The 281,596-nt window shown below is 49.0% G+C and overlaps 3 protein-coding genes across 10 annotated transcripts; 2 read left to right on the top strand and 1 right to left on the bottom strand.

The window, feature by feature from the left end:
* Positions 1–1,173: 1,173 nt before the first annotated feature.
* On the bottom strand, positions 1,174–3,182 carry POLE3 (DNA polymerase epsilon 3, accessory subunit). Its single transcript, XM_058672584.1, is given in 6 exon segments — positions 1,174–1,380; positions 1,383–1,513; positions 2,375–2,488; positions 2,802–2,854; positions 2,857–2,889; positions 2,973–3,182. Coding segments are annotated over 6 exon segments (441 nt in total). The 5' UTR covers positions 3,039–3,182; the 3' UTR covers positions 1,174–1,336.
* Positions 3,183–3,201: 19 nt separating this feature from the next.
* On the top strand, positions 3,202–19,972 carry C14H9orf43 (chromosome 14 C9orf43 homolog). The gene is made up of 14 exons (XM_058672583.1): positions 3,202–3,481; positions 6,379–6,578; positions 6,686–6,836; positions 7,465–7,519; positions 10,399–10,499; positions 13,206–13,242; positions 14,526–14,695; positions 15,370–15,523; positions 15,883–15,943; positions 16,247–16,287; positions 16,558–16,655; positions 18,320–18,342; positions 18,574–18,720; positions 19,529–19,972. The coding sequence occupies exons 1-14, from the start codon at positions 3,333–3,335 to the stop codon at positions 19,852–19,854; spliced, it is 1,713 nt and encodes a 570-aa protein (XP_058528566.1). The 5' UTR covers positions 3,202–3,332; the 3' UTR covers positions 19,855–19,972.
* Positions 19,973–46,257: 26,285 nt separating this feature from the next.
* On the top strand, positions 46,258–171,931 carry RGS3 (regulator of G protein signaling 3). Of its 8 annotated transcripts, XM_058672851.1 has the most exons (23): positions 46,272–46,510; positions 67,163–67,213; positions 70,127–70,185; positions 71,188–71,282; positions 72,532–72,600; positions 80,787–80,847; positions 81,850–81,940; positions 82,474–82,529; positions 88,524–88,605; positions 89,424–89,529; positions 90,321–90,672; positions 91,435–91,477; positions 96,483–96,679; positions 99,207–99,290; positions 105,769–105,880; positions 111,812–111,855; positions 117,737–117,859; positions 158,253–159,227; positions 165,860–165,909; positions 169,177–169,278; positions 169,605–169,666; positions 170,157–170,323; positions 170,943–171,931. In XM_058672851.1, the coding sequence occupies exons 1-23, from the start codon at positions 46,432–46,434 to the stop codon at positions 171,126–171,128; spliced, it is 3,246 nt and encodes a 1,081-aa protein (XP_058528834.1). In that variant the 5' UTR covers positions 46,272–46,431; the 3' UTR covers positions 171,129–171,931. The 8 variants fall into 8 exon arrangements, with proteins under 8 accessions (XP_004594997.2, XP_058528834.1, XP_036352476.2 ...); XM_004594940.2 differs by lacking the exons at positions 158,253–159,227; positions 165,860–165,909; positions 169,177–169,278; ... (1 more) ...; positions 170,157–170,323; positions 170,943–171,931 and adding an exon at positions 121,681–122,723 and having other exon boundaries at positions 46,258–46,510; XM_004594939.2 differs by lacking the exons at positions 46,272–46,510; positions 67,163–67,213; positions 70,127–70,185; ... (3 more) ...; positions 81,850–81,940; positions 82,474–82,529 and adding an exon at positions 84,802–84,973.
* The last annotated feature ends 109,665 nt before the right edge of the window (positions 171,932–281,596 follow it).

The following is a 281,596-nucleotide window of genomic DNA, read 5'->3' as shown; positions in this document are numbered from 1 at the left end:
TCAGGAGCAGCACCCTGGCCTGGGGGCGAGCAGCCTCTGCTGGTCACCTGCGGCAATGCAGGCGTCCAAGTTTACAAGGCCCTGTAAAGCAACCCCAAACGCTGTCCCAGGCCTACACAAGGTACAAGAGTCAATGACTTTTAGAATGTTCTTTATTTGTACAAAGCATTATAATCGTCTCACAGCTTTTGCTCATTTGTCAAGACTTCACTGTATTTTTTTTTTTTTTACATTAACAGTGTCAGACTATACACTTCCCTCAAGTGCTGAACTTAAGAGATGAAAACAGTGCTTGGAGCACTGAAGGAAAGAGAAAAAAGGCTGCAGGAGGCCAACAGAGACGCTGGAGGGGCAGTGGCAGCTGGTTAGTGGGGGGGCTGTTAGATTCCTGAGCACCATCTGACTGCCCTAAAGGAGTAGCAGGAAATCTTTCAAATTTCCAGAGCTAAGAAATCAGAGGAACTTAACACTTTGGAATGTTAGATTGGCAAGAACTGAGAAAAGGAAGGAGCAGGGAAGTGAAAATGAGGTGCCAAAAGCAGCAAGAGGTGAGAGGCCCAGAGTGGGAGGGCTGTGCCGGGAGGAGCCTGTGAATTAGACCAAGGGCCGGGGCCTCACACCCTCCGGGAGGATCTCCAGCCCTCAGCACTGGCGGTGAAGGCGGTGAGGCTCATGCGAGCCGTCATGAACTCCTAGCTACACTGCTGCTTCCAGCGGGTACATCCTCAGTGCAGCCCCCTCCCCCACCTAGGCAGGTTGTGTGTAAAAGCAATGCAGAAGGGCTCCAAAGGTCTGTAGCAAAACAAAAGGCCGATGCCTGTGCCTGCCGAGTGAAAGGACAGCAGACTGGATTTCTTCATTTTTCTATTTCCCTGAAGCCAAACCCTCTGACCACCCGTAATACGCTCCCATGGCCCAATGTTACACAATTAAGCGGGGCTGAGCATGATCAAAGCCTCGCTTGGCCCGAGCTTTTCCTCTGCCTCTGTGATGGGGACACAGCAGGCAGCCCAGGGGCTTTTATTTTTTTCTCAGCGGCAGGATAACTGGCGGGTGAAAACCTCCCACACCGTGCGTTAAGTAAACAAGAGTGATTTTATCACGTAATTTTATCAGGTGTTCAGACTCCCTTTTGCCAAATAAAGTCACCACGTTGAACGGATGCTGCTCTCGGTCGCTCTATGTCTGGGAAATGCTGGTTTCGAAGATCAAGTTCATATTCAAATGTTCTCAGGCACTTCAGCCTAAGAGTTCTGAGCCCAGCAGGGCAAGGCTTTACGTAAACATGGCCGCCTCCCTTCCAAGGTGCCAGTCCTTGCCCCCCACCCACAACTGCTCAGTTGTCTATGTCCTCCTCCTCGTTCGGCTCCTCTTCTTCCAGCGCTCCTCATCCTCCTCGTTGTCCTCCTCCCTGCTCTTGTCTTGCTCTTCGGAATCTGTCTTCTTGTCTTTGTCCTTCTTCCTCTGTTCGGAAGCTTCCTTCTTGCCTCTCTGCTCCCGTCTATAGGCTGATGCATGGAGAAAGACGAGGTTAGGGGACAGGCTGTGCAGGACTGGACCTGAGGGACTGCGGCAGCCGACTTCACTGGATAACCAGAGAAACCAAAGCACGGAAGAAAGGAAAAAACCAAACAAAACATCACCCCAACGAGGCCCAGCTGCACTGGCTTCTGAACAGAAAGCAGCCCACCTCCAAGGTCTCAGGGCTGCATAAAACACGTCACACATCCTTAATGTGGTTTGGAACTGGCAGAGTGATGAAGTGGCTGCTTGGAACGCCTGCATCCTGCACAGGAGAGGCCCTAAGTTGGGAGTTCCAGCTCCCCTGCTATGGATCCAGCTTCCTGCTCATGTACCTTGCAAGGCAAAAGGGGAAGGCTGCTGACCCAAAGGCAGCAGTCCAGCTCAGCCCTGATGACTGTGGGCAAAGGGGGGAAGTGAATCAGAGGCTGTGCGATACTGACGTGATCTTTTTTTTTTTTTTTAAGATTTATCCATTTTCACTGGAAAGGCAGGTACACAGAGAGGAGGAGAGACAGAGAGGAAGATCTTCCATCCAATGATTCACTCCTCAAGCGAGCGCAATGGCCGGTGCTGCGCCGATCCCGAAGCCAGGAACCAGGAACCTGGAGCGAGGTCTCCCACGCGGGTGCAGGGTCCCCGGGCCATCCTCGACTGCCCTCCCAGGCCACAAGCAGGGAGCTAGATGGGGAAGTGGAGCCGCCGGGACCAGAACCGGTGTCCACACGGGATCCCGGCGCCCAAGGCAGGGATCCCGGGGCCCAAGGCGAGGACCCCTGCCACTAGGCCACCGCGCCGGGCCGCTCACTTGACCTTTTAAACAAAAGGAACCCACAAGGGTCGTTACCTTCCTAGCGCTTCCTTTAATGGGGTCACGAATCTCTGGAACTCCATCTCCTCCATGGCTGACAGCACGTCACTGGCATTCAGGGTCTTGCGCTTCCCTTTCATGGCAAAGTTGTTGGCACTGAAAGGAGAGATGCATAAGAGGTTGGCAGGTTGGTGGTCTCCCTCTTTCGGCTACCGAGTGGATACGAAACGGAGAGCACCCGCATGGGGAAGGAAACCTAGGGCTGTCTGAGAATCCATCCCTTCCAAGCACGTAAGCGCTTCCTGAGCACCGGACAGCTTTAAGGGGGCTGTGCAGCTCTGCTGACCGGGAAAGGACAGGATGACTGGGGCCTCTGGGTTCCAGACCCCCAACTCGTTACACAGGGGCTGTCTGTGCCCGCCCAATGCCTCCGACCCAGCAGAGCCCTGGCCGGCTCGCTCCTGCTCACCAGGATGTGGCGTACAGCACGAAGACGCTGGCGGCGCGGGGAGATGGCGCTCCGGGCCCTCCTTGGAGATGTTGACACCGTCCGGCAGCTGCGAGAAGGGCGGCGGTGAGCAACGCAGCCGGCCCCGGTCCTGCTCCCCCTCCTGCCCGCTCGTCCGCCCCAGCTGCTCACCGCCTCCTTGATGATCCTGGTGATGACGGCGTTGGGCAGGTTGAGGTCCTCAGGCCTCTCTGCCATGGCTGCAGTCGGGGTCCTCCTCCGCCAGCTCCTCCTGCGTCCGGACTTCCCGCGTCGCTTCTGTCTGACCCTCCGAGGCTTCCGTGCAGCCTACACGCTGTCTACACCGCGTCCCAGAATGCCCTGCGCGCGACACGCTTCCGCCTCAGGCCGTGGTGTCTCCGCGCCTTCTCGGGCCGCAATGCTTTAGGCTCTCCGGGCCTTCCGGCCGGCTCCACCTTAGCCCACACGTTCTCTTCCTCCTAGAATGGCTCCTCTGCCTCAAGCTCCTGCTGCGCCGGGCACTTTCGCCCCATGTCAGTATGGCCCACAGAGGCCTCCGTCCGACGCCCGGCGGGCTCGGCGCCGCTGCTAGGCGACGGCGCGGCCTCGCGGTGGGCGTGGGGCGCGGAGGCGTGGCGGAGGGCCGGCCGGCGGGGCGCCCCGGGAGGCCGGCGAGCCCGGTGAGCGGTCGGCACCGAGCCCCGGGCCGCGGGGAGGGAGCCGGACCTCCGGGAGCCGGGCCTCCGGGAGCCGGGCGGCTAAGCGAGGCGCTCTCGGCTGCGGTCCCGCGGACCCGAAGGAGGCTGGGCCTGTTGTTTGTCCGGGATCCGTGTGCCCCTCACAGCCTTGTGATAATCCTAATTTTTACCCACTGGTTTTGGTTTTTTGTTTTGTTTTGTTTGTCCCGGATCCCTTTGCCCCTCACAACCTTGTGATAATCCTAATTTTTACCCACTGATTTTGTTTGTTTTTGTTTTTAACGCAGAGCGTTCTCAGCACAAACGCTGGCGACATCCAGATGTGCCTCATTAGACTTCAGGGTTCGCTTCGGGCGGGGCAAGTAAAGCAAGGGCGAGAAGCAGCTGCTTTTTAAAACTTTATTTTTGAATTTTATGATACAATTCCATAGAGTCTGGGATTCCCCCCCCCCCAAGTTCCCACCCCCCCCCGACTGATTTTCCCCGTATCATTACAATAGTATAGTTTATCATAAGGAGTTATAATCCCATCAGTCTGTTATTTTCGTGTGCCCAACGTTGCCGGTACAATGTCAGACAGTCCATCATCCCATTGTCTCCATATGTCCAATAGTTTCATTGTCCTGATTTGGAAATAGGGATGCATGTTGCTTTTAAAGTACTGCAAAATCACATTTTGAAACAGCCCTGCTGAAATGGTGTTTAGTATAATACAAATTGTATGGGGGACATCTTTCCTAGTCAGAATCATCCCCAAGAGTTTATTGTTTATTTTTACTTGCCTCCAGTAATGAGAAACACTTGAGAGGCAGAGCGCAGAGAGGGATTTTCACATGAGCTGAGGCCTGGTCTCCCCCCACTGACCTGACCAGTCAGCTGACCCACCACCACTTCCCAGAATCTGTTAGCAGGAAGCTGGAGTCAGGAATTGAATATTATCTTCCATTCCCACATTTTTTAAAGTGGTTTTCTTTCTTCTTCTTTTTTAAAAGACTTAGGTATTTATTTGAAAGGTGAAGATTGAGAGGGAGAGACACATCTGCTGGTTCTTTTCCCTACATAGTCTCAGCTGTCGGGGCTTTGTCAGGCAGAAGCCAAGAGCCGAGAGCTTCATCTCATTCTCCTGTGCTTGGGCCGCCCCTCTGCTGCTTTCCCAGGCACATTAGCAGGGAGCTGACTGGGTAGTGAAGAAGCCGGCTAGAACTGGCACTCATATGGGAGGCTGTTACTGCAGCTGGCAGCTCTGCCTGCGACACCATAGTCATGGCTCCTACAGTAGTATTTTAAGTTGTATTATTTTCCTGTTAAGTATGTAGAAATTCTTAACTCCTGCTGAAAACTAACCCAATGTATTTTTTTTCTCCTTGAAACATGACTCTCAGATTTCTCTTGTTTTCGATGAATACGTGATTATGGAAAGAGATTTTCTTATAGGAAAAACAGCAAGTGCTATGAAAAATGCCAATAAAACCTAAACAAGAGACTGTATGGGTTCTTGTGGAGGAATGTTGCGCTGGGCTAGGATTGACTTGGTTTAAAGACATCGGTGGCCGGTCCATTTCAGCTGCGTGGTTACAATTGGGTCGGTGTTATCAGATGTTTTGTAAGAGCAGGCAGAAATCTGGATTTGTGGGACTGTTTCGGTTTTTTTGTCTGGTCAAAAGTGCCAGCCAAACTAAGCAAGTCATGGGTTGATGCAATCTGAGGCCAACTTTTTTTTTTTTAAATCTTTAATCTAACTTACAAGTTGTTCAGAACAGAGTTTGTTTATTCCTGTTCCCTGTGCCCAAAATAACTCCTCTCATATATTTTGTAGTTGATAAAGATGTTGAATAATAAACAGAAGAAATGGACACTGTTCTTGAACAATTATTAGGTAGTGATTGCCTGAAGTGGTTCGAGGGAGAAGATAAACTTGATTGAGCACCTATGGTAGATCAGATACCAGTGTATTATTTTGTGCTGCTAAGCTCCTATTTAGGGAGCCACCCTCCCAGGCTCAGCATGCGCTGTGTACAACAAAACAGATTAAGAGAGACAAGTTGGTTGTGTGAGACCCTATGATTACAGCTGAAGCAACTGCCAGTTTGTTAATCTGCCATTTGAGTGTTCAGACCCATTCATTGCTGGTGGGGATTTTTCCTGCACGGGAGTCGGAGTGTAATAAGTATAAAAGTTTGCAGAAAAGTAGAATTAAAAGGCAGGTGGATTATTTTTTTTTTTTTGCAAAATCGTTTGAAATTCATGCATAGTTTTTTTTCATAATATTCATTGTTCCTAAAAACTTTGAAGGTCCCTTTCTTTATGCATAGATTTCAAAATGTTTTTGCACTAAAAAAAGTATCTTTAAACACCATTTTCCATGAACATTTTGAAATACCCTTGTATTAGAAAAAGGATGCCAGTCTTCTAAAGGTTCAAGTCTTCTAAAGCACTTGTGTGAAATCATTGGTTTTAATTTGGTAAGGCTTCTGGGAATAACAGCATCTTTTCCCTGTTGATTAATTAAGGGAAGTTAGAAGTGATGCTAATATCTATTTTGAGCTATATGGCAGGGCCCTTTAATGTTTATGAACTAATTTTGGAAATGACTGTTTAGTGGGCATATCCCCATTTTACACATGAGGAAACTGAGGTTCAGATTTGAGTCCCAGGCCACTCAGCTAGAAAATGGCCATCAGGAAACCTGAAATCTGTCCCCAAACTCTTGCCCTTGTGTCTGATTCTGAGATGTTCTCATACTTATTTGCTTCCCAACCGTTAATTATCCTATGACCATTTACCTATATAAGCTCTGTAGAAATATTTCATGCATTGAGTCCAAATACTTCATGGCTAATGTATGGTCTAATCTAATTATGTGTTTATTGATTCCCCAGCGTGCTAGAATGCTGCAGGGCTGTCAATTGTCCTAAACCATTTATAGCTATGGACTTGCCAGATGAGACCCAGTGGGACGAAACCACTTGCGAGTTGGCTCTTTGTCAGCATCCACAATGCTGGGCATCTTTCCGCCGGGTTGAAAGGGGCCATCCTCGGATTTTGAGCTCACCTTGCAAAACCCCTGTGGATGCTGAAGGTAAATTGGCATCTGTATTCATCCTCACAAGGTCCTTAAAGTATTTATGTTTGGCTTACTTGCTCTAGAAAACCTGTTACATATTTGCTCCTGGTCTACTTTCTCAGATAAACTCCCAGTGCTCACGGTGGTCAACATTTCAGATTCCTGCTTCCAGGCCAAGAGACTTGCTCATCGTCCATTATCAGCATCTGCCATCACTAAGACACGTACTTTATTGTCTCGGAAATCAAAATTTGACTCTAAATTTCGAGGCAGGTAGTGTATCATAGAATCTTCCTTTAACAGCCCGTTGTCTCTAAAGTACTGAGTTATATTCCTGACCAATTAAGTAGACTTTTTTGAGAAGTGGGATAAAAAGGAAATTACTGATTTAGTTGCAGAAGTGGTGAGTAGGTAGTGGACTGGCTAGGCCAGGCTGAAGCCAGGAACTGGGCACTCAATCCAGATCTCCCATGTATGTGGCAGGAATCCAACTACTTGAGCCATTTACTGCTGCCAAGAGTGCTCATCAGTAGGATGCTGGAACAGCAGACGGAGTCAGGGTTCTAACGGAGGCATTCCCATGTGGGGAATGGGTCTCTCAAGCAGTAGCTGAGCAGTGTGTCAGATGCTTGCCTCTCAAAGGTACTTTGAGACAGTGATGCAGCTGTGTTACTGGGAGATCAAGGTGGAGGCTGTACATGTCAGTCTGATGCAACAAATGACAGTGCTGAGTTAGTGAATGTTCTGGGCAAAGCGAATGCAAGGAGATGATGAGACTCTAATTTACTTGACAAATAGTAAGCCCAAGGTTTTCTGTAGTTAGTTACTAGTTTAGCACAAACTTTATCATCCTAGCAAATCTTTTTTTCTTTGTTTCACATTGGAAACTCATATTTTTCAGGCCTCCTAAGGGTTTACCTGATGGTTTGAGCAGCCTTACTAAGAGATCTCCCAAAGTAAGTCACCGATTTTAAAAGTTCTACTTTCTTTTCTTGTGTGAATATAGTACTCTTATTTGACCTTCATTTAACATAATTCCTCAGGATAACTGTCTAACAGTGGACTGTCACTGAATGCTAGACTCTGCATGGCTCTACATGCTATATTATTTTCAGAACCCTCAGATACAAGTAGAATTGATTTGTACAAGTTTTGTGTGGGTGAAAATTTTGTCTCTGTTCTGCATAGAATGTATTAAGCTACTGAATAAACAAATGTCATCTCCTAGCTGGGGAAATTGGGGTGCTGGGATGCCAAACCTAAGTGGGTCTTGTGGTGATCTAGTCTGATGATTAGATCTAATGAAATAGATTTCACAATAAAAATATTACGGAATAATCTTTGTTCTAGCCATGGTGGTCTCTAATGTTCTCTGTTTTATCCTGTTCCATTTTGGATCAATGTGTGCTGTGACTCACACAGTTTGATTTATTACCAGTGAACAGGTTGCAGTTGCAGTTTGAAGGCCATTGCTGCGGTCACTCTAATACATCTTCAAGTTGAGGAAACTGAAGGCCACACATAGAAAAATAATTTGCTGAAGTACATAGGCTAGGATAGAGCTAAATTAGAACCTTAGGGAGAGAAGTCTTCCTAAACACCTACCATGCAGAGAGATTGCTCTTTGCGGTCCTATTAGTGCCTTACATGTTTCCCATGCGATGGTTTGCTCCTCGGTGTGAGGACTGTTGGATTGTTGGTGGTTTGGGTGAATGAAAGAATCACTTTACCTCTTTGATCTCTTTAGAACAAGAGGGTTAGATTAACTTATTTTAAAATTGGTTATTTGAGTAAGTAATACACAAACACGATTCTGAATTCAAACGGCATAAAAGAGGAGCTAGTGTTGTGCATAATGGGCTGCCTATGGCCTGGCAGCTCAACTTCTGATCCAGCTCCCTGCTAATGGTCTGGAAGAAGCAGTGGAAGATGACCAAAGCGTTTGGTCACCTGTCATCTGCGTGGGTGACCTCGATGAAGCTCCTGCCTCCTGACTTTGGCTTGGCTTAGTGTTAGTCAGTAGGCCAGAGGATGGACCATTTCTCTGTTTCTCTTTTTCTCTGTAACTCTTCTCTTCTCTTCTCTTCTCTTCTCTTCTCTTCTCTTCTCTTCTCTTCTCTTCTCCTTTCCTTTCCTTTCCTTTCCTTTCTTTTCCTTTCCTTTCCTTTCCTTTCCTTTCCTTTCCTTTCCTTTCCTTTCCTTTCCTTTCTTTAAAGATTTACTTATTTTATTTGAAAGGCAGATTTACAGAAAGAGGACAACAGAGATATATCTTCCATTCACTGTATCACTCCCCAAATTGTCTCAGTGATCAGAGCTGAGCAAATCTGAAGCCAAGAGTCAGGAGCTTCTTCTGGGTCTCCCATGTGGGTGTAGGATCCCAAGGACCTAAACGCCATCCTCTGCTGCTTTCTTAGGCCATAAGCAAGGAGCTGAATTGGAAATGGAGAACGTGGACTACAACTGGTGCCTGTATGGGATACCAGTGTTTAAAGGTGGAGGATTAACCCTTTGAGCGAGCATGCCAGCCCCTGTAACTCTTTCAAAGAAACAAGTAAATCTTAAACAAACAAGCAAACAAAAAACCCATTAAAGGCTATCAAATGAAAGTTAGTCTCCCCAGTTCCTCCCTCCTCCTCCCAAACCATTGAATTATTTTTCACAAGGGCAAATTTGCTATTATTCTTTGAAACTTCCTTTGAAAACTTTAAAATTTCTTCTCTTTCTTTTTTATTTTTAAAGAGAGAAATAGAGACAGACAGATAGAGGTCATCCATCTCCTAATTTACCTCTCAAATGCCAGAAGCAGCCAGGGCTGTCAGCATGAAGCCAGAGCCTAGAAGTGATTCCAGCTCTTCCACATGGGTAGCAGGGACTTCAGCACTTGAATCACCTCTGTGGGTACACACTACAGGAAGCTGGATTAGAAGTGGAAGACTCAGAACTGGAATTATCCACTCCCATACAGGATGATATTGGATGTGGATGACCCAGCTATAGCTATAGTTATAACTTAACCACTGTGCCCAACACCCACTGTAGGCTATTTTTTTCCCCACCCTGGGCCATTTTTAAAAGTGTTTTATGTTTGTCCTACCAAGAGTGGGAACTTAACATAGGTGATTCACAAGGCTCTACTTGGGCACTACTGTTCTAGGATCCCAAATAGTTCTATGTGAGAAGAGTTAACACTTTTACTGTTATAATGCAGTTTGGGTATAAAATAGAAAACTTACTTCTGTCTCTACCAATTCCCTCCCTGCTCTCAAACTACCAGTTGTATTGCCAGAAGGGAATCTAAGTCTTCAGACTAGAGTAGCCAGAATGAACAGTGTTCCCCAAGATAAGCCCCAGGACACTCTCACATGGGATGAGGCTGGCAGTTGCTAAATGCCACCTACTTTCACAGGGAAGCCAGGAAAATTACTCACTTATGATTGCTCACTCTTGTAGATTGCCTATATTGATACCTGTTGAAGTAGTTTGGGAACAGAGTGTGATGAAGATATGTTGGTGTTGAGAAACCTCCTTTTTTTCCCCCCAAGATTTATTGTTATTGGAAAGTCAGATCTACAGAGAGAAGGAGAGACAGAGAGGAAAATCTTCCATCCACTGGTTCCCTTCCCAGGCGGCTGCAATGACCTGAGCTGATCTGATCTGAAGTAGGATCCAGGAGCCTCCACTAGGCTACTGTGCCGGGCATGAGAAACCTCTTTTTTTTTACCATCTTCTAGTAAAAAAAAAAATCTTTTTGCTTAAGGTGACACTACTCAGCTGTTTGTCTGGTACTGAATATATTTAGCAGCCCTACATAGAGTTTTTATCTTTCTTTTAGATTTCAGTGTTGAATTTGAATGAAACAGAAATTCCCTCCTCTAAAGATGTTAGAAATATGGTTGTGGTCTGGGTCCCAGAAGAACAAGAGAAGCCTGTGAGGTGAGAATCCTGTCTGAAGTTTGGAGGTTACTGACCTTTCTATTCTACAGACCACACTCTGCTCTCCAGGCCCCTGTGTAGCCCCCTCATTGTAAATAGCAGAACGCCAGGAAGAGCTCTTAGCCTCTTGCATCTGCCTCTTGCTACACTGCAGTTGTGCTTTAATATACTTTGAGGTTCATGCTCAGACTTCAAATTTTACATGACAATAAATAGCCTACAAGATAAGGCTCAATTTATTTCTGAAGTTCAATCAAGAAAGAAGTGCCATCAGTTTTTTCATTAGTTGTCAGAAGCTCATGAGACATTTCTCAGTGAAGCACATGAATCATTGATGTCAATCCCAAGGTCCTCCACTGTGGCAGTAAAGGAATAGCATGAAGAACTGGTTGTATAAACAAAGTAGAGTGTGACACAGGCCTTTTGGTGAAGGCCAGAAGGCTTGCTAACAGTGGCAGCTGTAGGGAAAGAGTTTGATTCTTCCTGTGGTCTTGGATGGCTTCCAGATTCTTACTGTTTCAAAATGATGAGACTCCAGGATTTCTTTTTGGTTGGCCACCTTATCTATGTCAACCTCAAGTATATCTTTTTCTTCTCTTTTCTTTCTTTTTTAAAATATTTATTTATTTTTATTATAAAGTCAGATATACGTAGAGGAGGAGAGGCAGAGAGGAAGATCTTCTGTCCAATGATTCATTCCCCAAGTGAGTGCAATGGCCGGTGCTGTGCTGATCCCGAGCCAGGAGCCAGGAAATTCCTCCAGGTTTCCCACATGGGTGCAGCGTCCCAGGGCTTTGGGCCGTCTTTTCCAGGCCACAAGCAGGGAGCTGGATGGGAAGTGGAGCTGCTGGGATTAGAACCGGAGCCCATATGGGATCCCGGGGCTTTCAAGGCGAGGACTTTAGCTGCTAGGCCATGGGGCCGGGCCCTCATTTTCTTTTCTTATAAATGCTTTTTTATTTTTGAGTTTTTATAGTTAGATAAACAAATAAATGAACAAAAAATTCCTAAGCATTTATTTTTTCAGTCAAAAGAAGCCCAGAGTTGGGTGGAACAGGGCTAGTGTGTTAGCTGTATGATGTTGTCAGAAACCAGATGCCTTCTGGCTTTCCAGGCCACCCTCTTCAGTCAATGACTGTTGTCTTTTTTTTTTAATGTCTGCTGTTTTCTAAGCTACTTTTTAAGTTAATTTTTTAAAATTTATTTTTATTGGAAAGTCAGATTTACAGAGAGAAGGAGAGACAGAGAAAGATCTTTTTTTTTTTAAAGATTTATTAATTTTATTACAGCCAGATATACCCAGAGGAGGAGAGACAGAGAGGGAAGATCTTCCGTCCGATGATTCACTCCCCAAGTGAGCCGCAACGGGCCGATGTGCGCCGATCCAAAGCCGGGAACCTGGAACCTCTTCCGGGTCTCCCACGCGGGTGCAGTGTCCCAATGCATTGGGCCGTCCTCAACTACTTTCCCAGGCCACAAGTAGGGAGCTGGATGGGAGGTGGAGCTTCCGGGATTAGAACCGGCGCCCATATGGGATCCCGGGGCTTTCAAGGCGAGGACTTTAGCCGCTAGTCCACGCCGCTGGGCCCGAGACAAAGAAAGATCTTCCATCCGCTGGTTTACACCCCAAGTGGCCACAGTGGCTGAAGTTGAGCTGATCTGAAGCCAGGAGTCAGGAGCCATTTACTAGTCTCCTATATAGGTGCAGGATCCCAAAGCTTTGGACCGTCAAATGGACACAAATGGCACTCATAAGGGATGCCAGTGCATGCAAGTTGAGGACTTTTAGCTACTAGGCTACTGCACTGGGCCATCTAAACTTTTAAGGCTTAAGTTGGCTGCTAATGCACCAAATGTTATATCCATTTTCCAGGCAAGGAAGAAGTGAAGAGGACAGAACAAAAGTTGATTCTTGAGCACTTTCTGTATGCCAAGCAATTTTTGAGTGTCCACGGGAAAACTGAATACATATGGTTCTTATCTCTCCTAGAGCTGTGTTAGGGGTGGTGGGGAAAGTGAGTCAAACTGTACAAACATAATCACATCCCTAATTTGCACAATTCCTAATTTGAATTTATGTTATGAAAGTAAGTGACTAGTTTGTCAGACAATGGTGATGAAAGTTATCTTTTGAAATATTGATTTGAAAGGCAGAGTGACGCAGAGGAAAAAGGGGGAAGAAAGAGAGAGAGAAAAAGGGAAGAAGTTAAGAGAGACAGAGAGAGGGAGGAGACGAGACAGAGAGAAGTGCTCCAAATGGTTTCAACAGTAAGGGGTGGGCCAAGTGAAGCCAGGAGTCAGGAACTTCGTCCTGGAACTCCATCTCACATGGGTGACAAAGACTACAGAAGAATAGAGCCATTGTCTGCTGCTTCCCAGGCGCATCATCCCCAGCTTGCTCAAGCGGAGTAGCTACAAGTTGAGCCAGCACTATGATGTAGAAAGTGGATGTCCCAAGTGGCAGCCTAAATTAGTGGCACACAAGTTTGCTTCCCTCTGCCCTTACAATGTGTCTTTTTAACAGGAAGCACCTGGCAGTAGACCCTGCTGGGCCCATAGCAGCCATCTTTGAGTACTGCTTAGAGGGAGGAATCTTCATTGTCATTATTCACAGATATCCTTGGCACTTCTACTTAAGATGTCTAGGGATAAGTAGTGGTTGGTCTTCTTTCAGTCCAGCTGAAAAAGATGCCTTCTTTCCCCCAGCCAGTATGAGAAAAAGAGAAGAAACAACTCGGCAATGGTGAGATCAATATTTTTTGCAAACCTCTGTTTTACTCTGTGGATTTATTTTTGTGTTTCTCTCAGATCTGCTCTACCCCTCGCCTCCCTATTCTCTCCCTAAATGAACAAACCCTGCAAAAGATAATCTTTCTTTTGGAATTATGACCCCACCAGTTGATATTCAGACTCCTTTTGCTTGTGTCCTCAAGAGACCTTGAGGAGATGACAATGATCTGGTGGGCATTCGGGGGGAATTTTTGGACAATTAAAAACAAGTTTCCAGTGCAGTAGAGTAGAACTTCAGCAAACTAATGGTAAGACCTGGGTATCTAATTTTTATTTTACTGTTTATGAGTAAACATGATCTGGAATGAGTCACAGGGCTCTCATAGCCATAAGCATCTGTTGCAGCTCTTTCTTTCTTTTTATTTTTTTTCCAGCCCAGGGTGAGGGAGTTTTTTCTTTTTAAAAGATTTATTTATTAATTTTTGCTGGAAAGGCAGAGTCACAGAGAGAAGGAGAGACAAAGATCTTCCATCTGCTGGTTCACTCCTCAAGTGGCTGAAACAGCTGGAGCTGAGCTGATCCGAAGCCATGAGCCAGGAGCTAAGAGCTTCTTCTCCATGCAGGTGTATCCTCTGCTGCTTTTCCAGGCTATAAGCAGAGAGCTGGATAGGAAGTAGAGCAGCAGGGACATGAACCAGCACCCATATGGGATGCTGGTGCTTGCAGGGGGAGGGCTAGCCAATTGAGCCATTTTGCTGGGCTCGGTTGCAATTTGTGTTTTCATGTGCCGAGTCCACTTCCCTTCCTCTGTGCTTGGCACATAGATAATCTGTCAACTGAACAAATAGATTAAATAGATTTCTAGGGATTGGCATTTTGGCCTAGCACATCAGGCCAGCACCTGTGAAACTGGCATCCTGTATAGGTGCCTTTTTGTGTCCTGGCTGCTCACACCCTTATCCAGATTCCTGTTAATGGCTTTGGAAAAGCAGCTAAAGAGTGAACCAGCAGATGGAAGATTAATCTCTCTTTCTCTCTAACTTGGTCTTTTAAATAACTAAATAAATGTAAAAGCCCACACATGTATTCTTATAAAAAATGAAACAACTTTCTAGAAAAACAAACAAGCAACTAATCTTCAGATGATCTCAGTACAATAGGGTTGGGAGCCTAAGGGGAAGAGATCTGGGGAGAAGGAAGAGGGCGGCCTGGGGTGTGTTGGGAGGCTGGAACGTGAAGGGGAAGAAGTGGACTGGACAGGAGTGCTTTGGAGAGCTCTTTCTTTCTTTTCAAAAGAACAAGTCCTCCCTGGGTCTGCCTGGAAAGCAGGGCACAAAAACACGGTTGAGAGCGCCAAAGATCCTTGTGCCTCCACCTTCTCCAGTCCATTTGTTGGAGCATTTCAGTTCAGAATCCATATCTCTGTGGGCCCAAATTGGCATGTTACCTCAGGAGCTGCTGGTGGAGTAAGTATCCCTCAGGCCTCTGCAAGGCCGGTGCACCTGCTGTTGGTTACTCCTGGGAAGGGTCTAAGCAATGCATTCTCTCCCAGCAAGTGGCAGGTCGGGAGAAACCTGTCCATGCACTTGGTTACAGAGCTTTCAGACTCAGCAATAGGCAGTGATGATGGGCAGAAGCATCAGCATTTACCACACTCTTCCCATTACCCAGGCCCTGTGCCCAACATGAAACACGCACTCTCACACAAACCTCTACTGGCAGTGAAGGTGCTGTGACTCTCTTCTTTTAAATATGAGTTATGAGCAGTTGGGGAAGGTGGAGGGAATTGTTAGGGATTAGATGACCTTTGAGTTTTGTGACTAAACTGGCTTTGTGAATTTGGGGGATGTATTTAGCCTCTTCCAGCTTCATTTTGTTTGCTAAGTGAGGATAATATCTATGCTCAGGATCTGTAAGGACTCAGAGATGTGAAGTACACAAGGCTGACATCAACACTTAGTAAATGCAGCTGGATGATCAGGGATGCATCTGCAGGGACCCCGTGGGTACCAGCTGGGGCAGGTCTGTTGCAGGCTCCAAGTGGGTGTTTCCTCAAATTAGAAGCCCTATCGCTTTCTCCTCAGCCATACTCTCTGAGGAGAGGCACTGCTGACCATCTGGCTCTCTCTGTGCCTGTCAGCCTCCTTTTGGCAGATGGAGGGATAGACGTGCCTTGCCCAGAGATGAAGATCCAGTTGGCCTTGGTGAGGAAGACTCTTCCCCTGGAGAAGAGCCGGCCTGACAGCGCACTGTCTGCTAAGATGTGTCTGACCACCCACCGCCTCACCCTGCAAGTAAGAGCTGGGAGCTGCAGAGCAAGAGATCTGCATGAACACTCGTGCCTTGAGGCTGCAAGAGCTGGCTTTGTATCCCTTCTTTCTCTTCTGCCCTTATGTTCTGGCCCCGGGTCCTGAAAGAAGGGGACTCTGGAGGCGAAAGCCAAAGTTTGGAGAGATTTGAGGAGAGTTCTCTATACCTCTGCACTTCAGTCAACACACCTTTTTCTTTTCTCTGTAGCCCCTGGTACAATGCTGCAAAATACCAGGTTCTGAAAACAGGCTTGTGGATTAGAGAGTAAGTGCATTTGAAGGAGATACACTTGGGAATAAGGAAGACCTACAGCAGGGCTTTTCTTGCATTTCTTCCCCTCTAGAGACCAGCCTTGCGGTATCCTGAACATTGGAAGAAATTACAGTATAACCTGAAGATAGAAGGTAGATTTGCTGGTGTTGTCAGATCTGCGTGTAACCCTTCCCGCTTCAGTCTGCATTTTTCATAATTTAACTTGGTAACAGTTTAGTTAAATTTGTGACTACACTCAGGTAAAGAATATATCCAGGTTTTACTCAGGGAAAGCACCACAGGTAAAGAACTCAGGAAGTTTCAGGAGGCAGCCACTTCTGGGTTGCTCCTAACCAGGGAGAGTGGCCATCTTGGGGCAGGTCAAAGCCGACATCTGCACAGGAGGATGGGGGCCGTCTGTGGGAAGAGGACTGAGCTTGCTCTCTGGTCACCAGGTCTCAGGAAACAGCAGCGGTGCCAGCAGCAACGGAGGAAGGTGAAGATGCCTATTAAGAAACAGTAGGGTGCTAGAGAGAGATTGCCTGGGTCCTGCTCGGACTGGAAGAAGTTGGTGCAGCTCAAATGGGAAAGGATGTATGAGAGAGGGATTTAGTGTGTGTGTGTGTGTGTGTGTGTGTAACATTTTGTTTTTGCAAACACAAAGTTCTTTTCTGCTCATAGATGTTCCTTTTTCCTAACTCCTTTTGAAAACGTTTTCTTCACTTCTGCAAGATCCTAATTCAGTTCCTTCTCATGTGACTTTCAGGGGCCTCAAAAGAAAGCCAGAGGTGATCCAGAGAGGCAGAATTCTGCACATCAACATTCAGTTACCATTGTCTGTGACCCTGTCTGTGGTAAGGAGGATATGTGCTTGGTTGGGGTTGGGGATAGGATCCTGGAATGTAGCTGAGGACAGGAAAAGTCAAATGTACATTTGCCATTTGAGACCTGTCTTTGTCAGGCACTCAGAATTCTTGGAGTGCTTCAGTCTGGCTGATCTACCTTGCATTTTCTGTCCATCAGACATTGATTTAATGGGCCAACTGGGCCAGATGTCTGCTTTGCATGTGAATTTGAGAGATGACCATGGGCATGAGTCATAGTTATTTTTGCCTCTAGTCTGCCTTAGGAAAGACAGGGGTTTGATAGAGTGTGAGCAAACCCAGATTCCTGCAGAGAGGGCCCTGAGGATCTGTCAGCCAAGGAGACAGGGAAGAGCTAGGGCCTCTGAAGCCTCCTAAGGGAGCAGAGTTCCAGGGTCCACGGCTTCCCTCCCTGAAGCTGGGGAGTCCCTGGAGCCTCCAGTTGGATCAACACATTGCCCACCACCAAGAGGAAGCAGGCAGGCAGGCAGGCCTTTCCCTCTCGTGTATGTGCTGGAGATGAGAATGACTGTCTCCCTTCTCTGGGATCCTTATCATTTCTGAGCTGAGAGATACCTCGACTGTATCCTTTTGACATTTCTTGAATGCACAATGGGAGAGAGGGAGAGTACAGAGAAGAAGAAAGATCCCCTTAAACTTTACAAGAGCATTCCGCTCTACTCAGGCTAAAACGTTGCTGGCTTTTGTGTGACAGCAACTGTGATGATCAGAATCCACTCTCTGATCCTGGAACCCTGGGAGGGTGCAAGTCAAGTGTTTCCTAAGAAGGAGGCTTCCCTGTTGCTCTGCTTCCCTTCCTGTTTTGCTCAGGTACGAAGGATGCCTACTAGCCTGAAGATTAAGGGGACTCCTGTCCTTCATGAGGAAGGTAGACAGAATCAGAACTGGCTCAGTGCAGAAATAGCTTGTCTAGGATTAGCATCCCTTCCAGGGTCATCACTGTCACTGTTCTGAATCCCCTTCCTGAGACCTTCTATAGGAGCAGTTTCCCTAGGTGATTTGGCACCTCCTTGAGTCATGTTCTTAGAGCAGTGGCCTGTCCTCACTGAGTTGAGAAAGCCTGTATGGAAAATATGATTTTTGTGCTGAATGTTGAATATGTGTGGGAGGTTTCTGTGATACGAAAAAGAATTCCTGGGAGCTGGAATAGCCTGTGCCAAGGCATCTTGGAGGAGCATAGCTGCTCAAGAAACACTGAACAGTTCAGTGAGACTGTAGGCTGGAGTATTAAGGAAGCAGTAGATCAGCTGGAGAATCAGGCAGAAGCCTGTAAGACTTTTTAGGTATTTGACCTATATTTTCCAGGTCTACAAGGCTTCACCAGGCTGCACGGAGTCCAGCTGAGAGGCTTTCAAGACTCAGTACCTATTAAGTCAAAATATCTGGTGCTAGGAAGCAGACCTTAGTGTCTTTTAAAGCTCCCCAGGGCTTCCTGTGTGCAGCTAAGGTGAGAACCACTGCTGATAGGAAGCTGACCAAAGTGTTGTCTTTTAGCATAATACCTCTGGTGACAGTTTGGCAGATGTCTGTTTAGTCAATCAGAGATTGAGGGAAGAATGAATGCATTTAAGGACTAGCTGGTGAAGTAGATGATACAAAACTAGAGCTCTGTTTTATATCTTTTCTTTGGTTTACTTTTTCAGAAGCCAATGTGATGCCTCAAGAAGGTGAGTCACATCTGGTCTGGAGGAGTATTCATAAACTGAAGGGGTAGAGTTAGGGTTTCTTTTGCTGTTTTAATGTGTAACTATCTGCCCCTTAGGTTTCCTGGAATAATTTTGAGTATTTTTATACCCATATTTATCTTAACTCTAATTCTGTAATAGATGTGGTCACAGTCCTAGGTGGAGAGAATCCCAGAGAAGTTGGAAGGTCTGACTCTTTTATCTGCTTCCAAGGTTTTGCCTTATCCAGGATGGGGAATCACTTGCAAGCTGGGTTTCAATTAGAAGCCCAACAAGAAGGCCACAGAACTGTGCCAGGTCAGGAAAGTAACAGAACAGCAGTAATGGCAGATGGAGGTAGAAGTATCCGCTTCCAAACAGGTGAGCGTTTACCAGTGCCTCTACCCAATTCAGTTGTCTGTTATAGGATAGCAAATAACTATAAAGCTTAATCTGTAGGATTTGTTATCTAATGATCTTTGGATGGGCTAGGCAATTATTCTAACCTCGCTTAAAATCACTCAGTATAGCCAGGCTAGGACAATTGGCCATGTTGCCTAAATTCTTTTTAATGTGGCCTCTATGTGTGTTGTTCATTGTCTTGATAGGCTAGCAGTCTCATGAAAATACTTTCTTGTGGGATGGGCCTGAAACTAATATTTTATTGTTCAAAGAAGTCACGTGTCAAACGCAAAGGAGAACTAGACTTCATCTTTTGATGAGAGAAACATAATAATATAGGCATGGGGGGAGCTGGGGACAGCCATCTTTGGAGGTGGTCTGCTCTTACTCGAGAGAAGTGGGTTCTAGTTTCATCTGGAGGGCAAAGAAGATGCAATACAAAATTCTCGTTAGTCCTGAGAGGTGGGTCTTGTGGTGTCTTTGAAAAGCATCTCTTAGAAAAAATCCTAGTTCCGAAAGTCTTGGTTCAGATTTCCTTAAACTTCCCTCAGTAAATTGCAGAATTCCTCAGACCGAAGATAGGCTAGTCTGAGAACTATGTGGACTTATTCCCCCCAATACGAAAAATGGATTATGAGACTGAGGACCTGGTTAACCTCCCTATGGACAGTCTTTCTCCTTTGAAGAGATGCTGATGGCGTCTCAGTCTTTTCTTTTTCTAAATGCTACTTGCGTAGTTAGTTGAGAGAAAGCTACAGGTGCAATTGACAGTTGCATCTTCTTTTAGGTCCTGAACTGTCTGTCATAGAACCTGCCTATGAGAATGATAGTTCTGCACTGGAAGCTGCACCAGAAGTTGAAGCTGCACCAGAAGATGAGAGTACCATCCAACAGACCCTCAAGAAATTTGCAGACAGTGTGACTGGAGTAAGCTGGAACCCTGAGCTGAAACTTCTAAGGATTCTTCAGGGCAGTGATGATGAGGACGATGATACTCAAGTCTCTGGGGCCCAGAGTGAGGAGTCTCTGGAGGCATGGGCTGAAAGCATTACCGAGGCAGCCCTGTCCAGCGCAGGATGGTCAGCAGCCCGAAGATCGCGACCTTCGAGTTAAGGGAAGGAAAGGGGACATCTGTTTTTTGCAGCCTTTACCAGGGCCATTCTGTTGATGTCGTTTGCTTCTTGCCTCTAAAATACATGAGGGGGAAGAAGCCCCACCCATTTTAAACTTAGATTGTTTCTCTTCCATTAGGGTCAGAATAATTTTAGTGATTAAACACAACTACTTTTCCATTAAAAGGCTCCTCCTCTTGTGTCTGGGAGGAGAGGGGATCCCTTTCTTAGGAGAGTCCTGCTTCCTGGTCTGGTTCGCCTCCTCTCTCTCTCGGAAAGGTTTCTGGTTTGAGGAATTGAATTTCACTCACGGGAATCCTCAAGGTGTGCCGAAATTTTCTTCACCTTGGAAACAGTTTCTTTCGGAAGTGGTATCCATATCTTTATCAAATATCGTGTCTCCATTCATGTTTCCCGTATTCACACTAACCTAGAAGAATTTAAAAAGCCAGTTTCAAGGGACTGAGTCTGTGGAAGTTTCAGTTTAATGCTCTCAAGCCTCGTAATTCCAGAGTCACAGAGGATTTCTACTTCAGGGCTTGTAAGGACTTTTCCCCCTTATGTTTTAGTACTTAAAAAAACTTTCAGTATAGTAAAATCTCAAAGTTAAGTGAAAGTAAAGAATAATAAAGTGAAGCATGTATGTACTCAGCGCCTTGGGTGTGATCAGGAAAGGCCCTTTAATTGAGGCCCCATACGTTGTGAAGTCCACCTTTGGCCCTTTGCTGGCCATGCTGCTTTCTTGGAGAGAAGTCTGCAGGGTCAGTGAGCTTTTTTGCCGCCTTGGAGTCTGTATTTCTTTTAATCTAGAACCAGCAAATTTGTTGTCCTAATGGCTTCACACAACCAGTATGTGCAATACTGGGAAAGAAGTGGCTAAAAGGGGATGGCTTAAAGGGGCTGTGCAAAGAGTTTGGTCATAGAGATTAGGTTGTCTCTATGTGGGGCCCTTCCCAATCAGAGCAGGAGTTGGGAATGAGGAGGGTGGAGCATGGACTAGGATGTCAGGAGTGGGCTCTCAAGAATCTGAATTCTGGATGAATCTGAACCCAACCTTCCTGCGGTTACACGGGTTAAAGTAGAAGGATAGACTGTTAGCTGATTTAAAATATATTTATAAATTTAAAATATGTTTAAAATATTCAGATATGGTAAGTAGACCTACTTTTTGTACTCTTACTCTGTGTCCTGAAAAAGCTGGGGTTAGGTCTACATGGACCATTGTCTAGGAGAAATTTTTGAGAAGAATTTAACCGTGGAACTTAGAGATTACTAATTAGCAGCTACATTAATTTTAAGTTGATTTTTCTTTTATTTGGAAGGCAAAGAAGAGACATAGATCTTCCATCTGCTGGTTCATTCCCTAAGTGCCACAATAGTTAGGGCTGGGTCAAGCTGAAGGCAGGAGCCAAGAACTCGATTGGAATCTCTGTGTCAATGGCAAGAAGCTGAGAAGTTGAGCCATCACCTACTGCCTCCCAGGCTGTGCATTAGCAGAAAGCCAAAATTGGCAACGGAGCTAGGAGTCAAACCCAGGCACTCAGAAGTATGTTGACTATTACACCTTAAGTCTGCTCCTGCAGTTGCATTTTAAAGGTAAGGTCTGCAGGGCTGGCAAGGTCAGGAGCTGAGGAGGGGTGGAGCTGCGCTGGGATCTGGGTCTCTTGGCCCCACCACACTGGAGCTCTTTCATAATTCTACTCTGCTGCTCTTGCTTCATTCCCCTGATCATGTCATGTTTAACCTGACTTCCTCCTCTTCCTGGTGTTCTACTTATCTTCCTATGGAATTGATTAGTTTTGACCTTAGGGTTGCTATCTCCTTTTTTTTTTAAATGAGAGAAATTGGAAACTTGCAATACTGAGTCCCCATGTGTCCATAATCAGACAAATATCAGTTTATGGTCAGTCTTGTTTCTTCTATAACCTAAAAGGAACTAAATTATTTGAAGCAAAAGTCAAAAGTCATTTTATCTATAAATATTTCAGTATCTCTAAAACAGCAAATTCAAATAATTTTATACAAGATGATTATTTAAAACCATGAAATGTCTAGATATGTCCAAATTTCCTTGTCGTTTTTTATAGTAGATGAATTTGAGTTGGAATCCAAGCAAGGCCTATAAATTACTTGATGTATAATACTTAATCTATGGGTTCTCTTTCCTGATCCTTCTTTATCTTTTCCTGTGTTTACTTGCCATGCTAAGTAGAACTGACGAGAGTGGACACCTTTATGTTGTTCCTAATCATTAAGGGAATGCTGCCATTCTTACCAAACTAAATATGATGTTAGTTGTTAATTTTCCAGAGAAGCTCTTATTAGATTGAGTTCTCTTCTATGTCTTATTTTTAGGGTGTTTATGTTTTGATCATGTAAGGACACTTGATTGTGTAATGTGTTTTCTATGTTTATTGTGATGATCATGTAGTTAGGGTTTTTAATATATTAATATGGTATATCATACTAATTGATTTTTAGTTTTTAAACTAACTTGCATTCCTAGTATAAAGCCAATTTAATCATAATGGATAAGTTCATGTTATTGGAGTTGATTTGCTAAGATTTTGTTTTAAAGATTTATTTATTTTTGTTGGAAAGGCGGATATACAGAGAGGAAGATCTTCCATTCAATGATTCATTACCCAAGTGACCGCAATGGCTGAACCTGAGCCAATCCAAGGCCAGAAGCCAGCAGTTTCTTCCGGGTCTCCCACACGGGTGAGGGTCCCAAAGCTTTGGGCCGTCCTTGACTGCTTTCCCAGGCCACAAACAGGGAGCTGAATGGGAAGTGGAGCTGCCGGGATTAGAACCAGTGCCCATATGGGATCCCAGGGTGTGCAGGGTGAGGACTTTAGCAGCTAGGCCACGCCGCCGGTCCCGTTTGCTAAGATTTTTACATCCTCATTATAAGCGGTATTGTACTGCAGTCGTCTTGTGATGAGTTTGTCCTTCTTTTTTTTTTTTTTTAATTCATTGATTACATTGTATTATGTGATACAGTTTCATAGGTACTGGGATTCTCCCCACCTCTCCCCGTACCCTCCCCCTATGGTGGATTACTCCACCTTGTTGCATAACCGCCTTTTTTTTTTTTAAACCAGGAAATCAATGTGTTGGAAAGTGTTCTATATTTTGGAAGAGCTTGTGAGGAGGGGGCATTGATTCTTTATGCTTGTTGAAATTTACCAGTGAAGCATCTGGGATTGGACTTTTCTTTGCATATCATTTTTTCTTAAATTACAAATTCAATCTATTTATTCTTCTAAGTTTATTCATATTGCCTTGTTCTTCTTGAGTCAGCCTCTATAATTTGTATATTTCTAGAAATATGTTCATTTCTTTTATGTTGTCTTATTTGCATACAATTACATTACTTTTTTATTTCTATAATGGTGGTAATATGTCCTTTTTCTTTCTTATTCTAGCAACGTGAATTTTCCCTTGATAAATTTTGTCAATGTGCTAATCTTTCTGAAGAGCCAGATTTTGTTTTTATTGGCTTTTTCTGTTATCTACTTCACTCATTTTTTTTTAAAGATTTACTCATTTTTATCTGAGAGGTTTTTTTTCTCAGAGACAGAAGAACACATATATACACACAGAATGAGAGAGTCTTCCATCTGCTGGTTTACTTCCCAAATGGGCACAGTGGCCAGAGCTGACCTGATTTGGAGCCAGGAGCAGGAGCCTCTTCCAGGTTTCCGTGTGGGTGCAAAGGCCCAAGGATTCAAGGCTTCCTCCACTGCCATCCCAGGCCACAGGCAGGGAGCTGGACTGGAAGTGGAGTGTCTGGAACTTGAGCTGTCACCCATATGGGAGGCTAGCACTGCAGGCGAAGGGCAAGCTTGCCAAGCCACTACACCGACCCCTGTTTCACTAGTTTCTACTTTAATCTTTCTTTCTTTCTGTTTGCTTTATAGTTTGATTTTTAAAGGCAGAATATCAGCAAGAGAGAGAGAGAGAGATTGCTCTTGCTGGTTTACTCTCCAAAAGGCCACAATAGCCAGGGTTGAGACATGCTGAAGACAGGAGCAGGAAAATCCATCTGGTTCTCTCACATGGGTGGATGAGAGGGACCCAGGCATGTGGGCCATCCCTCTTTACCAGACAACAGGAAGCTGTATGGGAAACAGAGCAGTGAAGACTGGAATGAGCATCCTAAGAAGGGATGCTGGTATCACAAGCAGTGCCTTAACCCACTGCGTTAAACACTGACTCTGTAGTTAAAGATTTATTTATTAGGGCCCAGCACAGTAGCCTAGTGGCTAAAATCCTCGCCTTGCACCTGTCAGGATCCCTTGGGGTGCCAGTTCTAATCCCGGCAGCCCTGCTTCTCATCCAGCTTTCTATTTTGCGGCCTGGGAAGCAGTAGAGGATGACCCAAAGCCTTGAGACCATGCATCCATGTGGGAGAAAAAATTATTTTCATTGGAAAGTCAGTTATACAAAGAGGAGGAGAGACAGAGAAGATCTTCCAACTACTGGTTCACTTCCCAAGTGGCCGCAACAGCTGGAGCTGAGCTGATCTGAAGCCAGGAGCCAGGAGCTTCCTTCAGGTCTTCCACACATGGGTGTAAGGTCCCACGGCTCTGGGCCATCCTCTACTGCTTTCCCAGGCCACAAACAAGGAGTTGGATGGGAAGTGGAGCAGCTGGGTCACGAACCAGTGACCACGTGGGATCCTGGTGCATGCAAGGTGAGGACGTTAGCCACTAGGCTACTGTGCCAGGCCTCATTTTGTACCTCTTTTTCCAGTGACTTCAGGTGGAAGATAGGTTGTTCATATGAGGTGTTTACACACACACACACACACACACACACACACACATATAGGCATATAATCCTATATTGAATTCCCCTTTGTGTCCTTTAAGTTTTGATTAATAAGCTTTATTTTGACTTGAAGTATTTTCTCATTTATCTTTTGACAATTTCTTTCATCCATTAGTTATTTTGAAGTGTGTTGTTTCATTTTTACATGTTTGTGAAGTTCTCAGATTTTTCTGTTCTATGGCCTGCATCCGTCCTTGGGGAGATTGTTGAGCCAAGGCGCTGGTGGGAGGGTGGCAGTGATGCTGTGCTGCTTCTCTCTGAGTGATCTCTGTAGAGAGCTGAGTGCTCAACGGACGGGTAGGCTGCAGTCACTGGTCTCTACTTTGAGCTTGCTTTTCCTCACCTGAGCCAGGGCGAGCTTGCTCAGGGCACTGCTGTCGTCAGCACTACCATGTACAAGATACAGCCTGCTCGACCTGCTGGGCAAAAGAAAGGAGCCCTGCTTAGAATGACTGCACTCACCTGGCACGGCTGGCTGAGGGAGGCTGAGAAGGGCTGGGAAGCCAGCGCTCCGACCTGGAGCCCTGGTGCTTGGCTGCAGCTCTCTGGAGTGTCACTCTCTGGCTCACTGAGCTGGTCATAGGTCTGGCTCACACCACAGCTTCTTGTTCTTACTGAGCTCTGTGGATTTTCTTGAACCACTCTTTCCTCATTTGCTTTGTGCCCTAAGCGCCATTTTCAGACTTTAAATTCTTTATTTTGTTTTGTCTTAAGTAATTTTTGCCAGTTTTGCTGAAGTGCACTCCATGGAAGTCATTTCTGAATTGTGGATTGGGTCTCACATCTTTTTTTCTAAAGAGAAACTTTCCTCCTCAATTGTTTGGTTATTCTAGGTACAGTTTGCACAGGAAAGGCAGATTCAGTGGTCAGCTTTTTAAAACGTTGTCTCAAAAAAAAAGAGAAGAAAGGGTCTGGTGAAATAGCCTCGTGGCTGAATCCTCACCTTGCATGCGCCGGTATCCCATATAGGTGCTGGTTTGTGTCCCGGCTGCTCCACTTTCCATCCAGCTCCCTACTTGTAGCTTGGGAAAGCAGTAGAGGATGGCCCAAAGCCTTGGGACCTTGCACCCATGTGGGAGACCTAAAGGAGGCTCTTGGCTCCTGGCTTCAGATCGGCTCAGTTCTGGCCATTGCAGCCATTTGGGGAGTGAGCCAGTGTATGCAGATTCCTTTGTCTATCCTGCTGTCTGTAATTCTGCCTTTAAAATAATAAAAAAAAAAAAATCTTAAAAAAAGAGAACAGGTAGAAAGCTAAATATGTGAACCCATTCTTTCTCTTTTCATGCAAAATAAATATTTTATAACAGAAATTGTGTTGATTGACTGAACTAAGCTTCATCTTCATGGTGGGAACAATCAGAGGTGTTATGTGTGTTGCAGAATGACTCCTGTATAGATTTTCTCACTTCTGCAGAGGCTACCCTCAGGCCTGACCACTGCAGGAAACCCAGCTTACAGTAGGCAATAGTGACGGTGAGTATGGGGGTGGCATGTCTTTCAGTTGCTTATTTTACCTGAACACTTACCAGAGGACAGATAAAAACTTGTATGGTGAAGCAATTCTCAGGAACTGGAACATTCTTTCAAGTCCTGTTGATGGCATCACAGTTACCTTTTCAATCATGAGCCATTTTGAACATGAAGATATTTGTGATGTGAACTACTGACGTTGCCTCTGTTTTCGTAAAAAGGGAAGCACAAGCTGACAGTTGCATTGCCTTTGTCATAGCCATTCTCCAGAGTCAGATAAATCACAGATGACTTTGAGAAATGTAATCATCCTACCGTGTTAGTTCCCAAGGTGCTTTGCATCCCTATTTTGGTTGATTCTCCAGCCAACTCAATATATGGAGGCAGATTGCCTTTATCATACACATAGAAGTTAGGTTTAAAACACAGGGTTTATGGTAGTCTTTTTGGGGCCTTTGCATGAATTAAGCACTCTTTAAGATACTTTCCTGCCCATCTGCTGAAACATTATTTTAACGAATATACAAATGCATGCTGATTACGATATGAGCAGCCCTCTTAGAGAGGGTCTCCAGTGTACCTGATGGTTCTGCTAGAATGGTTAAGTAATTTGCCAAAGGCTTGCAAGGGGATAGAGATGGATTCAGAAGTTCAATCTTCTCATCCGCTATAAAAGGATTGATCTCTCTCTTACTATAACCCCCTCTTTTCTTTTTCTTTTTTTTAAACAAATACAGCTGAGACTGAGGCACCCTTATTCAGGAAGGATGAAGCCATATGGAATATAATTGACTGTTGTTGGGGTAGAGTTCTCATAAACCCTCAGCCACAGCCTCCCAGTGTTCTGAGATTGGAGGAGCCAGGTAGCTGTTGCTGACTGCCACTTTTCTACCATCTGGGTCTCAGGGCAACAGGAGGTTTAGGCTGAACAGCCAGCATTGCTTGGAGCTCCACTTCCCTTAACAGGGAGACTTGAGGGTTAACCTGTTGGAGTATTGTCCCAAGAAACCAGTCCTTAGTTTCTTCTGTTCTTTACATCTTTCTTTATGATTCCTGCCAAGACAGACCCCTTGATGTGGGTGACCCTGCTTTTCTAGCACATTCCAGTGATGTGTGGCTCACGCTGACTTGTATGTTGAAGTAGGATCAAGGAAATCATCTTCTGGGCTCACTCTCATCTTTCGGAGCCACCCAACTTGAGTTGGTCTTTGTGTCAGCCTCTGGAGGAACAGACTATTTTTCAAAGGTTTGGATTCTATGAGGGTATTTTTTAAAGTTCATGAGGAAAGGAATTAATAGATGCTTATTTTGGTGCAAAAATTTTGAAATTCATTCATGGTTTTTTCTTACTACTCACTGACTGTAAGCTTTCTGAAGGCCTGAACTTAGTGGGCAAGGTGTGAGGCTATCCAGGCCCACTAGAATCCTGTGTCAAGTCCAGGGGCAAGAAGCCATTTGACCTGGGCCACCATCTCACTGCCCCATGTGGGCATTTGCTGGTACTGGGAGTACTGAGAGTGGAGTGAAAAGGAAAACCTGCCGTTTGCTGGGAAGGCCACCTGTGCCTCCCCCAGTGGCCAGGAAATCACATTTACACGTGGGCAGCACAGGAATTGCCCAGCCATTTGCTAATTAGTTGAGAGACCCCTAGCCGGCACTGTCTTCCCCATGGGTTCCCCCTTGCCAGACAAAGAGGAATCAGTGAACCCTGAAAAACCCAGGATTCTTTCTAAAACCCCAGCTTCTCTCCCTCTTTCGAGAAGGAAGCCATCTCCCAGATCCCTTCTGGGAGCTGCTTTCCCCTTGCTGCTTTTCCCATTTGCCTGGGCACTTGGCAAATTAAACTGCTCTTTCTGTAACTGATTCCCAGCTTTTTATTTCCATAGTAAGCTGAGGAAAGAACCCACAGAACTTTGTCATAACAAGGGTCATGGTTTTAATCCATAGCACTCATATTAAAAAAAATCAGCTTATCCAACTGCACCTAAAGGAATTGCTTGCTAAACCAAGAACAAAAATACTCTGATTTTAAAATAGAAATGATTAGTCCAGAGTAATCTGGGAAAGAATTTCTAATTTTTTTCCTCTGAGCTGCCATAAGGCACCAGAGTAAGAAACTAACTAGCTGTTTTGTTTTTGCATTATTTATTGAGTATCTATTATATGTTAGAGAATCAGCCTCTAGATTGTCTTAGGAAGGAAAAGTTCTAGAGAAAAGGTGGCGAGTCCTTCATCCCAGGAATGCAGGAAAATAATGCTAGATTAATCGGTAAAGTTTTTTTGGGACCACTAGGTGGTGATATTATATTGTGACAATCATAACCTATCTTTATACCTTTGAAAGATTACAGACCTCTGGTTATTTCTAAGACCAGGGCCTACACTGCCAAAGAGGTTTCTGTGTGAGTTAAATGAAGAAAACTTTCTCACATTTATATCTATGATCCAATGTAAATGCCTCAAGGGATAGGTAGCTCCTTAAATGATGAGACTATGTCTATTAAGGTTACAACCCTAGATTATAACTCTGGCATGTAGAAGGCAGACACTCACAAGTTGCTTGACAAATGAATGAATTTGACTTGGACAATTTAGATTGTAGTTGAAAAAAACTACTTCTGGGGTGTGGAAAATTCTGGAACATGCCCACATGTCTAGGATTGAGGTAATTGTTAGGAGTTGTTAAAGTTCCTGACAGATGATTGATTGGGAAAAGACTCAGGGAGACAATATTTGGATAGGCAGAAATACTAAAAATGATCTGAGACACTTGTTTTGCTTTGTGTTTATCTTGACCAGATTTCACCTGTTTAAAAATAAAGGGTGGGAGGGTGGGGTGAGGTGGGCACAGTAGCTCAATAGTCTAATCCTCTACCTGTAAACAGCATCCTATGTGAGCGCTGGCTTGTGGCCAGGCTACTCTACTTCCAATCCAGCTCCCTGCCTGTGGCCTGGGAAGGCAATGGAGGATGACCTAAGTCCTTGGAACCCTGCACCCACATGGAAACCTGGAAGAGGATCCTGGCTCCTGGCTTTGGATCAGCTCAGCTCCTGCCATTGTGGCCATTTGGGTAGTGAACCAGCAGATGGAAGATCTTTCTCTCTGTCTGTAAATCTGTCTTTCCAAATTAGAAAACAAAAAACAAAAACCACAACAGGTTGGGGGCGCTGAGTGAGGAGGAATGGACATTTAATTTAGAGGCTAAGTCAACTTGTGTTCCATATTCAAGTGATAGGATTTAATAGCTAGCTTTTTCTCTTGACTCCAGCTTCCTGCTAATGCAGACCCTGTGAAGCTGTGGCAATAGCTCGACTAATTGAGTCTCTCCTTATCCTTATGTGGGACACCTGAGTTGGGTTCCTGGCTCTCACAGTTGACCTGATCTAGTTCAGACATTGTAAGTATTTGGGGGGAGTAAACCAGCTGATGAGTTCTTTCTCTCTTTCTCTTGAATAGAAAAATTATAGGAAGAGTGTATATCAGTAATTTCTGATTTTTTTTCTTGAGTGTATATTGGCTGTAAGGACAACTATGTATGGGACAATATTCAAAAGTTCTTTAGGCTTTCTTCTCAGCTCCTTATTGTTTTAAATTCAATCATTCCACAAATGTGTACTGACATCTATTGTGTGCTCATCTGTGACTTGCTTCTCACAGTTCTTCTGAGTTTGGTTCATCACCAAATCCCACTCATTGCAGCGTCCACGACCCTGCACCATCTCTGCCCTTCTGCTGTCGCTCTGCTCCAGACCTCTGTATAGCTCTGTGCTACTACCATGCTTTCTCTTCCTGCCAGAATTCAAATATGGCTGCCAGACTCCTTTCCTTAAGATTCTACTTTGCCCTCAGGAGCAAGCCCAAACTCTTCCACAAGGGCCACAAGCCTCACAAAACGGGGCCCTGGTCTGGCTGGGCCCTGGGGATCTCCTATTCTGGTGCTGTTCCTTCCCCTCCCGCCTGATCTCATGTTATTGGATGTGCCCCAGTCATGATGTTTTTTTTTTTTTAAGATTTATTTATTGGGCCCGGCGGCGTGGCCTCGCGGCTAAAGTCCTCGCCTTGAGAGCCCCGGGATCCCATATGGGCTCCGGTTCTAATCCCGGCAGCTCCACTTCCCATCCAGCTCCCTGCTTCTGGCCTGGGAAGGCGGTTGAGGACGGCCCAATGCATTGGGACACTGCACCCGTGGGGGAGACCTGGAAGAGGTTCCAGGTTCCCGGCTTCGGATCGGCACGCATTGGCCCGTTGCGGCTCACTTGGGGAGTGAATCATCGGATGGAAGATCTTCCTCTCTGTCTCTCCTCCTCTGTGTATATCTGGCTGTAATGAAATGAATAAATCTTTAAAAAAAAAAAGATTTATTTATTTTTATTGGAAAGGCAGATGTACAGAGAGGAAGATCTTCCATCCGATGATTCACTCTCCAAATGACCGTAACGGCCAGTGCTGCGCCGATCCGAAGCCAGGAGCCAGGAACTTCTTTCTGGGTCTCCCATGCGGGTGCAGGGTCCCAAGGCTTTGAGCCATCCGTCCTTGATTGCTTTCCCAGGCCACAAGCAGGGAGCTGGATGGGAAGTGGAGCTGCCGGGATTAGAACCGGTGCCCATATGGGATCCTGGTGCGTTCAGGGTGAGGACTTTAACAGCTACACTATTGCTCTGGGCCTGTTGTTTTTTGGTTTCATTTCTCTACTGTGCCATATCCTGTGTTACCTTCAGGCTTTTTCCTCTTTTATTCATACTTTTCCTTCAATCTAGAACATTCTTTTCCCCTCCCTCACCCGCCTACTTTCTAGTCATTGTTTCTTTCTTGGCTTACATGTTACTTATTTTGGAAATAAGCTTTTTTCCTGATCACTGTCAAGGTGAATTTTCTGTTTCATTTTTCCTCTCAAACAGCCTCTAAGGGTTTCATGACTTGTCTGTTGGCACCCTCCACTACCAGTCTGAGTTCTGTGAGTGGCAGGGCCCTGCCTGTGCCTGGCGTATTGTAAATCCCCAATAATATATAATGAATGAATGAAAAATACACAAGCTATCTCCTTTCTTTAGTGTACTTAAAATCTAGCATTCTGAGATTAATGGTACAAAGAAAGAACTAGAGTGATAAGACAGAGTGGTCACTTTTGATGTCATCATTTAAAATACATTTATTTTTATTTGAAAGGCACATTTACAGAGAGTAGGAGACATAAAGAGAAATCTTCCATTGCTGTTTCACTCACCAAATAGCCAGAACTGAGCCAATTTAAATCTGGGAGCCAGGAGCTTGTTCTGGGTCTACCACATGAGTGCAGGGCCCTCTACTTTACCAGGCCTTAAGCAGGGAGCTAGATCAGAAGTGAGGCAGCTTGGACTCCAATCAGTGCCCATTTGGGATGCTAGCAGTGCAGGGCAGAAGATTATCTTGCTGCGCCACTGTGCTGGCCCCCTGGATGTCACCATTTGAAGCTGCATTAGATTTTGGAAAGTGGAGATATTTGTGGAGGTGGCATTTGAGGTAGAGAAGAATCACCAAGGTGAAAAACAGTTTGGCGAATGGGGCTAGTGCTGTGGCATAGGTTAAGTCTCCACCTGTGGTGCTGGCATCTCATATGGGCACCAGTTTGAGTTCTGGCTGCTCCACTTCTGATCCAGATCCCTGCTCATATGCCTGGAAAAGCAGTGAAAGGTGGCCCAAGTCCTTGGGCCCTGTATTCACTGGGAGACCCAGAAGGGGATCCAGGTCCTTGACTTCAGACCAGCCCAACTGTGACCCATTTGGGGAGTGAACTAGCAGATGGACGATCTCTGTCCATTTCTTCTTCTCTATCTGTTAAGATGCCTTCCAAATAAAGGTAAATAAATCTTAAAACAAAAGTTTGGAGGATGAGCAAACAGTACAATGTTCCTATCTGGGAGGAGTGAGAACGAAGCCTGGAGACAGCTTATGGCAAGATTGTGCTGGACCTGGTCTCTGTTAGGCAATGGGTAGTCATTAGTGGCTTTTGAATGGAGGGAAGGGGGTGGTTAGAGAACTCAATTAGTGCTTTAGAAAATGTTAATTGAATGGCAGTTGGATAGAAGAATTGGAGAAAGACCAGTGAGACCAGCTGGGAGGCTGTGCTAGGAGTCAAGATGAGACAAAATCAGGGCTTGGGTTGTGTAAGTGCTAGTAAGGATAGAGATAAAGGGACATTGTACAAAGGAAGGCACAATGAACCTGAACCTGGAAACCAGAAAGAGGGTGAGGGGAGGGTGGAGTCAGAGATTGTTCTGGTCAATGCTGTGAGGTGCTACCGTCATCCAAAAGGTGGAGTCAAGAGGAAGAGCCAGTTTAATGAAAGAGACAAGAGTTCATTCATCGACCCTGCACAATGGAGTTATGATTATATGCATTCCGCTTGTGGACATTCAATCAATGTGTGGCATGAGAAAAAAGGCCCAAGTGGGAAGGGAGTGACAGAGAAAAGGAAAGCGTGTAAAGGGGACTAGAGTGAGGGATGGGGAAAGTAAATTTGCTGTTTTTACTTTTCAAAACCATGGTATTTTATGGGTGACAGAAGGGATTGTTTGAGAATAATTGTGGTTATTCACAGTCCATACCCACATGTCTTGTATGCTCAGTTTAGAAATGAATTCTCTGGCAAGATTTAGTGTTTTAGAATGTGCACCAGTCCCTCAGCCGGGCAGTGGGCAGGTATGAAGACACACCTCAATTATTGCATTGCAGTTGCTCACAGTCAAGTTGGGTCGGAAGATGTGGAAGCTGACAGGATTATAGTGTAGGTCAGCAGCCAGGGCGAAGGGTGGGTGTGGCAAGGAAGGAGATCAGAAACTGGAGTGCCAGCGCCGAGTAGACCCCAGACCCTGGGCGGGGGAGAGGTATGGAGTCATCAGAACCAATGAGAATAGCAATCAGAGTGTATGTGGTCTTGGGGGAGAGAATATTGTGGGAGGAGACTGGAGGCCATAGGGGACACATTTTCATTAGAAAGCAGAAAGGGTCAAAGAATTGAGGAATTGGCAGAGAAGGCGGGTTGGGGTAGGGGAGAACCAAGGCAAGGCATTGAAGGCTGTAACAGGCAAGTGATTTTTGTAACGAGGAAGACAATGGTGACTACTGCATGAAGGGACCACAGCAAAGGAGTGCAACAGCAATAAAAAAGGATCCAGAAACAAGAGGAATAGAAGCCACTTCTTTCAGTTACCACCCTAGTAAAGTCAATTTAGCTGTGCCCCTGGCTCCCTGGCTTTTCCCTGAAGGACTTTTGGGATCTCTGTCCACTGGAGGGGCACTTACTGTTAAAGTACATGGATCCCGAAATAGGGCCTGCTCTGTGTAAGCCTCGTGTTCAAGCCAGAGTGCAATCCAGCTGAGCCACAGTCATCTCAGCTGTGGTGGTTGCATTTTACATTAAACACATCTATGTTATTTTCTTCCATAAGTAGAATCCGCATTGCCACATGACTGCAAATGCTCAATTGCTAATAGCTTCCCTGGAGTTTGCTTTTTGTAATTACTGCATCAGAATTTAGACAGGGCAACATACAACAGTCTCCTTCAGGATACAGTGAGCTGTGGCTATTTTTTTAGCCCATGGTTCCTTATTCTAACTAAACATTCTCTTAGAGAGATTTAAATAGTAAGACAAAAATTATTTTAGATGTACTATAAGTTACCATTTCCGGTGTGGACTGAGACTTCATATGGCATCATTTTCCCTTAGTTGGAAAGGCTTTAGCATTTCTCATCATATACGTTTGTGGATGTTGACTTCATTCAGTTTTTGTAAACCTGAGAACATCTTTATTTCGTCTTCATTGTTAAAAGATATTTTTGTTGGGTAAGGAGATCTGGTTAACAAGTGTTCCTTCCAGTACTTCCAGCGACACTGCTTCCCTGTCTTCCAGTACTATAGCTTCTGATGAGAGGTTCGATGTCATTCCAGTCTTTGTTCCTCTGTATAAAGTGTTTTTTTCTGATTTAAGATTTATATCTTTTTCATCTTTTTAGTTAGATTGTGAAGAGCTTTGGTATAGGTTTTTCACATTTCTTCTGCTTGGGCTTCAGTAAGCTTATTGGATTAGTGGGTTTTAGTTTTCATTGTATTTGAAAAGACCCAAATCATTCAGTTTTTTTTCCTTGACTTGAGTGGGCTTTATTTCTGATGCAGGTGGATCTGTGTGTCCACTGGGGGCGTCCTCAGTGCTGGGGTGTTGTCTGCATAGTTCTAATGCTAGTATACGTGGTGCTGAAGCAAGCACCCAAATTATGATTTCTTCAGGTCTATTTTCTGTCCCCAACTTCCGTCAGGGATTCCATTGATTTATCTTTTAGGATACTTGAGATTGTTGCACAGTTCATTGATGCTCTGTTCATTTATTAGTTTGTTTTTCAGTCTTATATTTCTTTTTGAGTGGTTTTTATTGCTGTCTCTAAATTTTCTAATTTTTTCCCCTGCAGTGTCTAATTTATTTCTAATGTCGTGTTATGCATTTTTCTTCTTAGACATATTTTCCACTGTTCGTTATTTGATTGGGCTTTTTTTTTTTTTAATTTCATGTCTCCACTTAACACACTTATAAAGTGTTTCTTTTGGGTCTTGCTTTAAAGTCTATTTTAATAGGACTGTAACAGCATTTACTCTAGGACTAATAATTCCCAGCAAATGAGTTGAGATTTTTTTTTCTCTGCCTTATAAATTAGGAAGTCTCAGCTCTGGATGATGGGTGTAAGAGCTACTCCAGTCCTGGGTACGCTTTAAAAGAGTGTTCCTGCTAGTCCTCTTGGGTGAGTGTCTCCCTGGCCCTGAGGCCTTTTCCTCTCCCTCATAAACTCATCTTCATTGAAGATGTCACAGAGGCCTTCCACGGGCCCTCCCTTTGCTTGGCTCTCTCTGGCGTTCTGTACTAGAAAGTACCTCGGCCTCCCGAACTCAATGATATGGAGGTATCTGGGGTTCCTGGTGCTTTTTGAAAAGTCTCTCTTGGCCAGAAACTGGGTTAATTGTAGGGATTGCCTTGTTGGCTTATTTTTCTCAGGGCCCACTGACCCTCACTGCCTGATGTCTGCTATCTATGTTTTGTCTGTTCCTTTAGTTGTTTCAGGTGGAGCAGAAAATCTAGTTTCCATTATTCCATCTTGGCTAGAGTTCGTCTATATTGTTCCTTAAGTTTGTGATGCTGACTGTGATGAAGTACTTAGGAATGTGGGGCCAAGCCAAGTTGTTCATTCTCAGGCTGGGAAAAGGGGTGCTTCTAGAGAAATCTGAAAGGGCTCCCAGGATAACTGCAAGGGCACAACCATTCTCCAAAGTATGGGGCACACTGTTGTTCCTTTCTGGCTCTTATCAAGCCTGGAATTGTTATCTTTGGACTCAACCTCACGCTTCAAACCTTAAATTTTGGGCCCAGCAAGATGGCTTAATAGCTAAATTCTCCCCTTTCAAGTGCCAAGATCTCATATGGGTGGCAGGTCATGTTCCAGCTGCTCCACTTTGCATCCAGCTCCCTGCTTATGAGCTGGAAAGCAGTAGAGGATGGCCCAATGCCTCGGGACCCTGCACCCACATGGGAGATCTGGTCAAGAAACTCCTGGCTTCAGATTGGTTCAGCTCTGGCTGTTGTGGCCATTTGGGGAATGAATCAGGGGATGGAAGATCTTTCTCTCTGTATCTCCTTCTCTCTGTAAATCTGATTCACTTTTCTAATAAAAAGAAACAAATCTTTAGAAACAGCAGCTAAGTAAAAATCCAAAAAACCAACAACCTTGAATTTTGTACTTGGTTCCTGCTTAGATCCTGTTTGTATATTCAGGCTGTTCATGGCTCCCACATCTGAGGCAAACTGTAATTTCTCAGTGGTATTTACAGCAACCAGCACCTGTTCCTGTAGAGAATCTATAACCCAAAGACTCTGTGTTCTACCTTGAAGATGAATTGCAGACCTACTTTTAAAAGGCAAATCCTTCATTTTAAGAGTGAACAAAATATCAAGTAACAAAGCATTCCAGCTGGTTAAATTTAGGACAAGAAACAAAAAAAAAACTGACCCAAGAATATTCCCTGGCTTTCTGGCTTTGAGCCCAGAGCATTTTTCTTTTTTAGAGTGAATTTGGTGCACTTTTCATTCACGTGGAGCTATTGCCTCGTAGCCTTTTATTTTGGGGTGGGGTGGACGGTCAACAATGTTTGCCTTGTTGTTAAATCCAGTGACCACTGCTCAGTTATTAACCTACTTGACCTCCCAGCAGTATTTGACATTGCTGATAATTATCTCCTCCTTAATATATCTCCCAGCTTTTCTTTCTCCTTTTTTTCCCCTCTTTTATCTTTTCAGTTAGCACTCTTCTTGATTCTGTCCTGAGCCACCTCCTCATGTACAACCTTTTCCTGGGGCTCTCCGACCATACTCATGGCAACACGGGGAATTCCTGAATCTGAATTTCTGGCCTACATGTTTTTCATGAGCTTCAGGAAGTAATATATTCAACTGTTCACTTGATATTTTCACTTGAATAGCATATAGGTAACTTAACTTAGGAGACTCATTGTTGAATTTATCAACTCTCACTTTAGCGCTTCCTATGGTGTTCTCCAGCTCTGGATCTCTGAACACTTAATTTCTGAAGTCAGAATTTTGAACTTTTAGTCTTCCACTCAAACACCAAGTCCTGGTGGTTTTGCCTCTTTAATTTTTTATTATTAATACCCTAGTTTGCTCACTGTCTTTAACCAGGAAAGCTGAAAAATATTTTCTCCTAATAGCACTTTCTGCTTTACTTTGTTACCTCCTCTCCTGTTCACAGTATACCACATCCCTTGCCAAATTCTAGCCAGAGCAGTCTTTTTGTTCTTCTTTTTAAAAGATTTGTGGGGCACGCATGATGACTTAACTGGTCAATCTTCCACCTGCAAGCATTGGCATTCCATATGGACGCCAATTTGTGTTCCTAATGCTCTCCTTCGAATCCAGTTCCCTGCTTGTGGTCAGGGAAAGCAGTAGAGAATGAACCAAAGCCTTAGGACCCTCTGTCAACATTGGAGACCAGGAAGAAGCTTCTGGCTCCTGGCTTTGGATCAGCTTGGCTCTAGTTGTTGCAGATGAACCAGTGGATGGAAAATCTTTGTCTTTCCTTTCTCTGTAAATCTGCCTTTCGAAAAATAGTAATAATTATGCTTTTAATTTATTTGTTTATTTGAAAGGTAGAGTGGTAGAAAAGAGGAAGAAAGAGACTTGTTTTTCATGTGCTAGTTCACTTGCCAAAAGGCCACAATAGTGGGGCTAGGTCAGGCAGAATGTAGGATCTTGGAGCTCCAACTGGGTCTCCCATGTGGGTGGCAGGGGCTCAAACACTTGAGCCATCTTTTATTCTTCCCAGTGCATTAGCAGGGAGCTGGATTTGAAATGGAGCAGCCAGCAGTCAAATTGGTGCTTATACGGGATGCCAGCGTGCCAGGCAGCAGCTTAACTTGCTGTGCCACAATGCTGACCACCCCCAGAGCTCTCTTTATAAAGCACGAATTAAAGTCTGTTGGCATCTTGTTTAGCTGACCCTGTAGAGCTATCTTTATAAAGCATGGATTAAAGTCTGTTGGCATCTTGTTTAAAATCTTTTGTTCCTTTCCCTTGTTAGATCCTATAATAAAACGATGAAGTCTTGCCTCTCTTCCCCTGCTGTTCTCCCCATGGTTCAGTCCCTCATACTACAGTGTTGTCCTCTTACTTGCTGATCTACATGTTTTGTTCTTTCTGCTTCTAACCCTTGCCTCTCCTTTTCTTGGTTAAATCACCTCCCAGGTTATCTTCTTCTGGAAGGCGTTTCTGATCTCCTTTATCATCTTGATCTGCCTAGCTCCCCAAATAAGTGTTATATCACTCTGCAGGTCACCATGTCTCCTCTGTTATGACACTCAAGCAGTTTCCCAGTTGACCATGAACTCCTGTTCTGTCCTATTTCCCCAGTGCCTAGGATACAGCTCGGCTCAATAGGTGCTCAGCAAATGTATGCTGACTTGCATTTTAATCTGTCGGTAGGCATAGAGGCTAGTCTGTAGTCTTCCCACTCCAAGCAAGGAACATTGGTGTGAAAGATGGCATTCTAGAGTGTTCTCTTGCTGGGAGCTGTATCCCCACTGTTTATGCACAAGTTTAGCAACCTGATTCAGTTAGCAACTCTGTGTTTTGGTTGCTTCATGCACAAATATAAATGTGTAGATCTCCAGAAGGTGAATGGTGGGACCCTGTTGTTTTTTTCTTTCATTTCTTTGTTACTAGTATTTTATACACTCATGTTATAGTTCCTTCCCTTGCATAATTATTATTCATGTTCTTGGATACATTTTATTTTTTCTTATAGATTTATGATTATTTGTATTTGCTATATTTTATGAAAATTTCAACTTATTTTTAATTAAAAATTTTTATGGCCAAAAGAGTCTAGAGTTTAAAAAACTTTTCCCCAGCCCTTTGAAAGAGTAAAATCTATTCTTAGTTCATCTGTTATAGAAAAATAGGCAGTTAGCCATATTTGGCCTATAGGCCATGAGATACCAACTCTTGCACTAGTATGGTCGCAAAATTTGAAATATTTTCATATCAAAAATAAATATAATTTGATAATAAGTACACTGATGGATTTAATTTGCCAATGTTATATTTTTAGAATTTTTCACCTGGATTCATTAGTCGTATTGGTCAGATCAAGGGTTCAAATGAGTTGTGGGTACAGTTATATTTTATTAGCCCAAGTAATACTTGAAAAACATTTATGCATTACTTATTTTCATTTTGTTTGAAAAGAGAAAAGATACAGAGTGGTAGAGATCTTTCGTCTACTGACTCACATCACTGACTTACTCCCTAAATGTTTGCCATCGTAGGGACTGGGCCAGGCTATCGACAGGAGCCTGGAAATCAATCTGAGTCTCCCATGTGGGTGATAGGGGCCAAACTACTTAAGTCACCTCTTGCTGCCTCAAAGGGTGCATATTCGTAGGAAGCTGAAATCAGAAATGGAGCTGGCAGTCAAAACTAGGCACTCATATGGGGTGCAGGTGTTTCAAGTATGACTTAACCACTGTGCCAAATACCTGCTCTTGGCCTACATAATATTCTAAAATTGCCTCGATGATTGTCAAAAAGCTGGGGGAAAAGTACATTAGCAATTTGACATATCTGTCTTTTCTTTAACAAAAAAGGGAGATTGTTGGCCTACTTTAACCACATTTTAATAGATCTTCTCTATTGTGTTCTATTTTATTAATTTCTCATCTTATTTTTATCTTTCATCTTTGGTCTGTAATTTTCTGTTTCTGACCTCATTTATATTTTGTTTTTGTCTGATTGCCTACCTAGTACTGACAAATCTTCCAGTATTTTTAAAACTATGCTCTGAAATAGTTTGTTACATTGGCATTGTTTACTTGTTAAAGTTCCTCTAAAGTTGACCTCTACAAATTTTTCAGGTAGAGTTTTTGTTTCCTTTCTTATCTATTATTAGTGATTTATTAAAATTTTGCACACATATCCATTTTTGTAACTAATACTTTTTAAAAGATTTATTTATTTTTATTGGAAAAGCAGATTTACAGAGAGGAGGAGAGACAGAGAGAAAGATCTTCCATCCACTGGTTCACTCCTCAAGGGGCCACAATGACTGGAGCCAGAAGCCAGAAACCAGGAGCCAGAAGCTTCTTCCAGGTCTCCCACATGGGTGCAGGATATCAAGGTTTTGGGCTGTCCTCAACTATTTCCCCATGCCACAAACAGGGAGCTGGATTGAAAGTGGAACAGCCCGGATGTGAACCAGTGCCAATATGGGATCCCAGCATGTGCAAGCGAGGATCTAGCCACTAAGCCATCATGTCAGGTCCAATAATTACTACTTTTTAGAAAATCGTTCATTTCTTTCCAGCATTTCAAATTTATATAGAAAGGTTGAAATAATTTTCTTCTGTACTTTAAAAAAATGACTTTTAAAAATGATTTATTTATTTTAATTTGAAAAGCAGATTTACAGAGAGAATAACACAGAAAGACCTTCCATTCACTGACTCCCTCCCCAAGTAGCTGCAGTGGTTAGAGCAGAGTTGATTTGAAGCCAGGAGCCAGGAACCTCTTCTAGGTCTCCCATATGGGTACAGGGTCCCAAGGTTTTGGGGCCATCCTTTACTGTTTTGTCAGGCCACAAGTACAGAGTACATGGAAAATGGAGCAACCAGTACACAAACCAGTACTCATATTGGATGCTGGTGCTTGCAGGCTGAGCCCCAGAAAAAATCTCTTTTATATCTTCATTATCTTTATTTTCTAAGCGTTTTATTTGTAGTTTTCTAGAGGTGTATTTCATTAGGCACTTCGAAGATCACACTTTGGTTTTATTGTTGAAGTTTATTTATTTTGGGGAGATAAATGTAAACTCAATTTTATGATTTTCTTTATTACACCTTTAAAACTTATTCAAAAGGCAGAGCAGGGCATGGTATGATAGCCTAGTAGCTAAATCCTTGCCTTGCATCTGCTGGGAATCCATAGCAGTGCTGGTTTGAATCCTGGCTGCTCCACTTCCCATCCAGCTCCCTGCTTGTGGCCTGGGAAGCAGTAGAGGATGGCCCAAGGCCTTGGTACCCATGCCAAGAAGAACCTCCTGGCTTTGGTTCTGTTCAGTTCTGGCCTTGGGAAGTGAACCAGCAGATGGAAGATCTTTATATATCTCCTTCTCTCTGTATATAGTCCTTTCCAGTAAAAATAAAAAAAAAAAAAACTTTTTTTTAAGGCAGAGCAGCAGAGATTGACATAGACAGGATCAGAAATTTTTCATTTTCTGGTTTACTTCCTTAAATGCCCATGAACATGGGCTAGGCCAGGTGGAAATCTGGAGGCTGGAACTTAATAAACTCAGTGTGGGTCTACCATGTGGGTATCTGGCAGACCCAAGGACTTGAACCATTCCCTGCTGCCTCCCAGCAGAGAGCTGGATCAGCAGTGCAGTGGGACCTTGAATTGAGGCACAGTGATATAGGATAGAGGCCAAATGTTTGCTCCTAACTTTCTTTTTTTGCAAACAATATTTGAGAGACAGAAGGAGAGAGGAAGGAGAGGGAGAGAAGAAGAGGGAGAGACAGAGGGAAAAGGAGAAAGAGGAGAAGAAGAAAAAAGAGAGAGAGAATATCCTTGCTTCCCACATAGGTGTCAGGAGTCCCATTTCTTGAGCTTCCACTTGCACTTCCAGTGTCTGTGTTTGCAGAAGTTGGAGACAGGATCTGGAGCTGGGTGTTGATCCCAAGTATGTCACTGTTTGAGTTAGCAGTCTACAGAGGCTTACAAAACTATAACAAACGTCCAGCCCATTCTTTTCTATTTGAGTAGTTTTTTTTGAATTAGCTTATTTTTCTCCTAACATTTAAGACTTAAGCTTAAAAGAAACATTTTTCTTGACTCTAAATGTTTTTCCTTTGAATTTTTATTCTATTTTATTGATATGCTTATCTTGCCTTTCTGATGCTACATTATTATAACACCACTTAATATTGGTAATCTATTTCCCTTATTATTTTCAAAATAATATTTTCTTGGCTCTTGGACCAGATGCTATCGTAAAGTCATTAAGATTTTTTAATAGTTAATAGGTTCTTGATTTTCTTTTTCATTTCTTCAGCAACACATTAGTCATTTAGTGGCATGTTATTTAACTTCATGGTGTTGTTAATTCCTTTTTTTTTTCTTCCTGTTGTTGATTTTGTTTTGTGGCTTTTCATTTAAGGGAAGATATAGTAACTGTGTAATGGAGACTATCATATCCAGATGTGAGGATACAATACAGTATGCATTTCTACTTCCAGACAAAGATGGACTCCCAATGAAACTGTTTATCTTGACGATAGGATGCTGGACTCTCTGTCATTGTCTGCCCGCAATGATGGACATATGACTGTGTATGAAGAACTATACTATAGTAAAGATATAGAGGAACTCAATGATGGGGGAGAGAGTTAGGGAGGGAATAGGGAAATCCCAGGGCCTATGGAACTGTATCATTAAACGATAATAATAAAAAGAAGTAAAATTAAAAAAATAGTGTGAAAATGTGCTCAAATCAATCCTTTTGGTCCATTCCCTCCAAACCCAAGTATTCCTTATTCATTCTGATACTAAGTCGGTCTTTAAAAAAAAAAATGCCTGGTTTTGGGTCCGGTACAATAGCCTAGTGGCTAAACTCCTCACCTTGCACGCACCAGGATCCCATGTGGGCACCGGTTCTAATTCCAGAGGCCTCACTTCTCATTTAGCTCCCTGCTTGTGGTCTGGGAAAGCAGTAAAGGATGGCCCAAAGCCTTGGGACCCTGTACCCATGTGGGAGATCTGGATGAAGCTCCTGGCTCCTGGCTTTGAATCAACTCAGCTCTGGTTGTTGTGGCTACTTGGGGGCTGAATTCATGGACAGCTCCATTCTACATCAGATCAGCGTCCAGTTTGAGTCCTGGCCACTCTACTTGTGGCCTGGATAGACAGGCAGTAGCACTTGATGACATGAGTGTGGATTGGAGGGTGGAGTTGGTTGGGTTGAGTTAGGCTTCAATGCCCAATAACGTGTACGAGAGCAGATTGAGTTGTGGAACAGACTGGACCAGTCCACTGCACATGCTGGCAGTACAGGTAATAGGGCTGAGGGTCAGTCCAAGGGTTATTGGGGGTTGCTCTGATTGAGCTGCAGCTCCTGATGGTGTACTTGGGGGCCTAGTGTGTGGTGGGTGGGGTTGGGCTGGGCTGTAGCACTCTTTGGTTTGTGTAAGAGATGGGGCTAGTGATAGATCTGACCTAGCAATTGGCAGCTATCAGTGTGTGTGTAGGCTGATGTGGGTGACAGAATGAGCCGGACCCCATACTGGTGTGTGCACATAGGAGTCATGTTTGGGATCACATCAGACGAGATTTCTTTGAGGGTCCCCCAGCTGGACTGCTGAACTCATTATGCCAATCATGGGGAGAGTGGCAGGATTTGTGATGTGACAGTGGAGTGCATGTATCAGAACGGGGCCTCCTCAGTTACTGAAGATGATGTAGTGGATCGCATACCCAGATGCACATGGAGGATTAGGTAGTCCATTGGAGCTTGTGGAGGATATCTGGTACCATAGCAGAGGAAGGAGGGCAGAACAAATTGGTCAATCACCCCAGAGAAGCTTGACAGCAAATTTCTGGATGAATGGAGACTCTGGGGTGGACTGTGTCAGCCAATGGACTATGATGTGTACAGGTGGTGTGTTTTGGTGTGTCCATGTGATGTGTGTGTTTAAACAGGATGCATGTGGAATATGTGTACATATGTGTTATGTATGTAGTATGTTTATTTGTGGAATTATATGTGGTATGTGAATGGGATATGCTAAGGTTTTAAAATTTTGTTTTAAAAGGCAGAGAGAGAGAGAGAGAGAGGGAGACACTGACTTTCCATCCCCTAGTTCACTCTCCCAAAATACCGCAATGGCTGGCGCCTGGAACTCTTTCTGGGTCTCCCATATGGTTCACAGGGGTTAGTTTCTGTGGCTATTCCAGGTTCATTAATAGGGAACTGTATTGGACATGGAGTTGCCCAAACTTGAACCTATGCTCTGAGAAGAGATGCTGGCATTGCAGGCTGTGGCTTAATTTGCTGGGCTACAATGCTGGCCCTGTGTTAAAGCATTTTTTGTGTGTGCCTAGTGTGTGCAGTCTGTATGCTTACATGTGTCATGTGTATGTATGGAGTGCATGTAAGGGTGTGGGGATATAAGAGGAGTACTGAGTCCTAGGGAGTGCTGAATGTTTAGGTCATGTTAGAAAGATAAGCTTGGTCCTACTCCCCTGCCTCATTGGGAAAGCATGACCAAAAATCATGACCTTTTTTGCAAGCTGCCCATGGATAGTACCTCCTGAAGACCACTGCCCAAGCTGCCACTCACCTGCAGCCTCTGTCTCCTGAGAAAAGGGCAGCCCTCTCTTTAAGAAAATGGAAGCTTCTAGGCTATACTAAGTAAAGAAGCCTTACTAGAGTGGGCAAAGGTGGTAGATAAAGTTCCACTAGCAGGGTGCAAATTAGGGTCAAGTTGGCTTTGGGGTTAGTCTCTAAGGGGGCAGTGAGGGAACCTGCAAAGCAGTGGGACCCTTGTTCTTAACCTACTAGTATGGGCCTCGCTTTTTCCTCCCCCAGACCACATTCAGACAGTGCAGCTCTGCCCAGTGTGCCTCTGCCTCCCACCCAGCTGTGTGCCATGCTTGTAGGTTATTCAGTCTCCTGAGTCCTCAGTGGTTCCCCTTTGTTCAGGGCTCAACAGAGATTCCTGGTGTAGCTGTGAATGGGGTGACTGTCACCATGAATAGGTCACACCCCCCTTCCCTGGGGACTTTTCTTTTCTCTGGCTTCTGAGCATGGTCTTTCTGGTTCTTTCTGAGTGAAGGCCTCTGGCAAGGGAGACACCTGTAGGCCATGCCCCACCCATAAGCTCATTCTACTCCTGCAGGGCTGTGGCACCTCCGGGCTCAGTGTCCTTGAATTTGAGGTTGTCTGTTTCTTCTTCTCCCTACTGGATGGAGTGAAAGAAACTGGATCCCTTTCTGCCCACAAAGGATGTTTGGATCAGACTCCTGCTTCCCCCCCCCCATCCCCTACCCCAGGCCAGGAGGAGAATCAGATGCATCCAAAACCATGGTGCAAGGAAGCCCTTCTGCCACTGGGCTGGGTGGAGAAAGAGCAAGGCGGGGCTTCCCAGAGTACTAGACTCAAACGATCCACTGGTCTTTACCTGATTCATTTGCTTATAATAACTAATTGGCTGATTTTGGCCTTCGCCTTCAGTTCCTGTGCCCTGCTGGTGGCTGGCTGGTCTCGGGGCATTAAATTTCTTTACCTACCTATCTCAAGAAGGAAGCAGGTCTGCTTCTTCTACCTGTTGTTGGTCCTGGGGCAGGTGTGGGGTCAAGGAAGACTGAGACATTGGCCTTTAGGGTAGTCAGACCTGGGGTGAAATTTCAGCTTGCTTTCTCCTGGCTCAGCCAATCTTGTAAAAGTCACCTGTCCTTACTGCCTGAGGTTCTGGTTTCTCCCTGGCTACCTGGGCTATTACCTCTTAGGCTTCCGCTGAAGATAACTTACAACTTACATGTAAGTTGCTCGGCTTGGCCCTGGCACCCCACCCTCACTATAATATATATGTGCCTGACTCCTCTTTCCACTTCCTCTCTTGTGTCCCCCCCCAGTCCTGCCTTTGGACCCTCAGACATCCACTTGGCATTGAAGTCCAGGCACCAGGGGCAGATGCTGATATCCAGGGTGCCATGAGAACAGCAGCTTTGCCTGCCATGGTGGCAGTAGGCAGCAGTCAGTGGCTATCATGGTGTGTGAAGCCACTTCCCAGAGGTGTCTTGTGTACGTTTGCCAACAAAGCCAGGCAGTGGCTGACCTTCCTTTCAGCTCTGGCTTCCTACATCAGGCCCGGGAGAGGTAAAATGTCCCCGCTTCTACCTCTTTGTCCTGTGCATTGATGTCCCTTAGATGCTGGTGGACCTGTCCTGTTGTGGAGTGGCCCAGGCTAGGATGGGAAGACAGAAGTTGGCTTGTTGGCTCAAGCAATCTGCTCCATGGGGATTTGTACCTGGCTGCTCTAGCTGGGAGGAGGCAGGAAGGATAGCCAAGCGGCAGGATTTGAGAAAGGCTGCCGCGTGGCGGGGTGTATATATGAGTGCCTCATGCAAGTGCACAAACTTTTCCAATCCTCAAAGCACTGGAGCAGGAGGCTGCTCCTTTACCCTTGCTTGGGTCTCATGATTACAGGTATGAGCTTCAAAGCAGGTTACAAACCTGGCTAATTGCTGGCTTGAGGGGTCTGGACGAGCAGGCCAAGGCCGGCCGAGTGGGCCTCTGGTGGGTCTGGTCCTTCAACCCAAAGCAAGGTGCTGGCGCCCAGGCTGTCCCGCCGGCTCCTGCAGGAGGGAGCCGCCTCTGGCCATGGGTGGCCCTGCTCCTCTCACTGCTCACTCTGGCTCCAGGCGCCTCCTCCCCACTGGCCCCGCGCTGGCGGCTCCGTCAGGTGGAAAGCTCCCCATTCAAACCAGCGCGGGCCAATCAGGGCCTGGCGCGCCCCGCCGCTTCCAACGCGCGGGGCAGCAGGGCCTCCGGCTCCCGCCCGTCCCGCCTTGGAGACACTGGCTTGGGGGCGGGTGAACCTGCTGCCTCGGTTACTGGGAAGCAACAGAACGGCCTTGGGTTACAGGCGTGCCAGCCGGTCGGCGGCTTACCCGCGGCCGGGACGCTATGGAGCGCTCCTTGCACCGAGTCTCTCTCGGGAGCCAGCGTGCCCACCGGGACTTGTCCTTCTACCTCACCACCTTCGGTAAGTGCCTCCGGGCAGGCTGTGCCCAACGCCCAGAAAGGCGACCCCTGCCCGCGATGTTGGCAAGCAAGGCTGGAGCCCCCATTATCTTCCTCATTCTTTCCATCTGGGGCTTCATATTCGTCTCCTTCCTCCTGTGCTTGCCGAGGAGAGTCCAGAGCACAGGCTCAAGCGGCGGGAAGCTGCTGGCCACCACCTGCTGCCCCGCCACTGGTGCCAGGCCAGTTGGTTCTGCCTCACTGGGCTGGAATAATCACGCCCCAGTTAATCTTTCAGAGACCCGGGTTGTCACCGCTGAGTTTCCCATTAGCAGGCAGTTCAGGTCAAATCACGATCTTGTTGCTGCTTCTGGAGATCTCATCCACTCATTTGCTCTGGTCCAGGGACCAGATGGCCTTCTGTCCGTTGGGGCTAACCTTGGAGGCTGTAATTTGACCCACAGGGGAGATGGGAGCACTCTGTCCTTCAAGGCAGACCGCCCTCTCAGGAAGGGCCCAGGTCTGCCTTTGGGAGTTGGGGTGGAAAGGAAGTCCCTCCGCAGCCAAAGCCGACTGTGCACCTCCGCTCTCATCCTGGCCTTGGAAGTAGCCACAGCTTACCTCAGATGAGGCCCGCTTCCTCCAGCCTTTCCCCTCACAGCTCTTCCTCTTCTCGCGGGTCCTGAAGCTCCCCCTGGATGGGGTTTTCTCTCCTTTGTAGATTTGAACTCAGAGAGAGCAGCATCTTCCAAAAGCAGCAGCAGAGTTGGTAACGGAATTCAAACTTACCTATTTATTTAAAAAGATTATTTTATCTATATGGGGCCAGTGTTTTGATGTGGTGGTCAAAGCCACTGCCTGCAACTCCAGCATCCCACATGGGCACTAGTTCAAGTCCTGCTTTCTCCACTTCTGATCTAGCTTCCTGCTAATGCACCTAGAAGAGCAGTGGAGAATGGCCCCCAAGTGCTTTGCCCCTGCCATCCATGTAGGAGACCCTGATGAAGTTCCTGGCTCCTGGCTTGGCCTGGCCCAGACCTAGCTGATGTGACCCTCTGGGGAGTGAATCAGTAGAGAGAAGATTTCGGTGTCTTCCTCTTTCTCTATCATTCTGACTTTCAACTAAATAAATAAATCTTTAAAAATGGCTATGAGTACTTTTTATTTGAAAAGCAGAATGACAGAGCAACAGAGAGATCTTCCATCCCCTGGTTCACTCTGAAGGTAGCCACAACAGCCAGATTGGGGCCAGGCTGAAGCCTGGATCCAGGAACTCCAACCACATCTCTCACATGGATAGCAGGAACTGCTACTTGGCCCATTGTCATGACTGTTTCCCAGACCCCTTAGCACAGCTGGTTTGGAAGCAGCGCATAGGATTCAAACTCAAGCAGCAGCTTAAGCCTCTGTGCCACCATGCCTGTCCCTGTCCAGCACATTTCTCCTTAAACTTGCATAGGCCTTTAAAGATTGAGGCAGGTACCACAACGTAACTGGGCTTTGCCCAGATTTTGAAACCAGTGTGCCTGAGTAGTTAGACCCTCCCTGGTATTCCTGGCCTCCTGATGTCAGACTCACAGCTGCCCAATAAGCCCAATTCTTTACAGCCTGAGTGATGGAGAGGCAGTGATTTGGCCCCTATAAGTGGCCTGTTGTCTGTTATCCTGAAATTTATTGGTTTAGTTGATGAAGGATGAGAAAGAGAGCAATTAATTAGCAGCTGTTTGTTAAACCCTTGCGTGTGCCTTGACTGTGTGAAGTGTCTTACCTGCATGACCTCAGTTAATGCTCCTAATTCTAGAGGCAATTCCCGTCAGCTCCACTGGGGTGGGATGGGGGCTCTATGACACAGGGGAGACTTCTAGAATGATCTGTGTTGGCCACCAGGAGCTATGAGGCCCCATTACCTAGCTGGATTCTGATTGAAAAGTGAAAGTGTGTTTTGTTGTTTTTCCTCTCCACATCGACAGAGTAAGATGTACCCTTAGTTAAAAGAAGAGGGTGTGGATCATGTGGCATGTGCTTATCAACATTCTGGTTTATATTCTTCCAAAGTTATTTCAGTCTCCCAGTCTCTATGATCTGATTTTGCCAGACTTTAAGCTGTATGCACAACTGTGTCACCCTTCCTTATTCCTTCCTGGTATGATGTGACTGTTTCCTAGCATCAGCCCAGGTTCTCCCATTGAGTCCATCTTCCTGCAAGATCTGCTGAGTTGGGGAAGGTCAGTCCCAGGAGAGAGTGGAGCCTCCCGTTTACTCATGGCCTCCGGCCTGGGTCCAGTGTGTCTCATGAAGGCTTCTGTTTGAGTGACTGCTGTGAGTGCAGGAGGCAGGTGGATTCTGGGAGGAGGTAGGGAGCTTCTAATCTGTATTTGTTTAGGTCCTCTAAAACCTTTTTGAGGATAAGAATGAGAAAGTTTCAAAGTTCTTGTGGGACCAGCATTGTGGTACAGCAGGTTAAACTGCTGCCTGTAGCGGCAACCTACCAAATTGAGCGTCATTTGGAGTCCCAGATGCTTTGCTTCTGATCCAAGTCCCTGATAATGTGCCTGGGAAAGCAGCAGAAGATGGCCCAAGGACTGGGGTCCCTGCTACCCATAGGGGTCACGTGGATGGAATTTGGCTTGGCTCTACGCTGGGTGTTGCAGCCATTTAGGGAGTGAACCAGCAGATGGAAGATCTCTTTCTGTCTTTCCATCTGTCACTCTGCCTTTCAGATAACTCATAAAAGAAAAAGTTATCTTCTATTTCCTGAATTAGTTCTGCTTCCTTGGGTGCTGTTGGTTTGAACGCCCTGTTTCATGCTGTCAAATTTCTTTATACACTGACTGATCTTTGCTCGTTTACTCCTGTGTGAAGATTCCTACTGGTGGTTACTAATCCTGGCTAGATCTCAGAGCATCTCAGAGCCAACTGAAGCATAGATTCCTAGGATGTTCTCCCAGAGATTCTGGTTAAATAAGCCTGAGGTAGAACCTACAAATCTGTAATGGAAGAGGCCACGGAAGTATTTTGATGACCAGCCAGGTTTAGAAGCTGTGGATTTCAGGTCAGTTTTGGTAGCCAATGTGTCCTCCCGTTACTGTGTAGGCTTTTGCTGCATTTTCCCCTGTTCACTGGCCTTTTCCCAGTGTGGCGGGTAGCCCCTGACCTTAAGCAGTGGGCTTTGCCTTGACAGAATCAGTAAGAAGCTGGACACGTGGTAGTTTCCTAAATATGTACAAACAGTTACACATTTGGAGGGGAAGGGGAGAGCAAGTGAGCAAGTTGTGGAGAGAGTGCATTTTCATCTGCTGGTTCACTCCTTAAGTGCCGGCAACGGCTATGGGTGAGCCTGTTGAAGCTGGCAGCCAGGAACTCAGTCCAGGTGTGGCATGTGGGAGTTGGGGACCCAACTCCTTGAAACACCACCTGCTGTCTCCCTAGGTGCACCGTGACAGGAAGCTGGTTTGGAAGCAGAGTAACTAGAAACTAGTAACCAGGCACTCTGATATGGAATGCAAGGGTCTTTAACCACTAGGCCCAATCTTTGCCCCTTGAATACAGACATTTAAAGGGGACATATACATCTCAGGAAACAGAAGAGACACCATGTTGCTTTGATCAGGACCAGAAACACACAGTTATCAAAAATGTGCACACTTCATTTGGCATCTCCAGCACCTTTATATAAAGATTTAGTTATTGAAAGGCAGAGTGATGATGGGAGGAGTTAGAGGCAGGAGGAATCAGAATCGGAGGCAGGGAACTGTCTTCCATCATCGATTTGCAAAGCATTGAACTCCTTACAAGCCTGCCACGTGGGTAGCAGGGACTCGGGTACTTGGCCTGTCTTCACTGCTTTCCTAGGTGCGTTAGCAGGGAGCAAGATTAGGAGAACAGCTGAGATTCAAACTGATGCTCTGACATGGGATTCTGGTATCTTAAACTGCAGCTTAAGCTGCAGCAGCACAGTGCTGGTCCCTGTATCTGCTGTTCTGGGATTTACTTATTTTACTTAGCATAATGTTTCAAACTTCATTTATGTTGTAGCATATATCTGTACTTCATTTTATGTCTGAATGTTACATAATATTATCATTAATGTAATACATAATATAATATAAGCATGCCACATTTTATCCACTTATCTTTTTATGTATATTGAGTTGCTTCTTCCTTTAAGCTATTATGAAGATTTATTTATTGAGAAACAAATTTTAGTGACCTGATGATACCAAATACGATTAGCTATGTTTATTATTTCAATTTCATTTGAAAGGCACAAAGAAAGAGAGGGAGGGCAGGAGAGGGGAGAAAGAGAGAGAGACGCCTGACATCTTTAGGTTCTTTCCCCAGATGTTCACAACATTTGGGGCTGGACTGGGCCAAAAAGCCAGGAGCCCAGGACTCCATTGAGGTCTCCCACAAGGGTGGCAGGGACCCAAATACTAGAGCCATCCTCTGCTGACTTGGAAGCGGAGAAGCTGGGAGTACAGACAATGGCCATGAACAGTACTTGAGTGGAAAAAATGACCATATCACTCATAAAAAGTACATTTTAGAGTACTTTTAGATCAAAAGTACATTTTAGATCATTAAAACTATGGTGGTATAACACTATTATCCATTGTTTGACAAAGCTATAAAACAAAGTTTCACAAAACTATATTTGCAGCAGCACCAGTACACATTGAAATTTCTCTCTCTCTCTCTCTTTGTTTATTTCTCAATGTAGCTCCCACGTATAGGGAGAAAATGTGGTCTTTGTCTTTCTGGTTCTGGCTTATTTCATTCAACACGATGTTCTCCAGTTGAGTTCATTTTGCTGCAAAGAGTGGAATTTCATTCTTTTTTGTAGCTAAATAATATGCTGTTGTGTATATATACCACATTTTCTTTATCCATTCATCTGGTGATGGACACCTTGATTGAGTTCAAATTTTGGCTATTATGAACAATGCTGCTGTAAACACGGTGGTCCAGGTATCTGATTTGTTGTGTTCAGGGCTTTTGTGTATATACCCAGTAGTGAGATTGCTGAATCATAAGGCAAGTTTATTTCTAGTTTTTAAAGATATCTACACTGTTTTTCACAGTGGCTGCACTAATTTATATGCCCACCAACAGTGTATAAATGCTTCCCTTTCTTTACATCCTTGCTAATGTTTGTTGCTCTCTGTAATTTGAATTTTAGCCATTCTGACAGGGGTGAGGTGATATCCCATGGTGGTTTTGATTTGCATTTCCCTGATGGTTAATGCTAATGAGTATTTTTTTCAAATATTTGTTTCCCGTTTGTTTTTCATGATTTGAGAATTGTCTATTGAAGTCTTTGTCCCCATTTCTCTACTGCGTTGTTGTTTTATTGTTGTTGAGTTTTTAAAGTTGCTTGTATATTCTGGATGTTAATCCTTTGGTGGGTAGGTGGTTTGCAAATATTTTTTCTTCATTGTATCAATTATTTCTTCATGCTTGATCATTTTCTTTGCTGGGGGAAAGCTTTTGATTTTGGTATAATCTCATTTGTTTAGTTTGATCCAAGAAATCACTCCCCACACCAATGTCATGGAGTGTTTCCCCTGTTTACTTCCAACAACTTCATTGTCTCAGATCTTAAATTTAGGTCTTTGATATATCTTGAGTTGATTCTGTTTGTGGTGAGAGGTATGGATTTAATTTCATTCTTCTACGTATATACATCCAGTTTTGCCATCACTATTTGTATGGTCACTCTACTGTATTGTCTGAGCAGTTTTATTAAAAGTCAGTTGGTTGTATGTATGTGGGTTAATTTCTGGGAGTCCTTTTTTCTATTCTGTTGATCTGTGTGGCAGTTTTTGATAGCACCATGATGTTTTTTTTTTTTTTAAGATTTACTTTATTTCTATTACAAAGTCAGATACACTGAGAGGAGGAGAGACAGAGAGGAAGTGGAGCTGCCGGGATTAGAACCAGTGGCCATATGGGATCAAGGCGAGGACCTTAGCCACTAGGCCACGCTGCCGAGCCCTATGCTGTTTTGATTACTATAACTTTGTAGTACGCTTTGAGTGCAGATATTGTGATGCCTTCAGCTTAATTTTTTTGTTGTTGTTGTTCAGGATTGTTTTGGTTGTTCTAGGTCTTTTGTGTTTCCATATGAATGTTAGAAATGCTTTTTCTATTTGTAAGTTTTACATCAAATCTGTAGCTTGCTTTGGGTAGTATAGACATATTTGTGATAAGGATTCTTCCCATCTATAAGCAAGGAATATCTTTCTATTTTTTTTGTGTCCTTGATGACTTCTTTCTTCTATGTTTGATAATTTTCACAGTACAGATTTTTCACTTTGGTAACACTTATTCCTGAATATTTGAATTTTTTTTGTTTTTTGTATATGTGTTTAAGATATTATTTATTATTTTTATTGGAAAAAGCAGATTTATATAAAGAAAAGGAGATACAGATAGAAAGATCTTCTGGGGCCAGTGCTGCTGCCTAGTGGCTTGAACTCACCAGGATCCTATATGGCACTGGTTCGAGTCCCAGCACCCCACTTCTCATCCAGCTCCCTGCTTGTGGCCTGGGAAAACAGTCAAGGACGGCCCAAAGCCTTGGGACCCTGCACTCACATGGGATATCTGGAAGAAGCTGTGGACTCCTGACTTCGGATTGGCTCAGCTCTGGCCTTTGCTGCCACTTGGGCAGTGAACCTGCAGATGGAAGATCCTCTTCTCTGTCTCTTCTCCTCTCTGTATATCTGACTTTGCAATAAAAATAAATAAATATTAAAAAAAGGAAAGCTCTTCCATCCGCTGGTTCACTTGCCAAGTGGTAGCAGCAGCCAAAGCTGATCTGATCTGATCTGAAGCCAGGAGCTTCTTCCGCATTTCCCACATGGATACAGAGTCCTAAGGCTTTGGGCCATCCTCTACTGCTTTCCCAGGCCACAAGCAGGGAGCTGGATGAAAAGTGGAATAGCCAGGACATGAACCGATGTCCTTATGGGATCCTGGCACATGCAAAGTAAGGATTTAGCTACTAAGCCATCATACTAACCCCCCCCCCCTTTTTTTTTTGGCTGTTGTGAATGGTATTTCTTTCTGGATTTTCTGTGATTGCATCACTAACATAGAAAAAAGCTACTTTTACAATGTTTATTTTGTAACCCAAAGCCTTCTTGAATTGATTTATCAACCCAGCAGCTTTTTGGTGGAGCGTTTAGGTTTTTCCATGTACAGCATCATGTCATCTGTGAACATGGATGATTTTACTTCCTCTTTTCCAATGTTAATGTTCTTTATTTCCTTCTTTCCAGCTATTCTTGCTAAAACTTCCAGGACTACATTGAATAAGAATCTTGAACATGGACATCCTTGTCTTGTTAGCTTTCACCCATTCACTGTGATATTGCCTGTTGCTCTGTGATGTATAGCCTTTATAATTTTGAGGAATGTTCCTTGTGTACCTAGTTTGTGGAGGATTTTTATTATGAAGGGGTGTTGAATCTTAACATGTGAAACCCAAACATTTTTACCATCTAGAAATGCATTTATTTATTTGAGATAGGATGAGAGAGAAGACAGAGTTCCCGTTTGCTAGTTCTCTAGCACCCAAATGACTGGGGCTGGCCCCCGCTGACTTCAGGAACTCAACTATTTGATTGCCTTCCAGGACCTGCAGTTTTTAGGAAACTGGAGGGGCTGGTGCTGTGGCATAGCACGTATAGTCTTCATCAATAGCACCTGTATTGCATATGGGCACCAGTTCAAGTCTTGGCTGTTCTACTTGTGATCCAGCTCCCTGCTAATGGCCTGGGAAAGCAGCAGAAGATGGCCCAAGTGTTTGGGCTCCTACATTTATGTTGGAGATCTGGACTGGCCCAGCTCTGGCTATTGTGGCCATTTGAGGGATAAACCAGCAGATTCTCTGTAACTTTGCCTTTCAATTAAATAAACAAATCTTAAAAAAGGAAGGAAGGAAGCTGGAGTCAGGAGCTACAGCCAGGACTCGGGTTGAGCATGAGATGCAGGTGTCACAGTTTGTGTCTGAAGCACTAGGCTAAATGCCTGCCCCAGTGTTTCCTTGAGCAATCCAAAGCCTCCCCATGCCTGGTCCTCTCGCGGCGTGCCATGCCAGCCTGGGGCCCTGCCTGCCTACTCAGGGCCCACGCACACTTATGCATAGGTCCCTAGATCCTGTCTGTCGGCATGCTCCTTCCCATATCTTAAAAAAAAAGAAAAGCATAGGCAACAATGCTGGCACATTGGTATAGTTAACACAAATTTGGCATTAACCAGGTCCAGCTCACATGATGTATTGTAGCCCTGCCCAGCCTGGTCTGCCCCCATCCCAGCTCTCATGCTCACCAATGGGAGTAGTGGTCCAGCAGGGGAGCCCCATGCATCCCCCTAACGGATTTCCCCTTCTTCCCCCTGGATCTCATGTGTGCTGTGTTAGTTGGGCACTGAGGCCCAGTCTGGCATGGCCCGCCTCACCTTGACATTTGCCATTGGATTCTGTAACCTGGCCGGGTCTGGCCTGCTCCCAATTCCAGCTCATGCTGTTGGGTGTTACAGCTCATGCTGGTGCTGGGCCCAGGCTTGCCAGCCCCCCAGTTCTGGCCCTCATGTGAAATGGCTTGTGTTGCGATCCAACCCAGCTCAGCCCACACTTCATTCTGGAGTGATTTTCCAGCAGGTGATACGAACTGGCTCAGCCTGGTTTGCCCTGGACCTGCTCCAAATGTATGCTGGTGGATACCATTACCTGGCCTGGCCTGGGCTGCTCTCTATCATGGTTCTTGTGCTCACCTGCAGGGACTGTGTCCTGACAGAGAAGTTGCCCAAGCTCCTCCATCAGAGCCTCTCCTAATACCAGATCTCGTGCACACTTGTGGGTCCATGGACCAGCCCTACTTAGTCCACCTCCTGTCCTAGCAGAAACAATGGCCTTTCCTGACCAGCTTTAACCATTCTGGTTTTTATTATTGGGTGTTACGGCCCAGCCAAGCCTGGTCCACACCCAGATACAAATCACATATGGCTCAGCAGGGGCAGAGACCTAGCCCAGCCCATCCTACACTTAACCTTGGTTCTCACAAGTACCAGTGGATGCTGGAGTCTAGCCCAGTCTGGTGCACCCCAGATACAGTCCTTATTTGTGCTGAGGAATTCTGCAGCCATGTACAGACCAGATAGCAGCCCCCACTCCGGCCCTCGCGCTCACCAGTGGGACCTACAACCAAAGAGGTCAGGATGCCTTCTTTGTTCCCCAATCAGGCTTGTTCCCAACTGTAGATCTTGTGCGTGCCAATGGTTGCTCTGACCCAGCCTGGCATAGTCCCTCCTGTGTCTTGGCCTTTGCCTTTGGAAGCTGTAGCCTGACCTGACACGGCCAGCCCCCAGTCCCAACTCTCACTGGCAGGTGCTGCAACCTGGCCTTACTCAGTCTGCCCCCATCCCTGACTCATGCAAACCTGTAGATGTGACAGCCTAGCCTGGCGTGATCTGAGCTCCAGCCTCGTTTCTGCATTTGCTGGTGAGCTAAGGTTTGCTCAGACCTGCCCAGTACACCCCCTTCCAAAACCAACCCACACTTTTGCCAACAGTTGAAGCTACCTTGTCCAACTTGCCTGACCCCCAGGCCTGGACTATGTGCTCACCAGCTGGAGCTATGACCCACTAGGGGAGTTTCCCAAGTTCCCTTACTTGACCCATTCCCAGACCCAGATCTCACGCATGCCAGCTGGTGCTAGGCCCTTGCCCAGCTTAGCCTACCCCTCCATTTTAGCCTAGTATGAGCTGGTGAGCATTGCAGCCTGGCCCACCCTACACCTTGTTTTAGGATGCATATGCGGGTGCTGCAGCCTGGACCTGCCCAGACTATTCTCAGTCCCTGTACCTGTGAAAGTTGGCAGATTCATGGTCACATCTAGTTCAGCCCATCACCCCGACTCTTTGACTAACCAGAGGGATTTGTATTTCCACAGGGTTTGGCCCATATATCCCCCACAGAATCTACCCCTGGACCTGGTTCTCTTGTGTGCTGGTTAGTGTTATGGTCCTGCTTAATGTGACCCATCTCCTGTTCTGACAATCAGGTGCTGGGATCTAGTCCTGTTAGGCCCCTAGCCCTAGCTTTCATGTAGACTGACATGTGGTGGTCAACAATGTTCCATGCTAACAAGCCCAACAGGACTTCCCATGTGGGGTGGTGTATGCATCTGAGCCATACGGGTCTTCCAGTCTCTCCCCTCCAAGCCACCAGGTCTCAGTCCCCTCACTTACTTGCAAGTACAGTGGCACTGTCATTGAGTGTCTCTCAGGATTCATTCCTTACCTACACGTACTGTAGCCTTATCCATGGATGTCCCTAGGTAGTAATTCCAGACCCCAAGACCCCAGAGCTCACCGCCAGGCGACCAACAGGCAAGCCCAGCTCCATTGTTGCTGCCCACAAGGCCAGGATTCACCCACCACTTGCCAGCAGTGGACAGGGAGCTAGGATCCCTGCAGGAAGCCTGGCCTGGTGCAGATTCTCCCAGCCGCTTCAGACATACGCGCCTTTGAGCAGACTTACCTGGACTCCCCCTGGGTTTTGTTTTTGTTTTTTTTTTTTTACCAGTTACCAATGTAGTTAAAATTCTACAGCCGTTGTAAATTTGTTACTCCTTTGTGGTTCTGACAGTTTTTCCATTATATATTTTGAAGTATATTAATAACATAGATTTAGAATGATCTTTCTGGAGAGTTGAAACTTTTGTGATGATGTCTTCATTTATGTTGTTATGGAGTCTTCTCTGTGGCACAGATGTTGACACAGCTACCCGGATGTTTGGGCTCTTACTTGCCTGGCCTGCCTTTTTGCATCTGCTGTTCTTCCACCCTGTATGGTTCTGTGTTACAGATATGCCCTGTGAATTGTGAAGGCCAGTCACTGCCACATATTTTGCCTGTTTAGCGTGGTCCCAGAAGGGTTTCTTCCTTCAAAAAGATCTCTTTTGACCTATTAGAGGCAGGCGGTCACTAGCAATCTTGGATCATCTTTTCTTTTGTTTGTTTAAAGATTAATTAATTTATCTTAAGGCCAAAGTTACAGAGAGAGAAAGGGGGAAAGAGACATGGAGAGGAATCTTCCATCCTCTGATTCACAGGTGACTGCAATGGCCAGTGCTAGGCCTGGCCAAAGCCAGGAGCCAGGAGCTTTTTCTGGGTCTCTCTTGTGGGTGGCAAAGGCCTAGGCATTTGGGCCATCTTCTGCTGCTTTCCCCAAGCCATTAATCACAAGTTAGATTGGAAGTGGAGCAGGGCCATGAACTGAACCCGTATGGTATGCCAGAGGTACACGTGGCAGCTTAACCTGCTGTGTCATCACCTTGGCCCTGTGGGATCATCTTAATTCAATGTTAGCGACTGAGAGGATTTGAAGTTGAATTGTAGTCTCTCAAGCGGCTGTGTCTACTTACAGTTCACCCTGTTCCTGTGAGGCAACCTTTTAAGGGTCCCAGTGCCAAAGGTGGGGACTCAGAAGAACCCTGTGTCTTAGGGGGTTCTGGCCTCCCTCCTGTTCCAGCCTTTTAAGGGTCCCAATGCCAAAGGTGGAGACTCAGAAGAACCCTGTGTCTTAGGGGGTCCTGGCCTCCTTGCTGTTCCTCCTGTTCCTCCTCCTGTTCCTCCTGAACTGCCTCCAGTTCTGACGGGCAGGCAGAGCCTCTGCTCAGCTTCTCTGCCTTCCAGTTACCCCCCTCCTTGGAATTGAAAACACCCCGGGAGAAAGTTGGCCTAGAAATCCACTAGGCTCCCCTAGACCTCCATCCCCAAGGATCTGCTGGCCAGTTCCTTGCTATCTTGTTCTGGCTCTAAGATGTTTTGCTGTGCTGTGTCAGCTGTTTCAAGTTTGCCTCAGTTGGTCTGTTTTCCTAGAAACAAAGTCCCCTCCATATGTGAATTCTTCCAAGTTGTTTTTGCTTGTTTGCTTGCTTTCTTCTTATTTTCCCTCCCACTTTCCCTACCTAGTCCTTTTGGGGAAGTGCTGTTTATGTGCCAGGGCTTCACACATCTGTAATATTATTATTACTATCCTTATTATTGCCATTGTGCAGATACAGAAAGTGAAACTGGAGCTGTGCAGGTTCATCAGTGGTGGAGCTAGGATTACAACCCAGTTTTCTGACTCCCAAACCGATGCTTTGTGCATAGTTCCATGCTGTTTTCTCTTGTGTTTTGCATATTAAATTTGTTCTGCCAGAAAAGTTTGATAGTTCAAAAATTGCACCTATGTTACAATAAATTATTGATTCTATTTAGCTATCAGCAAGCACATAACAAGATGCTCATCATTATAAAATAATACATATGTAACTGCAGAGAAAAAGTCTGTAATATGAAATAGGTAAGGATGCTGAGTAGTTTATAAATGTGGTAACATTGACAATTTTGGAATTAAAATTACATGACTTTATGTTGTGATTTGCAAAAACATTATAATAAAATCTAAAAGGAAATTGCCAAGGGCAGAATAATGTGAATTTCCTGCAGGTAATAATATCTTACAGAATGTATATGAAAGAAAACCTTTTCTCTGGTGGAGAAGCCTTGCAGGAGTGCCTGGATTAAGGGGGACAATTCTGGATTTTGCAGTGTAGTGGAAATGGCATGATTTGAATCTGTCAACAGTCTATTAAGAAAACCAAGGACCTCCAAAGTCGAAAGTCTTTGTTTCCTTAGTAACATGTACTGATTTATCTTAAAACTCTTTGGGCTTGGGCCCGGCGCAGTAGTCTAGTGGCTAAAGTCCTTGCCTTGTACTTGCCGGGATCCTATATGGGCCCTGCTTCCCATCCAGCTCCCTGCTTGTGGCCTGGGAAAGTAGTTGAGGACGGCCCAAAGCCTTGGGACCCTGCATTCACGTGGGAGACCCAGAAGAAGCTCCTGGCTCCTAGCCTCAGATTGGCTCAGCTCCAGCAACTTTTACCTGTGAGATCAGACTTGTGTGTCTTAACTGTGGTGGCACAATGGATATGTCTGTTGTGTCTGAGCAAGTTTTCCTGATAGTTTTTGGGTCAAAAACCCAAACTCTCATTTTCTCAGTTAGCTGAGTGGACAACATATAGACCCGTTCATATGGCTCGTGGCAAGAGGCCAGTTCCTTGCTGCCTGTTCTTACGTGTGTCTCATGCATAGGTCCTCTCCTGAGAGCTGCTTGAGTGTCCTCAGAACATGGCAGCCTCTGAGTAAGTGGTACAATACGGACAATGATCAAATATCCCATAAAAGACAAATGACCCCATTGAAGAAGTGGGAAAGGAACCTGAATGGACATTTTCCCAGGGAAGATATGGTAATGGTCAGTAGCACCTGCGAAGATGTTTGACATTGTTAACGATCAGGGAAATGCAAATCAGAACCATAATGAGATACTAGTCCACTAAAATGGCCATAATAAAAGAGACTGGCAATAACAAGTATTGGAGAGGATAAGAAGAAATTGGAGTGTAAAATTACACAGCTACTTTGGAAAATGGGCAGTTCTTGAAAAAGTTAAATGTCATGATACCGTTTGATCTAACAATCCTATGTCTAGGTTGTATGCAAAAGGAATAAAATCTGTGCCACACAAACTTGTACATAAATATTCATAGCAGTATTATTAATAGCAACCCAAAGCAGAAATGACTCAAATATCCTTCACCAGAGGAATGGTTAAGATGCAACTTATCTGTGCAGTGGAATATTATTTGACCACAACAAGGAATGAAATATTTTAAAATAATTTTTAATATGAAGAGAACAGGTTTCATGGGTGCAATTCTGAGATAACCATACTGCCTTCCTTTGCCTTTTCCTCCTTCAATCTCCTTCCTTCTCTTTAATTTTTGTAAGAAGATGATATCAGTCCATTCTAATCACAAGTTTAATGTATCACTCACAAATAATATCAAAAAGTAGAACACAGTTCCTCAGGTGCATAAAAAGGGCTAAAAACAACAATCATATCACAAGATGTATGCTTCATTCTTACATGTTTTTTAATGTTCTATATTTAATATTACATATCAGAGAAAACACAATATTTGTCTTTTTGGGACTGACTTGTTTAACTTAGCATAATGGTTTCAAGTTACATCTATTTTGTTTACAAAAAGCACTATTCATTTTTTTAATGGTTGAATGCTTTTCCCTGGTGTGTGTGTGCTACGTTTTCTTTATGTAGTCATCAGCTGATGGACATTTGGGTTAATTCCGTATCTTAACTATCGTGAATTGAGCTGTGATAGGCATGGAAATACAAATAGTTCTTTCATATGCTGATTTCATTTCCTCTGGATAAATTCCCAGCAGTGGGATGGCTAGGTCATCCCACTGATAGGTAGATCTATTTTTATATTTCTGAGAAATTTCCATATTATCTTTCATAAGGGTAATACTGGTTTACAAGCAGTGACATGATAAAACATGAATGAACCTTGAAAAGATTATGCTGAGTAAAAGCATCTGGTGACAGAAGACTACATATCATTGACCCAGTGCCCTAGCCTAGTGGCTGAAGTCCTTACCTTGCCTGAACTGAGATCCCATATGGGCACCAGTTCTAATCCTGGCAGCCTTGCTTCCCATCCAGCTCCCTCCCTGTGGCCAGGAAAAGCAGTTGAGGATGGCCCGAGGCCTTGGAACCCTGCATCCACATGGGGAGACCTGGAGGAAGCTCCAGGCTCCTGGCATTGGATCAGCTCAGCTGAGGCCGTTTTTTTTTTTTTTTTTTTTTTTTTTAATGGTCTCTAGGTCTCCTGTGCGGATGCAGGGTCCCAAAGCTTTGAGCTGTCTTCGACTGCTTTCCCAGGCCACAAGCAGGATGTTGGATGGGAAGTGGGGCCTCTGGGATTAGAGCTGGCGCCCATATGGGATCCTGGAGCATACAAGGCGAGGACTTTAGCTGCTAGGCTACTGTGCCAGGTCTGTATACTTTCATTTATATCAGGTGGGCAGAATAAGCAAGTTTGTGGAGGCAGAAAGTGATGAGTGATTGACAGGATTGGGAAAAGAAGAGAATTGGATATGACTGTTAGTGAGAATGGTCTTTTTTTCTTTTCTTTCGTTCTTTTTTCTTTTTTTAGGTTTGTTTATTTATTTGCATGGCAGAGTTAGAGATGAAGAGCAAGAGATCACCTATCCACTAGTGCCACAACCACCAAGGTTGGGCTAGGTTGAGTTCAGGAGCCTGCAACTCCATTTGCATCTCCATCTGAGGGACAGGTGCCCAAGAACTTGGGTCCTCTTCTACTGTTTTTCCAGAGGCAGGGAGCTGATTAGAAGCAGAGCAGCCAGAACTCAAACTGGTGCTCATATGGGCTGCCCACTGTGTCACCATGCCAGCCCCACGTTTCTTCTAGGGGAGTATTAAAAAAAGTCCTAATATTATAGAGTGATGATTGCACAATTCTGTGATTATACTAAAACAGAATGAATTATGTCTTTGAAATCATTAATTGGTGTAATACCTCAATATAACCATTAGAAAGAAAGGAGCCTAAATGCCTTTTTTATCCTAATCTTGGAAACCACCTTATTGTTTCTTGGAAGCAAGTCATGAAGTCCAGCTCACATCCAAACTCAGCAAATCAGCTCTACTTCTTGTGAAGAGGGGCATCAGAGACGTGGTGGGAAAATGTTAACCTTGCATCTCTCACCCCCATTCACCCTGGCACAGAGCGGCTTGGAGCGATCTGGAATGCCCGCACTGTGCCATTGACTGGGAAAACTGGATGACCTGATTAACTCTTAAGCTTCAGCTTCTTTGTCTATCCAAGGTGATAAACTTATGGAACTATTATGAGGAATGAAAGAAAGAAAAAGCAAATAGTAAAGTTCTGAGGGCCTAGCAAGCATCTACAAGAAGCTGATTTTTTTTTTCTGCCCAGGCTTGAGCATGCCTAATGCTCCGCCATGACCCTGGGCTCTGGGATGTGGCACATAGGAGGCCTGCAGGTTGTGTGTGTTTGCGCTGCCTGCCTTCCCAGAGGGGAATCGCTAAGCCTTCCGTGCTGTTACAGTTCAGCCAAGGGCGGATGCTGACTGCAGTAGATTCCGAAATTTCATTTGGCTGTCATGCCGGGAAGAATCTAGAATCCCCTAAATGATCCACAGGAATCTAATTCATTAGGAGACTTGAATGCTAATTTATTAGTTTATGCTGAAAAATAGAATTGCTGAGTGGTCTAAAAGGGCTTAGAGGCTGGCCAGAGCAGTGTCTTTCTGGAAGGAAAAACAGCTTGGGAAAACACAGTATCCGGTATCACAGTATCACAGGCAGCACAGAGTCAAGCAAAGGGGATTGAACTGGTCCAGCATAACTTCTCCCACCACAGTAGCCCCCCGATTCACATGGGTTCTTTGTGAATCTTCTACTAGCCAGGGCCACTTTTCTCCACCAAACTTAGTATTTTCCCCCTCTTCAACATAGTCCATGCTTAAAATCGCCCAGGGCTGTGTCCCAAGAGTGGGCTGGCTCCTAGGTCCTCAGCACTGCCATAGCCTACCATTTCACCATTAGAGGGCATGGAGGGAGAGTGGGCAGCTGGGGAGGCCCACAGGGAGAAGGGGCCCTGGCAGCTGGCTAGGCTTATCTCTCCCTTTGCACTGGAGACAGACTTGTTCCCACACGGGGAGGGAGATCTGTGGATGTCAGTGCTGCCGAGGCTCTTGGTGCACCCTGCCTGCTCTGCACATTAACCCTAGTGTCATCACCCTTGTTGAAGCTTTTAGCACACGGCAGCTCTGAAATGGGCAATTGTGAACTGGGTTTTAGGATGACTGCTGCTTCGTAATAGCCAGGCTGTGTTCTCTGCTAACAGTGTGATGGCATGGGATCCCTCTGAGCCACTCTTCAGCAGACCCCTGAGGTCAGCAGGAGCAGGCAGCTCACATATTTTTGCTTAATCTTTGGAACAAGTCTCTTTCTGAACATGTCCTGAGAAGCAGCTTTCACCTTCATGGGATTCTGTACTAAGTATTGTCTACCAGACTTAGCTCCTTCGTTCCCTCCTTCCTTCCTTCCAAGATTTATTTTTACTTTAAAGACAGAGTTAGAGAGGTCTTTTATTTGTTGGTTCACTCTACAGGTGGCCATAACAGCTGAACTTAGACTAGTCTGAGCCAGGAGCCAGAAGCTTCCTCTGAGTCTCCCATATGGATGCAGGGGCCCAAGTGCTTTGGCCATCCCCCACTGTTTTCCCAGGCACCACAGGCAGCAACTTTACCCATTATTTCACAGTGCTGGCTCTCAGGCTGAGTTTCTTAGCCAATTCCATGTCCATAACTCTGATCGCCCACTCCCATCCTGTGCCTGCAGAATTTGGGTGTGGAGTCTCTCTGGGCATCTGTTCCACCATCTTTTGCAGAGTTGCTGCCCAACTGCATTCCCTTGGGAACTGGAGTCACACCCTCTGTAAGCACCCTGTCCAAGCGTGCTGAGAATGACTTCAACCTGAACCCTCCTGGACACTCTCACAGGAAGTAGGAATGTCAGAAAATGTCAGAGGTGTAAGGGTTGATTAGTGGGTGGGGAGACCATCTGAAGACTCAGGAGTTTAGCCCGACCCCCTGCTTTACCTGCTGGCTTCCTTTTCTATACTTGGAAATAAATCTTGGAGCCTGTGTTCTTTTGGGAATGCTCATGGCTTCTTGAGAAAAGTTGTGGCGTCCTGTGCATCACTGCTCCCAAATTGAAGGGTTGCACTGGCAGATGGAATGCTGCCTGTCAGGGGAAGTGTATGCTACGGCACTGTGGGTGTCCTAGCAGACTGGTATAGAGAGTGCTGGAGTTAGTGATTCCAGTCTGGGCTTTGGTTCTTAGATCCCAGAACAAGTCACTTTTTATCTCAGATATGATAATCTTATCTACTGAATGTTGAGGTTGAGCAAAGTGACTTCAAGGGCCTTATGTGTCAGACATTTCATGGAGTGGGCTGATGGAGGAGGACAGGGGAGGCAGGCATGAACAAGCAAAGGGTCTTGTTTTTCATCATACTCTCATCCTTGAGGCCCAGGAGAGCTGGGATGGTGTGCCCTGACCTGAGGAGTTTGGTTTGCTGGACTTGGTTTCTCTATTGGGACAAAATATAGGACATGCTGGCTCTCTCAGAGGAGGCCCTGCTGATCAGGGCCTGGCATAGGAGCTGCACAGAGCTGTGCAAACTCATCAGATTTCCCAGTCTCCATGCCAGCCCCAGCTCCTGCTCCAACTCTACCATCAGCCTTGCTCATATGTCTGTCCTGGCCACTGGACTGTGAGCCCCCTGGAATCAGGCACCTGCAGGTTCAGGTCTACCCTTACCTCCTCCAAGTGCCAGGCAAAGGTCTGCTCAGTGGCAATGCTGGCATTTGTGTTGGGAGAGTTCTCATTCTTGGTTTCTGGGAAAGAGTCTTTGTCAGATGATAGCTGTTATACAGCACAGTAGTCCCCTTGGCTTTGGAAATCCAAACGTGCTTGGGCCAGAGCGGCCTGTGCACCACTGCGCATTTCTGAACAAAATGTTTTGTGTTAAACATAGATGCCTTTGTGTTGGTGAGATTCCATCAGAGTCTGCTGGCCTTGTCTGTTTCCAAATCTTCCTCTCCCACCCTACGGTGAATCGGGCACAGTTCTTGCAGGAGATTGCTCAGCTTTAGGGAGCCCCTAAGTGATAATTTCTCAGCCCTTGGCATAATAATTCTGTGGATCTTTGTGATGCCTTTCATCCAAAGACCTTTTCACATTATGGTGTTATCTGATCCCAGCTTGGGCAGTGCAATGACCCCTGTTATTAAATCCACCTCGTAGTGCCATGAACATTGAGGTCTGGACAGAGAGGAGGGCAGTGGGATCTGGAACAGCTTTGGGGATTTGCAGACCTGTCTCCTGGGTGGGAGATCAACAGGCTTTTCTGGTGCTTGAAGGGCTGAGCCTGGGTTTGCTGGAGCCTGAACTGTTTTGGACTATAACTTGAGTGCCTGAGTGTGAGGATGGATAATTGCTGGGCCACAGTGGTTAGAGGGCTCAGGCCCAGTGCTGAGATATGCACTCCTCCACTCTCCAACCCCCCCCCCCCAACTTGTTCTCCAAGCTCTAGCTGCCATTCCTCCAATCAGTCACCAAGTACAGGCCCAAGCCACCATTTGTCTCCTGGAGTGGGTTAGAGATGAGCATTTGAGGTGAGGAAGGGATGTCTCTTTGTGCCATGATTGATGGTGGCAGGACTTTTCACATCAGGTCTTAGAGGTGACCAGGTGGTGCGCGGAGAGCCCAGAGTTGGCAGGACCAGATCTGGCCAAGGAAAATCCCCGAGAGGCCATTTTTATTTCAGTATACACTGAAACATTGAGTAATCAGAAACTATTGCAAATGAGAAAGGGAAGCAAGTTCCCTTCCCTGGAGGGAAATGAGCAGAGGAGGGTGACTGCTGGATGAGGTGTCATGGATGAAGCAGGTGTTAGGGCTTCTGGCTGATGTGCCTGGCCTGACTTATGGTCTTCCCAGCCTATGTGCCCTAGGTGGATGGAGTCCAATGGCTTCTTGAGGTTTCAGAGTCTCCCGGCTTGAGAGAAAGTTTTCGAAGTGTCTGTAAGGAAGACCAGCACGACCATGTCTCTTCCTTGGCCCAAGTGAGGTCGTGAGGTGGCTGTGAGAATGATTGGAAGTGTTTTTTTAGTCTTTATTTAATTTTATTTAAACATAAACAGGAAAAGCTAGTGATGGGGAACCTCAGCCAGTTACTCGTCACCTATTTTTCTGTCCTGGTCCCGCTTTTATCTCACATTCCCTTCTGTCTTTTCTCCCTGCCTTCCTCCCTTCCTTTCTGGTATCTCTCTATCCTCCTCTCTCTCCTTCTTCTTTCCCTCTTTTATCTGCAATTGTACAAGTACTATCACCTGTAGATGGATTCATATTGTTAAGACCAAAGTAATAGCAGTATATTGAAATCCCTCTTGATCACCTTCCCTTTTAACTTCCAGTCTCCTCCCTAGATGTGATAACTGTTTTTACCTTGGCATCCTTTCAGAACACACACACACACACACACACACATTTCTGTTTGTTCTGCAATTTGCTTATTCATTTTAAAAACTTGTGTCAACAATATTTTCTTGCCAAGTCGTATAGCGCCTCTCCATTCTTACTGACAGCCCATGCTATTCCACAATACAGCTAGCAATAGAAGATTTGCTTAACCCATTTTGTATTCATGGATATTTCCATTGTTTCCAATATTTCCTTGTTTTAAATAATGCTGTGGTGTCAGCAGGCATGTGAGTTTTTGTTTATGATAGTTGCTGGAATGAAACTTGCTGGGTTGAAGGACATGCACATTGAAATTCCAATAGATGTTGCCAAAAACTACCCTCCAGCTGTCCTCCCTCCAACATGGTGTGTACAACAGCATCTTTTCCCCCATACGTTTACTGACATCTGACTCCTTCCCATGGTGAGTGCTCACCAGGACCCACCTGGCCTCCCTGGTGCAGCAGTGAGTTCCCTGCACCAGAGAGAACTGCTGCTGGGGGCACTGCAGCAGGGCCCTTGGTGGGGTACAGTGGCTGTACCGGCTGAGATCCCTTCCAGCCAGAGACTGTGGGAGTCTTTGAATGGCTGTAGGAGCAACTTGGTACCTCTGCTCCCGTTTTTGCCCAACAAGAAGCAGAGGTGAGATTGTTCCTATCATTGTTTCCTTAGGTCAGCTGAAGCTGTCGATTGATGCACAGGATGGGATTCTGTTGCTCCACGGTGAGTACGGCTGTGTCTAGGCTCTAAGGATGGGCGGCCATTCCCTCCCACCCTGGAATCAGGGGTGGGGTGTGATACTTCCGTAGGCCAAGGCTTCTGTTGTCTTCCTGTAATATCCTGCAAGCAGTGGATATTCACTTGGGCTGTTTCTACTGCCCCAGGCCTGCTTCTGCCCCTGATATGTCCTCCACTTGCTGGGTCTGTCTTTGGCCACCTCCACACCATCTTTGGCCCCACTGGGGCAGACCATTACAGTGTAAGACCACAGTCAGGATCAAGTCTTGAAAAATAGACCCTTTGAATCTGAGCCCTGGCTGTGATGCTTTCTTATGGAGTGGCCTTGATCAAGTTCAGGTTTTTCTTGTGTCCAATAGCAGTGGTCTTAGTATTTGTCTTATGGGTTATTAGAATTAAGTGAGTGAATGTTCTAGTAAAGTGCTTACAGTACCCACCATGTAGGAAACCTTGAATGAGTGTTAAAGATAGAAAACTGTCACTCCAAAATAATGAGGCTGGGGACACAGAAGTACCTGTTCCTGTCTGGATGATGTTTATGGGATGCCAGGGAAGACATGACAAAGGGAGTGATTTTCACACTCCATCCTGAAGGAGGAGAACAGGTTGAGCCAGGAAGAATGAACTGGGTAGCTGGGTGTTTCACACACACAGAGCAGCAGGTCCTAGGGCCTAGGGGTTGGAGAAGGCAGGATACATCCAAAGAGCTGTCCAGTGTGACTGGGGCATAGCCCAGGAGAAGATCTCGATCTCTATCAGTTGACCTATCTGCCTGTTTATCTCTCCACCGAGCACATAGTTACCAAGCTTCAGTCATAGTCCCCAGCACCTAGACAATCCTGTTCAACCTGGGAGGCTCTGCCTTTCTCTCCAGCCTCCCAGTTCTTGTCGCTGAAACAACATCCCTATCCCTTGTTGTTGTACCCCCTTTCATAGGTCCTACTTGGCTAGCCTGTGCCTTTGTACGCATTATTCCCTATGTTGGGGATTATTATGCTTTGAACTCCTTTTGAAAAATGCATCTCTCTTCCTCCTTTTCTCTGAATTGACAAGAAATCTGCCCATCTTAATCGTCATTAAGACTAGGAAGGAAGATTCATTTTGCCTTGCCATCTCCTCCAGGGATCAAGTCCCCACCCCATCCCCACCTGCCTGGGCTTTTATATGTCCTCATCACAGCCTGATTCTGATGTTCCACCCTGCGTCTAGTCTTTCCACCAAACTGGGAGACACAAACAGTGCCTGCCTCACTGTCATTAGTGCCTGGATCCTGCCTTCAGCAACCATGTCCTGAAGGGCAGGATGCATGCAGGAACAGTAGCTAGGATACCAGGGAGAACAGACCAGCAGGCGCCGGGGATCCTGCTGTCCTGGGCCTGGGGGGCCAGGGGAAGTTCCCAAGGACCAGCAGAGGGATGTTCTTTGCCTGTCAGGCCTGACTCCAGCTGTGCAAACAGTTTTTGCAGAATACATCTTGGCGTCCACCACTTCATTTGTCCTGCACAGTTTGCTTTGGCTCCACCCCAGCTGCAGGCCCTTCAGCCCTTGGAGCCCATGCCTTCTCCTTCCTTTGGCTTCCAGGCCTCCTGCCTCAGACCAGGAGCTCTGTCCATTTCAGCCCCTGGGGCCCAGTCATAATCCAACACAGAAGAAGATGGACAAGAGGCTTAGGTCTGCAAGATCTGTCGTTGATTTCTACAGACCTTAGGCAAATGGACTATGGTTTCTTTCATTGTTTAAATTTAATTTTTTAAGGATTGATTTGGTTTATTTGAAAGGGTGATAAAGAGAGAGGGAGAGATGGGGAGAAAAAAAATAGTCTATCTGCTTGTTAACTGCTCCACAGATGGTCTCAGCAGCCCAGAATGCCATCCATGTCTCTCACAGGGGTCCAAGTACTCAGGCCATCCTCCCTTTCAGGCACATTAGCAGGGAGCCAGAGTGGAAGCAGAGCTGGGACACAAACCAGTGCTCTGATATGGGACAATGGCATCTCAGGTGCCCCAGAGCACCAGCTGTGGCACACTTGCCCTCAGGGCTAGACCTGCACCTAACTAACATCTATTCTTTACCTTTATTCTTCATTTTTTAAAATAACCATTTGTCTGGCACTCTTAAACACTTTCACACTTGATCTTAGCCAAAAGGCCGAGAAGTGATACTCTTAAACACTTTCAAACACCACCTAATGTACATAGCACAGTTACTGTGCATACACTTGTTTTAAAATATATTTTATTGTATTGTTGTTGACAATCTTTACATAGTTAATTGCAGTTAAAAAAAAAGGTTCAGGGGGTATAGGGAAGTGGGTAATACTATTATGTCCATATTGTTTCCATCATGTATCTGAGGTAAAGGGGGATATTGAGGGAGAAGCCCCACCCGGTTTCCCGCCCACCCCATACACTTATTATTATTATTATTGTTATTAGTTGGTGTCCATCAGCCACAGCTAGTTTGCTAGTCTACAGGAATCCTCTAGCTTCACTCTTCATTCCCAGGAGGCAGGCTTGTGTGATGTAAGGAGCACTGGACTGGGAGTCCAGAGACATGAATTCCAATTCTACTGTCATTACCTTGCATGGTATTTATGGGCTTCAGCTTGGATCTGCATTTTCCCTATTTAGTGACAGGCTGAACTTGATAAATTTTAAGTTCCTTTTTGGCTGAAAGAGTCTTAAGAATTGAATACTCTCTATAAGGCCTTTGGGAGGTTGCTACCAGGGTGTAGGAAGAATATATAAAAGGATTAAGTAGTGACCAGTAGTGGTTATGCACATCAAGCAAGGGCTCTGCTGCTCACAGGTATGCCTTGTCTTTCTTTCCAGATCTGTTAATTAGTGTGAGTGTGTGTGTTCCCCCTTACCTACCCCAATATTCCAATTCTCTTTTTAGTCATAGAAGCCAAGGGCCTGATGAGCAAAGAACCTGGTGTCTGCGATCCCTATGTGAAGGTATCTGTCGGGGCTGGAGGTGTGGTGAGGGCTACTGAGGGATCACATTGCTGGGTTGAGTTCCAAGGTTCCCCCAGCATACTTGTAGGCCTAGGCATGCCCAAGCTGGTGGCTGCCATCCCATTCATTTAGCTCGTAGGCATTTATTAGGCAAAGTGATGAGGCCCTGAGCTGGGCAAAACTCTGTGCCCAATCTCAGTGTGGTCCTTAGGACTTCCTGCAAGAGCTAGAATCCTAAGAGTGAGCTTGGTTACTCATGTAGGTGGGCACAGTGTATATGTGGTATATGTGGGTGAGTCAACCATAAACAATCCCAAGGCCTGTTGTGAAAAGCAACATTTTTCTTATTCCCCCCAACAGCAGAGATGGGATGGCCAGGCAGGGCAGTCGTTGTTAAGGGAAGGAAGAACCCTCTGGTTAGGACCCAGGCCCTGAAGCCAGGGACCCTGCAGTGACAAGCATTTACTCCAGTGCCAGGCTCTACAGGCCAGGAGCCTGGCAGCTGGTGTGCCAGCGACAGTCCCTATGCCCACTTCTGCATCATTCCTGAGGCCTGCAGTCTGCTCAGAGGTCCTTGGGTGCAGGACTGGGGCTGGAGGCTAGGGAAGAGCAGCATGGGTAAGAGCGTGGACTTGCAGCCTCAGCAGGTGGCTGACCTGGATCTTCACGGGAAGGGATCCCTCAGCAGCTGCTGGGAACTTAGAAGAGAGAAGGCTTTGGTTTTGGAGGAAACCTCTGTGTTGAGAGGAAGAGTTGTACCCATCCCTGGCTGGGCATAGGCTACCTTCCTGGTGTCAACCCCCGAGAGGCCCTGTGCTGGCATTTGACCCTACTTCCTCTGGTCTTAGGCTCCTTTTTCCTTCCCAGTGTGTGACCAGGACCTCCACACCATCCTCTGCAGAGGCTGGTTTGCAGGACGCTGAGGAGCTGTGTGGTCAGCAGCTGGGCTTGGGCGATCTCATGGTTGTGAGATCAACTAACGCTTACTTTTCCCAATCCAAGATTTCTTTGATCCCTGAAGACAACCGAAGGCGCCGTCAAAAGACACAGACCATTCCGGACTGCAGGGACCCGGCTTTCCATGAGCACTTTTTCTTGTAAGAGTCTGGTGCAGCTGGGTCCTAGAGGAGGGAGGAGGGTGTAGGGAGCACAGTGGAGGGATAGGGAGAAAGGGAGAGGGAGAAGGGAGGAGAAGGGAGAAGGGAGAAGGGGGAGGGAGGAGGGAGCATGGAGGAGGAAAAAGGGGAGGGAGGAAGGAGGATGGAGACAGGGAGAGAAAGAAGGGGAGGGGGTGGGGAAGGTGAGAGAAAGGAGGAGAATGGAAGAAGGAGAAGGGAGAGGGAGGAGAGAAGGGAGGAGTGAGAAAGGAGGAAGGAGAAGGAGGAAGGGAGGAGAGGGGAAGGAGGCGGGGGAGACAGAAAACGGGGGAGGGGGAAGGGAGGAGAAAGAGCCTCTTCAGAAACAGTTTTGATGGCCAATCCTACAGCTGCATCTAGGCAGAGCAACAGCCCATTCTAAAGGCCATCTTTGTCTTATGCCCTGTGCCCTTGCATCCCTGGCACAGGCTTGCTGTGATAATGTCTCATTTGGCTGCTTCTCCTTACTAGGGAAAGCCCCAGGAAAGAGTGGGGAGTGTCCCACCATGCTCCAGGGCCTAGTTCTTTACTTCAGAGATAGGAATTTTCCAAGCATAAGGAAGTTTGGCCTCCCTGTCCCCCTTTTTATTTCAACTTGCTAACCTCCCTGAGCCTTGGCTTCCTTATTTGTCAAGCAGGGCTAATAATAGTACTAGCCTGAGAGAGCGATGAGGTGCGACCAGGACTTGGTAGCACAAAGCCTGGCAGGCCCGCTCGTTATTGTTGCTATTAGGATTATTTCTCACATCTCTGAACTCTGGGGCCAGTGGGAAGGTGGTGAACATTTTGTCTTTCCTCGTGAGTGAGAAGCAATTACAATATCTTGGTGTTGGTTGGTTTTGCTTATTGTGGAAAATAAGCGAGCAAGAAAGAAGAACGTAGAAAGCATTCAGTTGTGTTAGTTGGGCAGAAATGTCTCACTGGGTGTCTTTTTCAGACCATTAGCTGACGTGACAATGGAGGTTTTTCTGTGAGTGGGAGGTGCATTTATAAGGTCCAGGTGTTTTAAAGAAGTGTGGGGAAACCTCCCCTTGTCCCTAACCAGGCAGCCTCGCCTCTGTCACATGCCTGTGGTCATCGCCCTTGCTGTTTGCACTGTAACTTATTTGCCCAGCTGTTTAGGTGGTTTCCAGATGTTTGCAAGTGTGACTGACTCCCTGGGTCTGGCCTGGAGCTGGGCCCTCCTGACATTCCTCTTCACTTCACACAGCCCTGTCCATGAGGAGGATGAACAGAAGCGCCTGCTGGTCACCGTGTGGAACAGGGCCGGTAGCTCCAGGTAAGGGGCACTGCTGAGCAGATGGGGCAGTGGGTGGCAGGCAGGGAGCCAGTAGGCAGCCAGGGCTCCATTAATGCCCGCTGGATAGATGAGCTGTACTGGCTACAGCCAGTTACAGAGGCTGCCACTCCCAAGTCCCTCATCACCTTGGGTGATGCCAAAGACCGTGGTACCGACTAGTGTTTATTGAGTATTCCATGTCAGCCGATCCGGCCGACATGCGTATCTGTTCTCACAATGCTCGCCAGTCAGGTGGGGGTGCCAGGTGCTGCATGGAGATAAATGAAGTTATAATACACACATACCCAGTGCCACAAGACTCTGAGCGTGGTGGAAAATTGGCCTGTTTCTCATCTTCTCTGCTGTACCTGGCACCTAACACACAGCTGCGTGAAGAAAGGACTGACGTGAGTAACAAGGACCATGTGGGAGGAGGGAGTGCTTGGTGCGGGTTAGGCTTGCCAAGGAGGGCTCCATGGAGAAAGCCCAATTTGTGCCTTGGAAAGAGTACAAATAAAGAGAGGAGATTGGAAAGGATATTGTAGCAGGGCACACAGCAGGAACAAGACAAGGAGGCAGGGTCGTGTGTGGTAGACCCAAACTGCCCTGAGGAGATAGAGAAATCTTCTATGGGGGAGTTCACGTAGGCTGACCTTGTGGACAGCCCAGAGCCCAGGAGGCCTAGGAAGGCAGGCATGATCATTGGGCATGACACTAAGCGTGGAGCAGGGTAGCGGGGCTGAGGGGGATAACATGAGGATTGGCTGCAAAGCAAAGTGGCTGGATGTTAAGTGGCTGCTGTGGCCCACCGAACACCAGCAGAGACCCCATGGCCAGGGACATTGATCCAGCTGTTGCAGAACCAAACGGTAATTCAAAAAGGAGCTGCGTGGTTGATGGTGGTCAGCTCACCACCTGACGCCTGGAAAACGTTTTTTTGGATGAATGCTTTTGAGCATGCTAAATTTTATGGTTTGGTGTGCTTTTCAAACTTGAATCCCATTCACCTTTCAAAATGAAGGGTTTTTCCTTTAATAGAGTATCTTCATCACAGAGTTGGTGCTTACAGTGCTATAAGTCTTGTTCACCCAAGCATTCGCCCACTATTTCCGGGGTGCTGATGTAGAAACAACATTTTGGGGCCTGGGAACACATGGGGCCCATCAGAGATTGTCCTGTTCCCCAGAAGATCAGATAGAGAGAGACTTGAGAGTGAAGTGGAAGAAGAGGGGGCCATCATGTTAATAAACCCACCATTTGCTGGATGCTGGTTTTGAGCCAGGGATTCATCAATTCATTCATCATCTCATTCAATACTTAATATTAAGAGTGTGGTTTTTGTCTTAAGTTTTCAGAAGTGGTAGCTGAAGAATGGTAAATGTCACCCAGGCTGTTAGCAGCAGAGCCAGGTTGGGGGTCAAGGCAGCTGGACCCCAGAGGGTGCTGTTTTATGGGTGCACAAGCTAAAACATAGAAGAAAGAACCAGTAGGGTAGGAAGGGCAGAGCAGGGCAGGAGGAGAGTGAAGTGTCTGCAAGACCAATACTGTGCTGGAGGGCCAAGGACAAGGTCGGGGCTGGCCAGAGATGAGATGGAAGGGTTGGGGAACCAAGTCAGATGATTCTGTATATTCTCTCTGGGGTATGGGTTTTCTGCTTGTGAGAAACACAGGTTCCTCGGTGCTGAGTCACACTGACTGACGGAGCCTGAGTTTGCATGATCAGAGCCTAGGGATCTATGCTGTGGGGCTGCCCCTCTTGCAGCCAGGTTGGGGTTGGAGGAGCTATTAGCTCTTGGAAGATACCAAAGGGTATTGAGTAGGGCATTGGCAAGTACACAGTTCAGACTGATCAGTTTGGGAGGTCTTTGGGGTGTGTGTCAGGGGAAGGTAGGCAAGCATGAGAGATGGAGTGGGAATAGCAAGGAGAGAAATAGATTCAGGACAGACTTGGGAGATTAATTTAGCAGGACTGAGTGGTGATTTGGCTGTGGGAGCAGTAGGAGAAATCAAGGCTTACTCCTAGGTGGCTGGTGATGGTCCTCTGTAAGATGGCATGTGGTGGAGGGGGAATCAGAGTGGGCTGTGGAGCAGGTGTCTGCAGAGCAACCCCATTACAGCTGAGCAGGAGGGGGTTCCCCTCCTGGGGCCATGGGAGACATGCCCACAACAGCAGAGGGTGAGATTGCAAGCCAGCAGGACTGCCCAGGAAAAGCACCGAGTGTCAAGGGCCAATGTCACAGAACCTGTCACTGAAGGGTCAGGTGAGAGCAGGTGTGTCCCTGGCAGACACAGCCAACAGGCCCACTGGGTGGAAGCAGGGCCTGTGGCAGGTGCCGGAGGCAGACCCCAACCTGAGGGAGGAGTCGGCCTTGTGGCATGGGTGACCATCCCTCCTGCCAGAGCACAGCGAGGGGGCAGAGCTGCTGCCTGCCGGAGAAAGAGCCAGGAATGTGGGTCACGTTTTTGGAAAAGAAAGTGAAGCTGGGGAAAGTGAGTCAGCCCCCAGTGAGGTGGTGTGACTGGGACAGTGTCTCTACTTGTTGCCTATTTTGGGAAAGTGAGGTTCTTTATTAAACAAAACAGTCAAATCCGTGGTCACAGTCCCAGCCCCAAGGCTCAGGAGGGACAGACCAGGCCCAAACTGGCCCGCCTTTGGAACAGATGGCCCTGCCTGGGGCTGTCAGCACTCAGGAGGCCGGCTCAGCCTCCAGTACTTTCTGCACGCTTTCTCCTTCATCGACCCTTGTCTGACCAAGTGGGCCTCTTGAGCTGGACGGGGCAGACCTAGTGCCTGCAGGAAACATGAGCTCTGCCAAATGCCAAATCAAGCTGTACTCTGAAGGATGGGCGTGAAGGATGGTTCTGGAAGGAAGGAATAAAGAGCAGTTACTGAGCTATTCTGTGTGCCAAGCACTTTGCATACATGATCTCATTTAATTCCCCTACCAGTGCTGAGGGGTAGGCATCAGTGTTGGCCTTCTCATCAGGGAAAAGAAATAGAGGCTTACGGAGGCTGTGGAACTTGCTTGAGGTTTCACAACAGCTTGTATTTGACAAGCACGCAGTGTGTGGTCATTCATCTGAGCTTGTGCTATGTGCCATCTGATTTCATCCTTGCAATGTAAAATGAGTTTTACCACCATTGCTCTTTAACAGGTGGGGAAGCAGAGACAGAGAAGGTATGTTGACTTGCCAGAGTAACACAGCAAAAGGTTCAGTAAGGCAAGATGTGGATCCAAACTGCCTGATGCCAAGTGTGTGCCCTCATTGCCTGTGACACTGGACTGTCTTGTGATTAGGAACTGTAAAGCCAACCCTTTTTGTGTCACGGCACTTGCCCTTCTGGCCTCAGGGTACATCCAACAGCATGTACAGCACAGTTTTGAATAAGTCCCCAGCCACTCATTAGGGTGGCGGTTGCTCCCTGGAAGTAGTAGAGACAGTCCTTGTGATGCCGCCAGTAACAGCGAGAGCTTGCGCTAGGGAAGTGAGTTGTTCCACAAGAGCATCCCCGTGAGAGCTGGAAGGTTTCTGCCTAGCCTGGGGATCCCAGCAGGAGCCAAGGAGAACTGGGCCTCAGAGCAGGAGGTTCTGGCTTTGTGGTGAATTGGATGCTTTCCCCACTCTGTGCCTCAGTTTCCTCAACTGCAAAGCATGGTGATCTTCAAACTTTGTTTCAGCTTCATGGCCCCATGAGTTCAAAGCACTTTCACACTAAAGTGGACTTAGTTTTTATTTCCATTTACTTTGAGCTTTTTTGTTTTTAAAGATCTATTTATCTTTATTTTGAAAGGCAGATTTACAGAAGAAGCAAGACCAAGAAATGAAAAGGTTTATTTCCCAAATGGCCGCAGTGGCTGGAGCTGGATTGACATGAAGCCGGGAGCCTGGAGCCAGCAGCTATGAGCTTCTTCCAGGCCTTCTATATGGGGACAGGGGCCCAAAGCCTTGAGCCATCCACCAGTGCTTCCCCAATCTGTAGGCAGGGAGCTCAATTGGAAGTTGAACACCTAGGATAGGAGCTCATATGGAGTATCACCACTCACAGGCAGAGGATTAACTTGTTGAGCCACTATGCCGTCCCCAGAGCTTTTTTTTTTTTTTTAAGATTTATTCATTTTATTACAGCCAGATATACACAGAGGAGGAGAGACAGAGAGGAAGATCTTCCGTCCGATGGTTCACTCCCCAAGTGAGCCACAACGGGCCGATGCACGCTGATCCGAAGCCAGAAACCTGGAACCTCTTCCGGGTCTCCCACGCGGGTGCAGTGTCCCAATGCATTGGGCCGTCCTCAACTGCTTTCCCAGGCCAGAAGCAGGGAGCTGGATGGGAAGTGGAGCTGCCGGGATCAGAACCGGCGCACATATGGGATCCCGGGGCTTTCAAGGCGAGGACTTTAGCTGCTAGGCCACGCCGCCGGGCCCTGTCCCCAGAGCTTTTTTGTATTTTATTTTATTTTTAAAATATTTATGTATTTGAGGGAGAGGGAGAGAGACTTCTGTTCACTGACTCACTCTCCAAATGGCTGTAGTAAATGGGGCTGGGCCAGACTGAATCCAGAAGCTGGAACTCAACCCATGTGGGTGGCAGGGATCTAGGTACTTAAGCCAGCACTTGCCACTTCCTAGGGTGTGCTTAGCAGGGAGCCAAGGTCAGCTGTAGCCAGGAATTGAACCCACATGCTCCAATTTGGATATAGATGTTTTAAATACCAGGTCAGATACCCATTCTAAGAGCATAAACTTGCATGTTAATAGAAGTTGCACTTACAGAGGATCATGTAATTATGTGCCTTGTACTGTTGGGGCACTATGAGTAGATTATCTCCTTTAATCTGTGTTAGAAGCAAGATCTCAATGCCAAGTATAGTGGTCTAGTGTCAGAAAGCTTGTGACCAGTGCTGAGTACTGAGCCTAAGGCAAGAAGTGCAAGGGAAAACATGTTCAATTTAATCCATCAAAGTAAAAATAAATTGTGGGGTGGGTGTTGTGATGTGGTGTGTGAAGCTGCCACCTATGATGCTGGTGTTCCATATGGGTGCTGGTTCATGTCCTTGCTGCTCCATTTCCAATCCAGCTTCCTGCTCATGATCTGGGAAAAGCAACAGAAAATGGCCCATGTGCTTTGGGCCCTTACCATCTGTGTGGGAGACCCAGTGAAGCTCCTGGCTCCTTTTGGGCCTGGCCCTGTTGGCAGCCATCTGGAAGTGAGCCAGCCAATGGAAGATATCTCTGTGTCTCTTTCCATTCTCTCTAGAATTCTGACTTTCACAAAAAAGAAGCGATGTTTTAAAAAGTAAAAAAATAGAAATTGAATAGTGTCATCCTGTAGCAGAAGTCGTTTGAGCTCTTCAGAGAATGAAAGCTCACTCCTTCAGAAGTTATGCATTTTCATCTTACAGAGGGTCTCCCACTCTGCTGCAATGCAAACTGAATCCTACATCCTATGTGTACTCCATGAATTAGCTCTGACCCCTCCCACCTGGCATGACCCCTGCGTGAGACGCTCTTCCTCTCCTCTGCTCTGGCTGAGTCCTGATAGGTCTTCTTGAAGCATCTCAGCCTTGCATCTCACCTCCCTGAGCCTTCAGAACGCGTTGCTGGCACTGTTAATCTGTCAATCTCACCCTGTCCTGTGACATCCGCTGTGTTGCTGTCTGGAGATGCTATTTAAATCCCTGCATGTTTGTGTTGTTTCCTTAATGTTGCGGCTGTGTGCCCAGTGCCTGCCAACTACAGGCGTGATGGATTCATCCATTTGTCAAGCTTTCACCGAATGCCCAGAGCCCCATTCTCAGTCGTGGACAGTCAGAAGTAACCAAGGCTTGATTTCTGATTTCTGAGATTGGGTGCCTAATGAAACCTCAGGCAGTCTGCAGGGTAAGTTTATAAGCTCCCTAGTCTGTTGCCACATGTGCAGGATGCTTGTAAAAAGTCTTTCTGCCTCCAAACCAAAGCAGGCAGAAGTGGCAGCTCATTGACAAACACTTAGTGAGAGTTCCCACCTGCGGACATTAATTGCAACAGTTTACTGTGTGAAATCTTTGGAGGCCCCTTAGCAAGAAGCAAAGCCCAGTGGGAGGGTACTAACCATTTAGCATTCTCTAAACACCTGGGAGTGAAAATTCACTTACTGAAAGCAGGGAGAAGTGGCATTATTGTAGCTAATGCACCAGCTTGCAGTTTCAGCCTTTGTGATGTGAAAGGGAGGTGCATAGTAAGATGCTGCGGGCATCAGCTTACCAGCCGCCATGCCAACCAGCTTGTACAAACACAGTTCCGTTGGGGTGAGGATGCTGGCCAAGTCGCACCTGGGCTTTCCTGGCCTGGCACTGTGACCAGCGTCTATTCTGTTGATGTGCCTGCCACTGCCTCCTCAGTGCTGATCTGGCCACTAGCCAGGAAGGAGGGAGCAGGGGCTGCTTCTGGAAGCGGGCTGGCTTGGGGATGTGGAAGGGTCACTTTATTGGGGTCACTTTATTGTTTTCTTTGAGGAGTTTATGATTATGGTGAGGGAGGATGGGAGCGGACAGAGGAGCATGTGGGAGCTGCTGGTGAGAGCAGGCTGGTGCGAAGGCCTCGGATCATGGCTGAGGCTGAGTATGGGTCTGTGAGCAGGAGCACCTGCCTTTAGGCCCCGTCTCCCAGCATTCAGCATCCCCACCCCTCACTTGGCTTGGTTGTCTTTGAGAAGCGGATTTTATTTTCTTTGGACTGTCAGGTGGCAAGTGGCCACCCTTTCCGGAGAATCCAAACAATGTGTATTTATAGAGGCCTGTTAGACCTTGGGGCTCTGACTGCAGTGGGCGTGGGTAGGGACTAGGCAGGATCTCTGGAAGGCTTTTTCACTGTCTGGACTCCACCTTGGGCCACTTGGATTTGGATCCTCAAGGCACAAGCCCTGAAGCCCAGATGTGGGCTAGGCTGTTTAACTGGTTCTGGGGTGTACTCCTGCCTGGGAGATGGCGCTGGCTCCGGCCCCTGAAGACCAAGGTTAGTGGGAGGCGCAAGTGCAAGGGCTGCGTTCCCTCTACAGGCAGTCTGTTCTGTCCCTGGCATTCAAAAAATAGCTTGCAAATCTTTAACCAGTGGGGAATCCTTGAAACTCACCAGATATGACCAGTCAAGTGATACTGCTGTCTAAATTCTCTGATATTCTTGAAGAAAACTTATTAAGCTAATCTATGAAAAAGTTGGAGTTGGGGATGCAGCAGGAGAGAAGGAGGACAGAAAAAGAAACCATTTTAGAACCCTATTGTTGAGACAGAGCAGCATGTGGTATAGTAGAGTGCTCAGAAATACACTTAGAGTGGCTTTTCTTTCCATGATGGCAAAAGTAGTGCTGTTCCTTGCAAAAGTTTGCAGACTGTGAAAACTCAGAGAAGATAACAAAAAAATCCTTAACAATCAAACCTGTTAAAAACACTGTTAATATCTTTGTGGATTTCTTTCTCCCTATCATTAAGATAGGAATATTATATATTTTTTTGTATTTTATTCTTCTTACAATATTCATCATTATTAAAAGCTGCCAAGTACTTCTCTGCCTGATTGTTGTGTGGCAAGGGTCCACAGTAGACATTTTTTCAGGGACTTTGAATCCCTCTTAACCAACGTCGCCGCTCACCATAGTCTGACATCGCCAGGGACCTGACCCTGGCTCGTGGCTGCTTGTCTTGCTGGCAGTCAGGTCTGGTTGCATTCAGTGATATTTGTGTGTCTGCTTGGGTCCTGCCTGGGCCTGGGATTGAGCTCCTTGAGCTTGTGGTCCCATAGCTTTTCTCTTAGGTTAAGTGTCACCAACAAATGTGGGAGGGGAGACTTGTCAAGGGGACTGGTCCTCAGGTTCTTTCCATCATCAGGTGGTTCTGAATGGCTGCAGTTGGCAGAGGGAGTATGGTGCCAAGGCCTGGGATGGTCAGGACTCTGCTGGACCAGACTGCTAGCTAATTCTGTGACCCAGGGCTGGGAATCAACTCTGAGCTCCGTTTTCTTCTGTAAAGGGAATTAAGAACTCTTCTGTAGCCCACCTTTCCAAGTCAGAAGGAGCAAGTAAAATGGTACATGGGCAAGTGCTTTGTAAGCCATGGTATAGCAGGCAAGCAAGCCCAGGTTGTACTTGACAATGGATGTCCCACGGTAAACCCAGGAAAAGGTGTTGACTCAATCCTCTCATTCTCCCAGACACAGCGAATTCATCGGCTGCATGAGCTTCGGGGTGAAGTCTCTTCTGACTCCAGACAAGGTGTGTATTGGGGCACTGCTGATAGCCTCACCCCACTTGAGCCAGAACTGGGACGAGCAAGGGCGTCTGTCTGTGAGATGTGGCCCTACAGAGGCAGTGGTTTAGAGGCCTGAATAACTGCATTATTCATCACAGGCCTAGCTGAGGATTTGGGTCTGCTTCTAATTTGTCTTGCCAGAGAGGAGTTGTTAAGCAACCACAAGGTCTTGAGTCTGTTGCCTGCTATTGAGGATCTTGGCAGGTTCCTTGAGGCCCAGCAATCCTGGGCTACCCTGGATAATCAGGGCCAGGTTCTCCTTGTGGCCTGCTCTAGAGGATCCTCTTGGTGTATTCACCAGGCCTGACATTGTGGGTCTAGCAGGTGCTGAGGGATGGGGTGAACAGCACATGCTCTGTGCGGAATTTCCTTCAGGGTGAGTGAGGACTCTGGGATGCAGAAACCTCTACTTCTGGGCCTTGAGTCCCTTGTCTGTCTCTGCTCTGCGCTGTGCCCCCAAAGCTGTAAGCTTTGGAACAGGGGCGGGAGGTACTCCTTTTGCCAGAAATGTCCTGCTGGTCTGCTCTGTGTCCTGGGGAAGTTGAGGATGGGAGGCATAAAGCCCTGTGTCCCAAATGGGGGCCCTAGTGACCATGTCTTGATCATGGCCTTGAGTTCATTCCCTGAGGAGATTGTGCTGGCGCCTTGAGGATGCCTCCATCCTCTCCATCCTGCTCCCATTCCTTGCTTTCTGTTCTGAATCGTGCATTTGCTGAGCTCCTCCTGTATACCAGGCGGGAAAAGAGATGGGTATCTTTCAGGAATGAGAGACCGGGAGACTCTGTCCAGGGCATTAGGGAGGGCTTCCTGGAGGGAGGTCCATATGACAACTGCGGGGCAGGGTGGGTAGAGTGTCTGTGTCTTCCAAAGGAGGCTGACCAAGGGCGACTTTGGGGTAGAGGGTAGCTGCCTGACCAGCACCTCTGCTTCCTCCATCTGAGTGTGTCATTCTTCTCTTGGAACAGGAGGTCAGTGGCTGGTACTACCTTCTCGGGGAGGACCTGGGCCGTACCAAGCACCTGAAGGTGGCCAGGCGGCGGCTGCGGCCCCTAAAAGGTGTGAACACAACCCCAGCAAGACCCCTTGCCTGTGCTTCCTCCTGCCTTCTCTTTATTCTGTGGCTCCTGTCACCCCGAGTCCTGAAACCCGTCATGTGCCCTTGCAGTACACAGGCTCCTGCCCCTTGATGCCTTTACTTGTCTGGGTGGACTTTCCTTGACAGAACTGCTGGACCTGACCCAGGTGGTTCAGCTCTTCCCTCCGCAGGTTCGTGGTAGCTCATGGATGATTTCTTCTGGGGCTCTTGGTCATGAAGTCCTCCTCTGGGCTGCCTTGTTTACCTATGGAAGCAGGGTGTCTAGACCCTGCTAAGCTTCCACTCTGTCCTTCCCACACATAGCCTTGGCTCCCAAGTCCCCAAATGGCCCAGTCCCCGAATGGCCCAAGCTCCAGGTGCCTCTGTGGTCCAGAGGCCAGGGATGATCCAAATAGCCGCACAGACCTGTTACCCTGCCCCTTCTTGAGGGTGGTGTGTGCAACGGACCCTTGCATGCTTGCAGAACTGTTGTGACTCTGCTGTCATGTTTCAGACCCTCTGCTGAGAGTGCCAGGATGTGGGGACACCGAGACTGGAGAGAAATTCAAGGTAGGTGGGGCAGGCTCTGGTGGGGCTGGGGGCCCTAAGCAATGCTCCAGGGGGCAGGCTGTGATCTGCCCCTTGTCAGTTCTCACGCCAGGGAGACCCTAAGAGGGCTTAGCAGCTTGTGCTTGGAGTGTAGCAAGCCTTATGTTCAGAAGACATTATTCTTTAACTCTCCTCAGGTGTACTAGAGGAAGTGCTATGCTTTTCTTGGGTTACTCACGATCATGGCCATGGTGGTGAGATGGCCAGGCCTTCACCACTGGAGATGGATGCATCTGCATCTTACTGCCTGTGGGCCCCCAGAAGCCAAGTCTACCCTCTGCCCTGGTCCCTGGCTGCCCCTGACCCAGTGGCCAGGTCACCCTTTCAAACTGTGCCCACATGGGGCTAGGGAGCAGATGCGACTTTGGACCTGAGGCTGCTGAGTTCTCCATTAGGCTTTGAATGAAGAGAGGAACATACCCTAGAGGTTTGGGAGAAAGCGCCAGACTTCCTTTCTTCTCCTCGCAGGGCACAGTGGAAACCTGCGGTTTTCTCCCGCTCTTTAGTGCATGCTCAGTGTCTAAGCAGCCCCTCCTTCCCAGGTGTTGGCATTACCCAACCCTCTCCTACCCCCTCTGAGGCAGTGCCCTGTCTTACTGAAGGTTCAGCTTGTGCTGCCTCTCAGCCAGCAGGTGGTAGAGGCAGGCTCTGAGGACCTCCAAGGGTATGGTGCCACACTGCCTCCTGCCTGTGGCCTGGGTCGGGGCAGAATACTGTCTTCCGTATGAATACGTTAGGTATTGCATTCTACAGTGCATTTTTCCATTTGTGGACTCAGGCCATTCCCTCATTCTCCCATTCAGTGCCTCCAGCCATGGAGCCAGGCTCCGTTCTGGGTGCTGGGACATAGCCATGAGCATGGCCAAGGTCCTACTCTGTATGGAACACACAGTCTATGATGGTGTAGTCCCTGCCCATGGCTGTTGAGTGCTTGAAACGTGGCTAAGGTGACCAAGGAACTGAGCATCATTTTATGTCTTTTTAATTCATTTCAGGTTTTCTTGTGCATGGGCCTAGTTGTGGGTAGTGTAGTATGAGAGTAGTTTGTGGGTCTGTTATGTGTGGTTTTGTGCGGAACTTAAAGGTTTTCCTCTGGCTTCAAATGGGAGCTGCTGAGGCCTCTGCTCTCTCTTTGCACCTGCTGAGCAGAGAGAGGGAGGACCCAGGGAGCCCATAGGCATCAGCACTGTGGGTTTTGAGGCAGCTTGAGAAAGTCCTGCTTTGTGCTGGCCTCTGCACCTAGCTCCCGAGCCCCTGGGACATTGTCCCTGGGGGCAGTGGGCTTGTACACTCAGAGCTGTGTCCAGGACTTAGCCAAGAGGGCTGAATTGTCAGGTATGGTTGGGGCCAGAGGAGAGACCTCCAGGTCACCTGTTCAGCTCCTACACTGAGGAAGAAGAGATTCAGGCCCAGAAACTGGGTGGGTGGGGGGTGGGATACTGTTGCTTGCTCAGCATCCCAGGCTGGGCTGGACCAAGGGATCGCTGCTGTCAGTGGGGATGTGAGTGATTGGATGGGGCTTCTCTAGGGGGCAGCAGTAGCAGAGGGGGCTGGGCTCGCCTTGTACTTTTGCAGGCTGTGCTCTTGGGTGGGGAGGGGTGCTAGGCAGGATGCAGAACCTGGGTTCTGGTCCCTGCCTGGTCACTACCTTTCTGTGTGACCATTTTCATGGGTGAGACAAGAATACTGGCTCATCTAATGACCTAGAAATGTCACATTGGGCCCCATGGTTCCCACATCATCTAATCCTTAGTGTTCCCTTCCATGGACAAGGAAACAGACTTGGGGGTAGCTTGAGTGGACAGCGGACAGGCAGGTCCTCAGAGGGTCCTGCCTCAAGGGGCTGTTCAGGGGACAACCCTCCCAGGCGTCTCCTGGATCCCTTGGGCTGAGAGAGTCCCCTGAGCTTGTACTTGGGACCCTGGGACTTGGGGGCAGGTGGTGCTGTGGTTGGAGAGCCTGTGGACACGTTCTCTGCCTGAGCTCTCCTGTGGGCAGGGCTGTCTGAGAACACTGGACTCGCCAAGTGGCTGGTTGGTGGGGAATGCAGCCAGAACAAAGGCGCCCTCTCCCCACCAGACCCAGGGAATACTAACGAGTTGACAGGAATTTTCATATTAAACTCTCCCCCTTCCTTGTCACTCGAGGATTCAGGAAGCCTTCGGGCTTATCATGCTACGGCACACAGTGCAGACGGGGCCTGGGGAGGTGAGAGGTGATTTCCTGCCATTCTTCTGTGGGGCGGGCTTCCCAGGGCGGTCATGCCAGGCTGACGGGCGCAGAGCGGGCTCCCGCTGTTGGGGGGAGAGCTGGCTTTGCATGGGGCGGCAGCCGAGGCAGAACCCGCAGCCATGAACCGCTTCAATGGGCTCTGCAAGGTGTGCTCAGAGCGCCGTTACCGCCAGGTGGGTACTTGGTTCGGGGTGGAGATGGTGTGGGAGGTGCTGGGGCCCGGCTGTAGGGACTCACTGGAGCAGGACCTCTCTCCCTGTAGGTTCATTTTGACCTGATTTGGGAGAGTGGTGGGTGAGACTATAGGCAGTGCTAGGCCCAAGACTCAGCCTGTTACCACACTTGCAGAGCAGACGAGACTTGGCCCTGTGCCTTGTGACCTGGGGAGATTATTGGGTTGATTTGTTGGTTTTTGGTCCGGGGAGGAGTGTGGGCAGAGGGGTGTGTGTGAGCGACTGTGTTGTGGTCAAATTGGCCCCCATGTGATGGCCCAGCAGTGACGGCTCTGTCGTTGTGCAAGTTGCTGTTTGCTTGTGAAAAAGGTGGAATGTTCCCAGATTTGGGGACTTCACTTCCCATGTCCCAGGTGCCTTGAGATGCCTGGGGGTGCCTCTAGCTCTGTACCCCTTAGCCTCCAGTCTTGGGCAGTGTAGTGGAGTGGGGAATGCTCACCCTATTAAGCTCCTGAGCCTCTTCTGGAACTCTGATGAAGTATTTTGATTTTACTGACAGTAATGGGGCAGGGAGATTGAAGACAAGAATTATCTAGATTTAGGAAGCATACAAATCAGAAGGGAACTCAGAAATTAGCCTTTATTTTATTTATCTTTTTTTAAAGATTTAATTATTTTTATTGGAAAGTCAGATATATTGAGAGGAAAGACAGAGAGAAAGATCTTCTATCATTGGTTCGCTTTCCAAGTGGCTGCAATGGCTGGAGCTGAGCCGACCTGAAGCCAGGAACCAGGGGCCAGGAGTCTCTTCCAGGTCTCCCACATAGGTGCAGGGTCCCAAGGCCTTGGGCCGTCTTCTACTGCTTTTCCAGGCCACAAGCAGTGAGCGGGGTGAGAAGTGGAGCAGCCGGGACACAAACTGGCACCCATATGCAATCCTGGCAGATGAAAAACAAGGATTTAGCTACTAGACCCAGTTGCACTTGGCCCAGTTCTTATTTTAAAAACAGCAACAAGTGCCTCTGTTGGTGTTAATGGCCAGGCTGGACTTTTGTGTGAGGTAGCACATAGGATCCCGGAGTTCCCGAGTACCTGGCCCTGGTCTGTATTCCCATTCTCCTGCAGCCAGACAGAAAGGCTCCTGTCACATGACGGTCAGGGGGCAGAGCCGAGGAGCAGCCACAGCATGGGCTGAGATGTCAAGAAGTCCTTGATTCCCTCAGGACCATGGACCCGAAGCCAGGGGTGCTCTGGCAGTCTGGGCCTTATGTGAATTGAGGCTTGGTCAGGGCTCTGGGACTCAGCGTTTAAGGGGAAAGTTGCTGTGTTAGAAACTGGTGCCGAGACGAGTGCCAAGCTTCTTACAGACACAGCCGTAAACCTCACCCTGCCAGCTCGCAAGCTGTGTTACCTCTCAGAGCTTCAGTCTCCTGGTCACTGAACAGGAGCTGTGCGGTCCAGGGTGGGGTTTGGTGAGTGTGAATGGCTGTTTGCATGAAGGGGCACACTGTTCACATCTAGGAAGCGTCCAGTAAATGATGGCAGGAGCCATAGTGGTTCAGTGGCTGGGCAGTGGGGGGCAGAAGTAAGCTCCTGGCATGGCTAAGACCTGTAGCAGTGGCCATTCCTGCTTGAACAGGAAAGAGCAAGAACCACCCCCAGGAAAGAAAGCCTGTGACAAGATGTCCCGGAGTCAGGATCTGGCTTGAGGCCCGAGGTCACAGAGGGGGCCGAGGGGAGCCTGAGTGTTGCCTCCTCCAGGCTTTAGGGTCCCTCTGCTAAAAGGGCCAAGTAAAGCCACATTGCCTTGAGTACCGCAGTGCAGCCCAGGCTGTCGGCTGTGAGACGCTGTTAATGCTCCATACCGCTGATGTATACTCCCCACTGAGCCAGCAGGTGAATTTGCTTCAGGACCCTGCCCCCCCCCCCCCACGCCTCGCTCCCAGCTGGATAGTGCTGGGAACTCCGGGGAACATGGGCCCAGGTGAGACCATCTCACAAACACACTCTCCTCTTCCTCAAATTTGGGGTTACCACCATCCAAAACCTTGGCAAGCTAGAACCTGGGGTACTGGGCCTGCTTTCCAGGTGAGAGGAACTATGGCCCTCTGGTTAGCCGGGAGGACTGGGAAGTTCTAGAGAGGTTTTGTGGTGAGGGGTGGCTTGTGAGGTCCCCCAAATGCCTGCTGTCCCATGGAATGGCCCTGGCTCCAGTTGTGTCCCTCAGCCTCAGGCAGCCTGGCAACGCCGGGCTATCCTTTCCTCCAGCTTTGCCACAGTCACCCCAGCTTTGTTTTTCTTTCTTTCCATTTTTTTTCCCCTCTTCCTGACTTGGCTGCGTGTTTTCCCAGAATTCTTATGGGAATGGGGGTATTTTCCTGCCCCCTCCCCCTTCCCCTTGTCTGTCAGATTTCCTGTTTTACAAACTTGCTTTGAATCCAGGCCCAGGGCTGGTGGGAAGCAGAGCCTCAGCAGCTTCCAGGGACACTGGTCACCCCGGGCGCTCCCCCTCTCATTCTCCTTCCTCACGCCTAACCCTAACCAACATTGGGGCAGCCGGCAGGTGAATACACGCGCCCACCTTGAAATGCTGACTGGTTCTGGGTTTGCAAACCAGCTTCTTCCTCCATATGCCTGGGACATCCTTGGCTATGCCTCTCTGGGCACCTTAAGTTCCATTTCCAACAGGTTTCTTTGCCACTCCAAAGCCTGTTTGATTTACACTCCTTTAGCAGCCCACTGGGATCAGTGCTGGGTGGGATCTTGCTGGCATCTTGCTGGGTGGACAGCATCCAGGCTGTCCTGGCTAACTTGGCCTTGTACAGGGCCCTGCCATGCACCAAGCGTGGCATCCGAAGCCAGAGCCCACTGGATGCCTCACAGCATAGCCCTCAGGTCTTTGCTCTGCTGATGATCACACCCTGCACTTCTCTGGGGAGACTTGTATGCCCTTGTCCCACCCCCTTCACCCCGCTATGGAAGCCAGAGGCCAAGAAGGCCCTCCCGCTGTTGTCCCTAAACACAAACTGGCATACAGGAGGAGCTCAATCGTTGTGCGTTGGTTTGAGAAGAGTATCTGAGTAGCAGCGCCCTTTCCTGGGGCTACTGAAAGCAGGGAGTCATGCACCTGCTATGCAGGCCTCAGCAGGCACAGTGAGTTCAGTGGCTATGTTAGCTGGAAGCCTGTTTGTGCCCTCATCTGGCACACCAGGGTACCTTGAGGTCCTGGCTGTGGGTTACATCAAGGACCCCAGGCCTCTTCCTCTGAACCTTAGATTGAGCTCCAGCCTGGTTTCCCTCCCTTGCATGCTCAGTGTGGGAGTGGGAATTGCAGCAATCACACTGATTATGACTTATGGCCCTTAGCACAGATCTAGCCCTGTGCCAACACCCCAGTGGTCGCTGTGGCAAAGGAAGAAGAGAATGTGGTGGGTGGTGGACTGGCTGCTTCTCAGCTCTGGTCCTCTTGGAGAGGACCATGGCGCTGAGTGCTGGGCCTGGCTTCTGGCCTGGCACACTGCTGGGAGTGACCAGGAGGGCTATGTTCTAGATCACCATCCCTAGGGGGAAGGACGGTTTCGGCTTCACCATCTGCTGTGACTCTCCAGTCCGTGTCCAGGCTGTGGATTCTGGTAAGTAAGAGCCTGATGTATGTGTGTTTGTGGGGAGGGTGTTGCCTGCCGCAATTGCCTGCCGGGCACTTGGGCTTTGCACACACACACACAGAATGGAGCGCAAGGAGGCTCATGCTGGAGTGCAGTGCCCCAGACTGTCATAGTGGAAAGATAATATTTTTAACTAACCATAGATGAAGCTGAGGTTTATCAAAATATGCCACCTTTTTTTAAACTATCAAAATGAAAACAGGCTTTTATATTTTGGTTCCCGATTGTTTGAACGACACCTAAGTCTGTATTTTCTGGAGTGGCTGCATGGGAAAATGAGAGTCATTCATTAACTCAATTTGGAATTGGTATCTTTTTCAACTGTAAGCCTGCTAATCACTTGAACACAGTCATTCTTCCCTGAAAATAAAATATTTTCCCTACCCCTGCACAGTGTGCCCCTTACGAGCCAAAGCCAGGGCTCAGGGCTTGGGGCTGGTTTAGGGATGGGACAAGGCTGGTGCTCAGTAACCCATGTTGAAGGCATGGGTTAGGGCCTGCAGGACAGGGTTCCCAGGGAGATGGGAGGCCCTTGGGTGGGACCTGGGTGGCACAAGGTGGTCAGGGATCAGAGACTTGAGGCAGGCGGGGCAAGATGAGGAACCCCAGGGCCACCCTTTAAAGCTTCCCCTCACTCCCCTCATTCAGATCTTCATTTCACAAAGAAACCCAGAGGAAAAGGGCAGGTGTTGTCCAACCTCCCTGTGGAAGCAAAGCACTCCAAAGCCCTTTCAGGGTCTCCTGGGCTTCTGGAGCCCCTCAATGGGTTTTCCTTGTCTGCACAGGAGGCCCAGCAGAGCGGGCAGGACTGCAGCAGCTGGACACCGTGCTGCAGCTGAACGAGAGGCCGGTGGAGCACTGGAAATGTGTGGAGCTGGCGCACGAGATCCGGTGACAGAGGCAGCGGGGTCTTCGGGCTGATGGGTCACCTTCCACCCTACCACCCCCTTCACAACTGCCCCTAGCTCAGGGCACACTGCCTCACCCACCCTGCTCTGGCTGCCCTGCCCTTGCCCAGCCGTGAGCAATTCACTTTGCTCCTCAGGGAATCCATTTCTTGGCGTGAAAATGGAGGGTTCAGACTCAGAGCATTTTGGGGCTCAGAGCAAGCTATAGGGAAGCAGCTCTCAACCCAGACCCCAGGGCTCATGCCAGGCTCCAGGCTGCTTCCTACTTTCTTCTGCTCCCTGCGAGCTAAGCCTGTTGTTGTGTAGGGCATGGAGACGTTATAAATGCTTCTAGTACACAGTTGCCCATTCCAACGTTTGAGCCCCTTACATTTTGGCTCTCTGGGATGAAATCCAAAAGCCTCCTGTTTTGATTTGCTTTTAGAATAACTAGATAAGAGCAGCATAGAGGTGACTTGCCTGTTCTTACTAGCATACTGCTTGTTCATGACAGACATCATGGGTTGAGCACAATGTTCTTTCCTGTTGATCTTGGACTCAGCCTCAGTGTTCTCGGCCACTGGCAGTCAGAGTTGACCTAGGAGATCTCTTTGCTGGCTCTGCTTGAAATGGCCTTTGAATCCCTTCCCCCCCCCCCCCCGACATTGGAGCCTTCTCCCTGGGTCTGCTTCCCCTGCCCTTGCTCTCTAACCTGTAGGTCCCTGCCCTGGCTGACTTTAGTCTTCCCTAGGCTCAAATTCTCTGTTCTACTCTGCGCCCACCCCTAACTTCCAGGAGCTGCCCCAGTGAGATTATCCTGCTTGTGTGGCGCATGGTGCCCCAGATCAAGCCAGGGCCAGATGGTGGGGTCCTGCGGCGCGCCTCCTGCAAGTCGGCACTTGACCTCCAGTCACCCCCTAACAAGCGGGAGAAGAACTGCACCCATGGGGTCCAGGCACGGCCTGAGCAGCGCCACAGCTGCCACCTGGTGTGTGATAGCTCCGATGGGCTGCTGTTAGGTGGCTGGGAGCGCTACACTGAGGTGACCAAGCACAGGGGCCAGCACACCCTGCCTGCGCTATCCCGTGCCACTGCCCCCACAGATCCAAATTACATCATCCTGGCACCGCTGAACCCTGGGAGCCAGGTACGGACGGCTGGTGGCAAGAGGTGAAGGCTTTGGGTCACCATGGGAGGCCGAGGAACCTAAAGGACTCAGAACCGGGCTGTGAGGAGCCTGGACAAGGGCAGGTGCTAGCTCTGGTCTTTGTGAAGGTATCTTAGCAGAGAGTGGAGATGGGTCTGTGTGGTGTTGAGGCACAGCTCCAGGACTAGGGAGGGCACACAGTTTGCAAGATTTCCAGTGACACACAGCCTGCACTTCCCTACGCTGAAATGGGCCGTCTTGGGATCTACTGGACACCTGTCATTGAAAGTGTGAAGGCAGACACTGCTCGCATTCGTGGTAGGACTCTGAAGTGCAGTAGCCCAAAGCATTAGTACCGTGAGACATCCTGGGAAAAAGTGTCCTGAGGTCAACTAAGTTTGGAGTCTCTACTCTTCCTGTCCTGGGAGCTCCTGGGGCTCTGAGGGTGTCCTGCAGTAAGGAAGGTGGCATCTTCCCAGCTTCCCTGAGGGCACAGTTGCTCCAACCGACCTACTGTTCCAAGGATCCGTGATATGTATTGTGGTCATAGCAGCTGCCAAGGAAGTCAGGCACTTGCTGGAGACCTTACTTGGCACCACGGAAAGCCTTCCAGGACTCTTAACACACTGGTCCTTGGTGCTGCACGAGCTGCTGTTGTCCTTCCTTCCCCAATCCCCTGCCATGTGCTGGGTGCTCACTTTGTACCCCAGGTGCTGCCCTGTTCCTGGTGGCTGAGGTGGTTCTTGTGTCTCCCCTTTGCAGTTGCTGCGACCTGTGTACCAGGAGGACACCATTCCAGAAGAAGGTGAGTCTCTGTGGCCATGTCCTTCAAGGTCAAAGGCTTTTGGTGTCTTGGCTGGCCTTGCCCCCCTCCTCTGAGCTCCTGGGTCCTGGGTCCCCAGACTCTTTCCTTATTAGTAGGTTCTCTCATGCTCTGAAGCAGTTTCTTTTTTTCCCCCTGAGGTCAGAACTGAGAAAGCAGAGGTGAGATCTTACCAGAGGGTAAGGGACAGTGTTCAGGACTAGGGTGCTTGGTTGAACCTCATCCAATTTTACTGAGTGATCAGGATGTCAGGTGGTGTAGGCAGCATGGCTGGGCCTGTGTAGAAAGGAGTCATGGAATTTTGAGTTTGAACAAAGTGGCTTCAAACAAATCATGTCTCCTTACTAAGCCTCTGCCGCTCCTGGGAGGATGAAAGAGAACCAGCCTGGGGTCAGAGCCTGTAGGTGGAGAGGCCTCACCGAGCGTCCACATTTGAAGTGTGCAGCTGTGTCTGCTACTTGGTGGATTCTTCTCTGGGCTTCAAATCCAGGTGCTGGGTTCAAACCTGTATGTTGGACATTGGGATTGTGGCCCAGTGGGTAAGGCCTTTGTCTGCAATGCCAGCATTCTATATGTGTGCCAGTTTGAATTTTGGTTGCTCCATTTCTGATCCAGTTCCCTATTAGTGTGCCTAGGAAGGCAGCAGAAAATGGCCCCTGGTGCTTGGGCTCCTGTACTTGTGTAGGGGAGGTCTGGAGAAAGCTCCTGGCTCCTTGTTTTGATCTAGCCCAGACCTGGCCCTTTCTTTAAGGCCATTTGGGGAATGAGGCAGCAAATGGAAAATCAATCTCTCTCTCTTTCTCTCTCTCTGTAACTCTACCTTTCAAGTATATAAAAGAAATCATTTTAAAAAAACAAACAAAAAAAAGACCCAAAAAAACCTCACAACCCTGCTCTTTCTCCCAGGAAACTTGAGATTTCAGTCTTTTAAAATATGTTTATTTATTTATTTTCACTCTCTATGAAAGACACACAGAGAGAAATATCTTCTACCTGCTGCTTTACTCGCCAAATGCTACAACACAGCAGCCAGAGCAAACCAGGAGCCCAGAACTCGGTCCAAGTTTGGCACATCCGTGGCAGACATCCAAGGGTGCACATCTGTAGGAAACTGGATTGGTAACAGAGCTAGGCTGAAACAGGCACTCTAACATGGGACATGGGCATCCCAAGTGGTGTCTTCACCACCATTGCATCAGACACCTACCTCTAAGCTGTCAGTCTTAGTGATGGAGTTGGCTGCATCTTGTTTTAGTAGGCCCTCCTTATACCTGTTGGAGAGCTCCAGCCCCATGAGGCTCAGGCACTGATGGAAGGTGCCTTCTTTCTCTCTAGAGCATTTGGTCTGGTCTATAGGAAATGGATCTTCATTCCATCTGGGAGGAATCTGACAGTGAATCAACAATGAGTTTTTAAAAAGCTTTTAGTCAGCACATTAGGTTTGAGTGGAGGTGCCGCTGCTAAGTGGTGACTTCATTAAGGGCAGGGCCTGGGCCTGTGTGTCCAGTGTTGTACCTAGGGCATGGCAGACAACAAATACTCAGTAGAATTCTGGTGGAATGACTGACCAAAGGCGAAACATTCTAGTTGCCTCTAAGGGCTTGAAGCTGGGTGATAGAGGAAGAGAAGGCTGGGAGTGTCACCTGCAGTTTGCACATACTAGGTGATCAGGGATTGAGTCCCTCTGTGCCTGGGGATGTCTCTGAGTCCCTGATGTGCTCCCAGTTCTGCACCCTTGTTTTCATTCTGCACCCTGAGAATCTAATATTTGGTGAACCAAGAAGGACATAGTCAGATATGCTGTTGGGGAAAAAGGACAAGTAGGGAAAAGATGAGGATGTCAGTAACAACAGGGACTTTCTGAATATCTTGCATTAGGATCTTGATCTTCATGCATTCTTCATAACAATAATCCTTTGCTATACAGGCACATTTATGCTATTTTCCAGGGTGCAAACGTTCATAGTTCTCAGTCGTGGGGTCTAGAGGGAGGGGTGAAATTCATGGTACAAGGCTACCCTCACACACACTTGGGGTTGTTTAGAGGTTAAGACTATCACCAGAGAGCAGCTCTTTGGTGCCTGCTTCCCCTGAGCTGGGATGCAGGAGACTGCCTTTCAAAAGGGAAGGTAGAGTCATTCTGAGTAGAACAGGGTCTGACATCCTTCTGGGGCCAGGAGCACCTGCCTTTCTGTGGTTGGCAAGTTTCCCAGAGTTCCTGGTACTCTTGGCATTGTCCCCTGCCCTGTGGAGGCAGCCAAGCCTCAGATTCATCCCTGCCATGGTGGGATGGCTGCTGGGGCTTGCCTTGGAAGCTGTGGGCAAAGCCACCTCCTAACTGTTTTTGCCCAGTGAAGCAGGTAGAGGAGCAGGGGGTGTTAAGGGGGTTTGGGTCAGATATCCTTAGAGGTCACAAGCAGAAAGTAAAAGAGGTCACAGAACTCAGTAACTGGGTTGCAATCTGGAATTGCTCTAAGAAAAGCATACTTCAAGTCTAGGTTGGGAGAACCAGGCCCACTTACTATTTCTTTTTTTTTTTTTTAAGATTTATTCATTTTATTACAGCCAGATATACACAGAGGAGGAGAGACAGAGAGGAAGATCTTCCGTCCGATGATTCACTCCCCAAGTGAGCCACAACGGGCCGATGCGCACCGATCCGAAGCCAGGAACCTGGAACCTCTTCCGGGTCTCCCACGCGGGTGCAGTGTCCCAATGCATTGGGCCGTCCTCAACTGCTTTCCCAGGCCAGAAGCAGGGACCTGGATGGGAAGTGGAGCTGCCGTGATTAGAACCAGCGCCCATATGGGATCCCGGGGCATTCAAGGCGAGGACTTTAGCTGCTAGGCCACGCCGCCGGGCCCCCACTTACTATTTCTTATCAGGGCTGTGGAGATGAACTTAACTGCCACATGGGATGGGTCCATCTATGTGTCACTTGCTGGCCAAATGACTTTGTGGAAGTCACAAACTCAAGGTGAAGATTCTGTGATAGCCCTGGGCAGCTGGACTGTGGCAGCAAAGATATGAATTCTTTTAAGTCTGAAACAGGGGACTAAGGCCCAGGATTTGGCTCCTGCCAATGATACCTTTCTTTAGTTTTGCCTCAGTGCCCTGCTTGTCAGTCTTGCATGTTTTTTTACCTTCTTTAGTCAAGGCACGGGCATGGAAAATCTGTCTGTCAAGTTCCAGGTCCACCCTGTGGCTCCATTCACAGCATGGTGTGAGGCCCAGTCTAATTTTGTCTATGTCTCTACCAGAGGAGTTGATTACCCAGTGACTTGGGGTTGGCAGTAATGTCTTACCCATTCACATTCAGGCCCACTTGACTAGATCTTTCCCATCAGGGCCCTCATGCAGCTTCCTATGGGCCCTAGGGGTAGCATGTATGTGAGCTCCACTTGGTAGTGGAGCAAGCTCTGACCGCAGGGGCAGGCAGCCTGCTCGGGGCTGCTCAGACAGCCCCTGACTGAGGAAGTCAGTGTCCCTGCCCTGAACCAGCCCAGATCTTGATACCTGGGAGGGCTTCTCTGCAGAGGACCTGGCAGCACAGCCCACTCTGGGGCCAACCCAGGCAGGGAGCTGTGGGGTCTCTTCCTTGCTTCTGCCCCAGCCAGGCTTTCTGTTCTTCTCTGGGCGACTCTCAGAAGGGGCAGGAAGTGGTTTGAGTGATCACAGTTTGAGTGCTGGCCCCCAGGTTTGACTGTGATCCGTGGTCACTTACTGGGGGCTGTCAGCTTGTTTTCCTCATCTTTTTGGTAAGAATGGGCACCAGGTGGGAGGAGGGAGCGATTGTGAAACCCTCTGAACTAACTTTTTCTCCTTGGGGTTTTAGGCCGTGCGTTGGTGGGGGGCCCCCCTGAGATGTACGGAGCCACTTGTTTACCTGATAGCTGCCTGGGCTGGGGGTGGCAGGAGGAGGCCCAGGAGCTGTGACACAGACCTCTAGTGGGTTCAGTTGTGTGTTCACAAGTTCTTTTGAAGAGAACCCTCAAGCCCTCAAACTCGGGCTCTCTTTCCTGAGGGTGACCTTGTTTCTCTCTCTGTCCCTTGTTCCCTTTTTATGGTTTGAATCATCTGTGAGTTGAGGAGTTGCTCCCAGAGTTGAAGTGCCTCCCAGACACCATAAAGCCTGGGACTCCCAGAATCCTGTGGGGCACCTAATTTCTGATCTTGACTTTTTTGAGTGAAAGAATCACGAGCACAAGTTAGGAGAGAAGTTTCACTGCCCACACAGGCACTGTGGTTCTAGGGAAGCATCTCATGTACTCCCCACAGCACCCCAGTGTTGGGGAAACAGGATTTGCATGTGGCCATCTGACCTCAGAGCTTGTGCTCTGGCCTGGGAACTGGGGCAGCAAGGACCATTCATTCCAGACTTGGAACTGGCCAGGGTGAGCCAGGTGCCTCCAGCACCCTTGGTTAGTGAAGGATAGGCTCTGATAGTCATGGGGAAGCCCATTATCTCTGCCTTCACTACAGAGCCCAGTCTGTGGGCCAAGAGAGCAGAGCCAACTGTGTGGGGAGTAGTGGGGATGGGGAATGGTACAAGGGCCAGCGGTATCCCTGCCACTGACTGGTCTATAGGGGACTGTGGACCCAGAGAGGTAAGATCAGGTTTTTTTTTTCCCCCAAATCTGAGCAGTTTCTTGATTTGTATGGAGGTCAGGGGAAGAGGATGCACACTGACAGATCTGATTCCTGGCCTGGTCACTGATGCCTCTGTCACAGTCACTGGGTCCCAGCTCTGACCCTGCCTGGAGTTCTCTGTTTGCTTGCCGGTGTTTCTCACTAGCATGTGGAACAATTCCTGGAGGCCTGAGACCTGCCTGGAGCCGCTATACAGTCTCAGCACTTTCCATGGGGTCTGGCACAAAGTAGATGCCCAGGAAACAGGGTGTGGACAAGAGCAGTCCCCATTCCCAGCTCCTACAGAGCTTTGCAAGGGTGATAGAGAAACCTCATGATTCCCCTCTCTGTTCCACAGAATCAGGCAATCCTAGCAAAGGAAAATCCTCCACGGGCCTGGGGAAGAAGTCCCGGCTGATGAAGACAGTGCAGACCATGAAGGGCCATGGAAACTATCAGAACTGCCCGGTCCTGAGGCCACATGTCCCACACTCCAGCTACGGCACCTACGTCACCCTGGCCCCCAAGGTCCTGGTGTTCCCTGTCTTTGTTCAGGTAAGCCTGTAGCTAGCCCCAAGCTCCCCTCAGGAAGAGAGGTGAGAGGAGCCTCATCTCATGCCTGAGGCTCCCCTTGGAGAGGAGAAATGGCTTCAGATGTTCAGTGTCCTAGGGTTTCACCGAGGGAGCAGAGGGTTCCAGAAGGATGCATAGGGAAATGTGAGGGGTAAGGGAGGTAGGCAGGTACACTTTCACCATCTGCGTGATGTGCAGTGCTTGCTTGCCAGGGTCCTGCTGTCTGCCTCTAACTATTTCTTGTTTGGAAATGGTCCAGGGAGAGCCCAGAGGTCTGATCTCTTATCTGGTCTCCTTGATCTCAGCAAACCTGTGTGCCAGTGTGACCTGGTGACCCACAGCTTTCCAGGGCGTTCTTCTTCCTCTGCCTCCCTGTTTCCCTCTCCTTCTCATTACTACTCTGCCATTCTGGTAAAGCTAATGTAAACAGTAGGTGTCTCTTCTGTATGTATATACACATTTAAAAGAACCAAACAGATTACATTTCATATCCTGTTGCCCTTTTAATACACACATTAAAGCATGAACCCTGCTAAGGCTGCACATCGTGCCCTGGGTTGTGTTTTATGCTGGCTGCACATTCTTCCGTTCTATGGCTGTGCCGCCTTCATTTCATGAGTTCTCCATTTAGATACGTCTGAGTGTTTATCCTTCATCTATTGTGGATAATTCTCTGATGAAAATCCTTGCACATGCATTACCTCTGATTATTTTCTTTGGAAGAGTATTCCTAGAAGCCACATGGCTGGGTCATGGGTCATAAACGTCTTTAAAGGCTTTTTACACACTTGATCACAGGCTGTTTGGGAAGATTCTATTCGTTTAGCCTCTTTTCAGCACCTCCAAGAGGATGCAGCCGCAACAGCTTCATTTCTCACCATGCTTCCTACTCTGGTCTTGGCAGCTGCCCACCCAGGGTCTGTTGTTTGTCCTGTGCATCTAGAACTCATGCTGTGTTTTGTTGGCTGCATCGCTGATACATAAATGCATCTCTCGCACAGTTTTCTGGGCACAGCCTGGCTTCTACCAGTCTCTGGGTTGCCTTTCTTTCTTAGGATATAACATAAAGGCCTTGCCCTCCCAGGAGGCTATTATTTTTATTTTGTTTTTGATTTTTAAAGATTTAGTTATTTTTATTGAAAAGGTAGATTTATAGAGAGAAGGAGAGGCAGAGAGAGTTTTCATTTGCTGGTTCACTCCCCAAATGGTCGCTATGGCCCAAGCTGAGCTGATCTTAAGCCTGGAGCCAGGAGCTGCCTCCAGGTCTCCCGTGTGGGCTCAGAGTCTCAAGGTTTTGGGCCATCCTCTACTGCTTTCGCAGGCCACCAGCAGGGAGCTGGATTGGAAGTAGAGCAACTGAGACACTGACTGGCACCCATACAGGAGGTGGTGGATTAGCCAGTTGAGCTATCATGCTAGCCTCTGTTTTTTTTTTTTATAAACAAAGATTCGTTTTTCAAAGTTAAACTTTTAAAATTGTGAAATACAAAAGCTAGAAATGACGTGACACTTAAATGTCTGATCTGATGAGTAAGGTGTCTGCTAAGATGAGGAGATAGACTGGGGCTGCCATTTTAGAAGCCTGTGTGTCTCTGCTGCATATCCTGTGTCCTTTGCTGTCTTGATGGCCAACATCTCCTTGTTTTTCTTTTGTTGGCTATCCACATATGCTTCACATACATTTGGTGTGACCTCTTGCTAAATATGGTTTAATAAAGCCATCCCATGTCCGTTTTTTAGCTGCTGCTACTTGTGCTTTGTGTGATTTATGAGCTTCATCTGGGTTGTTGCGTGCACTTGCTGTTTGTTTCATTATCTTCCTTCCAGCCCTTGCAAGGCATGTTATAAATAGATGTCCGCAAGGCCCCGGTCTGCTGGGTAGAGCAAGGCCTGCCAGGGAACTCAGGATTTAGGGAGTTCCTTCCGGGGCCAAATGGGAAGCAGGTGAGAGGTTTGGGGGAGACTTGGTCACCAGGGAACTGACGGCTGAGAAGGAGTTACTTGGCTCAAGTGGGTAATGAATGGAGAACAGAGCCTGGCCTGGGAGGGACCCAAGTGACCATATCTCTTGGCATGTGGTACCCAGGATACTTCCAGGGTCTGATGGCTGGAACCTTCCTGGGAGGAAAGAGTAAGATGAGGGAGAAGTTGAGGTGGAGGGGAGACTGGGAACTCAGTGTCGGGAAGCAGGGAGTTCAGAGGAGATCTGCAGAGGGCCTTAGCCGGTGACTTCCTGCCAGAAAGTGTGGCTGTCACGTGAGTGTTGGTGGGGAAGGTGGCAGCCACAGTTCCACAACAGACTGGAGCATGTCCTTCCGTTTCCAGCTTGCGTTTGAGGGGGCGGGGGCACATGGGTCTGTGGGCTGCTGGCTGGCTGTCCCCTCTCTGGCTGTCAGAGGCCTCTCCAGGATTGGAGCTTGGCAGGTCACCACCCTGCCCTGCCTCAGCCCTGCCTAAACCCTGCCAGGCTCTCCGAACCCATTCGGCTCAGGCCTTGTCTTGCCTTCAGCCTCTAGATCTCTGCAACCCAGCCCGGACACTCCTGCTGTCGGAGGAACTCCTGCTGTATGAGGGGAGGAACAAGGCTGCTCAGGTAAGACTCACTCGTTTGCCTGGGGAGGCAGACTTCGGGGCCTCTCACCCTTCTCCCTTCCTGACAGTTTTGCAATTGAACCATCTCAGGCTATACGAGGCCTGGCGAGTCTCCCTGTCCCCCTACCCTGCCTCACCCTTACCAAATGGCTAACCTGCTCTTTCTCATATATTTCTGGTGATGGTGAGCTCAGCTCCTCCCAGAGCTGTTCAGTCCTTGGCTGGTTGGGAGGTCTCCCCAGCCCCTGGTTGGTCCCCGCTTCCTGTAAGGAGCAAACACCTGTGCCCCACTGTGATGAGTGGCTTTGTAAGGGAGAAGATGAAAGCAGTTAGCCAGAGAAATGTTTTAGGGACACGTTGATGATCCAAGTTTTCTGATTCTCTATTAACCCAAATCCCAAATCCCCTGCTGGGATGAGTCCATGATTTCTCCTAGCCAGACCAATGGGGCTTGGGGGTGGGGTGGGGTGGAGCTGTGCTTCCTGGATGCTCGCCCTGCTTAGTGCTGGTTGTAGAAGCTCACCCACACAATCCCCCTAGTGCCCCTGGACAAGCTCAGCCCCTGCATTTTGAACTGTTTGGTAAGAAAAATGGGAGACCTGGAATCTGGCCAGGTGAAGGGAGGGGGCTTCTGGCAGTCATGTCCTCATGCAGAACTGGCTTCGCCAAGTTCAAGGGTGGCCTAGGGTAGTGGACAGCTCAGAAAATACGGAAGCAGGAAGCCCAGATTTGCCCCAGCTCTGCTACCATTCTCATGGTGTGACTTCTGCCCCAGCTCTGCTACCATTCTCATGGTGTGGCTTCTCCTCACCCCCTCTGTCTTCCCACCTTCGCAGTGGATATGTGTGTGTGTTCAAGGCAGCGAGGGCAGAATCTGAGGTTGGCTGACTTACCAGCTTAAGCATCTTGGGGCACTGTGTTTGTGCGAAAGCCAGAGGTTGTCATTGTGTTATCTAATCAAGCAGACCAGAGTTCAGAGGTTTCAAACAGGCATGGTTTTTGTCAGGGAGCTCCCTGAGGAAGCTGCACACTCATTTCTGCCACACTGGTGTTGTTTGTTAGATTTCTGGGTTTCTTCGTTGAGAGCATCTCCTCTGAACTGCCTTGCTCGTCAGGGGTTGGAGTTAGGTTTTAGCAACCCAGAGTCCCTTGGAGCCATGTGTTATGAAAATGCATGTGGTTGTGTCTGGAGTGCAAGGGTCAGAGGGTGAGGTATAAAATCATGAGGGTGAGATGATGGCAGTTGGAAAGGGCAGCCATTTCAAAACATAGACAAGGAAGGAGCCAGCATTATGGTGTGATGGATAAAGGCGCTCTACACAAATGCAACATCCCATATTGGTATCGGTTTGGGTTCTAGCTGCTCTACTTCCTATCCAACTCCCTTGTACTATGCCTGGGAAGACAATAGAAGAAAGCCCAAGTGGTTAGGCCCCTGAATCAACATGGGAGACCTAGAGGAAGCTACTGGTTCTTGACTTTGGTTTGGCCCAGTCATGGTTGTTGGGACCATTTTGATAGTGAACCAGCAAATAGAGTCTCTCTCTCTCTTTCTCTCTGTAAATATACCTTTCAACTAATAGAAAATGAATCTGAAAAAAATAAAAATAATGAAAGGACATAATGAAAAAAGTTCACGGAAAGTGAAATTAAAAGCTAAATGTGTTCTGCTAAAATGTTCTGGATTCCATGCTTCTGAGAGCTCTTCAAAAGGTTGAAGAAAAATACATGTTTCGTAAAAGCTACACATGAAATAAACTTATCTTTTAATTATCTTTTAATTCCATTCTGATATACCCTTACACATGTCTAGATTTTCTTTTATATTTTGCTTACTTTCAAACCTCCAAAAATTTTTTATGCCTTGTTTATTTGAAAGGCAGAATCCCGGAGAGAGGTATTGGCGAGAGGTGGGGAACAGAAAGAGATCTTCTGTCTGCTGACTCACTTTCCATATGACTAGAGCAACTGGCACTGGGCCAAACTGAAGGCAGCAGCTTGGATCTCCATCTGAGTCTCCCACGTAGGTGGCTGGGGGCCCAGGGACTTAGGCCATCTTTTGCTGTTTTGTCAGACAGGAGCATTTGCAGGGAGTTTGATTGGAAGCAGAGCAGTGGGGACTCAAACCAGCACTCTGATACAGGATGGTTTGGCAAGTGTCAGCTCAATCCATTGTGCTACAGGGCTGACTTCTAGCCTATCGGAGTGGTTCTAGTATGTCTTCCCTGTGTGTGCATTTCAGGTAGTAGATCCCAATGAGTTGAGTGTCCCCACTATGTGGATGTGGAAATTGAGGCTGCAGTGAGATTCCCTGGAAGCTGTACGTTTCAAGGTTAGGGAAGGTTGGAGCCAGGAATTCCTATCCCAGTCTGTGGCTCAACACTGCTTCCTGGGATCTCATTCTGCCTTTGGCGGGCCTTTAAAAACGAGCCAGTTAGTCCAAGCTCAAGCCATTTAGAGGAACCTTTGCCTTGTATACCTTTGGAGCCTTAAAACTCAGAACATCCACCCACCCCCCCGAAGATTGAAGGAAGCGATTTTTAAAATAGATTTATTTTCATTGGAAAGGCAGATTTGCAGAGAGGAGGAGAGACAAAGATCTTCTGTCCGCTGGTTCACTCCCCCAAGTGGCCACAACGGCGGGAGCTGAGCCGATCTGAAGTCTTGAGCCAGGAGCTTCTTTCAGGTCTCCCACACAGGTGCAGGGTCCCCGGCTTTGGGCCATCCTCGACTGCTTTCCCAGGCCACAAGCAAGGAGCTGGATAGAAAGTGGAGCAGTTGGGATATGAACCAGTGCCCACATGGGATCCTGGTGGATGCAAGGCGAGGATTGTAGCCACTTGGCTATTGCACGAGGCCCGAAGGAAGCAATTTAACAAGTAAAATACATTCCTTCCTCTTGCACTATGACAGTAACCAAGAATGTGACCCTTGGTGCCTTATCACGTTGTGGAGGCCAAGAATACAAACCGACTCAAGAAAGATTTGGATAACTCCATTGAGCCTCAGTGTTGGCTGGGCCCTCCAGAATCATTTCTTCCAGTTGCTTCCCTGTAACTCTGCAGCTACAGAGTTCTTGGTCGGCTTTTGAATTTGTATGGGAAAGCCTCCTGGGGAATGGAAGCCTGAGATTGTAGAAAGTGTCTTTATGCACAATAAGTATCTTTCTGGATTACTCTTTTCCCTTGCTTCTTTGTCCTATTTCTTCTCTCAGCAGGCTCAAATTTGCTAATGTCTATGAGCCGATCCAGTCCCACACCACGAACTGCCCTTATCACACCCTTAATGTGTCCTGAGATCAGACCAACGAGCACTTCAGAGCAGCCTCATTGAAACCTTCCAACTCTAATTACTGCGCATGTGTCATGGGGCCAAGTTCCAGGAATATTGTGAAGCACAAGGCAGACACACCCTCACATTACATCCTGACTCCTTCAGCTTACCCATTAACCAGGGCACCGAGGTTTTTCTCTGCAAACGCTGCCCTTAGGCTGGATTCCCAGGCAAAGGTATAGTTAGGGCAGCTTAGGAGAAGTCATCTCCCAGTTTGTGAGGATTTTGGCAACCAGGCGATCCCAGCAATGCCTGGCTCTTTGGGAAAACAGGTGCATCATTGGAGTAAATGTGAAGAAGACACCTGTGACTGCCATGGACTGGGCAGGGGAGCTAGCAGGTAACTGGACCATGGAGATGGCATCACTCTGCTGTGGGCTGCTGTGAATGCGGCTGGAGCCAAGCCAGCAGGATGCTGGTGACGTGGGAGGGGGGGCCACATGACCTCCCTGGCATGTTTGCCCTCTGCCTTGCCTGCAGCCGTGTGCCAGTTCTGTCCTTTCCCTGACCTGACCCTTTGGGGAAATTTTTCATTCATGCCTTAATCACTTCCTGTCTAGACCATATTCTCAGCTCTGGGACTCTGTGCCCCAGCATGGCCTGGGGCTGTTTTCACCTGGCCTAGGCTCCTTCCATCCAGCCTTTTCTGGGTCTGGGCCATCTTTTGCCTACACTGGTTGTCTTCTCCAGTACTTCCTCTGTTGGCTTTCCTAAGGATCCAGAGATGACTGCCAGATTGCCCTTGTGTTGGGGACGTGTTTTGTGGGAACCCGAGGGTTGTAACTAGTTTAGAGCCTTCTTGCTTAGCTTGCACTTTGAAGTTCTTGCCTCAGACAGCCAACCCCTCACATGCTTATGAACTCTTATCTCTTGTTTTTCCCCCTTCCTTTAACTACTTTCATATTGTTTTGTCTCCTTTTGTTCTGTTTGGAATCCCTGTTTGGATTCTTTGATGCTCAAAGACAGGATAATTACAGGGTCTGCCAGCCCAGGCTGAGGAGCCATGGATAGGCCACTCAGCCTCTCTGATCTATCTGGTCCTCCATGATGCTGTCCCTATCAGCCCATGGCTCTGGATCCTCCATGACTGGGCTCCACTGGAGAGGCCAGAGCTACTGCCAACCTCCAGCTTGAGGACATCTGTCCCTTATTGTCTGTGTGGTCCAGATTTCCTACGCCCTGATGCTTATGCTACTTTCCGAAAGCCAAGTGGTTCTTGGAATATAAGATATTTTGAAATTACAATAATAACAGAGTCTCATTGCAAAACAATGGAAATTGAGCACAAATGTGTAAAGTAAAATCCCACTCTCCCAGAGCCTAAGGAGTGTAATGAGTATTCTCAGATCCTTAGAGTGGCCAGCGCCATGTAGACACCTGTTTGAGTCCTGGCTGCTCCACTTCCAACATAGCTCACTGCAAATGTACTGGGAAATCAACAGAGGATGGCCTAAGTCCTTAGGCCCCTGTAGCCATGTGGGAGACCTGAAAGAAGCTCCTGGATCCTTGTTTCAGACTGGGCCAGCTCTGGCCATTGTATCCTTTTGGGGATTAAATCAGCAGATGAAAGATCTCTGTCTTTCCTTTTCTCTATATAAATCTACTTTTCAAGTAAATAAAAATTGTTTTAAAGAAAGATCTGAAGGGGTGAGGTACCTAGATTAAAATGCGCCTTGAGAAACCCATATCCCACATTGGAGTGCCAGAGTTCAAATCCTGCTGGTACCCTGCTTCCAACTTCCTGCTGATGCATCCTAGGAGGCAGCATGTGATGTTTCAAGTAGTTGGGTATCTACTACTCTTACGGGCAACCCAGGTTGACTTCTGGTCTCTTGACTTCTTCCTGGCCCAGGCCTGGCCGATGTGGATATTTGAGTAATGAAACGAAGTTAGAAGATCTCTCGGCCTATCTATATCTCTCTGCATTACAAATTAAACTAAATAAAGTTAATTAAAAATAATTTACTAGAGAGAGTTATAGTTTTGTTTCACAAAAGTGGATCACACTCTAGGTATTTCCGCACCATGTACTATTTTCTGATAGATTTCTATTTCTGCCTACAGAGTTCTACTTTATTCTCTTAATAGTCATAACAGTTCCGCCACATGAAGGTGACATAACTTATTTTATCTGTCCTCTTTTTACATTGCTTTTGTCTTTCAAATACAAGAGTATTGTTGAGAACATCCTTGCATATTGCTATCTACGCATTCATATGTTCTTTTAGGACGGGGTCTTACAAGTGAACTTACGGGGTCGTCTTTCACAATTTTATAGCTAAATGTCCGCATGTTGACTCCTTACACTTAAGCAATAATCCCACATACTCTCGCCATACCCGTCCATATGTCCTGAGTACTCTGGCAATTTGTTTTATTAAATAAGAGATGGAGTGTCAGATTTTTACATCCTGAATAGGAGTTCAAATAATTAATATTTTGTTTTCTTTGGGGGATCTAAAATTGGATCTTATTGCTTTTGCTGAAAGGCCACGGCAGGATTTACACGACAAAGAACAGTGTAATCCTCAGTGGCATTAGGGGATCAAGTGGATTTTTTTTTTTTAGCCTAGAAATATGCTGGGTGTGCCTGTTGGTTTACCTACAATGTCTAAAAATAGTCTTCTGCTTTTTTTTTTTTTGGAGCAACAAATACATAAAGGAGATAAAAGCCATGTACATATCTGTAGTGGAGGATGAGGAACTGGCTTTTGCTCGAACAGATTTCTGATGAATGCAGCTAGAGTTTTTCACAAGGGCTTTGGAAATAGAACCTCCCTGTGCACGACGCTTGACTTGAGTTTTCAGAAGACTTTGGTGAGAAGGACCTAGGACTCAGCAGAAGGTGGTCATTTGATCACAGAGGTGATCACTCTAGAGGAACCTTCAGGGAAGGTCTGCCATGGGGCACGAAAGTCCCTCTTTGTCCCCTGTTCCATTTCTCCTACTCTGAGGAGTGGAAGTGTAGGAAAGTGGCCATTGTGGGCGCTGTCTCCACTGCAGGCAGCTCTTTGCACAGCTCCGGGTTGCTCTTGTTCTGCCCCAGATGCCTAGGCATGCCCCCTGTTACTGTCAGGGGAGGCTGTGGTTCCCGTGTCCAGGGCACAATCGGAGCAATCAGTTCTGTTTGTTGTCTCCCGGCACAGGTGACGCTGTTTGCCTACTCGGACCTGCTGCTTTTCACAAAGGAGGACGAGCCAGGTCGCTGCAACGTCCTGAGGAACCCCCTCTACCTCCAGAGCGTGAAGCTGCAGGAAGGTGAGAGGTGCCCCTCTGGGAACAGGCTGCAAGTGGCTGGCTCAGCACTGGCATTCCATTCTAGGCTGCGCCCTGAGCTTTCCAGGGACATGTTTATCCTCGGGAGCAAGTGCGTGGGAAGAACTTTGTCCTCACACAGACCTGTGCCCGTATCTTAGCCCGGTCTCTCATGAACAAATGACCTTGGAGGCAAGTGACTTAGCCTCTGTGTTTCCTCTGTATGAGTGGGGGATAACAATAGCATCTTAGAAGATTGTGAAGATCCAATAAGGGCATATATCCAAAGGGCTGGTCACCCCCCGACGGGTGCCCAATAAGTGCTTGTTGCCAATCAACTTGTGGAAGGAGCCTGTTGCCCCCTCTGCCACCAGCTGTGTGGCTTGTGGGAGTGTGGAGTGAACTGCTAGCCCTAACTTTGCATCACATCTCCTTGGTTCAAGCTGGCTGGCCGGGAAACCAGCTGGGAGTATCTGTGGAGCGGCTTGGTTTGGCGCCTGAGGTCTCCTCTGCAAAGGGCTCTATTTCCTCTCCCAGATTATAAAAACAACAACAGACCTGTTTGAGCTCAGGGGGACAGGGGCAGGGAGGAAAATGTGATCTAGCAAAAGAATTCTGCTTGGGCGGGTTTTGCTCTGGGAAAACTTCCTGACTGTTTGCAAAGCCACGCTGCACACAGGGACGGCCACTCCTTCCCTGGAAGCAGTCTGTGGGAGAAGGGCTCTCGCCGCCTCTGCACAGGAAGGCAGGAAGGTGCTCTGAACTTTTCCTTCTCCGGCTCTGGCTTTCTCCTGCCACACCACTGACAAGGGTGGCTCCTGACAGGCAGGCAGGCAGGCTCACCTGGCCATGGGGCAGTAGAGACAAGCAGTCCCCTGAGTTGCCATCCTGGGAAGCTCCCCTGTGCCAGCCAGAGGGGGACAGGCTTGAGGTCCAGCAACTCTGCCCTTGGCCATCCGGCTACTCACCTGCTGCTGTCTGGCACCCAGCTCCCTCCATGCTCTTCTCTCCCCTCTCTCCCTACATGTACATTTGTGCCCAGGCACATAGTACTAGCTCTGCTGCCAGCTCCCTGTCCCCAGCTCATATAGTCTACCCCAAAATGTGATGAGCACTGCCTGGGGGCCAGTAATGGGCACAGACACTGTGTCACTCCAAAAGCTGGACCTTTGCTCTGTGCAAGGGTCTGGGCCCTCTGACAGGTATGGGCCCAAGTCCAGAACTGTTTGCTTCCTGCTGTAAAGAAGGGAGGGGGAAAGAACACTGCATTTCCAGGTGGAAGGGAAGGCTGGGGAATGGAGAGAGGGCAATGGCAGACCTGCAGCAGCAGCAGCCATTGGGTGGGAAGTCTGGCTTTGGCCTTGCTGCTGATGAGCAGCTGGACAGCTGCCCCTGCCCCTTCCCTTTTCCAGATTTCAGCCTTTCTGATGGGAAAAGAAGGTTGGGGCCAGCTCTGACACCTCCCAGACAAAACTCCTAAAAGATAACAGTGAACCCCTCCAAAACCCCAGCAGTGTCTGTACCTTCCTTTCTTCGCTGCCCAGGCCCAGACTGTGACCTGGTTGGATTTTCCCTCCCAGAGCTCCAAGATCCAAGACTTGAAGTTGGAGGAGGGATGCAACTGTTAATCACACCGCTGAGCTGAGAGTGAGCCATGGCCGGCTGTTTGCATGCACAGTGTCCTCTGGCTAGAGACCACATCCTCACCCTGCCCTTAGTGGGCCAACTTGAGCAGGGATGGCGCTGGCCACACTTGTCCATGTCAGAGCTGAGAAAGAAGGCCAGTGGAGCCTGTTGGGGTGGTGTGGGAGAGCTGTGTGCTCCTACCCTGAATGGGCTTGGGGTGATCTCCAGGAACCCCTGGGGCTGCTGAGAACAAAGCATTAAGGACACAGTGCAACGCTTAGGGCAGGTCTCAGCCATCTCTGAAGCTTTCACCCACCCCTCCCCCAAGGCCAGCTTGTAGGTTCAGAGGTTTCCGGAAGTCCAGGGCCTCCTCCTGCAGCCATAGTTGTAGCCTCAGAACTTGGTGTCCTGAGTCTGGCGCCCGGTTTCCTGGCTGCTTCCCCAGGCCCTGGAGATTCACCATAGCAGCAAGGGCCTGAGTCAGGCTTTAGAAGCTGGGCTAGAGGCCTCAGCTGGACTCCCTGTGAGCAGGATAGTCTCTCATTAACATTGCTCATGACAGGAAACTGGTTTCTGGTTTGTTTGTCTTTTTGAAATCTGACATGAATGTCACAGTGTGCAAGGATGGTTCTGGCCTGACCTGCTGGTAGTTGACGCTGGCTCAGGACTGGTCCCTGGGAGTGGGAGCCGCTCTGCCCCAGGGACCAAGGACTCCCTGTGTAATGTCTGAAGAATCTTTAGCTCCTCAGGCCATGCACACAGCCAGGCCTAGCATTGGACACCAAACATCATGGGTGCCCCATGAGCATTTGTTGCATGAGTGAATGAATGACCATAGGGAAATGCTGTCACAGCCCAGAATAGGAAGGGGGTAAGATGGTAGTGGGAGGGTGGAGGGGGATGCACACTTCCTTCTGGGAGATCACTGAAATTCTACCTGCCCTACTCCTGCCCAGCCTCCTGCAGGCCTGCGGGAAATGGAATAGGAACAGGCAGAGAGCTGGTGCTCAGAGTCAGGGCCTCTCCGGCTGGCGGGGCCCACTGTGACCTCTTCCTGTCCCCGCTGCCCACCTGCTGGCTTTGTTTCTCTTTGTGTCTCTGCCTCCCAGGCGGCAGCATCATGCCCACAGCGTGTCTTCCTGACAGGCTTTGGTCTTAGGAGCAGGCAGCAAGATGGAATCAGAGAGTGTGGGTCAGGCCAACACCCTGAAAAGCTGGGAGTAAGGGCCCTGGTGTGGGTGCAGACTGGGCCCCTGGGCAGCTAGTTCACCAGCAGCTCCCTAGATAAAAATAATCCTGTGCGGAGGGGGGTGGGTGGGAGAGGACAGGGCTACCAGCCAAAGCTCAACATCAACAGCTGGCAAGTTGATGGGGGCTTGATTCCTGGCCCAGCATTCGCCCTGGGAAGCCAGGTACCCAGTATTGAAAACCTAGCTGCACAGGTCCCCACTGCAAGAATGTTTGGAGTTTGAATCTGAGACCATTCTATGTTGGCTCAGTGTGGGCTTCTGGGGAAGGAGCCAGTCAGAGATGCCTTCCCCTCCCGAGGGCAGGGTCTCGGGGGAAAACCCATGGTGGGGCTGAGGGGGCGGGGGTGAGGCTGTGGTTTTCCACAGGCTCAGGAGGCCACCGCCTGAGTTCAAACCCCAGCCTTGGTCAAGTTCCTTTCTCCTGCTCATCTTGTCTTTGGATCTGGAGAATCAAAGAGGAGAGGGTTGTATGAGTGGTGGAGATTGGACTCTCCGATCCAATCACAGAGGACTCTGTGAAAGTGATAGAGGGTCACATCAGGGCTCCTGCCCGCTCGCCATGATGATGTTCCTGCCTACTGTGGTGGGACATGAGACACACTCAAAAGCCGTGTGGCTCCTTGTTGGCCCAGCATTTAGAGAGTTGAAAGGAAAAACGTGGAGGGGTGGGAGGGGTGTGACATCGTAGTCCTCCCCTCAGCACTCACTCCAGCTTCCCTGCTGGGTCAAGCCCTGGCAACCCACTCCTGCACAGCTGTGGCTCCCTTGGTTCTTTATGTGGCTCTGAGCCGTGCTGAGCACTGCCCCCATTCCATCCGTCTCGCAGAGTGCTGGCAGTGTGAGCTGTGACAGGGAGCAGATCTCAGTGAGCAACTGCAGTAATGCAGGGTGGTCAGGGCAGGAGGGAGCCGGCTGTCTGTCTCTGTCTCTCTCTGCCAGGGCATCAGTCTGCCCTCCCCAGCACAGGGAAGTGTGTCCCAGCATGTGTTCCTCTGACCTTGGCCGCATGTCTCCTTGAGGCTCATCTCCTGAGCTTTCTCAGGCCTCCTGGACTGTTCTCTTGTGTCATTACCAGCTTCTCCAACAGACGTTCCGTCTGTTGCCCCCCTTAGACCTGTCGGCTGTCTCTTGGCACCAGGGTCTGCTTGTGGAAAGGTGAGGAAACAACCCAGTGCATCTGTTAACAGGAAAGCAACCACCTCTTCTGGTGTTCCACCCTCAGCAGCACCAGACCCAGCAGATCCCCGAGACTGCAGTTTGCTCAAACATGATGGCCTTCCTCCCTCCAAATACCTGTCTCAAAGGGGAGAGTTGAAAAGATTGGTTCTCCCTCTGCCCAAAGCAAGCCCCCATCAACTTGCCAGCTGTTGATGTTGAGCTTTGGCTGGTAGCCCTGTCCCCTCCCGCCTCCCCCCGCCCCCTGCACAGGATTATGTTTATCTAGGGAGCTGCTGGTGAACTAGCTGCCCAGGGGCCCAGTCTACACCCACACCAGGGCCCTTACTCCCAGCTTTTCAGGATGTTGGCCTGACCCACACTCTCTGATTCCACCTTGCTGCCTGCTGCTAACGACATGGCTTGGTTTTATAACCATTTCTTTGCTTCAACAATCTGTTGAGGGCATCTACCTTAGGCCCAGCACTAGGCCTGGTGTCTTGATAGGACAGAGGCACTGGAGAGCACTAACATGGACAAATGAAGGGTGGCATGTAGTGGTTTAGGGTCAGGTCTCTGGAGGCTGCCCAGATTTACATCTTAGTTCTTGGGGCCAGCATTGTGTTAAACAACCATCTATGACACATTATCCTATATAGGAACCAGTTCAATTCCCTGCTGCTCCACTTCCAATCCAGCTCCCTGCTGTGTCTGGGAATGCAATAGAAGAAGTATTTAGGCCTCTGCCACTCATGTGGGAGACCTGGACAGTTTCAGTCTTCTGACTTTAATCTGGCCCAACTGGGGTCATTTTGGGGCCTGAACCAGTGGATGGAAGCTGTATCTGTCTCTGTAAACGTTAAAAAAAATGAAAGTAATCTTATTCTCACCACCTGGGGCAAGTTACATGCTGTAGCTGGGCCTGGGTTGATGCCAGTTGGCTGCCTTCCTGGGTGTGTGTGGGGAGGGTGGGGCTTCTCCTTGGGAGTGCTTGGAGCAGCAGGGGGTACAAGGCTCTGTGGTACTGGAGACACTGTGGCTCACACCTGTACTGACAGCCTACTCCGGGAGGTCACTTGTGAAGTACAGGGAGTTCCTAACCGTCCCAGGCATGGTGCAACGAGTGACCACTGGGGGATGCTGCCAAGTCCTGAGGCTGGCTGTGGTGGTTGGGGCAGGTGTCCTGGAGGAGGAGGAGGAGGTAGGACTTTTCTGCACTCAGTTCCCTTTAGGAGGCTGAAAGCTTCAGGGACTCCACGTCTTTGCCCAGACTGGTGCCACCTCCCGCAGTGCCATTTCTTCCTGTTTCCAGTTCTAGCTCAAAGGCTTCCTCCATGATGCCTTCCCTGTATGGAAGCAGGATTTAACTGTATGCCCTGGTACTTCTGAGCCTGTGTTCCCCCTGCGACTCTGCTGGGTGTGGTGGTAGGGTAGGAGCGGGAACAGCTGTCTTCTCGGGGGAGACAGTTTGCTGCCTGTTAAATTTGAGATCCTAGGCCAAGGTGAGGGACTGAGGCAGGACTGTGAGGACAATTCTGGATTCCACCTAGTGCATAGCCCCTGCACAGCCCACACAGGAGGAGCTGGGAGCACCTGACAGCTCCTGTCTGTGCTTTTTGATGTCTGGAGGACGCTCCCAGCTTCCTGTTTTTGGGTGGGATTTCAACATTCTGAGGGTCAGGCTGACCAGCACGCGAATGCCTTGCTGCTGAACAGCACCCTGGCTCATTGCTAGTGGGCTTTCCTCCAGAGACTTCCCTGTTGTCCGGGCCCTCCTCTTTTCTGCCTCTGCTTCCGAGAAAGCACCGTGCACTCTCTGAACACTTTGGCGACTGTGCCCGAGCCAGCTGCTGAGATGCCCCGGCCACAGCTAACGTATATCTTCCCTTCTGTTTTCTTCAAGGCTCTTCCGGGGACCTGAAATTCTGCGTACTATATCTTGCAGAGGTGAGTCATTCCCTTTGCTTTGAAGGGCAGAGGTCTGTGGTCTGGTGCTGGGCAGAAGACACTGGGCTGGCTGCCCTGATGACAGCCCCCTCCACCAGGGAGACATGTAGAGAGCCCCACGGTTAGAAGGGGAGTAGCATCCCCACCTCTCTGGTTTCTGAAAGAGCCGTGGGCCAGGAAGCCCTGGGAATGATCCCTGAGCACTGCTGGAGAATTCATGACTGAGTCCCCACAGAAGTTGGAGAGGGCATAGCCCAAGTCACCTGCCCCCCGCCCCCACCTTTCCTCGGGGGTTGCCCTGATTCTGGTGCCTCTTCTTTCTCTATTCCCGGGAAGTACCCTCTGTGACCCCTCTCATAGGGTCTTGTAGGTATTCCAGAAGGCTTGAGTGAAACCCCGTGGGTGTGATTGCTGTCCTGTTGATCTCAGTCCCGAGGCTGGGCAGTGCTGTGCCTTTGCAGGACAAAGCCAAGCAGATGACTGATCTGCTTGATAAGGCTTGGTGGATACATATTAACCTGGGGTTTAACCTAAAAGGCCCTCGGTAATAAAGAACATGAGAGCCACTCGGCTATCTGTAGCCTTTTCTGTCTTCTGGGCATTTGCTATCCCTAACCTTGTCACTGTGGTGTTGTGAGTAGGGTGGATCTCTCCCCAGCAGGATTTAGCAGGCTCATTTCTGCCTTCCAACAGACCTGGGAATCTGTCTTGTGGGAAAGTCTATACTGGTCATTTCTTGGGGAGTGGGGTAGGATCTATATTGACTGAACAAGAGGGATACACACCTTAGTGAAAGAATTTGTGTGTGTTGGTGATTGGCTAACATTCCTGGATGAGATGAGAGGTGCAGATCCTTAACTGAGTCTTTGAATGGATCTGGAGAGAAAAGACAGTTAATGAGAAGTTAGCTTCAAAGGTAGTACGCATGTGGGACTGTGGCTGCCTGGATCTTAAGATCTGAAGGCCAAGGAAGCATTGGGTGTCTTCTCTTGTGGCAATTACATCCCACTGGGGCACAGAGGGGGCAGGTGGAATCCCTTCAGTGTTGGAAGTGTTGAGTCCTATGGAGCAGAGCGCAACAGAAAGAAGCCCAGGCTGTCTCTTCTTCCAGCCTCATTCCCTGGATTCCGTTTTGCTCAGCATGCCCTGCCATGAAGCTCCAAGTTCCTTAATGCCCAGAGAGCTCTTTGCAGGCTGGGTTTGTTTCATCCAGAGAAGAAAGTGCTTGTGTTCCACAAAGATCTGTGACCTTCTAGTCCTCTGAAGATTGGTGGCAGGAGACCTAGTTCAGTACCCTGCTAGGTGATCTGACCTGGCGACTGTGGTATTGAAGTTCACAGGAAGCTACAAGCCTCTCCTCTTCATGGGTTGTTGTTCGTGAGAAGCACTCTGTAATGCAGGCAAGATGCATGCCTGCTTGCTCTGTGGCCTGGGACCTTCTTGACATGGGTGGTTTTGGATCCCTGGAGTGTCCAAACTCGCATCTTGATTGGAACTTCTGGCATGTGGGTCAGCTCAGAGAAGACACCAGAAGAAGAGGGTTGAGATTTGGGGAGTGCTTTCCCACTCCATATGGAGAAAGTGTTAATTGCCAAGGTATTCTCTCTGATCACTCTCTGGCTCTAAGATCATGCAGATAATTATCCTCTGCAGTCCTTGGCTCTGGGTCTCTAGTGCCTAAAAGATGCCCTTTAGCCCCTACAGTCTCTGGGAGCAGATGTGCCCATAACGGGCTGCAGAGCACTAGAGGCATTGAGTCAATGGGCACGTTGGTTAGGGACCATTTCCTAGTCTAGAATCTGAAGCTGGCTGTTAAATTAAGAGTTGTGACCTTGGACCTAAGTCTGAGCCTTGGTTCTGCCATTTCCTGAGTGATTTGGAGCAAGCTATGTAGTATTGGACAGGAGGCCGATGAGGCCCACCTTGCCGGGTTGTAATGATTAAATGAGATTCAATGAGCACTTAGCACAGAGCCTGGCACACAGCGAGTGCTCAATAATGTTAGCTATCATTATTTTCAGATTCATAATGAGGGGAAGAGCTTTTTATATTCATTTTCTCTCCATTAGAGACATCACCACTGCCTTATTGATTTTCTTAAATGAAAGCCGGGAGGAACTGTTCGCCTTCTTTGTGACGTGCATATTCAGATAGGCTAGGGCATTCAAGAGATAAACCCTGAATCTACTCTTCTAGACCTGGACTGACAACTTACTCTGTGTCTTAGTATTTTCAATTGAAAAATGAATGCAGCCGTACCTTTCCCTCCTCCTGTTGTAGATCTGTTACAACTCTATGACATGGGAAAATGTTTTATCAATGTACATGGACAGACTTAAGCTGTAGCTGCAGAGGTGTTTTTTGTTTTATGTATTTATTTTTTATTTTACAAAAACAAAGTCAACTCGCAAGGAAGGAGGTAAGACAAGCTGGGGCCTTAAGGAGGCCAGGTGGAGCGGAGTATCTAGCTGGATTTGGGGATGTCCATGTGCTGGGTGGCACTGCAGGAAAGCTTCCAGGTGATGCCCTGGAACCTGGGATTGCGGGCACATGGAAAGCTGGCATGTGGTTGGATCACACACTGGACTCAGACAGTTTTGCTGTCGGGGAACCGCCACCAGGCAATGAGGGCTCCAGTACAGACAGATTTTTGAGAGAGGAGAACTTAGTCACTGGAGGGAGTTGACCCAGTGCCTCCAAGGCCAGCCCCCTGCAGAGTTGCCCATCTAAGACAGCCTGGGTCAGGCTGGGTTTTGCTTTAGAAACTTTTTGAGGCTTCCAGTGTTTTCAAGGTTTTTGTCTTCAAGCTCTCAGGGCCGGAGAGCCCCGCCCTACATGCTGTTCCTGAGAAAGGTGCTTTGGTCACCTCTGCAGCTGGAGAAGCATGACTTTTCCAAGATTCTAAATGAACTTCTGTGCTAGTACTTTGGACACGAGATCCTAGTGCAGCTCATTTGCCTGCTGGGCCAGGCAGAGACACATGGCTTCTCTGAGGGGTAAGGAGCAGGTGAGGGTCTTGCAGGTGTTCACAGGATGGGGTGTTGTGGCCGGCTGGGTCAGTAACGTGGGCACGGCGAAGGATCTGGGGATGAGACACCGACACGGAGACCAGAGATGGTGGAAAATGTCTCTCTCCGGCCTCTCTCGAGGCCTGCTTTTATTGCCTCCACTCTTGACCTCTCACCTAGTTCTTATTTACACTTTAGCCCACACTCTCATTAGCAGAATACTGGATACAGCTGAGTTCCTTTAGACCAGGTGCTTTCAGCCCCAAGCCCATTACCTGTAGTGCTCAGTTTAGCGAGTACTAACCAACTCCTTGGCCCACAACAATGGGGATGATCACAGCTGCTCTCTCGCGAGTTAGTTGGAGTGCTGGCCTAGTGCTTTGCCCTGTCTGGGCACCAAGTGGGAAGTTTGGGAGCCAGGGCTGGGCAGCCCTCTTACCATGAGGGACTGTCATCATACTTCTCTGGGGAGGTTAGAGCAGAGCACAGCTATCTAGAAAGCCACCACAAACCCTGCAGGGCTCCCAGGCCCAGTGGTCTAGAGTCTCTTCTGAAAGTTTGCAGTCTGCCTACCTCTAGGGTCTCTTTGCCAGGGGAGCAGTCCCACCAGCCAGCAGTGCAGTAGCCTCTCCAGGTTAGGGAGTGCAGTTCTGCAAGCTTTGCTCCAAGGCTTCGAGTCTGCCGCTCCTTGGCTGTTAGATGCTGGGAGGCCCTGAGCCACTCTGGCCTTTGATTTTTCTCTTCTGGAATATGAGAACAACAACCGTGCCTTCATGCCTCCTTGTGGAGTTCCAAGATCTACAGGGCTTCATGGATGGGAAATTTGAAAATCCATAATTATCTACCAGGAATTGGTATGATGGTGGAATTCCTGCTTCAAACAGAGGAGGATATGGAAGCTGAGGGAAGGGGAGGAATTTGCCAGAGTCCAGATGGTTAGATAAAAGCAGGGCTAGAGGGCTGAGGCCGGGGCCCACTCTGAGGAGGACACTTGGCCAGCTGGAAGGGACTATAGCCCTCACTCACACCTCCTTTTGCAGTGGACCAGGATAAGGCAAGCAGCAGAGAGTCCCTGGTCTGGGGCTCCCCTGCCCCTTAATCCCAGGAGAACCTTGGGTTCTTTGTTGGATGTCACCACCCTCACCTTGCAGTGGGCTGGGAAGTCCTAGAAGCAGCAGGAGCAGGTGGTGAAGCAGAAGCTCCAGTACTGCCCAGTGCACTGCCCAGCTCCCTAAGTCCGGCTGCCAGGGCTATCTTCCCTCTCCTCGCCTGCTTTCAGAAGGATGAGTGTCCCTCCAAGGACATAAGGCAGGAGAGGAATGGCTGGTACTGGGGACATTTTGCATGGGAGGTGGAGCCCAATGAAGGGTGGGAAAGTTCCCAGATGACGTGAGGTGACAGCAACAGCCATCCCTGCCTCAGGGCTTCCACTAGCCCTGAGTTCCGCTAGTGTTCTGCTGGCTGGCTTCTTCCTGTTCATCAGCCCTTGGCTCTGGTGTCACTTCCTTCTAAGGTGAGACTTTTCTGACCACCTTGCTTAAGTGTGGTCTCTCGCTTTCCGAGCTTCATACCGTTTCACAGCTTATCATTGTATTGCTTATTTGTTTCTTTAGCATTTTGACAATTCCTCCCTACCCCCAACACCCAACTCCAGGGTAAGGGCTGTGTTTTGTTAACCTCCTCATCTCTAGCACCTAGGCCAGTTCCTGATCCAGAGTTGGGGTCCAGCACTGTGTGCCCAGTGAACAGTTAGTTAACAGTGACACCAGCTACTGTGTGATGTGGCCTGGGCTGCCCTCCCAGGTGCTCCAATAAGTAGGTGGTGTCATTATCGCCCCATTTTACAGAAAGCTCACTACTCTCCTGAGCCAGGAAAATGGCAGGGTGGCACTCAAGGCCTGTCCAGCTGCGAGATGAGGAAGGACTGGGTGGGAGCTCTCTTTTTTTTTTGTTCTAAATGGCTCAAGCTCTAAGCTCTCTGGCTCAGTCCATCTAATTGCTGCTATGGGGGAGGAGAGGCGCCAGTCCAAATTCCCTTGGCGTTAGAAATTGTCTTGTACTGGGTGGTAACCCTAGGTGGTGGCACCACCCCACTCTGCCCCCAGCACATACTATTTCCTGGCAACTCCCTGAATCCCTGTAGCTCCATGGTGCTTGTACCAAAGCTGGGCTAAATTCGACCTCCTGGAAGTTCCTTCAGGTAGCCAGAGTTCACAGAGGCCATTCCCTGCTACGCATGGCGTGAGGCCTGGACAGCAAAGGCCTTCCCAGAAGCGGTTTATGGTCTACTTGATGAAATTTGAATGACAGCTGTGCCAGAGATGTGGCTGCCTCAGTGGGCCTGAATAACTATTGATGACTCCTAGATCACGTGCTACATTGGGGCATGGGACTTCAGGTCATGGGCAACCCCCAGGGACCCCAGTGAATGTTTGGGTTCTGGTGGTGCGTCCGTCCGACCCTGCCAAGCTTGGACTTGGCGATCGGAAGAGCATGCTGGAGGGAGATCCAGGCTGCACAGAATAGCAGCCTGGGGCTGTTGCACTCTGCATTCCCCACAGGCTACCCAGGCTGCCTGCTGCCCTGTCCAGTCTCAACCCCATCATTGTCCTGTGGCTCCCCACAGGCCTCCCCTATGTTGGGAGCTACTGTGTCCCTCCTCTCCCCTCCCCCACAGGCCAACAGCTCACCAGCTGCCCCCAGCCCCACTTCCCAGTGTCACTGGGGATTAGTGTGCATTTGTAGCTTTTAGTGGGAGCTCACTTCCTCACAGCAGCCTCGCCCTTGAGAGCCCAGGGTGGGGCATGGGCCTGGGAGCCCCCGATCAGAGAGCAGCCCTGACCCGTCCCTTTCTGTGTTTTCCTTGACGTCAGAAGGCAGAGTGCTTATTCACTTTGGAGGCACACTCACAGGAGCAGAAGAAGAGAGTGTGCTGGTGCCTGGCGGAGAACATCGCCAAGCAGCAACAGCTGGCTGCCTCGCCCCTGGAGAGCAAGGTAAGGGCCTTGTTTACAGCCGCAGCTCTGGCTGCCTGACTTCCCCCAGGGCCACCCTCCACCCTCGGACCTCCAAGTTGAGTTTGGGGCTAGCCTGAGTTTGGCTGGAACTTGGAGCTGGGCAGTGAGGTCCTGGTGAGAGGAGGGTCTGTGTTTGAATGTCTCCGTCCTTGGCTTTTTGTGGGGTACTTCGAGTGGATTTGACTTGCTCCCGCAGAACATCAGAGACAAACTGAGCACATGACCCTGCCAGTTCTGGGCTCTTCTTTGGTTTGTCTGGGGCAGGGTTTAATTTGGGCTGGCCTCCCTGCTGTCTGGCATACAGTCCCCTCTGCCAGGGAGCAGGCCCTGCCCTGGGTGTGGGGGAAGGGCAGTATGCTGGTGTTTAACGCTGGCCCGAGGCAGACGCAATTGAGGGGATGTTTGCAGCAGAAGCTGTTAGAGTTTGATCTAGGCCAGAGCCAGAGGAGCTGCATATCCACCGCTGGGCCTGAGGACCAGCCAGCTGGAGCCTGGGAGATGACCAGTCCCTTTGGGGAGGCTGATCTGGACCAGACCCACTCATCTGGTCCAGCATACGGGGTGGGCTGGGGATTGGATAATGTGATGGGAGCAGGACCAGAACCTTTTCCTTTGATCCCTGCTGATAACAGAAACAAAGCAGAGTTCTCATCCCCCATTGTTAAGACCCTCATGTCCCTTCTCTTACTCAAAGCACAGGCCATTTGGGGACTGAGTTTGACCGTTGGAAGTTTGGGGTCCAGCTAACTGCATTATTGTTTGGTGCAGTTGCTCTGCTAGACTTGGCTGGAAGTGGAGGGACGAGTGTGAGGAGCAGCTGGAAACTCTCTGGCCTTGCTGCTTGCTCGCTGGGGTGGGGGGTAGGAGTGAGGAGTGGCACCTTGTGGCGAGAGCTGGGGAGAGGGGCGCTGGACAGTAGCTGGTGGGCAGGGTTACCAAAGAATTGTGTCGTCAGAGATGTGATGCTATTTGGCACCAGGCAGGGGTAAGATCAACTTTGATGGGATGAAGACATCCGACAGAGTGTGGGTCCTGGGTCACGTTCAGCCTTCAGCATGACTTTGGGCAAGTCGCTCACGACTCTGTACTTTGATGTCCCCTATTAGTCACACGAGGTTCCTCCCCTAGAGGGTTGATTGGGGGTTGCAGCTGACATGGAACTGCACGCGCATACACCTGACCAGAGTTGTGGGGAGGGCACTGTACCCGTCCCTGCTCCCAATGGTGCAACACTCGCCCGTTCCCAGTATCAGGTTTGTCTTTGAGGGGAGACCTGTTATCATGGTTGCTGTAGCCTGCTCTCTCCTGTCAGTCTGGTCTGGGAATCCAGGTCACGCCCTGTTTACCAGGCGGAATGTGAGGTGGGGATGGGGGGAGCATGGTGAGGCAGATGTTGAGTGGCTGAACTTGTGCCTCCAACCTTGTTTGCTTTGTACTAACTTCCTCCTCTGAGGGAGAGAGGTCTTTATGCCCAACATCAGAGTTTGCTGGCTCTAGACTGTGTCTGCCAGAGTTGTGTCAGTGCTCAGAGACCCCCTTTGCCTTTGGGCAGAATGGTGAGTGTCTACAGCTAGTCTGGGCCTAGCATGGGCTGTTGGCATCATGGGCAGGCAGCGGGTGGAACATAATTCATGCCAAAGCTGTTTGGACGTTGAGTGTCATGGGGAAGCTGTGCACGGGGCAGAAGGGTCAAGAAGAAGGGGGTCTGGCTATTGAGAACTGTGGTGTTGCCTCTGGGTCTCAGCGAATTGGTTCTCTGAGCCATGCACAGAACATTTCCAGATTAAACTTACGGCAGACAGAACTTTCTTCAGCCCTAAAGAGTGCCAGACGGCTTCCCTGACCTTGGTGACAGGGCCCAGGTGGCTGTCCAGCTGGTACAGCTCATCACCCACCTGTGCTCAGGTCTGTTAGTTCCCTGCAGCCTGAGTGACCCAGGGCAGCATTGCAGCTTTTCCACTAATGTGGCTGTCCCCCAGGGGAGGAAAGGTAGGGGCCAAGCAGACCTCAGAAACTGCTTCTTGCTTTCTGAGTACAACTCACCCTGCTTGCTGATGCCTTTGGAGACTAAGAAGTGCGTCCTTTGATGCCTTCTCTGAATCTTCACCTTCTACTAAACAAAGGAAAGTGAAACCAACACTCCCTCCACCCCATCAAATTTCTCCCTCTGGAAAGGCAATTCCCGAATCTGCCACACACACCCCCTTTCCAGCCTGTGTCCCTGCTCCTATCCACAGTGCTTGCTGACGCCTTGGGATGGGAAGTTCTTCAAATACTTCAGGGAATGGAAAGTTTTTCTCAAATCCATAAGAAAGTCATCAGTGCACTCTTTGCTGTGAATGTAAGCAGCCACTCGCTTGGGGGAGGAATGACATGCTGGGGGGCTCTTCAGATGCTGTGATGTGTTTATCTGGGGAGCTGAGCACCCCGAGCTCATTCTGTCCCTGTGGGGAAATCTGTGTCCCGAAGACTTCTGCTGGATTTGGCTGCCTGTGAAATCTGCTGCTTTTTGGGCCAGCTCTGTTCTGCTTCCAGAGGCAGGCAGGGGCAGGAACAGGATTCTGTGGCGTGGCAAGTGTGGGGGGTTCCAGTGGGCCAGGCCACAGTCCCATGGCACCTCTTCTTTGGGGAGGGGAGTCCATTGTCTGTCTTGCTCACTCTTTGCCTATAGGTTCCTCCCACTTCCTCTCTTGCCCGGCACCCCATCTGTCTCTTCGGACCGCAGCCCTTAGTCTTGCTTCACTACCTGGCCCTGGAGACCATTTCCTTTACTCTGGCTACCTGAAAGCACTCGTAGCACATGCACTGCATGGGGGGCCTTCTGTGATGCTTCCAATCCGGAGTGACTGAACTGCTCCCACCTGCAGCTGCTGAGGTTCAAAGCCAGGAGGGAGAGGCAGGGCAACTGTATTTTGGTTATCAGTGATATACACAAAATAAATGCCTTCTCTGTGCCAGATGCCAGGCCCTCTGGGATTGCAGAGATGAGCAAGGCCTAGTTCCTGTCCTTATTGATGTCTCCTGACTGGAGAGAAGTGGCGGGGGCACTGGAATGAAGATCCAAGCATTAAAAGCCATGCGGGCAGGCGTGAGAGGGGTGGCCCAGCTGGGTGTCTGCACTGGACAGTCCCAGCCAGCTGAGAGGAAGTGTTTGGCCCCTGAGGTCTCAGGTGTGTGCAGTGGGTACGCTCAGAGGAATCTGGTGCACTCCTCCCTCTGGAGGTCATAGTGTAGTGACAGAAGGCAGACGTGACAACAGACTGCTCCAACTAACGTGGTGAGCAGTGGGGGACCCCGGAGAGCCGCCTGGCCTCTTCAACTCAGTTTCTGCATCAGTCAAGTGGTTGGATGAACAGGGAGGCATAAACTCAGGAAGTGCTGGGCCAAGTGGCCTGCGAGAAGATCTCTGCTGACCAGCCGCTGGTGTTAGCCTGATCCTAAGGGATGTCCGTGAGAGGAGCCGTCTGCCAGCCCTGCTCCTCCTGGAAGCTGACGCCGCCACTCTGAGCACTTGGGACCAGCCGCTTCGTGGCACCTCACCATAGCCACCTGCCATATTCCAGGGCCCTGGTGGGGAGATGGGGACCTCCAGAGTCAGCTCTGGCTGTCAGACCTCTCCTAGATGGGATACAGAGGTGGGTGCGTGCCACCTCGTCGACTGTTTAGGGCAGTTAGAGCCTGGCCTGGGGATGCCAAGGTCTGTCCAAGTGACTTGGTGAGGAGCAGAGGCAAGTCCTGAAGTCAGGCATCCATGGCCTGAGTAGACAGCAAGCTAATTCCAGTTCTGTCTGGTTCCACAGAAACTCCACCCTTACGGCTCTCTCCAGCAGGAGATGGGGCTGGGCACCTCCGCCAATGCTACCCAGGATAGAAGCTTTACCTCATCAGGACAGACTCTGATTGGCTGAGCAAGCCCAAGGGCGGAACTGTGCTGCCAGCGACTTAACCCTTTCTTGGGCCTCCCTTACTACACAGTAACCTCACCTCAACTGGACCCAAAACGGAGGACCAAAATGGTAGGCCTAGGGTCATCTGAAGAGAGTGATTCCAAGGGTGTGTGTGGATTGGCAGCAGAAGGACCGCAGTGATGAGAGAGGCCCATGGGCCTGCACAGACTGGCCACAGGAAGTTGCTGATGGAAAAGGCTCTGAAGCTTGTTCCCTCCACGCACAAGCAGGTCAAAGGGCGTCTGGGCCTCCAGCAGTGGCTCTAGCACCCACTCTGGGGCCCACAGGAGAGACTGGCTGAGATCATCCCAGTGGAGAACGACGCTGTGATCTGTTGCTGTCTGAAGACGTCTCCAGCCACTGGCTTGTTTTTCCTGCAGACACCTTGACTGGTTCATTTAGTGGATTTGAAGTGGGGAGGGGGAGAGTGTCTCATTTGTACCAGGCTCTGTGCTGGGGGACTGCAGAGAACAAATGGACAAGCCTTGTGCTCTCATCATGTTCCTGTCCTAGCAGGGAGTAAGCATGCGGGAACCGAGTCACCAACAGCTCCACACACGTGTGTGCACGTACACACACACACACACACACACATACACGTCTCCACGGATGCCAGCAGTGATAATCTGGGAAAGTAGCAGTTTCTTTCAGCAGAAACTGTGATAGGATGGCTATGCATGGGGTGAAACAGAGGAATGATAGAACTTTGACCAGTCCTGGCTGGAAAGGAGTGAACCAGTCAAGACTTGGGAAAGAATGTTCCAGGTAGAAGGTCAGACATGGGAGGTCCCAGGACTAGCGGGTGTGGTGAGTAGGCCAGGGTGTCAGAGCTTGGAGAGGAGCAGGGAGAGGCAGTTCAACACCAGAGTGTCACTTAGTCTGCAGTGGCTCCTGCAAGGATCCTGTTGCAGATAGGAGGGGGCCCACATGCATGTGAGGCTGGCGAGGGAGGCCCGAGCTCCTGCTGGCTGGTGGGTGGGGCAACAGGTATGTGAAGGCTTGGATGGGGGATGAGAAAAGCTGGTTCCCTATCCTTCCCACCAGCCCTCATGCTCCACCAACTCTTATGTTCTCAGTGGCACCTTGTGTACAGAACTCCGCCCTGGGTTCTGGGCCTGTCTGTGGGAGTTTAGAGCAGCCAGTGCTCTGCTTGGCCCCCCATCCCTGCCCCAAACTTCAACAGCAGAGGTTGCCTGGGCTTTCCCTTCATCCTAGGCTGAGTGCTCAGTTTACTTCTTGGGAAGTGGACTCATTCTACTTCTTGGGAAGTCCCAGAGAGTCAGGGACCAGACCTGGGTATGATGCAGCCACCTTGGTAGATTGCTCTACTATGCGAACAGTGACCAGAGCCCAGCATACTCACTGCCTGCTGCAGCAGCTCCCACACCCTTTTCTGTCAAGACCTAGAGTAAGGGAAGCCTAAGGCCACAGGTCCCAGAGACATGGCTTGCGCACAAAGCCTGTCTATAGGCCGGCGTCACTTGCATTGGAAGAGAAGGAAGTCAGAGAGTGCCCTGAGCTCAGATACTATACTGTGTCATGCAAGACTTTAGAGGATGATGCCCGAGTCCCCTGTGACCTCATTGAGCTGCTGTGGCCACCAGGACAGTAAAATTTAAAGCCTTGCAAAGAGTATGCCCCTGGCCAGCCACTGACCACCCCCCCCAACCCAGGAAAAATCAGGCACATACAATCAGCTGCCTCATATGGGGCAGGTGAGTTGGTCTGTGATAGGATGATGCTCCCACTCAGGGATCGGGCTGCCTGACAGTGTCTCTGGCAGCCAGGGCTTAGCCCGCAGGCTGAGTTCTGAGTGACTGAGCAGCTGGGGCCTCACAGACAGTGAGCTGTGCTTTGATTTCATTTGATTCCCATACAAAATGACATTAAAGGGGGGGTGGGGAGAATGTGAGGCACTGGAGAATTGCCTGTCTGGGAAGGCAGCAAGCTTGTCTCTCCCGGGCCTGGTGACATACCTCTGGCCACCAGGCAGGGGGCATAGGACAGCAGCTGTGGCCACAAAGCGGTGGAGACTTGGAGCGATGTGCAGGCGCAGGAATCAGACCTTCTCCTGGACTGTTCTGCTGCACCTGCTGTGAGGGTCGGGATTGGGCCTACCGGTGGGCCCCAGGCTTCTGCCCCTCCCCATTGCCTGTGGTGAGCCACAGCACACTGCTGCTCAGCCTCGCCAATCAATGAAGCACTTAATTTGGCTGCACTGGCTCGAGGAGATGAAATACGACCTGGTGGCCACTGCTCTGCAGCATCCTAGTCCATCCCGGTCGGCCGGCCGGAATGATGAACAAGCATTGGCGATTGCCTCTGAGAGTCATAATCACGGGAAGCCCAGCCTAGCCCCTCCCCACCACATAAATCACTCCCAGAAGCACACAATGGCCTCTTTCCTGATGGGCCGATTGTCTGTGTTTGGTGTCTTGGGCAGGCAGGAGCGGGGAGGATGGGAGCACAGGCATGTATTGTTGAAAAGGCCATCTGTGCAATTTGAATACAAAGTGATCCTTTTCACTCCCCCACACCTTCTGAGCTCCCATTTTTGTACTTTCTTCTGTCTTGGGCCTTTCAAAATTCTCATCTTCCCTGGAGGCCATTACGCCTGGGTCTCCACTGGCCTGGGTCCTCTGGCCTGTGGCAGTTGAGACAACATCGTGGATCCTTTTTGGAAATAATGATGTTTTGTTAGTATATGTCTTGTGTTTTAGTTTTGGTCTCTAAATTTCTTTCTTTCTTTTTTTTTTTTTCCACAAATTCCGCCACCAAAACCCTTGTTTATGCACGACACCAAGGCACTGACAGGGTTTTGCATAGGGGTGGTGCAGGCGGTTTCACACCGTGGGGCAGTCCCACTGTGAGCACATGGGCTTTGGAAGTGGCCCCTGGTTACTTCCTTTCCCCACTGTCTGGCATGATCCCCTCTTGGTCCTAAGCAGCCTTGGTCAGTGGGTTATTCCAGGTCAAGGCCTTCAACCTAAACCATTGCTTCTCCTACATGTGAGGGTTTATCTTTTAGGGATGGAAGTCAAAGGAACTGGGAAGAGGCAGGAGGGGTATATCTGGTCTGTCAGAAGCCCATTCAACTATAGAGGGATACTTGTAGGACAAATAAAACCAGATGCTATGTGTTTGTTTTCTATCCAGTAGAGACAAAACTTCCAGAATTTGTTTTCCTGAGAGATGGCACAGGCTAAAAAGGTGAATAATTTTGCACAAGATTTACCCACAGTCTGATATGAAAGACAAGATTAAGCTCCCTGGAACAGGCACTATGCCCAGGCCCATGCCCAGAGCGCCTGCTTCTGGTTATTCTGCAACCAAGATGGCAAGGCCCGGGAGGCTGGGCAGTCACATCTCTACAGATGTGGGAGACTGCAGCCCTCAGAAGAAAGCCCAGGTCTCAGTGTGGCCTTGCAGGCTGTCCCTGCTTGACACTCATAACTCTGGGACTTTTTCCTGAGTGTAAAGTAGCAAAGCATGTTTCTGTTTAGGCTGCTGCCTCTGCTTTACACTGCCTGCCCTCTTGGCTGTCCCTGCTGGACATTAAGCTTCAGGTTGCAGCCCCTGCTCAGAGATGCCTGTCTCAGGCATGTGTCAGTAGGCATTACTCCCATCTTTGCATGCCCAGGTCACTCTGTTCATCCTAAGCAGAGTGTTGGGCAGCCAGATTTCATCTGTGAAACTCTGAGCTCCTTGGGAACAGGTGGAGCTCATGTTTTATTTCTCTTTTCTTCTGTTGTTGCCTGATCTAAGGCAGGTAGTGCAATGGATACTGTACAGTTCAATAGAACCATCCACTTCAGCTCCCCTCATCTGTGTTTTACTGTCTAGATGAGGAAACAGACTAAAAAGGGAAAGAGGCTGGCCAGCATTGCAGGACAGGCCAGCATCAGAACCGAACTGGAGCTCTGGCCCTCCTGGCTCCCTTTGGCTCACAGTGTTTTGCTGTTGCAGAGATAGGAGGTAGATTCCTACCTAGGTGATGAAGTGGTTTGGGCAGGTTCACTTCAGGGTACCACCCCTACCTTCACGGTGACACTGGGGCATCCCTGGAAATGAAGGGTGCCCGCTCTTGGTTCTCTTCCCTGGGCTACGAGGCGCCCCTGCCACGTGACCAATTGCCCTCAGAAAACCACAGTTATGTTCTGATCCTGGCTCAGATTTTGCTTCTGCGGGTTCTTACTGTGTGACCTCGGACAAGTGACTTTACATCTCTGGTCATCATTATTTCTTCGTCACCAAAAATAAGGGAGTTGAATCCAGATGTTCTCTACGATTTGTCTGATGACAAAATATTAGACTATAACAGTAAAGATGTCGCAGGAAGGGTGAGGACCCTGACAGAGAGCAAACAATGGTTTGGTTCTTCATTGTGTACATAGTTCACTGAAACCATTTCATGAGGGATGGTAGAGGTTAGAGCAGGTGGAGTTCAAAGCCTCAGGCTAAAGGAAGGAAAAAAACCACAATGAACACTTTAGTCTTCACACTGAAATATGAGTACCGGGATGTGGATCAGTGCAAACGCTGTACTAGGCTTGTGTTTATCATGAACTTATAGCACATAGGCTCACACAGGCTGTCTGACAGGAAGGGGCTCTCATCAGAAGCACTTGAATTGCAAGCATTTTTTGTTTGTCTCCTCCCCAACATAAGGTGTATTTTACCAGGCTACCCCTGGGAGACTGGCCCGAGGAGCTCTCCAACCCAAGGTCTTCCTCATCCGCCTTCCTTTCTGCTCAGGCAGATGGACACACACTGCGCTGTTTCATTTGAGCCTCACCTGTGACATGTAACTATTGCATGTTCTTTAGCCTTCCTAGTACATGGCATCAGGATGACTTCCAGGTGGAATTTGACATCATCTATATGCTGTGCCTTTAGTTTCTAGTGCTTTACCAAGTGTTAGTGATTTTACATCTAGGTTTAATGTCACTGCCGCAGCTGTTCCTTGGGGGACAGAACGTCAGGGATTTGGTCAGCTAGCCTAAGGAGTGGACCTCCCCTCGTCACATCATGGTTCGGTGGCAGAATGTCTTCTGACACCTGCTGAAACTCTCAGGTGGACTTGAGGAGCCCAACCCAACACAGATGCAATAATAGAGGAGGCAGCGTCTGTCTGGATGGGTGTCTGGAACTTTGGTAAAAGCCTAGAGTCTTTGAATGAGGAGCCAAAATGCGGTAGCTCAGCTAATTAACAATTTACAAGCCCATCGCTAGACGCCATAGCCAGGAGTGAGGCAGGAACCTGGTGGTGGGTACAGAGCTGCTGACTGCTGGAGATTCTGCCCTGTTGGGGGCAGGGGGAGGAGCTCGCTCAGCAACTCCCCTTGTTGTCCTGAGGAAATGTAAGTTACCACTTGGGGCTGTAATGCAAAGAGTGAGGGATCAGCCAGGCTAATGGAGTGAGGTTGTCTCCTTGTCAGCTGACTTGTCTTGTCTAAATTCCTGGCTCATTCTCGCTGGAGCGGAATGAATGGGGCGGCTGTGTTGTACCTGGAGCGAAGAGTGCTCTAAAAATAGCAATGGGCAGGGGCGGAGGGGAAGAGGAGAGCAGGGTGGGGACACCTTAACCCCTCTTCGTCTTCCTACTGGGTCTCATATGTGAGGAAGTTTTTCGGATGTTCAGGATTCAGACACCAGAGGAAAGGGGCTGGCTGTGAGGCGCGGGAGGTGGGGGCGCAGCCAGTGTAGGATTCACGTGGGGCTGCAGTCCTGGGAAGCCTTTCTCTCTTGCCTCAGGGCACACTGGACCTGGGAACCCCTGGAGCTGAGTGAGGCTGGGCTTCCGGAGAGTCGCCAGACAGGCGAGCAGTTCTGCCTGGCAAGGAGTCCCGGCTAGCTTACCCTGAGCCCTGACCTGGGCCAGCTGGCCTTAAGCACTGTGCCTCCTCAGCTAGTGCCCCCTCCCTTGCTGACTTGTTTTCCTGTCACTTCCTACAGAACCTCTGGGGAGGGAGGACAGAGGAAGGCCAGGGTGGACTTGGAAGACGGAAGGCCTCATGGTTGAATAAATTTCTCTGTCATTCCCCAGAACAAGCATAGACATCTGAGGAGCCTTCAGGTCTAGAGACCAAAAGACCAGGGTTCGAATCCCAGCTCTGCTTCCCACCGGCCATGGGATTACTTGTGAAGTCCCCCAATGTCTATAAAATGGAGAAATGACACCTATTCACTGGGAGTACTTGAGATCAAAGGGTTTGGTGTATGCAGTGTGCGTGGTAGTGGTCCCTATCTCCAGCGGCTCAAAAAACACACTTGACTCTATAATGCTCTTCCTCATGCTTCCACTCAACACAGTTGATTTGTCTGCTGTGTTGTTACCGAAGTAATTCAGATAACTGATGTTTGTTAGAAGAAAACATTTACTGCAGATGACCCAGAAGGAGGAAATGCAGTTCCAGCACCCACATGATAACCAAAGTTGACTTCTTGGGTACATATCTCTTATTTGCAAACTGAGGTGACAGGTGCGTGTTTCCATGCTGTAGCATAGAGTGTGTCCATGTTTCCATGGCAGAGTATTATCCTACAGTATCATTGTGAGAGCCTTCAGAGTTATCTCTGTCCTTCTCTCAACTATGCTTTCTCTCAACAACTTGCAGGTAGTTCAGTGTTCAGGTGGTTTCAATTTCTTGTTTCATAAAAAAGAAATGTGGATCTGGCGCAGTATTCTGGTATCTAAAATCCTTGCCTTGAATGTGCCGGGATCCCATATGGGTGCTGGTTTGTATCCCATAAGGAGCTGCTCCACTTCCCATCCAGCTCCCTGCTTGTGGCCTGGGAAAGCAGTCAAGGACGTCCCAAAGCCTTGGGATGCTGCATCCACGTGGGAGACCTGGAAGAGGCTCCTGGCTCCTGGCTTTGAATTAGCTCAGTGGCTACTTGGGGAGTGAACAAGCGGATGGAAAATCTTTTTCTCTCCTCAGTAAAATTTGCCTTTCCAATAAAAGTAAATAAGTCTTTTAAAAAATAAATGTATATAAAAAGCCAGCTGAGATTAAAAACAAAATCTTTGTAGATACATGCGAGGACTTCAAAAATTCATAACGACGGAGGGGCGAGTCTTGTGGTGCACCAAGTAAAGCCCCCACCTGCAGTACTGGGGTTCCATGTAGGCATCTGTTCAAGCCAGCTGCTCCACTTCTGGTACAGCTCTGTTAACGCACCTGGGAGAACAGAGGATGGCCCAAGTGCTTGATCCCCTGCACCCAAATGGGAGACCCAGGTGAAGCTCCTGACTCTAGGCTTCATTCAGCCAGGCACAATCCTTATGGATTTGGGGGAAACAAAATAGCAGATGGAAAATCTTTCTTTCTGTCTCTCTCTCTGTAATTCTGCATCTCAAATAAATAAAACATGTTTTTTTTTTTTAAAAAAAATGAAACAAAAAGTTGTTTGTTGAGCTATAAAAGCTGTGAAGTTTGTTACCATACAAAATATATACTTTCCAGGCTCTTTTTGGAAACTGCTTACATTATAGTATCCCCAGCATTCAGATTATCAACTACTCTATGTTGGATCCTCAACAAATATTTGTTGAATGAATGTTTTGTTAGAGTAAGTTCCTGGTAGTAGAATTACTGGGTCAAAGAGTATGAATGTATTTATGAAGTAGATTCTTGTTCCTGTTGCCAAATTATACTTCCAAGTACTTGTTAATTTCTGCTCTCACTTTTGATTGGCTATTCTTGATTGGCTTTTTCAGGAACTTGTCCTTCTTGGCCCCAAAGTTCCTGCCCCCTGGAACAGCCCTTGATCTGGATCTGACAATGCCTGTTAGCTTGTACCCTCAGTAACACTGGGTGTTGCTACATTTTTGATAGGTTCCTCTTTTTGGTTACTGGAGACATTAAACATTTATTTATATGCCTTTTCTTCTCTTGCATCACCTATTGTGGGAGTAGTCCATTCAAATCTTTGGCTCTTTTTCCTGTTGGATTTGTTTTTAATTCAAATAGTAAAAAACAAAGCAGACTCCTTATATAATGAAGATATTGGTATGTTACCCTTTTGTTTTTACTACTTTTTAAAGAAAAGTTATTTTTATTCGAAGGCGGATATACAGAGAGAAGCAGATACAGAAAGATCTTCCCTCTGTAGGTTCACACCCCAAGTAGCCATAACAGCCAGAGCTGAGCCCATCCGAAACCAGGAGCCAGGAGCCTCTTCCAGGTCTCCCATACAGGTGCAGGGTCCCAAGTCTTTGGGCCATCCTTCACTGCTTTCTCAGGCCACAAGCAGGGAGCTGGATGGGAAGTGGAGTAGCCAGGACACAAACTGGCACCAATATGGGATCCTGGCACATGCAAGGCCAGGATTGTAGCCACTAGGCTATTGTGCTGGGTCCTCTTACTATTTTTTTAAGTTACATATATCTTTTCTCTGATTTATAGGTCATTATATCTGCAAATTGTTGTAGTTTCAGCTTTGAGATATAGTTCAAATGCCAAACCAGTTCACCCAGTTAAGTGTGCAATTCAGTAGTTTCTGGTATATTCAGACTTCTACTGCCATCACCCTGGACTGTGTTAGAACATTCCCATGACCTCAAAAATGCTTGCCAAGTCTCTCCTCCTACTCCTCCAGTCCTGAGCCGCCATCAGTCCACTTTCTGTCTCTTTCAGTTTGCATATATCTGATATTTCATATCAACAGAATCATATAGTATTTAGTTTTTTGTGACCAAATAGGCTTTTGTTTAGCATGATTTTTTTTAGTATGTTTTTATGTTTACTCTTGTTGGAGGATGTATCGCTGCCTAATTCATTTTTCTGGTGAAACAATATACTATCGCTTGGAGAGACTACCTTTTGTCCAGTTGGTGGACATGTAGGTTGTTCCTGCTGTCTAACTGTATGGATCATGCTGCTGTTTTTGTGTGCATGCGTATTTTTGATTTCATTTGGATATATACCAAGGAGTGGAATACCAGATCAAATGGTGACCATGTTCAACTTGTTGAGGAACCACCCACCTGGTTGTACAATTTCAGTTTCCAGCCACTGATGCATGAGGGTTCCAGTTTCTCCATGTCTTGGCTAGTGCACAGTATTTTTGAGGATGTATTTTGAAGATGGTAGCCATATTGGTGGGTGTAAAATAGTATCTCAATGTGTTTTTCTTTCTATTTAAAAACAATTGCTAGTTACTTTAATCTCAGGTTCAGTACTCCTCTAAGCAAAGAACTTTACAAGTCCAAGGTGGATAGACCATCACTCAGCAGGGATGGAGACGATGGTTAAAGACAGAAGTGGCATTTTCCTTTATCTCCTTTCTGTGCATTTGAAGATATGTTTTACCTTTGACCAGAGATTATGGAATAGTTACATTTTTCTACTTGGACTTCATGGTCTTATTAACATTTTAATTTATATTATATATCAAAGGAAAGCCCATGTAAAACAGAATTCATTTTCCCCAGTTATTTTTCTCCAAAACTTGTATATAATATTAGGATAACCACCTTCATATTTTTATACATTGTCTCTCACTTTCTCACATAGTTATACTTCTAAATAAAATTAATATATTTTAAAGTTTTTTAAAGTTTATTTTTATTTGAAAAGCAGATTTACAGAGAGTGGGGAAGAGAGCGAGAAAGAGAGAGAGAGATCTTCTACCCACTGGTTCATTCCCCAAATGGCAGCAGTGCAGGGGCCTGGCACTTCTTCTGGGTTTTCCACATGCGTGCAAGGATTCAAGCACTTGGGTCATACTCTGCTACTTTTCCAGGCACATTAGTAAGGAACTATATCAAAAGTGGTGCAGCCAGGACTCAAACCAGGAGCCATATGGGATGCTGGAGCTGCAGGCCAAGGCAAGGACCCCAAATTATTTTATTTTAAAACTTATTTATTGGAGAGGAAGACAACATAAAAGAGAGAGATGAACGTGATCGTGTTCCTTCTGCCGTCTGACTCCACAGATGCCTGCAAGGATCAGGAATAGGGCAGGATAAAGCTGGGAGCTGGGCACTCAGTCAAGGTTTTCCACACGGGGGGGTAGGAACCCAGACACTTAAGCTTTGACCTCCACCTCCTAGGGCTAACATTAATAGACAGTTGGGGGTCAGGAACCAGTGCTGGAAATGGAACCCAAGATTATCAATATGAGTTATGAATTCCTTAACTGGTATCTTAGCTGCCAGCCTAAATGTCTGCCCATGAGTATTATTTTGTAATTCAGTTACCATCATCTTCCTATCCCTTCTCAAAAATCTCATGGAGATTTGTATTATCACTTGATTGGATTATATGTAGGACAGATGTTTGGCACAGTGGTGAGATATCACTTGGGACACTGTCATCTTATATTAGAATGCCCATTTCCAAGTCCAGCATCCTTCTAATGCATGCCTTGTGAGGTGGTGGATGATCATGCAAGCACTTGGGCCCTGCCGCCCATCTGGGAGACCTGGATTGAGTTTCAGGCTGTTCTGGCTACGGCCTGACCCAGCCCTGGCTGTTGAATTTATTTCAGGAATGAATCAGTGGATGGAAGATCTCTCTGTGTCTGTTTTCTTTGCTTAGGTTTCTGTCTTTCAAATAAAGTGAAACAAAAGCAGTTTGTGAAAGTTTATTATACACACACCCCCCCCCCCAGAAAGGGCATTATTACAACTGCTAATTACTCTCTTCTCATCTGGGAATAAAATTATGTTTCTTCATTTGTGCACGTCTGAAGATTCTTCCAGGAAAGTTGTGGGAAAAAAAGTTTCATAGAGTTCTTATGTAGTTTTGGTTAAGATTTTTATGAGATTGAAATATTTTTAAAATATCCACTTATTTATTTTGGAAAGCACAGTGACAGAGAAAGGGTGAGGATCTTCCATCTGCTGGTTCACTTCCCAGATGGCTGTAATAGTCAGGTTTAGACCCACCCAAGCCAGGACTTTGGGGATCTCCCATGTGGCTTAGCAGGAGCACAAGTACTTGGGTCTTCTCCTGCTGCCTTGCCCAAAATAGTAGCAGGAGGCTGGATCAGAAGCCGAATGTCCAGGATTCTAACTGGGGCTGTAATGTGGGAAGCTGTTGCATGTGGCAGCTTCAGCTGCCATACCACACTGCTGATTCCTAAATTTTAGCTTTGATTTATACTACAAGTGGAAATATTGATTGATTTATTTAGTATTTCTATATGTTCTGTAACTGATAATATATTTGTGCAACATTTGTGCCCAAAAAAGCCTAAATACTACTGAACCAAATAAAAGAAACATACCACCCCCCCAAATCTGTCACCATCAGTGTTACTCTCCAAGTGCTCTCTGGTGTGGTCCCTTCAAAGCTTTTGCCATCCACAGGCATAGATTTTATTTACTAAGTAATACCACATTATGCATAAATTTCTGTGACTCATCAGTGAAACTGGATTCTAGAAATGTTTTACATTATTACCTAAAATTATTTCTTTTTTGAGTAGCCAGCAGGCCATAGTTTATTTAATTTATTGATGCACAATTAAGCCATTCCTCAGGCTTTGATTGTCTGAACAATGCTTCTGCAACAAATGGCCCCGGAAAGTTCCATGTGTTCCTTCTTGCTGCATTTGTTGGTGGAATGGAGGAGGACACATGCTGCCCAAGTGCTCTGACAGTAGTGTCCTTCTGTTCACAGAGGATAATCCACCCATTCCGTAGATGAGCAAACAGGGGCAGGCAGATTCAGGCTGCGCATAATCTTCCTTCCTACTGACAGTCGGTGAGGGTACCTATTTCCCCACCCTATCATTAGCATTTTGGGTGTTGTTGCGCTTTCAATTGTCGGTATAAGAAGTGAAAAATTCTGTTCCATCTCAACTCACATTTATTTACTAAGGACAATGGACTTCCTTTTACATTTATTGATGATAAATATTTCTTCTTCTCTGGTTTATTAGTTTATGTCATTTGCCACTATTTTATTTGGGTTTTATCTGATTTGTAAGCTATTTTTATGTGATTGAAATAGCAAAATAGCAAGCAGTTGTTAATTATGTAAGTTATACATTTTCCCATTTTATCATTTGTCTTATTTATAGTATTTTATCATTTTAAAAATTTAACATTTTTGTTAGAAAATGCATATTTTTTGTAATCGAGTCTCTTGGGGAGTGAGGTTATACTAAGACCTTTCTGACTGAGACTATAAGGAATATTCTCTTATATCTTGTTTACATACTTTAACCCTTTTATTTTTTACATTTTTAAATTTTCAATTTCTCTGCAGTTAACTTAGTGCCTGGTGTCAGATGGAAATCTCATTATTGCCATCCCCTTAACAGTTGATCAATTTTTCCAATCATGTTTTTTTTTAAGGATTTTTTTTTTCATTCAAAGTTACAGAGAGGGAGAGAATCTTCCATTCTCTGATTCACTCCTTAGGAGGCCACCATGATAAGTCCTGGACTGGACCAGTATCCAGGAGCTTCTTTCTGATCTCCCACATAGGCCCAAACATTTGTACCGTCCTTCACTGCTTTTCCCAAGCCATTAACAGGGAAATGGATGGGAAGTAGAGCAGTGGGACCTGAACCAGTGCCCATATGGAATGCTGGTCCCAATCCTGTTTTTTTCAAGAATTTTATTTGAAATGCACAGTGATACAGAGAGGGAGAAGTTTTAAAAAATCTTGCATCTACTTCATTCCCCAAATGCTTACATAATGCAGCATAGATCAGGCCAAAGCCAGAAACCTGGGACTCTATCCTGCTGTGGCCTGTGGGTGTCAGGTGTCCAAATACTAGGATCTTCCCTGCCTTCCCAGATGTGTTAGCTGGGAGCTGGACCTGCAGCATCTGGGACTTGGCACTCTGATATGGGGTGTTAGTGTTGCAGGTGGTGGCTTACCCCACTTATTGCAGGCCCAACCGTGTGTTTTGAGCTGTCCCTTCTTTTATATATATATATGTATATACATATACACACGATAAGCATGTATATGTGCATATATGTGCACATATACATATGTGTATATATGTAGGTCAGCTTCTCAGATCTAGGTGGGTTTGTGAATTTTCTTGTCTTCATCGCTAATTCATCTAATCCTACATTAGACTTGAGGCTTCGTGACCGTAGCTGCATGAAATGTTTTGGTAATATTGCACTTGCTGAAATCAGCCGTCATTCTTCTGCAGAAGTTACACACCCTCATTCTAGTCTGCCGAGGTTTTACCTTTAACTCTTTTACACATGAATCTCAGTCTGAGCTTTACAATGGATCTGTAATCTTTTGTCCCACCTCCTGCTACCTGTCAGCCCTGCTTTCTCCCTTACCTGCCCAAGTATTAGTGAAATTGTCTGGAATGCTCGCTTCTGATTGTTACTATTTTTAGACACTAGTTCTAGTCCAAGAATCACCCAAGAGTCGATCAACTTAAAGTTACATTTTGCTTCCAGTTCCAATTGTCAGTAATAAAGTCTGTGTTTGTTTCTGGCATCATTGCTTGCTCCCATCTTTTGAACACCATATCATCTCACTTTTGACTTCTTGATTTCGATTCACTTTTGTCTGGAGAGCTTTCTTGAGACCATTTTTCCCCCTAGAAGGCCTCCATAGGCAGGTATATTTTCTTAATCCTGTCCTCTTGCTCAAGTCATGATTTGCTTGCAATAGTGAATTCTAGGTTAATAATGAAAATACCTGTGAAATGTGAAATACCTGTTCTCTTGTTCAAGTCATGATTTGCTTGCAATGGTGAATTCTAGGTTAATAGTCCTTCTCTCAGAAAACCCAGTAGCCCTGCTCTGCGCCCTCCTTGCATTGAGTGTTGTCAGAAGGGCATGTTAACCTGATTCTCTGGCCTTTCTGCATGGCACCAACCAAGCTCTCTTTCCAATCTTTGGAATTCAGAAAGTTTACAAGATTGCTTCTGGTTGCTTCTAGTTGGGTAATTTCCCTTCGCACTGACTAGGTGAGCCCTCTCAGTCATAAAAGTCAAGTGTTCTTTTAGTCCAGGGAGATTTTCTATTCATTTTTGGGATTGTTGATGTTCCCCCTTTGAGGGATTCTTATGAGTAATAATGACACCTAACATTTATGGAATTTGCTTTCCTTCTGCTGTGAAATCGGCCCCACAGTAGTATTGCTATCTCCATTTTGTACATGAGGAAGCAAAGGAACAGAGAGTTAGGTAAATTGAACTGGGTCCTATTGCTAGGAGGAATAGCCGCAATCCAAACCCAGACACAGGCTCAAGAGCTTATGTTCATAGCCACCACAGTATACTCCTTTCCCGTGGTGTCCACCACAGGGCCAGCCTTGGCCCTGACCTTGACACTCTGTAGAGACAACACAGAGTGTTGACAGCTGGGGTGGGGCAAACTTGGGAGTGCTACAATTATAGAGTTGCCATAGGTGGTGATGCTGAGGGCCAGCAAAGGGCAACAGTCATCAAAGGTTTTTCCTGTGACTTTAGAATCAAGGATTTCCCCTCCCCTTCCTGCCCTTGCCATCTGTCTCAGGCCTCCTCTCTATCCCTGGAACTTTTTCCTGTGGCTCCTGTGGCTCTCCCTGTTCCCAATCCTGTCCCTTTAGTTTCCTTTCTGAACAGCAGCCCACGTGACTTTTCCTATGGCACAAACCAGGTCACCGTCTCACTGCCGAATGTTTGTTAAATGATTTCACAAATGAACAAATACTTTTAGAGGGCCTAAAGTGCTAAGTACTGCTGACTTAATTGGGCATCTCTTGGTTATGCATAATAAGCACCCAACTCAAATGAGCTCAGCCCATACACAAACTTCTTTGAATGATGAAGGGTAGTCTTGAGGCATCCTTGGATTCAGGCTATTGAGCAACAGCATCGAGAACTGGGTTCATCCTCTTCATCTCTTGGTCATGCCTACTTATGTGTTGACTCACCCCTCGGTGGCGGCTGTAGACCTGCCGAAAGTGTCAGCTCTGAGATAATGATTGCTCATTTTAGTAGTAGTCCCTGGCCCGGGTTCCATGGCCCAAGTTGGATCACATACCCATCTCAATCACTGAAGACAGAGAAGTGGGCTCAACTGGTCACCTGAGACTTGGGTCACATGCTCATCCTCGTGGGTGCTGGGCCAGATCCTGGTGAATCACCTGGTATGAGATGAACAAGGGAAACATTTTTCTTCAGATGGCATGCTTGACCAGTCCATGTGGTCCTCATCCCCCTATGCCTAACAGTCTGCTGTCGGGGAAGAACACTGGAGGACAGACACAAACACACGATGAGCAGCATGGAATGACTCCAGGACAGTCGTGAAGGGGTCAACGAGAGCACCTATTGGAAACAACCTGGTCAGGGACGTTAGGGAAGATTCTGAGGCATTGTGAGGCATCAGAAGAATTGTTCTAGACGAGGACTTGAAAGCAGATCAGCATAGGTAGTAAGAATAAACAAAGTAGATGAAGCCCAAGATGATGCTGGCCTTCTGCTGTAGGAATCGAGCTAGGTGGGACAAAGATTTTGACCTTTACCAGTACTCAGCCATGGGAGCTGACTTGCCGGATTTGAGTGGTAGAGAACTCCCACTGGCCTTGTGGAGGAGAATGGCTAGGAGGAGGGCAAGGTAAGAGGCTGGAGCAGTTTGGAGTTGTTGCCATCAACCAGGGAGGGTGATGTGGGCTAGGGTAAAGTTGCTAGGGATTGAGGGAGAGTCATGCAAAAGCCAAATGATGTGAAGGGTAGGGATTGACAGAACCTAATGGGTAATCAGCTGGGGTGTGTTTGGGAGAGGGATGACATTCAGGAGTCAGGCTTAGGCAAACAGGTACATGGTGTTGCCTCTGTCTGAGCTAGGAACAGTGGAGGAGGAACCGTGTGGGTGGCCAGATCATGGGTTTACTGTAGGTGGTAGCATCGTGAAGCAGCATGATAGAGTCCAAGTCAGTGAAACCTTACAGAAACCTGAGCATTGAAATCAGGCCTTGTGAACGGCCTGTGGAGAAGCATCTGTGCTTTAGAACTCACATTGTATGCGATTGTTACAGTTTGACATCAGCTGCTCCAGTCCACAAATCTCTGGAATGTATCATGCAAGTTCCTAGCCATTCTCAGTTTTGCTACTTATCTCATTGGGAATAGTACAAAGCAGCTCATGAACCCTCACTGTTCTGCAGACTATATTTTGAGTAGACAGATCAAGTCCTACAGTGTGCAGGTTTTGCAGATGGGGACACTAAGACTCCGAGAAAGGCTTGGCTTAGCCCTGGGATTCATGGGAGACAGTTGTAGTGTTTGCATCTACGTCCTGCCTCCCCCAGCCCCCTGCCGCCCCAATCCTCTGGTTACAACCTGAACTCAAGGCCAACAGTCCAAGCAGAGGTTGTCCCAGGGAAGGGCATGGATGCTCCACACTTTCCAGGAACTCAACTTGTCAGTACTCGGCCGGCCCTCGAGCTGGCAAGAACACAGTGGGTTGAGGATTGCTCCCAAAAGCTTGAAATTTCAGGCCAGCATGTGACTGGTTGGGCTAGCGCCAGGAAGGGAGATGGTCATGGCTCCTGGTCGCTCTGTGCTGCTGTAACTGCCCAAGGTCTGGCTGATACTACTGAGGTGACCACAAAGTGTGCCCTGGGCTGAGGACAGAAGCCAGTCAACCACAGGTTTCGGGGCCAGCTCCAGTGGGGGGACTTGGTATCCTGCCATGGTTCCTACTTCGGTTCCTATTAGAAAGCTGAGAATTGTTGCTGATGAAGAGATTAATGGCAAAGGAAGAGACATTTAGGAAGCGTGCCTAGGGGACGAACATACAGTTAAGAGCAGAAGTCCTGGGGTTAATGAATGCCTCTGCTCTGCCAAGTTTAGTTACCTGATCCATGACATGGGCAAATTGATAACACCCTATAGCTCAGTAAGTGGTCATTGTATTAGTCCTCTTCCCCTTACTATAACAGAATACCTGAGATTGGACAATTCATAAGGAAATGAAGCTTATTTAGCTCGCAGTCTCAAAGGTCAAGGGCATGGCACAGGCACTTGCTCAGTTTGGGTGACCTCATAGCAGACATAGTGGTGGGAGCTTCAGAGTAGGGGAGGAAGAGATCCCATGATGGGGAGTCAGGGAGCAGAGAGGACCCAGTCTTACTCTTTTGTAACAACAAGCTTGTGAGACCTAGCCAGAGTCCCACGAGAACTAGGCTTATTACTTCCCAGGGCAGTGCCCCCAGTGACCCAATTATGTTGCTCTAGGCCCTGCATCTTAAAGGCTCCACCATCTACCAGCCTTGCCACACTGGAAACTAAACTTTCAGTATACAAACCCCTGGGGGATGCAAACCATGCCAAAACAGTAACATCAATAATCACCAGCTCTCAGTACACACCAGGTGTGTGTTAGGCCATCAGCAGGTGTTACGGTGTCTATCTTTCCTGCTCACACCAACCCTCTCGAAGTTAATTCTGTCCACCTATAGTGCTATAGTAATGACACACCAACAATGACAGCAGTGCTCATCTATCAAGCACTTACTGTGTGCCATGCAGTCCACACACAACACCTCGTTTAGTCCCTGCCAGGGCCCAGTGAAGGAGAGGAAACAGACTCAGAGACTAACTTTCCCAATAGTCATTCACTCTGACTTTCTGGGCTGTTTCTGAGTACCACTGACACAGGTGATCACTGTAGTAGGAGACCTGAGAGGGAAATGAGAATGATCACTGCTGGGACTCTGGGTCTCTCCTCCACGTCAAGAGGCCAGGGAGAGAAGGGAATTAACCTGGATTCTGCATGTTAGAACCAAAATTCCCTGTGAACTTGAACCTAGAGCTACCCGATCACTTAGGATGGTAACCTCAGGACAAAGCACATGCTACCAGGAACAGTTAGATTCCCACCTGCAACTAGCCATAGGAGGATGTATCCCAGGGTTAGGATCTCAGAGGCTAAAGCATGGCCAGACAACCTCGTGTGCAGTATCAGCACCCACATCTGCTATGCCCACCTTTGCATTCCATCCTAGAAGCAGGCTCTTTCCCTGCCAACCCCATATCCTTATCTCCTGGCTAAGTAGGAACTCATTGAGCATCCAAATGACCAGATTTCCTGGCTGCCTGCAGAGGGGAGGGTCTTTATGCATGCAGCCGGTGGACCCTCAGTCCTTGGCAGGCTAGCAGGTTCAAAGCTTCGGACCACGGAGCATATGCACAGACACTTCCAGGGAGTTTCAGAGCAGCCCAGACACTTGACTTTCTGAAGTAGCAGTCTGGGAGCAGGGCTCTGTAGAGGGGAGTCTAGTGTGTCACCTGACACAGGCTGGGGTGTCCAGACTCTGGGAAGGCCTGAGCAGGTGCTGGCAGTGCAAAGGGGGTGCTCTTAGTCTCCCTCATGTTCTCATTCCTGCACCAACCCTCTCCACTACTTCTACACTGTACCATTGGCACTGTCACCTTCTAGGATGGGGAGACTGAATGAACAACCCTTGGCAGGTGCCCTGCTCTCTGTGTGAGGGACATTGACAGGACTTCGCTTCGCCCAGAAGAGTCTGCACAGGGAAAGGAAGTGGGCTCCTGTTTGTGTAGGGCTGTTGGTGCACTGGGCTTAACAGAATGGAGACAGGAAAGGAAGATGTGAGCTGCAGAGGAGAGGTAGGACCAGCACCTGGCCTGCATCTCCCTAGGCCTCTCTGGAGCCTTGGGTCCTGCCTGACGGTGCTGCCCCATGGGAGGTGGACCCTGTCCTGGGTGCTGCTGCCTGCTGAGGTGGGGAGTTTGCTGGTACTTGGGGTGCACAGACAGCTTCTCAGGCTGCCTGATGAGGGTTGAATAGTGTACACATAATAGAAAGTGGACCCAGCTCCCTCTGTAGGTCTACACTGGCTCAAGGGTAATCTTGGGAGGGGCTCATAATCTCTCATGGCCTCTGTTTATCTATCTGTGAAATAGGGATATTAGCAGTTGTAATCTAAGCAAGTTGTGAGAACTTTGTAATTGGGATGTGCATGGAATGGTACTGTCATTGAGGGTCAGGTTTGGGTAACTAGAACCTGTACATCAACACCTGGGCTTTGGGCCCTGAATATCTTGAGGTATTGACCCCTTGGGGCCTGCAGGCCACCTATATATTTCACTGCCCTGTGGGTTGTCATTTCTGCTGTACTGAATAGCACTGTCATTTATCTAGGTGTGAGACATAGGATTTGGGACCAAGTAGTGGCTGCTCCAAGTCCTGCTAACCAGTTGCTCTGCCTCTTGAGAGTCATGCTCACTTTCTGGGCTTTAGTTTCACTGGCTATAAATGAAGAGATGGGAATGAAAGATCTCCAGGGATACAGCCTGGCAACCATGACACCCCTATGTCACCTCAGGTTGTATTCTGGGAAGGCCACTGCATGGACAGAAAGAAGAGAGTAGCTGCCCCAGGACTGCCCTGGCCAGTCTGGTCTGGCAAGCCCCTGGTTTGGGTCCTGGAGCTGCTTGGCCAACTCTCCTCGGTGCTGTGATCCAGGGCTCTGATGAAAGTGTGCTGGACCTAGCGCCCCGGCTTGGCAGAGCTGCTTTGTTTATCACAGTCTCATTGTGAGCTTGTTGGTGGGACCACGTGGCTGCTGTCTGTACCCTCCTCACTGGATGACCAGCTGCAGGAGTATAGGGCCTGGGTCTGTCTTCTCCATCGTCCCATCCCCAGGGAACCAGCACAGGGCCTGGGCATGGACTAGCCACTCCTGAGCTAGGAGAGCATCAGAAAGCAGGTGGAGACCTGTGGAAGCAGGGAGCCCTGTGTGCAGGCTTTCCACCCTCAGAATTCCTCCCAGGCTCCAGCAAGGCCATCCTGGGAACCAGCCTGTCCCCCTGGGAATCGGCCATCTTCTGAGACTTACCTCCTAGTTCCCCAAGAACCCACCGAGTGACAGTTTCCCAGTCTGAAACCTTCCTGGGCTCTGTCCAGGCTGGTGTGGCTGTATCCTCCCTTTACCCTGCCTCTGACACAGCAAAACGCCCCTGGGAGCTTATTGGTGCCCTGAGTTGCTCCAGCGAAGGGTGTTTTCTTGAACCAGTATGTGTGCAGACAGTTGTGTAGCATGAGAGATGGGAGAGGTGGGAATAGAGCATGAGGTAAGAAGGGACTCAGGGACTCGGGAGGTGTTGGGGCTACCTCAGGAAAAACAGAGTGGCTGAGGACAGGAGATGGTGCTCCTTCTGTGCCCGCCACTGAAGGGACCACTTGCCCTGGGATGGGCACAACTCCCTCCACCTGGGCTCCAGGAGCAGTGTTCATGGCATCTAAGAACAGCTTTGTGCCTGTAGACTGCTTGGTTCTCACCAGGGAAGAACAGGCTCGGAGCTGGACTGATCACTCTTCCATCCTGGCTTCATAGCCATTTGGCTCACAACCATGGGCGCCACTCACCCTCTGCAGGTCCCGTGTCTGTAAACAGGGTGATAATAGTCCTGCTGCACACCACACCAAGCAGCATTAAATGAATTAATGCAGGCAAAGCTCTGGGAGCAAGACCTGGTTCAGAGCTACTGTCCAAAAAGGGGCAGCCAAAAGCTGGCTCACTAAATCCTCCATCCATCCCACAGGTGGGCAGTTCAGGGGTTTCAGGCCCATTCTACAGGCATGGAAACTGAGGCTCGGAGAAGGGCAGGGACTTTGCTCAGCAACACCCAGTGCTGAGCTGGAGTTACAACTGGGGACCCTTGCTTCCCGGTATGATCCCTGGATTGGGGACATCTCCTTCACCCAGGGTCAGCCTATCTTAAGGTCTGTGCATCACGGAGTTTGGCTTACAAAGGCACTTAAACGCTTATCCAGCTGTGCCGGGGGATGCTGCCGGAGGGTGCTGAAGCCGCCACTCCACCACACCCGTGAATTGGTCAGCTGTGAGGGCTCCGGGGCCCCTGGGTTCACTTGCAGATGCCGGCTGGGACAGAGCAGCGTGGGGGTGGGGGTGTGCCGGGTAAGCCTCGGTGATTGGCTGAGTCCTGCTGGGGGAGCGGCAGGCGGCTTTGCGGGCTGCCCCAGCCCGGGAGCCCTCAGGCTGTGCTGTGCGTGGGGCGGAGCCGGCTCCCGACCCGATCCCAGTGCCAGAGGGGTGCCGCCTGCAGCGGAGGGATGCCTCGCCCTCCGAGGCGGCACTCCGCGGGGCAGCTTGGGCACTGGGGCCGGGCAGCAGGGGAGCCGGCGTCGGTGAGTGTGTGAGCGTGTACCCCAGGGTGCCAGCTGGGTCCCCGGCAGAAGGACAGGCTCGCCGAGGACTCGCGCACAGCGCGCAGAGACATCCCGGACTCCGTCGCCCATTTGAAAGTGGTGTGGGAAGCCGCGGAGTTTTGTCTTTGATGGAAGAAAGAAGCTCAGCTTTTCTCCAGAGTGGCGGCCGCCGGCTGGACAGGGTGTGTGTTTGGGAAGGGCCCTGGAGAAGGAGGAGGAGGAAGAGGAAGGCTAGAAGGAGGCGGAGGACAAGTGGGAGGAGGGACGGGTGATGCAAGGGTTTTGAAAATGCTACCTAAATGTAGGAGGTGGAACCTGGCCACTGGGTTCTGCTTTCCCCGGCAGGTATCGCTCCCCTCAGGAACTTGGGTGAGTCCATAAATAGCCCTGCTGACACAAAGGAGCTTGACACTGCTGGCCGCCAGGAGCTGCCACAGCCACAGCCGCCCGGCCGCGGGAGGATCCGGGTGGAGACCCGGCGGACTGGCTGGTAGGCGGTGGCAGCAGCAGGAGCCCTCTTAGTCTCTGCTGGCTGGTGCTTGGTACGTGCCTTGGAGGCAGGGGTGTGTTTGAGGGGTGGGGGCGGGCAGGGTGCTCTTGTGCTAGCTACTTCATGCCCCTGCTCCTTTTGTTTTTTTCCCAGGGCAGCCATTGATAGGGATGTTGCAAGCAAGCCAGTGTGTTCTGTAAAGATAGCTGTGTGTCTGTGTGTCTGTGTGTTGGGTCCCTGCAGGGCTAGGGGCACCGCCGCTCCCCACTCCTCAGTTTGCTAGTTAGCTTTTCTTTCCGGGAGAGAAATGTTTGGTGACCGTGAAGTCGGGACACTGCGTGGGGAGAGAGCTCTCAGCCAGCAGTGTTGGCTATTGTGTCAGGGATGTTGGCCGCCTACCAGGCGCTTGAGGACAGCAGCTCTTGCCTAGCTCCACTGGTGGTCTCCAGTCTCTGGTCTTGGGGTGGTCACCCGGATCTCTGGGATTTGACTTCTGCAGAAATGTCCAGGGCAAGCACAAGTGATGATGTTTTGCCTCCTGGGCTCAAGGGCCCTTGGGGTAGGGCCTGCACCTGCTTCTGTGGCTCTGCCAGAGTAGAGAAGGGGGTTGGGTGGGTAGTGGCTAGAGACCCATTCATTCACAGAGCTAGCTGCTGAGAGTGGGTGGAAAGCCGTGTTGCTCTCAGTGTGAAGGGTCCATGTCCCCACTCTTGTCCCAAGGTGTCCAGGGAGAACCTAGGCCTAGAAAGAGGGATGGCTTGTCAGTTCCAACAGTAGTTCAATGGCTGAGCCAGGACCAAGACAGAAAACTGCCTCAGACACCGTGAACACAGGTCACATGGAAGCCGTAGCCCTGACCTGCACTAGCTAACTCAGCTTGGAGGATGGGACCCCTGACCTGAAATACCTCACTTGGTGCACGACTACCAGCTGCCCCCAGCCCCCGGTAACTCTCTCCAACTTTCCACATCCTAAAGTCCCTGGGTCTTCTGGCTGGGAGATCTTCCCACCTCCCTTGTTGTGATGGCTGGCGTGTACACACCTCCGGAAGCAGGGAGCTGTAGAGACCTGCCCCACCAGTGCCCATGGGACCTCAGCCAGGGCATTGCAGCCATTGTCAAAGTTTCCACCAGGGCCCCTGGAGTCCTCTGCACTCAGCCAAGGGGCACCTCCCTCTTCCCCAGCCCTGGCACGTGGCATGGATTAGCCCAGGGCGGGCCCTCCCAGGAGCCAAGTTTTTTCTAGCAGGACTTGCTCCAGGGCCAGCTCAGCATCCAAGATGCAGGCAGCTGATGAGAATGGAGGCTGCTGAGGCAAGTGACCCCTTGGTGGGAAGTCTTTGGGCGCTTTGGGCCCCGAGATCACCCGTGAGGCTTCAGGAGTTCTTGGTGTTTGTGATGCTGCTGCATCTCCCATCCCTTTGCCCCCACTTCCATCTGGTGGGAAGCCCTTCTTCCTCCCTTGCAGGCTTTAACCCCATCCAACTTCCACAGCCCAAACTAAGAAGTGCAAGCATTGGTGGCAGAAGTCCACACATGTGCTTGCTTTGTGTAGTGTTTAGGCAGGATCTGAGCCTGAGTCCCCGTAGCCTGACTTAGGTCCCACGGCATGGGTGGAGAGAGGTGTTGAATTGCTCCGGCCAGTTAGCTCTGCCTGCCCATCTCCTGGCTCTATGCCTGGCAAGAGAATGGGCATTGGCAACCGGAAGGCCTGGTGAGCAGCTCTTTTTATGAGGGGTCCTGATCTCTATAAGGTCAGGGTTTTGCCCAGAGGGCCGAGGCTGGTTTCAATGGGAGCTGGATGAGAATTTAAGCCTGGCTGAGGCTCAAGAGAAGCTGACTTAGGGCCATTCTGGGCTGGATGGTGTCCATATCTAGCCAGGGCCATGGACAGTAGAGCTCTGTCTGGTTCCAATGCAGTGCTTGCGATCCTTTGCACAGACTCCTGGGGCTTGGAGCTAAGCTCCTGAAACTCCTTGAGGCTGGGAACTGATTCTCAGCTGGTGGTCTGTCCTGCTTTCCCAGAGGAGGCACAGCTGAAGGGGGAATGGCCGTGCCAACCAAGTCCCAGTTTCCCATTTGGTTTCTAAGGTCCTGGGGATGGTAGATGGAGAAAAAGGTCAGGCACAGGAGGACTTGCCTGAGCCTATGTGCAACTCAGCAGCAAGGCAGCAACAAGTCCTGCAGCTTGGGTCTTCCTTCCCACCCCCCTCCCCATGTGCAACCACTGGATGCCTCAGAAGGGTCAATCCAGGGGCTCCCTGGTGACACTTTCCTTTCCAGACCCTGGGGTTTACTTACTAAATCCTTGCTGTTCTCTGGAAGTGATGGTGTATGCTAGACCAAGGCATCTTCCGGCCTCTCGTCACTGGATGATCTCAGACAAACTGCCCTCTTTGGATCAATTTCTTCCTAGCAGCAACCAGGGACTGGACCAAGTCTCTTCCAGCCATTCGATTCTCTGATTCTTTGTACACCCCTTCCAATTCCTGAATTCCAGGAGTCAGGTTCAAGGCTAGGGTCTAACTTTGCAAGGAAACAGCCCCCCAACCTGTGGCTCAAACGCCTCTGATTAGAAGCCTTCTCATGCAACAAAGCAGCCCAAGCCGAGGCTGAGAGGTTTGTTGTTGTTTATGGAGCCAGGCCGTTTCCAAGATGTCACTGCTCAGGGAAAAACCATCATTCCTCCCAGGGATAAACAAGGCTGCCTACAGCTCAGCCCCCTAAGCCCGGAGAGGCTGGAGGCATTCATAGCAGGTCAGCTGGGCCCAGTCCCAGGGAGCCGCTGCCTTCCCTGCACAACCACTTGCACCCAGAAGTCCAGGAATGGGGTGGGGGTAAGGGCAGGGCTTGGCGGTGGGGTGCTGAGGCCATGGGCCACTTGGGAGGTCAGTTTCTAGGCACAAAGGAGAGGAGAGTCAGTCCCAGGATACTTCCCTTGCTTCTGGCAGTGGGCCTAGGTCATCCCTAAAGATGTGTGGATGGCTGTTAGGTGTGCCCTCTTCTCCAGATGGCCCAGGGCTCCTCCCCTCTTCTGCTTGCCGTGGGCCAGCCTGCCTGCACCTGGCTATATGGCCTGGAGAACTGCCTGTGGTTCCCTACTTAGAAAGGTAGGATAAGCGGCAAGTTATTTGGAACCGGGCCATGCTTTTCACCCCCTAGTCAGAGTTCACTGTGACATCTGTCACCTCTTGGTAGGGTTGGCTTCAGGCTAATAGCTGAACCTAGGACACAGGGCACAGGCTCACAGATGAGGTGACATGGGCAGAGGCAGAGAAGGAGCCACACAGAGCCACTCTTTGCATGGCATTGGAAATGCCGAGAGACGCTGGAGGAGCCAGGGGTTGGTGGCTTGGCTGGAGCAGTGTTCAATGGTGCAGACCTTGATGAGTGGAGTTTCCAGTTGATGCCAATGGCAGTTCAGTACTGTGCTCTCCAGCTCCCTCCATGCCTTCCTTCTAAATGTGTTAAACATCTACTGTGTGCCATTTGTTTACCAGTACCACTAAAGCTCTGGTCCTCAGTGTCAGTGATGGGCAGGTAATAGAAACCACAGAGCTTTGACAGGCAGGCACTGCGTGGCTGTGGGAACCCTGGGGAAGCATTCGAAGCAGTCCAGGTGCCACAGGAAAACTTCCTGGAGCAAGTGGGGCTGAACCTGGTTGTGTACACAAATGCAAGTTAAAGGAACAGGTCTCAGTTCTGGTTTATATATCTGAGGTGCAGACGTTTCTACTCCCAGGCAGGTAGACATCACTTTTCTGTGTGCAGCCATATGTCCGTCCTTGATGTGCTGTATAGGGGCATGGGCTGTTACTCTACAGCAGCTCCTTAAATAAGATACTCCAGTCTGCTGCCTATATTTCCAAGGGCAGTAATCCAAGTCTCTGCAATTCAATGAGATGGTATGTGTAAAGTACAGAGACATGCTGTATGCATATTGGCCCCAGGTTCTGCAGGCGGTAGAACGGTGGGAAAACCTAGGCTAGCACCTAGCCTCACTGGAGACTGTTGAGTGTGATGACATCAGGGAAGTATTTGGCTCAGAGTCTGACACAGAGAGGATGCTTGGCAAATGGGAATTAGTGTGCTTCTTGCAAGCTGTGAAAGGTGTGTAGGAAAGGCACGGCAAAGAGCCACTGCCTCAGCCCAGGGAACGCCGGAGGAGCTACTGGGGTGAGATTTCCATGTGTCTTTCAAATCAGTTTTCAAACAGAAGTCTAGCACACATTCAGGAATGTTAGGAAAGGCAACACAGCTGCGGGATTTTCACCAAGCTCAGGTACCTAAGTAACTCCATCCAGGTAAAGAGGTGGAACAAGCCAACTGGAGCACAAGCACCAGCTCTGCTTCCAAGCCCAGCTTCCTGCGAATGCACACCCTTGGAGACAGCAGTGAGGGAGGGTCAAATTCTTGGGTCCCTGCTACGCACATAAGAGACCTGGATGGAGTTCTGGGATCCTGGCATAATAGGCCTGCTCTAGCCCTGGCTGCTGTATTTGAGGTGGGGAGGGGAGAACCAGCAGATGGAAGATTTTCTATTTCTGTTTTTCTACCTTTCAAAATAAAAATAAGTAATTAAAATGATAGAACTTTTTAGTATTCCAGAAACCTCAAGGTTACTTCTGTCCTGACTCTCGCATTAATTAATGTTGTCTTTCTTTGTATAAACAGAACCACTGAGTATGGATTCTTTATTTTAAAAAAAATTTTTTAATTGTTTATTTGAAAGGTTCGAAGAAAATAAGAGTGAAAACAAGAAATTTTCCATCGGTTGGTCCATTGCTGCAATGCCTGCCAACAGCCAGGCTGGGTTAAGCTGAAGTCAGGAGCCAGGACCTCTATCCAGGTCTCCCATGTGGGTGACACGGTCCTAGGTACTTGAACCATCATCTCTTGCCTCCCAGGTGTACTACCAGGAAGCTGGATCAGAAACTGATGCAAAACTTAATTATAGGCATGCCTATATGCAATGGAGGCATCTCATACTGCAGTTTAACCTGAGTACCACTGTACCCGTCCCTGAGAGTGTGTGTGTGTGTGTGTGTGTGTGTGTGTGGTGTGTTTTCTGGTGACTTCTATTTGTCAGCATTTTGACAGTGAGATTCATCAATGTGATTGCACCCAGTTTTGTTTTGCTTGTTCTCATTGCTGTATGATATTTCATTGTGTGACCATGCCACAGTGTTTATTCTACCGTTCTATGTTGGTGAATGTTTGGGTTGTTTCCAGTGCAAGGCTGTAATGAGTGGTGCTGCTGTGAACATTCCTGCCTGAGTCTTTTGATTTACTGCATGTGCTTTCTGTTGGGTAAATACCCAAGGTTTGCAACTGCTGAGTCATAGGGTTGTATATAATTAGCCATAGTAGATACCATCATATAATTTTCCGAAGTGTGACACCAGTCCACCCTCTTTGGAGCCTTGTGCTGGAGTGCCGGATGCTCTGAGTTCTTACCATTATTAATGACATTAGATACCATAGTATCTGATTGTGGCTTCAAGCTGCATTTCTTTGATGACTAATGAGGTTGAGTACCTTTTCATACATTGATTGGCCTTTGAAAGATCTCTTTTGTGCAAAGTGCCTGTTAGAATCTTTTCCATATTTTCCTACTGAATAATTTTTTTCTGATTGATTTGTAGAAGTGTAAAAATATTCTGGATATGTGTTCATTGTTGGATAAACACATTGCAAATGTCTTCTCTGTCTCTGGGCTTGCGTTTTCATTCTTTCCAGAGAATATTTGAAGAATGAGAGTTCTTAATTTTCAGGCAATCCAATTTGTTAATTTTTTCTTTTACAGAGAGTGTTTATTGAATCTCATTTCTTTGCTTACTTCAAGGCTATCGGTGTATTCTCTTATGTTACCTCCTGGAAGTGTTACTGTTTTGTGTTGCATATTTAAATATAAAATACACTTGAAATAGATTTTGTGCATGGTGTCATATAGAGGCCAAGACTCATTTTGATTAAAAAGGTCATCCTTTCTCATTGTAGAGTAAGGTCAAAGGGCAAGTGCACTGGTAGGTGAGCTGGAGATCTGAAGACTGAGGACAGGGGCTCTCCAGGGAGCTGGAGGGAGGAGGGGGGTGGTCTGGGAAGGTAGGACAGCAAGAGCATAGGTAAACCTGAGAGGTGAGTGTATGTGGAGAACTATAGATGGGTCAGACTGTTTGGAGGGAGAAGAGGAGAAACAGCAATGGAGAGGTCAGCAAGGGGCTGACACTTGGCCCTGGAGGGATGGGAGGGTTTTAGAGCTGGATGTGGTGAGCAGGACCCAGCAGGGTGCCAGGAAGTTCCATGACAGAGGGATGGCAGGAGGATGAGCTGGAGTGAACCCAGCCACACCCAAGCCCAGTACCAGCCTCAGCAGACAGGTGTGTCTCCTCAGGGAGGCAGTGAAGGCAGCAGTGTGGCTGGGGCCTCAGATGGTGACCTTCACCCATAGGACTGTGCCACATCCTGTGTCTAGATGGCTACTCCAGTGGTCTCTCATGGAGGAACCCTGGGATCTTCTCTAGGATGTTCCCAGCACAGCAGAGCTTTCTGTTTGGTCAGCCTCATTTGGAATAATGCAGAGAAGTCCCGTGCTCTGCTCCTCTTCTGAAAGTGTTCCATGGTAGGGACAGTTTGGGAGAGCTGCCAGGTAGCTGAAGTTTGGTGAACCAGTTTCCTGCCACCTGATCTGCAGCCCTTTGGAGTAAGAACGGATCCCTGCACCTGTGGCTGCCCACTGCTTCCTAGCAGTCTGCAGTGTCTGGCTCAGTGCCTGCTCCAGGAAGGTGCTCAGGTGCTTTGAAGGACCAATGGAGGGAGAAAAGTAAGGAAGGCAGGGAAGGAGGCTCTGGGCTAGTGGCAAGAGCAAGGCTTTGGAGTCCGGCCCAACTGTGGCTGGTTTCAGTACTGACTCCTTTATTCGCAGTGTGCATGAGACTGCACCATTTCATTTCCCTAATATCTCTGCTTCCCCAGCTCTGTTTCCTGCCTGTACCTGTGAGCACCCATAGGATGCTCCCACAATGCGCTAGCTCTTTGCTTCCTCTATAGCCCTGGCTGCCTTGTGCTTGTGGCCCTGGGCAGGCTTAGGATAGGTCTCTGTCTTGCTGCCCCCTCATCCCTGACATAGTTTCCTTCTTTGGTTTTCAGTTTTGCATCAGTTGCTTAACCTCTCTGGACCCCAGTTTCCTAATTTGCAAAATGGAACTGGTAATCCTACCCTCGACAGGGCGGTCAGAAGTGAGAGCGCATACAAGGGAACTTCAAAACATTTGTAGAAAATGAAATTAAAGCATAAGTTTATTTTGTGACCAAAAATCTTTGAAACTCATGTGGTTTCCTTTTTTCCACAATATGCATATCCCAGAGCTTTTTCACGTCCTCCTGTGTCAAGCCGGGTGTGTAGAAGGTGCACAGTTAGTCGCCCCCCTGCCCCTGCTCCCAACCCGTCATCACCCTTGAGTGTCTTGGCCATCCCCAGAACCACGTTTCCTGGCCCTGAGGCACTAAGTAATCACAGCTTTCAGGGTAGAGTTCACATTCCATAACCTACCCATTCTCCTGCTGCCCAAAGCACCTGTCTGTTCTCCCGTATTCCTGCAGTCTGCGGTGTCCTGTCCCATCACCTGCCTAACCTCCCTCCCTCCCTCCCTGCAAGAGCCTCTTTTGCTGCTGCCTCCCTGCTGCCTCCATGCTTCTGGCAGCCCCTGGGGTGGGAGAGGGGCCTGGCCGTTTTCCTGCACATTGTTCCCTTGGTGCCTTCCAGGTAGGGAATGTGCCCTGCCGCTATGTGGTCTCAGCACCTGGCACAGGCCCTAGCCTATGGCTGGAACCCCATAGACAATTACTGAGTAACTCTGCACACAATCCTGACGAGTTAAGGCAGGGCCTGCCTCCAGGATCCCAAGAGCACTGCAAGCCAGGGCTGCAGGAGAAGGCAGAGCCCTCCAGTAGGGTCCTGGAGGGAGCACCTCAATAGGGCTCATGGCGTGGGGTGAGGATGGGAGAGGCATGGAACAGGAAGTGGGTGTGTCTAGGCAAGGCAGTGGAGGAGGTTAAGAGGGGCATAGAGTGGAGCTACAGGTGAATTGGTGCCTGAGCCAATCACTCAGTCCTGGGGCAGGAGAGGTCCAGGAGCCTGATGAGACATCAGTTATCCAAGGCAGGGGCAGAGGTTGCACACACCCCTACTGTGGCCTTACAGTCTTTCAGACAAGAGAGCTGCAGGTGGAGAAGGGTCTTTGGGTGCTGTGTGATGTGGGCCTAGATTGCAAAACTGCTCTCTTGGCCTTTTCCCAACACCATTAAAGACCTGTTGACCAAGACTTGGGAGAAGGGACCTGGCAGGGGCTGCATGTTCCCAGAACCCTGGCCTTGGGGGGGCCCCCGCTAAGTAATGGGGTATCTCCAGCAGGCCTCCAGGGGCCAGTCCTTCTGGCCTGGACTTGTCAGGTGGCAGGGATGAGAACAGGGGTGGGTGGGGGATGTGGGTTCTAAGAGGAACCTCCTGTCACCTCACTTCTAGGATTACCTGCTTCCCAGACTTTTTGAACTAGGGCAAGAGATCTCACTGGGTCTTGGAATTGCTTTCAACAGAATATTGTACAGTCCTACCCAGTGCGGTGCAGTGAGACCCCAATAGACCTAGGATCTGAGAGATGCTTTAGGGGGACAAAGTTTTGGCATGTGGTCATATCACCCCTTCATCTGTCTTCCCTCTACTCCTGCAGCCAGGCCTCTGTTTATTTGGAGCAGGAATGAGGGCCCTGTGGTGCTCCATCCTGCCCTAAAGTGGTGCCTCTTGTATGTGTGAGTTTCCTGGTGCAGAGGGTGTAGTGTGTATGAGGGGAGATAGCCCCGTCTGGGTCCTGGGCAGCATTCTAGGTGTGAGCCTGTTGCGTGACCTTGGGTATTATCACTTCCCTTTCGCAGGCCATGGTTACCTGCCTGCTCCCCAGAATTATCCAATTTCTTGTGAAAATGCAGTTTCTGCTCTGGTAAGTGTAGTTTGAGAGTCTGTTTTGTCCAACTGTCTACGGAGGCTGCACTCATGGTTCACAGGCCACGCTTTGAGGAGGGGAAGTCCAGGGAATCGTGTGATGTTTGCTGAATTGCTCACTCATTTATTCATCCATTTATACCTCATCAAATACTAAAGGAGAGGAGTGGGCAGATGTGAAGCTGGAGAGAGAGATGGACCCACCAGGAGTTTCCCAGGGATGCAGGATTTGCTCTTGACCCAAGGCGCTGGGAGGCATATCCAGGTATAAGGCTTGGGAGTAATACGTTCAGGTTTGCAGTTGGAAGCTTCTCCTGACACACTGCACAGAGAACCGCTAGGGTGGGTTTAGACCAGCACAAGGGGATCAGTGTTGTCTGGATGGGAGATGAGGATAATCTGCAGGGCAGTTGTGGCAATGAACTGATGAGACGGCTCAGTTCATTTTAATTTCTAGAGGTGTTCTGGGAATGCAGCAGAAAATACAGAGTTTCAGTGTAGACTCTGTCCCCCAGCACGTGCAGCCTGGTCAGCAGGAGAGTGCCTACGACTTTACAGTGGCCAGTGAGGAGGATTTGGTGGCCAAGGAAGAGGAAGAGAGAATGAAACACCAGTGCCAGGCTTGGGCGACCCTGGAGGCATCTCTGACACAGGAATGAGGGTATTGAGGGAACACCTAGCAGGTATATCCAGCTCTGTGCTCTCCATTCCCCCAGCACGCTCAGATCCCTTCCTGGTATGGAGCACTTGTCTGTGTGTGCCCTCCATGGCCAGGGATCAGATTTCAGTGTCGTTGTTCCGCAGGGTGGCTATTCCCAACGCATACCACCCTTTCTGTCGCACAGCATCTTGAGGTTTCCTTCACGTTAGAGATCACGGTTTGTATTCACCCCATCACTTATGTGGGTGGCAACTTGATTCAAGTGTGTCCGTTCCTTCCATCATGTAGGCAGCATGCAGGCAGTAATCGTCTTTCCTGTTTCCTGCAGCACCCACTAAGCCTAGGACATTGTTGTGGTACATGGCTATTCTGTGAGGATTTGCTGAGTGAATGCTTGTCTGCTGGACCTGGCTGGCAGTGGAGACTGGAAGGACCCACAGCCAGATGATGCAGAGGGTGTCCGTAGACTGGGATAGGTGCATGCAGGGGTGAGATGGGAGGTGTCTGGAGCAGGTCTTGATGGGCAGGCTGTAAAGCCTGTGACAGAGGCTGAGGTCAGAGGACCAGGGAGGGAGATGTTAAAGCCAAGATGTACCATGTTGGCCATGCGTGCTTACAGGTGCCAGCACTGTGCAGAGCTCCGAATGTACCCTAGCTCCTTTTTTCCTCTAATAAACTCTGAGTGGGTGTTGTCCATCCCATGTTAGTGCTAAGGAAAGCAGGCACCGAAGGTTAAGCCCCGGGCCCTCCAGCCCATAAGTGTGAAGTGGGCTTGGTGTCAGAGCCCTGCACCTTCCCAGACTCTGCTCTAGCTGTGCTGTTGGGGTGGGGGGCAGAAAAGAGATCAGTCTAGGAGGTTTCTAAGGTGGTGGCCAAGGCTAGAGGAGAGCTGGGTGGAGGCTGGGCCAGGGAGGCTGACTTCTTGGAAGTCAACATGGAGCCAGGGCCCAAAAGCTGGTGACCCAGCATGCCCTAAGCTGCAAGGAACAACTCCGAGCATAGAAGTGGAGCTTGGAGACCGAGCACCAGTCAGGAGTGCCTTGCCACTTTCTCAAGTGGCTTTCTTGTCCACAGAGGAAGTATCTGCCCCTTGCAGGCTCGGTCCTCTGCTCTACTGGTCCTCCTGAGCAGGAGGTGTCTTCTTGGCAGGAAATAGCCAAGTGATCTACAAACAAGCAAATGCCAAGTGAACTACCACCCCGGCTTCCTGGCTCTATGTCCTGTAATCTTTCTATAGAATCCCCGGGGGCCAAGGACCACCCTGAAACCTGAAAACCCTGGTTGACCACCCCCCCCCCCCCGCCACCTCCATCCCCACCCCTGGTGCAGGAAGTGGTTCTGGAGGGCAGATGCTGAGGCTAAGGTCAACACAGGCAGTGCAGCTGATGAATCATCTGAGAGAGCTGCAGGTTGTTGCAGCAGCCAGCAGGGCTTGCACCACACAGTTGCTGCCTGTGTGACGCTGGGCAAGTCACTTCCAGCACCCACTGGCACCTCTGAATCGGGGTGCAGGATCCCAGCTGGTAGGAACGCAAACTCTGGGCATCGTCGTTCCAGCCTGCCCTAGCCAGTGCTGAGCTCTGGATTGGATTTGGGAGAGGATTTGATTAGATCCTAAACAGCGGCTCCACTTAGAGGGCCTGGTTCATTTCCTGTGTGCTTCCAGCAGGCGAGACCTGCACAACATTAACCCAGCTCCCGCCAAGCCAAACAAGTGAAGGGCGAGGGAGGGTGGGATGGTAGCAGTGGCGGCATTCTTGGGGGAGCAGGCTGGCCTCTCCCTGAGATGTCCTGGCTAAATGCTTGTGACCCCAGCCTGTGGCAACTGCAGCTCAGCTGGATGCCCCCACTGTCAGCACCACTTCCACTAGGGCCCACCTGCAGACCAGTCATCTAATCTTTGTTCTTAACCTAGGGCACAGATTGTGCGTGACACTAGCACCTGCTTTGGGGGCTGAGAATGACTGACTGAATCAGTGCATGAGCATGTGCACGCGGACATACATACACACACCCTGATGACCCTCACCCTCCTTCCCCATGTGTCCAGCCCTTGGCAGACTTGCCATAGCACACTCCGCCTATTCTGTTCCCTTTTCCCAGTCCATACTTGCCACGCATTCTGGAACCTCACCCTCATCTCTGCCCTGCCTGAATTACCCCCTGCACTTGGTACCCCTGGCTCTGCTGTCCCTCTTGTAGGGACTGGCTTCCCAGAATCTGCCAGGGTAGCTGCTGCTCACACAGCCATACCTGGGATCCCACGCTCTAATTCTCATGGTGAGGGCTGTGCGGTGCTGGTGGCCTGCTCCTGTTCCCCTATGCTTGAGGGTCAAGGTCCCTGGGGACGGGAGAGGAGAATACTACAGGAATCAGCTGCAGCCTCTGCTTTCTTAGCTAATCTACCTCCTACCTGGGGCCTCAGTGTCCACATTCCTAATAAGACACCCAACAACCATTGTGGTACCACATCCTGGGAGTCTGGTGTGCTCTCCCTGGGCTGTGCTCCTGATGAGGAAGCCAGGAGTCCGAGAAGTTCAGAGACCCCGTTGGAGTTGCAGAGCCGGAAAGTGGCCCGATTTGGGGCCAAACTCCACTTGTGCAGCATGATGTAGCTGGGCACCCAGTCAGCCCTGCAGGTCCGGTGGTTTCTGGGCCTGCGCATGGGGGGCGGGGCGGGGAAGGTGGGAGAGCTAACTGCTGAGCAGCACTTCCTCTCCTGGCTGTTGTTTGGTTTGGCCGTCTTTGGGGCAGGGTTGGCCCAGGCTGGCTGACTTGCATTTCTGGTTTTGGGGCTGCACTGCACTTTCCCCGGGGGCTAAGAGGGCTGCTGGGATGGGCCTGGGCCCCACCCCACTGCCCAGCAAAGAGGAAATGTGGCCTGCTCCCCTTGCACTGTGCTCCCCAAGTCAGTTCGTTTCAGGTCTCCTGGGTACCCAGCTGCGGCTTCCTCTGTCCTTCTGCAGGCAGGTGGGGATCTGCCCTGTTGAGGAGCTGGCTGCAGGGCTGGTTGAGTTTACTGGGGGAGAATGCTCTCCATTCTATGGGCTGGGGTTGGAGGCAGAGGGTGTGGTGGGCAAGGGGCAGGACTTACCGGACCTCAGGGCCTGAGATCCGAGTCTGCCCGTGGACTCACTGCACTGGGCGGCTTTGGGCAGATCCCTGGGTCGCCAGCCAAGTGGGCTGTTCATCTTCCTACCTGTTCAGTGGGGGTGAGGGGGTGGTCTCTCCCCACCTGGGAGCAGCGCGAGGGCACTGGAGCCCAGGCCTGTAGTTCCAGTTGAGGACTCTGCATTAGGCATGACAGTCTGTGAGCCTAGGAGTTTAGCACAGTGTTGCTTCCGGTGGGGGTAAGGGGTATGGGGAAGATGTGCCACAGTTTGAGGTCTTTCACTTCAGAGCATCTCTCTAGCATCCATTTTTAACATGGCTGTGGCTGTCACCTCCACCACTGTCACTTGTAAGAGCTTTGTATTGTCCCATTTTGGAGGCGGAGACTTTGAGGCCAGGAGGGTTAATGACTGGCTCCACCCAGCCCGGCTGGTCCCTGGGCCGCTCAGGACCTTGGCCTCCCTGTCTATGCTGACGTTTCAGGTCTGTGATTATGGGGTCTGAGGCTTTCCTTGGTGATCCCCTCCCAGTTATAGGGGGAGGCCCAGAGCTAGAGAGCCACAGGGTCGGTGGGCACTTGTCTCAAGCCTGGGAACCAGAGCCCAGTATGTGTCGTTGCTGAACTCGGCCAGGTCGTTCAGGAGCCCAGCTGTCTGAGTCTGAGGCTTCTAGCACTTCCTTCCTGGCCCAGCTCCACTTTCACTTTCACACTCCTGGGCCTCGGCTCCTACCCACGCTGTTTCACATCTGCCCTGGGGTTCCCAGATTCCAGGGTGGCCTCTGACATGCGTAGCACCCTGCATCTGCCCTGAACCACACGGCTGGGTCGCCTACTCCCAGCTGTGAGGCCTGGCTGGGGTTTCGGGCTCCTCAAGGACCTCAGCTTCCGGCATGGCCTTTTGGCCTCAGGGTGGCTAAGTCACTGCTGGGGTAGGAGGGGGCTCAGTTTTCCCATCCATCAAGTGGATGTTCATAGTCTCCACAAGCAGGGGCTCTTGACCTGTATTCTGCATGTACTTCAAGTCTGTGTGTGTGTGTGTGTGTGTGTTTATCTCTGCACACACAGGTCACACCCCCATGCATCACTTCTCCGAAGTGTGTGTAGCTCTTCTCCACCATTAGTTCCAAGTGGCTGCATCTTCCTGAAGGATGGAAAGTCCTTTAGGGCTCCGAGTAGTGCTGGTTCCACTGTCCCAGGGCCTTCCAGTGTGATGGGGTTGGGGGCGACCCTGGATTTCTTCCGTAGTAAAACCTGCCACTGGGAGCTTGCAACCCCCTCCCACACCACCACTACCTTCCCCCGGGCCACCAGGACTGTGGGGAAGCAGGAAATGCTTTGGGTTTTTTTTGTAGAATTCCTGAAGTTTTCCCCCCAAACAGTTTAGAAATGCGTGGGTGGATGATCCTACAGGGGGAGGTTCCATGTGTCTGTGATGTCTAGGTTAGTCCAGGTGTGGGCAGGATTTTGAAGTTCTGGTTTCATTCCAGTTTCCAGTCTCAAAAAAAAAAAAAAAAAAAGACAGTTGACATTTAGAGTGAATTCTTTCTTGAATGACTCACCGGGAGTTTTTTTAAACCTTATTTTGGGAGACACTCCGTTTGGCTGGGCTCAAGACTCAGCCCCTTTGTGACGTTCCCGGCTGGAGGTTTGGTTTGCTTCTGGTTCCCAGCTGCCTGGCTTCTCTCACTCACGGAGACAGTGTTACCCCTGTCCTCTTTTCTGTAAAACGGGGACAGCGATGTCCCTCCTTCCTGGTTCCCTGGCACCTACCGTAGGAGCAGGCCATCTGGCAGGTTCCACGATCTCTCCTTCCCTGAGTGGTCACTGTGGTCCTGATAGAGCCGACCTGAGCTGCAAGGACTTTCTGTTTCCAAGGGGGTATGGGCTTCCAGGTGTGGAGGCTGCAGGATTCCCTACAGGCCGCCGTGATGTCACCACACGTGTGTGGGGCAGGGGAGAGGTGGGTGGGGAAGGAGAGGGAGGCAGCATTGTCGGGTGACTTCTGGTTCTAAGCCTTTCTTGTGTATTTTCTGTTTCCCAGATGTTTGAGGCAGAAGCAGATGTGAAGAGGGAGATGTCCTCAGCTGAAGGCAAGGGGCCGGCTGCTGAGGCCCCCCCACCCAGCGAGGATGGCCAGGAGCCTCCTCCGGAGCCAGACCAAGCCCTCAGCCAGGACGCATCTGTGGGACAGGCACCTGCTCCTGGTCCAGAGTCCCAATCCAGCGGAGACATGCCCACCTGCACAGAACCCTCTCCGGGCCAGGAAATCTCACCAAGCAAGGACACCCCTCCAGCCCAGGACCCCCCAACCCTCCATGACCTGACTGTTGGTCAGGAGCCCCTTCCCAGCCAGGATCCTCCATTCAGCAAAGCTGCCTCTGCAATCCAGGAAGCCCCTGCCCAGGACCTTGCACCCCAAGACCCACCTCCCAGCCCTGCCCCGCTGGTTGCTGAGGCTCCTGCTGAGCAGACCCCTAGCACCAGCAATACCACTGTCGCAGCTGCCACTGGGGACCCACCAGCAGCCCCTGGTACCCCGCCTGCCACCTCCAGGCCCGCCTTCGTGATCCCGGAGGTCCGGCTAGATAGCGCCTACAGCCAGAGGGCAGGGGCCGAAGGGGGCAGCTCAGATGAGGAGGAGGATGCAGAGGAGGCAGAAGACGGTGAGGAAGGCGAGGAGGGCGAGGAGGATGAGGAAGAGGACACCAGCGATGACAACTATGGGGAACGCAGTGGGACCAAGCGCAGCAGCATGATCGAGACGGGCCAGGGCGCCGAGGGTGGTCTCTCGCTGCGGGTGCAGAACTCGCTGAGGCGCCGGACGCACAGCGAGGGCAGCCTGCTGCAGGAGGCTCGTGGGGCTTGCTTCTCCTCCGACACCACCCTGCACTGCTCAGATGGTGAGGGCACCACGTCCTCCTGGGCCATCCCTTCACCCCGCACCCTCAAGAAGGAGCTGGGTCGCAATGGCGGCTCCATGCACCATCTGTCCCTCTTCTTCACCGGGCACAGGAAGGTAAGAAGGCTTGGGTGCAGGGATGCCAAGGGGCCCAGGGTTGTGGGGTCTGAGCCTTCCAACCCCCACCAAGGAAGCCTCTACCTATTGGATGGAGGAAAAAAAACCAAGGCCCAGAGGAACCAAGGAGGCAAAGCCTGGACTTACACCCACCATTTTAGGATTCTAGATGGTGTGTTTTGCCTCCATCCCACTGCTGGTCCCCAAAGAAAGCAGAACAGGTGTGACCTAGCCAAGGATACCACACATTTGGATTTTAAAATAGCTGAGGAAAAATTTTTTTTAAGTTGCAGTTTAGCTCTGGTTCAGGCCAACCAATCTAGAATGCCATAAGCCAATAGCAAGGAGAGTGGCAGGTGTTCCTTCTGTGTCGTTATTCTAAGCATTTTCCGTCCACTCATTCTCACAACAGCCCTATGCTATAGAGTTTTTCTGTGCCCTTTTTTTTTTTTAAAAAAACAAATAAGGAAACTTAGGTACAGGGAGGTTGCCTCACTCCGCCCGGACTGGTTACAGTTTATAAATCTGAGCTGTGGAGTCAGCATCTGGTTCCAGAGCTAGAGCTCCTCACCACCACCATGCTGTGTGCCTGGGACAGGTCTTTATAAATAGATGCCTGTTGATGGCCTTCCTGCTGGGTGCCAGGCCCTGTGCAGCAGAGGCCATGGAATGTGTGAGGCTGATCCCAGCCTGTGCGCTGTGTGGTTGGGGAGCAGGTGTGGGGGTCTGCAGCCCACCAGTCGCTTGGAGTGCGGGCTCTGTCCCTTACTTAGCCCTGTGGCCTTGGGTGAGTTTCTCAGCTTTCTGAGCTTCTTAGGTGCATTTCCTGGGAAAGGGAGGCGGCCGAGGGGAGGGTTACCAGCACTCATGTCCCTGGGTGGTTGAAGACAAGTGGGAGCAGGCTGGTGCCTGTAAGTGTTAGGGATGTTGGTACAGGTCCCCTGGGGCAGAGTGGATCCTGCTCTTATATCAGCAGGGTGGCCGGGGCAAGGTATTTATGGAACATCAGCTCTGGCCTCACAACAGGTGAGGGTGGTCAGGCCCAGCAGGTGCAGCTCCCTTTAGCAATCAGGAGAAATCCTGGCCCAGGGGACAGCCCCCCACCCACTCCAACCCTGCCCAGCCATGTGGCCTTGAAGGTTTTACAGTAGATAGACTGAGGCAGACGCTAGCCCCTTAAAGAGCAGGGATGGCAGAAGCACAGCATTACTCCCACACCCACCCTTGCCACCACTGCCATTCCTTGCTCCAGGCCTGGTGCTGGCATACTTGCTGCTGGGTGGGGACATGGCTGAGCAGCCTTTGTGGTGTCTTAGCCACCAAGTAGTGGGGTAGACATGGCATTCGGGAAGACACCTGCTCCTGAAAGGGGCTGTGAAATTTCAATGCCACCTCTGAGACCATCACTTGAGGCAGGTGCTACAGAGGAGTCAGAAACCTACCAGGCAAGGCCTCAGCTTCACTGCCCTCTAGAGAGTGTGGCCAGGGCCCCACCCTGCCTTGAGCCTCCTGGGCTCTCTCCCCCCAGGACTCCCTCCAACAGTTCTGTTCCCCCTGCCTCGCCCCCTTGCTACATCTACACATATTCACCGTTGCACTTCTGTGCAGTTCCCCAGCTCTGTTTCTGGGACAGATATTTCTACCTCCTGGGACAGCAGCGGCCCCCTCCTGTCTCAGCTTCCTCCTTTGGGTCACCGAGCTCCCCACTGCCCTCCTTCCCCCATCCCCCCTGCCGCCTCTTGGCCTGCCACTTCCTTTCTCAGGCATGAGTGGCCAGCAGAGCTGGCAGGGACCTCAGAGCTTGCCTCTAGCTCTGTGGCGGCCGCCCTTCTGTGCGACTTCCCCTGACCTGGTCCTGAGTCCTTGTCGTTCACACCTGCTCCCTCCAAGCTGTCAGCTTCACCAAGAAACCATTTTTTTTATAAAGGAAACCAGACTTTTTTTTTTAAGCTTATCTGTTTGAAAGGCAGAGCAACAAAGAAAGAGACCAGGAAAAGAGACTGCTTCATTCTCCCAGTGCCCACATGAGCTGCAGCCGGTCCAGGAGGCAGGAACTCCATCCAGGTGTCCCATGCGGGTGACAGGGACCCCAGTGCTGGACCCTCACTGCCACCTGTCCGTGTGCATTAGCAGGAAGCTTGATTAGAAACACAGGCTGGGCACTTTATCCCAGACCCTCTGCTGTGTGATGTGGATGTTGCACATAGCAGCTTAGCTCCTGCCCCACAACACCTGCTCCAAGACATGCACCTTGTTAAGAACAGAGGAAGTCTGGACAGGACAAGTTCTTGGCCTTGTTGCCTCCCCCACATAGCAGTGGGCCCTGGGCAAGTGTCTTTCCTCCTCCTGAGCCTCAGCCACCTGGCTGGTGAAGAGGGTGTGGCCAGAGTACCTCCCTCCTAGGTTACCTGGAAGAGGAAGTAACCTGCGCTGGCTGGGGTGTTTGTGGCAGTGCCTGGCACACGGTGCTTCAGCTGCTGAAGCAGAGGAACAGGGAGAGCAGGGGCCATTGTGATGACAGCTCAGCTGCCAGCCTGCACGGTGTCACCACAAGGCGGGACCAGCGGTCCCGCAGCAGTGGGAGGAAGATTGTCCCTGGCCACTCAGCGAGCAGAGCTGGACATTGGTCATACCCGGTGCACACCCCCGTGGCTCTGCCCTACCCACCTCATGCTACCAAGGAACCAGGGTGAGCGGTCAGCAGAGCCATGTATCCTGAGTGACTTGTCACAAGTCGGAGTGTGGGACACCAGACAGGTCTTAGAATTGCTCTGCTGGGTCCCCTGAGCTCGACCCCAGGAAGCCCCCTAGGTCACCAGGAGTCAATCCAGGCGGGGCTGGTCCTTGGTGCTGAATTGGGTTGTCTCCTGACTCTCCCTGCTGCCAGACCCCTGGAGGCTAGTGGGGGAATCCCAGGTCTGCGTGGGGGTGGGGAGCCGGGGAGAGGCACTAAGAATGTGAGTGTGTGTGTGTGTGTGTGTGTGTGTTGGGGGGGGGGGTAGTCAGGGAAACCCAGGAGGGCCCCGGCTGCTGTCATGGAATATTCCAGCCCAGTCTTGTCTGGCCATTCTCCAACAGTGAGGCCCTTCCCTGACGGTGCTTTCTGATCCCCCACCTCCAGAAACTGACAGTTGGGGAACAGGAATGGTGGAGGAGGCAGTTGGGTCAGACAAGGGGACTCCCAAATGCCTTCTAGCACCAACACCTTCAAGACCTTTAAGCATCAGATTTTTTAAGAGCCAGAGTGGAGTTACTTCCTGTGTCTGCTAGACTGCACCCTTTAAGGGCAGCTGCAGCATGGCTGGTGGCCTCTGTGGCCAGGTGAGGACTGGGACCCCACTTGTATACAAGGGCCCAGCTCTGGAGCAGGACCCAGAATTCTCTACCACAAGTCAGCTGGGAGAATCCAGGCAGGTCACCAGATGTGGAGTGGGGGAAAGAGGGCAGATCGCTCAGAGCTGTGCAGGGGTTAGGTGAGATATGGCGAGTGCTCAGTGTCTAACTGCAGAGACAGCTAGCACCTGCTGAGTGCCTTCAACTATGTGGAGCACAGCAGGGACAGGGGCACAGCCGACTGTGTCCCAATGAGGCAGGCCATGAGTGGCTTTAATTTCCAGCTAAAACAGACACAGAGAGGGCATGTGGCTGAGCAGAGGGCAATTAGCTAACGAACGAGCCAGGATGCCAAGCCGGGCAGTTTAGAATCTGCACCCTCATCACTGTGGTAATTATAGTTATAATGACGGTAAGATTCTAATCATAATTCTGAGAGGCCAGGAGTGCCGGGTCCCTGGGGAGAGGGGGTGCTGGCTGAGGCCACAGGCTCCAGGGCCTTCTGCCTGGACTGAAGAGGGGCGGGTGGCTGCTTCCGGGCTCCCCTCCATGGCCTTTCGGTGGGCCAGGGGCACCAAGTGAGGGGAACAGTGGAAGGAGAATGTTCAGAGATGCTATGGGCAGGTGGAACCTTGAACACCTCTGGCTCCTTCTAAGGCTGGGATGACAAACTCCTAGCAGACCTGGCGTGTCCCTAGGGCCGCGAACCAGACCAGTCATTCCTTCTCAGTCACTCATCTTCCTGGTGCACAGGCGCCCCTGGCTACCGGACGGGGATATCCCTGCGGCCTGACTGTTCTCCCAGGCTGCTTCAGCTTGGGCCAGGACCTGCTGAAGATGGTCTGCTCCCAGCCATAGAAGGAAGAGCCTGTTTTCCCAGCAGAACTTAGGCTGGGGCCGGTGGGCAGGGCGGGGAGTGGCCCCCAGGCCCATTGTGTGGGGCCCATAAAGTGCGGAAGCCGAGGTTAGAATGGGAGGAAGCTGAGTGCCTGTAGGCACTTTCCCACGGGTGGGGGTTTTAAGCTGCTGCAGGCGCCTGGACAAAGAACACCACACTTTTACAGAGGACAGGGCTGGGACTTTATCCTGGTGAATCTTTTAGCAGGACACCCCTCACCCCCCCTTAGAAGGTGGCCATCGCCAGAACTTTGCTATTGCTACAAAAACGGAAGCCGAGAGCCTGGGACACATCTCGGGTCAGTGGAGCAGGCCTCACCCAGGTGGGGTGTGCCTCCATGTGCACGTCCACATATGTGTGTTTATAACTTCGCCGGGGCAGCGTTCTCAGGCAAGCGGCACTTTCTCCGCCCTCACCTCCCAATCTTTCCTTAGAAATGTCCACACTGTCCCTGTCCTTGCCTCTGAGGAACAGTGTCCTCTGGTGGAGAAACACTGGCCTTGACTTCAGACCTTAACGTCTCTGATCCTCTTCACATAATGGAGTTACTAGGAGTGAGCACCTGGGTTATTTCCATTCCAGGGTGTCGTCTATAGATGGATCAGTGGAAGAAGGTACCATGCATCTATCTATCCATTCAACTACCCATCCTTGGGTGGGTGCCCCACTATGGCCACTTGCTAGCCCCTGAGCATGGGTGTCACGGTGAGTCTACCGTGCCAGCCCTGGTGGCTTTCTGTGCTGTCTGGAACACAGGATCTTCTGTCATCTCCACATATTTTCTGGGCTCCTATGCTGGGGTAGCATTGCCAGGGCCCTGGGTCTGCCCTGGAGGACGACACCTGGGCTCAGGCAGAGCCAGGGAGGCGGGCCAGCCTGCAGAGAGATGGCAGCAGCTGGAGTGGTCTGGAGGAGAGACTGCTCTTCCAGAAGGTAGCCAGGCACTGACCACAGCCAGGGCAGGGGGCGGAGTGGAAGCCGTGGGCTGCTGTGGAGTTGCAGCCCTCTGTATCAGTAGTGTAGTGGTCTCATAACTCGTCTCTCCAAGTCTGCTTCCCCTGCCCAATCCAGGCATCCAGCCCATCAATGCATTTGACTTACATTTACTGTTGACCGACTAGAGACCTTGCCCATGGGGATCCACAGCCAAGTAGCAGAGGCGAATTTGGAACAAGCCATTGTGGGTGTGGTGGGGACACAAGAGAGCTGAAGGGGCACACCTTTGTTCCAGGGGTCAAGGAGAGCTTTCCGGGGAAGAAGGCATTTGCACTGCTCATCTGAGGCCTAGGTATTACCTGAAGTTGGGTCCTTAGGAGGAAAGCGAGGAAGAGAGCCACAGAAAGCATCTACAGGAGCAGTTCCCCTAAGCCCCTGAAGGCATTGTTAGGTTGGAAGGTGGTGGAGGAAGTCTCTGTGGTGGGGCTGCGTAGAGACCCACTGCAGAGAGCGCCCAGGGGCTGGGCTGGGCTGGGCTGCAGAGAGCGCCCAGGGGCTGGGCTGGACTGGGCTGCAGAGAGCAGAGAGCACCTAGGGGCTGGCTGTCTGCAGAGCTCGCCTAGGGGCCAGAGAGCAGAGGGACTTGGAACATTTGTAAATGGGACTTTCTGGGACAGGCATCTGGCCTTGTGTTTAAGCTGCGGCTTTGGATGCCTGCATCCCATGTTGGAGTGCTGGGTTCGAGTCTTAGCTTCGCTCCTGACTCCAGTTTCCTGCTGATGTATACCCTGGGTGGCCACAACGATAGCTTAAGGGTTCATGTTCTCTGCCACCCTTGGGGGCTCCCCGGATTGAGTTTCCCAGATCCTGGGCATTTGGGGAGTAAAACAGTCGATGGGAGGCCTCTTTGTCATCTCCACCTGCTTCTTAAGCTAAGTAAGTAAACAAATAGATATTTTGAAACCTGGCCCTTTTTTCCCCCCAGACCCTCAGACGGCATGTACTGTCATTGCTTGGAGTCTAGCCGTTGTCCCCAGGGTACTGGGGAGCCATGGAGAGTTGTGAAGTATGAAGGCAGGAGAGGTGCTCTCCACCCATGGAATGATGCACGTCCTACCCTGAGCCCCAAGTGAATCATCTTGACTGCATTTTTGGAAGTTAAGGAATAGAGGCAGAGGGGCAGTGACTGTCCAGACATCCTACCTGCTGCTGCCACTGCTGATGGATGACAGTGCTGTCGCACATGGCTTCTGCCCCACAGGCCAGGGTCCTACATGGGTCCTGAGGAGGTCCCCTGAGGCTGGAGGCTGGTTCCCAGTAATGGGTCTTCCTCCCTCACTTGTTCTTTCCAGGGTGGATGCTCTGGGCACCTGGCTGGCAGCAGGAGCAGTCCGGCCCCTGCGCCTCTCCTGTTCGGGTTCCAGGCCCTGCCGCTGACTGCACCATGTCTATCTTCTCTCTGCAGATGAGTGGGGATGACGACGAAGCCTCCAGGAAGAGAAAAAGCAAAAACCTGTACGTTGAACAGATGCGTGGTGCCCTCTGCTGGTGAACGGGGAGGCTCCTAGCACCCTCTCTCCCTGTCCTCTCCCTGTCAGAGGGGTTCTCTCTCCTCCAGGACACCGGCAGGGAGAAGGGCTGTGCAGCCCCAGACACTGGGGCTGAGATTTGGCAGTGGCTCCAGGGTGGGGTTGTTGGGCCCCTGAGCATTCTCGAGAGATACAAGGTGCTGGTTCAGTGCCTGGAAGCCACACTGCACCACGGGCAACTCGCCAGGTTGCTCTGGCGCCGGCCCAGCTTTTGGGCCCAGCAGTGACTTGAGACCCGCCCCCCTCTCCTTGGACCATTCTAGAAGTTTCCCTTTCCCCTGGAGCTCTTGAACTCTTGAGTGCAAACTGTTTTGTATATGGCCAGAAGGGGGCGCTGCCAGCCCAGCTACTGCACACTATCCTACCTTCTGGTCCGGTTCAGGTCTTGTTATGCTTTCAGAGGTTTATTGCAGGTGCCCATGAGCAAGGTTTTGGGAGTACTCAGGCCCTCTCATAGCCCCAGCCCCGAGGCCTTCCAGGGAGCCTCTAGAAGCCTGCAGTACCCACCAATATACAGAGATTGAGTCAGTGCTTCTCAGATCTCCACTGGGACCCTCTTCCCTGGCCTTGACCTTGGCTGGGTCCAGCTGCCCTGGCAACCCCCTGCTGTTTCCACTTGGCTGCAGAACTGCAGCCCCCCACCGCTCTTTCTGTAACCAGGGATGAGCGCACTTTCTACCAAGGGCAATGGGCACTAACTCTAGCATCTTTGCTTAGCTGTTGATAGGATGCGGCAGGGGCAGTGTAGCCAGAGCCATTCTGGAGGCACTCAAGGGACGAGGGGCCATTCTGAGCTGCCTGGGCCCAGACTCCAGCCCTCTCAGAATGCGTGCTGCCTTTTGACCTCCTGCAGCTGGTACTCCTGAACTCTCATTTGAGGAAGGTTGCCGTCAGGGACGACACTGAAAGTGTCCGTAGCATTTCCTGTCCCAGGCACAGTTCTGTGTACATCACATATATCATCTAGCTTCATCTTTCCTGTGATGTTCAGATCACATTTGCCCCTGTGTTATTTAGCTTATCCTTGTTTTAGAAATGAGTCAACGAGCTGCCAAGAAGCTATGGTGCTTGCCTGAGTCCCACAGCCAGTAGGATGTAGGGCTGGGATGTGATACCTGGCGTAAGCTTGCTCTGGATTGCAAGCTGTGTTGATGCGTACCCATGCCTGTCTGGCTGTGTATGTGGGAGGCAGGGCCTGACTGGGCAGGAGCCTCGGCTTTGTTCAGCCACCGAGAATCACAGTGGGCTTTGAGGAGTCAGGAGTCCCATTGATGGAGGTAGCCTGTGGGCTGGAGCACTGGCAAGCCTGTTCTGGGCTGCTGTGTCTCACCTGGGCACAGGTGAGCTGGAGCGTGGCCCTTAGCCCCGAACTATGTGGTGTAAGGAAACTGCTTATCCTTGTTCCTTATCCCCCAAGGCTGAGGGTTGATTCCTAGGCTCATTTAGTCTTTTCTCATTGCCTGGAGATGCTCAGACCTCGAGGCCAGATAGGGGGGCCTTGGTGAGCTCAGCCCCACCTAAAGCTTTTTTTGAAGATTTATTATTATTATTTAATTTGAAAGACAGATTTACATAGAGAAGGAGAGACAGAGGGAAAAATCTTCCATTTGCTAGTTCACTCTGCAAGTGGCCACAGTGGCCGGAGCTGAGTCAATCCAAAGCCAGGAGCTTCCTCTGGGTCTCCCACGTGGGTGCAGGGTCCCAAGGCTTTGAGTCATCCTTGAGTGCTTTCCCCGGCCACAGGTAGGGAGCTGAATGGGACATGGAGCAGGTGGGACATGAACTGGCACCCATATGGCATCCCGGCATGTACAAGGTGAGGATTTAGCCACTAGGCCAGGGCGCCGGGTTCTGCCTGAAAACTTTGATGTGAGCTTTTTCCTTGAGTCCTGGCAACAACCCCAACAGATGGTGCCACTTGCTTCCCTGCTTGACAGCCAAGCAAGCTAAACAGAGAGGTTAGGGCGCCTGACAAAGGAGACACAGCAAGGGAACTGCTGGAGCTGGAATTGAAACTGGACACCTGGCCTCTCCCTCCTCCTCCCCTTCTTCCTCCTCTTTCTCCAGCTGGTACCACTTCCCTTATATAAGGTGTCCCTGGGGTCCTGGTGTTGTTTGAAGTGTCATTGACTTTCGAATTACAAAAGCTATAAGCATACAGAACGCATTCTTTGGCAGTTAGCTTTGTGAATCAGTAGTGAACTTTGGGTTTAAACTCTTGGTTTCCATTAGCATTTTCCACCTTTTGTCAGATGGAGACCAAAAGTAAAAACCGTATTTATTTAAAAAAATTTTTCATTTGATTTATTCTGATTCATTCAAAAATCATCGAATCAAACATGTGTTCTAAATGAAGTAATTAAACTTTCAAGTGACGTTCTTTGCAACTGGATGGAATTTGGCTTTGGGAAATTATCCAAACTTAAAAACTCCTGACAGTTTGGAGACTTGTGGTAGATTCAGGATTCAGGGACAGTTACCCACTACCAGCAGAGTGTCCCCTAGGCGATGCCCACTGCAGGGGGACGGGGACTGGAACCGTCTCCAATGGGAGTGGCCTGGCTAAAAATGGTTCTTGGTTAAAAATAGCTGGTCCTGCCCCCCTAGTGGGCAGAGCCTCTGCTCCCTCCCAGCAATTTGCTGACTTTATTTTTCCCTCCCTTCCTCCTGTCTTCTCCCCCCTCCCCCAACCATTGCCAGCTGCTATGGAAACCATGGAGGCTGGTGACAAATAACTGGGCCTGGCTAGGGGCCGAAGGCGGGGCCCAGAAGCCGTCCGGTGCAGACACATGCCCCTTTCACGGCTGCCTCGCGGTTCCCCCTTCTGGTCCCTCCCATTTCCTGGCTCCTCCCGTCTGAGTCCCGGCCCCAGCCAGCCAGCCTGCCTGGGAGTCCAGTCATCCGACCAGGCTCCCAGCGCGCGTCTGCAAGACCGCAGCTTACACCGCTAGCTACCCGCTCGGACAGCGGGCAGGGGGAGCAGGAGCCAGAAGGTGTGCTCCCGGCAAGCTGTCCTGGGGCCCCAAGCTGGGGCCCTACAGAGATGCTGCGGGGCATGTACCTCACCCGCAACGGGAACTTGCAGAGGCGACACACCATGAAGGAGTAGGTGGCTCGTCCTGACCCTTGGCCCCCCCCGCCCCCCGCCTGGGGTGCCAGGCTCACCAAGCGCTTTCTCTGCTTTTGCCCCCAGAGCCAAGGACATGAAGACCAAGCTGGGCATCTTCAGGAGGCGGAATGAGTCGCCTGGGGCCCAGCCAGCGGGCAAGGCAGACAAAATGATGAAGTCCTTCAAGTATGTCCTCACTGGCTCCCCGGGACCCTCCTGTTCTCCCCGGCCCAAAGAAGAGCAGCAGGGCTGGGCACTTGGGCTACAAAGAAGGGGTTCCCCGCATGTGCTGGGTTCCACTTTGGAGAGTTGGAGGCTTGAGGAGGGAGCATGCCCTGTCCCCAGTGTCCAGGGCACAGGTGGGGCTGGAGGTGGTAAGCACCCCATGAAGGATGTGGACTTCCCTCCCACACACAGCTGCCTGGGGTGTGAATGGGGAGCACAGCGAACAAAAGGCTGTAACTGCCTCCTGCTTCATGGAACCCCTGCTGTCTGCCTCCCCTCACCCTCAGGCCCACTTCAGAGGAAGCCCTCAAGTGGAGTGAGTCCTTGGAGAAGCTGCTACTTCACAAATGTAAGTGGGGCGGCCTGGCTGGTTCTCTCTCTGGGTTCTGGGCTCGCTCGCACTCTCTTTCTTCCTGTCCAGATCTATAGAGTGGCCCTGCACCGGCTGCTTTGCCCCTTTGCTGCCCAGGCTGGTGTCGCTGCCCCTGGCCCCATACCCTTGCTCTGGTCTTGCTGCTGGCTGCTGCTAGCCCCTTGCTGTCCATGGGGGTGGCCTTGCTTGCTGGAGGCCGTTTGGGACCTGTGTGTTCAGGCCCAGAATAGTAGTGAACATTTCCCCATACTGAAGGCGTGCAGCCCACCCAGGGTGCCTATTGTCTGCCCCTTTGCAGGGCTCTTAAGAGACACCTGAGGATACTGAGGCACACACAGTCCTGAGGCCAGCACAGGGCCACAATAGTCGCACTAACCGCTTCTTCACCTGCGCTCTCCCCGGGGGCAGGGACTATGGGCAGGTGGGACTGGCCACACCTCTTACCCAGGGCTGGGCTTCTCCTCAGATGGGTTAGCAGTTTTCCAAGCCTTCCTTCGCACGGAGTTCAGTGAGGAGAACCTGGAGTTCTGGTTGGCCTGTGAGGACTTCAAGAAGGTCAAGTCGCAGTCCAAGATGGCAGCCAAAGCCAAGAAGATCTTTGCAGAATATATCGCCATCCAGGCATGCAAAGAGGTAGGGCTCTAGGGTGGCCCCTGACCTCTAGTCACCACTGACCAGTGGAGCCCCAGCCAAAGGGAGATAGCCAGCGACTTGGGAGGGGTGAGGGTGGGCAAGAGGCAGAGGGACTTCCCGATGCTGGGCACTTGGGGTGGTGGTGGGAGGTGAGGGGGCACTATCAGGGGTCAGGCCCTTGCTCTATTCCTTCGGGGCTAGGGGCAGTGACAATATACTGAGTGGGTTTTGTGGTCGTCTTCTCTCAGAGTCCCTAGTTGTAGCAGCAAACCGGGAAGCCTGGGTTTTCACAGCCCTGGGAGGTGTGTGTGGTCATTTCTGGCTCACACACCAGACAGCCGAGGCCCAGTGCTTTGCAGTAATCTTTTTAGGGTCCAGAAACCAGAGGGTGCACTGCTGGGCTGGGAAAGCCCTGGGCAGCCGGACCCCAGCTGGGTGTTTCCAGGCTCTGGGAAGTCTGCCACCTTGAGACAGGAAGGGGTGGAGCCGGGACTCTAACCGGCAGGTGGCACTAACGGGCGAGGTGGCAGGGAGAGGCTGGGAGGTGAGAGGCTGTACCAGCCCCCAGGACCGCAGTGCCTGAGTCTCAGTCCTGACCCCATCTCCTCTGCCTGTGCAGGTCAACCTGGACTCGTACACGCGGGAGCACACGAAGGACAACCTGCAGAGTGTCACACGGGGCTGCTTCGACCTGGCCCAGAAGCGTATCTTTGGGCTCATGGAAAAGGACTCCTACCCTCGCTTCCTTCGCTCTGATCTTTATCTGGACCTCATAAACCAGAAGAAAATGAGTCCCCCACTTTAGGGACCACTGGGATGGAACACAACCTACACACCAGGCAGGCTGAGCCCTGCACCCACCTGCCTTCCTGCCCCCTGTGACAGAGGGGACGAGGAAGCCCCCCGAGGCTGAGGCTGTCTCCTGAAGGACAGATGGACACTTGGTTGCAAGGCCTGGATCCAGGGAGACCCAGGCCACTGGAAGAGTAGAGGGACTGGCCCAACTGGGTTCCCCACTGCCCTGGTACGAGGGGGTCCAGGAGCCCTGGCCAGGTTGGCAGGAAGCCCCAGGCTAAACCAGATCTGGAGCTGCTGCTCCCGGCTGCAGAGACCGCGGAGACTGCATTGACCAAGTTCCTCAGAGAGCTGGCTGAATGGGCAGGAGGCTGGGGCTCGGGGTCTGGGACCCACGGGGGATGGCCGGCACTCGGCAGCCCAACCCTCTGCCTTGAGTTCTATTTATTTAAACAGTAGCTGGATGCTTGGCCTTGTCCTCCTGTGCTAGGAAGCCCTTGCCACGCCAATTTTTCCCCTCATTTCCAAGTGCAATATTTTAACCAATGCCTTGTGAAAAGCCGCCTGGCTTGCCAGGTGGCCGCCAGTTTCCAGTTTCAGGGCATTTGCTGGTCTCAGGCACCAGTGGTGGCAGCTGGGCCTCCTAGACCAATGAGGCCTGGAGGGGCATCTGAACGGGCTGAGCTCCTCCTTGGGACACCTGGCACCCCTGGACAGTGGGGTATTGCTCAGCGGCTCTGGGCAAGCATGGCACCCTCGGGTCGCACAGTAACCAAGTACTGGAGCAAATAAAAGGCCTGTGTTACTTCTTGATCTCGACCCTTCCTGTATGTTCCTGGTCTGGAACCTTCTGGGGGGCAGGGAAGGAACAGCTGCAGGTAGACTCCACAGATCAGCTGTTCCTCACTGCTTATGGTCCCATCTGGCGCTAGGTGCAGCTGTGGGAACAACTCTCTAGCTGCCTCTTCCATACGGAGCTCTGTGCCACACTCAACCCACCTGTTGGTCCTGGGGGTAGGGAGAGGCACAATCCCCATTTCATAGATGAGCAGAATGAGGCACAGGTCATTTTCCAGGGTCACCTGATTAGCAGGTGGCTGGGCTGGGTTCAGTGCCACAACGCATATGCTCTGCCAACCATAGATAGGCTGCTGGGATAGCCAGGGGCATACCAGGCTGTGCTCTTTGGCAGGTTTTTTTTTTTGTGTGTGTCTCTGCCTGCTTTCCAAAGCCACTTGCAGGTGGTGCTGGGGTGGTCTGTGGAGGTAGACAAGGGGCAAAATCTCAGGCAGACCTTGAGGGTTGAACAGAGAGATGTTGCTCATGCTGATGATGGGGGGCCAGGAGCTGGGACTTGCAGGGACTCCAGTATTTCTGCCATTGTGATTTTGCTTCCCCTCTTGTCTAACAGGAGATGCAAACTTGGGAAAGACCTGGCTCCAAGGCACATTTCCAGGGGCTGAGGGAGGAGGGGACAAACTCAGACTCCTCCCCTACAAGAGGATAGAAGGGGGTCCAGAACCCAGGCCATGCAGATGACAATCCAGCCCCAGATGCCCACATGTCCAGCCTTCCAGGGCCTGGTATGGAGACCAATTCTGCCAGGCTGACTTAGAGCTGTGGTGCACCACAGGCAGTGCAGGAAGGTCTGGGCACTGTCTCTGCACATCTTATTCCCTACCAGGGCCCTGGGCTCAGGTCCACTTGCTGGGCCCTTGGAAATGTGGAGGACATGGGTACCCTGCCGCTACTCCCCTGCCCTCACCCCCAAGTTAGGCACCCGCCTGCCCCTCTGCACAGTGACAGGATCACAAATAGTGGTTTCTAGAGGCTGACAGGGAAGCCAGGGGCTGAGCTCTCTCCTGTGTTGTAGGAGCTTGACGGAGTCCTTGCTCCTGCTCCCAGAGCAGTCCCTGGGGCCTGTCCTCCCTGCCTCCTCGCTTGAGATCCCTGCTCCAGCTACCTGTTTCAGAAGCACTTGCTTCGTGCCCCCCTGTCCCGCAGACAGCTCTTGTCCCTGCTTCCTGAGCTCCCTCCATTGTTAACCCATACCAAGCAGTGGCAGTCAGGTGGCTCCTTCGCTTGTCAGGGTACTGCAGTCCTGCTTTGAGACTTGCCTGGGCCACTAGCTTACTCTGCCACGTTGGCACATCACTGTGCCTCTGAGTCTGCAAAACCGGGGACAACATCCTTAACAAGAGTTCACGATGGGCAGACCCTCCCGTGAGCCCGTCTGCAGAATGGGCCTACACACATCTTTCTTGGCAGCTTTTCCCTTAGCATGGGAGTGAGAGATTCTCCTGGAGGGGTTCTGGAATTTCCTTCTCAGGGCCCCAGGGCCTGTGCCAGGCCAGCAAGCCCAAGGCCTGGAGGGTATTGTGAGCCTCAAAGTGACTGCTCCACTGGGCCCTGGAGCCTGACAGACCTCCCCAACAGCAGAAAGACAGGGAGTAGAGTTGTCCTCTTCATCTGGAACAAGGTACCTTTGGGTCTGAGACTTCAGGACTCATCAGCACGGAGACTTAGGCCCTGAGAGGACCGCAATGTCATGTGTTGTCACCCTGTGAGGTGGCCAGAGGCAGAACCAGCTTGGAACCCCGGGACTTCCCAGGCCCAGCCTGGCCTGGCTGTTCTGTGGCATCTTCTGCCTGGGGAAACCGCTGGGGCTAAAGGAAGAGTCATCATTCATTCTCTCTCGCTTCCAAGGATTCAGCCTTGGGCCAGGCCCTCCACCTTCCGGCCCCCCAAGTTGCCATGGAAACCAAAGTCCAGGAGTGCAAAGTCAGGCAGATGGAATTCCCATTTCGGAAAGCCTTGCTGTGTGGTTTCCATTACTCACAGCCTGGTGCCCCTGGTCTTGGAGCAGCACTGGTTGGGCAGAGCGGCTGCAGGGTCCAGCCCTGGAACAGGCACCGGGGTCTTTCTTCCCAGCCTCCCCAGGGGCTGTGGCACATCCCCCATGCTCTAGTCTAAGCTGTTAGGGCTATCCTCCATTCTCTTCCACGTGAAACAAGGAGCAGGCTGCTTGGTCTCTGGCGGGCAAATCCCAGCTAGTTAATCTGGGCCTTTGGGGCTGGGAAGGCCAAGGGGTCCCTGTCCCAAGGATGGGAAGGCGGACAGAGGCGGGGCAGGCAACATGGTGTGCAGAGGCGAGAGGCTCACCCCAGGCTTTGAAGTCAGGCTCTGAGGCTCAGTCCTTGGTTAAATCACATCTCCTGCTCTCCTTGAATGTTGCATACAGGTACCTGCCCCGGAGTAGCCATGACAAAGAGGCCGTGTGTCTGGCAAGATTAGTTCAGTGCCTGTGGTATATGGTGACTGTTGTTAGCAGTAGCCTAATGTAGGGTCACAGGGTGAGGGGCTCAGGCAGTGTGGATGGGAGCCTTAATCTTAGACTCAATTCTCATCTTTCTAGTCACCTGTTCCATGGAGTGAAATCAGAAAGGGCCTGTCCTGGTTTGGCTGACCAGACTTGGCATGGCCGGAGCAGTGGTCAGGTGGGTGAGGATGGAAAGGGTACTTGGGTACCAGTGTGAGGGGACTGGGCACCACTGTAGCTTGGCACCTGGTGAGGGTTCTGGGCCCTTTCTGCTGTGTACCAGCTGTCCCCAAGGCCTGGCTGAGCATGGCCCTGGTCCCTAGCGTCTCCAGCCTGAAAAGGACCCTCTGGCTGCCCAGTGTTCCAGCCCCTGTACAGGTTTCTGCTTGTATTCCTTCCAGGATAGAGATCTCATTCTCCTCCCGGGAGTGTAGGGAGCTCTCTGAGATGCTAACGCTCTCACTGTCTGAAGTTAGGGTCCTGGTGTGGAGGTGGGGTTAGGGAATAGAGGCAGGTCAACAGGGATCTTGGCAGGTGTCCCGCTCAGGACACCACCTGCCATAGCTCTGTATCTCCACCTCTGTCTCCCTGCTCTACTCACCTTCACAAATGCCTACAAGACCCCTCGACCCCTGCCCCGCTGCCCTTACACCTGCCAGACCCAGACCCTTTTTCTGTATCTCCAGCCTGGGTCGTTCTGTGCTGTCCTTCTCTGCTCCTCCAAGTCTTGGGGTGACACCCCGCCTCTCCCTGGGAATGTTCAAGCATGGGAACCCTGATGTGCTGTTGTTTTTCTTACAGTTGGCGACATCTGCGGAACATGTGGCACTGTGGTCCCCTCCCTGGCTGGGCTAGGCAGGCCAGGGGGGAAGGAGGCGCTCTGGGCCACTGCCACTTGGTGCTGCTTCCTGGGGTGGGGAATGCAGGCATGGCAGGGGGATGTTGATGAGCATCTTCAGGGGTCAGAGGAACATGAGGGCATGGCAAGGGTTGGGGGAAGGAAGTGGTGTATGCTTCAAGCCTTCCCATCTTTCTCACCTTCTCCCTCCGCAGCCCAGCAGGAGAAATGAGGCTCATTTTCAACTCACGGCTGGCTGAGTCAGCTTTGGGACCTCGGCCTGCACTCCCAGTCAGCCACGGCCCAGCCTCTAAAACCATCCACAGCGAGGTATTTTGAATGCTGCTAAGGAAGGTGGGAGAAAGCGACTGAAGCAACAAGCTGACCCAATCCTCAGCAGAGTGCTGCGGCCAGTTTTGACCGAGCCAGCCTTCATCGTCTGGGCCGTAGGATGAGAGTAATTAGCCCATTTGTGGGTGGTGCCATCATGAATCTTGTAACTGTCACCCCCTCCTTTTGGCAGCACTGAGGTTGGTGGCTGCCCCCTGGGGCCACCCAGGAGGAGAGGTCAGGCCCTGCCCCAAGCAGCTGCACAGGATGAAACCTCCCCTGTCTGCCCTCCAGAGCAGGTGCAGCTGGTGGAGGAGGGAGAGCTGGGTCCTGGGCCAGGTATGTCTCTGCATGTGTGCTGTGTGTGTACATGTGTACACTTGTGTGTGTATGTGTGTGGACTGCAATGCTTGGTCTGTTTACCACTTGCCCTGACTCACAGGGCTCTCAATGCTGGGACACTGTAGTTCTTCACCTCTCCCAGGCTGGAGGCCCAGCTTCTGGGGTAAAGTCCACACCTTCCCTGTCTGCAAGCGCACTGAGTTCACGGGAGCTGGGGCAGCCCTGGTGAGGGAGGAGGGGGGTGGGGGGCTGAGGGGGCTCAGCTTGTCTTGCAACCTCCCTAGGAGGTAAAAGGAAGAGGAGGATGGGATCCACAGTTGCCAACAGCAAGAAGAGCCAGCCTCCAGCCTGGCTCTGCTGTCAACTTGGACCCTTGTTGGATCCTTGGCTACCTATGCATTTCTCTGAAGCACTACTGTGGCAGGATAACAACGGTCACCTCCATGCCACCCATAACCGACAGCGACTGTGGGGAAGGAGATGTGCAGTGGCTATGTCAGTCAGCTCCAGCTAAATGAAGCCTGCAAGCAAACCTTCCAAGCTCGGCAAAGATTTTCTCCTTAACCCAAGCTGGAGTCCGCTGATGCAGGAGGAGCAAGATTGGACCTGGCTTTGCCCTGTGACCTGGGTCTAGCTCTGCTCTGTGGGATCCTCCCTAAACCTGGGAAAGATTCTCATTGCCATGCAGATGTGGTTTGGTTTTTAATTTTGACATTTCGAAATAAGGATACATTCACAGGCAATTACAAAGATAGTACAAAAAGGCTACACCTCTCAACCAGTGCATCTCATGTAATTACAGTACCGTCTCAACAGTGGACATGGATATGGCTACAGTGTTTGTGTAGAGATCTGTGTCATTTGAGTGCATGTGCGAATTTGTGTAACCACCACCACAATTAAGATACGGAACAATTCCATTGCCACAAAGGTCTTCCTCAGGATCCTTTTATAGCCACACCCACTCCTACCAGAGTAACCACCAATCTGTAATTGGCCTATATAATTTTGCCATTTCCAGAATGCTTTATAAATAGAATCATTCAAAACATGTTTTGACATTGTGTTTTTTCAAATCAGCATAATGCCCTACAGGTCTACCCCAGCTGACCTGTGCATCAGTAGTTTCATCCTTTTCATTCCCGGTTGTGTTTAGTTTTGTTCCGTAGTGTGTAGATGCAGCAGTTGCTTAGTGAGTTATCTGTGGAGGCTGTTGCTGGTTTGTGTCCTTGTGTTTGAAGGTGCTGTGAACAATTGTGTGGAGAGTTTATTACGGATGCTTTCTTTGGATTTCTTTGGCAGAAATGTTCAGGAACACAACTGCCTGGTGACAGGAGGTTTAGCTGTTTAAGAAATAACTGAATTCTTTTCCAGAGTGGCTAGACCATGAGAGATCATTTACCGTGGCCTTGTCAGCTTGTATTATTGCTGTGTTTTATTTTAGCTGTTCCAATAGGTGAGTGGTGATATTCACCCAAGTATTAATTTGTATCTCCCAAGTGGCCAGTTAAGATCTTTTCCTGTGTTTGCCATTGGCGTATTCTCATTGGTGAAATATATAATGTCATTTTGAAATATTTACTTGAAAGTGAAAGAAAGAGAGGAGAGAGAAAGAGAGAGAGAAAGAGAGAGAGAGAGAGATCTTCCATCTGCTTCATTCTCAAATAGCCACAACAGCCTGGGCTGGCTAAGTCAAGGCCAGGAAGCAGGAACTCCATCCAGGTCTCTCATATGGGTGGCAGGAGCCCAAGTACCTGGTCCATCTTGCATCACTTTCCCAGGCTCATTAACAGGGATCTGGAAGGGAAGCAGGGCAACCAGGACTCAAAGTGATACACAGGGTGCCAGTGTTGCAGATGGCAGCTTAATCTACTACACAATGCTAGCTTCTGCCTCTTTGTGTCTCTTACCCATTTTTTGATGAGACTACTTTACTTTTTTGACTGTTGAGTTTTGAGAGTTTTCATGTATCCCATGAAAGAACCATTTATCGGGTATGTGATTCGCAGAAGATTTCCATCTGTAGTATTCTTGTCTTTTTCCTAACAGCATTGTTTGCAAAGCCAGAGCTTCTACATTTGGTGAAGTCCAGGGTATTGCTTTTTTCTTCTATGGATCTTTCTATTGGTGTTGTATTGAAGAATTTCTCATTAAGCTTTGCTTCTAGGATTTTCTCAAGTTTTTTTTTTTTTTGAAAAATTCTGTAACTTCAGATTTTACACTTAGCTCTATGACCCATTTGGAGTTAATCTTTACATAAAGGTAGGCTTAGGTTGAGATGCATATGTGTGTGTCTGTGTGGGCAGATGCTAATTGTTCCAGCACTGTTATGTTGAAAACACTAGCCTTCTGTTAAATTGCTTAAAAGGGAAGCAAGAAGATTCACATACTACACGAGTCACCTATTTAAGGTGTACAGTTCCACGGCTTTGGCATATTCACAGAGTTGTACAACCAGTGCCATAATGAATGCTAGAACATCTTCACCACCCCCTAAAAACTCCATTTTATACCCATCAGCAATCACTCAATCATTCCATTTTCCATCATACCAGCTGTGGGCAACCAGTAATGTTCTGTTCTCACAGATCTGCATGTTCTGGATATTCTGTGTCAAGGACATTACACACTTGTGATCGTATGTGATAGTTTTGCCTTGCCTCCAGCATGGTGTTTTCAAGGCTCACATGTTGAAGAAGCAGCACCTAATTTCTTTGTCTGATCTAACACTATTCTCATGTAGCACATAATATACAACATCTTATGTCTGCTCATTACTGGATGGACATTTGGGTTTCCACTTTTTAAGTGCTTTTTTTAAAAAAGTGTTTTTGACAAGCAGAGTGGTAGGAAGACAAAGAGAGATAGAGAGATCTTCCATTTGCCACTTCACTCCTCAAATGCCCATAATGGCCAGGGTTGGACCAACATGAAGCCAGGAGCCAGCAACCCCATCTGGGTCTTTCACGTGAATGGTAGGGGCCCAAAGTGGGCCACCACATATTGCATTCCCAGAATCATTGGCAAGAAGCTAGATTGGAAGTGGAGCAGCTAGGACTCAAAGTAGCCATCTGATATAGGATGCTGGCATCACAAGTGGTAGCTTAACCCACAGAGCCACCCAGCCCTGTGTTATTTCCACTGTTAGGCAATTATGAGCAATGAGGCCGTGAATATTATTGAACAGGTTATTTGTATGGACATGTTTCCAGTTCTCTTTGGTTTACATTTAGGTGGGAATGCTTTGCTATAAACAAACTCTTTGTTTAATCGTTTGAGGAGCTACCTAATCACACCACCTTACATTCCCACCAGCCAAGTGAGGGTCCCAGTTGCCCTCACATCTCCACCAGCACTTGCTATAATGTCTTCCAGCTTTCTTTGTGGGTGTGATATGGTATGATAAAATTGCTTTTACACCTTTGTTAAAAATTGGTTGGTTATATTTGTACAGAGCCTTCCAGGTTCTCTCTTCCATCCTGTTGATCTCTATTTCTGTCCCTATGCCACTGCCACATGCTCTTGGTTATTGTACTGTGCACGGTATTTAGAAATCAATGAGAATAATTTACTCCCAATGCCTGCAACAGCTTCTTCTGGGTCTCCCACATGGGTGCAGGCTCCCAAGACTTTTGGGCCAACTTTTGCTGCTTTCCCAAGCCATAAGTAGGGAGCTAGATGGGAAGTGGAGCAGCGGGACATGATCCTGGTGCCTGCAAGGTGAGGATTTAGCCATTGAGTCATTGAGCCATTGCACTAGACCCTTTTACAAAAAGTGTTTTAGCTACTCTAGTTCTTTTGGGGTTTTTTTGTATGAATTTAATGATAATCTTTGATCTACAGAAAGTCTTTGAGGTCTTGACAGTAATTGCATTTAGCTTGTATTTCATTTGTGATAAACTAGTAACTTGGTTATGTCAGATATTCCCATTCATAGAATTGTATGTAATTTAGATTTGATTCTTTTCATTGACATTTGGTGGCACTGAGCATACAAGTCCTGGACATATTTTGTTAGACTTACACGTAAGTAGGGTCAGTATTGCACAGTGTGCTAAGCCTCCTTCTTGGAATACCAAGACTCAGAATGGTAAACACTGTTCTCAGATTCCTCTCCAGCTTCCCACAGCCCTTTCCCTGACCTGACCCTGCACACACACACACACACACACACCCCTCCAGGGTGGGAGCCAGCTTGCCTTCTGCGTAAAAACCATTCAGCCCAGGGCTGGGGCCACAGCAGGCACTTGGAAACCCACAGCTGAAGGACTGCACAGCCACAGGCCAACTTGGGTACTCTCAAGGAGTCCACCAGAGAGGCCTTGGAGTGAGCAGTGCCTTCACTCCTGAGCCCTACAGGAATGTCCCTAGAACAGGTCTTCCTGCCCATGCCAGTCTCCTGCAGGCTTGTGATTGTGCCATAATGGAATGCATTGGAAGCCACGGTGTTTTGTGGAGTCTGCCTTCAGGCCAGCTTGGCCTCTAGCGTCCACAGAAAGCCTTGCTCCACTGAGCTTCCTCTCCAGCCCTTCCTCCTGCTTGCCCCAGTAGACTCCACAGGCTCCCCTCCACCGCCCACCCCCATCACCCCTCCACGGCCCTGTTCCCACCACTTGGAATGCCTTTCCCTGTTCCTCCGCCCAGCCAGTTTCAGCTTGTTCTTCCCGGCCCTTCCTCAGAACCCACAACAGGCTGAGCCCGGCTCACCTCTGACCCCTGAACTCTGCCACACATAGAAGTCTGCATCAAGGGACTTAGAGCTGGCATTGGATTTTCCACTCAATCTTTGACTTTGGTTCTCTGATCTGGGTGATCTGGGATGTTGTCCAGCTGGACTGTGTCCAGAGTGGTGGCCAGGGAGAGCCCAACAGCATTTGACCCTGGGGGGGCGGGGGATAAGCAGCTGGCCCCACATACTGCCTGCCTGCCTGGCTGGCAGGGCTATTTTTAGTTGCTAGTTTCCAGCAGGCCGGCCCCCTTGGTCCTGGAGGAGAACAATGAGCCATTGAGCCTCATCCAGCGTGCCCTGTGAGGCCCTGCAGGGGGCAGGCGACCTGCAGTGGGGGTGGGTGGGCAGAGGCAGGCAAGGCTTCCTTCCTGGCCTTGTCAGACTTCCTGTGGAGCAGGTGCTGGGCTGCTGGGACGTGGGACAGAAGGTGCTCCTAGTGGGCTCAGCTCTGCTCAGCCCTGCCTGACGCCTTTCTCTCAGGGCCTTAGCTAACCACAGCTGCTCATGCACAATAAGAGGAGTCAAGTTCAAACTCAGGGGCTTTTGGTCTCCAGCTCTCCAACCCCAGTCTTCTCTCTCTCCTGCCCTCCTATCAGCTGTGGGCTTCAGTCTCTTCTCCCCCGGCTGCTCCGACTTCATGGACAGCCTTGGGCAAATCACTTGGCTTCCCTGAGCCCCGGTTAAGTCATCTGTACAGTGGGACACAAGTGCTTTTTCACAGCGTCTGGTGTCATTGCAGGTAGAGCCCTAAACTGGGTGTGGTTCTGACAGCTAGAGTGCTGAGGAAGAGGGAAGCATTCCCTTCTGGTCTCCCCACACCCCAGTGTGTAGCAACTCAAAAACAGCCTGCATTTGGAAAAGTGGTCTTGCAGGAAACTCTTGGGGCCTGCTGGTGGGTTCCAGGCTCTGAGGGAGGGAAGTTCGACTCTGCCCCATGCCATCCTGGAATTCACTGTGTCATGGGAGAGAGGCCCGCAAGCCCTGACAGCCATGGAGAAGCAGTAGCTTCCGACCCCCGAGTCCCATCGACTCCCCATTCCCCTGGCCCACTAGGGCTTCCCCAGCAGGAAATGACTTTCTGGGCTGGTGTTGGGTGCCGCTTGGGAAGCTCAAGTCCGTGTCAGAGTGCCTGAGGTTAAGTCCTGCCTTCATTTCTGACTTCAGCCTCCTGCTAATGGTGGCAGCAGGTGAGACCTCGAGGGCATGAGCCCTGTTACCACCTGGGAGACTTCAGCCTGGCCCAGCTCTAACTGCTGTGTGCCTTCAGGCAGTGAACCAGGGGGTAGAAGATCTCTCACTCTGCTTTTCAAATAAATACAATAAAAACACCCAAGGTGCATCTTGAAGTGTGAGTCAGCTTGCCAGTAAAGGAGAGTGGCATTCCAAGCATACGCCCCAGGAAGGCAGGCGGTTGCTTGAGTCATGGCCTACGGGGTTATTTCCTGGGTGCCAGACTCCAAATTCAGCCCTTCCTGTGGGTAACACGAACAGGTGGCCCTGAGGGACAGGGGCAGGCAGAAGGGTGCAGGAGGGCTGGCTGGAGGCAAAGGAATGCCAGTGCAGAATGAGGACTTCTGGTGGGTGACAGGCTTTGTGCAGGGGAAGGTTGAGTGAATGGCAGCAGGGAGGACCTGCCTGCACATTATGCAGCTCTGGTGCCCAGGGCTGGGTGCCCCTCTAGGCCTCGCAGATGGTGCAGGCCACATGGCAGCATGACTCCTGGCCTGCCTGTTCTTGGAAGGACTCAATGGCAGCATTCCAAGAACTGTTGTTCCTTTCTCCTTTTAGCTTCTGCGGAGCCAAAGAGCAGGGACCTTCGCACCAGTCAGGCTCTGGCTGACAGGACAACTCAGGACAGGAACAGGACACACGCTGAGCTAGTGCCACTCCTGTGCCTATGCCAAATATGCCTGCCATGCAGGTCTCCCAACCATCCCAGGAGGCAGTGGCTGATGGCCCCCCTTTTTGTTCAAGATTTATTTATTCATTCATTCACTTATTCATTTGAAAGGCAGTTACAGAAAAACAGAGGGAGAGAGAGAGAGATTTTCACCCTCCAAATGGTCACAAGGTACAGGACTGGGCCAGGCTGAAGCCAGGAGCTTTTCACCTGGGTGGGTGCAGGATCCCTTGCACTTGGGCCATGCTACGTTGTTTTCCCAGGGAGCTGGATGGAAAGTGAAGCATCTGGCACTCAATCCAGGTCCCATATAAGGTGCGACACTGCAGGCAATGGCTTAGTCCACAAAACCTGTCCCTGGTAGTTCATTTTACAGAGTAAGAAGCTGAGGAGGGAAGAAGATATGCCCAAGACTCCAGGGCCTGGAAAGACCATAAACGTGGGCCTTTTTTTAAAATCCTAAAAACCTAGCTCTCAAGAAGTTTCCCTGGGGTCCAGACAGATGACCTCAGTTTCTGAGAAGCAGTAGGTGAGCTTCTGGCCACTTTCTAGTATGTGGGCAGGAAGGTTCAAGGCCAGGGCAAGCTGTGGGAAAAGGGAGAGAGGTGGGCAGGGGAGATGCTTTCTTCCTTAGTGTGCCTGGCACCACCCACTGCCCATGCCTTTTGTTCCTGGCCCTGGGCAGGGCCAGCATCTCTGCAGATAGGGAAGAGGGGACCATGCCTCTTGGGGGAGCAGGACTCCTGTCTTCCTGAAACTGCCCTTCCTGCTCCAAGGATCCCTGTGCTCTTGTGGATGCCAGAGGCCTGCCTTCACCTCTGTCTCTTCTGCAAACCCATTTCCTGTCTCTGATAGGACAAGGCATTGGTGCCCTGATGAAGGACAAGTGCCTAGGCTCCTGAGTGCCAGCCTGGCTATGGCTGGGCTGAGCTGATCATGGTTGCAATGGCTGTAGTCTTGACCAGTGACCCCAGCCTTGCACTGAAGAACAGACTGCATCATGGGGAGGGAGTGGGACTCTACTTCTTGGGCTGGGCCATTGTTTTGGTGTACTGGCCATTTGGGCTAAGGCTGGGGTTAGGACTGGGTGTTGGTCAAGGGACCAGTGGGGACTGGGGCCCAACAATGATCACTTTCTTCTCTGTTGCCTTTTCCACCTGTTGAGCTTTACTTTCAGATGGCCCTGGGGAACTCCAGGGAAGCAGCCCTAGTAGGACGTATGCTGGGGTGGGGGGTGAGGTGGAGGGCAGTAGACACCCTCTTCCCAACCCAGTAGCCCCCAGTTCCAGGAATGTCCCCTGTCTGGACTGCCTCTGACTACAGCTTCCATACACATACACAATGTAGAGATGCACACGTGAACATACACACACACACCCCAGCCAAGGGCAAGCATTCTGATTGTCAAAGGCGTTTCAGCTGCAGGAGCTGGTGATGCTGAAGTTGATGCAGTCTTATTCATCACGGTGTTGTCTCAGACAACTGGAACTAGGCACTCAGCACGGCCTGCATTTCAGTTCTAGATATGCCGGCCTACCAGTGGGACTGCTGCACACACAGGCCTCCGTGGAGACCACTAGCTCAGGCCACCTACCCAGCCCCCTTTCCATGGCACTTTGAGTCGCCAGTGGCTCCAAGTCCCTCTTACTCCAGCACTGTCTGGAACCCTGTGTGAGTGTGCACGTATGTGTGTATGTGTGCACACATACCTGTGTATGCATGTACATGTGTGTGCACTCTAATGCACACGTGTGGATCTGTGCATATATGCGTATGTGTGCATGTGTACCTGTGTGTGTCGGGGAGGGTGGGTGGACGGCAGACACACAGCCTGACCTGCTGGCTTGGTCCCATCCATGAGCTCATAGCTGCTCCTCCTAAGGATCCTCCTCCTGCCCAGAGAATTCCCGCCGGTTCCACCCAGCAGGAGAGCAGATGGAAAATTGGAGCAAGCTCTTGTCTTGGGTCAGAGAAGAAAATACTTTTTTCCTTCTGCTCTCTAAAAATATGCTCAGGGCTTTTTTCAGCCTTGGTGCAATCAAAACCAGCTGCGGCTCACAAGGCCTCGCGGCCTTCGCCCAGGAGAAGGAAAACAAGAACAGCTGCTGGTGGCCGGCTCGCCGCCGGGTCCAGGCCACCTCTGACCCGGAACAGCGGCCCTGAGGGGTGCCAAGCAGTCCTTGTTTATCATCCTGGTCACTTAGTCCTGGCTCTTCTCATTCCCCGGGGCTGAGCCTGAGCAGGTGGCAGAGGTGGCACATGTGGGGACTCTACTGGCAGGCACCTCCCTGTCCTGCGCTGGGCTCACCAAGAACCCACAGGTAGCCTAACTAGGTCACCTGGTAGTCAACAGGGAGTGCCTTACTGTCCTACCTGGGGCAACAGGAGGGCTTTCTGGAGGAGGCCATGTTTGGATGACCTTAAAGGAAGGCATCAGGGAAGGGTGCTGGGTGTGTGTGTGGGGAGGTGGGACCAGGAGCCACAAAATGCTGGTGATGGAAACAGTGATGACTGGGTGGGAACTAGAATGGAAGGTGGACTTGCAGCGAGGAGGGAGGAGCTCAGGGAAACCAGCTGATGAGGTGGATGGGGGAGCCTGGATGTGAGTTGATACACTCATGGGTGAATGTGGAGCCAGGGAAGGCATTTGAGCAGACAAGTGGCTTGTCTAGCATATTTGGAGGGGTGGACTGGAGTCCCTAAAAAGAGGGAGGACGCTAGGTGTCCCAGCAGGGCTTCCTGGCTCCTCCTGTAGCCTGCACCCAGTTCAACCCTTGTGGTGACTGCCCTTGGGTAGACTGCCCAGACTCTTCCTGCAGTGTCAGTGCTGGGAGTCTCTCTGAGCATGGTTGCTCCATGGGACACAGCTCTGTCCCCAGAGAACTGCCCCTCCAATGCCCTGTGCCAGGGCCTAAGGGCCGGGGGGTGGCCTCCTACACGCTGGCACAGGATTTGCCAGCAATGTCCGATGGGCACTTGTGGATCACCCAGCCTGGGATTCATGTAGGCTCGTTCCCCTTCTCAGCAAGTGCACAGCCATGGGGAATGCCTCCTTCCTGCCATACTGCGAGGCCTTCCTGCCAGCCTTGAGGTCTGCTGTACTCTGAGGAGTCTCAGGGCACAAACTGGGTGATAGGGTGCGTATAGGGGTGGCCAGCTGACTAGGAGGGCAACTCTGCCCTTGGGCAGACTGCTGCTGCTGAGGGTAGTTGCAGGCTCCTGGAAAAGTTAGAAGGGGTGCGTTCTGGCAGATCAGCCACAAGCGTTTAGGGTGGGGGCTCAGGGTCAGGAGTGGTACATGTGTGCTGCAGGCTGGTTTGCTTTCTGGAGAATTTTGCATAGGGCCTGGGCACCACCCGGTGTTTTCCAAGCCTCTGAGTGGTGCCAGCTGTGCTCCTGGCATTGAGACAGCTCTGTCATTCTCTGTCTGGGGGCTCCTGGCAGACTGGCTCCCCGATTCCCACTCAGCAGCCCTGTAGGCCTCAGGCCAGGACCTGTCCTTCTTGCCAAGCCTCCTTTCCTGCTTTGGTCCTGATGCCCACCCTACCCTCCTCCCTGTTCGCATAGCATCCTTCAGCCACCTCTGAGAAACAAAGCAACTGGGGGGGGGGGCAAGAAACATCAGCAAATAATGACTTCTTCACCTTTTCTTGGGCACCCCGGGCCAGCTGCCATGTTCTACGTCGCAGGTCCCGGTGACCCTGACAGTGGCCTGGGGAGCAGCCAATTACACAGTCTACTGACAAGAGACATATGGCCCAGCCAAAGGAATGAATTCCATGGATGTCAAACGTGCATGCAGGCATGGTCACCTGGGAGCAAGGCAGCTCCTCAACCTCTTGTCCTTATCCTCCGTCTCTATGTCATCTGTGCCTGGGTGTGCCCCTAGGGTTGGGACTTTTGAAGATTCCCAGAATATTCTAGAACACAAACCCATTTGGGAATCACCAGGCTTCCTAGAGAAGATTTAGTAAAAACCATTTCCAATAAGCCAGTGACGCTGAGGTCTAATTGACATAATGTTTACCCACAACTTGTTAAATGGTTTTTATAATGGCCTCCTAACCACTGCTCCCTGGGACACTACTATCCCCTCAAACAGCTCCCTACTGCCCCCAGCAGCCAGCAGCTGTCCCCAAGTGTAGCAGTATCTCTACCCGATTATAGGCACTTGTGTGTGGTTTGGGGTCAGTGGCCTACCTGGTGGGTATGAGGTACCATCTCTCATTGGCTTACATCTGTGCCTCTCTGATGGTAGGGCATCATCTTTAACTTGGCCTTGAGGGCCACCTGGAAATCAGCTTTGGAGAAAGCAGTAAGGGTCTGGCCCCAGGATTTAAGGTCCCAAGAGGGCAGATCCACACTCTTCTCCCCTATGAAGGAGACTGGAGAAGCAGGAAGCTGGCCTCATCTTCAGGACTCAATGGATACAAGGGAGAGCAGGTTAGGTGCAGTGAAACAGGCCTCGCTGATCAGCTTGGGGACCCTGGGAGGGGACACGGCCATAGCAGGACTGTGATCTAGTGGGGACAATGCTTGCTGGTGAGCCTTCCCAGGGGAGCAGAGCAAGGGAGGGAGGGGCGAGAAGGAGTGACCCACAACAGAGGTGACCTCCTGGTGGTGGACTCCATCTTACGGATGACGAAGCTGAGTCTGGAGGCTGTGGAACTGTGGTTTAAACCCCGGGCCGAGTCAGCAGCAGGGGCTGTGCTTCTAGCCATGGTGGCCACCCTGGCCTTGAGCTTGACCAAGTCTGGTCCGCCTCCTCCTTCTGCCTTCCTCTTGCATTGAAGACAAGCAGCTGGGCGGCGTCGCGCTCAGAGGAATGTGGAGTCGGGGAGCGGGGAGGACTGGCACCTGCTGAAGACCCAAGCTCTTCCAGGCTCTGTGTCTGTCCGTCTCTATCCACATGCAGTTCTGGCCATGCCCTCTCTTTATCTGCTCCAGGAGCCGCCACAATCCAGAGCTGAGCTGTGACTTCATAGACATCCTAGACTCGGATCCAGGACTAGAACCCAGGTTTCTGGACTCTCATCCTGGTTACTTTCAGGATAGACAGAGCCCATAGTGCCCCTTACAGCTGGCCTGTCCAGCCCCACATCTTCCAAAGGCCCACAGAGAAAAGGTTGGACACTGAGATCATCCTCACGTAAGTGGACCCCAGGGCCGCGCCTGGCACAGGAACACCCATGGCCAAGCACTTTGGTGGCACGAGTGACCTCCATGTGCACTAATCAGGTAGGGTATCTGTCTTCCTCTCCTTCCTACCGCCAATACTGGACTCTTTGTGCCCGCTGGTCCTCCCTCTGTGCACCTGCCACCAGAATCCTCCACAGCTTGACCTGGAAGAGCAGGGGGACCTGAGGCTGTCACCACATGGAGGACTCTGGGACGGTCTCAAGGATGGCAACATGAAGTGCAATGAAGTGGGCTGGGTTGTCCTTGGGGGGCCTCAGGAAGGTATTGGCTGCAGCTGGCAGGCTCTGAGCCCTTCCTTCCCGCCCCTTCCCTGGGGCTTTGCTTGGCCGCCACCCCCTGCATTTCTACAAAATGATGTCATCTGCAGATAATGGTTTTTCCGTTCTTGGTGGAGTAGGAGTTCCAGATACTGTGTTCTGGGGGAGGGGCTGGAGGGAGAGGTGGCCATCTACCTTCCATCCCCAGGGCTGGGGGGACCCTTGCCTCTGAGAGTCTCCATCTGAGATGGAAGACAAGGTGTCCCAGGACTCCTGGGCTGAGAAGGACCAAGCTGTAGAGACCACAGAGATAACCCATGTATGCCTCACTCCTGATGCAGCTGTGTGGCTGAGGCCCAGAGAGGGTGGCACCTTGTCTGAGCTCAAACAGCATTTAGTGACCACATTTGGACTTGCACACTCTTCATACCCCAAGCCACCTGTTCACGATTTAAGGCTTTCAATTTCAATATTATGGATGTTTTGGGCTGAGGGTTTTGTTGTGTGTGGGTTGGGTGGGGGTGGTGAACAGGAAGGGGAGGTTTCACAGCATCCCTGGCTGAAGCTGCAAGGGTTATCATCTCCAAATGTGACTCCCAGCCATGTTCCCAGACATTGCTGAAAGTCCCCTCACTTGAGGGCCAATGTCCCAGATTGTCAGGATGGACAGCGGTCATATATCCTCCCCACTTTAGGAATGTGGGTGGGAGTGGCCTGAGCAGCCCCACCCGAGGGTGTTGTAGTTATCACAGCAGGCAGGGGAGTCTGTTGCACATGAAGGTCCAAGGGCACTTTGTCTGAGAGTCACTCTTTAAGCCCGACACCTTAGGGATGGGAGGGCAGCCCTGGCTTGTGGCCAGGACCTCCTCCTGGCTTACAAACACTGCTTGCTCTGACCACTTTTCTTGGAGCAAAACTACCAATTTGTTTTCTCAGGGAACTAAAAATAAATGCTGGCTTTTGTAATCCCATCCCCAGACCCATCTGGAACAACCGTGCTCCTGGAGCTTGGCTGAGCAAACTCTGCGGTTGTGCCTGGCAGAACCTGCAGTCACAATGGGCCTTGAACATTCGAACAGGCATGCTGACATTTCCCTTCCTGTTACACGGCTCCCTGGAATGTTGGCCCTAGGAGGCCAGTTGTGGACAAGCAGGATTGGGCAGGAAGGAGCTATGGACTAGCCAGAGGCTAGCTCAGCTTCTGACTGAGCCACTGCCCCTGGTCTCTTGGGCCTTTATTTTCCATTTGTACAAGGGGAGGACCTTGGGGTCCATGGGCCACCTGCATTGGAAGTGGGGGAGGAATGTATTTAGCATGCACACTCCTGGTTCCCTTCCCAGACCTCCAGAAGTTTCTATGAACTTTCCAGGTGGCCTCAAATCACCCCGGGTTTGGACACCCTGCAATCCTTCAAGACCTCCCTTCCCCACTCCGACCAAGTACGAGGGTCTTGTCTGAAGCTTGCATGGAGCTGGTGCTGGGCACTGCTCCTGAAGACCATTTAGTTTGTGGCTCTTGGCTGGGGCCTCTGGTGTCCTGGATCTAGCTGAAGTTGCCATGAGAGCGCTACATGCCTCCAACAATGAAACTCTAGCTGCTAGTTACGGAGTTTGGTTTCAAAATTGTGCCATTTATTATTTTTGTTGGATTGGCTTGGGAACCCTTGTATTGTCATACATCATTTATAGCTCATTATTCCACAAGAATGCATTTTCCAGATGAGGTCTATTCATTCTGCTAAGAACTGGAAACCCTTTTTAAAATGGAAGTCTTTCACAGTGCGTTATTTATACTGTCTTAAACAGAGGTCAAAGGGCACAGTTTTATTTATTTGTGACACTCCAGGGCTGTCACTGAGCTCCAACTGTAGTATGCATTGATGTGCTGAGGGACCTCTGAACCCTGAGATCCCTGAGTGTCTGACCCTGAAAGAGTCCCCATGCTGCTAAGTCCTTGGTTCTGCTTTTTGAACCGTGCCTTGTTTTCATTCTTATAGCTGAGAAGGAGATTACTCATAGGATATGAGCAGTCATTTCTCACCATGTCATCATGACCTCCCTCCAGCAGAAAGCTGATCACCTCCTGTCAGAACTGCAAGTAGGAGAACAGTTAAGGAACAAGTGAGAAGCTCTTATGATGAATCAAAGACTTCAGCTGTGGTTTTTGGCAACTGAGATTAAGGGGCTAGTTTTGTTCTTATTTCTAACCCACGTCGCATTGCCTTCTCCATGTATCTTCCTTGGTAAACGAGGAACAGTGTGGATATTTCCATGCAGCCAATTTACCTCCTGAGTTAGAGATGCCTTCATTTTCTCCTCACCCACACCCTGGTTTTGGAGAAGTGGCTCTATCCCTAGTCCAGGACCTATAACCCAGGCATGGCCCATGACATATGTCCCAGCCCATCAGCCACCTGCTGCTGTGCTGGCCAGGAAATTTGCAAATAAGATTCAGAATTGGAAAGAGTTACACTGGTGAGGAGCTGAACTTGTGACCCAGGAGTCAAAGACATCATGGGCAAACCTAGCGGGAGATCAGGCACCAGGCCATGTAGCCTCTCTGGGCAGTATGCATGTGTGTGCAAATAAAAGTCTTAAGCCTCTGACTAGGGGAAAATTCCTAATCAGCAGAGAAAGATCACAGCTGATTGGGGGAGCTTGAGGAGCCCTGCCTCTCTCCATCTGGCAGTCTGAGACCCTGGGGTGCAATGACACTGTACCCAGGCGACTCAGGAGGAGTGATTGAGCTGACCCCAACTCTCCTGTGCCTTCAGCTTCCCTGTCTATTGGCTCAGAGGAAGATCTCTCTCTCCCTCCCCCCTCTCTTCCTCTCTTTGCTTTATCCTCCCCCCCAGATTCTCTTCTGCTGGGAATCAGAACTCTGGGCAGATGCAATGATGGCAAATCTCCCTGGCAGTTGGTCTGTTTCCACCATTAGCCCTTCCAGTTCCAGGCATAAACCTAGGCAGGTGCTGCTCACAAGTGGCATTAGTTAATGGTCTGACAAGCCCACAGGATTTAAATCTTCAGGTAATTTTTTTCTTAAGTAAAGCAAAACAAAGAGAAAAGCTGTATCTTGGATGCTGAAGGAAGGGAAAACTTCAAAAGATTTATTTATTTTTATTGGAAAGATTTGGAGAGAGAAGAGACAGAAAGATCTGCCATCTTGCTGTTTCACTCCCCAAGTGGCCGCAACCACTGGAGCTCAGCTAATCTGAAACCAGGAGCTAGGAGACTCTTCCAGGCCTCCCAAAGGGTTCAGGGTCCCAAGACTTTGGGCCATCCTCCACTGCTTTCTCTGGCCATAAGCAGGGAGCTGGATGGGAGGTGGAGCAGCCAGGACACAGTCCAATCCCACCCATTTTACAGAGGAGAAAATTGAGACTCAAAGAGGTACAGTGGCTCAAATCTACTTGCAATGTCCAGGTACCTTTTTTTTTTTTAAGATTTAATTAAAAGGCAGAATTACACACACACACACATCCTCCATCTGCTGGTTCCCTTACCAAATGGCTGCAACTGCAGTAGCTTGGGAAGATTGAAGCCAGATACCTGGAATTCTGAGTTTCCCATGTGGATGCAGGGTCTCAGACACATGGGCTGTCTCCCACTGCTTTCCCAGGCACATTTGCAGGGAGTTGGATCAGAAATGAAGCAGCTGGGACTCCAACTGGGGCTCATATAAGATGCTGGTATTGCAGATGATCGCTTAACCTGTTATGCCACAGTGCTGGGCCCAGAGTCCAGGTGCTTGCCCTAAAGCAAGCTAAGATGAGTGGGGAGCCCAGGATAGCCTGAGGAGGTGGGTTGATAACAGGATAAACTTGTCTCACATAATTGTTGAGTGGACCTCTTCCTAAGTCTGTTTCCCCTCCAAAGTGAGGTTGGATTGGATGGATTCTGAGATTCCAGAGAATTCTGAGGATAGAGTTGGTTCAGAGGCCATGGATGGACTGAGATGTAATACATGAACACACACACACACACACACAGCTGGTCTAGTTGCCAAGGGACCAGGTCAGAGCATGGTTGCAAATCCCCCCCCGCTCCACCCACTCCACCATGTGGTCTTGGACAGATCAAGTGAATTGCTCCAGTCTTAGTTTTCTCATCCATAAAATAAGGATTATAACAGTATATGCCTTGGATACCTTAACACCTTCAGGCAGGCCCCAGGCCCGGGGACAGGCTCGATGTGGGGGAATTAATACTGTCACCCTCATTTCCTGCGACAAGAGGGAAGACTTCCAGGCCCACTGAGCATCTCCCTCTTCCCAGATACAGGGCAGCCTGCCCCCACTCCCGCCTCCTGCGCATGTTTCCTGGGCATGCTGAGTCTATGATCACTCAGAGGTGACGCATGGCCTGGCCACCCCCCACAGGGACCACAGGCAGCCTGTCTCTGGCTAAAAATACCACTTTCATGAATGGAGCCACGGAGGGCCGTTCTGGAAGCCACAGTTAGGGCTCCTGTACAAACCCAGCCTCTGACCCCTCCCCCCGACAAGTCCACCCATGTCCTCAGCACCATCCCCGCCCCACTCGCGTGCTGATGTGTGCGTAATGGAGGGAGGTGTGGACCAGAGGCAGGAATGAGGGTGCCAGTTCAGGGAGCCTGGGGATGGGGGATCAGAGCTGACACTGTATGAGATGCTGGGTGGGGGCTGGAGGTGGAGGAGCAGGACTGGGGTGGGCAGTGCCGGCCTGCAGAGGCCAAGGAGGGAAAGGCTTTGACAAAGTACCCTGAGCTTCTGTGACCCGGAGCCTCCCTCCAGATATCCTGGGAGCAGTTGGCAGGTGTACAGGCCCCATGGGTGTTCAACCTGGCTGTCATCACCCTGCTATATTTCTCCCCAGGGCTCCTAGTGCGTATGTGTTTGCCCCTCCCCAAAGAGCAGAGAACTTGGGAAGAAATGAAGAGCTGACACTTGGGGCTCAGGCTCCCTTAAACATATCCAATTGTTTAATTTGAAAGCACAAAGGCATGCATGCACATCTTCCCCACCTCCCCTATGCACACACACGCATCTCCATCTCCTGGTTCACTCCCCAGATGCCTACAACATCTGGCCACACTGAAGCCAGGGAGCCAAGGATCAGTAACTTCAATCAGGTTTCCCACAGGTACCTGCGCTATCACCTACTGCCTACAGGGGGTGCACATTAGCAGGAAACTGGAATTGGGGGTGGAGCCATGACTGGAACCCAAGGTATTCTGGGTTGAGACGCAGGTGTGTGTGCCAACTGGCAATTTCACCGTTACATCAAATGCCTGCCTGTCTCTATTAAGGGGTCAGCTTGCTCCACCCAGGGACCTCGTCATTGGAGACCCCTGAACCCTGCTCCCTTCCAACCCTCAGGGTTAGACACATTGGGGAATGGCCTCAAATTCTGATCAATGACAAAGCAGGTGATGCAGCCAGTGGAGATGGTGGCCTTGTGCTTCTGTACTTCTGCCTCCGGATGTGACGAGGCTCATGGTGGAGGCCTGAGGCTTTCTGATTTGGGCAAATTGAGACCCAGGGAAGTCCGAGAGTCTGGGGAGCTGTAAAAGTTTGGGGACCCTTAGCAGTTTAGAAATACTGGACATTGCAGAACCTTTGGGCTCTTCAGAGCTAGAGAACTTTTAGACTCATGGACTCTTTCGAGGGGTGCGGAAGTGGAGGGATCTGCTCACAGAGCACAGGAGCAGAAGCCCTGAGAGGCAGATGTGCACCTGCAGCCCTGAACACTCCCTCCCACCAGCCCCAGGGCCCCCGGCTCCAGCCCTCCTGATTTTGTAACTCAATGTTGTATTTCTCAAACAGTGACATCTGTTGACCTTTGGGATTGTTATGTTTCCAGCTTTTTTGGGAAACATGACCTTTGCCTCTTGTGTCACAAGTTGACCAAACAGTAACCAAAGGACAGGATACACCACTTGCCTACTTTGAATTTTAATAAATTTCTTTCTGAGTTTATTTGAGAGATAGACACAGACAGAGGACATGATTTTCCATCTGCAGGGCATTCCCTTAACACCGACAAGGACTGGGACCGGGCCGGCTAAGAGCTGGGAGCTCAGTCTGGGTGTCCCACATGAGGGGCAGGAACCCAACTTAGCTGAGTTATCCTCTGCTGCCTCCTAAGGCATTTGTTGGTAGGAAGCCAGAATTGTTGGCAGAGTTGGGCACTGAACTCAGGTACTCCTGGAAGCATCTCTACCACTAGGCTAAACATGTGCTCCAGAAATTTTACAGAAGGGGAAACTGAACTCCAGAGAGGGCACAGTATTTGGTCAGGTCCCACCGGGATGCAGAGTCAGGTCTGGGCCCCTTGGCTTCTGAGTTGGAGCTGTGTCCACTGAGTCTTCCACCCCCAACCCCAGTACTTCTGTTCTCAGTTGCTGCCAGTGCAGGTGGCCCCCGAAGACCCATGTGTTGGAGGCTTGATGCCCTGCCTTACACTCATGGATTGTGGGTGGCACTTGGAAAGTGGTTGGAGTGGATCGAGTTGGTAGTGAGGAGACCTACGGTGGACCCAGGTGGCTTCCTAAGGAGACACAGGATAAGTCTGACTTCTCTCTCTGCTTCCCTGGTTTGCCTTCAGCCACCCACTGCCTGTGTCAGCCGCCAGAGGTATGGGGCCCACTTGAGCTTGTACTGTGAACCTCCCAAACCAGGAAAGACAGTAGCAACATGAGGCTCCCTAAGGCACTGCCGCAGGGGTCCTTGCTGCTTTGGCACAGAGCATTCTCCCACTTTGGCTTCCCTCTCTACCAAAGAGGCTGGAACTGCGTGGGCAGGCTCCGGGTCATGTGCCTGGAACGCAGGACGAGTGAAGGGAGCTGCAGCCAAGGATCACTGCCGGTGGCAACTGCTGGGACAAAGGAGGGAGACAGTCCCCACTGGCCCTTGGCAGGTGCTCCTGGAGTATTGATGTTCTCTGGGGAAGCCAAGAGCGACTCAGCATGGGTCAGTGTTGGACCTTGGCCTGTCCTCACTCACTGAGGTTCCTCAGCACCTCTTCATCATTCTCTTCATCTTCCTGCTGCTGTTGCCGTATCACCTGCTTCCCTCCTCTTGCCTTTCCTTTCCTAAACCTTATTTGTTTTTATTTATTCAGAAGGTAAAGAGAAATAGGTAGAAAGAAAGATCTTCTATGTGCTGGTTCTTTCCCCAAATGCTCCCCGAGGCTGCTGCTGCCTTCCGTTCGCTGTGCAGGTCTCCTGCAGCCCTGTAGCTTCTCAGATCCTCCCATCATGTGCCTCCTAGCTCTCAGCATGCACTCAATGTGCCCCAAAAGATAAGACCCAACTGGCTTGGCCGAGAAGGCCCTGCTGGGACAGGCATGGGTTAGAGTCTCAGCCTTCAGCCTCTGACTCCCAGAGCTAAGGCACACTCCAGACTGGGGGTTCAGTGTCGCTGACAGCCCCCTCTCCCCACTTCAGCCATTTGGGGAGGAAATCAGTGGATGGAATAGCATCCTTTTTCTCTCTGCAACTCAACTAACTAAATAAGTAAATCTTTATAAAAAGATTTATTTTATTTTGATCAGAAAGTCAGATATACAGAGAGAAGGACAGAGAGAAAGATCTTCCATTCATTGATTCACTCTCCAAGCAGCCTTAATGGCCATAGCTGAGCCTATCCGAAGCCAGGAGCCCAGAGCCTCTTTTAAGTCTCCCATGCAGGTGCAGAGTCCCAAGGCTTTGGGCCATCCTCAATTTCTTTCCTAAGCCACAAGCAGGGAGCTGGATGGGAAGCAGAGCTGCCAGGATTAAAACCAGTGCCCATATGGGATCCTGGTGTATGCAAGGTGAGGACTTTAGCCACTGGACTACTGCACTGGGCCCTAAATAAATCTTTAATAAATAAAAAGAAATCTGGTGGCAAGTTCCCCTGCCACACACCTGTATTGCTCCTTGGTTTCCCTCATTCCTAGCGATGGATTTCTTTGTGTGGTTAGTAAATGCTCAGGCAGTCAGCTCCAAGGGGGCAGCAACAGTTCTGTTCTGTTTACTCAACACTGTGAGTGCATCCCAGGCCTGGCTTGGCAGGTGGATCGCTGCTGAACAGATGAATAACGAATGTATCAGAGATGATTTCAATACACACAAAGGCTTGCATGTGTGAGTGAATTAGAAAAATGGGAATGGCCTGAATATTCAATAATAGCCCATTAAAAGTACATGATTGTCCTGTGACAAAATTTGTACAGCCCTGAAAATTTTTCTAGAAGCACACTCAAGTCCAGTGTTGATCATGAGGGAAACATGACTCACAAACACAAGGAGAGCCCTGTTGGCCCTCACTAGGACGGCTGTATTTAAAGGAAGGGGAAGGAGAAGTGGGCTTGGTGAGGACGCAGGGAAACCAGAATCCTCATACATGGCTGGTGGGAAAGTAAACTTGTGCAGGCACTGTGGAAAATAACCTGGCAGTTCCTCAAAAAGCTAAACCTAGAATTACCATATGACCCAGCAATTCCTCTCCTGGTTTTGTTTCCAAGAGAAGCGAAAACATATTCATGCAATAACTTGTATGTGGGTGTTCATAGCAGCATCATTTGTCATTTGCATAAAATAGAACCAAATCCAGTGTTGGTCAACAAATGAACAAATAAGCAAAACGTGACCCAGCAGGCCAGTGGAATATTATTCAGCCATAAAGAGTCAAGTACTGATACATGTTACAACCTTGAAAGCCCATTTTATTCTCATCTTTAAGTGGAGGAATTCAGTTACAAGAAATTCCACACTGTGCAATTCCATTGATATGACCTACCCCAATGGCAAAGCCAGAGAGTCAGAAAGTAGAGATTAGTGGTTGCTAGGAGATAGGAGGGAAAGAGAATTGGAGTGGACTAGTTACAGATTTGAGGTTTCTTTCTGGGATCATGGAAAGGTTCTGGAATGAGCAGGGATGGTTGTGTAATACAGTGAGGATGCTAAAACCGCTGACATGTATGCTTTAAAATGAATTTTATCTCACAAAACAAATGGCAAATGTCTTCAGTGACAGGAGAGTGCAATCAAGATTTCCTAAAGGGAAATCAGAAGGTGCCTAATCCAGCAGAGGAACTACCTCACTCTACATACCACAGCCTCGAGAAGTCACTTAGAGTGTCTGGGTGTGGGTGTTCACAGCTGATCCAGATGCAACCACACACTCAAACAGGTAATGAGCACCTTGTTTGTCTCCATTTAAAAATTACCTGAGGTCTGTTTGAGACCTTGACCCACAAGACCTGAGGGGAACCCAATCTTAGTCACTTGGGGGTCTCTTCCTCCTTTTCTGTCCACACTGGCACCCTCTGCCATGAATCCCTCAAACCTGATCCCTCTGAAGCTCCTTGTCCAGGGGTCTGAAGCTTTCCTTCCCCGGGGACCTCAGCCCCTCCATGGTCTGTCCCTGCTCCAAGCCCCTCCTCCTGCTCTAACAAGGAAGCCACCCCCGACCACTACCCAGCCTCTCCCCTTCCTTTCTCGCTGTCCTTCAAGCTGCCACCTCCAGGGGAAACTCCTTATTGCAGCTCTGAAAAAGCAACCCCCAATTCCTGGCTTGAGGGCAGTGGAGGCAATCTTGGGTAGGGGGACAAAACCACACATCTTCATAAATTATCTAGGCGGCTATAGGCTGCCTCCGGGGGAGGAACTGCAGATCATTTCCATCTCTCTTCATTGTGTGTGTGTGCGGGCGTGTGACTCTATATGACTTCAATGAGATCAAACATGATATAAGGGTGGTAGGCCTTGCAGTTCAGCCAGCTAAGATTTGGACCAGCACAACCCATAAGGCGATGTCAGTTCCTGAAGGCCCAAACTGGCTCCTCCGTTTCTGATCCGGTGTCCTGCCAATGCACATCGTTGGGTGGTGGCAGGTGTTGGCCCAAGGCTTTGGGGGCACTGGATGAGTTCAGGGCTCCTGGCTTCAGCCTGGCCTAGGTCTGATTATTTCAGGCAATCAGCAGCTCAAAGACTTTCTTTCTCACTCCTCTTTCTTCTCTCCCCTCTCTTCCTTTTCCCTCTCTTTACCCAATTTTCAAACAAAAACATTTAAACATAAATAAAATTGCATTCAAATGCAACTAGAAATCCCATCACTTGGTACTTAATAAATGATGGTTACCACGGTAACCAGAGCAGGGTGGTGCTTGCTTTGAGCTTGGTCCCGGGCTGCAACCCAGAACGGATGGGTCCTTGAGGCAGTGAAATGACCGCTGTACCAATGACGGACACAAACCCATATCCCCCCAACAAATAAGGGCTGAAGCGACCAACCCCCGTTTCAATTTCTGTGTTGAGGGGAGTTTAAAACCGCCGTGTGCGGCTCTTCCTGGCCTTTTCTTTCCTTAGCAGATCGATCTGATCTTCTGCCACTTGGGGAAGTGAAGTTCATAACCGCAGTTCCCTGAAATAAAGTCTTCTAAATTCCTTTTATGTATTTGGCTGATATGTTCCTTCCCTTGTGGTCGGTGAATCTAACAATAAATTCCTCCCCTCCCCATGGGCCTAGTTTTCTTAAATCTCTCTTTTCCCCCTGCCACACATGTCAGGATGGAGCAGGGGTTGGGGGCAGGGAAGGGGACAGGGCCTGCTGGGACCATGGGTCTCCAGAGACAATAGGTCCCTGCACCCACGTGACCAGGACCAGGAAGTAGGTCACTGAAGGCAGAATCTGCAAAGGAAATGGGAAAGAATGCCCTCCCCTCCCCTCGAATGGGACATGCTGAGAAAGAGGAGAGGGAGAGAAGGCTTGCAGGAAATGACTTTGAGGAAGCCTTTGTGGGGCAGGGGCTTGAGGGGACAGCCACTTCCTCCACCGAGAGCTCAGTGAGGCCATCTGGGCATAATTTGACATGTGCTCCCAAGGGGGTTGGGGATGGGGCCACTGGGGCCTGGAGAGAGCTCACATGGCTGTGACTAGGGCGGGTTGAGTCTGGGGGGTCCTCCTCCTTTTACATCTACCCGAGGGAATCTTCTGGAAAGGGTGGGATCATCACCAGGCAGGGGCGAAGCTCTTTGTGGGAGAGCAGCTGGTCCCGCCCTGGCCCACAGAAACCCCCACAGAACTACCCACGAGGGATGTAGGCATTTGGGGGCAGTTAAAACATCTGTAACTCCATCTCAAGATGCCTGGTTTGGGTCTTCCCTCTGCTTCCTTCTGCCAATAGGTCATTTGGGAGGTGGCAATAGCAGATCACTCAAGAAGTTGGGTCCCAGGGACAGCATGGTGACATATCAGGCTAATCCTCTACCCTACAGTGGTGGCATCCAATACAGGTACTGGTTCATGTCTTGGCTGTTCCACTTCTGCTCTAGCTCTCTGCCTGTGGCCTGGGAAGTCATTAGAGGATGGCTCAAATCTTGGGGACTCTACCCATGTGGGAAACTTGGAAGGTCCTGCTTCCTGGGTTAGATCAGCTCAGCTCTGGCCACTGTGGCCATTTGGGGAGTGCACCAATGGATGGGACACTTTTCTGTCTCTTTCTGTAAATTCTGCCTTTCCAATCAAAAATAAATTTTTTAAATGAATTGGGGTCCTGCATTTAGGTGGGAGCCCTGAATTGAGTTCTAGGCTCCTGGCTTTGGTCTGGCCCATTCCTGGTTGCTGCAGGCACTGGGGAGTGAACAAGTGGATGAGAGATCTCTCTCTCATAAAGAGACATAGATAAAAATTAAGAAAAGAAAAACCATCTAGGAGAAAGATACCTCCCAGCTGCCTGGCCTTGAAGCCAGCTGCTTGTGTGGCTTCTCTGGCTCCTCTTGCTGGGATGGGGAAATGCTGTGGCCCAGACACAGGGCCTGGGGCTAGGAGCAAGGATAGTTATTTGAGGCCAGAACAGTTTGCATGGGTCTGGGTATTCTTGCAGTTGCCACAGGCTGAGTTTTAAACTTAAAGGCGCTGTCCTTAGTAAGACCCAGCTAAGTCACCTGCTCTGTCAGTCACCTCATGGATGGCATTTTTAAAAAATGGCTTCTCCTGTCGGCTGCTCAGGTCAGACAGTGTGCGGGGCTCTTGGAAGGCCTGCAGCCTGGGGCTGGCTTAGCCCATTTGGGCAGGGCTGTTTGTGAAGCTCCCTTGAGGTCTGCAGGGAAGCAGAAGGAATGTGTCAAGTGCTCAGAATGTGAGAGGCTGAGGGTTTCCGTGCTGGGGACTGCCAGGGGTGGGATCCAGGGAGCTGGCTTTGTAGGGACATGTAGGAGAGCACCTTCAGGCTCCGGGGCTCCCAGCTTCAAGGCAGGACCCCTCTGCTTCCTCCAGCCTCCAGCCCTGCATTCTGGTCTCCCTGGGGGGTATGAGTGTCCACAGCCTTTTGCTTCTCCCAGCCTCACAAGCTCATGTGTTTGTCCAGAGAGACGTGTGTGTGTACATGGGCAGTACATGAGGGTATGAATGTGATGTGTAAGGGTCATTTGGACTTGCCCTAATGATGAAGATGGGTACTAGAATAGTCCCACCTAGCCAGGATTGGATGGGGTACCTCACTGGGGCAAGGGGAGGACCAGGGCTGTCATGGTTCGGCATATAGTCCAGCCACATAGTCCAGCCTTGGTTAGGTCTTGGGTACATACCTATAGGTGTCCTGGGAGGGTGGGTCTCCCTGGTGGCTGAGGGTTGGAGGGCCTGGGGACACTGAGTTAGGAGGGCAGAGAGAGGCCACGCACAAGAGGGCAGCAGCTGATGGTGGCAGTCTTGGGGAGGCTGTGGGCTGCCACAGGAGTTGGTTGGTGTGGTGCTGGCTTACGGACAGTGACAGTGATGGTGACCTGCACTGGCTGAACACTTTCGCTGTAGTCGAGTCCAAGGAACTGCATGAAATGTATCATTCGGAGGTTATACAAGCAGGTTCCCAGCTCTGGGCACGGGGTCCAAACCCTGGCCCTAACTTGTCTGTATGTGTGGCCTTGGCAAATGACATCCACATCTGGAGGGGGAATCATCTTATCTTTTCCTTTGGAGGACTCCCCAGGTATGACCCAAGACTGGAGTAATCCACGCAGCCCAGATACAGCTCCCCCAGCCGCAGCTCCTGCCTCCAATCACTTCCAGAATGAGGGAGATTGTACCTGGCATTTGGATTGCATACAGTTTTGTTCATCTGTCTCACAGGGCAAATATTTGAATCCCTATTGTATGACTTGCAAAACGGAGGCTCAGAGAGGTGCAACGTTTTACCCGAGGCCACACAGCTGCCAAGCACAGGAGTCAGTGTCTGAACCCAGGCTCCTATGGTCCTGCCACATGCTCTTGCCTGTCCAGGAAGTCTCTGGACCATCTCACAGGGGCTGAGATATCTTCACAGTGGTAAGCTCCCATCACGAAGATGGTCCACTGTGGGCCATTGTGCCAGCCCACAGGAATCAATTCTGTGATTTGGATTCAGGCCTTAGAAAGGTGTGTGGGATTTCGCAGAGAAGCATCCAGGACTAGGTCGTGGGATTTGAGTTCCCTGAGGCCCTTTGCTGCCCTTACCACACACAGAGTGATGGGGATGGGGGGGGGATGTGTGTGTGTGTGCGCGCGCGCGCGCACGAAGAGATGCCATGTCTCTGTCCTTACCCAGAACTCCAGCCCTGTAGGTCCTCAAGGTCACAAATGGTGACCCAGGACATGGGCACAACAGGCTGGGAGGAAGGCGACTTGGAGGGCTGGAGGCTTGGTGACCACTGGGTCCCTGAACTTCCTTATGCAGAGACCCCAAACTGTCAGCTACCTGGGATCCTGCCAGAGGGAGAAGGGGAAGTAAGAACACATATGGCGACTTGTTGGCTTGGGGGTGTTAGAGAACAAACTAAGAATATTCTAGGTCACCAACTCGATGGGTGACCTCATCCACCACCTGTCCATGAAGGGGTGGGGGTGGTGGGAGGGAAGGGGCAGCCCCGTCCTGTGTCTGGCTGGAGTTCCTTGGAATTCCCCATGCTGGGAGGGCTCAGCATCATTGCCCTAAAAGGCCTGCTGGATGGAGGCCTGACGCACAGGAGCATGATGGCCGGGACGACAGGAAACTACCCGGCACAGGCCTTTCCCTTCTGACAGGCACTGCGGGACAGCTGGTCGGGCTGTGGGCTGGGCATGCTTTGTCTGCTCCTGCTGTCCAGGTCTGACTGAGAAAATTGGCTGGGATTACAGCAAGAGGGATTCAAGGCAGACCACAGGGGGTAGGCCTGAGGCTGTGAACAGGTTCCACAGGGCTCTGGGAAATCCACAGACTGCAAAGAAGTGAGAGGAGGGAGGTTTCACATTGGTCTCAAAGCTTTGGCCACCTGGGACTGCACTGGGCATCTTGGCTATTGACATGTGGAACCTGTTCCCCAGAAATTGGTAGCACATTGCTGGAAGAAGAGATCTGAACACAGAAGTTAAGAGCCAGAGAAGTTAAGAACAAAACAAAAACAACAAAAATAACCAACAAACAGGCCAAAGAAAGTCAAAGTTCAAGTCCATAACGTCATGTGCATTGGGCATATGCTGGTGCCAGCCCTTGGCACACACAGGATGGTGAGATGCCAGAAGAGCGAGTCCGATGGTTCCAGTTTTGTGGAACAGGCTGTGGATTCAGAGAGGTTGTGCCCTCATCCAGGGCCACACAGCTGTCAGCTGAGGATCTGGTATTTTCTGCTGTGCCACAGTTGCCTAAGTTGGGTGTCTTTTTCATTTCTCCTCTGAGCCTTGAGGGCCTAGTGGGCGGTGCCACAACCGAAGAGCCGGACCCTAATCTCACAGCTGCATTCTCTCGGCTGGAGGTGTAGACAAGGAGTGCCTGCTGTTGTGATCGTAAGCTCCAAAAATCCCCATTCTAGGGGGTCTAAGTGAAGGTTGCAGAGAGGGTTCAGAGTGGACAGGCTAGGCGAGGACAGATGTCCCTAGCAACAGGAGTGCCCACAGAGGAGCTGGGTCGCAGCCACACGTCCTTGGACACTGCTCGTTGGAGGCCGGAGAGTGGAGTGGTTAGGGACACAGTTTCTGGAGTCTGGCCGATTTGGACTGTAACTCAGGCAGCTCTGAATTCGCACCCTGCTTCTGCACTGTTAAGCAAGAATGATGGTAATACATTACCTGCATCAGTGCTCACTTGCCTGGCACACCAGGTATAGCTCACACATAGGTGCCGCTGTGCAGTGCATGGTTGGGCCAGTTACTTCTCCATTTGCTTCACGGACTCAGTTTCCCCCAGATACCAGGACAGCCCCTGAGAGGCTCCGAGAGGCCGTGGCTCTGATTCTAGGCAGGGACTGGCCAGGGCCTGGTCCCCACGGAGATCAAATTTCCAACCCCTTAATGGAGCCAAGGGAATACAGGGTAGACAGCGCGGCTCCCTCTGCTGCCCGCTAACAACCAGATTCCGAAGCCGCCACAGTTGCGGTTGCCCACTCTGATTACATCTGGCTCCAGCATCCCTGGGGCCCTGCTGCCGTCACCCTCCTGGGACTCTGGGGTTTGGGCTGGGGGTGGAGCCGAGGCAGGCCAAGCCAGGGCTGTGGTGGTGACCATGGGCAGGGCAGTCCTTCCTCTGTTGACTTCCCTGGTCCATGAACGCCACTGGCTGATGCCACAAAACCCAGGACCCCGCAGAAGCCCCCTGCTCCTGGCCTTGCACCTGCTGTACCCTCCCTTCTCTGAGGCTGAGACCAGGAGCTCTGGTTTTATCACCTCTACTACTTTCTTCTGGTCCCTGGCTTTTCCCTTTCTGGGAGAAATCAGCATGTCTTGAAGGAGTACAACTATGTGAAAAAGACACAGGTTTCTGGAGTTTGTTTCAGGAGTTTCTAATCATCTGTGCCTGGGGAAATCTACTTTCCACAACCCAGCTCAAATATCTCACCTCTTCATGCTATTCGTTCTGTGCCACTCCCTCTGATTTCTTGCATGGAGGACATGAGATCGCGGATCCTCCCTGCACGCTCTGCCCCTTCCCAGCAGTCACCCCCCCTGGGCAGCTGACATTTTGTGCCCCAACTCTCAGCTCAGATGGCACCTCTGCCATGTGTAGCGCACCCACCCCCGACTTCATCCACAGGGTCAGGCCCTTGCTCTGTAATTTAAGCACAGCCAGCATGTTTATTCCATTCCTGTCTGTTTCCCTTCTTGGAATGTAAATTCCATGGTAGGGGGCGTGGGGTCAGGGCCTATGTATTGGGTCACTTTTGCTCATCTCAGTGTCCAGAGGTGGGCTCTGCAGGGGACCTCTTCCTCTGTGTTCTTCCTGGATTTCCTCAGGCACATTTAGTTTTTTCTCTCAATCCCACCCCTCCTGGCAACTTCTTTCTTGTTTATGCTGTTCTTATTTTGGCATCTTATGTTTGTATGGAAGAGGGCATAAAGTATGCATACAGATCAACAAAGCATTTTGAAGCAAACACTCGCTTCACCAGCACCCAGGTCAGACTTGGAGCAGCAGCAGCGACTGGAGCAGCACCCAGGGCAGCTGTCCTGCCTGACCAGAGGGAACTGTGGTCTGGATTTGGGACCATTTTCTTCCTGTGTGTTACAGCTTGGTTGTTAACACACATTCCTCGACACCAGCACCATTTGGCCCAGGTTTGCACTTTCTGTGCGCAGGATCAGATTACGTTGCGTGCCTGTTTTGTGCGTTTGACTTGATGTTTGTGTGGCTCATCCCTCCGGGCTGCGTGGCAGCCGTGCCTGCGCTCTTTGTACCACGTCACTGGATCGCATGACGTCGCTTGTTGATGCAGTCTACCACAGTGGGCCCTTGTAGCTGTGTTGCTGTGAGCTCTTGCTGTTCTGTCTCTTAGGGACACATGGACACGCAATGGCTATGGCTCACACTTAGGAGGCTCTGTGGATCCCAAGATTCCCATTTTATCACCTTCGTTAATATCAAACAATGTTAAGTTTTTTTTAAGACCAGTGCACTTACCAGTGAATGAGTGTTCTCATTGCTTGCCCCGTCTTTCCTTCTTTCCTTCCTTTTCTTCCATGTTTGTTTTTATTGGACAGGGAGGTTTATAGAGAGAAGAGGAGACAGAAATCTTCCGTCCACCAGTTCACTCCCCAAATGGCTGCAATGGCTGGAGCTGAGCCACTCTGAAGCCAGGAGCCAGGAGCCTCTTCCAAGTTTCCTATGCAAATGTATGGTCCCAAAGCTTTGGGCTGTCCTCCCCACTGCTTTCCCAGGTCACTAGGAGGTGGATATGAATTGGAGCAGCCAGGACACAATCCAGTGCCCATAAGCAATTCTGTCACTCCCAAGGAGAGGATTAACCAATTGAGCTACTCATGCCGGGCCCTGCTTGCCACACTCTTGCTAGTATTTGCGATTGCCAAGTTTTTAATTTTGCCAGTCTCATGAATCTTTTACTTTCACTGTAATTTTAATTTGCATTTCCCTCATAAACTTGAGCATCTTTTAAAAATGATTATTACCATTCATTTGGATTCCCTTGCTTAGAAAGTGTCTTTTCCAATCTTTTGTTCTCTCCCTTATTGATTATTGGAACTTAGTCTGGATGGAAGTTATGATTCTGTGCTGCAAGTTATCTTGTTCCATCCTGAGGTTTGTCCTTTTATACGTCACTGCCTTTTTGTGATTCTACACAGGAAAAAATGTGTTGCATTTGTAACACATGTTAAGATTTAAGCTTAGTGGTACTTAAGAACATTTTAAGTTTTAATTGAAAGTCAGAGGTTGTTGTGGTGGCTTAGCAAGACTTTTGCAGAGCCAACATCCCATGTGGGTACCGGCTCACGTCCTGGCTGCTCCACTTCCCATTCAGCTCCTTGCTAGTGCACCCAGAAAAGTAGCAGAGGGTGGCTCAAGTCCTTGGGCTCTTGTACCCATTGGGAAAGCTGGAAGAAGCTCCTGGCTCTTGGCTTTGGATAGGCCATTGTGACCATCTGGGGGGAGTGAATGGAAGATTTCTCTTTGTCTCTCCTCTCTCTGTCTTTCAAATAAAAATAAAAATATTTTTAAAAAATACCCTTGACAGTTGTTTTAGTGTTTATGTGTGCAGTCTGCATGGACTTGAGGTATTCTTCATGGTCGGAGCAAAGGTCATTTCCTCACTGCCCTGTGCACCTTCTATATACAGATTCCGCACTGTCTGTTGGCAGCCTGATCCTTTCTCTGCCTTGTCACCTTTGTTGTCAATCAGGCATCTGTTCATGCCTAGGTCAGCTTCTGGGGTCTGTTCTGCTGGCCGCTGTGTCCATTCTTGTGATACATCACACCTTGCTTTCCTTCAGCACACTGCAACACTGCGCCAAGTCTGCACAGCTGGAGAGCGTGTCTCTAGCCTGGTGGTCCCTCACAATGCCTTGGTCCCCTGCCCTGCCTTGGTCCTTTGAATTTCCATGTGTTTTAGAATCACGCTTGCAAGTTCTGCCAGCACACACGGACTCGGTGCATCCTGCTCTTTGTGCGCATGTCCTTCCCCACCTCCACACTGGATTTGAGATCACGCCTCTGCCTCTCCCCACCTGACTACACACCCCCAGGGCAGGCCCGCTGTTTCCCTACCCTTCTATATACCAGCGGCTTCCTTCCTTGCTTGCTGACTCTCCACCCTGGAGCCCATAGCATCTGCAGGTCTCAGAGAATGAGACGGAGCATCAGAGAGTGAGCTGCGGACAGATTTCTGCTGGTGGCTGCAGGAGGCCGGCTGCATTGGACACAGTCTGAGATGTCGTAGGTTAGCCCCCAACGTGACGTCTCCATGGAAGACTTTCATGCATGATCTTTCTTAACCACAAGTTTAAGAAAAATTTTATTGGACAGATTTACAGATAGGAGAGTCAGAATGATTCTCCACCCGGTTCCAGGAACCTTTTCTGGGTCTCTCTCACAGGTGCAGGCTCCCACTGCTTTCCCAGGGCCACAGGGAGGTGGATGGGAAGTGAAGCAGCCGGTGTTTAGAGATGGAGGATTAGCTGGTTGAACCATCACGACAGCACAAGGATGATTTTTAAATAAGAGATTTATTTATTACTTTTGCTTGAAAGGCAGAATTACAGAGGAGAGAGAGATCTTCTACTTGCTGGTTCACTCCCCATATGGCTGCAATGATTAAAGCTGAGCTGATCCAAAGCCAGGAGCCAGGAGCTTGTTCCAGGTCTCCTACATGGGTGCAGGGACCAAGGACTTGAGTCATCTTCCACTGCTTTCCCAGGGGCATTAGCAGGGAGCAGGATGAAAACTGGAGCAGCTAGGACTAGAATCAGTGCTCATATGGGATGTTGTCACTGCAAGGCAAAGGATTAGTCAACTGAGCCACCATGCTTGCCCGGGTGACTTCGTTTTTTTTTTACAGGCACTACAATACGTTCACTGGAACTCACATTTCAACAACTGCATATATCTGTAGTTGTCATTACCGTGAGACATGAGACCAGTATCTCCTGCAACTTCTTCCTGCCAAGACGTCTGTCACATTCCACTCTATTTTCCTTTTTAAAATTTTCGTGTAAATGGCATCCTACGGCACATCGTGTCTCCTGTGTGGCCTCTTTTACTCTGGATGCATCCACGCATGTATCCCCAGTAACCCACATCTTCAGACTGTGGAGAAGTGTCTCGTGCTATGGGCATGCCACGGTCTGTGCAATCACTGGGCGACACACTGGATTCTTTCCAGTTTTGAAAGTATTATGACTCAGGTGACTGAACACTCATGTAACAGTGAGTTTGTGTGAACACATGGTTTCATGGCTCTGGAACTGCTTCGTCCTGTGCTAATGTTCGCTTCATTTCATAAGCAACTGTGACTCCATGTCTGTCCTCATCAGCGATCAACAGTTCCAGGTATCTCGCATCCTGATCATGTTGGTCACTTTAATTTTAGCCGTTTTGTCTGCATTCCAGCATCTCCTTATCGTTTTTATTTAGCTTTCTAGTGACAGCTGTGTTCCAACATTTCATGTGCTTGTTGGTCTTGGGTAGATCTTTTGTGAATTATCTAGTCATATTTAAGTGATTGGATTGTTTGTCTTACTGTTGAGTTGAAAGCATTCTTTACATATTCTGGTTACAAGTCACTTGTCAAAATATTATGTTGTATTTTCTTCAAGTTTATGGCTTGCCCTTTCTGTTTCTTAACACGGTCTTTAGAGAACAGAAATTTCATTTTTTATGATGTGTAATTTAGATATTTTCTCTTTTACAGCTAGTGTATATTTGATAGGACATTTTGCTTACTTCAAAGCAAGAGACTTTCTATCATGTTATAGAAGTTTTATAATTTTAGTTTGGATGCTAATTTTTGAGTATGGTAAAGGGGAAGGGTCTTTTTTTCATGTTGATATCTAATTGGCCTAGCATCATTTGTCGAAGTCTGTTCTCCAATTGAATTACTTTGCTATTTTTGTCAAAATCAACTGACCATGTGCTTGCACATATTTCAAGACTATTCTGTACAATATTTCTTTATGTCAGTCCTTTTGACAGTAACAATGTCCTACTTACTATAGCTTTGTAGTAAAGTAGCTTAAACCTTTTTTCAACATTACTTTAGTTGTTATAGGGATTTTTTTCCTTCTGCACATTAATTTTGTAGATAGAATTTCTTGTGGAAATGACTCTTAGGATTTTGACTGGGTAGCACTGAATTTGTAGATCAACTCAAACAACATTGAGCTTTCAATGAATACAGTATCTTTCTTAAAGGATTTGTTTGAAAGGCAGAGTTAGAGCAAGACAGAGAGCGAGCTCTTCCATTGGGTGGTTTATTCTTCAAATGGCTGAATTGGTAAGAGCTGGACTAGGCTGAAACCAGAACCTGGAATTCAATCCAAGTCTTCCACATGGGTGACAACGGCCCAGGGGTTTGGACCTCTGCCAGATGTAAGCTTAAATCAATCCCCATTAGATGTGAGTGCAGTCACAAGCTGGTGACCCTGTGTATACAGAGGTAATATAGTCACACATATCATGATCCACAAGCCCCAGAAATCAAATGCCCTAGGAACAGCTGAAGGAGCCCTAACCAGAAGCCAAGGCCCCGCCAGCTCTGGCCCATGTTCCAGCTGCTGAGGCCTCCAGGAGCTCACCAGACACCACGTGGGGAAGCAGGACACCAGACTGGGGCCTCTAGGTCAGGAATAGCAATGAGAGGTAGCAATAAACAATAATGCCAATAATGATAGCTATTAATTTTACTATTATTGACTATTACTAGTTGTTAATGGTAATCCCAATAGTAATAGTCAATAGTATCAATAGCAATAAGCAGTTAGTAGTAATCAAAATAGTAATCAATAACAGTAACAAAATCAATAGTAATTGGTGTATCAGTAAGAAATAGTAATATTAATAGTTAATAGACAATAGTAATCCTAATAGTATAGTGAGTGATATTATCACTATTGATAACTTACTGATACTAAGTAGTCAATGGTTGTGCAACAATAACAGTCAATAGTAATAGTAGTAATCAATAGCCAGTAGTAGTAATAAGGTCGGTGTTGGGAATACCAGTACCAGCAAACACAGTGTGCTGGGCATGAATTTCACGCGGGATTTTGTGCACCTTGGCTCATTGAGTTCTTGCAGTGACTGGGTGACTTGTCACATCATTATCCCATTTCACAGGTGAATCACCAAAAGGTGGTAACAGAAATGAGAAAGGTCGCACCAATGGGGCTGGTAGAGGGAGGATTCGAACTTGTGTCTCTAGCCTGACTCCAACATCCTCCTCTACTGACTGGACAGTCCAGGGCCACCTTGGGCTGCTGTGCTGTCCTCCCAGCTGCTTGGCCCCAGCAGGACCTGCATCCACATCAAGCACCCAGGGCCCCACTGAGCGCCTGCCAGGCTGCTTCCCCGCTCCTGGGCCCGCGTAGGGCAAGCCACGTGGGAGCAGCAAGGCTGCCCCTTCCTGGGCCTCCATGTCACTTGTAATGGGGACCCTGGCTATCTCTGCAGGTCCCCGAGCACCCATGTGGCTGTCGGCCAAGTCCTCAGCGGAATGGCCTGCTGGCCAGGGAGGCTGAGTGGAAGCAGATGTGGCCGGGGCGGAGTCTGGCCCCGTGCCTGGAGGAGTGTGTCCACCCGGAGGGCTCAGGCTTGAGGACGCCGAGAAGGCTGGCGCCCGCTGCGGGCTGCACACAGATGCAGAGGCAGCCACAGCAGGACCATCTCCGTCTGTGGAGTCTAAGCAACAGCTCGAGTCTTCGTGGGCATTGTGTAGCCGAACTGCTTCTAAGCCCACCGAGGAAACAGAGGGTCTTCTGGGAGAGAACAGCCTTGGGTTTGGGCCTAAATCGGCCTCTGGTATGCTGTGTGGCCTTGAGCAAACAGTAGCCCCTCTCTGGCTCCCAGGTTAGTTAGCTGAGAAAGGGAAACAGCATCTGTGTGTCCTAGGACAGCACAGCACATGCCTGGGAAAGCTTCTCCGGCTGGGGAAAGGCCGGGACAGGCGGGACAGCTCAGAGAGGTGAAGTGACTTGCTTCAAGACACACAGCATCCACAGGGCCCTCATATGGGGTCAATCTTTCCTGGCTCCTGGCTTTGCAGTCATCTCCTCCCCGGGGAGCCCCTGCACATGATCAGGCTGCATGGGACAGCAAGCCTGACCTGCCTGGGGCGTCGGTGAGCTGAAGATGGGGTGGAGACCAAAGCCCTGCACCTGGCCTCACTTTCCTTTGAGAAGGGGCTCTGACATTCCCCGGGACCTTGGCTCAAACTCCTCTTCGACACCGTGAGGAGTGAATGTCTCAGAGGAATTGTCTCTGCATCTCTGGACCTCACTCTTCTCATCTGTAGAATGGGGGTGGATATAATTTCAACTACCCTAGCAGCACTCACTGCTCATAGGAAACCTGTGGAGACGGGTGGCGGTGGGCAGCGCTCTGCAGAAGTGAACCTTAAACCCAGGTGAGGGTTGTGTGCAGGGGGCGTGTGTCACCCAGGGCTGGATCTGGGTAGGGCTGAGTCTCCTGGATTTCCCTGGAGCTGTGAACTTCCAGGCATCTGCCATAACCTCCACTACAGGTGGACCCAGCAGGTCAAGGCTGGGGCTGGGGCTGGGGCTGGGGCTGGGGCTGGGGCTGGGGCTGGGGCTGGGGCTGGGGCTGGGGCTGGGGCTGGGGCTGGCTCCCTAGGCCCTTCCACAGTCACTCCCCACCCTTCTGTTTTTCTGATTTCTCCCCTGGCAGCCTGGGGGAGTGGTCCCATTCTCTTTTCTGCAGAAATGACAGCGGCCCTTCCTGCGGTCTCCATGGCCTTGCAACTAGCACACTCCCTGCTGGAGGATGTGGGCCTGAGCCTGCGACACCCTGGTCTCCCCCTTTAAAGTCACGGCTCCGTGAGGCATGGCAGGGTCCCAGCAAGCTGGACCTCAGCAGGTGTTCCAGGCCACAGGCACCCTGGGGCTCTCACTACAATGCAGATGGAAGCCCACATTCCAACCATCTTCTTGGGGAGTCCCCAGACCAGCCTGGTCCCCTTCGCTGGCCCCCCTTGGGCTAGGATTCACCCTCATTTTATAGATGAGGAAACCGAGGCCGAAAAAGGTCTAAACCTAGTCCTGGCAGCTTGTGAGAGCCAGGGTGGATTGTCCTCAGGCACACACCTACCAGCCTGTGCCACCGGCACAGGTGTTGAAAAGGTAAACCTGTATGAAGGGGTGGAGGCAGGCGGTTGAGCCAGGCTGGAGGCACAGTACGGGATGCTGCTAGGCTCCAGGCCTCGCCACGCCAGGGGAGCAGAGAGAGAGGAAGTTTTATGAGTAGCAGCTTCCGTGATGAGGTGGCTGGGCGAGGGAACTCACAACTTTGCAGTGTATGCTGTTAAGCTGGCCTTGCATTGCTGAGGCGCGAAGATGCATGGCCGGGCAGGGCCTGTTGCTTGTAAATTATTTGCATTTATTATTGTTGCATTTCAAAGACCTGACACAGAATAACGTTTAAAAGTTTATATTGCTTTATTTGAAAGGCGGAGTTACAGAGATGGCGGACGGATGTCCAATCCCCAAATCACTGCGAAGGCCAAGCCTAGGCCGGGCTGGAGCCAGGAGCCAAGAACGCCATCAGGGTCTCCCAAGTGGGTACCGCAGCCATCCTCCATTGCTTTTCCAGGCACGTTAGCAGGGAGCTGGTTCGGAAGTGGAGCACCCAGGACTCAGACCTTGAACTGGAGCTCCAGTTTGGGATGCCAGCACCGCAAGTGGAGACGACCATTCGCACCACCACAGAGGATCATGCTCAGCTGAGACTGTCCAGGCATCTCTCACCTCCCCCTTCCCCCCTGCAATGCTTTCCCCGGCTAGGAGCCTCATTGCCCTGCTTTCCCCACCCTCCCCCACCTCCTCCAGCACCCCCCCCCCCCCGTGCCCTCGTGGAGGGCCACTGAAACACAGTAACAATGGCGGCTGCCTCAGGCTGCCAGCCACTACCATCTGTTATCAACCTCAGCTGCCACAGGACGTCCGATCACAGTCTTGGTCTAGACATCAAAATTAAAATCTCTTCTGAGTGCATATATTGGGGAACTTGGGTCAGGCCGGATCCCTGTCTCTGGTGTTGCTGCAGCCACACGAGAGGAGACTTCTCAGAAGAGAAACCCGAGATGCTGGGAGGAGCGTGGGCCAGGAGCACACAGGGATCCAACCTTGTCTGTGCTTCTTGCTGTGTGATCCCGAGGAGTGACAGTTTGCTATTCCAGGGCCTTTGCACAGCTCTGACACTGCCTGGACCTCTTTACTTCCTTCTCCACCTGGAGAACTACTGCTCAGTTGTCCTGTCTCAGCCCCAAATACTGGCCTATGGGATTCAAGGCAGCCTTCGGAGTGAACACCTTCAGTTGCTTGTTCAGATCCTAACAGAACAAATCTGTGATCCAAGCAAGGCTTGGCGAAAGCATGAGTGATATTTGCTGGCATCTGGCAGGGAAGATGGGGTTTAAAGGCGTCCGTCCACCCATTCCCCCCAGGAACCCTCCTTTCCTGCCCCCTATCCAGCTCTTGGATTGGAGATTGCCAGCGAGGGGCAAGCGGGACCTGAGCAACTTGGTGCTGTGCTGCCCCCTGGTGTCCATTGCCAAGAACACCCTGGATTCTTGTCCACCATGGAGAAAACTGGTTGCCTTGCCCACCTTGTGTTCTGATTTCTAAGGGCAAGCCTGTGAGAAAGGGACCATCACCCTCTGATCTTGGGTGATGCAAATCTTTACTTGTTCATCTAAGTGACAAATAACTGAGGCGTGCCTGTGGCTTGCCAGGCATTTTGCTGGGAACTGGTACCGAGCTGCTGAACCACACACACACACACACACACTTGGACTTCATAGAACCTCAGTTTAGGGCTTCACTCAGGAGGACAGATAACAAAGAAAAGATCAGATCATGCGTGCGCAAGAGTACATACAAGACGGCAGCTGGCACATGAGTGGCCCAGGTGTTAGCCAGCGTCTCCAGTCACCGAGATAGAGTATGGAACAGAGAAGCAAGCTCTCAACAAAAGCGACAGAAGCCCTAAGTCTGTCTCCTTCTAACTACCTTCTCTGCAGGTGGGGACACAGCCCAGAGAGGCCTGGTCGCCTGGACTGCTCTGAGGTAGAGCCAGTACAGCCCAGAACCTGTCTCTATAATCTGGAGTGAGAAAAGCCAGGGGGTGGCCACCCACCCAGTGGCATCTTATGTTACCAATGCAGCCAAGTGCCCAACCTGCCAGTCCCCTGTCCCCAAGCCACCCCAGGTGGCTGAGTGGGAGATGATGTGGGGATGGAGAGGAGGCTGTGTGGCTTCTGGGAGCAGGATGTCTTCGGAGGGGCAAAGGGGAGAGGGCCCCCGGGGGGAGGGGGTCTACAGGGTTCAGATACACAGCACAGGAGAAGGTGAGGGAATGGAGCTAGATGAGGCTGGGCGGAGAGAACATCAGGCTATATGAGGTCTCCTCTGAGGTCCAGGACCTGGCTGCCTGGGGAAGGGAATTCCAGGGCTGTCTGGAGATGTAGGCTGCAGAGGGAAGGCAGGCGAGGGCAGTGAGTGGTGAGGGGACGTGGGTACTGTAGATGTCCTGGTGAGAGGGGTGGGGTCTTGCAGCTGGGAAAGTCTCCCAGCACTGAGGGTCCTGCAGAGCACCTGCCCAACCTTGTCCTACCCCCTCTGACTTCTGCCCCCCACTTCCCCTTGTTCGCTGCACTCCCTGCTGCTGCTGCTGCTGCCGAGAGGTCCCCAGGAGTGCCTAGGAGCCTCTCCTCCGGACCTGCCTGCCGCAGCCTCACTAAATTCCTCTGCCTCTGACCCAGGGTCACCTGCATTCACAGGAAGAGGACCAGGTCCTCCCTGGGACCTGCTGCCCATCTCAGTCGTTGCCTTCCGCATTTGACTCATTCCTGTAGGCAGCTCAGCCAAGTCCTGCACAAGTGGCCACAGCAGCTCCAGTGTCTGTCATCCTGGCTCAGACCTTAAGCAGGCAGGGCTGGGGTAACCCAAGGAGCCAATAATTGTCTCACACCCACAAACCTGTGTGTGGTCATGTGTCCACAGGTACAAGCCCATGTTCGCTTTGTGCAGGCACACACACGACACATGCACCTGCTTGCATGTGCACACAAAGCATCACTGCAGATGTGCACACATGGACACGTGTGTGCACACATGTATACACACACCATGCACCCCTGACTCCGCCGCCTGCTGGGACAGTGACCCTGGGTGAGCAGCCCTGGACTGTTGGTGAGCAGAGATCGTGGTTGATCCTCTGCTGCCACCTTGTGGTCACTTTCCACATGGCATCAGGCGTTGCTGTGGCCTTTGCCTGCTTCTGAAGTTGAGCCATCAGGCCCCAAATCCCAGAGTTCTTGGGGAAGGGTTGGTGGTGGAGGGGAGCTCCGGCACATGGAATAGGAAAATGGGCCTGTCTCTCCCTACCACGTTTTAACTTCTTCCAGCTCTACAGCTCTTGCCTCCACCCCTACTCCTCAGTGAGCAATGTGCGACTGAGACCTGACTGCTCACCTTGGAGTTTGTCGGCCTCGCTGGGCATTGGTACCAACAGGTGCTCAGTGGGGGACGAGGGGGTAGAGGAGGAGAGAGGAGGGAGGAAGGAGTTCTCACTGAGTTTTCCCAGTTGTAGTACTGAAAGTTCCCTGGCACAGGCCTGAACCAGCTTGTGGCCCCTGGTTGTTCTGCAAAGAGGGGGTGGGACTCAAGGTCACACAAAGGGGGCTGGTAAGGCACCAGCATCCCACATGGGCTTGAGCCCTGTTCGCTCCACTCCTGATCCAGCTCCCTGCTGGTGCACTTGGGAAGGCACTGGAGGATGGCACTTGTGGGAGACCTGGAGGAGTCACCCGGATCCTGGCTTTGGACTGACAACTCCAGGCATTGTGGCCATTGCGGGAAACCAGTGGGTGGAACTTCTGTCTCTCCTCTTTCTCTGTAACTGCCTTGTACAGACAAATCTTCACGTAAACATGTCACCCAAAAGGCCTGCCTGGATTGATGGTCATGGTGATGCTCGGAACAGGTGTGATGCTGATCACACCTGAGGTTGGTTGTGGGCAGTGCCTTCTTCTTACCAGATGGTAGGTGAACCCTCCCAAGGGGGCAGGCAAAGCAGCTTGAGCCGCTGCCCAGCTCACTTCAAGCCTGCATCCCTCCACCCACACCCACCTGAAACAGATGCGGAGTCCCCATGGCCTGCAAGAGGGGGAATCTGGGGACGAACCTCCTGGTAAGCAGTGCACTCTTCTTTGAGGACCTATTGGGAGGTGGTCCTTCACCCGGATATGGAGTAACAATTGGTGTGGGGGGGAGCAGGCCCCCAGCCCAGCATTTAAGATACACGCATTCCACAGTGGAGTGTCAGGGTGCATTTCCTAGCTTTGACTTCTCCTGACTCCTGCTCTCTGCAGACTCTGGAAGGCAGCAGTGATGGTCCAGGTGGCTGTATTCCTGCCACACCACATTAGGAACCTGGATTGAATCCCAGGCTCGTGGCATTGGCCCTGGCCCAGTCCTGGCCATTGCAAGCATTTGGAGAGTAAACCAGCAAGTGGGAGGATTTTGTCCGAGCATGACTTTGAAAACTGTGGGGTCAACAGACTTCTGGGCAGGCCAGAGATGCTGGCTGAGGAGGGGTTCAGGATGCAGGTGAGCTTCATGCAGGTGCTCCACTGATGCTGTGGGGGGCGGGGAAGACTTTCTTCAGGGCCACTGGACAGGCACAGGGACCGCGGCAGTGGGGTTTGGCAGAGGGAGGGGCTCAGGGGATGGAAACTCCCAGGTCAGGGGCTCTTGTCTGAGCCAGCCTGGCCCGATTTTCACTTCACTGGCCAGATGCTGACCAACCAGCACCTGTGGGTGCTGGAGGGAGAGGGACTGGGCAGATACCAGGGGCGGCAGTGTGTGTGGCTCAAGGGACTTGGCGGGGTTCTTTGCCAGCACTGGACAGACACGAAAAGGCACAGATAGGTCTGGATGAAAGCTCATTGGCAAGCTAAAGTCTGGCCAAGCACGGAGTCTTCCAGCAGCGACTTCAGGCCTGTATTTTCAGCACTGTTCTGAAAGGACAGGGTGAGAAAAGTGGAGTCACAGTGACCGACAAGTGTCCACCTGGACGGGTGCGTGGGCCCCTGGCCTGGGAAGAGTGGAGTGGCCAAATGCTGGCCCTGGAGGGGTTGTAGCAAAGAGGGAATTCCTCAGTATGTGTTTTATTCATGTTCCTCATTACCCGTTTCAAAAAAAAGATGTCATAGAGGTTTGGAGAACTTCCGCTACGAGGAGAAACACGATGGGGAGATGCCAGGATGGGTGTTAATATGCCACATCCTGGAGCAGAACACTGGGTCTGATGCGCAGCTGTGGCTCCTGATGTCAGCTTCCTGCTAACAGATCCTGAGAGGCCACAGGTGATGGCTCAGGAGAGCTTCCCGCACCTGACATTAGAGACCAGGAATAAGCTCCCAGCTTTTGGCTTCAGCCTGCGCCCAACCCCAGCTGTTGTGAGCATTTGAGAAACGGGTCAGGGCATCAGGGCTGTGTCTTTGTCTCAAGCTATTAAATGAATCAATAGAAATAGGTGCAGCCTACTTAGCTCTACCACATTGTCCAGGACCCTGGAGGCAAGAGCACAGGTCTCAAAGATAAAAATCTCAAGTTTTTGTTTTCCTCAGAGGCGGTTCTGCCCAATGTGGCTCCAACATGCTCTGGCAGCCTGCATACCCCACCATGTAAAGGTTGTTCTGCGTTTTGAAAGCACTGGATGGGCCACGTTTTTGAAGACTCAGGTTTTCCAGTATCGTCCCCTGCTAGTTTCAAACTGGGAGCCATGTTCTCTCCCCTCTCTCCTTGAACTTTGTTGCTATTAGCTCGTTTATTTTTGGATCCAGGTTGTCATGATTAGCCTACAGGCAGGCCTGTGATGCAACCTCCCTTATAATGATACTTTGATTTCTTGCTCTCTGCCTGTTGTACTCAGACTTAAAGCAGGAACTGGAAAGACTCCTCTCACCTTTTATCAGTAAGCATGCTAGCCAAGTTTAAGAAACAGTACCCCTGACCAGGCAGACTTCCCAGTTAAGAACTCAGTCCAGTTTGCATTCAGACCGGATGCTTGGCAGGCCTTTTTTCTCCTTCCCATCTTCCCTTTCTGAAGTACTGCTGGGTGCAGAGGTTTCTGCTGCCCCAAAGCTTCATCTTCGTCTGATTCCCTTCAGCCTGGATCTGCCCAACCAGGTTATTGAACAATGGCAAGAATTTTGATACTCATGTCGCCGACCAGCAGCGACACTAACAACGAGGCACACTCTTGAGGGTCTGGGAAAAGCCGGAGCTGCAACCGGACCCTTTACTGCCAAAAGCAGGTGCTTTTATACTCTTCCTCCACTGCTTTTTCCCTGTGCTCCTCGTAGGTCTTATTGCTTCTGTACCCCTCTTTTGCCTCTTTTCCCCGTTCTTCTCCCCGTCCCGTACACCCAGCTTTTCCACTAGCTTTTACTACCCCTCAGCTGCCCCGTTCTTCTCCCCGTCCCGTACACCCAGCTTTTCCACTAGCTTTTACTACCCCTCTGCTGCCCCGTTCTTCTCCCCGTCCCGTACACCCAGCTTTTCCACTAGCTTTTACTACCCCTCAGCTGCCCCGTTCTTCTCCCCGTCCCGTACACCCAGCTTTTCCACTAGCTTTTACTACCCCTCTGCTGCCCCGTTCTTCTCCCCGTCCCGTACACCCAGCTTTTCCACTAGCTTTTACTACCCCTCAGCTGCCCCGTTCTTCTCCCCGTCCCGTACACCCAGCTTTTCCACTAGCTTTTACTACCCCTCAGCTGCCCCGTTCTTCTCCCCGTCCCGTACACCCAGCTTTTCCACTAGCTTTTACTACCCCTCTGCTGCCCCGTTCTTCTCCCCGTCCCGTACACCCAGCTTTTCCACTAGCTTTTACTACCCCTCAGCTGCCCCGTTCTTCTCCCCGTCCCGTACACCCAGCTTTTCCACTAGCTTTTACTACCCCTCAGCTGCCCCGTTCTTCTCCCCGTCCCGTACACCCAGCTTTTCCACTAGCTTTTACTACCCCTCTGCTGCCCCGTTCTTCTCCCCGTCCCGTACACCCAGCTTTTCCACTAGCTTTTACTACCCCTCAGCTGCCCCGTTCTTCTCCCCGTCCCGTACACCCAGCTTTTCCACTAGCTTTTACTACCCCTCAGCTGCCCCGTTCTTCTCCCCGTCCCGTACACCCAGCTTTTCCACTAGCTTTTACTACCCCTCTGCTGCCCCGTTCTTCTCCCCGTCCCGTACACCCAGCTTTTCCACTAGCTTTTACTACCCCTCAGCTGCCCCGTTCTTCTCCCCGTCCCGTACACCCAGCTTTTCCACTAGCTTTTACTACCCCTCAGCTGCCCCGTTCTTCTCCCCGTCCCGTACACCCAGCTTTTCCACTAGCTTTTACTACCCCTCAGCTGCCCCGTTCTTCTCCCCGTCCCGTACACCCAGCTTTTCCACTAGCTTTTACTACCCCTCAGCTGCCCCGTTCTTCTCCCCGTCCCGTACACCCAGCTTTTCCACTAGCTTTTACTACCCCTCAGCTGCCCCGTTCTTCTCGCTCTCTCCGTCATTCTTCTCCCCGTCTCTCTCCTCCTCAGCTTTTACCGGCTGCTTTTATGCTGTTCTCCACCAATCACTTCTCCCCGTGGGTCCACTTGGCGCTACCTGATAGGCCAGTAGCAATGACGTAATCACAGCGAGGGCATTAGCCTATCCCTGTGACTTCCTGTTTACCTGCTGGCGAGACCAACCCCACCTCCTGGCCCTGGGCCAGCCGCCATCCTGCGATAGCCTTTCCTATTTGGGGGAGCGACTTCGGCACCCCGCTCCCCACACTATATATGCTGGCTTGCATCCACGGCATGCCTCCTCTTCCCATCACACTGTGGCCTCTCGTAGGATTGGGCTGAAAGAGACAGAGCAGGGAAAGGCCACTTCCCAAATGGCTGCAATGGCTAGGGCTGGGACAGGCTTGAAGCTAGGAACCTGGAGCTCCATCCACATCTCCCACGTGAGTGGCAGGGACCGAAAGCCTCACTGCTTTCCTAGGTGCGTTAGCAGGGAGCTGGATGTGAAATGGAGCAGCTGGGACTTGAACTGGCACCCTAACATGTGATGTCGGCATTATAAGCGCCAGCTTCATCTGCTGCACCGACCGTGGGCTCTGCCGATCTTCTATCTCAGGTCAGGTCTGATCTTCTGATTTTGTTTCATTCCCCCAATAGACTGGAAGAACTCAAGACTTTTTTCCCCCAAAAGGGATACAGAGAAGTATATTTTCTGAGCCCTCATGTATTTGAGAATAAATTTATTTTGCTTTCTGGTTGAAATGGCAAGCTGGCTGGGTTGAGAATGACAATATTTTCAAGCTTCTGAAAATGGTCATCTGAGAATGGCTGTGGGAGGAAAGCACAGCTTGCAAGCCCAGTCTGCTTATGGCCAAACACCAGCTGCGCCAGGGGCTGTGTGGAACCGGGCAGACTGTAATCCTCTCTGCGTGTCAGCTTGGTATAACCACAGAATTGACAGCCATCATTTCTTGTTGTGGGGTTGGGTGGAGGACCAAGCAGCTGACATGTATGAGCGTCTCACGCCTGGGTCCCTGTCCGCACCCTGGGGATTATTGCAGAGGGAGATCACACCAGACACAAGTGTAGGGTGTTAGGAGGAGTTATTATTGGCCAAGTTTGGAAACAGTAGCTCGTGCTACACTCCAGGAGCCACTTGTCCTGCATGGCCGAAGTCAGGGGTTTTTACACTCTCATTAAGACCCAGCAGACGGGGATTTCCAATCAACTCAGGTGGTACAAATTAATCAGCTTGCATCTTAGGCCAGTCAGGTACAAAAGCAGATAGATGTGGTTATCCATGCTTGAGGCCTGGTACTGTCTTGAGATGCTATCAGCCGGCTGCATCCTACGACACAACCCTGTGTGTTCTCTCTCTACCCCATCCCTGGAGTGGATGGCTGTTTATCCCTGAATCACTTAAAAAAAAAAAGATTTATTTTTTATTGTAAAGTCAGAAATACAGAGGAGAGGGACAGAGAAGAAAATCTTCATTTGATGATTCACTCCCCAAGCAGCCGCAACAGCCAGAGCTGTGCTGATCTGAAGCCAGGAGCCCAGGAGCTCTTCCGGGCCTCCCACATGGGTACAGGGTCCCAAGGCTTTGGGCCATTCTTGACTGCTTTCCCAGGCCACAGGCAGGGAGCTGGATGGGAAGCGGGGCTGCTGGGATTAGAACTGGTACCCATATGGGATCCCAGTGCATTCAAGGCGAGGATTTTAGCTGCTAGGTTACTGCCTCGGGCCCATGCCTAAATCACTTTTTAAAAACAGATTTATTTTATTCATTTGAAAGGCAGAGTTAGAGTGGGAGAGATATCTTCCAGGTTTACTCCCTAAATACCCACCATGGCACCAGCTGGAAGCCAAATGCTTCATCCAGGCCTCCCAGTGGGAGCAGCTGGGACCCAACTGCTTGAGCCAGTTCCCCCTGCTTTCCCAGGAGCATTAGCAAGGCACTGGATCAGAAGTTGAGCAGCTGGTGCCCCTCTGGAATGGCAGCAGCACAATTAGCGGTCTCACTTGGTACCCTGTAAGTCTGGCCCTGCCCGAATCCCTTTAAAGATGCTTCTTTCTCATTTGAAAACTGTCGGGGCTGGTGCTGTTAAGTGTCATCCCACACGGGCACCAGTTTGAGTCCCAACCGCTCCACTTCTGATCCAGCTCACTGCTAATGGCTTGTGAAGGCAACAGAGGATAGCCCAAGGACTTGGGCCCCTGCACCCATGTGGGAGACCCAGGAGAAGTTCCTACCTACTGGCTTTGGCCTGGTTTCTTCCTTCCTCCCCATGTCTTGGAGCTGCTCCAGGCTCCATCCTCACTTCTGTGTGTCTCGCCTTCCCTGCCTTTCTCCTGCACGCCGCCTGCGGTATCCCTCCGCTCTTCTCCGCCACCTGCGTGGACTGGAACCTGCCGCTGAGCTCTGCTTTCCCCCCAGTCCCACCTCGTCTCTCCCAGCTCCTTCGCCTCCTGTCTCTGATGCAGGTCAGGTTCAGGCTGTCTAGTGTTCTGACAGCCTTCTGGGGGGTCACTTTGGAGGTTTGTTCACTTGAACACGTTCCTGTTGTGCTTATCCTATGCTTGTTTCATTCACAGCCTCCACAAGGAAGCTGCAGAAGGTTCTGGACGCTTCACCAAAGCCCTTCGTAGCCCTGCTCTTTCCCAGCTCCAGGCCAAGACAGCTTGTAGAGTTCATTTCTGTTTGTAACCTTCAACGATCCAGGAAAACAGGTGAAGGCAACAAAAGGGAGAAAAAAGAGGCCTGTCCCAGGAGGTGCACAGGTGAGTCACATGGACCTAACAGGGCTGTGTTGAGAAAACACGAATGGACCCCTAACACAAGTAGGTATTTATTCAGCGGTCACATCCAAGAAGAAACACCAGACTGTGAGTATTGCTTTAAGAAGTCCGAAAAGATGTATCTCTTTGCAAAGAGCTCAGCACCTCCCTTACCCCCACCACCCTTTGGCTCTTGGGAATAAATACAAAGATAATCAGGGATTTCAGGGTCTGAAAGCCACCTCCTGGGGAGGAGGCCAGGGTGGGGGTGGGGATGGTGCAGCAGCAACCTGGCAAGATAAGGTGGGCCGCAACCTGCCACCGTCATTGCCCACTGCAGAACTGTCAGTTAACCAGGTTAAAAAAAGCTGTTCCCGACTGGGCTCCCTCTGACGGCCTCCAAGGTGGTGTGGAAGCCACCAATGTGTGTATTTGTGGAGTTGTAAGTAGGTCAGATATTTCTGTCGCTAATTATTACTTGTGAAAAAATATGTCGTGAGCTTGCCGCAGGGGGAGAGTATTGGAAGCAGCATTGATCTTTCGGAATCTCTGGCTGGATTCATCCCTACAGGGCTGGAATCCCAAAGACTGCCAAAGCCAGGGCAGAGTGTGCGCTAAATCCAGGTGGTCCCTGTGGGGCAGGAGTGGGAACTGCCACAGGAAGTAGGGAGACCTGGGGGGCCAAATCTTGATTTTTTTTTTCACTTCCCTTTTGGGGCTTGGTTTTGTTACTGAGCTACATTTTATATCCTGCCTGAAGACTCTGCCTCCATGGCCTTTCCAGTGGAAGGTAACTGTCTGGGGACCTAGAATTTCCCTTCGATCTCAGGGATAGGGACTATTACCTGTCGCCGAAGGGGTCAGACAAAGCTCAGTCCAGAAGTGAGATCGTAATGTTGTGACATGAGTTTAAGGCGGGAAATTTGGCTGTACCTGGATCGGGCCCACCTGCCCTGGTGTTTTTTGAGTGTTGAGTATGTGTTGGACAGCATGGCTGACATGCAGGAACCACTAAAACGTATGGCTGCGCCTTCCTTTGTGTATTTAAGATGGCTGGCCTCTTAGGCTGCGGAAAGTGAAATGGTATTCCTAAGGGTCTACAGATAGGAAGTAGCAGAGATGTGGATAGAGCCCAACCTGACTCCAGCCAGTCCCATCTTCTTCATCTTCTGTTCTTTCTCTGGAGAACTCTTTGGGCCCCTGTGTCTCAAGCAAGTCCCCACAGCTGCACAAGAGTGAGCAGTAGAGCCAGTGTGATGGCTGCATCTTGCACACATCAGGATCCCATACGGGCACTGGTTCGTATCCCGGCTGCTCCACTTTCCATTCAGCTCCCTGCTTGTGGCCTGGGAAAGCAGTCAAGGATGGGCCAAATATGTTGGGAACCTGTACCCGTGTGGAATACCCAAAAGAAGCTCCTGACTCCTGGCTTCAAATTGGCTCTGCTCTGGCCATTGTGGCCATCTGGGGAGTGAACCAGCAGATGGAAGATCTTTCTGTAGCCCCTTCTCTCTCTGTGAAATCTGTCTTTCCAATAAAAGTAAATCTTGGGAGAAAAAAGTGAGCAGTAAAGTAGCCCTAATGTCCCCCTCCCCTCCTGGATGCAAAGTCTGGCTAGCAGGGTGAGACGTGTGCTAATTAGTTTTGTTTTTTGTAGGCTCTGAGACTTGCCAGGGCTTTGATGCAAAATTATGCAGAATATGCAAATCAGGAGGGACTGGCTTGTGTTGTAAATGTTAGGGCACCTGCAGTTCTCCCATTTGGAAAGTTCTACCTGCAGAACTTCCTGGTGGCGTGGGCAGTGGGGAGGAGGCTTGGTTCTTATCCAGAAGGTCATGCCTTCTGGCAAATTCCCCAGGAGCTGGCGCATTAATATCCCTACCCCATGGAGAGTGGCCTCAAGTGTCCGGGAAAGTGTGCATGTATTTGATGAGAAAACCTGGTTTTGCTTATTAGTTTGTTTTTAAATTGTGCCTCAGCCTCAGTTTCCTCATCTTCACAATGGGTGTGTTGATCTCAATGAGCTTTTAGGTCCTTTTCACATTCCCAGAGTTCAGGGCTGTAGCTGGAGTTGTTAGTGTCCTTAGCGTGTGTTCGCCTCTCCTTCGCAGGACTCCACAATGCCACATCTGGGCTCCCCCCAGGGAGGGATCGGACCTCCCTGAGACCTCCCCACCCCCGCCCCTTCCTCCCACCTCTGTTTGGCACACCCCATCCCTGCTCCCTAGGACACCCATTTCCCCCCCATTCCCATTGCTGTAACTCTCACTGCTCTTCAAAGGTCAGCTTGAGCTCCTCTTCCTCCTGCCACTCCTTGGGCTAGACCAGGTACCCCTGTCCCCAGCCTTCTTGACAGCACCTCCCAGCTGGTCCTTGTCTCTCTCCCCTCCCTTGGAAGCTGCTGAGCCCCCTGGGGATTGGGACCTGCTGATCTTTGCTTTATAGCCTCAAGGACTGCCACTAAGCAATAGCTGAGGAAGCAGTGGAGAGTAAATGTACCCGCCCATTGCAGTTCAGAATTGTGCCAAGAAGCAACTGGACGAACCCCCTACGCAGTAGGCTTGCAACTTTCGACTTTTAAAGGAGGTATTGGGACACCAGGCTTCTCCAACTCCCTAATGTGAATTTTAATTTTTAATAACTTGAGAAATCAATGAACTATACCTATGGGAAAACGATGAGGAATCAGCTACATAAATTAATGGGAAGTGTGTGTTCACATTATCTAACTGTATTAAGTGTGAATAATAATTAATTATAGATTCTACATGGAGTCTCTGAGAATTCTCTAGCCCAACATGAAGGAATTTTAAAAAGTCATTCATCACCCACTCCCCCGCCCCATGCTCCACCTCAGGCCATAACATCAAAGGCAGTAGCCAAAGAATTTTCCATAATTTATGAAAATCATCATCTTAGAGGAAAAATAACCCTCATTAGGAGCATAATAACCCGGAAAGCGAAGCTGCCCCAAGTATGTTTGTTATGCTCTTGTAACTGTCTGACCTATCTTCCCTTCTCTCCCCTGCCTTCATTCATTCATTGTAGACAGCGGGACGGAGGGGAGGTGGCTCAGCAGGTGGATATGAGCAGGAACTCTGGAGCCAGATTGGGTTCAAAGCCAAGCTCATTTACTTGCCAGCTGTGCAGTGTATGGCAAGTTGCTTAGGCTCTAGGTACTGCAGTTTCCTGAGCTATAGAATAGAGAAGATGTTGGTAGGCATCTCACAGGCCTGCTACAGGAGTGAAAAAGCCACCATGTGCCAAGTGTGTGCTGTAGAGTACTCAATACATACTCATGCTAGTTACGGGTCTGGTGTTGTCCTGGCCACTACTGCAGACAGATCGACCTTTTGCCCTGGAAGAGTTGGGTGATGGAGGGAAACTGCCCATACGTAAGCACATATATTTTACATGGCTGCATGTGTCACCCGCAGAAGTGAGTGTGGCGATGGCAGGGAATAATGGAGTGTCTCATGAGAGAGGGCAGAGCAGCTCCTCTGCGGAGGTGACATTTAGGATAAACTTTAGGAGCGAGGGAAGGCAAGGGTTGACCACGAAACACTCCAGATTCTGGTTTGTATAGTTTTCTCCATCTGGGTTGATCTTCCCCTGTTTCAATTTTTTAGATTTATTTATTTGAAAGTCACACTTGCAAAGAGGGAGAGACAGACAGATACACACGCACTCCAATTACTGGTTTACTTCCCAGATGGCTGCAATGGCAAAGGACTAGGCCAGCTGGAAGTCAAGAACCAGGAGCTTCTGTAAGGTCTCCCAAGGGTGGCAGGTACCCAAACACTTGAGACCTCTTCTGCTACTTTTCTCAAGCTAGCACCAGGGAAGTGGATTGAAAGTAAAGCAACTGGAGCTTGAACTGATGTCTGTATGGGATGCTGGTATCACAGGTGGCCAGCTCTACCCACTATACCACAAGGTTGGATCCTCAGTTTTTTGTTTTTTTTTTAACATGAGCCTGGGATGTCCAATGTGAACACACACTGTAGAGCTGCCATGATCAAAACAGTGTGGCAAAGAATACAGCTAAGTCCTTGGAGTGTGGTATGGAGCAGAAAGCTCTAAATGAAACTCCTGGGTGCCTGGGGACTTGATATTATCTGGTAGTAAAGGGGCAGTCCCAGGGCAATGGGCAAAGGCTAGATCCCTTAGTGTCTGGAAAACCTACTTACTGTTGGAAGAAAAACAAAACTTGACCATGGTTTACACTGCATAATCCCAGGAGATTCAAGACAAGTTGTTGAAACCCTAAACAAAAAAACTGGAAGGCACAAGGCACGAACAAATTCCATTACTTCAAAATTAAGGATTTCTGTTTGCAGGGGAAAGCACAGACCAAGGAGGCAGACAGGTGCCAAGCTTGGAGAAGTCTAGTTATGTGCACACAGAAGGGGATTGATAGGGCAAAACCAGGAAAATCGGCAAATGGTCCAGGGCCCTCACAGAGGGTCACAGGGTCAACAGTGAAGCGATGTATGCAGCTGCTCTAAAAAAAATCCAAGACATGCAAATGGACACTGCTTCCCAGCCTCTGGCAACAGTCAGAAAGCTGGGTGAGGCCAGGGATGTGGTGTGTTCCGGGACTTGGGAGGGAGCCTCAGGAATGCTGGGGGAGGGGCACCACAGGCCTTGTAAGGGCTGGGGTTTGGGGGGGTCAAGGGCTCAGAGCCAACACCAAGCTGGGCCTCCTGGCCTAGGGCTGCAGGTGCCTGCAGGAAGGGCTTCTCTCTTCCAATGTACATGGATCACCACTGGGGGCCTGCCCATTGGCCTGTGGGCGTGATTCCTGGAGCTCAGTGCCATGTGTGAGGACCCCCAAACCAAGCAGGAATCCTGAGACTGAAGAAGAAAAAGCAGACAGCCCCACAAGGAGACAAGGTGTTGATCAGGGCAACTGACACAGAATATTCTGGATGAATAGGCACTCTGGACAGACATTGCAGCAGAGTTTTCATAAGGTGGCAGAGTGGGGAGAATTCCACACAATGGCTAATCAATAGGGAGCTGAGCCTTTACAATCTGTGCACACCAGGAGGTGGCCCCTCAGGCACTCTGCTTCCCTCCCTTACCAGAAAGGCTTAACTTTTTGGTATGAAGCCAGCACTCTGATATAGCAGTTAAAGTCACAATCTGCAGTGCCAGCATCCCATGTGGGCACTGGTTCAGTTTCCGGATGCTCCACTTCCAACCCAGCTCCTTGTTAATGGCCTAGAAAGACAGCAGAGAATGGCCCAAATGCTTGTGTCCCTACATCCACGTGGAAGACCTGGGTGAGGCTCCTGGCTCCTGGCTTCAGACCAGCCCAGCTATGCCCACTGTAGCTATCTGGCGAATGAACCAGTGAATGGAAAATCTGTCTCCCCCTCCCTGTGTATCTTTGCCTTTAAAAAAAAAATTTATTGGAGAGTCAGATACACAGGAAGATCTTCCATCCTCCCCAAGTGGCTGCAACAGCTGGAGCTGAGCCAATCTGAAGTCAGGAGCCAGGAGCCTCTTCCAGGTCTCCCACACGGGTGCAGGGTCCCAAGGATTTGACCCGTCCTTGACTGCTTTCCCAGGCCACAAGCAGGGAGCTGGATGGGAAGCGGGGCTGCCGGGATTAGAACTGTTGCCCATATGGGATCCTGGTGTATTTGAGGCAAGGACTTTAGCCACTATGCTATTGCGCCGGGCCCTATCTCTGCCTTTTCAATGAATAAATCTTTTTTGGGAAAGAAACCAGATGGGTAGAGGGAAGATATTCTTTTTTAAAAAATGTTTTGTGACCAGCGGATGTTGCTGGCTAGGCTGGCAGGTAGTCAGTGTCTTTCTGAGAGTGAGAAAGGTTTAAATGAAGGGGCAGGACTCAGAATAGTGTGACTGTAATTTGCTGCCACATTGGCCTCCACCCTGAGGGGGCACCTTTTCTAGTTTTTATAGAGATGCCATTTGGACTACAGCGAAGCCATTTGAGCAGTTAAGGAAAGTAAATATTTACCCATTTACCTTGGCTGTCGATCTCAGAAACTTCTCACAAAGGACAAAAGGGAATTGCCTATGATTCTCATACAGAAGACCAGTGTGGGGGACCAGGGCCTTGTCTGTCACTGGGGAAATGCATTGAAGATTGTGATGACTTCTAACTGTAGATTGCCGTATTCAGTAAGAAGCAACTATTACATACCACTGAATACCCTTTGGTGCTGAGTGAAAAGACAAACCTGAGATCTTATAGAATTAGTCACATTCATTAAAAAACATGCATAGACGGAACAGCTCAATGTGCTCAGTGGAAAATCATGCATATTTAAAAACATCTATCAAATACATTGGCCAGGATATGGGAATCAAGGAGAAAGGAGAAAAACAAACAGAAAACCAAAGCCACAAAGAGGGTCTTGCATCATTCACCAGTGAGAATGTTCTGGAACATGAGGAGATGAGGACCTGGACTCTCTTCCCTTGAGCTCAGTAAGAATGGCAGGACGGGGCCGGCGGTGTGGCCTAGTGGCTAAGGTCCTCGCCTTGAATGCGCCGGGATCCCATATGGCTGCTGGTTCTAATCCCGGCAGCTTCACTTCCTCTCTGTCTCTCCTCCTCTCAGTATATCTGACTTTGTAATAAAAATAAAATAAATCTTAAAAAAAAAAAAAAAAGAGTGGCTCTTTGCCACCTAAAAAAAAAAGAGTGGCAGGACAACAGAATCGACAAACCCCCAAGTGCTGCCTATGGATTGAAGTTCAGCTCCTGCCAGAGGCTGAGCCGTTTATTCTCCTGTGAGTGCTCCTGTCCCATGGCCCTTTCTGCCTATTATTTGAAGACAGAAAACTATGTATTTGTCATCCATCTCCCTTCCAATTGCAAGCAGTCAGCTCTGATGAAAGCTGGCTGGGGTCATTTAATATTTCTTTGTACTCCAGGGCAGCATGAAAACACCACATGCTAGTAGGCATGCTGACCGCAGAAAATGGGGAAATGATGTGATCTGGGAATTAAGGGTTTAGGGCTTGGGTATCCTGACTGTCCCCAGCCTGACTGGTGGCCCTATTAGCACATAACTTTTCCTCTCTGGGTCTCAGTATCCCAGTGGAATCTCTACAGTGGTAGAAATATTCATCTCCCTCAAACTATTTCTCTGATTTTGCCCCGGCTTGGTTAGCTTGTATTCCCTCAGCTCCTGGCAGTTAGGTACCACCATGCTGTTAGGTCCAACCCACTTGAATGTGGACGGGAGTGACACTCAGGTGCTCCTCAGTTCATCATGGAGTTATGCCCTGCTAAACCCATCATGAGCTGACATTATCATTAAGTGTAAAATCCATTTAATACACTTGCCTTACTGCACTTTGTAGCTTAGCAACACAGCGCTGTATAGAGTCGGTTGTTTCCCTGTGTGCTTGTTTGCAGGGCAGACTGGGAACTGCTGCTCACTCCCCTGCCCAGCATTGCCAGGGAGGATCCTGCTGCATGCAGCCAGCCTGGGAGAAGATCCAACTTTGTGACTGGCAGTATGGTTTCTGCTAAATGCATATTGCTTTCACACCATCCTACAGTTGAGACTTCTTAAAACAAGTCGTCTTAAATCAGGGACTGACTACACCCTTCAAACCTTCAGGCAGGATTCTCCCCATTCTTTCAACATCTGCCAGCGGATTCTGAGGACTTCTCAAAGCCACATATTAGAAGGAGCCTGGATCCCCATGTTACTCTTTGGAAGAGAGCCATCCAGGAGAGTGTGGAAACCACAAGCTCTTCTATCACATGGTTGGATGGCTGCATGAGCAAAGCCAAGCTTCTGTGGCATGCTGCCTTGGCAATCTGGGGATGTTTGTGACAACAGGTGTAATCCATATCCTTTGGGTCCTAACCAAGTGTCACTGGAAAACGTCAGTGTCATTTGGGGGTGGGGGAGAGTGAAGTAGGGATGAACAGATTTCTTGGCAGGCATGATGTCTCTCAAAGGAACAGAAAGGTCGCCTTTTGCCCTGGGTGATGGCGCTGCACTTTCCAAGTGAATCCACAAAGGTTAAGGCTGATTACGCACAGGGAGATCCCAGAGTGGATTCTGGTGCTGCTCCACTTCCAGTCCAAATTCCTGTTAATGTGTCTGGGAATTCAGCGAAAGATGCCCAAGTGCTTGAGCCCCTGCCACCGAAGTGGGAGACCCACATGAGAGCTCTTGGCTGTGGCCATGCCGGGGACAGGTCAAAGCCCACCTCATCCTACCTGTGAGAGGCTGAGACCTTTTCCTGGATGTCTGCAACACTGATGCTTAAGGCTTCCAAGCCCTCTGTCTTCAGGACCACAAAAGCATCTGATCATGGCTTGTGCGTGCTTAAAGGAGGGGTGCTGCTGTGCAGCCTGAGGACCTTCCTGGGCCTGTGGACTGATGTTTAAACTGGGAGGTCTTACCTGCCACAGAAGATGAGAGTTAGGCATGCCTGGGAGTACCAGGACCCAAGACTTATCTGAGAAACAGAAAAATGCTATGCAATGCTTGTTCAATAAGCTGTGGGCTAAAGGAAGCTTGTGGACTGCTTGATCCCCTCCATTTCCATTAAGTGTTTGTTATAAACAAGTGGATGACAAGCACAGCAGTGACCAACTCACATAGAATTCCTCTTTTGGAGCTTGCAGTCTGGGAAGAAGGTAGAAGCATTTTCTCTTTTGCTGGACTTCTCAGAGCCTTTGGTACAGTAATGGGCATCCCCGAAGGTTGGGACAGGCCATGTGTCCCAGAGTCATTAGGCTCAAGGAATTCTCTTTTGGAGGGATTCTCAGAGAAGTGTTGGTCTGCGGAATATGTGTTGAGAAGTACCAATCTCATGCCAGCTCCTGTCATAAAGATGGGCAATTAAAGGCCTCCATGCCTGCCCTACCCACTGGGCAGGGCCCTTTTGTGCCCTCTCTGCTTGACTTCTTGTTTTCCTTCGTTCTGTCTGTTTCACAAACACCACAGCCACTGTATAATGTCTAAGATTTGGGAGGCTGGATGACCCAGAGTGCGGTGGGTGCCCTGCTTCTCAGTGGAGCCACCAGACTGGCATCTGAGCTCTCACCCCTTTGTCCACTGACCCCATCCCACTGATAGGAGTGGCAAGACCCCTTCTCTGCTGGGAAACAGAGGAAAGGTGGATGGAGGGGCACAGAGGAAAATGCAGTAAGGCAGGAAGTCTGTTTTTCTGACTGATGTATGAAGTGGGTAGGGCTTACGCCCTTCTGTAGACCTCTTTGGGTTCTCTGATGTCTCCTATTCCATCACTGTGTTCGGAGGCTAGGCCTCTGCCAATGGCTTTCCTAGCGCAGGGATGTGAGCAGGCTAGTGGGTGAGGTGCTGATGTCAGCATCTCCATGGTACCGACACCTGATGACATCATTTTGGGGAGCTGGGTTTCTGTCCCCATACTTCCCACACCCCAGGAGGTTCACACTCTTAACTAAGAAGGGGATTGTAATTAGGGGATATAAATCTTTCTCTGGGAAGTAGGAACATGTATCCCAGCTCTGAGTCATATTCGTGATCCAGCAGTATTGACTGTCTGGGAAGTGCTGACCGCAGTGTTGGCAGGATAGCACCTGCTCCAGGCCTCTGGCTCTGATCCAAGGGCCTTTCAAACATTACAAGAAACATCCCATTTGGCTGATAGGAAAACTGAGGTGCCAGGAGTTGAAATCACTCAGCCAGGTTCAAACTGAGACCTTAGGTAGCCTAGCTGGGGAGCTGAGCTGCCCCCACTACTCCTCTAGGCCTGCTGTCAGTCCTTCACAAAGTGATGAAGGCCTGAACAGCTACTGTTCTTGGAAATCAGCTACAGATCAGGTATTGAAAAACACAGACCGCCTGATCAGCCTGAGATGGGTGCTCCTGATCTTGACAAGAGCCTGGTATTCTTCCCTTTCTGGAACTTTCCACCGTTCCCTTCCCTCTCACACTAGCTTTCTGCAATTAACAAACACCTATCCTGCCGCAAACCACCAGCCCTACCACAAACATGGCTTCTTTCTTTCCCAAGCCATTTCTTGAATATTATGTGTGATTTCAGGACATTTCAACCACCCCCTCAACAATCAGAACAGGTATTCTGACCTGGAAAAAAAAAAGACAAACTCTACCAGGGAGAAAAGGAAAATTGTATGTTCTTTTGTTTACATGAGTATACAGAAAATCATTATTCTGCATGCGGCCTTGGTGATTTTCCATTGTGATACCAAAAGAGAAATGGATAAACGAGTTTGCAACCAGTCTCAGGGGATTTCTTTTCTTTTTGGATGACCCCTGAGCAGACAGCTATTACTGAAGGGAAAGAGGAAATGCTGAGAGCTGGCCACCATCAGCCCTCGCTTACCCAGATGCTAACTTGCTCTGATGTTTGCTTATTTTTATTTTTATTTAATCTGATATTTTGATGCAATTGTTGGTATTTTCTTTTTGACCTTAAGCCAGTGTAATGCATCTTGGGCATGCTGAGTGAGGCAATGAATTCTTAGTGACCGAGAAGCAAACTATTTCCTTTGAATGTGACCCAGCCTTGTTCATTGACTTGATGAAGGGCAAGGTTAATCTGGGGAGGGGGGGTGGGTGGCACTGTTTTGATCTTAACTGCAATGATTATTTACTCCTCTGCTGCCTGGGAGAGGAGAGTTTTTCCCTCCTGCCTTAGGACCCACCAACAGGCAGTTCCACCTATAGAGGGAAAACGTGAGCCAAGTCTGGCCCATGGATTCAGAATGAAGAGTCACCTTCATAACCCTTTGGGCCATGTAAGTCCCAGGTATAGCAGGTGGAGCACTGGGCTATGAATCAGCCAGCATCACACTCCCTTGGAAGGGAGCACTGGTTGTGCCCATTCTGCAGAGGAAGGTACTGAGATGGAGCATTCAGCACTTTGCCCAAACCAGTAAGTAGTGGAGCTTTGGGTCTCCCTGTAGAGACTTAGATCCTAATGACCAAGCCTTTCCAGATCTGCTGTGTGATCTTGGGCCAATTTCCTCCCTTCTCTGAGCTCCAGTTTCCTCTTCTGCAACCCAGGTGGCAGGAGGCTAGACTGAATGATTTCCAGGGCTCTCTCTACACTGGCTATGTGCAACATGATCTTACTCCAAGTCTAGCTGGCATCTGGTCTCTCATCGGGGAGTCATGGTCAAGTCTGGTCTCTAGCGTCTACCTTTGGCATTTCATACGAATGGAGAGAAGTGTTTTATGCCTGTGCTTCGCCTCTAGTCACGTGTCAACGGAATTTGGGGAGGGAGATGCCACTGTCACCTCTGGGTTACAGGTGCAGAAGCTGAGGTTCAGGGAGGCAGCGTGGCTTGTCCAAGATCATGTAACTGAGGAGAGCTGGGTCCAGGATTAGGCTCCAGGATCCCATGGAACCCTTCCTGTCCACATCAAAGCCTGCTCTGTGGTCACCTGTTTGATGATCAGTGTCCAGGCTGGAACCTGAGTTCCGAGACAGGGACTTGGCTTCCATCTCTTCCTTCAGCACAGTGTGGTTAAAAAAAAGGAGTAGACGGGTGAATAAGCCCAAAGCACCCGTGTCCGGGCATCTCCTGTGCCAAGCACAGGGCAGTCTCAGAAAGAAAACGTGGGAGTGGGGAAAGGGATTCTGCCAGGCTGTTTCCTGGACCGATGGCTTAGCCCACCCAGCTCCAATCCCAATGCCCACCCTCCTCCCACCAGCTCAGAATTGAGCTCAGGCTGGCAGAATGTTTTCTGGAAATGCTTCCTTCTTTTCGAAGTCAACACTTGGTGACCCAGGAAGACGGCCTGCTTGTTCTCCTGCCGCTTGCTGGTCCCCAGGGAGGGTTAGAAAGCTTCCTTTCAAGTTTCACTGTCTTGTTTGTGCTTTTTGATATTTAAAAAAAAATTCCATGTAATGATTTTTCAAAAACAAACTAGATGCTTAGCTTTTTAAAGGTGAGATCAATGGCAAGGTTAGATCTTTGCCCTGCAGCACGCTGGGAAACAGGCAAGTGGTGCTTGGGGGGCACTGTAGAAGAACCGTGGCATCGAGTGAAAGAGGACTTTAAAAAAGGAACGGGGCTGAGCACTGGGGTGCAACGGATAAGCTGCCTTCTGGGAAACCAGCATCCCCTCTCACAGAGCCTGTTTGGGTTCTTGCTACCCGTGTTTCTGCTCCAACTTCTTGCTAAGGGACCTAGGGGGCAGCAGATGATGGTCCAAGTACTTGAGTTCCTGATGCCCACGTGGGAGGCCTGAGGGGAGCTCCTGGCTCCTGGCTCCAGACTTCGGCATGGAAACTGGCTGTAGACATTTGGGCAGTGAACCAGTGGGTGAAAAGATCTAGCTTCCATTCCCATTCAGCTTTCTCAAATAAATAAATAAATAAAGAATTTTCTAACAAAAAAAAAAAAGGAAAGGAAAGGTATATGAGGGCATGAGGGTGGTATTTGGCACTGCGATTATGATACCCCCTCCCCATGTCGGAGTGCCTGGGTTCAAGTCCCATCTCTGCACTTGACTCCAGCGTCCTGCTTGTGCTCAGTCCGGCAGGCAGCAAGTGATGGCCCCAGCTCTTGGCTCTCTGCTACCCACGTGGAAGACCTGAGTTGGGTTCCCCAGTTCTGGCTCCTGGCTTTGGCTGTCCCAAGCATACAGGGAAGTGAATCAGCGAAAGGGAGACTTCTGCATCTCTTCTTTGCAAAAAACAATGGCTGGCTGTTCACTAAAGTGAACGTAAGGACTATATTTATAAAGAGAATGGAAGAGAAAGGGAAAAAGAAAAAGAGGCAGAACCTGCTGCAGACCCTGGCGCTACCGCCGAGGCCCACAAGAGGGCGTTTCAGGGTCGTCTGGAAGGTAAAATGCAAGTCCATGACCCACCCCGCTCAGCAGCTGCTGAGGACCACAGTGGGTTCGGGAAAATGGGCGACGACCCCGCCCCTCGGCACTCCACAGTTTCCATTAAGCTCCTCCTTCTGTGTGTCCTTTGTGCCTTCCGGGACCGGCTCTCACGTGCTTTCCATGGCCGGGGTCCTGGTAGTTCCTTTTGCGCCAAAGGGCCTGGTCGTGGGCACTGAGTGCGTGGGGAAAGGTTGGATGGGTCCCGCCTGCCTCCTGAACAGGGATCGCCTCTGTGCGGAGCTCTGGGGGCTGCCAGAACCGCATGGAAGACATTTTCCAGCAGCCTGTGCCACGGCCATGTGGTTTTTCAGAACAGAGAAAGCAAACCTGCTCAATTCGATGAACCACCTGCCCGGTTTCTCCCCTCCCCACTACCCGTTCCCCATCCCCCAAGACACAGTCCCAAAAGAGCCCGAGGTGGCAGGAAGACAGGGCGTCGACTTGGGGAAGGTCTATGGAGGGGTTTTCTCTGTGTGCGGGCTCTTTTTAGGGCCTGTGAAGATCCTCGGCTAGGGACATCACCATCTCTCAAGTTTGTTTGGGGGGCCCAACACCAGATTTCCATCCTGAAGGGCACAGCCTGAGGCAGACACACCTGGGGCCGTCTTCCGGAGAAGCTGTGTAAAGAAGGGTGGGTAGAATTCCAGTGATAACCCAGAAGGTCAGAGTGACCCTTCCGAGAGTCCAGTAGGCTGGGGGAAATCAGCTCCAGTCCCAGTGTTCCCTGAGCCTGTGTGAAATCTGTCTTTTTTCCCCATTAACACACACTGTACTTACACTTCTTCCTATAATTACTCTGCTGTAATTAACAAGGGAAAATAACACATCTGGGTCTCTGCTGCGGCTGCAAACAGATGTAAAAAATGCAGAGGCAGGCCAAGATCCTTCCAGAGGTCTGACAAATATACAAGGAGACAGCTAGTGGAGCAGGGCCTAACTGACCGACCAGGGGTAATGGAGCCCATTAGAGATGCCGGTTGGCAGTGCAGGCAGGAAACAGGCTGATGTGGGTCTCCCTGGGGTGGAGGGAGTGACACTGGAGCCGAGATCTCAGGGGAAAGGCACGTGCCAAGGCCCTGGGGTAGGAATGAACTGTCACTGGGTGCTTGTGCGGGGTGTGTGGTCCCCACCTTTGGGGCTCTGAAGGCTGTCAGGAAGCAGCTGGAGCCTACTGGAAGCCCAGGGAGGACCCTGTTGGGGGAGTTTGAAGGCGAGTTGTGATGGAGTCATATTTTGTTTGCTTCAGAAAAATTCAGGTTTAATCTTTTTCTCTGGATAGAGATGGGGAATGGGGAAGGCAGTGGTGGAAGTGGAGACATGGCAATTTGGGGGTGAAATTCCACATAATTCATGGGTGAACTGACTGTGGAACTAAGGGACAGGTGGTCAAGGGTATGCCTCAATTTTGAAGTTTCAGTCATCTGGGAATCCATATTCTCATTCATTCATGGATTCACTGAAGACTTCAGTCCTGCTCTATGCCAGGTACTGTGCAATTTGCAAGACGCTGAGGATACAGTCAGTCAAGGCCCATGTGGTCCCTGCCCTGAGATAGCACTTAACGGGGTGTGGGGCACAGCAGCCATGCAGGGTGAGGGCAGGCCAGGCCATACCATACCAGTCTCTACTCCCCTGTGCTCCCGAGGCTATCCATCAACGTGTGACCATTCTAGGGGACATTCCAGGTGGAAATTATGGCAGGTGCAGTCGCCAGGAGGGAGGGGGCAAGCATGGAAGTTAGCAGAAGACTGGTGTGGCTGGGGCCAAGCCAGAGCAAGCTAGAACTAGAGCTGGCCGTGTGGGTTGGGAACCTGGACTCTGCTGAGGGGCTACTGGTGATGTTCCCTTTACAGGGGAGGGACTGGAGGGTCCCTGGAGGGTGGCTGGCCCTTGTGGGACTGAGGCTGCAGGCCAGCAGTCCTGGGGGGTGGAGTGCCCTGCCCAGCCCCTACTGAGGCTCTTTCTAGTCTCTCTGCTCCCATCCTGGGGAAGGGACTATTCACAGAGGCCTTGCAAGTCCATCTGGAGGGTGGCAGAGCCGGAGAGAGGCCTCCCCCTGGAGTCTCTGGAGGAGGAGGAGAGGAAGCAGGGAGGGAGAGAGGATGGTAGAGGGAGGGGGAGAATGGAGGGGAAGGAGTGGAGAGTGGTGGGAAGGTGAGTATAGGCTTTTATCACTTTGGAAGACAGGAGTTGCCTCTTCCCCTCTGGGACTAAAGACCCCCACTTCCCACTCCTTCCTGGGGCCTCAGGACTTTGGGCCAGAGGCCACTGGGGGTTCTTTCTGCTGGTTTCCTATTCCCCCGCCTCCCCCCCTGCCCCTCTGCCCTGGGCATGTTGGGAATCGGAACTCAGCCTAGGAACTCAGTTTGCACATGAGCACTGCTCCAGGCGTTAACTGCTGTGCTCTGGAGCCACCCACACAAGGCAGGTCACTCTCCTCCGCTAGGCTTCTAGTGACTTCTAGTAACCTTCCCTCAGCGCTCCTCCTCCCACCTCACCCTCCTTCTGCCTCCTGCCTCTCTCCCTCCCTCCTCTCCAGAAGCTTCCCCCAGGGCCAGATCTTGTCTCCCCTGAGATGCCTGCCATCAGCAGTGTAATTGGGGACTTTTCCAGACTGCTTGCTGCCTGCTCCCAGGTGGGTGGGCTCAAGTTTGGTAAGTGCACATTCAGCGCTTCTGCAGTCTGTGGGGATTGGGCAGGAGGAGGGAGCCCTCCCACTCTTAGAGTCCCCATTTCACTGGGAAAGGGCAGTGGGGAGTTTGACCTTGACCTTGACTTGATCTTGGTGGTCTCTAATCCGCTCCTTAGGAAACTGTGGAGATCCGCTTTGCTCTTAGCCCCAGGGCAGGAAGGAGTGCCAGAGTGAAAGTCAAAACGACTTAATAAGCAAAGATGGTGTATTTATAGGGGAGGAAGCGTGTAGGAGCTTTTTACTTTCTTTCTTTCTTTCTTTCTTTCTTTCTTTCTTTCTTTCTTTCTTTCTTTCTTTCTTTTCTTTTCTTTTCTTTTCTTTTCTCTCTCCCTCTCTCTCTCTCTTCTTTCTTTCAAAGATTTATTTGTTTGAAAGGTAAAGTGTCACACAGAGAGAGCAGCAGAAATAGTAAGAGTGAGAAGGGAGATATTTTCCGTCTGCTGATCTACTCCCTAAATGTCTATAGGAAATGCCTATGTGCAGGCACAGTAGCCTAGTGGCTAAAGTCCTCACCTTGTATGTGCTGGAATCCCGTATGGATGTTGATTCGTATCTCGGCTGTTCCACTTCCCTTCCAGCTCCCTGCTTGTGGCCTGGGAAAGCAATCCAGGACGGCCCAAAGCCTTGGGACCCTGAACCTGTGTGGGAGACCTGGAAGAAGCTCCTGGCTTCAGATTGGCTTAGATCTGGCCATTGCAGTCATTTGGGATGTGAACCAGAGTATGGAAAATCTTTCTCTGTCTCTCCTTCTCTCTGTAAATCTGACTTTCCAATAAAAAGAAATAAATCTTGAAAAAAAAAAAGGAAAACGAAATGCCTGTGTCAGGTTGAAGCCAGGAGCCAGGAGTTCCATCTGCGTCTCGCATGTGAGTGGCTGGGTCTTGGGCCATCTTCTGTTGTTTTCCTAGGAGCATTAGCAGGAAGCTAGAACAGAAGTGATTACAGCCTCTGGCTTCAAATCCACACTCATATCTAATGCTGGTGATGCAGGCAGTGACATAACCTGATGAGCCTCAATGCCCACCGTGCTCTATACTCAAAAGACCAAGACCACAGACACTGGAACCAATCCACTTGGGCTGTAAACCCAGTACTGAATGGCCCCAAGGGAGTCATTCAGCTTTTATAGGCCTTCATTTCCTCCCATGTGAAGGTGTGGCATGATGCTTGTAGTAACCAGCAGGACTAATCTGAGAATACAGTGTATTGCACATGGAAAGTATTTGAAAGGATGATTAGTGCAAGAGGCACCCAACAAGTGCTGGCTGTTGTGACTGCCATTGCGTTTTGCAGATGGTGACAGAGAGGTTCCAATATGGGTACTTTTTCAGGCTGCACAGCCGATGTGTGACAAGGTCTGGGTCTGTAGAGACCCTCTGCAGCTGCTTCCCGGTGTCTCACCCACCTGGGTGTGTATGAAGAGCTCTTCTGTTGGACTCAGCTCCTTGCCTTCTCCCATGCTCTTTCCTGGCTGTTCCTCTGAGGATGAGGCATAGCCCTCAGGAAAAGCAGAGGTGGAAGAACTCTGAGCTCTGGAGGAAGGGGCGGCTGGGTAGAACCTGTGGCTCACCCCCACTGGAGGCTCCTGCTGCAAGGCTCTGCCACTCAGGCTCAGTGTCTGGGGGCAGACTCCTCTCCCTCTGTACCCAGTTGTCCCTTCTGTAAACTGGAAGAACAATGGTAAAGCTTAGGGTCAGTCAGGCAACACCCTGTCCAGGTAACGGGCATTAGTGTTATGCCGGCGATTCATTCTGGGAGCTGCTGTGTGTCACCCCTTCCTGTCTGAGCCTAATCTGCCACCTACTGATCAGATGATTTTTAAAATTAGATCACTTTCTCAGCTCCGGCTCTTGCAGCCAGTTGGGGAGTGAATAATTGGAAGGAACCTCTTGTTCTTTGTAAATGTGCCTTTACAATAAAAATCAATAAATCTTTTTTTAAGTAAAAAAAATTAGATCACTTTCATAAATTTATTTATTTTAATTTGAAAGGTGAATTTACAGAGAGGAGAGAGGAGGTCTTGCATCTGCTGGTTCTTTCCTCAAATGGCAGCACCAGGCAGAACTGATCTGATCTGAAGCTGGGGTCCTGGAGCCTTCTTCAGGGTCCCAGGGACTTGGGCCATGCTCCGTTGTCTTTCCAAGCCATAAGCAGGGAGCTGGATTGGAAGTGGAATGGCCAGCCACTTCCAGCCATGTGGGAGACCTAGGACACAAACTGGTGCCCACACGTGATAGTGGTACCACAGGGCAGAGGATTGGTCTGGTGAGCCTTGGTGCCAGCCTCTGGGTATTCTTGAAGTCTGGAACCCTCAGGGGTGACCTCTGGCTGTATATAGTGGGGAAGGCCAGGAAGGTCAGGGAGTTAATGCCACAGGGCAGCTTCTGCCACAGGTATGTGGGAGCTTGTGGACAACACTGCCACAGGACAGTTCTGAAGCTTTCCTGTCATGGCATGCACCCACAGGTGCCCATTTGTCTGCAGCAGCTCTCACTCCTCAGTGCACCTGAAACGGCCTTCTTCTTTCCCCCAAGTCACATCATGGGTCCTTAGCAGTGCCTTATGGGGTCCCTCACCCAATGTACCACACCTTTAGATCTTGAACTTATGGCTCTCAGTGGTCCCCACAGGAGGGCCATTGGCCAGTACTAGAGGCCCTGGGCAGGGGGTGAAGGTCAGAAGACATAGATGAACAGGTAGATTTCTTCCTGGCCCTGGAGATCAAGGGCAAAGGCCCAGATGTTGAAAGCGCTGAGTCAGGGATCAGGAATATGCAGGTGCATGTTCTGGGACCTTAATCCTGCCACACTGTGCCCTGAGTGGGAGAGCAGAGCTGGGGATGTTGAGTGTAGGCACCAGTCATGTTCACCCCCACATCTCTTTCCATAGTGCTGCCCCCTCCAGGCTTATGACCAGGCCTGGCTACCTGAGAGAAGGATTCATGAAGCACGAACAGCAAGAGTAAGGGCCACCATCAAAGTGTTTAATGAATCTGTCCGGTCCACAAAGCACCTTCTTATCTGTGATTTTATTTGCTCTCCCCCAGATCTGACCAGGGAACTTTGGTTGTAATCACCACTGTCGTTATTTATATCATTACTACTTATCCCCTTTCGCTGTGGTGTGCTGCCACATCCTACTCCTGACCCCTCCCGGCAGACATGACAGATTGCTGAGAAGCTCTTGCCCTCTAAGCCACATGGATGTCCTGAGAATCCATCTAGCACCTGGGTTGTCACAGCCAGCCAACTAATGTCACAAGAGCAAGACCCGTTCTGCTTCCCTGGCTTGCAACTTCCCTAGCAATATCATCTGTTCTCATTGAGTTCACTGGAACGACTCCAGGGGGAGGAGGCAAGCCAGATCAGGGTCAGGTTCAAGCCTGGGTTTCCTGCCACCTGCCCAGTCAAGTGCATCAGAGAAAACATCTTCCTTCCGAGGTGGCTGTGTGCTTGGAGCCAGTTCCTGTGGGATGTGTGTGCACACACGTGAAAATCCTTCCTCCATGCTGGACTTCACTTAACACTTAAGAAGGAAATTGCTGAGTAGCACAGGCAGTGAGGTCAGGCTAAAAGGAGTGTGGGGATCAGCCAGTTGCTACCACCAGGCTCACAGTTCCTACAGACAGGTGCAAGATTCCTGCACTTTGCAATGAGGCTCCACTGCAAAAGCATTTTGAGTTTTCTCTTGCTCTGTTGCTGCCCAGACAATAAGTGCTCCTCTGGGAAGCCAGAACCAGCTGCTGCCTGAGCCTGCATCTGGAGACAGCCAACTGCTAGCTCTCTGGTATCCTTGCCACCGACTGCTCCACACTGCAGGGGCCTCAGCTACCAGCCAAATAACTGGAGGGCAAGAAGCTGGATTCTTGGTCCACAGCTTGATTTGCTCACTGTGTGTGTGGAAGTAGCTATCTCTGAGGCGCACAGAGCAGGCGTGGGAGCACTCGGTCTCCTGGGTCCCCTGCCCAGCATCCCTGGATTATTGCAAAGTGAATGTCAGCGGTTCAGCGGTTGGGCTGTGTGCACCAGGGCTGCAGCTCGATGCTTCTGCGATGATGGAGCGGTTTCATATGTACACAGCCCAGAATGGATGTGGCTGTGGGCTGCATCTGGCTGGTGAGAGTTGGAAATGTGGTTCCTGCAGGAAAGCATCGTCCTTTATGTGTTGGTTCATTTGAATCTATTTACATGTGTACCACTGGGATGGATTTAGCAGAACTGAGCCTGCCAGCTGGGCCTTTTCCACTCACCCGAGGGAGCACTTGGTCCCAACCTGTTGCTGTCCCCACATGCACATGGGTTCAGGAGCCAGCTGAGGTCTGTATGCAGGAGATTTGGAGGTGAGCTAAGCCAAAACTGTCCAGCTGAGATGCAGAGAGTGGGCAAGGATTGTCCCCAGGATCCATGACCCAGCTCTGATTCCCAACAAGGAGCTCCCACCCCAGCCATAGTAGGATTGATGATTCTCCAGTTCCCAAGGCCAGGGTCAAAGATGACCTGCAAGATAGATGCCTCCTTAGTCTCAGAAGGACTGCTCAAATTTGGAAACGTTGACTTCTGGCACCAGCAGGCTGGAGGTTGATTTTTTTTTCTTTCTCATGTTCGGGGTGCTCCTGCAAAATAGCCACCAACCGCCACGTCCCCTAGACTAAGAATGTTTTTCCTGAGATTTGGAGTCCTCTGGCTGCTGATACTCCAGGTCAATGGCAGCCAAGCTGGTCTCCAGACAAAGCTCTAAGATGTTCTGAATGTTATCACTCCTTACAGGTCCTTAGAGATGAATCTGGCTCCATAGAAGGTCCCGAGAAAAGCACCTGGCAGAAGATAATGAAGATTAAGGGAGAGGTTGTAGCAGAGCAATGGATTAGCTGAGATGGCATCTTGTCAAAACCCAAGCTGGAAACAGCTACTGTGAGGGCATTACCTGGACACCACCCCTGGCTTAGCAAATTTCAGAGGGCTCAGGACTCACCGTAGGTCTTTGCTCAGACATTGCCAGATCACTTTCTGCTCTTTCCTACCTTTCATGCTAGGATGGAGGCACTAATATCACCATGCAGGCAGAAAATGCACTGTTTTGGAGAGGCTGCCGGCTTCAGAGAGCATAGAAGATACTATACTATAGTACAGAAGGGAACCTGAAAGCCTTATTTGGGGTGCATGGCCTCCTTGAGCCTTTCAATTTCAGGAATAAGAATTCATTGTTGAAGTGCGATGGAGCTCAGTTTCCACTAATTGGCACCTGGAGTACAGATGGTGGATTCTGAGGACATGGAAGGGCTCAGTGGGTGAGAACTTCTGATCAATTGTTTATGTCTGCCAGGAGCCCAGAAGTAGGAAGTAACAGCCAGGAGCAGGAAGTAACAGCATCAATTGTTTATTTCTGCCAGGAGCCCAGAAGCAGGAAGTAACAGCATCTTATAGCAAAATGAGATGCATACCAATGAGAAAAATAATAACATTTGTAACAAATTTATAAAATTATAAAAATCAAATATTAAAGTGAATATGATATCTATGACTATAAAGAAACTGAGTTGATTTACGCAGACCCTTTAACCATCCCCTGTTGATTTACACACACCATTTAACCAGCCTTTCCCACAGGGCAGTTAGTGCTTGGGGTTCCCTGGTCTCCTGCTGCACCATGCAGTTTTGTTCTTCAGGGCTCCCGCACCTGCTTAAGTGATCTGTCCTTTTTCTTGGTTGTTGTCTTTTTCCTCACTGGGGTGTCAGGTATCAAGGGCAGGAAGTCTGTCTCCTCCGTTCACTGAAGGATGTCATAAGGAGTGTGTCCCCAGCCCTGGATCAGAGCCCAGCATGCTGTAGCTGTTTGATGAGTACTTACTGAATGTTCCTAGTGGGTCACAGAACTACATGTAGGAGCTGAAACCACAAAGCTTTTAGAAAAAAGCATATGAATTGAGTTGAATGACCTTGAATTAGGTAATGATTTCTTAGCCAAAAGTGCAAATGACAGAGGACAAAAATAGATACATTGGACTTTACCAAAATGAAAAGTTATGTTTCAAAGGTCACTATCAAGAAAACAGAAACGAGGCCCATTGAACAGGAGAAAATATTTGCCAATCACATATTGGAAAAAAGTGTGATATCCAGAAATACATAAAAACCTCTCACAACTCAACAACAGAAAGGTACGTAATTGTAAAAAAAAAAAAAAAAAAAAAAGTCTAGGAAGCTGAATAGACATTTCTCTAAGGAAGATATACAAATGGCCAAACACACAAAAAAGATACCACTGTTAGTTGGAGGACCAGAACATAAATAAAAGCCATAGTGAAATGCCACTTCACGGCCCTGCGGATGGCTGTATTCATAAAGACGATGACAGGTGTTGGCAAGGATGTGGGAAAGTTGGAACTCTCCCTAGTGAAGTGTAAAATAGCACAGCCACTGTGGAAAAGGTTGGCCATTCCTCAAAGCAGAGCTACTGTATGACTCAGACAATTCACATCCAAGTGTGTACCCAAAAGAAATAGGCCCACACCAAGGCTTGCAAACAAATGTTCATAGCAGCATTATCCTTTGTAGCCAAAAAGTAGCTGGAAACAACCCATACATCAACTGCTGAATGAATGAAATGGGTGTACCCGTACGAAGGGCTGGTATTTGGCAACAAAAAGGCATAGAGTCCTGGTGCATGTTATGAGGTAGATGAAATTTGAAAATAATCTACGTGGAAGAAGACAGTCATAGAAGACTGCCCCCTGAATGATTCCAGTCACAGCCCACTCTCTCCATGCACAGGTTCTGTGGCTGAAGATTCAATCAACTATGCAATTAGAATACTCAGAAAAAAATAATGTATCTCTACTGAACATGCTCATCCTTTTTTGGGGGGGTCATTATTGGAGGAAAAACCAGTATGCCAACTATTTTAGAAAATGTTTTTAATTGAAAGGTAGAGGGACAGAGAGAGAGATGAAGAGACAGAAAGAAAGGGGCTGGTGTTATGGCCTAGTGGGTTAGGCCACCTTCTGTGATACCAGCATCCCGCATGAGCTCTGGATGCTGCACTTCTGGTCCAGTTCCCTGCTGGTATGCCTGGGAAGGTAATGGAAGATGGAACAAATGCTTGGGCCCCAGCCACCTGCGAGAAAGGCCAGGATGGAATTCCAGGTTCCCAACCATCATGGTCATTTGGCAGATGAACCAGAGACAGAAGATCTCCATCTCTGCCTTGCCCTCTCTCTCTGTAACTCTTCTTTTCAAAGCAATAAACAAACATTGAGAGGTACAGAGACAGAGGGAGAGAAAGAGATTTTGGAATTAACTAGGTGAGGACTTATGGGCAGGAAAGGCAGATGAGAAAAGGAAAGAAATTTTCTTTTCCTAGAGAAAATGGAAGCACACATTTGATCTCTGGTCCTTAGCTCTCATTTCTGTTGGGACTGTGAGTGCCCTGGGAAAAAACCCTAGACTGTGGGCTTGGCACAGCAAATAGCAGCCTCTACTAAGTGCCATGCAGCCCTGATGACAGGAGTATGACCTGTGCTGTCACTGCCTCTGGTTTTGTCACTCTGTCAGGGGCAGGTGACACTAATGTGCTATCAAGTCTCCCCAAACACACACCACACACACACACACCACACCACACAAAGATGAGCATGTGTTCCCAAACATACATGTGTACACACAGGAATACACACAATGACATTACTGCATCCACAGACACAGGTAAACTCAGTTTTGCCTGCCCAGTGCACATTTAGAAATTAGCACAAACACTTTTACACGCACATGTGAAGAGGCACAGGCATCTGCAGACACACACGCACTTCCACATGCACACACACAGCCCTCCCAAATGCAGCCCAGGGTCCTCTAGGGGCCTGGAAACCTGTGACTTCTGGAGCACCAAGGCTACTCCTCATCTCCTGGCTTCCCTTCCAGCGCTCTCTCCCAGGCCTGATTTGCCCAGGTCAGGAAAATGGTGCCCTGGGTAACAGCACTGGCATCCTGCCTCTTTCTTCCGGCTGCCGTTGTGGAGTACCAGTGGCATCACTTGATCACCTTCCTTTCTAGTGTGGTTTGTCTTTTGCTTCCTTCCTCCTCAACTTGGGCACTTGTCTAACTCTTGGGCCTCTTTCCTTCCTCTCCTTCACCTTGTGACCCATCCAGGGACAGACAGTGCCTACTTTTGCAGGGTTTCCCAACCTTGGTGAAATCACTTTGACTCTTGACCACAGGCGTTGGTAACTGGCCCTTTAATCCCTAGTAGTCAGAGCCCTACAGTTCTAATAGCTGTGCTACTGGAATCGACGGTGAACTTCTCCTCGCCTGGTGATAGTGGAAATGGAGCAGAATCTGGTGCTGGGATCTGCCAATTCAATGTCTGTAGTTGCTGAAAGGGACTCCAACCTTCCTCCCTGTTGGCAGTGCCAGGGCAGGGCTGAGACGTGGATACGTTGGTAATGCCAGTAGTGTAGCCAGTCTACCAAGCAGCAGGCTGTGTTTAGAGCAGGGCCCAAGGTGAGAGGCAGAAATGAGAGAGACCTTCCATCTGTGGGCTCACTCTTCAAATGGCTGCAACAGCTAGAGCTGGGCCAGGCCAAAGTTAGGAAGCTGGAGTTTCATCTAAATCTACCAGGTATGTAGCAAGGTCCTAAACACTTCAGTCAACTTACACTGTTTTCCCAGGCTACTATCAGGGAACTGGTACCTGACACTCATGGGATGTGAGCATCACAGGGGCAGCTTAACCATTGGTCCTTTAAGCTGTTTTTAAAGTTTAGGTTAGGCTCTTCCTAATCAGCTTCTTTTTTTTTTTAGAGAATACTTTATTAGTTCTGTAATCAAACCCATGTAGATAAGACCTTACATATTTAATACAGTGCATTACCCCTGTACAAATGGAAAAAAAATTAAGTTTAACATTTCTAGACCAATATGGCTGTTAATTTCTGTACAATGCCAACTCAACATTGTAAACTTGGATACTTTTCTCAAAGTTGACATCACAGCTAGTTTCCAAAAATTCAATTATATATATTTATATATATATATATTTATATAAAAAGATCAGTAATAGCAGTATGTTATGTAACAATAGCAGCAACAGCTTTTCCAGGTTCTGCAGTCATCTGAACAAAATAACACTCCATTAACAAAAACAAAACACCCCAAAACAACAAAGTTCTGTTACGGCTGTGGTACCTGGCACCATTGTTTTTAATTAGTTTCTCAGTCATCATCTGGAAAGAACACACTCTAGAGTAGCATCATTACAGAGTTCTGATAGAGCACAGTCACTACTACGTGTCATAAAGCAAGTACAAGGTATCTTACATTCACAGAGGCGTGGTACAGTACTGTCCTACAGCTAGAACACTAGAGGATACAATTCAAAGGCATTATTTGAGACTTGATTCTACTTTTCCAGCAGAGGGCCCAGAGAATGGTATGACACAGCTCAGTAAAGAAATGCACCATCTTTGCTGAGATTTCCTTTTAGTAGTGGCACAGTTCTAGGTACTCACTGTTTTTTCATGAATGTTGGCTAAAAAACAAAACAAAACAACAACAACAACAAAAAAAAACCCCACACAGACACACACAAAAAAGAAAACCAAAACCATTAAAAAACGGGGAAAAAAAGTCAGCTTCTTTTTAACATAGGGAAACAGAAACTGAGTTGGAGTTATCTCCCAAATACCCACATTAGTTAGTGCTGGGCCAGGCTCAAACCAGGAGCACAGAAGGATGAAGCTCCTTGTCTTGGATCCTACAGCCAGAAAGTAATGGAGTTGGAGCCTGGTAGACACAACCCCTGCGTTCATGCAGACACAACCCCAGTGAGCGAGCAGAGTGGTTCACACTGTGTCTGCCTGTGTGCCACGTCTGGTCCCTCTATCACTTCTCCCTATGTGATATTGGACTGGCTCTATAAAGCAGACATAAAGGCCTGGTACCCACTATGCTTTGGGGCTTGAGTGCTTTCATGAAACAACATCCCTAAATCAACTCAGATCACTTCTTGCTGGTGCTTCTCATGGGACCCACACTTGCTTCCCTATGGCACTTATCATAAGCTTGGATTTGTGTTTATTTTGCTTTGTGTGTTTACTTATTTGATAGCCTGTCTCCTGCACCTGACAGTGAGCCCCAGGGAACAAGACCCTGTCTACAATGATTGCACAAGTTCTTAGCACCTACCACCGCCCTGGGCAAATGGAAGGTATTCCACCCATCACATGTTCATGAGCAAATGCCTACAGTAGAATCAAAGAGAACTGGTGCCACTAAGGATCTGAAAAGAAGGTGTGGGATGCACAATTGCATCTGTGATCTAGTTCATCTTCCCAGAATACACAGCAGAGGCAGTACATACCTGGCCCATGTCACAGTGCTAGTTAGCGACAGAAATCAGTTTCCAAATAGGGGCTATTTGGCCAGAATGTGCTTTCTAGAAGGTGCTCTTGGATTTCAGCTTTGTCAGTCCAAAGGCCTAACTTTCTGGATCCCGACTGAAAAACAACAGCTGTGAATACCAAATGAGATGCATGCACTGAGAGACTGGATCAATGGCACACGTATAAATTTCAATAATAATGGGGACGCATTCATCATACCTATCAATCATTACTGCCTTTGCTGCTAAGACATTTTTCAATGTCAGATGCAAGCCTTGTAGACACTTTTGAATCCAGCTGCCTGGCCAAAGGCCTATGGTCCTTTCTCTTCCAGGACCATGCACACTTCCACTGGGAGGGCGATCTGTAGTGGGTTGTCTTGCTTTGGTGGTTCAGGTTCCAGAGCCCTGACTACCAAGATGATGCATCCTGGCAAAACATCGTTTCTTCGATCTCTATTCATTGGTGCCTGCCCATAGCTGACTGTGACGCTTCCGAGACTGGGCCATAGCAGATGGTCTGTCTTCTTTCCTGCCCTCTGTGTCCAGCCACGAAGCTCCTCACAAGGACAGGGCCAAGTCCTATGAGTCAAACTGGCTTGGGCCTCCTGGTCCTGGCCAACCACCAGCCAGGAGAATAGCTCCAGGGAACCAGCACCATGCAGCCCCAATCTTTAACTCACAGAAATGTAAGTAAGCAGAACAGCTATTTTAGTTTTTAAGATTTATTTGTTTGAAATGCAGAGTTACACAGAGATAGATAGATAGATAGAGAGAGAGAGAGAGAGAGAGATATCTTCCATCTGTTGGTTCACTCCCCAAATGGCTGCAATGGCCAGAGCTGCGCCAGGCCAATGCCAGGACCCAGGAGCTTTGTTCAGATCTCCCACATGGGTGCTGGGGCCCAAGTACTCTGGTCATCTTTTGTTGCCTTCCTAGGTGCATTATCAAGGAGCTGGATTGAAAGTGGTGCAGGAAGGATTCAAACTGGCCTTACCTGCTACAGCACAGCACTGACCCCAGAACAGCTATTTGGATAAGCTGCTAGTGGTAGAGGCATTTGCTAGGTTGTAACAGAGAACCAAAACATCACTTTAATCCCCCTCTAGAATTCCAAGGATGGAGCTGAAGCGGGAGTGGGGAGAGGGATCTTATCTCTACTTTATTGATGAGGAGGCAGGGAAGCCTGTGTCAGCAGGGTGCAAAACCGGGTCTCTGTGACATGAGACTTTCCAACTCCTAGGTCAAAGTTGTGGTCATGATCATGATCCTAGTGCTGTCAGAGAACAGAGGAGGTAGCCTTTGCAAAGGGCGGCTGGGTGGGGAAGCGAAGGGTGGGAGGAAGGTTTGTTCTTCCACTCTTTTGTATCGTTTACATTTTGAATGCATTACCTTTCTCAGAATGAACAAATAAAGGAGATATTTGTGTTTACCAGAAAAGAACTGTGCTATGTGTGTGTGCTAGAGTGGGAGCAGCTGAAATTAGAGGCTGCTGCTTCCCAGAGCAGTGGGTGGAATTCCCACCCCCAGGCTTCACTCTGGAGTTCTTGGCCAGGCTGTGGTGGCACTCAGAACCGGCCCCACCCACTGGGGCTGTTAGAATGGGCTTGGGGAGTGGCATTGGCTTTAGGAGTTTTTGCAAAGCTCCCTTGGTGGTTCCCATATTAAAGATCAGGCTGAGAGCCACCAGCTGGGTGCAGAGCCCCCATCCTGCCAGCTATGAAAGGCTGGGCTGGGGACAGGGTGGGCTGTGCCGAGGGAGCTGTGTGAACAAAGGCTGGCCTGAAATGGATGATTTGTGTGCAAAATTGAAGAAAAGAATGGCTTCAGGGGGTGTAGAAGTTCCAACACACACACAAAAAGCAGCACCACAGAATGGAGAGGCATGCCTTCCTTACCCTGGTATGTGTGATCATGGAGCCTTTTCACAGAAATGCTTACCTTACATGACCAGATCAATCCATTGAACAGGGAAGTCATTTGAGGGCTTACTAATAGTGAGGCTTGATTCTGAGGGAAGTGATGTGCAGGGCAGTCACTGCTTTGAATGGCTTGACTGGTCCCTAGCGTCAGGAATCTCCAAGCTGCAGCCAGCTGGGGGCTGGGCTGCTACAGGTCTGCAGGTGTCTGCAACCCAGGGAGCTCTGGGTGGTACCGGGCCAGGGGTAGCTGTGACCTTGTTCAGATCTCACCCCCCGCAATCCCTCTGTATTTTGGATATGGGATTCACCCCCTGCCCTGCTTGCTGGGGTTTTCAGGGGTTGCTTTCTGAGTTGTGATTGTCTAGAAGCTTCCAGCAGATTTGAGTGGAGGCCATCAGGCAGTGGTGTGTCGAAATCAGCTGGAACAGGTAGGTGGAGAAGACTTGCAGAGTGAACTGCCAAATTCCCCAGTGGGAGTTGTTTGTTGTTGTTGTTGTTTTTGGTTTTCCCTTTGAGAGAAAGTGATTGAATGCTTGCTTCCCAAATGTCTCCTTTTGCTGGAGCTGGGTTGGGGCAGAAACTGGGAGCCCAGAACTCAAGCCAAGTCTCTGCTGTGGGTGGCAGGGGTCCCCACTGCTGCCTCGCAGGGCCCGCATTAGCAGGAAGCTGGAGTCGGGACTTGGAGCCACAATCATCAGACCCCATTACTATACATCAAGGGAAGGCATCTTACTTTACAAACTAAGTACAAACTAAGCCCACCTCGTACAGGGGATTTCTGAAGCTCCTGGGTGACTCAAATATGCAGCAAAGTCCAAGAGCCACTGGGATCTAAAAACAGACTCAGGTATATGTGGTACTTCAGTGTATGACTAAAGTAAAAAGTTGTGTTTTATTTATTTTAAAGGCAAAGTTACAAATTGAGAGAGGGAAAGAGAGGGAGATCTTCTATCTGCTGGTTCACTCCCCAAATGGCCACAATAGCCAGGACTGGGCCAGGCTGGAGCCAGGAGCCAGGAGCCAGGAGCCAGGAGCTTCTTCTGGGTCTCCCAAGTGGATGCAGGGTCTAATTTCCCAAGAACATTAACTGGCATCTGGGTCAGAAATGGAGCATCCTGGATACAAACCAGCATCCATGTGGTATGCTAGTGTTGTAGGTGGTGGCTTAAGCTGTTATACCACAACATTGACCCTTAAAAGTGAAAATTCAAGATCAAGAAGAAAAGGGTGAATCTTTTCTTTTTTTTTTTCTAAGATTTATTTTTAAGTCAGATATACAGAGAGGAGGAGAGACAGAGAGGAAGATCTTCCGTCCGATGATTCACTCTCCATGTGACCACAACGACCAGTGCTGTACCGATGTGGAGCCAGGAGCCAAGAACTTCCTCCAGGTCTCCCACACGGGTGCAGGATCCCAAAGCTTTGGGCCGTCCTTGACTGCTTTCCCAGGCCACAAGCAGGGAGCTGGATGGGAAGTGGGACTGCTGGGATTAGAACCGGTGCCCAAATGGGATCCCGGTGCTTTCAAGGCGAGGACTTTAGCCGCCAGGCCTGAAAAGGGTGAATCTTTAGTAAGTAGGTGGATCACTGTCTATACATGCAGAAGTAAATAGAGGTGTTTACTTATGGACCAAACAGTAATGCATGATAGATGGATTTAATTGCAAGAATAAAATCACAAAATTGCCACACAGACAATATTTTCACAATCGTGGAGCAAGGAAGACTGTTCAAAACATGACACAAAGGTCAGGCATTTAGCCACCAGTGACCCACATCGAAGTGCCTGGGTTGGGTCCCCAGCTCTAGCTGCTCCTTCTTGCTTCCTGCCGATATAGACCCTAGGAGGCAGTGGGCGAAGGTTCCAGTAGTCTCCCCACTGAGAGACCTGAAGCAGGTTTCCAGCTCCTGACTTCAGTCTGGTTCTGTCCCTGTTGTTGCAGGTATTGGGGAAATGAATCAGCAGATGGATGTTCTGTCTCTTTGCCTTGCAAATAAATACATAAACATGAACAAATGTGACACAAATCTTGGAAGCCACAAAGGAAAAGATTGACAAATTGGCTGTCCCCCAGTTTAAAACTATCTGGTAAAATAAACAAGGAACAAAGTTCAAGATACAGAACATGCTGGGGGAAACCATCGGCAATCTATAAAACAAATTGAGTTAATACCCACAAGGTACTAAAGATGCCTCCAAGTTAATAAGAGAGCCAGCCTAGCAAACAGAGACAAGTGTTATGAAGAAGAAATATGGAAAAATGTAGATGCATATGCCAATAAATACACAGAAGATGGTTAATTTCATTAATAGTGAAATAATGGTAAATTAATATTTTTGCTTGTCTAGTAAAAAACACATGAGTATTGACATCATTTGTATTAGGGAGGGGAGATTGTCGATAAGGGTATAAACACAACTTTTGCGGAAGGCAAAAATTCCATCACAAACTTTCAGTTGTGCCCAGTGGGTAATCCCACTTCCAGAATACCTCTTCTAGGGGTCTGTCTTACAGAAGTTCTGACCTCAGTGCACCAAAATCCTAGAAGAGATGTTCAACGTAGAATGGTTTTTAAAAATCAAATAATGGGAATAAACCAGATACCCAATAAGACCTACTATGAAGGAGTGACTGGAAACATTATGACTCATCTGTATAACAGATTGCAAGCTCTATGTAAGGGTATGGGCAGATGCGCACCAATGTTGTTAAGTTAGAGAAAGTAAATTGCAAGGCAAGAAGGCTCATTTAAAGCTGTTGGTGGGGGCCCGGCGGCGTGGCCTAGCAGCTAAAGTCCTCGCCTTGAACGCCCCGGGATCCCATATGGGCGCTGGTTCTAATCCCGGCAGCTCCACTTCCCATCCAGCTCTCTGCTTGTGGCCTGGGAAAGCAGTCGAGGACGGCCCAATGCGTTGGGAGACCCAGAGAAGGTTCCTGGTTCCCGGCACGCACCAGCCAATTTCGGCTCACTTGGGGAGTGAAACATCGGATGGAATATCTTCCTCTCTGTCCCTCCTCCTCTCTGTATATCCGGCTTTCCAATAATAATAAAATCTTAAAAAAAAAAAAATAAAGCTGTTAGTGGCTGTTGTGTTCTGGCAGCAGTGGGCAGGAATTTGTCAACAATGGCCAGTGGCATCTATCATGATCCACCATCCCAATTTGATTTTCCAGAAAAGTGGAGGGTAACATTCAGGTGACATCATGTAGAGTTTCAAGAGGGATCACACTCCACTCTTTGCAATAGAGAAAGTTGAATTTGGCCTTAGGCTCTTGCTACCATGGCTGTTGTTACAGCTGGCACAGGCGCAGCTATGGGTACCTGCACTGTTGTACATCCTTCCTTCTCATCTGTTAATCCAAACAGAACTAGTATTGAAACCTGGCCTTGCCACCTGGCTCCATGTCCCTAGGGAGTTCACTTCCTGCTCTGAGTTGCAGTTGTCAAATGAAGACTCTGCTTTAAATGAGAGGGTTATTGTGAGGCGCCCACTCCATATACACAAAAACCACAGCCCACTGCCAGCCTGGGCATTCCTTCCCATAATGTGGATTCCATGTTTAAACTCAGTTTCTCTATTGGTGTCCTTTCTTTACAGCTTTGCAATCAAATTTCCCAAGATCTATTCATGGTTTGCTTTCAGATTTTTTTTTCTTGAGTTTTTAGGGCAATTCATGAGATCTTGAAGTCATCCAGGGTCAATTTGATTACTTCCCAGTATAAGTCGCCCAGCCCTCCGCGACCCACCCCGACCTCTGACTGTGCATGCCATTTTAAATACTAACTTTGGGCTTCTTGTCTTAAAGGGAGGAGGAATTAAGTTCAAATGTAGCTCTTGAGAAATACATAAAACATGAAGCTGAGTTTTTAATGGGAAAGTCACCTTTTTCTAAACTCTGCCAGGCAAGCCTGGGACAGGCAGATTTAATCCCTTCCTTTTTTTCAAATTCAAGAGCAAATATTGGCTTACCCTTAACTGAATGACCTCACTCCCTTTTTGTTGTTGCAGTAGTACCACAGCAGATGCTCAAATGCTAAAGCAAGAGTTAGTTGAGCCTGTAATTGGGGTCATCTTACTGTAACTCGTTAGGCAAACACTTGGGTTTAAAGTGACCCTTTCCCAGGAAAGACTTTTTAGCTACAGGAAGGAAATTGGAAGTGTAGAGTTTCAGAAATCTGGGCCATCCTTTAAAGTGGGACCTTCCTAATGCATTTATGTGCTTTAGCAAAGGGTGGGTCACATATGGAACCTAATGGCAGATTGATTTTGGATTTTGATGTGATTAACCACATATGCTTCAGAAGATCCCAGAAAAATGGATCCCTAGAGAGCACATCTGATTGGGCTGAGTGTTTAGGAACAAAAATTCCTGACACTCTGGCTGGCACACCAGCTGGGGGTTAGAGCGTAAACCCCAGCACATCTGCCTGCTTGGCCTATGCTCTAGCTCCTGCCCATTTGTAGCTGTGCCAACTTGAGCAAGAGACTCAACTCCCCTGTGTCTTGAATATAACAAAAAAGGAATGGCAACTTAGAAGTTATTGTTCAGGTCACAGTTCACCAATTGGTTCAGGGAGACCCCATAATCTGATATCTGTGGAGGTTGCTCATGGCAAGTGTGGTGACATGACCACGTGATGAACAAGAAAGGAGAGAGAGACAACCCAAGCCGAATTCCAACTCAAAAGAACCAGTCTCTTTTTACTGTGCTCCTAGGATACCCAACAACCCAAACATCTCCCACCAACCCACCTCTCAGAAACCATAATTAGATCATATCTCCTCCCTTAACCAACAATCATTAACATTAAGACATGCATGAGTTTTGGGGAGAAAGATCCTGCTGTCCCCATTAACAGAGTGAAGAGTGAAGGGCATCTTCAAGGGGATGCCTAGGGAATTTGCCTGGTTTTTGATGTGTGTCAGGAACCCAATGAGGTAGTTGTAACTTGGGTCACATGAACATCTCAAGAGAAAGGTCTTAGCTTCATTATACAGAAGTAGCTGCTGAAGTTCAGAGGTATAGAGAAGTTACTCAGGAACACACAGCCTATAAGTAGTGGAGCTAGAGTTCAGATCACTGTCTGGGGGACTCCAGGTGCCATTTCCCCTTCATGGCTGCTTAGGTCATTGTCCTTCAGTTTTTTCTTCCTTGCTGAATAGATTGGAGCACCTTCCCACTTACCATGCTATGACTTGGTCTACGGCCATACCACTCTCAATGTGCCTGATCTTGTTTGATCTCGGAAGCTAAGCAGGATTGGGCCTGGTTAGTACTTGGATGGGAGACCATGGCATGGCTTGGCTCTGACTCACTGTGCGATGCCCTCTGCCATGCTCTTATGCAGCAGGAAGGCCCTCGTCAGATGCTGCTGTCATGTTTTTAACCTTCCCAGCATCCAGAGCTGTGAGCTAAGCAAACCTCTGTGGTTCTTTTAAACAACCCATTCGGAGGCATTCAATGACAGCAACAGTAAGGGGACAGTGGCCACCCACAGCTCAGTTCTCTCATTTATAACAAGGAAGGGCATTGGTGCCTTGGGTGTACCACTGGGTAACCCTGGACTTTCGTGACAAAGGGAACTTTATCCTAAGGTTGTTCATGAATGGAGAGGGCATGGGGATTTGAAGGGTTCTAGGCATGAGCTCTGTTCCCCAATCTCTCCACCTTGCTCCTCTCACTACCCAGCTGTTAAGCTCAGAGGGAGGCAAAGCAATGGGAACTCTATTGGACAGAGTCATTTGGGCCACCATGCCATATGTGGCCAGCCTGTGGGTGGGTTGTCGTGAGTCACAAGGGTCCCAGGACTAGTCAGTGACTGCTTGCACTCAGGAGAGCCTCTGCTTGCCACTCCTCACATGCCCGCAGCAGCTGGGGCTGGGCCAGGCTGAAGCCAGGAGCCATGAACTCAATCCAGGTCTCGCATGTTGGGAGCCACAACCACCTGCTGCCTCTCATGGTGCATGTCAGCAAGAAGCTGGGTTGGAACTGGAAGCAGGTCTTGATCTTAACCATGCTAACGTGGATTTGGGTGTTCCAAGCAGTGGCTTATCCTGCTATGCAGCAAAACCTATCCAAGAGAGCTGGATTTTAAACCCAGTTCTGTTTGGACATAGCTGGATCCCTTGACCTCTCTGGACAGTGCAGCTTCCCATGTTGTAGTGAGTGTAATGGTGAATGCCTTACTTCCTCTGTGTCTCACATGGAATGGATATTGAACTTTCATGTCACTGATGAGAGGCTTGACAGGAGAGCAGACTCCTAATCCCCATGCCATGAGCTGTCAACTTGGAGAATAAGCATCTTTGGTCAAGATATGCTACTCATGCCATGCCATGTGCCGAGAGTGCAAGGCCAGGCAGTGTGGCCACGTGTCCATACACCCTCTTCATTGCAACCAGAGAGACCTTTCTGATTCCCCCTACTGCTGTCACCCACTTGCCTAAAACCAGAAGGTAGATGGGACCTTTTAGGACCAGTTCAAAGTATTCATAAAGAACCTCAAAAAGGCTGTTACGAAAGGTTCAAGAGAGCTCAGGCTTGGCACAGTGGCACAAGTGATGCAAGTCCCAGTCATGTTGATCCCCAAGCAACCATCCAAAACAGCAGCTGTCTCCAAGTGCGTGACACTTAAAGGACAAGATATAGTGGACACAGCTAGCTGGCACTGTGCATTTCCTAGTCCTGGATGCTATTGCTGTTATTACTATTACCAGGATTGTTGCAAGGTGCAGAGTGTATCAGCTGCTTCACCAGGTGTTGTTAACAAGTGGTGGTGGTCCTTCTTCAGGAAGCAGCTGAGGACCAGTGGACATGGCCTTGATGGAGAACCAAGATGTCAGTGGCTGGGGGGCTATTCTCTTGAGGGGAGAGAATCCCTGGTGGGTTTGTTTCTGGAGAAGGGAGCTGAGAGTTGGAAGAAGGGAAAGTATATCGAGAAGGTGGGCACAGTGGGACCCCGGGCCAGTGACCCCTACCCATGAAAAGCCTTCAGTTCCCCTTTTCCATTGTTCCCCTGTCCCCAGCATGAAGCCCTTGGGGGGCCCTACTTCCTGGCTTAGGAATGCCTTGTGCCACCATATGCATTTTGGGGGACAGGTCTCAGTGGGGGCTGGGGTGTGAAGCAGCACAACTGGCTTAGGCGGCGAAGGTCATACAGCAGGATAGCCGGCAACTCCCCAAATGCTGATTAGGCTCTGGGTGTGTGCAGCTCCCGGCTCACAAGTAGGGTGTGCTTAGGGTTCCACTGCTGCCTCCTTGGCAACAAGTATTGGATACACATGACCAGATTCTTAAATGTGCCCAGCTCAGAGCAGGGATTCTATGTGAGTCTTTAATTCTTATAATAATCCTCAAGGCAGCTGAAGTGCAGGTATTAAAATTTGTTGGGACCACAGAGCTTGTCAGTAGGAAGAAACACACCAGGATTGGCAAGAGAACTGGATTGCAGTACCTGGGTTTGATACCCAGCTCCAATTCCTGACTCCAGTTTTCTGCTATTGTAGACCATGGGAGGCAGCTGTGATGGCTCAAGTGGTTGGGTTCTTCTCACCCACAAGAGAATCCTGGGTTAAATTCCCCACTGCAGGCTTCAGCCTCAGCAGGGATCCACTACCAAGGATGAATTGGAGAATGATCTCTCTCTCTCATTCTCTCCTTTTCTCACTGTATCCTAAATAACTAATACAAATAAAGCCACAACCATAAAATTGGAGTTGGTCCCTTTAGTCACCATGATGACCTGGAACCTGTTCTGAGAAAGAATGGACAGTATCACCATAGTGGAAAGCCACAAACAGGGTGTGATTTTATAATGTAAGTGTTTTATAAGATAAGATTCATTGCCATGGGCAAAGGATGGGATAGGACTAAGGCCAATTGCTACCAGGAAAAAATATCAAGTTAGCTTATTTCACACACTGCAGTAAATCCAAGATGTTTGTAAGATTTACATGTAAACAAGTAAATTGGAATAAATGTGTAATCATTTGATCGTCACTGTGTGAGAGCTTTCCAAACATATGTGCAAAGGCAAAAATTAAGCCAGAAAAGGGATTGATATATTTAACTGGTTACAGTTTTGAAAATCCCATAAGGTGAAAGTAAGGGAACAAATCTGAAAAGTCTGATGAGGAGATGATCAAAATACTTCCAATCTGTGTGGCAAGAAGCAGAGAGCTCACACGGATGAATAGAGATGAAGACATGAGGCGGACATTAGACACACCTATTAAGATGCCTGGGTCCCCTATCAGGGTGGCTGCGTTCTGATCTCAGCTCCAGCTTCTGACTCCTGGTTCCTGACCCTGTACACTGGGACCGAGTTCCTGGCTCTTGGCTGTGGTAAGTGGGAGGTGTTGGGAGCGTCTCAGGAGTGAACCAGTAGGCAGGTGTTCACTCTTTGTCTTTCTGTTTCTTGAAAACTCTAATAAAAGATTTTTTTAATAAGATGGAAGGGAGAGGGTATGGAAAGGCAGTTTAAAATACAAAGCCAAAATAAATGTGTAAAAACATTCACTTTTACTAATAATAAAATCAATTCAGATTAAACTAGCCATTTATTTTCTCACCAATAGTCTTAGATTTAAATTACAGATGAATACAGGAAGAAATGGGAGTTTTCAGGGGAAAAAAATTCACAGGCATCTCTGCTCTGTGGGTAGAGGAGACATGGTGTATCAAACACGCAGATCATGCCCACACCTGTCAGCCAACAACTCTACTACTGTAACTTTACATGGTGAGCCAATCATTGAAAGAAGAACTAGCTCTGTGAAAGGATTGATCAGACATTTGAAGTGGCTTCAGAAAGTTCATGGAAAATGAGATGAGCAGGTACATCTATTTTGGAGAAGAAAGGAAATAAGGAAGGAAAGAAGGAAGGAGAGGGAGGGGGAAGGAGGGAAGGAAGGAAGGAAGGAAGGAAGGAAGGAAGGAAGGAAGGAAGGAATCAATCCACTCACAGGAGCATTTTTTGGAAAAGATTATGGGGGCTGCTGGTGCTGTGGAGTAGCTAGCTAAGCCACTGTCTGCAATACCAGCATCCCATATGAACATGGGATCGACTTTCGGTGTTGCTCCACTTTCAGTCCAGTTCCCAGCTAATATGCCTGGGACAGGAGCAGAAGATGGCCCAAGTGCTTGGGCCCCCTGTCAACCAGAAGACCTGGATGAAGCTCCTGTCTTAGTTTCAGCCTGGTTCAATTCTAGCTGTTGTGGCCATTTGGGAATGAAGCAGTGGACAGAAAATCTCAATCTCTCCGCAACCTCTGTCTGTCTCAGTATCTGCTTTTCAAATAGAACAAATCTTTTTGGAAACTTCAATGAAAAGATTATGAATGTGTTTAACATTGTAGTGTAATGATTTTAGCTGTTGCTTGCCATGTTGGCAACTCATATTAGCGTACAAGTTCAATTCCTGGCTGTTCCTTTTGCTATCTAGCTCTGAATTCAGCTCCCTACCAATGATCCTGAGGAAGCAGTAAAAGATATCCAAGCATCTGGGAGACCCAGATGAATTCCTAGGGTCTTGGCTTTGGCCTGGTCCAACCTTGGCCATTGAGGGTCATTTGGGAAGTGAGCCCACAGATGGAAGATCTCTCTTGCTCTTTTTCTCCCTTTCTCAGTCACTTTGTCTTTCAAGTAAGTAAAATAAATCTTCAGGGGCTGGTGCTCTGGCACAGCAGGTTAAATGGTTGCCTGCAGTGCTGGCATCCCATATGGGCGCCAGTTTGAGAACCAGCTGCTCCACCACTTCTGATCCAGTTTCCTGCAATGCAGGATGACCCAAGTGCTTTGGACCTGGATGAAGCTCCTGACTCCTGGCTTCAGCCTGGTGCAGTCTGGGCCGTTGAGGCCATATAAAGAAATGGAGCAGCAGATGGAAGCTAGCACTCTCTCTCGCTCACTCTCTCTCTCTCTCTCTCTAATTCTATCTTTCAAATAAATAATAAATCTTTTAAAATTCATGGAAAATATGTATTATAAGAAAGCAATGCCTATATATATATATATATATATATATATATATATTTTTTTTTTTTTTTTTTTTTTTTTTGCACCAGAATTATCTTTTCATTCTCTTTCCTAGGAACTTTTTGAAGATCCTCCTTACACTCCCTCTACTACCCCAATTCGGCAAGCCTCATTAAGGGAAAAACAACAGTGACAAAGGGGCAGAAGCACCAATGTACAGGAGGGGAACACAGGCAAAGATGTGCCTTGGCCAATTTCACAGCGATCATTAGGAATGTTTTAATGCAAAAGGATAATTTCCAGCACATTTATAAACTGCCAGGGACCTGAAAGAGGCCCCTTATTTGTATGACAAAAACCAGCTCCCGGGGAAAGCAGGCAGGCAGACGGAGTTCCTTTACTCCAGTTGTGCTGAGCATCAGCTTTCCTGTCAGCCTGACAAAGTATACGTTAATTCAATAAATACATAGAAAGAAAACTTGTGCCAGCAGCACGCTCCAACCTTGTCCTCATCGGGGCTGCTGAGCCAGATGACATCGCCTGACAGGGGCAGCAGCAGTTTCCATCCAAGCCACAAACAGGCTCAGCCGCCCCTGTGGGCCTCCTGGGCAAGCGTGGGCTCTGCTGCTGGGCATGTGTCTAAGTGAGGCATGGGCACCCAGCACATCTGGCTGTTGGTGTAAAGCACCAACTTTGAAAGCCAAGTCTTATTTTCATGGATCCTGCTTCCCCAGAGAATTCAGAGATAATGGGCCCCTCTGGGTGCAGCTGCTTCAGAATGCATTAATGGAGAGGGACCTGGGCCCTGAGGACCATTGGCATATTTGTGGGTAAAATAAAAACTGGAGTGTGGGTGTTCCCTTGTATATTCTTGAGCTGACATTTTCTAACTCAGTCTGAGTCCTCTGTAAACATTAACAGATGTGCAAATCCTGGCTGCAGAGCAAGTTTCCAAGTTATGTCTTTTTAGTTCTCTCCTCCTCTTCCTCCTCTTCTTCTCTCATCTCCTCCTTTCTTTTCCTTTTTCTCTCTCCCTCTTCAAGAGAGAGAAGTGGAGGAAACTTATGCCACAAATGCCAACAGCAGCTGGGGCTGGGCTGAGTCAGGCAGTTAGTCTAGGTCTTCCCCAAAGGTGGCAGGAACCCACCCCCGCAAGCCACCACCTGCTACCTCTCAGGGTGCACATCAGCAGGAAAGCAGAACAGGAAGCTCAGGTGCTATGATATGAGCTGTGGGCTTCCAAATCAGACATTTCAAATGCCTGCCCCAAAGTGTGTCTTTGAAACACCGGTTTACAGGAAACCATTCCAATGGCACTCAAACCTGGTGGTGGTGAGCAGATGTCCCCAGTTACGTTAATTCTTGTCTACCACCCTGTGCTTGCTAGGAGAGAAATCATAATTTGTCATAAACTATGTTGTATAATAATTCCAAAATACAACAGCAGAAAGTAAACCAAAGGGGGAAACTTGAGTTATGACTGCATTTAAAATCTTCACACAAGGCTTTACCAACTCCAGAGAGTCTGAATTAAGAATCTGGGAAGACCTGTGGTCTTTCTCCTTTTTATTTGTTGAATATTATGGTTAGTGGTGAATTAAGCCTATGGTTATAAACTGGATTGAAACGATGTCTTTGCAAACATTAAAGAAAAGGAAAGGAAAGAAAGAAGGGGGATTGAGGGAGGGCAAGAGGCTGCAGGGAAGCATGTGTATCTTCTTAAAACTATGCCTATAACATAAATGAAAGCTGTTCTTGTTCTAGCTATCAGAATTTTTTAAAAGTAAATTAAAACCTTGGTTTTCTCCTGACACTTCAGCCTAGCCAGGATGCCTTGTCTGGGTTCATAGATGCATAGGGCATGGAAACTGGTGGTGGCTGAGAGGATGCTAGGAGCCAGGGAGAGGATGGGAACTGAGAAGATGTAGCCTGTGCAGAGGAGAAAACAGCCACTTCCACAACTCCTAAGTGACTAAGCATGAAGCACTGACTGGAGATACTTCCCCATGAGTACTTTGCTGGTCTTGGATTGAATTCCTGGATACATTAATCAGAGTTCACCAGGGATGCAGAACCCTAGGAAGTGTGTGTGTGTGTGTGTGTGTGTGTAAGAGAGACTGTAAGGAATTGGTTTACATGACTATGGAAGTTGGCCAGCCCCAAATCTGTAGGATTGATCAACAGTCTATAGTCCTAGGGGCGATTCAAGACTCAGGAACTCAAGTCCTAAGGCAGGGTGGAAGTAGGATCCCTTCTTCCTTGGGGAATTCGAATCTGTTTTCTCCTAAGCTATTCAACTGACTGGCTGAGCCAACCCAGGCTTTGGAGTGTAATTTGCTCTAGTAAAGTCTGTTAATTAAAAAAAAAATGACAGTCTGTAGATTTAAACAGTCGCAAGTCCTTGCCACAGGCTCCCTTTGCTTCTCTTCCCATGTAGGTAGGAGTGAATGAATGCCTTTTTGTTTACCCCTTGTAAGCCACTTAACCATTCTGGATTGCAGTGGTCTGTCTAGATGTCCATTTCCTCCACTTCAGTTTAAGCCACCAAAGAAAGCCTATCCTTTTCTTAGAACGTAGCACAGGATGTGGCATGCAGCAAGTGCCTCAGAAGTTGCTGTGAAATGATGAACAAGAAGTGGGTTAAACATTCAACATGATGAAAAAATGGAATAGAAGGGAGTTTTCACAATATGAAAAGGGCATTTGTGGAAAATCCTCAGCTAACATCATGCTGAACAAATGAAGGCTTCCCCTGTAAGATCAGGAACAAGACAAGGATGCACATTCTTGTCACTTCTGTTCGACATTGTGCTGGAAGTTCTAGCCAGGGCAATCAAGATACATCCTTTTCTTTTTTCCATTTTGAAAAAGATTGATTATTTTTCAGATGGACCCCCCCACACACACAGTATATGCAACATGCTGTTTTGAAATATATATACATGGTAGGACGACTGAATAAAGCTAATTAAAATGTGCATTACCTCACATACTTATCCTTATTTGTGCTGAGAACATTTAAATCTAGCATCTTAGCTATGTTCACATATACAATACATTGCTATTAACTGCAGTCAACTTGTTGTACAAGAGACCTCTTGAAAGAACAATTTCTTAAATGAAATAAAAGGCATTCAGGTTGCAAAGGAAGAAGTAAAATTATTTACATTTGTAGTTGATAAGATATAGAAAATCCTAAAGAAGCAATATACAATTATTAAGGCTAAGAAATTCAGCAAAGTTACAGGATAAAGAAATCAAATGCAAAAGTCAGTTGCATGTCTGTATACTAACAATGAACAATCCAGAAAATTAAGAGAACAGTTTCATTTAAAATATCAAAAGAAAAAAATTATGAATAAAATCAACCAAGGATATACAATGTTTGTATACTAAAACCTACAAGATATTATTGAAAGAAATTAGAGATCTAAATCAATGGTACAATAGCCCATGTTCATGGATCAAAAGATTTAATACTGGTGAGATATCAATTCTCCTTGAAACAGTCTGTTGATTCAAAGCAACTCCTACCAAAATCTCATAGCTTTTCTTTCTTTGCAGTCGTTCAAGGTTTGGTCCTTAGATTCATGCAAAATTGCATGAGATTCTGAACACCCAAATTATTTTGAAAAATAATGAAGTGCTTCCTAACTTCAGAACTTATTCCAAGCTACCATAATCAAAAGAAATGTGTTACCAATCAAAGGATGGACACGCAGACCAATGGAATAGAGCTGAAACCAGAAATAAACCTACACTCGAATCACTTGATTTGATTGATCAAGAGCCATAAAGCATTTTCAACACATGGTGCTGGGGCAACTGGCTCCAATGCACTAAAGAAATTACACTCCTTCTCACACCATAGGGAAAAATAAAAATTAAGTGAAAGACATAAGCATAAATGAAAAACCTACACTTGTTAGAAAAAAAATACAGGGACAAATGTTCATGAGCTTGGATTTTGTAATGAATTCTTAGACATGATTCTGAAAATAGATGCCAGAAAAGCAAAGAAGTAAATAAATGACACTTCATCAGAGTTAAAAGCATTTGTACATTGAAGAACATCATAAAGTGAAAAGACACAGAAGGAAGTACCTGAAAATTGCATACCTGATAAAGGAATTCTATGTAGAATACATAAGTAACTTCTAAAATTCAACAGCAGAAAATACAATTTAAAATTAGGCAGACTTCTAAAACTTCTTTATATTATTAGTTGTCAGAAAAATGCAAATCAAAACCACAAGCTTCCACTTTATATCCACTGGGATGGTGGTAATGTTTGGTAGGGATTACTAATGATAAATGCAAAAAAAAAAAAAAAAGACCCAACCCATTGCTTAAAATGTGGAGAAAATTGACATTTTCATATACTGCTAGTTGGAAATGTAAAAATGTAAAATGACCCAGTTACTCTCTCTCATTATCCCACCCTCTGCTTCAAATAAATAAAATAAATCTTAAAAAATTAAACACAAAATTGCCATACAGCCTAGCAATTCCACTCCTAGGTATATGTCCTCCAAAATTTGAAAATACAATCAAGCAATTACTTTCGCTCATAATAACCCAATGGTGGAAACGACCCAGTGTACATCACTTATGAATGGATAAGCCTTATGGAATGTTATTCAGCTGTAGAAAACAATGAAATCTGAATACACACTACATCTGTGATCCCAGAAAACCTTAGGTGAAGCGAAGGGAGCCAGACAAAAATGAGCACATACGAAATAACTCCATCTAAAGGGACAGAGACCAAACAGATGGGCTGGGAGACTGCGGAGTAGAAACTGACCATGTAATAGGCACAGGGCTTCCTTTGGGATGTCACAGGTGTTTTTGGAATTACGTGGAGATGATGTTTGCAACATGTGGTGGGTGCGGTCAGTGCACCTGCACAGTCTTCTGGCTTGGATGCCACCAGTCTGTGCTCTCTGAGGGGTAATGCACTAAGAACTTGGTCCTTAGTGTGGTGAGGAGCGGAACTTTCAGGAAATGGAGCCTGGGGCAAGGCCACTAGGTCATCAGAGGCGCTACCTTTGGAAGAAGTCAATACAGCTCTTGTGGGACCCAGTTGGGCCCTGTGAGAAAGGGTTGCCACCCAAGAGAAATGAACCCCAACCTGCATCCCTGCTCCCACCTGCTGCCTCGGGCTCCCTGGCTCCCCTGGGATCACTCCCACATGAACGTGCTCCCACCATCAGAATGCTATCTGCCACAAGGCCCTCTACAGAGACAGCGCTGTGCTCTGGGGCCTCCAGAAATGTGGGCTAAAGAAATCGCTTTTACTACAAATTACTCCATTGTTAGAGCAATGGAAAGTGAAAGAATGCAGCTGTATTCTTCAAAATGGTGTACTTTATGTTGTGAATAAAAGCAAGTGATAGCAGTTTCCCCTTCTGCTTTGCACCTGTGCACTGGCCTTACCCTGATGTGCCCCACCCCCAGCCTTCCTGGTGCCCACAGATCAGTCACCCAGGCCATCCATGGAGGGGTCACCATGGTGAATTGTGTCGCATTTTGAGTGTCCCTCCTCCTGGGAGCACCCTTAGGAATTTAGCGTGAACTGTGAGGCTAAGTCGGCAGACAGGGCGTGAATATTTATGACTGCTCCCATGCTTTATGATTACCATGCCAGCAGCATCGTTTTCATCCATGCTTATAATAAAAACTGACTTTATCGTGCAAGCAAGCATTCTGTTGTGGAATTGGGTTTAAGGATCCTATAACGGCTTTGTGGAGATTTATTTGAGTCTAGTGAATGTCTTGCCCCAGGTGAGACTATAAAGAACCTGTGAACAGTTCATTTCCAAGGATTTGATGATTAGAAAACTTGTGTAGTCTCTTTAACGTGACAGCAGAAGAGTGAGAGATTGAATGAGTTTGTCTGTTGCCAGCCTAAATGGTGCCATGCCATGGGGGTGGTTGGAGAGACCTGAGACCCAGGTTATTCACAGGTTAAAGGACTTGAGGTAAGTCCCTTCTCTCTGGGTCTCAACTTTGTCTTCTGAATGAACTATGGATTAGATTTTTAATGTAATGAGAAGTTCCGATCCAGCTGCACCTAGGAATTTATCCTGAGGGAGAAATGTTCAACAAAAGCTGAAAGTGACTGAATACTGTTCAATGTAGTATTATCTACAAAGGCAAAAATGCAAAACCAAAGAATGGATCTCATGAACTGGGAGTCGCTAATAGAATTACAGAACCATTTTTGACAGAATAAGTTGAATTAAAAGCAGTTATAAGGGACTAGCACTGTGGGGCAGTGAGTTAAGCCGCTCCTTGCAAGTACCGACATCCCGTACGAGCACCGGCTCAAGTCCTGGTTGCTCCACTTCCAAGTCAGTTTACTACTAAAGTGTCGGAAAGCAATGGCAGTGGTCCAAGCACCCGGGCTCCTGCACCCATGTGGCAGACCCAGACGAAGTTCCTGGCCCCTAACCCTAGCCATTGTGGCCATTTAGGAGAGTGGAGAGGACGGATGATCTCTGTCTCTGTCTCTGCCTCCCTCTCTTCTCATCACACTACCTTTCACATAAATAAATGAAAATGCTAATTTATGAAAAATTGGTAATTGCTGTGTATGTCCTCCTCCCTCTTAACACCTCTAAGACCAGGTTATGCTTATTAAAACTGTATAATGACAATTTCCAGATGGTGGGATCATGACTGATTTCTATTTTCTTCCTTTAGCTTGTATGTGCTTTTCAGCTTTTCCATAATGAACATGTATTACCTTTATAATCAGAAAAAATAAAAGCCATTGAAATGGCCATTATTTCATAAGGTATACGTGACAAAGAAGGAAATGCTTAAGTTATAATGTTAAATGAGTAGAGAACAGAACATGAAATGAATATTCAAATTGAAACTGGATTGAAATGGTAGCAGACCAAATCCCTGAAAATCATTTTGTCTATTTATTGATTCATCTAATAACCAGTTCTCTAAAAACTCACCCCCTGCTTTAGGTGCTTTTGTGTCTATTGAATTATTTTATTTGTTTTCATTTTGCCATTTTGTGTCATGTGAAGAAGTTTTTGTCCAGCAGTCTTAGAGCACTTCTCATAGTTTTGTTTCTGAGAGTTATTTGACACAATTACACCAGACCTTGATTCTGGGTTGTTTTTATCCTGGTGTGTGTAATTGTTGCTTTTTAATCTACTTTTGAATAACCTAAAGACTTGCTAGGTTATTGGTTTAAAATATTTTTGTGCAAAATTGAATGTTTCTAACATACGGTTAGAACCATATCCACTGGTTAGTGGCATCCAAGCCACCACGGACAATCAATGGTAGAGCTACCAACTTGATCTTTCTCTGGAGCACACAACCCAAATTACAAATCAGATGTTTGGAAAGCTAAAAGCATCTTTCCTGAAATGTTGGTGATTTGATCAGAATAAAATAGAACAAAGAAAAGGAAATAAAAAAATATAAAAAATAAGAAAGAATAAGAGATCCAAATGGATTCAACACTGGATCTAATTTTAGGTGAATTCATCTTGCAGTACTGGTTGTAGGTGAATTAATCTATAACCTGTGGAAATTGAAGGGAAATTACAAAAATAAAATTAAGAAAAAACTCTGCTGCCTTAGGATACTGACATTCTTGGTATTTTATTCAAAATATTCTTTTATTTGTTTTCCTCCTTTTTTATCTGCCTGGAAGAAGACATCTGGATATCTTATTTTCTTTTAACAATGTGATTTAATAAAAAAAAATCCCAAAGAGGAGAACTTTTGACAAGCTCTGTATTAAGTCATTTCTTTTATGAAAGATAAGAGCTCCATGTTACTTATTACTAGCCCTGGGCTGTTTTCTAATGAGAGAGCATCCTGGGACTGGCAGCTTAGTGAGGACTTTGCTAGTGGGATGACAGGTATAGGTCAAGAACATTTTGGAAGGGCTACTTCAGAGCTAAATTGCTTTAGAAGAGATTGGAGGGTGGAGGAACTTGGGATTTAAAATCAGATACCAGAATGTAGAGAGTGAAGGAAAGGACCTGGGGAAACTGTGGTTAGTGATACCAAAAGAAGGATTTGTTGTGAGGGGGAGACATCTAATGGAGACTGGTTGGGTTGTTTCCTGTATGATGTGCAACAGACACCAACTCTATTTCTCTTCCCAAGTCAACAGCAATTGTTTCTATTTACATTCATAAATCCTGAGAAGGAAGTGGAATTCTTGATGATGAACCCAAAGAACTTTGGGGTTCTAGTCTAGGACTGGCCCAGTACAAAACTCCAGGCTTCCTTCAAGGAAAGACATCGGTTGCACCGGTTGATCTCAGCACCTGCATATAGACACACCAAGAAAAAAGGGACGAAACAAATGGGGAGAAAGGAGAGAAAAGTGGAAATAAAAATTTAATACAAATAGTTTTATACTATTCCTGATAGCTTAGAATAGAAATTATCAAATTTTTATACTTGAATGGAACTTCTGACAAACATTTCTTCAAAAAGTATATTATGTTGCCAACGATTGCTTAAAGAATTTTTCAGAAAAAAAGTGTGAAAATTGAAATAATCAGAATAATTATTTTAATTGACTCTGATAGTCTATTGTTAATTGTTTAATTTATATTTATTTGATCCCTGATTTTTGTACTGATAGACTATTATGTGGTTTTCTTTCTTTATTTCCTTCTATTCTGCCTCTTATTGACTTAGTAAAGTTTTCTATATATTTTCTCCCTTCTGTCTCCACTAATTAAGATTAGATTTGATTTATGTTCCTTTGGTGATTATCTTTAAATTTTTCATGTATTATTTATGATTAATCTCTCTCATACAACCAAAATCATTCAATATTTCTAGTTACCTTTTGAGCAAGTCAAGGATATTGATATAACTTTTTCACATTTAATAACCAATCACCCTTGTTACTGTACTCTTGGTATTCTGTTTCACTTCTATTCAAATGAAAACAAATGGTATGATTATGATCTGCAGTCAATAGTTGATTAAATTTGCCAGTATATTTTACCAGTGTCCATGTTTATCAGTCTTGGTCTGCTTGGGACACTAGGAGAAAATGCCACTGACTGAGTAGCTTTGAAGCAGCTCCAGATGGATCTGGGGCTGGAATTCCAGATCAAGACACTGGCAGGGCGTACTTCCATTGCTCAGTGGCTCAAGTCCCTTCCTCCCATGCATTGGGATTTCATATGGGCACTGATTCATGTCCTGACTACTTTACTTCCCATCCAGTTCCCTGCTTGTGGTCTGGGAAAGCAGTAAAGGGTGGCCCAAAGCCTTGGCACCCTGTACCTGCATGGGAAGACCCAGAAGAAGCTCCTGGCTCAGCTCTGGCTATTGCAGCCACTTAGGGAGTGGACCAATGAATAGAAGATATTTCTCTCTGCCTCTCTTTCTCTCTTTAAATCTTTCTAATAAAAAGTAAATAAATCTTAAAAAAAAAAAAAGATACTGGCAGATTCAGTGTCTGCTGATGGCCAGGTTCATAGATACGGCCACTGCTGGGGAAGGGGCTGGGTTGCTCTTGGAGTGTTTTGTAAGCACACTTTCCCCAACAGTAATGTGCCTGTCCCTCCAAGGCTCCACTTCCTAATGCCATCACTTTGGAAGCTGGGATTTCACTCTATGAAGGTAGAAAGGACACACACACACACATACACACACACACTGTAGCAATCATGTTCCTCTAATTTACTCTTCAATTTCAAACTCCTTGTTGCATAGCCAATGGACAATATATGGCAAACATAATCTAAGGCAAAAAGAATCATCTGCAAGCCAACACGTTGGCTCAACTGGCTAATCCTCCACTTCCAAGTGCTGGTATATCATATGGGCACCAGTTTGTGTCCTGGCTGCTCCACTTCTCACCCAGTTCCCTGCATATGGCCTGGGAAAGCAGTCAAGGATGGCCCAAAGCCTTAGGACCCTGCAGCCATATGGGAAATCCAGAAGAAGCTCCTGGCTCCTGGCTTCGGATCGGCTCAGCTCTGGCAATGCGGCCACTTGAGGAGTGAACCAGCAGATGGCAGATCTTTCTCTTTGTTTCTCCTCCCTGTAAACCTACCTTTCCAATAAAGATAGATCAAATATTTTTCAAAGATTTCTTTATTTTTATTACAAAGTCAGATATACAGAGAGGAGAGACAGAGAGGAAGGTCTTCTGTCCGATGATTCACTCCCCAAGTGACCGCAATGGCCAGTGCTGTGCCAATCCAAAGTCAGGAGCCAGGAGCCTCTTCCTGGCCTCCCAAGTGGATGCAGGGTCCCAAGGCTTTGCACTGTCTTCAACTGCCTCCCAGGCCACAAGCAGGGAGCTGAATGGGAAGTGGAGCTGCCGGGATTAGAACTGGGGCCCGTATGGGATCCTGGCACATTCAAGGAAAGGACTTTGGATACTAGGTCACGGCACCAGGCCCCAAATCTTTTTTTTTTTTTTAAGAATCACCCACCCCCATTTTTAAATGTCACCCACCCCCATTTGGATCTACCACATGAGATGGAAGAAGCCCAAATCCTTCCTTGCAGGATCCAAGGTCATCAGAACAACAGCCAGGAGCCCTGAGTAGTCTGCAGAAACAGAAAAACAGTAAACTTCCTTCGGGACTAGGGAGAGGAGCTTGCTCTGGTCCTTGCTTAGTTCCAACTTTGGGTCCCCACCCTCTCTTGCAAAGACCATAAGGGTTGCTCCGGAGCTCCTCCCCCCCCCCAAAAAAGCATTTAGAATAGATAGGCAGAGAACAACAAGGAAAGCTTAGAACCAGACAGGAACCGGTGACTGTGGATTCACATATACCTTACTAGGTAGGACACAAAGATTAGTTAGTTACTCCTTACTAGGGTATTGAAGATTTCTCTGCACACCCTTCCTGAAACTGTTCTGCACCTCAGCTGTTGACATATGCCTTGTTAGAGTTATAAGTCAGTTTAGACTATCCTAAAATCTGCCAAGTTCAGCAAAATTATGCTTCAGCACTATAAACTGCTAAATACTAAAATGAAAATAGACACGAGACAGCTGAATAGTACCCGATAGCCATTTTAAGGTGTATAAACGCCGGTTGTATATAAACTAAAATTGAAATGCCAATGAAGTAGTCACAGGATGTGGTTAAGAAATTGCATTTTTAAAAACATATTGGTTATTTAATACCATGGCAATTAATTCCATAATGTTGTAAATTGCTGTTGATGTTATGTTGGGGTTTTTAATTGATCGGGATGATATTCTGCCAGCTCCACCTTCAGACCAGAGATGGTCTCCCCAAGAAGCTGTTGAATTTATCTGGACAATAAGATGCTGGACTCTATGCATGGTACATGCTTGCAATGGAAGAATCATGACTGGGTTTGAACTGTAATACTGCAACAAGATGGAGGAATCCACCATGGGGGCGGGAACGGGGAGAGGTTGGAGGAATCCCAGAACCTATGAAACTATGTCACATAATGCAATGTAATTAATAAAAAAAAAATCTTCATTTTGCCTTTCCTCTGGAGTGATGGCTTAGTTGTGTGTAGATGACTAGGTTGTTTTCCTTGACATCTTTAATTCTATTTTCTTTAACTTTGAATTTACCTCATAATAAATATGTGTTTCCTAGAAAATGTTTAAGGTTTTCTCTATATCCTTGGTGGAACCAAACTTTATAGTGTGTCCAACACTACACATTTTCAATTTTAGGACTCATTTAGTGCAAAAGTATAGTAGAAAAGTATCATCATTATTTCATTGACTATTTTTCCTCTCATCCATTTCCTCTCTTCTTTTGGATAGCCTTTGGAAAGGATGTAGCAACTTGTAAATCCATCCTCTTCGTCTCTTAAATGCTCGTTGCTCTGAGTGTGTGTGTAATCTGCCTATTGAGCTGTGTTCTAGATGACTTTCTTCTCATACTAATTCTCTCTCCTACACTACCCACTATCAGTTTATTCTCTCCATTGTTTATGAAATGTTTACAATCTGGACAATGTGTTTATAATTTAAATGACTGTTCTCACTTCTGGATATATAACTGGTTCTTTTTCATGTCCACCTGTTCTTGTTTCATTTCCAAAGTGTTTAATAATTTTGTATTGCTTTTTGAGAGATGGTACCTTTCCATTGTCTCATTGAGACTTATATAAGTTTATTTTAAAGACTTTTCCAGATTTGTTCATTATGGGTCCTTATGTCAGTTTTAATTAAATATGTCTTACTATTCTTTTGACTGTTTTAGGATTAGTTACCTTGCTGTGTTCTTTTACTGAGATATCATTCATATGCCATAAAGATACCCATTAATATGTATAGTTGAGTGGTTTTTAAAAAGCTCATGAAGTTGTGAAACAATTACCATGATTTAATTACTTAAATTTTAACACCCTCCAAATTCTGTATTGTCACCATTGTTTCTCCTGTCTAACCCATTTATCTACTTTCTGTTTCTGTCAATTTTCTTACTGTGGATATTTCATATAAATAGAATCATATAAGCCTTTTGTATCTGGATATTTTACTTAATATTTCATTTTGTAGCATGAATCAATTTGTTTTTTCTTTTTTGAAAAGAAAGTTATTTGGAGGCAGAGAGATGGAGACGGGACAGACAGAAAGAAAGAGACCTCCCCTGTGCTGTATCATTTTCCAAATTCCTTGGACTAGGGAGCACAGTCCAGGCCTCTCACGTAGAACTGTCACCTCTGCCTTCCAGTACATGCCTTGGTAAGAGGCTGGGATGTGGAAGCAGAGCTGGTCCTTGAACCCGAGCACACCAAGCTGTGATGCCAACATCACAAGTGATGTCCTCACTCCTGTGCTGAATGCACACCCTGCTCATTACTTTATAGTGTGTGGATAAGTCACATGTTGTTATCCATTCATCTGTTGAGGGGCATTTACGTCACTCTCAGTTTTTAGATATCATAATGCTATTAAAAATAATTGTGTACAAATAATTTTGTGGATATATTTTTCCTCGTGCTAAAATATGCTGCTAAACTCCTCTGGTGAATTTTTCATTTCAATGATTGCATTTAAAACAAAATTATTTTTTATTTTTATTGGAATGCAAGATTTACAGAGAGAAGAGAGAAAGATCTTCCATTCACTGGTTCACTCCCCAAGTGGCTGCAATGGCCAGAGCTGAGCTGATCTGAAGTCAGGAGCCAGGAACTTCATCTTGGTTTCCCATGTGGGTGCAGGGTCCCAAGGCTTTGGGCCATCCTGTACTGCTTTCCCAGACCACAAGCAGGGAGCTGGAAGGGAAATGAAGCAGCCGGGAAACAACCCTGTGTCCATATGGGATCCTGGCGCATGCAAAATCAGGGTGTTAGCCACTAGGCTACTGCACTGGACTTTCAATTATTGCTTGCACTTTTAAACTCCAAAATTGCTACTTGATTCTGTCTTGTAATTTCTGTATTTATATCTGTTTTAATACACATTTATGTGATTCATACAAATGTGACTTGACAAATTTCCTCCATTTCATTCTTATATATACCTTCAGTTTGGATATGGTTTCTTTTTTTATAAGATATATTTATTTTTATTGGAAGGTCAGATATACAGATAGGAGGAAAGACAGAAAGATCTTCCATCGTTTGATTCACTGCCCAAGCGGCCACAATGGCTGGAGCTGTGCCGAACTGAAGCCAGAAGCCTGGAGCCTCTTCCAGGTCTCCCACACAGTTACAGAGGCCCAAGGCTTTGGGCTGTCCTTCACTGCCCTCCCAGGCCACAGGCAGGGAGCTGGATTAGAACTGGCACCCATATGGGATCCTGGCACATGCAACGCGAGGACTTTAGCTGCTAGGCTACTGCACCAGGCACTGGATATGGTTTCTTTAGCTTACTGAAGATATTTAATACAGATTAATGAAGTTTTGTTTAATAAGACTAGTGTCCGGTCTTCCTTGGGACAGTTTCTATTGATCACCTTCTTCTTGGGCACAGGCCAGTTTGTCTCCTTGCATGTCTTGCAATATTCTGTTGAAAATTGAAATTTGTAATCAAATTGGAAAGACAGTAAATCAGATATTCTTCCTCTCCAGGGCTTATTGTTGTAGTAATTTTATATTTTTGTTCATTATGTTAGTGGCTTTTCTGGAAATTTGGTAACCCCTATATTCTTTGTTGTGCTTAGTCGTTGAAGTCTGCTCAGGTGCCTTGATAGTGAGTTAATGTTTTGGAGATTTCCTTAGATTCTTGAAATCAACATGTCCTTTTCTTTGCCAAAGTAAAATTGGATGTGTGTGTTTTGGGGGTGGGACATGTTTCCTAAATTCAGCCAACTAGCAACTGGAAATTTTGTCTTAGCTTCATTTCTTATTTGTGCAGAATCTCAAGGTTAGGCAAACGTGGGATCTTTCTGAATGTGTACACGGACCTACATGTATGCGTGTGTACTGCCCTACATGTACGCATGGCTTCTAGATTCTACGGAGTATGTCAGGGCTTTCACTCCCAAAGGACTTTGTATGCCTCAGCTTTTCATTTTAAGCTTTTTGATAAGCTTTTTGTTTGCCACAATTATATATGGTCTCAGGCAGCCTCAGATTTATGAAATGCCTTTAGTTGTTTTCAACAAACATCCCCAAGGAAAAGACTTCACTGCATAACTTTTGGATCAAGTCAAATAAAGTCAGCGACTTAGTTGTGTCCTTCCAAGCAACCATTACACAGGTCAAATGATGACAATGGCTGTGGTTGAAGCACCGAAGGGACTTTCATCCTGTTATGATTCTCAGGTGGTTGTGACTCTGCTGGTTTTTACTATGACTGTGGACTGTTAATTTCGAAGATTACTTTGGACTCAGCGTGAGAAGAGACTAGGACAAATGAACATGCTGTAACGCTTGATGTTCTTATCAAGCTTAGGGTTGTGTGTGTGTGTGTGTGTGTGTGTGTGTGTGTGTGTAAAATAAAGTTCTCTCAGATTGCTATAAAATTTTTAAATTAATTCCAGAGTTCTTGGAAGTGCTGGTCCTGAAGTCTGCTTGGCTAATTTGCCCATGAATTTTTGGAAGTTTTGACGTTTTTGTGGGTGCTGTATCTTCGTGTTTTTTTTGAATTCCAGCTTAGAGGGTCACTTTGGGAAAGTTCCTTTTCTCTCCTGTGTGCCTCCTTTTCTAGTACTCGCCAGTCTAAAACGAGTAGCAGAGATACAGGGTCTTCAACACAAAGACTTCTCTTTTCTGCATGAGTAAAGGATCATAATCTAGGATACACATGTTTTTGTGAACCATGGATGTATCCAAAGACATTGAGCTAGAGGAAAGGTTTCAAGACAAGGAAGGGGAATCTGTTTAAGTTGTTTCAAAATACATGTCGTGGCAGGAGTAAGTGACTGTTTGGAACATGAGCTGTTGCTGGTGGCTCCTCTTTACAAGAGTGACTTATCAGAGATGTTTGCTGTTCCAGAGCATTCCTACAACTATTCATGCCAAGGCATGTGGACATGAGAGCCCTTCCTTCATGATTTCTTGGCTCTACTTCATTTCAGACGAACATTGGTAGGACTCCTCTTGTCCTGACAATTTTCACGCAGTTAATTGGCTTCTCTCCCCAGCCCCTGAGAACCCTGAGTCCAGAACCAGGTCCCACAGTGGCAGTCTACGTCGTTGATACTTGCACTGAATCAGAAGCTTGACTGATATGTTTGTAAGACTCTGTACTATTTGCACCCCTACATCCTATCTCCCTAATCCTAGTTTCATGCAAGATATAACTAAGAACTATCTGGTAATTTTTCAGCTTCCTTTCACAAGCCAAGGGTGCCCGTTGAAACCCTTGTTTTGGAGCAGTGATCCGGCATCTAGGGCCCACCTCAAGAAGGCTGTCGCTCAGTCCAGTTACAACCTCAGATCCATCTGTTTGCTCCTCAATGTCAAGCCCAGAAGGTTCATTGTTACAGCCTCCTCTTCTCACTCTCACTTCTCATCCTCAGAGATTCTTTTGTTTTGAGCACAACTGTTATCTTTTAAAAATTTCCCTCTCTGCATTTTCTTTATTGTTGCTGTGTGTTTGGAGTCAGAGGATGAATGAGTAATGTCATTTTGACTGTAGAGTTGCATACCACACTATGACACTTGGGTCAATGACAGATTAGTCATGAGCCTAAAAAGTTTCAACGCAGTTGAAAAGCTTCTATTACCAGGTGACTTTGTAGCTGCTGTAAAGTCACAGTACAGTACATTACTCAATGTGTTTTGCGTTGATGTTGGTATAAACAAACCTACTGTGCTTCCAGAGATAGAAAATACGGGAGATGAACTTACGTGCCACACACAGTATTTCACGATGATACGATGGCTGTGTTCCTTGTGTTTGTGCATTTATTATACTATCTTATTATCATTACATTTGAGTATACTTTTGTTCATAAAGGGAAAGTTTGCTGCAAATCAATATTCTGTGTTAGGTCAGCAGCAGCCTCCTACAAGCACCTTGTATCTACTCTGCCTTTTGATTGTATCATGAGGCTACATTGAGTGATTGACCTATATCATTCAGATTGAGTAAACTACACTTCATGATGTTTCTACAACCATGAAATTGCTCCATGATGCATTTCTCTGAAGATAGCCTGTCGCTAACAGATGTGTGACTATACACATTGTTAGGTCTGCCATCATTTAAATTTTGAACTACTTTTCAACATGATACAGTATCTGTTGACTCTGTGCCCTGATAGATGAAGAAATTAGCTTGAAATGATTTAAAATGCAACACATACATACATGCACATTGTTTGGGGGCAGTAGTCCTGAGTATGTTTTTCTGACAAACCACTTCAGCCATTTTCAAGACTGTATAAATATACCAAGCATGTATCTCAATTTTTCTTTCTAGGAAAACAGAACTAAACCACCGATCACTACAACAAGACATTTTTTTTTCTTTTGTTTTGTTAAGCATGTTTTTGTGAAAGTGAAGTGGCTCTACAAAGGACAGAAATAATTTCCAGAAAAACCATGATCCCAAATACATTTTAAAATACTATTTATTTATTTATCTGAGAGGCAGACAGACAGATCATGAGGAAGACAGACAGCCTGAAAGAGTACCCTTCCACTGGTTCATCTCCCTAAGTCCGACAATGGTGAGTATTGGACAAGGTCAAAGCCAGGAGCTGGTCACTCAATCCAGGTCTCCCATGTGGGTAGCAGGGGCCCAGTTACTCAAACCATCACAGCTGTCAGCTGGACCCAGACATAAGTGCAGACACTCTTCCATGAGAAGCAGGTGTCCCAATACATGATTTAACCACTAGGTCAAACACAAGTCCATGATTTCATTCAATGTTTATGCATTTATGCATTCTTGTGAAGCTGGTGGAAAAAAATTTAAAGTCCAATTCAGCAGTGCTTCACTAACTTGAGATTTAAGGAATAAATTGGCCTGATCCAATATGGCCAAGTTTTATTGAATTTTGGGTGCAAGATGTTGCACCAAGCATTGAGAGGATTACACAAGTGCATGAAGACTGTTTCTGCTCTCTAGGAGAGCAGAGGGGCAGTGAAACTTACTTGAGGGCATATGATGTGGTTTATATGTACTTCCTGTCTCCAGAGGAAGTGGTTCCAAGTGCCTTCCTGAGACTCAGTGACTTGTCCACCATCTGAGTATTTAAGTACAGAGCCTAGTACACTGTTGAAGACCCAGCAGTGAGACCCACTTCATGGGCTTTAACTGACTTCTTCCTATTAGCTTTTCATGGCCAACTCAGTGTTTCAGAAATGGGAATAATAATTGACCTGCTGGGGACATGGTTTTGAAGGATGCAAAAACACAGCTATTTTATATATCTATTTATGTATGTTTATCTGGAAGACAGAACGAGGGGAGGAAAAAGGATATTTGCCATACACCTGCTTCCCTCACTTACAACAGCCAAGGCTGAGCCAGCAGAAGCCAGAACCTAGAACTCAACGCAGGTCTCCTGTGAGGGACAGGGATCCAAGCACTTGAGCCATCACCTGCTGCTTCACAGGAAGTATGTAAGAAGCTGGGATTGGGAGAAGTTGGGACTCGAATACTGTCTTTTCCATATAGGGTGCAGGTGTCTCGAGTGGCATTTTAAACACTATGCAAATATGCAGTTGTATGAGTGTTGAAATCTAGGTGGAGCAGACAGTTGCAGAGAAACCTCGTTCTGACAAATGAACCACATCCAACCTTCTCTTGAAACTGTGTTCTTTTGGGGTTAGGAATGAGAAGAGGCTGGGATGTGCATCCAGAGTTAAGCAAGCAGCATTGGCCTGTGTGTCAGGAGACCAGTGTCGGGGGCTCTCCTTCCTAAGTGACCCCTAACCTGGCTCTTCTAACCCCTGCATATAAGGGCCAGTGTTGTCCAACTAGTCACTCACCTGTCTAAAATATTTTCATGCCTTCTGAGTACAACCCTAATTTGGGCACCTCCACAGAAGGCTCCAAATAGTCTGGACCTTGCCACTCTTGGTTTCTTTCTCTCCATTCTCCCACCACTCTGAACTTGGCCCCAGACACACCCAGCTGCTTGCAGGTCTGGGAATTTATCTGGCTTCTCTATTCATGTGTATACAATGCCCTCTACCTGAACACAAATCTACACCTTTCTCCTCTCCATCTACCATTTGTAAGTAGGCGGTGTGGGCTGGAATCACGCTGCCAGAGATCAAATAACAGCAGCTTACACCACATGGGAGTTTATTTCTTTCTTGCCTGGCTGAAGCCTTTGTCCCCACTGTGGTCCCATGTCCAGGGCTGTCTGTGATGCAGATCATTCCATTGGGAGTGTTTATCCTCACAGTCCACAGTGACTGTATTTATCATTCGTGTGAGGAAGGAAGCCAGGAGGAAGGGCAGGAATGACGACAACCTGGAGATGAACAGGTGATCAGCAGGTGCAGGGCACTGCCTTTCAAGGGTATGATCTGGAAGTAATGCAAGTCACACAGCATGCCCGTAAGCCAGAAGTGACTTGCATAGTCACACTCATCAAGGAAGTGGGGGAAATGTAGTCTTTATCCTGGGAAACCTATGTTAATCTGAGAGAGAAGAGAATTGGCATTGGGGAAAGGATGAATGTAGGAATAGGAAGATTCATCAGGATAGGTGAAGATAAAGATTTAACCACACCAACATAGAAAAGGTGACCTCAAAAGTGGACAAGTGGCAAGGAATGTTAAAGAAATGAAGAGCAGGGTCTGGCATGGTAGCCTAGTGGCCAGAGTCCTTGCCTTGCATGAGCTGGGATTCCATATGGGTGCCAGTTTGTGTTCTGTCTGCTGCATTTCCCATCCAGCTTGTGGCCTGGGAAGGCAGTCAAGGACAGCCCAAGGTCTTGGGATCCTGCGCCCATGTGGGAGATCCGGAAGAAGCTCCTGGCATCTGGCTCAGCTCTGGCCATTGTGGCCACTTGGGAAGTGAATCAGCAGATGAAAGATCTTTCTCTCTGTATTTCCTTCTCTCTGTATATCTGACTTTCCAATAAAAATAAACAAATCTTAAAAAGAAACGAAAAGTAGAAGGATTACAGTGAATTAGATGATATCCTCATATTCACATCTTAAAACGTCTTCATGTTTACTTTTAAATAAATAGGTATTTATTTATATTTGAAAAGCAAAGAGAGAGAGAGAGAGAGAGAGAGAGAGAGAGATAGAGAGAGAGAGAGAGATCTTTCATTCATTGGTTTAATCCTCTAATGCCTGTGATAGTCAGAGGTGGGCCAGGCTGAACCCAAGAGGAAGGAACTCAATTTAAGTGTCCTAGGAACAGGGACCCTGTAGTTACTTGATCCTCTCCCTGTTGCCTCCCAGGTGGAGAGTAGGACCCAGGTACCTGATTCCCTGCATGCTGCCTCCCAGGATGTGTGTTAGCAGGAAACTGGACTCAGGAGCAGAGCCAGGCCTTCTAGGATGCGATGCAGGGGTTCCAAGCGATATCCTCATTGCCGTGCCAAATGCTGGGCCCAACCTGCCTGTATGAAAAACCCTAAGAGTTTGTAAAGACTTGTCTTTATTTGACAGCCAGAGTGTGACAGAGAAATGGAGACAAAGAAGGAGAGAGAAAACGAGGCAGGGGGAGAGAGAGAGATTTACTGGCTCATTCCCAAACAACATAATGGCTGGAAAGCTGTTAGTCCAAAGCCAGGATCCAAGAACCAGGAGCCAGGAGCTTCCTTCGAGTTTTCCATGTGGGTGCAGAAACACTTTGGGCCATTCTTTACTACTTTCTCAGGCCATAAGCAGGGGAATCAGAAGTTGTAGCAGCTGGGTCCTGAACTGGCAGTAATACAGGCTTCCAGTGCCGTAGGCAGAAGTTTGACCTACTACACCATGTCACCAACCCCTGAAATGCCCTAACATTTCTCTCTTCTCTGATCCAGGCCCAATTTATGCTGATTCCTTTGCAAAGTCCCCTCTGAGAATTTCAGTCTTTTCCAGTTCTAGGTAGTCTCTCTGGGCTATGAACTGGTCTAAAGTTCTGATGACAGTTCTTTATTGGTGGCTATCAACGGAGCAGGTGCTTTGTGTGTATATAGTTGGCCTTTTTATTTACAGCTTCCACATCCATGAATTCTATCAACCATGACTTAAAATACTAAAAAAAAAAGCACACAAAACATGCAGACATTTTTGAACATAATTCCCTAAACAATACAGCATAACAACATTTACATGTAAATGATTGAGAGATGGTCAAAGAGGAAATGTATAGGCCATTTGTACATACCATACAATTTCATGTTGAGGAGTTTGGTATCACTTGAATACTGAGGATGACAAAAATCTCATTTTCTTACCACCAGGCCTTTGTTAGACCTTTAGGGGATCAGTAAGAATCAGCCCCTTTTCCGTCTGCATTGAGGACCAGTTATTGAGAAATAGGAGATTGGTAAACAGAGATCAGTGTTCACTGATAAGCTGACGGGACAGCAAGGCTTCAGACTTGTACTCAAAGGACTAGTTAACCACACTGTTACCCCAACACAGCCTGGAACAGATCATTGCATGAAGCAGGCAGGCTGCAGGGCCACCCATGCTGCAGGCTTCCTGCTCTGGTGTGGAACAGGGGCAGAAGAAGCGGGAGCATCTCCAACACCACAGTTTCTATATAAATGAGCTACCACCCCTGACCCCGTTTTGAGATCTGTGGTCCAAACACCGTGGCTCCATGTTGCATAACCCACACCTTCTCTCTAGGGTACAAGAGGCCAGGAGCACAGTCTCTGGTCCTGCTGTCCGTGTGGAAACATGGGCAACAGGAAAGAGGTTTCTGTCATTGTGATCCCCAAGAGAAGAACTTGGTGTTAGAGGTACATGGACTTGCTAGAATTAGAGAGGTCACCTTACATAGCAGAGCATTTTGGAAACACATCTCTCTAGCTCTAAATCCGGGTTTTAGTTCCTACCTCCAGTAGTTCGTGTGCTCTTGCAGGGAAGCTTTGCAATAAGGCATGGACACATCCAAGCATTGGAAGACCCTGCAGGGGATTCCATGCAAAGAAATAGCGATGCTGATGGGAGGGAGGCCTGTCACCTAGGTTCCCTGGGAATATTTCTTTGTTGAGCTCATACTTGAAGGCACTTAGTTTTAATTTTTAAAAAATGATTTTGCTTCATTTTATTTATTGGAAAGGCATATATTTCAAAAGGATGGGGAAGCACTAGATTTATGTTCATAGAAATTCTACAGCAAAGAAATCCACTTTCTCCTCACCCTCCTGGGACAGTAGGGGCTCCAACCTCGGAAAATACCTGCCAGCCATGTCCCACTTTTCTGTGGTCCTGGCTGGTATACTCTCTTCACTTTTCCTTATGCTGTTCTAAACTGTGGAACATGTCAGCAGGTGTATTTATGGATTTTCTGCTGAGATAATGAAATCAGTCGCTTGGTCCCAGTCACCCTCCCACTGGATGGGGAAGCAGGAAACCCAGCCCACCTCCACCTGTCCACTGATAGTTAGGAACTGTGGTTGGGAAAAATGCTTTGA

The sequence above is a fragment of the Ochotona princeps genome, chromosome 14 (genome assembly GCF_030435755.1).
Source record: "Ochotona princeps isolate mOchPri1 chromosome 14, mOchPri1.hap1, whole genome shotgun sequence".
Classification (NCBI taxonomy): Eukaryota; Metazoa; Chordata; class Mammalia; order Lagomorpha; family Ochotonidae; genus Ochotona; species Ochotona princeps.
Note: the sequence above shows the minus strand (reverse complement) of the source record. Positions and strands in the feature narration are given on the sequence as shown.

Coding starts and splice junctions, on each gene's coding strand:
- C14H9orf43 (XM_058672583.1), top strand. CDS start 3,333: ATGTCAGTATGGCCCACAGAGGCCTCCGTCCGACGCCCGGCGGGCTCG. Junction 16,288..16,557: donor GCCAGCAGCAACGGAGGAAG/GTGAAGATGCCT, acceptor TGTGACTTTCAG/GGGCCTCAAAAGAAAGCCAG. Junction 18,721..19,528: donor AAGTATCCGCTTCCAAACAG/GTGAGCGTTTAC, acceptor ATCTTCTTTTAG/GTCCTGAACTGTCTGTCATA.
- RGS3 (XM_058672851.1), top strand. CDS start 46,432: ATGGAGCGCTCCTTGCACCGAGTCTCTCTCGGGAGCCAGCGTGCCCAC. Junction 46,511..67,162: donor CTTCTACCTCACCACCTTCG/GTAAGTGCCTCC, acceptor TTGTTTCCTTAG/GTCAGCTGAAGCTGTCGATT. Junction 111,856..117,736: donor GCGTACTATATCTTGCAGAG/GTGAGTCATTCC, acceptor CCTTGACGTCAG/AAGGCAGAGTGCTTATTCAC.